This window comes from Podarcis raffonei, chromosome 16, assembly GCF_027172205.1.
Source record: "Podarcis raffonei isolate rPodRaf1 chromosome 16, rPodRaf1.pri, whole genome shotgun sequence".
Taxonomy (NCBI): domain Eukaryota; kingdom Metazoa; phylum Chordata; class Lepidosauria; order Squamata; family Lacertidae; genus Podarcis; species Podarcis raffonei.
The window spans coordinates 34,011,582-34,266,487 of NC_070617.1; the positions used below are offsets into that span (position 1 = coordinate 34,011,582).

The 254,906-nt window shown below is 46.6% G+C and overlaps 1 protein-coding gene and 1 non-coding gene across 2 annotated transcripts; both read right to left on the reverse strand.

Moving 5' to 3' along the window:
- Nucleotides 1-26,935: 26,935 nt before the first annotated feature.
- Nucleotides 26,936-185,756, reverse strand: MMP17 (matrix metallopeptidase 17). Its single transcript, XM_053368199.1, has 10 exons — nt 184,810-185,756; nt 80,377-80,509; nt 70,416-70,542; nt 57,115-57,398; nt 51,141-51,317; nt 50,105-50,204; nt 40,346-40,428; nt 35,543-35,695; nt 30,529-30,786; nt 26,936-27,674 (listed from the first exon to the last, which is right to left on the reverse strand). The coding sequence occupies exons 1-10, from the start codon at nt 184,939-184,941 to the stop codon at nt 27,349-27,351; spliced, it is 1,773 nt and encodes a 590-aa protein (XP_053224174.1). The 5' UTR covers nt 184,942-185,756; the 3' UTR covers nt 26,936-27,348.
- TRNAM-CAU (transfer RNA methionine (anticodon CAU)) lies at nt 126,813-126,885 on the reverse strand. The gene has a single exon. It is a non-coding gene; the product is annotated as a tRNA-Met (tRNA).
- Nucleotides 185,757-254,906: the final 69,150 nt, after the last annotated feature.

Consider the following 254,906-nt stretch of genomic DNA (forward strand, 5'->3'; position numbering starts at 1 on the left):
CAAACACGTACATAAATATATAAACCACATGTCTGTAACTCCACAGAAAAAAGTCCTGAACAAATTGACCTCAAATATTTCTCTGCAAGGTCAAAGTGGGAAACTTCCCCACTGTCTCTTTCCTCACAAATCCTATCTTAAGGGCACATTTAAGATATGAATAGGGTGTGAGCCTGTGATCTGGCTCAGGAACTAAGTATTTATCATTACAAAAGACTGCCCAGGCTCCCTAGGCAATCCAATCAAGTGACCATTAAACAGGTAACCTGCCAGACAGGAGATAAACAATGCACTCAGATTTCTGTTGTGTGGTGTATGTATGATGTTTCTGGGGGTGGGCAATTTAAAATGTCTATATAAGGGCGGGCACACCTTTGTTTGAGGTCCTCCTCCTGCATGTGAAGGGGGCACCCTGTTGCAACAGTTCAATAAAGATCAGGCTTACGAGCTGCTTTGCTTCTCAATATTCTCTGATTGGCCTCTGTTATTTTTCACTCACTGACCAATGGAGAACCTGCAAAGGACTCTACAAGGACTCTTGTGTACCCCATAAGGGAATAAGATTTCCGTTTATTACAAAGCATTTCCAACTCTGGCCTGCTGTGGGAGGAGGGGCGGAACATTAATTTAATAAAGGTATTATTATTGTTGCTATTGTTATTATTGCTATCACTGTTATTTCAAGAGTTCAGCATTGCTGACAGGGGAATTCTGCTTGCAATCTTGTCAACAAAGTCTGGAGGATCAGTCATGGGGTAAGGACTCATCCAGACTTCCATTTGCCCTGCATCTTCCCCCCAGGAAAAGCCACGGATTAGTTCTGGGTCAAGAACAAACAGCAGTTGATTTTTTATTCTTTTGGCGGATTGCTGTTTGTTCCAATTTAGCACCAAATTGCAGGCTTTCCAGTGAAAGCAGCAGGGCAAAGGCAAAATCGCTCAAACCTATGTCCAAAATGAATGGGACCAGTGCCAGATTTACGTATAAGCTAAACAAGCTATATGGACACGGGTGGCGCTGTGGGTTAAACCACAGAACCTAGGACTTGCCAATAAGAAGGTCAGCGGTTCGAATCCCCGCGACGGGGTGAGCTCCCATTGCTTGGTCCCTGCTCCTGCCAACCTGAAGCGTCTGTAACCCAAAGTGTGTATATATATATATATATATATATATATATATATATATATATATATATATGATTGCTAGATGCTTACCCCCCCCATCACAGACACCTCCCTTTGCAGCAGTTCCAGGCAGGCAATAAAAAAATGGGAAGTTTCAGGAGCCTCTGAGGGTTCTCCCTGCCTCTTCTGGTTTTTGACAGTATGATTTACATAGCTATAAAAAAAGGAAAAGAAAAAAGCCACGGTCACCTGGGGTATCTGAATGCTCCAGCCCATTGTGTGACTTCCGGCTGTTGTGCCTCAGAGAGGACTTTGCTAGAACTGTTTGGACAGAGGCGGAAGAGATCATCTCTCACTGATTTGCGATGGGGCTATTTATTTATTTATCCTTTTCAGCAGAGGACAGGTGTGTAATAGGTCACCAAATGTTTCCTACTCTTGACTGTGAAAAGAATTGCAACGAGAAGAATTGTCCCTAAGCTAGTGATTAGGATACATTTATGGATGCCCAACCAAATTTAGAGATTGCTTATTCATTAACTACGACAGTCCTGGTCAATTGTGTTTTACTCAGAATGAAGCTGCTGAGTGATATTAATGGGCTGTTGTTTTTAATGGAACTACTCCTGAGTAGGGCTAACATTGAATGCCACTCTTTGTATTCCTCCCTTCAACCCGAAGGGTTATGATCATCACTACAATCACTGTAATGTACCACCCAGCGACGAACTGTGTTTTGAGTTTTTTTAATGTTTCGGATAGTGCTTACTGTACATATACAGTGGTACCTCAGGTTACAGACGCTTCAGGTTACAGACTCCGCTAACCCAGAAATAGTACCTTGGGTTAAGAACTTTGCTTCAGGGACTTCCGGGTTAGCGCCATCGACTAATGGCGGATTCCCTCCGAGCTCCGGAGGGAATCTGCTCCGCAGGATTTGGGTCTTGCCGCTGCGGCGACGCGGGGACCCTCAGAAATCACAGGCGCTGAAGCCTGTGAACCTGGTGACTCGGCGGGCACCATTTGCGCCCCCGACCCGCGAAGGAGCCTTTTTAAAGGCTTCAGAACGGGGGACGGGGCGAGCGGCACGGTGCTGAGAGTCGACTGCTTCTCCTGCGGAGTGAAGCCGCATGCCATGGTCGGAGAGCACTGACTTCTTCTTGTGAACAATTGGACTTTAAAAGCAACAACCCGTGAGTAGTACGGAAATTGGATTTGCAAAGAAAATTTTTTTTTTAATTAGGCACGATCGGGGAAGGCGCAAACAGGAAGTCCGTCTCCCCGTCTTGTAAATAATTTAAAGCAAGGACTAGTTAACTAAGGTCGAGAGAACTTCTTCTTCTTTATTGGGTAAAAGACATTAATTTCACGATTTGGCAGTATAAGTAATTTTACTGGAGGATAAGAGCTAATTTTGAGAGCTGAAGTGCCACCCCCCCGGACCCGAGAGTGATCCGCGAGAGAGCCTGTTGAGGAGATATAGAAGAGTTTGACAGCTGTCAAATTGGCTGTCAAGAAGGAAAAAGAGAACTTTGTTTCTGCTGTCTCTGCTGGATATATTTGTTACAATTTGGTTATATTTTGTTGAAAACAAGGAAGAACTGATACAAACTAACTTGATTTTTGGATTTGAACTGGAAGGAAGATTAAGTAACCAAAATCCCTCTAGAGGGGGTTTTGGGACATTACAAGAATGGCTGAAGGAGGAAAAATTCAAGCTAAATTGGACAGAGTTTTTCTTCTCTTGGGAAAGTTACAAGGCCAAATTGATGTTTTGGCTACCAATGTTGCAACTCTGGACTTAACAGTAAACAAATTCATTGAATTTGATAAGGATTTGACTCAGGAAGTTCATGCAGCTGGACAAGAAGAGAAACTTGAGAGATTTGAGAGTGTGGAGAAAGAGATATATGTTGTTTCTGAGGAAAAGGAAGGAGGAGATGTAATGTTGCAGATGACAAAGGAGAGCCAGAGGCCTGACATGATGGTTACAAAGGAAAATAAGTACTGGATGATGAAAATCTGGTCTGAATTGGAGATTGAAGAATGGAGAGATATCCTTATGTGGAGATCTGAAGACCTATGGATTACAAATTTGATTAAGGTGGAAGTTGGAGCTTTTGGGACATTTGGACTTAAAAGGAGTAAGAAACAAGATTCGGGCTCCACTTTTAAGTATGGAGGTCTGGCTGGAAGAAACATGGACCCTATTGGGACAGAGCTTCTCCGAGATCTGGTGTTTAATACTAAGGACTACCAAAAAAACCGGCAGAGAGGAATTGAGAGAGAATTAAGAGCCTCGGACATGAGGTCTTCAGGCTGATAGTAGACTAAGACTGATGGACATTTGTTGGGGATCGAAACCGGGAAAGGGGTGGGGTGGGGTTTGGGAATCCAAAGGGTGCACAATTATAATCTGTTTTTTTATTTTGTTTTGTTATTAGTATGAAAATTGGGGAATTCGTGGAAGGGAATTTGGGTCGACTTTAGAAAAAGGTTTTAAGAATGAGCACTGATGTACAAATATTGATGTTTATAAGTTAAAATTGGTTTTTCTAAAATGAATTAAATATAAAAGGGTCAAAAATTGGGGATAAGAACTTGTTGAACTAACAATTTGAATTGGAATATAAGAAGGGGAGGTGTGGGGAAGTCAGGGAAATATGTTATTGAAAATACGGATTGTAAACTTTATGTGTTTTTAACTTTTTTGTTTTTTGATTTTTTAATGTATTAAGGTGGAAAATCTCATTAAATATCTTTTAAAAAAAAAGAACTTTGCTTCAGGATGAGAACAGAAATTGTGCGGTGGCAGCGGGAGGCCCCATTAGCTAAAGTGGTGCTTCAGGTTAAGAACAGTTTCAGGTTAAGAACGGACCTCCGGAACAAATTAAGTTCTTAACCTGAGGTACTACTGTATGTTGAATTCTGTATCAGTTTGTGCATTCTGTGTTGATCCCTGCTTCAATTGACTGAGAAGTATAGATATTTGTATATCATTGTCATTAATTTGAATATACAAATTTATATACTGCTTGATAAATATATATACAGTCATACCTCGGGTTGAATGTGCTTCAGGTTGAGTACTTTTGGGTTGCGCTCTGCGGCAACCCGGAAGTAACAGAGCGCCTTACTTTCGGGTTTCGCCACTCGCGCATGCGCAGACGCTCAAAATGACATCACGCGCATGTGCTGAAGCGGTGAAACGTGACCCACGCACGGGCAGATGCGCCGTCGTATCTTATGTTCCATTCAGGATGCAAACGGGGCTCTGGAACGGATCCCGTTCGCATCCCGAGGTACCATCATATAAGCATATACAGTATATATATATATATATATATATATATATATATATATATATATATGCACACACACACACACATACAGCAAACACATATACAGCAAAGAATACAAAAAATTATACAAAGTTTGTGTGTGTTTGTGTGTGTGGTGGTAGAGCATGAGACTCTTAATCTCAGTTTTGTGGGTTCAAGCCCCATGTTGGGCAAAAGATTCCTTCATTGCAGGCAGTTGGACTAGATAATCATCACAGTCCCTTCCAGCTTAATGATTCTATGAATTCATATCTATCTCTCCAACCATCTATAATTTTATGTAGCTTAATGGTTGCCATCAATCTGATTTTAATTCATTTTTATAACGAAATGTTTTTAGAATGTTGTACTATTTTATTGTTGTTAGCCGCCCTGAGCCTGGCTTCGGCTGGGGAGGGCGTGATATAAATAAAAAATTTATTATTATTATTATTATTATTATTATTATTATTATTATTATGATGATGTATTATTTGTATATATACTATACAGAACAATATTATTAATACTACTAATTATATACAAAGTTATATATTAATCAAATAAAACTTATCCAAGCAGTTAACGAGGAAGAATACAGAAAATGTGTGTGTGTGTAGGAGTTTTACATCGTGTTATGTATTTTTTTGTGTGTGTGTGTGTGTGTGAATAAACTATCCAGAATAACTACAAACTCACATCTGGTCACAGGACAGGACATAACACGGTATTGTATCTTAAGTTCTTAGAGTACATCCATTGAAATTAATGGCGCTAACTTAGTCATGTGCATAAATTTCAATGGACCTACCAGGAGCGTGACTAATATTGGACACAGTACACAAATCAATACAAAATTACAGTGTGTGAATGCGTGTGCAAACAACCCACAATCACTCTTGGCATAGTTTAATAGAGTGGCAGGTCAGGACTGTACAGGCAGACAACAACTCCTCTTCTTCTTCCTACATTTAGATCCCACCTTTTTGCATATCCGGATCTCTCTCCTCCCCATTTCATCCTCACACTTGTGTGGTAGGTACTGGCCCCAGCTTACCCGGTGAGATTTTTGACTGAGTGGGGATTTGAACTCGCCTCCCAGGCCCTCTTTGGGCCCTCTAGCCACAACAGTAATTCCCCAAGTATGTGCCACAGAAGAACTGCTAGTTCATTATCAAGCAATTAGCATTCAGCTGCTAAGAGAACCTGTGAGCAAGGCATGCAGCCTCAATTAGTTGCACTTAACTCCCACTGAAATGAATGTGAAAAGTTAATCATTATTAGCTTACGCGCCATCTATTTCAAGTGTGACTAACACTGCAATCCTATGCAGACTTACCTGGGAGTAAGACACACGGAAATCAGTGGGACTTGCTTCTGAGTAGACATTCAAAGGACTGTGGTGCAACTTACCGTAGCTTTGACCCAACCAATGATGGTTGACCGTTATTTCTTAATACTACTACTACTAATAAAAAACAATGGTTGACCATAAAAACATAGGATGAGCAGTGATGGATCAGCACACCCTCCAACATTTATTTGAGGAAAATAGGGATGTCCTAAATAATAATAATAGAAGGGACGCAGGTGGCGCTGTGAGTTAAACCACAAAGCCTAGGGCTTGCTGATTGGAAGGTCGGCAGTTCAAATCCCCATGACGGGTGAGCTCCTATTGTTCAGTCCCAGCTCCTGCCAACCTAGCAGTTCGAAAGCACGTCAAAGTGCAAGTAGATAAATAGGTACCACTCCAGCGGGAAGGTAAACGGCATTTCCGTGTGCTGCTCTGGTTCGCCTGAAGTGGCTTAGTCATGCTGGCCACATGACCCGGAAGCTGTACGCCAGCTCCCTCGGCCAATAAAGCGAGATGAGCGCCACAACTCCAGAGTCAGCCATGACTGGACCTAATGGTCAGGGGTCCCTTTACCTTTACCTTTTTAACCCACAACCATTACACACCCCAAATACTTAAAAATCATGTCCAATTCCCATTTCAGAACTGGTGTTAAAGGCACAGTTTGTAAGTACCTCCGCTAACAGAACCCTGGGGAACGTCTGCTGTAGATAAAAGAACGTTTAGAAGATCACAGTCATCCTCGGACAGAAGAGGAATAACTGTACACCTGGCATTAGCTCAGGTTTGTTCAGCGTGACTCAGAGGCATCACTGCTTAATTTGTGGGATGGGACACGTTATGCTCAACGAGCCTGTGGTAGCTTGTTACCCAGTTATATAATACAATCAGTGACGTAATGGAGGAAAAGCGGGAAACAATGTTCATGGGGCATGGGACATCATTGGACATCCATGATCTTGGATGAGTTCCACTGGGGACTTTTGGGGGCTTCATGCAAGCTAAGATACTTCTGTGGCTGTTGGGTGACTCTTCTTTGGCTAGGCTAAGAGTTATAGGGGGGAGGTGCTGGTTAATGTTTAATTTCAGGGATGGAGCGTCCTCCAGATATTTTAGGACTTCAGGTGCTATTAGCGGCAGTCAGGGGCCAAACAACCTCATACCCTCCAAGATTTCTCAGATGTAAATAGGGACATCCTATTCCACATTGAGGGACGCGGGTGGCGCTGTGGGTAAAAGCTTCAGCGCCTAGGGCTTGCCGATCGAAAGGTCAGCGGTTCGAATCCCCGCTGCAGGGTGCGCTCCCGCTGCTCGGTCCCAGCGCCTGCCAACCTAGCAGTTCGAAAGCACTCCCGGGTGCAAGTAGATAAATAGGGACCGCTTACTAGCAGGAAGGTAAACGGCGTTTCCGTGTGCTGCGCTGGCTCACCAGATGCAGCTTTGTCACGCTGGCCACGTGACCCGGAAGTGTCTCCGGACAGCGCTGGCCCCCGGCCTCTTGAGTGAGATGGGCGCACAACCCCAGAGTCTGTCAAGACTGGCCCGTACGGGCAGGGGTACCTTTACCTTTATTCCACATTGGGACGCAGGTGGCGTTGTGATCTAAACCACTGAGCCTAGGGCTTGCCGATTGGAAGGTCGGCGGTTCGAATCCCCACAATGGGGTGAGCTCCCGTCCCAGCTCCTGCCAACCTAGCAGTTTGAAAGCACATCAAGTGCAAGTAGATTAAATAGGTACCACTCTGGTGGGAAGGTAAACGGTATTTCTGTGCGCTGCTCTGGTTTCGCCAGAAGCGGCTTAATCTTGCTGGCCACATGACCCGGGAAAACTGTCTGCAGACAAATGTTGGCTCCCTCAGCCAGTAAAGCGTAATGAGTGCTGCAACCCTAGAGTCGTTCACAACTGGACTTAACTGTCAGGAGTCCTTTACCTTTTTATTCCACATCAGGGAGCTTCTGCGCATGATCTCGCTGCACACGTCAACGTCATATACACATCTACATCAGTCACCTTCAGCCAATTACAACCTCATCAGGAACATACCAGAGAGGAAATCTGAGTGAACTCAATGGGACTTAGTTCTGAGTAAAAATACTTGGGGATGCAGCATAAGTCTGCACAGTGTACCCAGTTACCTGGGAATAAGTGCCATTGAATACAGTGGGACTTCTCAGATAGCATATTGTATTTTTAAAAGCTCCTTTGGATTTCCCCCCGAAAACCAAACAAACTTTCTACAAGTAGAAAACTAGCAGAACAGTACATCTATCCTGAGGTGCTAGCCTGCTACTTGCAGTGGCTTTTATTTTTTTGTCTATACTTTGCTTCGCTCTCTTTCTCTCAAAGGAACATTTAAAAATGGCATCTTCAGCCCACATCCTGGTGCAGTCCAGCCTACCATCTTGGGATTCTACCAAGAATAACCTGCATTTTCAAGATGGCACTACAGCACCCTGCTCGAGAATGACCTGTAGACTCAGCTGTGTTTCTCAGTGGCCCAGTCTTGTCCGCTCTTTGCAACTGTCCCTCTGTCCCTGCAAAAAAGCCAAAATTAAACTCAAACACTGGGGTGGTTGCCAGTTTACAAAGGAAGTAGCAGCTGAATACGCAAAGCTTGACTTAAAGCCTCTGTTTAGCCTCAGGGGCACCAGTCAACAAATATTTGGAGAGGGAAAGAGCACCAAAGACAGCAAGGATAGACAGTTATATATGCAGCAGTAAGTGAAAGGGTTGAAGGAGTGCATTTCTAGCTCACAGACAGTATCTGAAAGCCAGGTCGCTGGTGGTGACTCCCTGTTTGTGGAAAGGCCTCACTGGTCCATCTGCTATTGTTGTTGTTATCAATAATAATAATGGGCATGAATGATGATGATGATGATAATAATAATAATAATAATTTTTATTTATACCCCGCCCTCCCCAGCCAAGGCCGGGCTCAGGGCGGCTAACAAGCAATAATAAAAACAAGTTGAATGAATACAACTTAAAAACAATATTAAAATACAACATTAAAATATTGAAACATTAAAATATTAAAATGCAGCCTCATCACGGGGGAGAAAGGAAAAAGAAAAAAGAAAGAGGGGGAGGGGGAGGGGGAGGGAATCAAATTGGCTCCAAGCCAAAGGCCAGGTGGAACAACTCTGTCTTACAGGCCCTGCAGAAAGAAATCAGATCCTGCAGGGCCCTGGTCTCATGAGGCAGAGCGTTCCACCAAGCCGGAGCCAGAGTTGAAAAGGCCCTGGCTCTGGTTGAGGCTAATCTGACTTCTTCAGGGACGGAACCACTAGGGTGTTGCTATTTATGGACCTTGAGGCTCTTCATGGGGTATACCGGGAGAGGGGGTCCCGTAGGTACGAGGGTCCTAGGCTGTGAAGAGCTTTAAAGGTCAAAACCAGCACCTTAAATCTGACCCTGTACTCCACCGGGAGCCAGTGCAGCTGGAAAAGCACTGGGTGAATATGCTCCCATGGCAGGGACCCCGTGCGGAGCCTCGCTGCTGCATTCTGCACCCTCTGGAGTTTCTGGGACAGCTTCAAGGGCAGCACCACGTAGAGCGAATTACAGTAGTCAAGCCTGGAGGTGACCGTCGCATGGATCACTGTGGCCAGGTCGGGGCGGGAAAGGTAAGGGACCAACTGCTCGATGCGGCGAAGGTGGGAAAATGTCGCCTTGGCTGTTGCTGTAACCTGCGCCTCCATGGAAAGGGAGGCGTCAAGGATTACACCCAAACTCTTAAGAGACATTGCAAAGCTCTCTCTCTCTCTCTCTGTGTGTGTTTTAAGGGGACCATTTCAGACTGTTCGATCATAAGGATTTCCTAAATCAGAACTCCTTTTTCCAGTTGAAGATACTTGTGGTTTATTGTTTGTTTGGCTGGTTTATTTGATATCTAATCCATGTTGATCCATGTTGATGGTAAGCTCCGGCACCTCCTTTTTTCAAAAGAAAAACAGCACTGTATATGTCGTACTACTAGCACTCAGGGCCATTCAGTGAACCTGGATGTTGGAAGATTCAGCACAGACCAAAGAAAAGTTTTCCACGCAGTGCACAGATAAAGCATGAAACTCACACAAGAGGTAGCGAGAGGCACCAATTTTGAGGGTTTTAAAAGAGGATTTTATTTACTTTTTTGAACAAAATTTATATACTGCTTGATTGCTCGCTTTTGTTTGTTTTTTAAATCCTCTAAGCAGATTAGACAAATTCACCTGACCCTGTAAAGTTTAGACAAATTCATAAAGGTTAAGGCTATTGATGACTACTTGCCACAATGGCTATGTTCTCCCTCCCTTGTCAGACAAAGTATGCCCCTGAATCACATGCAGGGAGAATACTGCTAAACTCAGGTGCTGCTTATAGAACCATTGCAGAGTTGAAAGGGACCCCCAGGGTCATCTAGTCTGACCCGCTGCAATTCAGCTTTCTCATGGACATCTGGCTGGCCCCTGTGAGAACAGAGGGTTCGATCCAATGTTCTTTCTATTCCAGAGACGACCCACCGGAATTAATGGGTGTGACTAACCTACGAACATTCATTTTGATGATTCCTTGCTGAGTAGAACTTAGTTGGATACAACCAGGAGCGCGCTGATCCAGCAAGGCTCTTCTTATGTTCCCTGACTCAAGACTGAGACAGCTTCCTCGAGTCCTAGTCCACTTTAACAACATGATCTAGCACCACCCTGCATGTCTGGAACGCTGAGTCTGGGAATTTAGTAAGGGAGGGAAGTTCGTGTGTGTGTGCACGCGCACGTGAGTGTGTGTGTGCATGACAGGCTTCTGACACGACAAGCAATTTGGAGAACAGAGGAGCTCCTTTAAACCAGATGATCCAATTTATCCCCTCACTCCAGTGCCATCTTCTGGGAGAGCTGCAAATTCAGTAGCAGGGCCATCTTACCCATAGGTGCTAGGGGTGCGGGGCACCCGGGCGCCGGGCTCTCAGGGGTGCTAGGCCGAGAGTCCGGGGCCAGAGAGTTGAGTCCGGGGAAGAGCTCGCCCGTCGGTCGGAGTGCCGGGGCAGGCTCTTCTGCTGCGGGCAGCTCTGCGCTGCGGGTTCGGGGGCAACTAAGCCAGGGAGGCACTGAGATGGCTGGCCGGCTCCGCCCTCCTGTGTGCCTGGGACTGGGCAACCGGGGGGGGGGGCTCCAGGTGGATCTTTGCACCCCGGCACTGCATATGCTTAAGACAGCTGCTCACCATATGCATTTGCCAAGAGATTTTTCTCGATTCCAAAGGGTTCTGGAAGGCAAAATAGGAGCAAACAAGTGCTGCAAGTGCAACAGGCAGAGAACATTCAGTTTTTATTACCGTACTTAAAAACTAGTCTTGTTCTCAACCAACTAAGATGGTGGTGGAAGAGTTGTTGCTTAGCAACCAGGCTGGGTTTACTGAGGTACCACATACTCTAATTGGTTGCGTAGTTCTGAGGGAGTTTTCCTGTGTATATCTGGTTGATAAACACAGTACAAGACCTGAGGTTAGACAGATAAAACCCCTCTGTTCTTTCCCACAGAAATAATGCAGGTTTTTTCCCAGCGGTGTTATTAGGGTATATTTTCTCTCTGGGCACTATGTTATTTAATGGATTTAGCTCATGATAGGGGCATCACGAGTGGCCTGTGTAAACAGGGACAGATGTAGGGCTTATGCCATTTTATAGAAAAACCTGCGCATCTGAGTATTCCAGCATATTTTTTAAATTTTACCTTGTTTACTCAACTCCCCATCTGGTTTAACCTTGACATTTCTTAAAGGCTTTGTTTTTGTTGATCTGAGAGGTGTGGGTGGGAATTGTGCATATGTGTTGGAAATCTACTTTGATGCAACCAAGTTAATATCTCTCCAGACAGTTCATAGCCTCCAGGGAAGGCAGAATTCGTCCACTCTCCTTTAGTGAGTCAGTTTCATTGAAATGTTGAGTCAGTTTCTTTCAAATGTCACCTGCCAGGTTCACAGTCTTTCTGACACACAATAGCCAATAGCCAGGCTGCTGATGGAGCACAAGGTCCTGTTTCAAAAGCAACAGACAACGTTTGCTACCCTTAAACCTCTGCTGTGATGAGGCAGGAAAAAGTTTGACCTGACTCACGCCCCTTGTGAACTAATTACATCATTAAATTAATGAATTGGGTGCCAGCCTGGAGGTGTCCTTGATCCCAGGAATTCACTAAGTGACGTGGGTTGTACAGTATGTACCCAGGACGAGGCTTCTGGATCCTAAAAGATGAATAGAGAATCACAGGATGAGAGGAGAGAACAGGCTAGAATATCTGAGAAGCACCATGCATTTAAAGCACATGACTTCCCCAAAGAATCCTGGGAACTCTGGTTTGTTAAGGGTGCTGGGAATTGTAAACTGCAGTTCCTATAACTCAAGGGGTGTGTGTGTGTGTGTGTAACTACTTGGTTCAGTTTTATGGTGTGAAAAGCACTAGCAGTAGGAACCGGAGGTAGAGCAGTCATTTGTCCTGCTGTAAAGAGGGTCGTTTATCCTGCCAACCTAGCAGTTTGAAAGCACATCAAAGTGCAAGTAGATAAATAGGTACCACTCCAGCGGGAAGGTAAACGGCATTTCTGTGTGCTGCTCTGGTTCGCCAGAAGCGGCTTAGTCATGCTGGCCTCATGACCTGGAAGCTGTACGCCGGCTCCCTCGGCCAATAAAGCGAGATGAGTGCCGCAACCCCAGAGTCGGTCACAACTGGACCTAATGGTCAGGGGTCCCTTTACCTTTTTTAAAGAGGGCTGTCTTCTGTTTCAGGGATAGGGAAACCTTTCCCAAGCTTGAGGGCAGAGCCAGAGGCAAAATGTGTGCAGGGCCAGAGGCAGGAAAAGGGGGATGGAGTGGAGCACATGGATGCCACTGTACCATAGTCAACATCCCGGTCGTACAAAAGCCAGAGGTTTCGATGCACATACACCTCTCCATCCAGGCAAGGAAGAATCATTCTCACAGCTTGAAAAGCACATCCCAGTCAGGAAACAGAACTGGGAGGTGGGGGGCCTGGGGAGGAGGCATGTCTTGGGGAGAGTCCTGAGGGTCTGCAAGAAAGGCCTAAGACTCTGTTTGTAGGGCTGTCATAGAAGAGACCTCTGTTTATAGGAGTTCTCTATTGGAAGGTCTATTGGAGCATCGCAGTGCCTGAAGACAGGTCATGTATCCACAGCAGTGACCAGAGGAGGAATGACCTCTGGGAGGAGCGCAGAGAGAATGTTAGGAGTCCAGGTTCCCAGCTTGATAACACAGTAAGCATAGCTAATTAAAAAGGAGGATTTATTGCAAAAACAAACAGATAGCTCCGAATGGCTCTAACAAAGCCTGTGGCATCATTACTCAAGATGACCCTTCTGAAGACTCCTTCCAGCATCTCCAACAGATATTGCACTTATGACCCTTACGTCTCTTGTTTTGCTTCCTGTCTAACAACCCTCCCATTCGCCGACTCCTCGGACTTATTGGATCAGCTCCAACCTCTTCCAGTTCTGAGAGGCTGTCTCTGAGTTTATTTGCACCTGATTGTGCTTCCGGTAAGCTTTGGCTGTGTTCTAGCCTCCTCTCAGCTCCTGCCTTATCAGCCTCTCCGTCAAGGTCAGGAAGAGTCGAAGTCTGCAGCTGCTGGCTCTCCCCTGTCTGACTAACATCAAAGCCTCTCTGTTCCTGGCTGCTTTCTGCCATTGACTGCAAACCTTCGCTCGGAGCTGGCTCGTTCCTGACAGAGAAGAAATGACATGGTGCATCTGCATCAGCACAACTGGACGCCTTCCTCTGCCCCAGCTGCAACAAAACTTGTCTCTCCAATATTTGTCTCCACAGCCATAGCAGGCTCTACAACAGTTTGACGTTGCCCCTGATGGCACACTCTTCCTTTGTCTCCCAAGACAGATGGATGCCAACAATGATGGGCAGAATTGTTCAGGACAAGCCTGGCTTAAGGATAAAGAACCTTCAGAAGGGAGAACAAGAGAGACTTTAGAGTTGACCATCCACAGTGAGTCCATGGGCAGGCAACCGAGAAGTATGCCTTGCACTTCTATTTAGCTTATAACAATCCTTTCTAAATTTGCGGCTATGCCTATAAATTAGCATCTGCAAGTTGCTGCCTTCCTTGGTCCTCTTTTGAGGGTGAATTACAGGTGCCCACCAGACAGCGCTTGGCGGGGAATGGCAGGCTCAAACCTGGAGCCATACCTGCCTCTAGCTGCAGAGACAGCACCCAGGAAGCCACCTGATATTGAATTGGTTCATTGAGCTCATGTTGCCTACTCTGACCACCAGCAGCTCTCCAGGGTTTCTAGGCAGGGGACATTCCAAGCTCTGCCTGGAGATGCTCCTTAAGGAAGCCTGGAGATGCTGTGCACTCCAGGGCCAGTCCGAAAAAGCAGAGTTTGCGACACAGGGTCAGGCAAGAGGCAGGGTCAGAGCAGTTCAAGGTCAAGTTTGGCACCAGCAGCGATCAGGTAGCAGGCAATGCTGGTCCTCCAACAGCTCCTGCAGCCCAGTGAGCACTCCACACCTCATCTTTAAAAGCTTGGTGGGTGGGTGATGGCAGCTGTTGGGACATCTTCATTGTTTCCGTTCAGTTCTGAACATTGCACCTGATTCCTGAAGTTTGTGTTCCTGCCAAGTAAGTACCATTACTTACCTGAATAAAGACTTCTTACACACAAGAGCTCTTGTTGTTTGTGCAAGTATGTTATAGTATGATTGAGTAAGACTGCTTGGCTATAACAAGGCTGCTGCATCAGGTATATTCAGACCACGCCCTGCGACCCAGGGCTGAGCTGCACTTCATCCAGTTGAAACACGTCATTTCCTCCAAAGAATCCTGGGCCTAGTAGTTTGCTTCTCACCGAGCTAAAATTCTCAGCATCCTTAACACACTATAGTTTGCAGGATTATTTGGGGAAAGTCATGTGCTTTATATGATGCATATACAGCCTTCGAAAGCAATGTCACGCTCCTGTGTGATGACGCGTTCAAGGAGAAAACCAGAGGTTACAAGGAGTTGAAAACTCTGGAAAGATAAACAAATGGCCAGTCTGTCATCCTGACATCATCCCATCAATTTTGTGTGACCTTATGAGAAATTAGGCGCCGTGGAGAGAAGGCCACCTGCCGCAGGTAGAATGTAACCAGAGTTATGTCATTTGCAGAGATTTTATTTTGCGATACCACCCACGAAGCAGGTCATGACGAGGCTGAGAAGGGGAATGTGGCCCACAATCACAAATTACAGAGTATGAAGGCTCTGATTCACAAGGACTTTTAATCAGATAACAAAGAGGGAGCAAAACAGCCCTGCCCTGCTCAGGATAAATATTTTGAGCAGACTTTGGGGCCCCAGGAAGTCTGGGATGTTCAGTCACTTCCAGTATTTATCTTTTGTGTGTGTTTGCAGTTCTCTTTTTAAAACAGCAGCAACAGAAACCCTGAGTCTTCTTGCTCCTGGGGTGCCCATCCCAACCAATCAGGGATTGCTCATTAAGAATGATGGTGTCGTGCTTTCACATAGCCAATCAGAGCAGATGGTGCTTCCTGCCCTCACTCTGAATGTAGGATGCAACATAGCCAATTACATATTGTTATCTAAAATAACAATAATCCTGTGGGAAGTGTTTATTGTTTTGTTTATTACTATGTTGTGTGTTTTTTGTGTTTTTACATTGTAAACCGCCCTGTGATCCTCGGATGAAGGCCTGTATAGAAATGTATTAAATAATAATAATGTTCATATCCTAAAGCCTATTCAGAGTGAGGTCAGGAGGATTTTTTTGTTTCGCAGTCCTCCAAAAATGGGGTGCGTGACAGAAAGAAGTATTCCACAGAGGTAAAAGCTTTTCGAAAAAGCCACCCACCTGCTTCCTCTCATCTCTACTGCAAAGTCACTCAGGTAGTGACATCATTTGTATAGCCGATTAAGAGTTATTTTATGCAGTACAGTGGTACCTCGGGTTAAGAACTTAATTCATTCCGGAGGTCTGTTCTTAACCTGAAACTGTTCTTAACCTGAGGTACCACTTTAGCTAATGGGGCCTCCTCCTGCCACTGCGCCGCCACCGCACAATTTCTGTTCTCATCCCGAAGCAAAGTTCTTAACCTGAGGTACTTTTTCTGGGTTAGTGGAGTCTGTAACCTGAAGCGTATGTAACCTGAAGCGCCTGTAACCCGAGGTACCACTGTATGGTGTAGTGGTTACTATCAGACCAGGACCTGGGAGAACAGGGTTTAAATCAGCCATGAAGCTCACTGGGCGACCCTGGGCCCATCACTGCCTCTCAGCATAACCCTACCTTACAGGGTTCTTGTGAAGATAAAATGGGGAGGAGGAGAGCAGTGTACAAGATCTTCAGCTCCTTAGAGAGAGAGATGGAATAGAAATGCAAAATCTATTTATTTATTTATTTGCCTTAATGATGGACTTGCATTGTTTTCACCCACACACCCCTTTTCTGTCTGGCAACAGGAGAAGGGTGGGGGTGGGAAATAGGATGGCAAATGACCACTTCCTAGACCTTATGCACTGTTGTTATTTTAAGCACTAAATAGGATGATAAAAGATAAATTGGAACCAACGAGGGAAGCTTGAAATCCATGGCAACATCTACAAGGTTTTCTCATTGCAAAATTTAACAGGAGCCCAGACAACAGGCCAAAGTGGGGTTGTATAATTTAAGGAAGAGTAGCGGGGAGCAGAAACACTTTAGGAAGTGATCTAAAGGCTGCCAGATTAAGCACTGTAAGATACCATCTTGGCTGCTGTCAGCACTGGCACTTAATTGACTTTGGGTTGCTAGACCTGTTTGTGGCAGTGGTGATGAGTTGTCATCTTGGAAGAGTGATCCGAGCTGTCGTGACAGAAATGAGCACGTCACATCCATTCCCTCCAGCATTTCTCCAATGAAAATAGGGCCATCATCTCAGGGTTTGACCGAACCATCGAGTCCCTGGATTCCTTTAACGGAATATCCTTCACATAGGGATGGCAAGAGCGTTCTCCCATCCCTGTCACCTGAACCAGAGCCTATCCGCAACCTTAGAAGTTGTGACGATTTGCTATGTGGCAGGCGAAACCCAAATGGCACCAGCCAATCAGCCAAGTGGGCAAAATTCCTGCCATGCCCCTGTCCCAAGGACAGACGACACATGATGGCATAGCATCGTCAAGCGCAACAAGCCCTAAAAGCAGGGAGAGGTGGGCGGTTGTTCCAAATGCATGCGCTGAAAGAGGAAGCTCTGGGTCACATTGCATGGGCATAAATAGGTCCCTCAAACAGTTTGAACTGCATCCCATTGGCCAGATTGCACCCAGCTTCGAGGGACCTACCAATCGGGTGTTGTGGCTGACCAATCATACCCACCCACAACACAGGGTGTCGGTTTTCCAGGTCTCACCGCAATACATGCCCTCTTTAAGGGAGGACCCGATTTCTCTCCCCCTGTACAGACATTTCCTAAAAGAATGGGCAAACACCCCACTTTCCTATACAGGGCTGCTTTCAGATGTCTTCTAAAGGTTGTATAGTTACGGAAGACACAAGATCTACCCACCGTGGAAGAATGGCAGATGCAAGTGATCGACTACATGGAGATGGCTGAAATGACTGGCAGAATTCGGGACCAGGGAGAAGAATTGATGGAACAGGACTGGAAAAAGTTTAAGGACTATTTACAAAAATATTGCAAAATGTTCGAGTGTTAACATGATGTGGGAAGTGAAGGTAACAGGGCATGTGGGATTTGGTTAAATGTGAATGAAAAGAAGAATTTCAAAAAGAAGAAGGGGGTTATGAACAGAATAAAATTATGTCTTAGTATATAAGATGAGGATTGGGCTAAGATAACGAAAACTTGGGACATAATAATTAGAAAAAACATAAATTGTAAGCATGGTTTGAAGAAGGGTTTGAACTTGCTGAATTAGATGGGAATAAAGAAGAACACAAAAAAGGGAGATGTGAGGAGGTCAGGACAGAGGGACATGGAATTTTGTAACATTTTAAAGTGGATTTTTCATTTTTCTGTTTTTCTTTTTTGCTATATATTTTTGTTTTCTGATTTTTCTGTGGGCTTTAATTAATGGAATGATCTATGTGAAATGATGAATTTTTTGTTTTGTAAAACTTTAATAAACATTTATTTAAAAAAATAAAATAAAGGTTGTATAGTTACTTCTCTTCTTGGCTAGGGGGGTCGTATAACTCCATACCATCCAAAATTTATCCGAAGAAAATAGGGACGTCTGAAGGAAAAGCGGAGCATTCCAGGGTCAAATCAGAAACCGGGACAGCTTCTGTAAATCCGGGGCTGTCTCTGGAAAATAGGGACACTTGGAGGGTCTGCTCATCTAAAACTTGGCATATCACACGCACACACGGGGCCTTGTCCAGGCACAAATGGTGGATGGGGGACCCTGTTAAAGACAGCATCTTTCTTCAAGAGCCACCGATGGTGACACTGGCCCCAAATCCAAATTTTGTCATAGCCCAAGGCTTTCCAACCAGTGCCATTCTCCTGCCCTGCATAATGGTTTCTAATGAAGTTGGAATCTGAACACTGTTGCACAACTAACTGATGAGTAAAAGTGGTGAAGTATCTGCAACATTAGCCTGACAAGGGAGGGCCCCTGCGCTGCAATGCAACATCACCATGCAGGAAACGGGTCACTCATGTCATGAGCCTGACATTATCTTGCCACGAGAGCAGGCCCAGGTTGCTGCTTCGCACTTATCACTGTCCAGAGGCACCAGCTTGTGAGGATGATTGAGGGGCGGGGCAACTGTAGTGGAAATGTGGAAGACAATTGTATTTTGAGGAGTTAGGTGGCATGTCCCTTTCCCTTTAACATCCCCAGTTTGATTCTCCTGTTTCACACACCTGTCGGGAGTTTCTTGGGTTCTTCTGTGTTGCAAGTGCTGGCTGGATGCCCGGCTGCAGGTAGTGGGGGACTCTAAGCCACTCTATATTAGTTCCATCTCAGGGTCCTGGGCTGTTGTTGTTTAGTTGTTTAGTCGTGTGCGACTCTTCGTGACCCCATGGACCAGAGCACTCCAGGCACTCCTGTCTTCCACTGCCTCCCGCAGTTTGGTCAAACTCATGCTGGTAGCTTCGAGAACACTGTCCAGCCACCTTGTCCTCTGTCGTCCCCTTCTCCTTGTGCCCTCCATCTTTCCAAACATCAGGGTCTTTTCCAAGGAGTCGTCTCATGTGGTGGCCAAAGTATTGGAGCCTCAGCTTCAGGATCTGTCCTTCCAGTGAGCACTCAGGGCTGATTTCCTTCAGAATGGATAGGTTGGATCTTCTTGCAGACCATGGGACTCTCCAGAGTCTCCTCCAGCATCATAATTCAAAAGCATCAGTTCTTCTGCGATCAGTCTTCTTTATGGTCCAGCTCTCACTTCCATACATCGGGTCCTGGGCTAATCATGAGTAATTCCAGGTGCACTTGATTACATCAAGGCAGGCTATAAAAGCCATAGGTGGGAGGGGCCCAGGTGAGCTTCTGCCCAGATCAAAGGACCTGATGCTGGGAGACCGACGGTCAGGGTCTTTCTCCTGCTGCTCTACCTGGGGCTCTGGGCAGCTGAAGGGGAGATTGGGTAGCCCCTGTTGGGTATGTTTTATGTTATGCTATGTATGCCTGCTGTTTATTTGTTAATAAAACTGTTTTGGTTCCCCTTCCACCTCCTCATTCCTTTTGTCCTGATATCCTTGGAAGGAACTGCTGTATTTGGCAGCACAGCAATGTGGTGCTCGTGATGTCAGGCCGTTGGGAACTTGGGGTGGAGCCAAACATGGCGGCAGCGCAGCTTCGATGGCCAGCAGCTCCTCTTCCGCTTCCTCTTGGTACCACTTCCAGTGAGAGGCTGGTTCAACCCTCCTTCCCCTCTGTGGCAGCAGGAGAAGGAGGAGTCAGTCACCAGAGCCATGCCATGCTCGGCTCCGTGCTTTGGGGACACTGGGGGAGGGCCAGCACCCACCACAAAAATATTTTTTGGGGGGAGTGCGAAGGGCTTGGCGCCCAGGAGCTGGTGCTCCTGCTTCCCATAGAGGCCCACTGGGTGCCTTTCTGAGGCCCACAAACAGCAGCTGAGTGTAGCAGCTCTTTCCTCTCTTGTGAACCCCAGCCGCTGGTGTTCAGAGGCATGCTTTCTCTCCTCCTAGATATAATATGGTAAAAAGGTAAAGGTAAAGGACCCCTGGGCAGTTAAGTCCAGTCAAAGGCGACTATGGGGTTGCTGCGCTCATCTCGCTTTCAGGCCGAAGGAGCCAGCATTTGTCCACAGACAGCTTTCCGGGTCATGCAGCCAGCTGGACTAAACCGCTTCCGGCACAACGGAACACTGTGACGGAAACCAGAGTGCACGGTATTATAATAATTTTAAGGTCTTTTATATATATAATAGATGTTCACAAATGTGCCAAACAAACACATACGTATGTATATATATATGAACCACATGTCTGAAACCCACAGAAAAGGTCCTGAAACCATTTTGACTTTCCCAAATTGACCTCAAATATTTCTCTGCAAGATTGAAGGAAATGGGAAGCCTCCCCATTTGTGTCTTTGTTTACAAGTCCTGCCTCAAGGGCACATTTAAGATATGCATAGGGTGAGCCTGTGACCTGTGATCTGGATTCAGGAATTAAGTAGTTATAATAACAAAAGAGTGGCCAAAACCCAGGTAATGCAATCAGGTAATCTGGCAGACAGGAAATAAACAACACATTCAGGATTCTGTTTTAGACAGCCCCCTGTGATGTATATCTGCTGGAGACCATCTCTTTCTGTGATGTATGTATGATGTTTCTTGGGCTCCAGGGCAGGCCATTTAAAATGTCTATATAAGGGCAGGCATAGCTTTTGAAATATACTCAGAGTCGCAAAGTGATTTCATGCTCTTTATTCAGCTCATAGTGGTGAGGAGGAATGACTGAAAGTCCCCTCAGAGTATCTGCTTTATATACATTATTTACACAATGGGCTGCACATGATTGGCTAATTCCGGAATTCTACTGTAAGCCAATCAGGTTGTGGATTCACTTCTATCTGGAGCATGATGGGTGGTTCCTGCCAACCAATCATACTGCTGCATTGTTCTAGGACCAATCAGACTGCTGCATTCTGAATCCTATTGTTCTAGGACCAATCAGACTGCTGCCTTTTGGATCCTATTGTTCTAGGACCAATCAGACTGCTGCAGTTTGGATCCTATTCAACTCAGTACATAACAGCTTTGTTCTGGGGTTACTCCTCCCTTCTACATGTACCAAGTGAGGACCCTGTTGCAACAGCTTTAATAAAGATCAGGCTTACTAGCTGCTTTGCTTCTCAATATTCTCTGGTTGGCCTCTGTTATTTTTCTCCGACCGATAGGGAACCCACTTAAGGACTCTATACGGGCTTTTGGGTACCCCATAAGGGAAAAAGGGCAGATTTTGTTTACAACAATGGAAAAGCCGTTTACCTTCCCATTGCAGCAGTACCTATTTATCTACTTGCACTGGCATGCTTTCAAACTGCTAGGTTGGCAGGAGCTGGGACAGAGCAACAGGAGCTCACGCCGTCACAGGGATTCGAACCGCTGACCTTCTGATCGGCAAGCCCAAGAGGCTCAGCGGTTTAGACCACAGCGCCACTGGGACTGGCAGCTATTGAGAGCCTTACTCTCTAGGAAACTGAGCGGCAAGCCGTTTGCAGAATGGGGATAATCATATGAATGGATGTGGAGGGCCTCTGGGCAAAGGCAGATTATTTTCACACCCTTTCTTTGCAACACATTCCAGGGGCAAAGGAGGCTCTAGTGCCTTCAAGTGCTGTATAGGGGAGAAAATTCAGTTTTCCCCTCATTGTTGCATGTCAAATGCCTCTTGCAAACAGGCAGGCAAGGTCTGGGAGCCCCAGTCTCCTCCTTTGTGTCTGCTGCACTACGGAAAGGTCACCCAGTTCCATGTAGAGATTTTCCACGAGGCCTCGTTGAGTTCCCCCTTACCCCAGATAACCAAGCTCTCTCTCAAATGTTTACCTCATTAAAGTGCAATGCATCTTATCAGCCCTCTTGTTAAGTGCATTTTCCAGGAACCCTTCCAGCTGCACTGGTTGTGCTGATTCTGAGAGTTATCGATTGACAGTTAGAAGCCCAGGTCTTCCCAAGGTGGCAAATCATACGGACACGAGAAGAGCCTTCCTGGATCAGACCCATCCAGTCCAGCATCCTTTTTTCACAGGTCCAGAACACAGCAACCCTCTCCCTGCTTATGATTCCCAAGCAACTGGTATTCAGAGAGATCCTGCCTCTGACAGGTGAGATAGAACGGTTGTTTTTTTAAGGGTCCTTGAAACTGTGAGAGGTTTCCTAACAACTCTCAGGACCCATAGCAAACTACATCTCCCAAGATGCTTTGGGGGAAGGCCATGCCTGTCAACGTGGTAAACAGAATGCTTTAACTGTCTGGTGTGGATGTGATCAGAAGTGAGGTTGCTTCCAAAGCAATCTGTTCATTGAGCTACAGTTCCAAGGACCCTTAGCAAACTACATCTCCCAAGATACAGTGGTACCTCTGGTTACATACTTAATTCGTTCCAGAGGTCTGTTCTTAACCTGAAACTGTTCTTAACCTGAAGCACCACTTTAGCTAATGGGGCCTCCTGCTGCCGCCGGGCCACCTGAGCAAAATTTCTGTTCTCATCCTGAAGCAAAGTTCTTAACCCGAGGTTCTATTTCTGGGTTAGCGGAGTCTGTAACCTGAAGTGTATGTAACCCGAGGTACCATTGTACTTTGGGGGAAGGCCATGCCTGTCAACGTGGTAAACAGAATGCTTTAACTGTCTGGTGTGGATGTGATCAGAAGTGAGGTTGCTTCCAAAGCAATCTTTTCATTGAGCCTTCATTCTGACTTGAGGGGAGGTTAGAGGATGTTGTGTCAGGCAGATGTGTGCAGAGGAGGGCAACCAAGATGATCAAGGGTCTGGAAACTTAAGCCTTATGAGGAACGGTTGAAAGATTTGGGTATGCTTAGCGGGTGGTGCTGTGGTCTATACCGCTGAGCCTGGGCTTGCCGATCAGAAGGTCGGCGGTTCGAATCCCCGCGACGGGGTGAGCTCCCATTGCTCGGTCCCTGCTCCTGCCAACCTAACAGTTCGAAAGCAGGAAGTGCAAGTAGATAAATAGGTACCGCTCCGGCAGGAAGGTAAATGGCATTTCCGTGTGCTGCTCTGGTTTCATCAGAAGCGGCTTAGTCATGCTGGCCACATGACCCGGCAGCTGTATGCCGGCTCCCTCGGCCAATAAAGCGAGATGAGCACTGCAATCCCAGAGTCGTCTGCGACTGGACCTAACAGTCAGGGGTCCCTTTACCTTTAGCCTGGAGAAGAGGAGACATGATAGCCATCTTCAAAAATCTGAAGAGTTGACAGATGGAAGATGGAGCAAGTTTGTTTTTCTCCTGCTCCGGAGGATAGGACTCAAACCAATGGCTTCAAATTACAAGAAAGGTGATTTCAACTAAACATCAGGAAGAACTTTCTGACAGCAAGAGCTGGATGGGCTTATCTTGGAAGATGGTGAACTTTCCTTCTTCGGAGGTTTTTTAAAGAGAGGTTGGGTGGCCATCATGGATGCTATGATTCCCGAATTGCAGGGGTTGGACTAGATGACTCTCATGCTACCTCCCAATTCTATGAAGTGGTATCCCACACTTACCTGCACCTCTCTCTGTCACTTCTTCTGTTGCAAAAAGTCCAATCTTTTTGGAAAGAGGATTTGTTGTGCAAGCAACCATAATTGTGCACCTTGAGTTTATCATTATGTCACCTGAAAATAGTGACAATATGGAAGCAGTCTGTTTCTCTTTGCCCTGAATTGACCCCCTTTTTCTGCTTGGGGGGCTTTTGGAACGAGACTTGTAAAAGACTTTGCTCCATTCCATTTGGAGTTGCAAAATTGACAGCACTTAGCAGCAAGCCAGATGTCTCAATGTTCTTCCTAAGTGTCAATTCTGTTAGCGTAAAAGTCAACTAGCCAAGAAGTGGATGGACAGCGCTGTTGCTTAGCAACCAGGTAGAGTGGCGTGATCTTCACTAAGGTAGACCATGCTCTGATTGGCTCTGTTGTTCTGAGGGAGTTGTCCCTGTTTGTTTTAGCTCAAATGTCTTCCTGCTATGTACAAGGCCTGAACTAAGAAAGACCAAACCCCTCTGTTCCTTTCCTTTCAAGTTATATGCTGTTATTGTTCAGGTTGCTCAGGAAAGCATCATAAGGATTTCATTTCCCTCTGCAGTCTGCGTTCAGTGACTAACACTCTGCCACCTGCTAACAAAATCTGTCAGGTCTTTAAAAAAAAAAAGTGCTACAGCTGGCTGTTGAGATGAGTCTTGCCAAAGTTCCTGAAATGCTTATCAACACGGGAGACTTGCCTGACCATACATTGCGTGGAGGAGCAGAAGGGAGCAAAGAGGCCAAAATCAAACATGTAGGCCAAAATCAAACATGTAAGAAGCGAGTTGGATCACAGAACATGATTCTGTAAAGTAATTTGTTTGCTTGTTTGTACTCCTTATTGTGGGGCAGTTGCCCTTGGTGATATATTTTTTGTGTGACTTTGCATTTTGCTAGTCTATCACTACCCTGTGTATTGTTTGTTGAAGTGCCCTTTGCACTGACATCGAGCTCAGGGGAGGCATTGCTTGTCTGTTTCCTTCCTGCCCTGTGGAGAGCACAGCGTACAGAGTTTACAGAGAGGGATAGTATCTCTAGTCAGGGTACAGTCAGCGCTATTTTTCTAGAAGAATAGGTGCCGGAACTCACCACAAACACCTCCCTCGTTCTCTTAGAACAGCAAAGGCACCCAGCTGAAAAGTGCCTGAACTGAGTTCAGGCTGGGTTCCAACTAAATTTCAAGGCATATTCTGAAATTTCACGGCATATTCTGGCATCTGGTGTTGCTAAGGGACCAGTCTCATTCTCTCTCTTCCCTCACACACTTCCAGACCCTGTTAGAAACTGAGATATGAAAGCTGGGAGCTAAACAACACCTTAAGCTGAGGTTGTGCGCGCAACAACAGAATGTCCAGGCGCGCTTTTTTATAACAAGAATACAAAGCTGAAAATGAATGAACTGCAGCTAAAATATTATGTTCACGTGGTCTAGTCCTTCCCATGCGCATCCCCCTAATATTCTCAAGAGGGTCTCTTCTCCAGTCTTCAGAGAGTAGCTGGAAGTGGGCAGACAGAAAAAGCTCCTCCTTTCCTTCCACTCTGTAGTTTTAATCTGAAATCTTAGGCGCAGTACTGTGCCCAGAGCTCAGAAACTGCTTGTCCTAATAAAATTCCCCATCACAAAATGCGCTTAGAACAATGGGAGTTTCGAACACTGCTTCCAGAGTTCCAGATTCAATGGCACAGTGGCAAATTTCAGTTGTGCAGTTGAAATTGATTCGGTGCTGTTCTGTAGCAAACCTGCTTCGCCCTCAAAACCAGCCTTTTTGCAATCTGGAAAGTGACTGGAAAAGCTGTGGAAAGTGTGGGACAATGATTACTGGGCAAAAAAATCAGAACGAATCTTCAATAAACTGCCTATGTTGTCTAAGCTCCACAGCAAACTTTGCGGGAACAAAGCAGTGGATGTTCAATGAACAGGTTTTGCTCTCTCTACTGAATTGGGTTGTCTTTGCTGCCCCCGTCTGGCAAGAAATGAAATTTTTCAGAACCCCCTTTACCCTGGTTTTGAAACTTGAGGTGTCAGTTTTTTTAAGGATCTAGCTTATTTCTGTGATCATAAGTTGTTTAAAAGGATGCGGGTGGTGCTGTGGTCTAAACCACTGAGCCTCTTGGCCTTGCCGATCAGAAGGTCGGCGGTTTGAATCCCTGCGACGGGGTGAGCTCCCATTGCTTGGTCCCAGCTCCTGCCAACCTAGAAGTTCGAAAGCACTTCAAAGTGCAAGTAGATAAATAGGTACCACTCTGGCGGGAAGGTAAACGGCGTTTCCGTGTGCTGCTCTGGTTTCGCCAGAAGCGGCTTAGTCATGCTCACACATGACCTGGAAAAACTGTCTGTGGACAAATGCCGGCTCCCTTGGCCTGTAAAGCGAGATGAACACTGCAACCCCAGAGTCGTCCGCGACTGGACTTAACCGTCAGGGGTCCTTTATCTTTACCTTTTTAAAAGTTGTTTAAAACTGCTTTTAATATTGTGTTTTAAAGTTGTGCAACACCCTGGGACTTCAGAGGGAAGGACAGGTAATCAATAACAGAAATAATATTCAGTCTACAGGCTGAAAACGCAGGGAGGTCAATCTGTGTTTCAGATTGCATGATGATTCACATCAGCATGGTTGCGTGTGTTTCTGAGTAGCCTGCAGTCAGTGGGCAGAGATGGGGCCTGACTCCGTCTAGATAACTTTACATTTTCAAATCAAAACACATCAAAATACAGGGTTTCTCAGGAAAGAAGAGTTTGGATTTTGGATTTGATATCCCGCCTTTCACTCCCTTTAAGGAGTCTCAAAGCGACTAACATTCTCCTTTCCCTTCCTCCCCCACAACAAACACTCTGTGAGGTGAGTGAGGCTGAGAGACTTCAGAGAAGTGTGACTGGCCCAAGGTCACCCAGCAGCTGCATGTGGAGGAGCGGGGAAGCGAACCCGGTTCCCCAGATTACGTGACTACTGCTCACAGGTAGCACAGGGTAGGTGTGAATTGTGGCTACGATAATGCATGCACAGCTTCGCAAGCCAGAGTTGGGGATGCACTGGTTGCAGGATTCCCAGTTGCACCTGATGATGCCAGGGATGGCACCTGTGGGCTTCTGCCACCAAAGCAGATATCCTACCGCTGAGCTGTGGCCCTCCGCCAGCTGCATCTGTGATAGGAATGAAATTGAGGACGTCGCCACTTTCTGAAACAGATGTGCCAGGGCTGGATTTTTGGTCTCAGTCCTCCACAAATGGAACCACCGCCACATTTTTGTAATGGTGCCTTTTCCCCATTCCTTTTCACGATTACCATGCAAACAGAATCGGCCCCCAACATACCCAGCCTTTCGCCTCCCGCCCCTGCCCACTATAACCGACAGCGCTTTCCTTCTTGCTGTCTTTCCAATGTCCAAAGCAATATAGACCTCTAATGAATATTTCTGATGGCAAGATGAGAGTCTTTATTCTTTTTTTTGGGGGGGGGAGGGCGTGGTGTGGTGGGACAAGGAAGTGAGGAGACAAGGATGGTCGGGGAGTGAGTAACCCACAGATGCTGCTGTCGAAGCTCATTAACTTAAAATAACATTATTCTTTTTTTCATATATATTTTTTACAAAAATAACCAGAAAGGGGGAAATAAAATAAAATAGAGGCTGTTCACTTCTCATGGAGAATCTGAAACATTTTCCTTCACGTTCCTAGGAATGTTAACTGTGTCGCTCATTTTAACGGCGTGTTGCATCCTGTGATTTTGTTCTTTGTTTTGCTTTATTTCTAAAAAAACTATTTCATCCCTTTATTTGCATCCCTGAATTGCTGCGGTATGTCCTGGTCCACCTGACACCCTCTGTCATAGCGATCTCTGAAGCTGTGCCGCTGTCCAAAGGCTGGCCAAGGCGAGGCCTACGCAGAGTCTGAGAGCTGAGCCAGATGAGGGCCACCCGGGAGAGGAAGATGTGCAGGAGCAGACTTCGCTCTCGGAGCGGCTTTCGTCGTGGTGCCCCTGTCTGGACCGGCCCCCTGTCCTGCTGCTCTCGGCCGGCTCAGGTGAATCCGCCTGCATGTCACTGCACACCAGCCAGTCTCTGGCAATGGATTGTGGGTAACCGGGCTCAGCTTCCAAGTCACTGTCCATGACTTTCCAGTATTCTTTTCCCTTGAAGAAGTAAGTTGCCCCTGGAAAAGGAAGCAAAAGGGGAACCTAAGAAGAGCCTTGCTGTCACGGAGCAAGTCAGTCAGTACATCACACAGTTCAAAGCTGGAGTTAACTCTTTATTAGAAGGACATGATTTTCACAGACTTGGCTGGGTTTCAGGCCTAATGAGCACAGCAGTTCGTACCCTGTAGGTCCTACGTCATGAAATCAGTTGCTGAGATTAGAAGTCTGCCTTCCTACAGCCATCTATGTCTCCTCCCCTCCGGGGTTTCTTCCAAGCAATCAGAGACTGTGCCTGAGTGCAGCCTGTCTTTGCTCCACCCATTTCATCCCTCTCCTGGTTTTGGGAGTCAGAGGGAGAGGGGACCTTGTTGTAGCAGCAGGAGGGTCACTTGTGACTCTTCATTAGCCTGATTCATTTCTGCCTCTTGACTTCCCTCCTCCCATTTGCCTGCTTCTGCCTCTGATTCTTGACTGCTGTCTGCCACATACTCTCCCAACTCACTGAGCTCTGTTACCCCTTCAGCTTCCAATACCTCCTCTTCCTGGTCTTCTCCCTCTGACCACTCATCATTGTCCCACCACTGCTTCCCGGGCTCTGAGCTTTCTTCCCTTCATGGTTCCCTAGCTGGTTCCTCCCATCATTCCTCTCTGCATCCAACAAGTCCATGCCACTTGCTGGACCTAATTCATCTAGTCTGGTCTCCTGTTCCTGCAGAGGACAACCAGATGCCTATGAGAAGTTCACAAGGAGGAGTTGAGCAGAACAGTGCTCCCTCTCCCTTTGTCTCCATTCATTCATTCCCTTTTCTCAGAAACATGTGGAGTGGAATCGTACTGTCTTCTCATTGAAAGGGCAATAGCTCAGTGACAGAGCACAGAGCCTTGTGTGCAGAAGGCCCTAGGTGCAACCCCTGGCACATCTGGACAGGGCTGGATGGCACATCTGTCTGAAAACTTAGAGCAGCCTTTCTCAACCTGTGGGTCCCCAGATGTTGTTGAACTACAACTCCCATCACCCCTAGCTAGCAAGGCCAGAGCTCAGGGATGATGGGAGTTGTAGTCCAACAACATCTGGGGACCCACAGGTTGAGAACTGCTGCCTTAGAGAGATGCTGCTAGTCAATACAGACCAGCCTTTCTCAGCCTCAGGTCCTCAGATGTTGGGCAACAACTCCCATCACCCCTAGCTATCAGGACCAGTGGTCAGGGATGATAGGAGTTGTAGTCCAACAGCATCTGGGGACCCGAGGTTGGGAAAGGCTGCTATAGACAATAATAACCTAATTGGTGGAATTTAAGAAGAGTCTTGTTGGATCAGGCCAAAGGCCCATCTAGTCCAGCATCTTGTTCTCACATTGGCTGCCCAGGCGCCTATGAACATGCTCAGTAGCCACAGAATGCTAGCTGACCTCTGGGTGGGGAGAAAGTTAAGGGGCTGAGCATGCGGGACAGAATGTTGGTTCATCCTTGGGAGGGGGAATGGAATTCAATATCGTGGCAATGGGAATGGTTGGTACCCTGCATAGATGTGTCCCATGCGGCAACCTTTTGTTGTAGGCCCTGCATGCATATTTGAAATATTGCAAATTTTTCAATTTGAGTTTGAATTTGCAAGTTCGGGAATGGATCCTGGAGAGAGACGCTCTGTTAGATATCACAAAAATACAGAACCCAGGGTCCTCCCACTGGTTTCCCCGACTGAAAACAGTCAAAACCTGCGCCAATTATTTGGTGAATATCACCAATCCCACCCTTCGGAGAGCTTTCACCATGGCCCGTTTTCAAACCATTCCTACGGTCTATTTGTCAGGCAGATATGCAAAAATCCCAGTAGAGCAGTGTATATGTCCTTGTCATATGAGAACCAAAGAGGATCTCACACATTACATGTTGTATTGTCCCATCTACTCGGCCTTCAGGGATGCGATGTTACAAACTATTCCCAAATCAATAGCCAACTCTGAGGACCAAGTAAAGTTTTTACTGGTGGACGCTGATCCACGGATTTCTCACGTGGTAGCGGTCTTTGTGGTGAAGGCTATGAAAACTAGGGTATGGTTCCTGGAGGAAATGGTGAGGTCCCTCCCATTGCTCTCCTAACCTGTTGCTGTATCTTCTTTCCTGAATGGCGAGGTTTTTTGGGTAGTTTCCTTGCTGGGACAGCATGGCATGAATTTTAGCTTATTTTTATAATTTTATTGTTTATCTTTTAATAATGTTTTATGGTATTTTGTGTAAAGGCATGGACCTCACAAATCTAATAATAAACTTTGGAACTTTGCAAACTGAAGGCAGATAGACACATACAGTGGACGCTCAGGTTGCGAACGAGATCTCTGTGGGATGCACGTTTGCAACCCGCATCTGTGCGTATGCGAATGTGCGGGTTGCGATTTGGCGCTTCTGTGCGTGCGCAAAGCGTGATTTAGCACTTCTGCGCATGCATGACTGCCAAAACCCAGAAGTAACCCATTCCGAAACTTCCGGGTTTTGGCAGTCCGTAACCCGAAAAACCAGAACCTGAAGCGGACGCAACATAAGGTATGACTGTACTTCATAGGTTCCATTACATAATTATTCTCCCTCATACTAGGGCTGCCACCATTTAACCTGGCATCCTATGGACAGTCGGCCATTTCATGCATCCATGGATCAAAACAGTTAGGCCATCAAGAGGTTTGCTGTGACTACAGCAAAAGTGTGTGCAGCTAGTTACACGGTGTTAATTATTTTAATTATTAAATACAAGTCTGGAGGCACACACACTTGTTCTGGCCTTTATGTTGTAGCTTTCTGAGCACAGGGCGGAGCCTTGCCAGCTTGATGTACAGCCCCTCCCCCCTCCCGTTTGATCCAGTGCTTAACACTTACCGTCGGACCACCGCGTGGCATCATCCAGCCCACTGGGGACCCCCTTCCACAACATGGTCTCCAAAGGGTAGCCAGGATCCATCCTCCGCTCGTGGTCATCATAGCACCAGTAGAGAGCGTCCTTAAAGAAATAAGTCTTGTCATTCTGGGCCCAGGAAAATGCGGCGTCGATGCCTCCTGGTGGCAAGCCAAAATCCGAGATGGGCCGGGGGTAACCTTCCTCCACGTTATTGTCCTTGAAGACCCAGTATCTGTCCCCTGGGGAGAAGAAACAAACAGGTAGGTAGCAATGTCATTCCTGCTTCACGGCACAGAGCTAGCTTCTAAAAAAGAGAGAGACTGTGGTAGTCTTTAGGTCTGAGTTCACAACACTCCAGGAGGAGCAAATGCCCCAAAGTTAAGCACATGCGAGCGCGCATGCGCGTGCACACACACACACACCCCACTTGCTGAGGAGTCTGTTTTTATGAGGATGTGTGCATATGTCTGTGCTTTTCTACTGATGTTGTGTGTTTCTTTATTGGCCAGGGAGAAGACATCCTTACTGGTGCATGATGGCAAACATGTTCCCTTCTCACGAGTTTCTCGTTAATGCATATGTAAGTTTAAACCACAAGAGGGCACTGTTGTTTAGCAATCCACAAGCACTTGTTTGTAAGTCTCTAAGTCTCTCTCTAAGTTAACTTCATCCCTAAAAGCTGAACTATTTCGTTTGCTGTTCTCTACAGAGAAGAACTATGCTATTTCTCTCCTCAGCCACTCATTGTGCAGATAGTTCCTGCATGAATAAAGCCTTTGAGCTCCGAAAACTGTGAGTGATCTTTTCAATTTAACTCACTCAAGCTGTAGGTATGGTAAAACTAGAAGCATCACCTTACTCTTATATGCCGACTTGGCTGCATCAATCTGCAAAACTGGACTGCTACAAGTGCCACACAATGTCCATTTTACACTTGTAAGGAGGCATCTACTCTTTGGAACTCCCTGCCAATTGACATCAAGCAGTCACCTTCAGTGTACACTTTATAATACCTGCTAAAAACATTTTTATTCAGGCACGCCTATCCATATATGTTTTAATCTGTCTTTGGTTATTTTTTACTTAAATTATATTTTGAATTCCTAACTTCCTGTTTCTAACTCTTTCAATCACAATTTCAATTTAAAATTTTTTTTTAAGCACTTGGAGGTTTTTTGTACAAGCAAGTGATATATAAAATGGTTAAATAAAATGAACTCAGCCTTTCCCAACTTGGTGCCTTCTAGATGTTGCTGGACTACAAAGCCCATCTTCTCTGACCAAAGGGACATTCTGGCTATGGCTGATGGAAGTCCAACAGCATCTAGGGGGTGCTAGGTTCGGGAAGGCTTGAGGAACTAAGTGTATGTCCTCTAATGAGTTTCTGCAGTGTGTCTTCATCCAAAGCAATATTTTAGAATTTATATTTTAAGAGATAGTAAATGCATTTGGGCATAATGCTAGACCGTGGTTTAGCCTTTCCAAAGGATCCCACTTTCCGTCTGTTTCCTGCAACCACAAGGAGATCGGAAGCTTCTGCTGTGGTTATCCATTAGCTGCAACTTAGCATGTTGTCCTAAACTGTGGTTAATCTTAAACATCCTTAATATCAGCTTGGCTTGCTTTCACTAACTAACCATAGTTTATTGTCCAGATTCAAATGATATGGCAAACTGTGGTAACTCAAAAATGGAAGCAAAGCTTTTCGATCTCGGCCTTGCAGTCAAGGGAAGCCTAGGCTTGTTCCAAACAAGCCCATTAACTGGAAGAATGTTCCCAACTCGCTTAATGGCCACCCTGTGAGATAAATGCATTGAGATGGAAATGGGAAACCCATGGCCCTCCAAATGTTGTTGGAATACAACTCCCATCCTCCCTGACCAGGGGCCATGCTGACTGAGGCTGATGGGAGTTGGAGTCCAACACTCTAGCCTTGCTGTAAGGTAAGCAGAGTCTACCTAGACAACTTGGGGACGTCTGGAGGACTCAAGGTCAGGTACGGCTGTGTAAATTAAAATGCTGAGGCTCTTACTTAGATTATTAGCGGGAGATTTTGGAGTTGTTAATCTAGCAAAGAACACCTCCTTCCTACCTGCATAGACTAAGGCTAAGACTACAGCAGCCTTTCTCAACCTGTGGGTCCCCAGATGTTGTTGAACTACAACTCCCATCACCCCCAGCTAGCAAAGGCCAGAGCTCAGGGATGATGGGCGTTGTAGTCCAGCAACATCTGGGGACCCACAGGTCGAGAACCGCTGGACTACAGTATTGTCTGGTGTGGGGGAAAGGAGGACAAAGCAATCTCTGTCCCCTTCCACTGTTTTGGTTGGTTGGGGACCGAGGAGACTTCCCAAGGCTGTGTGTGTTTTGCCTTTCAGTTCTTGCTGGTTGTGGCTGTCCTTTCCCGATTAGCCAGTGGAGGGCAGCATTGCTCAGTCAACGAGCCAACAACAGGCTCTCCTAACAATATCCTTAACACATGTATAATTCCATGCTTGTGTCGTGTTTCCAATAAAGAGGACTAATCCCTCTCCCCGTCAACTCCTGCCATGCCATCTGATTCCAAGGGGAAGAAGACAAAGATGCAATTTCTTATTGTGTCAGTGACTTTACGCAGAGGCTTTCTAGGTGAGTGAACTGCGGGGAGTGTGCTCACTTAGCAGTGGAGCACACATTGGCAAGCCTGCGTGTAATTGCCAGCCGCCATTATCAGATGCTGGCAGAACAAGGTGTCTGGGTCAGAAGGAGGGGTGGGGGAGAAGTTTGGTTCAGTTTGCACTAAACCTGTGTGATTCCTAAATGAACCAAAATGCAGCAGTCCTTTGAAACTTGCACTTTTCTGAATTTTGCAATGCAGTTCTCTAGCCAAGTGGAAGTGAGACCTGGACCATAAAGAAGGCTGATCGCCGAAGAATTGATGCTTTTGAATTCTGGTGCTGGAGGAGACTCTTGAGAGGCCCATGGACTGCAAGAAGATCAAACCTATCTATTCTTAAGGAAATCAGCCCTGAGTGCTCACCGGAAGGACAGATCCTAAAGCTGAGACTCCAATACTTTGGCCACCTCATGAGAAGAGAAGACTCCCTGGAAAAGACCCTGATGTTGGGAAAGTTGGAGGGCACAAGGAGAAGGGGACGACAGAGGACCAGATGGTTGGACAGTGTTCTTGAAGCTACCCGCATGAGTTTGACCAAAGTGTGGAAGGCAGTGGAAGACAGAAGTGCCTGGCGTGCTCTGGTCCATGGGGTCACGAAGAGTCGGACACGACTAAACGACTAAACAACAACAGCCAAGTGTCATGGGCTGGTGGATGCAGAGGAATGGTGTGAGGAACCAGCTGGGAAACCCCCAAGGAAAGAAGGTTCAGAGTCCTGGGATTGGTGGTAGGGCGTTGATGAGTGGTCAGAGGCAGAAGACGATTGGGAGGAGGAGGTAGCAGAAGAAGATGAAATAGGTTTTAGTGAGCAGGGAGAGTCTGTGGCAGAAAGAAGTCCAGAATCGGAGGCAGAAGCTGAAGCAGGGGAGGAGGGAGCCCAAAAGGCAGAGAGGAGTCAGACTAGTGAAGAGTAATGGGTGTTTCCTCCTGCTGCTGTGATAAGCTCCCTTTCTCACTGGTCTCCCGGAACTAGAAGAGGCATGAAAAAGGCGGAGGAAAGGTTGACTTCAGGCAGGAACAGTCTCTGATTGCTGGGGGAAAGCCCTGGAGAGGAGGGGAGTTAGATGGCTATGGGAAGGTGGGGATTTTCAGTCTCGGAAACTGATCCATGGGGCAAGACGTACTGGAGACGAGCTGCTGTGCTCGTTAGGACTGGCACTCCACCAAGTCTGGGCAGATGCTGTTCTTGCTAATAAAGAGTTAACTCCAACCTGAACAGTGTGATGTACTGATCGGCTCACTCCTGTCATAAAGAATGTGTACAAAAAACTATATGTAGTCATACCTCGGGTTAAATATGCTTCAGGTTGAGAGTTTTCAGGTTACGCTGTGCAGCAACTCGGAAGTAATGGAACGTGTTACTTCCGGGTTTTGCCACTCGCGCATGTGCAGACGCTTGAAATGACATCATGCGCATGCGCGGAAGTTGCGTTTGCTTCAGGATGCAAACAGGGCTCTGGAATGGATCCTGTTCGCATCCTGAGGTACAAAATGCACAAAAATGCATATATGAATAAAAATAGCATACAAAACTGCATTGCACTGGGGGAAATTGTTTTGCGAAAATGTGTAGATTAGGCAAAATTGTATTAGGATAAATTTGCAGTAAAATACTAATGAATTTGGAGCAGGACTTAATATATATATATCACAAATTGATGTAGCAATGTGAAGAACTGAACCTAAGATGGGGAAAAAACAAGAAAGTGAAACTTACATTTACCCCCCATCCAGAGTTGGAAGGAGTTGGTGAAATGTTGCCTGGAGGCATGTGGTGACAACACCCGGCGCAGGTCAATGATGTCATCAATCCATGTCAAGCACTATTCGCCCCCCAGTGATGCTCTCAGGACAGGACTTGAGGGCATTTTGTAGTAAATGAAGTAATGAACATTACCATCTAAAGTTAGAGTGGTGAACCTGTGGCCTTCGAGATGTTGCTGGACTCCAGCACCCATCATCACTTCCCATTGGCTAGGCCAGTGGGATTTGGCATGCTGTGAATGTGTGGAATGCCACAAATTCTCCACCCCTTGCTTCCTTGCAAGACCATGCATTCCAAAGTCTAAAATTACCCAAGTGAGCCATAGCTCACCACAAGACATTAGCAACATGCAGCTGGGAAGGCCCAGGAGACTACTAGAGTGACGTTCAGCCTGATCATCTGGAATCAAATCAAAGCTTGTCATTTGAGACAAGTAATTTTCTTCCAGCTGAGCAATCTGTATTCTAAAGCTTAGAGATGAGGCTCAAAGAGGCTTAAACACAGTGGGAGGACAAAGAATCTGGGAATGCCAAAGAGAGGGTCGCCTACAACTGTGTCAAATGCTTTCTCTTACCTTTGAAGAACACAATCTTGTGGTCGTGGGTTCTCTCATAAACAGCATCCACACTGTCTAGGTTCAGAGGCAGCCCCCGCCAGAAACGATGGATCTGAGCTGGCTGGAGGGAGACCAGATGTTTGTTGCGAGTCAGTCTCCAGAAGTATTTGCCTGGATGAAGAGGCATTGGTTAGTAGGAGATTGTTATGTACTGAGTTGAATAGGATCCAAAATGCAGCAGTCTGGTCCTAGAACAATAGGATCCAAAATGCAGCAGTCTGATTGGTCCTAGAACAATAGGTCCTAGAACAATGCAGCAGTATGATTGGTCCACAGGAGCTACCCAATCCAGCTCCAGGTGGAAGTGAATCCACAACCTGATTGGCCTACAGGAGAATCCCGGAATTAGCCAATCACGTGGGGCCCATTGTGTAAATAATGTATATAAAGCAGATATTTGGGGGAAACTTTCATTCCTCCTCACCACTAGGAGCTGAATAAGGAGCATGAAATCCACACTCGACTCCGAGTAGATTCCAGAGATGCAACTCTTTCTTCCCCAGGGACACTTCTTTTTCTCCCTTGACAATTTTTTATTTTTGCAGCCCTCTGAACAACAGCTGGTTGAAGGAAGCTTGTGGAACTTGTGGTCAGAGCCCCAGCAGCCTTTGTGGTTTTGTTAGCAGTCTCATGGGTAACCTCCTGTTCAATGCACATGCAGCAAAAATCCCATGGGAGGCGGGAAATGCTTTGCTAACTCAAGACGGCCCTTGCAAGTCTGTATTCAAGGTGGCTTGGCTCCTTCCTGACTTCTGCAATTCCAACAGGTGGTGACGTAGTCTTTCAGAAAATTGGATCGTAACCTAATAGTGCAGAAGGCAAAAGGGGGGCAGGGAGCCCACACCACAACCCCCTCTCTAAGCTCTTCAACATCTGCAGGGCGGTTCAATTTTTTTCTTTTTAAAAATACAGTTGTAAGGATTTATTTCATCAGCTGGTAATTATGCACCACTTTGCATATTTGTTTTATATGACACGGGCCGATGCATGAATAATGCATTGGAATGCAGTCTGGATAGCAGCAATTACAAATTCTTTGAAGATGGTGGGTTTTTTCTTTTTTTAAAAGGACGGGAAAATTAAAACCTCAGCCTTCGAATTGGGTGCCCTTTGCATGTTTATGGGAAATGCATGCAATTAGATCGAGATGTTCTTTGCATCCCTAATGAAGCTTTTGCTACAAAAAGGGCAGCTTCCCAATATTTCTTGGAGAAATATCGCCGGGTCATATCGTTCCTCCCCAGCCTCCCCCTCCGAAAAGGTATTAAACACCCAAAGTTCAAAGTGTTCCAAAGCTAATTTGTCATAAATGCTGTCAGGAACACAGGGGAAGTGTAGCTTAGCGGGAGAGAATATGGTCTGCATGCAGAAGATCCCAGTTTCCTTTCTGGATAACCTAATCCAGGTTTCAGGCTCTTTCCTACATAGAGAAGGGCAGGAGGAGCTCTGCAGGGGGCTGACTAGTTAAAAAGCTGCTGTCAGAGGCTCAGGAGCGGAAGCACAGGGGAGAGAGCAAATAGAGAGCGAAGGAGAGGAATCCGAGGGGAGCGTAGGGGAGTATGACAGTGACCCGAGAGATTCCATGAGCTTCTCCAGCGAATCAGAAGATTCCCAGAAGGGGGCGCCCATGGTAAGGACAAGGGGGGTCCCAGGGGGGACGCACCAGAAGCAAGGGACCAGCGGAGACTCCCAAGGGAGCAGCGGAGGATCAGGACCAGCTCCCCCACCAGAGCGCAGTGGGGGGGAAGAGTCACATGAGTCAGGACCAGCCTCTCCTCCAGCGGGGAGAGAAGATGAGTCAGGGCTGACCACGCCCCCATCGGAAAGTGGGGAAACAGAGGGGAGGTCAGGTCCAGCTAGCCTCCCCGAAGGAGGGAGCAGTGACACAAGTGTAACGGTCAGAAGGAAAGTGGGAGGCTGCGCGCGCGCGCCAAGTTCAAATGTGCAGGAGCGCGGGACAGCAGAAAACCCGGATTGGGAGCCAGGTCCGAAAGCCTGAAGGAGGGAGGGGGAAGAGTCAGGGGACTCAGCATCAGAAGAGTCTAGGAAGGGTGAGACCCCGACGAGCAGGCGGACCCAGAGGAGGAAGGAACAGAGGAAGAGGTGGAGCAAGGCTAGAATCTTAAACTGGTGTCAGGGGGGAGGAGATTCAGACGGAGCTTCGGCGGTCTAAGGTTAGAGACATAGCGTTGCACGCTGCGCGTGCGGAAGTGAAACTGAACTTCAATAAAGACTTTTATACTAAAGAACGAAGCAGCGTTGGTCTTCTGTGAGCTGGGACCTCGGGCAGCGCTGACAGCTGCCAACCTCCAGAAGAAGACTATTCTTTCCCTTTTTTTGGAAAGTTAAAAAAAAAAATTATACTCTTTTGATGGGTATCCTTGCCCTTTCTTTGATTGCCTCCCTAGGGTCAATTTCTAGAGTGCAAGACGCACGGGACATGGGTCTGTCCTTTCATCACTTGCAAAGTGAGATTTACGTGGGTGGCATTTATTATTTCTCCTCCTGGAGGAGCCAGCAATCTCCTGGCCTCACCATCTCCATCTGCAAAATGGGGCTAATAGTGCTGCTGTCCATTTCACATGGCTGCTCTAAGGATGTCAGGAACTGGCTGGACATTGAGAAGTCTGGTGGCTGAATGCTGAGGAGTGGGGCACATGGAGAAGTGGGGGTTGGAGACTGACTTGGAAGAAGGGATCGGTGATCCGTAGGAGCCTGTTACAGCTGGGAGACGAGAGTCAGAGACAGGAGAAGGTGCAGGACTGGAGAGTGAAGAAGAGGTGCAGAAGGAGAGAGAGATAGCTCAGGCTGGTATAGAGCCAAGGGCCTCCACACCTCCTCCTCCTCCTGACCCCACCTCTCCTGCCCCACTGTCTCCCAGGACCAGAAGAGGAGTGAAGAGGGAGGAGCAGAGGCAGTTTACAAGCCAAGGTCAGGGGTGAGGCCTTTTAGCTGTGGCAACTGCCTCATCCGGTGCACACCTAGGAGAAGTTGGGAGACATAGGACTGATGGATATGCCTTTCCCTAACTTGACAATAAAGATTATATTCCTTGCTCTGGATATTTCGTGCCTGCCAGAGCCATGACAAAGGGCTACTACTGTAATACTGAACGTGAAATGTTCTGAACACTCCATAAATACTAAATATGATGATACAGTTGTTGCTAATGATGATGATATTATTATTATTATTATTATTATTATTATTATTATTATTATGGGGGGCGGTTCAGGCGGCAAAACGTACAAATATAATAGGGGTTATGTCAGGCTGTCAGCAAGTCAATAGAAAAGTGACGCTTGCTAGCATCCTGTTAGAATGATAGTACACTGGAGGCAATGCATCCATGTAGGTTATTGGGGCAGGAAGAGATTAATATACATTATATATAAGAATACTTGGCTCAGTTAATCTCTCTTAAAACCCATGATAAATTACGGGAAGACAATCAATGTGGTTGTCTTACATTGAATGACATTGATTGTCTTCCCGTGATTAGCATTTAGCATTTGGATAGTGTTTGTAGAATTATAAACAGGTGAATTTTTGTAGTGGCTGTTTTTTTTTTAAAAAAGAATATTTTATTCAAAAACATTACTCCTAATAATCATATATCGTCGTCATCAGAAAGAAGACTACAATGAAAGCAGAGGTGGCTTGGAATGAATGCTTTTGCAGTCAGAAAGCATCTTAGCCAAGGAACCATTGGAGACTCTCCAAATTTTGACTGTGCAAGAGCTCTCGCGGGAGAGCAACCGAAGGCGACGCTGTACCCAGGCTTCTCTGCTTCTCTTCCTTTTTTCACTCCCGGACACGTCTTGCAAGCAGCTGTTGCAGAGTGTGATGCCAGATGGGTTGCATCATTAAGGCACACATAGCTGGAGTGTCAGGGACTTGGACAGAGTCTCAGGCTGGGGAGACGGAAGCCTTAGGGAAGGAGCGGAAGGGGCCTCATCCAGCCTGGTGCCAGCATCCTAGAACAAGCATCAGGGCCTTGGCAGGGCTCGCTGGTACTGCCATGGGGCTCCTGTGGCCGGGTAGTGGCTGCTGTAGCTCTTGCTCATCTATGGCAGCAGCTGGCGGAGACTAGAGAGGTGACCCTTGCTCACACACTAGAAGTTGCCATCACCATTACACCAGCCCTGCCCCTACATGCATACCAAGTCAGACCATTGATTCTTCTACTCAGGGCTGTCTACGCGGGTGGCGCTGTGGTCTAAACCACTGAGCCTCTTGGGCTTGCCGATCGGAATGTCGGCGGTTCGAATCCCCGTGACGGAGTGAGCTCCTGTTGCTCTGTCCCAGCTCCTGCCAACCTAGCAGTTTGAAAGCACGCCAATGCAAGTAGATAAATAGGTACCACTGCGGTGAGAAGGTAAACGACATTTCCATGCACTCTGGCTTCTGGCACGGTGTTCCGTTGTGCCAGTAGTGGTTTAGTCCTGCTGGCCACATGGCCCAGAAAGCTGTCTGTGGACAAATGCTGAGTCCCTCGGCCTGAAAGCGAGATGAGCGCCACAACCCCATAGTTGTCTTTGACTGGGCTTAACTGTCCGGGGTCCTTTAGCTTACCTTTTTTTAACACTGACTGGCAGTGGTTCTCCAGGGTTTGAGGCAAGGGGCCTCTCCCAGACCTGCCTGGAGATGGCAAGCATTGAACCTGTTATGATCGTTCCCCAGCTAGTGTGGCCTGGAAGGAAACCCCAGCAGTGTGTTGTTGTTGTTGTTGTTTTTAAAGGAAAGGAGCCACATGCTCACCTTTGAAAAAGAAAGCCTCTCCTCGAATCTGAGCCACTGCGTCAAAATGCGTGTTGCATCTGTTGGGCACGTCTCTTCTGAGCCTAGTGGAACACAAAACAAAATGGCATTGCTTATCATTCGTGATGTCATAGGTTCTGTCCAATCAGGCAGGGCTACCCAAAGCTGTCAATAGCTAGGGCACAGTTGTTGCTTTTGCTCCCCCCTGCTCCCCCCTGCAGAACACTTCTTTATTGCACTCAAAAATGAGTTTTAGTTTCTTGATTATCTCTGAGAATAAGGGGCATTCTCCTTGCTACTGCCAGAAAGCCAAGGGCACCAGGTCTAGGAAATTCAATCTCTGGCATCTTCATTAAAAAAAAAAATCAGGTTGCTGTAATTTAAAAATAAAATAAAAATGGCAGATGAAGATGATGGACTATATGGAACTTGCCAAACTGACTGGGAGACTCTGAGACCAGAGAAAAGAGACGGTGGAAGAAGGTTGGAAGAAGTTTAAAGAATATTGAAAAAAATATGTTAATATTTAAATCTTAGAATAGCTTTGGAAGTGGATATAGGCTCTAGGGATATAAGTAGAAGATAGCATATTTTAAAATAGTATTATTTGTAAGTGATAAAATGTGAAGATTTTTATGGTAAAAGTAAGCGTGATAAAAAAAATGGTTAAAAATTAGGATATATATAAACTGCTAAAGATGAGGTAAAATGAAAATCCAAGTACTAATTGATAGAAAGGTGGAGCTGCTGGAGGAATGCTGCCTACTGACTGCTCAAACAGTTCAAAAAATCTTTGAACAATTACAAAACATCTTCAAGAAGCTGGATAACCCAGATGAAAGGAGGCAACTCACTCCCTTTTTGCCATCCTTAACAAGCCCTGGAGATAAACAGAACAAATACAAATTTATACCTCTAAACCAACCAAAAATCAGAGGAAGCCCCCCTCACTCAGTCAACTTGATACTGAGGCCATGTGAGATTGTTCTCCACATTTTTCCATACAGAGGGCCCCTACCTTACTGGGAGTCATCCTTCTGGGCCAGACATCATCTAAATCTGCTCCTAGGCCTTGAGGGGGGAAGGATTGACTTAAAAGCAGTCAAGAGGCTCACTAACGATGGATATTCCAAAAAAGTACTACTAAGATTTGGTAGTCATAGAATCCCAACCAAAATCTTAAGGGAAAAGGCTCATTTAGCCCAGAAAGGAATTATTCCACGTCGACACTTTGAAGATATATCGCTCAGACCATTGATTGCATCTAAAAGACAGAACAAGTTGAACAAGGCCATTCCAACAGAAGCCGATATCTGCCCTACTCCCGTGGAAGAACCCAGTAGATGGGAGAAACCGCTGCCAGCTACCCGAGAAATCACGCAAGAAAAATCTAAGCTCCCAAATCATGCGATTGTAGCATCAATTAACAGCCTCGCCCTTGACACAACAGACTGGACAGTCCCAGAAGAAGAAGATCTGCTGAATAACTTTACCAACTTACCAGATAAAGAACAAACAAGCATACTCAGTAAACTGACGAAACTACAGGCCAGATTGACCGAAATTCACCAACAAGGCCAACAAAATGCAGTAGAAACAATACACAATCAAACCTCACACCTACCAGCCCTCTCCCCAAAATGCATAGTCAAAAAGAGAGCTACTAATGGAACTTTCAAATGTATAGATGCAGAGCTTCAAATCCAGCCTCCTTTAAAATATGAAATGACAAGGAAAAACTCCAGCAATGAGACCACAAATTCCTGGCTGAGATATCAAATACTAGCTCCAAACGAAATAGGTACCCCTTATTTAAGTACTACAAAGGATTCTAACATTGCCGAACAAAAGATGACCTCCAACAGACCTGACACACTGAGCTCAACACCAAATGAAACCAAAGAAATGGAAGTAGAGACCGAAAACAATCCTACTGTCCATAATAGCCCACCAACCACAGAAATCTCTCAGGAACAAGGAACAGCTAAGGAAGAAAATCAAGAAAGGGAGGAAATTCTAATTTCCCACACTTTAAAAAAGAATCTAAAAGATCCACCATTATGTTCCCCACCGAAAGTAGCGACAAATGGCTGTATCGGCACAAGACAAAATCCCTCGCTGGACTCAATAACAGAATTAGAATGACTAAATGCTGTCAACCAGCCACCAACTCAAAAACGGATCCTACGCTTGCTGTCCTGGAATATTGCAGGGTGGGGAAACAAAGACGGAGACCCAGACCTAATGAACTTCTTTAAAGATTTTGAATTAATACTTCTACAAGAAACATGGTCAACTAGAGATATTAAAATCAATGGATTCTCCTCCTATACGAAACCCGCATTGAAAATAAACACGAAGGGCCGGCCGAAAGCAGGGTTCTGTTGTATGATCAAAGACAACTTAGGGTTTGAAATCAAGCAGTTAGAAAAATGCTTGCCACTTGCACAAGCCCTACTTTTAACCCAAAAAGACGATACTTTGCTACTTGTAAATGTCTATATCCCCCCATCCAAAAACAACAGCAACAGTGAAAATTGGTCACAACTAACCTTTTATATAGAAAATTTGACCGATAAATACCCAAATGCCTCATTGATAATAGCAGGTGATTTTAATGCCAGAGTGGGAACCAACAATGAACAACTATGTAGCAAACTAAATTGGAATACTGATAATGATATCGCACATGCCTTGAAAATAGGACGATTCTCCAGAGATAGGGTTGTAAACAACGAAGGCTTACGCCTACTTGAATTATGTAACAACTTTAATTTGCAGATTGTGAACGGTTCAACAAAAGGCGATAGAAGCGGGGAGTTTACATACTTCTCCCCCCGAGGATGCAGTGTCATCGACTATATTCTTGTCCCTTATAATATTATAAATTCGATCATGGACCTCAAAATTGGAACGCGTACTGAAAGCGACCATCAGCCATTATTGTTGTCTATTAACTTAAAGGATGAAACCAAGATAACCAAGCACAATATTATAGAACCCTCTCAATACAAACAAATGACCCAATTAAAATGGTCCCAGGAAATGAGTGCAGTAGTGGGGCAAAAACTTACAGCCAACCTGAGAAAACAAGTATTATCCAACTTAAAGACCACTAATTCCTACAGCGATATTCCGAAAATTTATAATGAGATCTTCCAAATGTTCGTAGAACTTAGTACTCCACCTAAAGTTTGGGTACTTAAACATAGCGCTAGCCCTTGGTTTGACGATGAATGTTTCCAGCTAAAAAGAAAACTGCGCCAAACATTTAAAAATAATCGCACTAAACTAGAGCCCTCTTATCTTGATGAAAAAAGAAAATATCATTACATTCTGGCCGAAAAGAAACAGAAATATGCAACCCAAAAATGGCTACAATTACTCGACTCAATTCAGAGTAAAAATAACAAAGCGTTCTGGAACCTAGTGTACGGAGGATTGAAACCCGAAAATCAACTAACTCTACCACCAATTGCAGAATCCAAATGGTCCCAATATTTTACATCGGTATTTAACAATCTACACAGTGAACTTAAAGGAAATGAAACCACTAAAAATAAAATCAATAAACTCCAGGAGTGGCCAAGGGTAGAAGAAGAGGAAATTAGAGAGATAGTTAAAAATTTCAAATCGGGGAAATCTCCTGGGCCAGACGGTCTACCAATAGAATTATTTAAGACCTATATAGATTGGTGGGCAGAACCCTTAGCTCAATTGTTTACTCTCATAGATAAATATGGGATCATACCTGAGATATGGTTAAGATCAATAATTATCCCAATCTTTAAAAATGGCGACCCAAAAGAACCAAGGAATTATAGACCGATAAGCCTATTATCAGTGATAGGGAAAATCTACGCTAAGCACCTTTTATCTAAACTCCTTACCTGGATGAAAAATCTAAATTTACCAGGGAAAGAACAAATAGGTTTCTCCAAAGGTTGCTCTACATTAGACCATTGCCTTATACTTATGCATTTGGTTGAAAAATACAGATCTCAAAGGCAATCTAAGATATATGCTGCTTTTGTAGATTTTCGTGGTGCATTTGACTCAATTGACCGCCCAAAGCTGTGGAGGAAACTCGCAGAATTAAAAATTGATCAGCGCTTATTGATCCTAATAAAAAATTTATACTCTTCCAATATCTGTCAAGTCAAACTTAACACCAAAGGTCACCTTTCATCAGACATCCCAAACTCGAAAGGGGTAAAACAAGGGTGTATTCTTGCCCCCTTCCTATTTAATTTATTTTTATCAGATTTGCCAGATCACCTTCAAAAAATAGAATCACATGCCCCTAAACTTAATCAGAAACCAGTTTCTCTATTATTATACGCAGACGATGCTGTTCTACTATCATTAACGAGCTTGGGTCTGAAACGCCTTATATCTTCTCTGATCCTTTACTGCGAATGTAACAAGCTCTCTATAAATTACGAGAAGACAAAAATTTTGGTCTTCTCGAATGGTTGGAAATTAGAGAAATGGAAAATAAGAGGGCAGGAAATTCAACAAGTGAAAATCTATAGGTATCTGGGAATCTTATTCCAGAGCAATTTAGGGTGGGCAAATCATTGCACAAATGCCATAAAACAGGCAAAGTGCACCTCATCAGCTGTTGCCCGTTTTTATTATCAGAAAGGCAATCAATTTATTCCTGCGGCCAATCAGATATTCCAAACAAAAGTGCAATCCCAGATACTCTATGGAATCCCGCTATGGGTCCAAGCATATAATAGTGATTTAAAAAAGATTCACTCCAGCTTTCTGAGACGTATTCTTGGACTCCCAGCTGTGATCAAATATGAAACAATGTGTGCAGAAATAGGCATACACACAATGGAATATTGGGCCTGGTCCACCTCAATAAAGTACTGGTTACGCTGCCATTTTCGCTGCCCTCCATCAAGTCTGCTCGCTGATTTGCTCAAAGACTCCTACAAATCAAGATGGTATCAGTACCTCGAAAAAAAGATTGAATCTTTAGGCATCGAGCTGGAGCCCCTGTACAATTCTAATGAGCAATACATTTTCCATAATATCCTAACTAGACTAAAGGATGTCGAGAGGCAAAATATTATGGCAGCTGTAAACAAAATTTGTTCGCCCATATTCTATGATTTAAATATCTTAGATAGCAGAGCCAATTACGTCACCAAATTAATAATTCCAGCCCAACGTAGGGCTTTTATGCTGGCCCGTTTGAATGTTTTTCCCTCAGCATTTGTCAGGGGAAGATATCAAAACATCCCTAGAAATAAGAGATTCTGCAGATGTTCTATGAATGTCCCGGACACGGTAGAGCACATTCTCTTTCAGTGCCCATTGTACAGTACGCTCCGTCAACGCGTGCTGTCCCCTCTTCTGGGTGGTCTGGAGCCCCAACAAGGTGAATGTGTGGGATTCTGCCTATCCGACGTTGACCAAAGGGTAACGGCGGGGGTAGCCGAGTTTTTGGTAGCAGTCCTCCAAGGAGCAGGTTAACAAGGAAAACCACTGATTTTATATGTATATATATATATATGTATGTAGCCAACTGCTGCCTTTCTGTTTATATCTCAAGGCTTTTATATGTTTCTTTCTCTTTTATCGTTTTATTTGTATAATGCCTAATAAAGGTTTGAATAAGTAAGTAGTAAAATGAAAATCAGATAGGAGGGACTAACAATGTTTAGAAAAAATAAGGATAATACAAGAATTTGTTTGTATTGTTTGTTTTTCTGTTTGTGTTGTTTAGTTGTGTTATAAAAGGAATATTTTTTTTGAATAAAATAAAATAAAATAAAAAATCCTTTGTCCTGGAGATCCACAATTCTGAGCCAGAGAAACACCTCTCAGCTTTTTCTAATATGGTGCACTAATTAGTCTACCAGAAGCTGCCCAGTGGCCCACTTTGGACATCGTACATCGTATACTTAATTTATGCCCTTTGGATCCACATCTGTTCCAGTGCAAGAGATTTAGCAACACATGTAATTCTGAAATCAGCGGGATTTGAAAAGGTTTGAGTTTGTCTGGATCAAATATACTTTGGAGTTCTTCTTTCAGCTGAAAATTTGGAGCTGGTGCTGATGGGCTACCTCTGCAGGGAGGGTCCTTGCTAAGCTCCCTTCCCAATGGCAGCTGCTGCCCCTGAAAACGGGTCAGGCAGAAAGCAGGGAGCCTCAACAGTAGATGGAGCCAGAGCCAATGGCAGATGGAGCCAATTTATTCTACTTTTGACAGCGTTCTCCTCCTTGAGTTCTACAAGGGCAACACTGAGATGAAGGAGGAGGAATCTAACAGGCCAGCTCCAGGGGACCAAGGTGTCTTCAGACCCCTCAAAATCTCTGGGCAAGAGGCTAGGCTCCCTCAATGTTGAGGGGGCGGAGGAGACAGCTCCCAAAGGTTGGCCTTCTCGCCTGTCGACCTCCTCCATGTATTGTCACATGTCCACTGAAGGTCCAGCACTGTGGCGTGACCCTCTGAGGAGCCCCGTGTGCTGGTGCCAGGTGTGTGTGATGTCACACATGTGTGATGCCCTGGGACTCGGGCGCAGACTCGGAACCAGAGGAATCTCAGTCCGCACAGGATCCTTTGCCTCAGGCGGCATTGTGAAGAGTCCCAGTCTGCACAGGTTCCCCTGCAACAAACACCAGCTGGGCCGAGTCAGGGGCCTGAGCCTGCCCTCGCTCCAGATGACCTCGTTGCCTTCAGCTGGGCCATCACTTACAGCCGCTCCACTACTGGTTTGGTCAAGGGAGGCTGAGGCGGCCCCTGGGTCTAGTAACCCACCGACGTCTCCTGAGCTGCAGAGACTAAGGTCTGAGAGAAGAAGAGACCTGAATACTCGCAGGAGGAGTGCTCGCCTTCGGGTGAGAGAGGGAGGTGAGTCACTGGGGGATCAGGACCGGCCATTACCCTGACAAAGATAAAAGGCTGCCGGACCCTGCCACAGGTTGCGTGAGCAACATTGCTGTTTGCTAGAACCTGCCTGAGACCCTGCGCCCGACCTAGCCTGGTTTCCTGCCTGGGCCCTGTCGGACTGACTCCTCCCAGAATCCTTGGATTTGGGACCAGACCTGGACCGCGTTGCTTGGGTTAACCCCTGGGCCCAGCACAACATGCACGACAGCCCCCTGCATAGATGTCAACCTTCCCTTTTTTGTGGGAAATTCCCTTATTCCAGTGCCGTTTCCTGCTGCTATCCCGGATTATTATATATCCCATAGACTGTCCCCGGGACAGGTGAGGCTGCTGATCCCTTATTTTTGAGGCTGCTGATCCCTTATTTTCAAATCTGAAAGTTGACAGCTATGGCCCCCTGCAATGTTGTGTACAACTCAGTTCCTCTGGCTGGGTGTAAGTAAGTAGGCAGGTACTAGGAGACTGGTTGGGCACAAACTAAGGCTGGTGAGGCAGGGCCCAATTCACACCAACAGACCAGCCTCCATTGCCCTATCTCTTATGATCTTTGGAGAATCCCACATGACACACAAGAATCATAGAATCGTAGAGTTGGAAGGGACCCCAAGGGTCATCTAGTCCAACCCCCTGCAATGCAGGAATCTCAGCCAAAGCATCCATGACAGTTGGCCATCCAACCTCTGCTTAAAAACCTCCAAGGACAGAGAACCCACAACATCCCGAGGGAGACCATTCCACTGTCAAACAGCTCTTGCTGTCAGAAAGATTTTCCGTACGTTTAGTCAGAATCTTCTTTCTTGTAGCTTGAAGCCACTGCTTCGAGTCCTACCCTCCAGAGCAAGAGAAAACAAGCTTGTCCTCTCTTCCAAGCCCTTGAGATATTTGAAGATGGCTACCCAGCTCCTTCGTCCGCTTCTCATAAGGCTTGGTTTCCAGACTCTTGATCATCTCAGTTGCCCTCTTCTGCACACCTTCCAGCTTGTGCAGGGCTTTTTTCCAGGGAGAACTCACGGGAACTCAGTTCTGACACCCCTCAGGTGGGCGTCATTGCCATTCTTCTCCACGCAAAAGACCTACCATTTGCTTGTTCTTCCTCTTTGCTTCAGACATAGCCGAATAAACCTTTTACAATTATTTTTAACCTCTCTTGCAAGCCTGAGCTTATTCTGAGCTTTAGCCAGCCTGACCTTCCCCTGCAACCGTTGGCTACTTGTGTAAACTCCTCCTTTGTGACTTCCCCTTCCACTTCTTATGCATGCCCTTCTTAGCTCATCTTTAGATCCACAGGTTTCTTTAGATCCACTTTTTTTTCTTGTTGGAATTGTCTGCATTTGGGCCTTCAATATTTCTCCTTTGAGAAACTCCTTCATCTTGGACTCCTTTCTCTTTGAGTATTTCTGTCCTTGGGATGGCACTCAGCAGCTCCTTAAGCTTTTTGAAACTGGCTTTCTTAAAGTCCAGAGTGTGTGTCAGACTACACTCAGCTTTCGCTTTCCTCTGTATCGTGAAACCCAGGAAGAGACACAATCACTTCCTCCCAAGTTTCCGAGTACCTTTATTGAACCCCCCTCCCCGCAAATAAACACCAATACCTCCCCCTAGATTTATTTGAGCCATTCAAAATTGTGCCAGCCTTTCAGCCACCAAGTGAAACTGTGCGAGCGGAGAGATCGTGCAAATTTCAAGTGAGGAAGGGCACCGATTAAAATTTCATGTATGGTGAGTTCCCCCGAGAGTGATGGTGGACAAGTTTTCCCTGTCGTGCTGAGTAAGCTGCTGTGATACAAGGTGACTTGAGGGCATGGAGAGGGAGCTGAACTTCTCTCCACCCTGATGGAGTTATTGAAAGGGTGGACTCTGGTTTCCACAGGAAAGAAGAGCCAGGAGATGGCGGTCCAGTCTAGAACAAGAGTAGCAAAATAGTAGCATGGGTGGGGAAGGACCATAGGTCAGTGGGAGAGCATCTGCTTTGGGTGCACAAGGTCCCAAGTTCAATCCCCGGCATCTCCAACTCATGCTGGGGGAGCCCTCTTTCTGAAACCCTGGGGAGCCACTGCCAGTCAGTGTGGGCAATATTGAGCTAGATAGACCAAAGGTCTGACTCATATTAAGCCAGCTTTCAATGTTCCTAAGTTCAGCAATAGGTACCCATATCCTTTTCAGACCACTGCATGGAGAATAAAAGTAGCTCATGAGCCTACAGAGACTAACTATCAGTACAAAGGATGCCTATCAATGGTCCAGGCGGTCTTCTCCAACCTGATGCCCTCCAGATGTTTTGGACTTCAACTCTCATCACCTCTAGTCACTGCTCATGCTGACTGGGGCTGGTGGGAATTGTCATCTGAAACATTTGGAGGGCACCAAGTTGGGGAAGGCTTGTCTAGAAGGCACTCAGATACATCAGCTGGAGAGAGGTGGGTTCAGATGTAATTATTTTGTTTATACCTCACTTTCTAGGCAAAATGGGCTCCCATACCATGCTCATATGCCTCCTGAGTGAACCTGCTCACTCCTTCTCTTGCCTCCCATCCACATGATTTCTATCGTTCAAGGGGGAGGATGAGAGCTGGGTTCTTCATCAAGCAGGGAGCCTACATGAATAGCCGGGAAGAGCTGTAGCTTAGTGGTAGCACATCTGCTCTACGTGCAGATGGTCCCAGGTTCAATCCCTGGGAGGGGATTCAAATTCAGAATTTCAGTGTTTGCAAATGCGGATTTTGGAACTCCCACTCCTGTACTTCAAACTCAAAGTTTGATTTGAGAATTCCAGTTCTGTGCCCTACGCTTGCTTCTTTTCCACCGAAGAAGATGAGGATGGGTTGTTGACTCCTGAACTCAACTTACGGAACGGTGGAGCGATTCTCCGGTAAGTCTGGCAAGATGGGGTGGTCCTCTGTTTTCGATATTTCAGGTTTGGCTGTTGGGGACACAGACTCCCTGACCCCTGCATGCAAAGACAAGGATGAATTAGACCAGCAAGGGGTGGCTTAACCATCTTGGGGCAGAAGTAGAGAGAGGTCAGGCAAGCAGACAGACTGCCCAGCCAAGCTTTCCATGGGCTGGTAGGTCCCCAGCCTCACCATAAAAGCATGAAACCCTGTTCTGAGGAGTGTCTAGTTCTCCAGCTGATTTTTTCTGTGGGAGGTACCCTTCAAATGCAAAAAGAACGAAATGCAAAAACTCAAAACAAAACCCAGAGGCTGGAGGAAATTTGTGATCCTATCAAATGCCATAGAAGCCCAGGCTGCAAGCCCTATTGGTGAGGTGTTGATTGCATTCTGCCTGCTCTCTGTACCACCTCCTAGTGACTGGAGCAGCGAATTGCAAGCAGTTTGGGGTTGGGTTGAACCAATAGTGTGGGCAAACTCATGGACCACAACAGCAAAGACGTCTATCAAACGGGTGCCTGAAAATAACAGGGTGGTGTATAAATATCAGATCAGTGCGGAATCCTCTTGGATGTATCAGGTGATGCCAATGAGCCACTGGCATGCCACTGGCTGCTATATAAACCTTCTAGATCTGCTATGCTCCTCCCGTCTGGGCCATTCATAATTGAAGATAGCTACCAGGCTATTCCCTCTGCTCCACCCACAGCGAGGATAGCTCAGTCGGTAGAGCATGAGACTCTTAATCTCTGGGTTGTGAGTTCAAGCCCCACATAGGACAAAAGATTCCTGCATTGCAGGGGGTTGGACTAGATAGCCCTTGTGGTCCCTTCCAACTCTTCAATTCTATGATTCTATGATACTTGCCAGCCTATAGTTCCAAGCGCCTGACATCTCCGCTGTGCAGGGAAACGGAGCCATGCCTCCTGGTTTCTCAGCACCAATTCTTCACCCAACCAACTTGACATGTGCACAAACAGACCCGGGCTCACCATAAAGTTGCCATATCCGGACTTTGTCATCGTAAGGCAGGTCATACTTCAGGGGATCTCCGACGGGGCCCTGGTAGTACGGCCTCATGATCGACTCTATGGCAGAGATGTGGGTCAAGCCAATGGCGTGGCCAAACTCGTGGACTGCCACGGCAAACAGATCCATCCCATGGGTATCTGAAAATAGCAAGGAGGCAGGGAGGCAGATGCAGAAATAAGTAAATAAATGTATAACTGATTGCCCTTGCCTTCCTTTTGCAAGCACACACATTGCAAATCATATGCAATTTTAAACAATAGAGTGGGGCTTCTTTCCCTTCCCTCCGAGTTTGTTTATGCAACAGCGTAAAATATAGAGGAGAAAATCGTCAGCAGGGTATCTAGAATACAAAAAAAGCAACAAGATGACAGTGTCAATCAGAATGCAATCAAAAGAAAAATTAAGAAAGGAATGGAAATGTGTTGAAGAATATATTGCACAAAATCATTCTATTAGAAATCTCTGGATAAGTATAGATTGAACCCATTAAGTTAAGAAGCTATGTTTTTAATAGATGAATGATCATTCTAATGAACAAAAATGAACACAATATTAGACTTGTGGTTTTTTTTAAGTAACAAGTTGGATATCACGGATGTGGGTGAAGGAAGTCACATGGGTATTTGGGTAAAAGGGGAGGGGGTTATAGGGTTAGGTGTGAGGAATTTGTAGAAATAATATATGTTATGTACAATGTTGAATGTGTATGACAATTAACATGTACAGTCATACCTCGGGTTAAATATGCTTCAGGTTGAGTGTTTTCAGGTTGCGCTCCATGGCGACCCGGAAGTAATGGAACGGGTTACTTCCGGGTTTCACCGCTTGCGCATGAGCATGCGCTCAAAATGATGTCACACGCATGTGCAGAAGCGCGAATTGCGACCCGTGCATTTGCAGGCGCGGGTTGCGTTCTACTCAGGATGCGAACGGGGCTCCGGAACAGATCCCGTTCACATCCAGAGGTACCACTGTAACATGAATTATTATTTTTTTAATAAAAAAGAATAGCTTAAGAGAGTCTGTGTACTGGTCCAGTAAACGCTTCCGCTGCGCCACCAGCAACAGTTCTCTTTGCAGAGCTTTAATTAAGTCCAGTGCAGAGATTCTTGTTGCAGTACAAGCTTCAAAGTCTCAGCAGCAAAGAAATAACGACACAGGGAAGCCTGTCTTTCCAAAGACAGGTTTATTGCAGAAAGATAACAGAAACACCTCAGGAGCTTTCAGACTTTTTTGCTTCAAGCCCCACGGGCAGAGAAAACAAACACTCTTTATATACTGAGCAACTTAACAACTTAACAAGCTTGACTACTTAAAGTCACATGACATTGCTAACTTGCCAGCGTCTTAGGTTTCACACCCTAACATAGCTTGCTATATCAGGCTAATGGCCCATCTAGTTCAGTATCCTATTCTCACAGCGGCCAACTAGATGCCCCTGGGAGACCAGCAAGGAGGATCTGAGCACAAGAGCAACGCTCCCTTCCTTTGGCTTCCAGCAACTGGTACTTGAAGTGTTGCTGCCTCCAGTTGTGAAAGCAGAGCAGAGCTGTCATCTCTAGGTGCCATTGATAGCCCTCTCCTCCATGAATTTGCCCAAGTCCATGAATATGTCCAAGCCATCTAAGTAGGTAGCCTTCACCACCTCCTGGCAGACTGATTTCCATAGTTTGACCATGTGGTGCATGCATAAGTACTTTTATCTGCCCCAAATCTTCGGATGAAAACAGAAAATGCCAACCTCCTCCCAGTAATAATTAAATAATAATAATAATAATAATAATTTATTTATACCCCGCCCATCTGGCTGGGTTTCGCCCAGATGGGCGGCTCCGAATAGAATATTAAAAACATGATCAAACATTAAAAACTTCCCTAAACAGGGCTGCCTTCAGATGTCTTCTAAAAGTCAGGTCGTAGTTTATTTCTTTGATATCTGATGGGAGGGTGTTCCACAGGACGGGCGCCACCACCGAGAAGGCCCTCTCCCAGCTCTCACCTCCGAGCTTTCTTTTCCTCTCTCTTACCTGGAGAAACTGCCTCTGACTTCCCTGTTTCTCACTCGGGGTGCTTGCACCATCTACAGTACCTGCCACTCTCATTTTATTCTCTCTCTCTCCTTGCCGACAGGCCTTGGCTTGCAAAGAACCCAATCTCATTGTCAACAGCAAGCTGCCAATTAACAGCACACTGCTAGTGCAACATCTCCAGCCTGACTCCTTGGCTGGACAGCTCCACTGCTGCTTCAGCAACTCTTACTTTGGACCTGCTCCTGCTGCTACAGCAGTTGATCCACTGGAAGCCTTTCTCTTCTCTTCTCTTCTCTTTTCTTTTCTTTTCTTTCTTTCTTTCTTTCTTCCTAATGTGTGTGTGTATTATAATAATAATAATAATAATAATAGTAATAATAATAATAATTTTTTATTTATACCCTGCCCTCCCCAGCCAAGGCCGGGCTCAGGGCGGCTAACAAGCAATAATAAAAACAAGTTGAATCAATACAACTTAAAAACAAGATTAAAATACAACAATTAAAATACTGAAACGTTAAAATATTAAAATGCAGCCTCATCACAGGAGGAGAAAGGAAAAAAAAAACGAAAGAAGAAAGAGGGGGAGGGAAACAAATTGACTCCAAGCCAAAGGCCAGCCGGAACTACTCTGTCTTACAGGCCCTGCGGAAAGAAATCAGATCCTGCAGGGCCCTGGTTTCATGAGGCAGAGCTTTCCAGCAGGCTGGAGCCAGCGTTGAAAAGGCCCTGGCTCTGGTTGAAGCTAATCTAACTTCCTTAGGGCCCGGAACCACTAGGGTGCTGCTATTTATGGACCTTGAGGCTCTCTGTGGTCCCGTAGATACAAGGGTCCTAGGCTGTGATATACACATATCATTTCCAACAGTCATTTAACATATTTTCTTATCTTATACAATGTTTTAGACTTCCATCAACCGCATCTGAAGATTTTTCAGTCTTTGTCACTTAATCTACATTTCTTAATTTCTCTATTACTTTTAATTGTCCTTAACTAATAACTCTTCATAGTCTTCATTGCAATATTTCGCATAATCCTCCTTACAAAACCTCTTGCAATCCTACTAGTGTAATCTGTTTATTACAATTGCTTTTCAAATAATTCTAGTATCTACTCCAGTCTTCTAACTTTTCAAATTTAAATTTATTAAAAACGGTCACAGACCAGATTAACTCGTACAGCTAGTCAGCAAAGCATAACACCGGAAAAAACAAAGGACAATTTCAATACAGATTAGGCCATAACAGCAATTTAAAATTAGACAGCATAAATAAAATTAAGTATTTGCCTTCGCCTGCATATTGGCATTGGAAAGCTCTTGTTTCCTGCGCCTAATAGCGGCTACACAGAATTTGGCAACATTGATCGTAATTTCAGGAACCTTATCTTCTACCAAGGCTCTCATACGTTGGAGTTCTGGTTCATTTTTAAGCTTTTGTAGAACTGGGGCAATAAAGGTCAGGCGTAAATCCTCGTAGTAACTACAGTGCAGCAATACATGCAGATTTGTTTCCACTTCCGATGAGCCACATGGGCAAACACGTGACTCATATGGTTTGCCCTCATATCTGCCTAGCAGCAGGGCAGAGGGCAGAACGTTAAATCTGGCCAGGGTAAAGGAGTGTCTGTACTTAGGTATTTGTAAATCAGCCAGATAATTTGCGGGTGAGAACCCTCTCCCAAAGTCTCTAATTGTGGCATGTTTCTCCATTTTGCCCATATGACATTGCAGCTCTATGTCCCTAATGCGTTGAAGCACTTGACTTCTGGCTCTCTCATATCCTGCCGCTATCAAGATCTGCGGGGAGAATCCCAAGCTTCTTATCTTTTCAAACAGGGAAGCTTTCCAGGTAGAATGAAAGGTGTCTAAGAGTGTTAAAGGAGCCAAACCGGCCGGGAAAAAAATAAGTTTTAACCAGTAGTGTATCTTTAGAATCCACAACCGCACGTTAACGGGTGGTTGTCCAACTTCTAAGCGGACAGCTATATTAGATACACAGGGGGGGATCCCCAATAAACACCGATAGAATTTTGTTTGAAATGCCTCCATAGGCGCAAAATTTTTAAAACTGCAAACCTGGGATCCATAAGTGAGTTGTGGGAGTATTTTTGCAGCAAAAACCTGGGAGGCCGCCGGAACGTATTTACCCCCTTTCCCGTGAAAAAATCTTGTAAGGGCTTTATTGGCCCTTCCTGCATTGGCAATGGCGTTTTTCATCTGTTGGTGCCACGAGACCCTTTCCTGAAAAGTTATTCCCAGGTATTTGAAAGTTGCTACCTGGTCAATAGGTTGACCATTAATTCTCCATATGTGTTTCCTTCTTTTCTTTGAAAACACCATAATTTTAGATTTGCTGTAATTTATTGATAGTTGTTCCGCTTGGCAATAGTCAGCAAGTGATCTCAAAAGCTTCCTCAAGCCAACGCAGGAAAAGGAGAGTAGGACTGCGTCGTCCGCATACAGAAGCACTGGGAGGGGCATACCTGCCAGATTGGGAGGGTGGGCATTTTCTTTCGCCATAGTTACTGCTAGAGAGTTGATATAAAAATTAAATAGCGTTGGCGCGAGGACACATCCTTGTTTAACCCCATAGTGCGTTTGAATTTCTTTAGTTAGATGGCCTGACCGATCGCATCTTACCCTCACCCTGGTGTTTACCAGTCTTCTAACAATCTCTGGTCCCGCAGGTTTTGAATCCTTCCTGTCATCTTATCTAATTCCGCATAGTCCATTAACTTCATTTGCCACTCTTCTTTCGTCGGTAATTCTTCTTGTTTCCATTTTTGTGCCAATAATATTCTTGCTGCTGTTGTTGCATATAAAAACAATTTACTGACCTGTTTGTTAATATCCTCCCCTACAATGCCACGTAAAAATGCTTCTGTTTTTTTAAAATAAATGTATATTTCAACATCTTTTTCATCTCATTATATATAATTTGCCAGAAGCTTTTCACTTTCTTACAATCCCACCACATGTGATAAAAAGTTCCTTCTTTTTCTTTACATTTCCAACATTTGTTACTTACTTTATACAGTGGTACCTCGGGTTACATACGCTTCAGGTTACATACGCTTCAGGTTACAGACTCTGCTAACCCAGAAATAGTGCTTCAGGTTAAGAACTTTGCTTCAGGATAAGAACAGAAATGATGGAGCAGAGGGAATCTTTGCCTCCTAAAATGTTCTATAGAGCATTTATTTAACTCAAAAGGGTTTTTCTTTTTCTTTTCTTTTTTAAAAAAGGTTCTTCATTTATGGATAGCTCAGTCAGTAGAGCATGAGGCGCTTAATCTCAGGGTAGTGGGTTTGAGCCCCACGTCAGGCAAAAGATTCCTGAATTGCAGGCAGTTGGAGTAATTGACCCTTGTGGTCCCTTCCAACTCTACAGTTCTGTGATTCTGTTTAATATTTATAATCCTGCCTTTGTTGAGTTGGGATTCAAAGTGGCTTCCAGCATTAAAAAAACAAATCATTATAAAATGTAAAGGAATGAAAACAAGTGAGTTAAAAGCAATACAGTGGTACCTCAGGTTATATATGCTTCAGGTTACATACGCTTCAGGTTACAGACTCTGCTAACCCAGAAATAGTGCTTCAGGTTAAGAACTTTGCTTCAGGATGAGAACAGAAATCGTGCTCCGGCGGCGCAGCAGCAGCAGGAGGCCCCATTAGCTAAAGTGGTGCTTCAGGTTAAGAACAGTTTCAGGTTAAGAACGGACCTCCGGAACGAATTAAGTACTTAACCTGAGGTACCACTGTACTTTTTATACATGTATAAAGGAAGCCTTTCCCTTTTTATAGAGGTCCGTCCTCCTTTGGCCTCCCCCTTCTTCCCTCGGCATTCACGGAGGCAAACAGGGCACTCCCACACATTTCCGCAGCTCTCTTACCCTGACGTACCTGATGATCGGAAAGTCCAATATTCATCGTCGTCAAAGTGAGTGTCCCCGGCGGTGTGGTGTTCCCCTGGGAAGAAAGCGTGGGCGACTGTGCCGCCTGGACCGTCAAAGGGGTACCCGTCATTGTGGTCCGTTTTGGAGAAGTCGATCTGGATGTCGGCATTGTTGCCAGCCACTTCGTGGAAATTCAGCGGCGTGATGTCGCTCCACACCTTCAGGGCGTAGTACATGAGGGCGCGGACTGTGTCGTGGCCCAGGTGAGATTCCTTGGGGAATGTGCGAACTCTGGAATGGAAAAAGGCAGCCCATGATTAGAAAAGAACAGCCCCAAACTAAATTATACTCAGGGTAAGGTAAAGGTAAGGGGACCCCTGACCATTAGGTCCAGTTGTGGACAACTCTGGGGTTGTGGCGCTCATCTCGCTTTACTGGCTAAGGGAGCCGGCGTACAGCTTCCGGGTCATGTGGCCAGCATGACTAAGCCGCTTCTGGCGAACCTGAGCAGTGCACGGAAATGCAGTTTATCTTCCCGCCGGAGCGGTATCTATTTATCTACTTGCACTTTGACGTGCTTTCGATCTGCTAGGTTGGCAACGGGAGCGCACCCTGTCGTGGGGATTTGAACCACCAACCTACTGATCGGCAAGTCCTAGACACAGGGTACTCAGGGTAGACCTACTGAAATTAATGGACCCAAGTTAGTCTTGTCTGTTATTTTCAATGGAAGCAACCCTGGATACAGCCCCTTTTTTTGGGTGACCATGACACATTTGTGTATATATATATATATATATGTACAGCAGTACCTCGGGTTACAGACGCTTCAGGTTACAGACTCCGCTAACCCAGAAATAGTACCTTGGGTTAAGAACTTTACCTCAGGATGAGAACAGAAATCACGTGGCGGCGGCAGAGGGAGGCCTTATTAGCTAAAGTGGTACCTCAGGTTAAGAACAGTTTCAGGTTAAGAACGGACCTCCGGAACAAATTAAGTTCCTAACCCGAGGTACTACTGTATTTATTAAAGATTTCTTAGTTTACATAAATAATGTGCATTCTCTCTCTTTCCCCCCCTCCAAGTTGCATTTTCTACAGATCAGTTTCATTTGTTGTGAGGCATTAGTGTTACATACAGTGTCAGGTTTTTTTTTCTTCCCCTTTCACTGTTTTATTAAATTTGCTTAGTAACACAACATTATTATATGTATTCTATAAAACAAAGAATACAAAACAAAATTCATTCATACTACAATGCATAACTACATAACATTAATATATATGGTTTCAGAAAAAAGGCTTACATAACTAAATCAATTCAAAATACCATCCGGTTTACTTCCCCCCCCTTCCCCCTCCCTCCCCACTCCAGCCCTCCCCCCCCCGGTCAAGCCTTCCTTCTTCATATCTTTATCCATGTACACAGTCTGTTCATTCGAGCTTGTATGTTAGGGTGGCTTCCCCTATTTCTATCCAGACATACAGTGTTAGGTTAAGAAGAAAATAGGGGGAAGAGGCGGAGGAAGGAATGGTGAGTGGGGTGGGTTTGGGTGGCAATGCTTCTATTCTTCTACTTATTGTATGTGTGGGGTTTCGTGTACTCTTACTATTCACTTGTTGTATTTTCTTGGTGGTGAGAGAGGTTGAGGGTGGTCTAGGGTGTTGTTGGTTGTCTTTGGTTGGCTGTAGTGAGATTTGTTTTTGTGTGTGAGTGTGGTATGTGTGTTTGGATCAGGTTAGCCAGATTGATTCGTATGTGTCAGCGCTGCCCGAGGTCCCAGCTCACAGAAGACCAACGCTGCTTCGTTCTTTAGTATAAAAGTCTTTATTGAAGTTCAGTTTCACTTCCACACGCGCAGCGTGCAACGCTACGTCTCTAACCTTAGACCGCCGAAGCTCCGTCTGAATCTCCTCCCCCCTGACACCAGTTTAAGACTCTAGCCTTACTCCACCTCTTCCTCTGTTCCTTCCTCCTCTGGGTCCGCCTGCTCGTCGGGGTCTCACCCTTCCTAGACTCTTCTGACGCTGAGTCCCCTGACTCTTCCCCCTCCCTCCTTCGGGCTTTAGGACCTGGCTCCCAATCCGGGTTTTCTGCTGTCCCGCGCTCCTGCACATTTGAACTTGGCACGCGCGCGCAGCCTCCCACTTTCCTTCTGACCGTTACACTTGTGTCACTGCTCCCTCCTTCGGGGAGGCTAGCTGGACCTGACCTCCCCTCCGTTTCCCCACTTTCCGATGGGGGCGTGGTCAGCCCTGACTCATCTTCTCTCCCCGCTGGAGGAGAGGCTGGTCCTGACTCATGTGACTCTTCCCCCCCACTGCGCTCTGGTGGGGGAGCTGGTCCTGATCCTCCGCTGCTCCCTTGGGAGTCCCCGCTGGCCCCTTGCTTCTGGTGCGTCCCCCCTGGGACCCCCCTTGCCCTTACCATAGGCGCCCCCTTCTGGGAATCTTCTGATTCGCTGAAGAGGCTCATGGAATCTCTCGGGTCACTGTCATACTCCCCTACGCTCCCCTCGGATTCCTCTCCTTCGCTCTCTATTTGCTCTCTCCCCCGTGCTTCTGCTCCTGAGCCTCTGACAGTATGCTGTTGGTGGATTCTTGTCATTGTCTTGTTGGGCTGTGTATGTGATAAAAGGAACCAAACCGGGGTGAAGGCGTCTTCTTCTATTTGTCCCCATGTCAGTTTCAGTTTATTGGTTAGTTTTTCTAATAAGGCTGTTTCCCATCAAATGGTATTTGATACCATTGGTCAATGTTCACTCCTGACAGGTCTCTCCGGTGTCTGGCTATGAGGCTTCTGGCTGCTGAGAATAGGTGGGACCATGACACATTTGTTGACTTATTTTACTTTGCCCACTGATACACAACCTTGCAGCAGTCATTCCACTGGGTGGCAGCAGAGGGAGGAAAAAAATACATGCAGGGACACCCGCAGCTCTGCTGAGATACCAGCCACTTTTGGCTCCTCTTCCCCTTGAAAAGTTTCTGATCCCAACTGGTTATTGGAAGAGCTTGTAATGAAGATGTGGTACCTGAAAACTGGTACACAAGTTTACCTATTTCCTCCTCTCTCCCAATCCATTTTCCTTTCATGCTGTGACTTTTTTTAAAAAATGAGGGCAGAGACTGTCTTACTACTGATCTTTGCAAGCTGCTCTGGGAAGGTTTTCTGCGGGGCAAAAACTGTTTAAATAACTAAAAGAAAGAAAGAAAGAACCCTAAAAACGAAAGTGTTAAAATTAGGTTTGCTGCTTGTTTGAAGAAAGCTTAGTTGATTAATTTGATGAGCTTTCAAGTGAGTGAAGAAATCTCCATAAATGCGTGTGCAGTTTTGAAGAGGAAAAAGAGAGAAAACATGTTTTGTGTGTCTTTAAGATTGTGCATGTGAAGACACACACACACACACACACACACACACACACACCTCATTCCCCCATGTGACAGTGAATGCCAGAAGCCTCTTTTAAAATGGAGCCCTGCTTCCTGCAACCTTTGTAAACACTTACAAGATTTGTTTTGAAAAAAAAAAGTCATCTGATGAATTAGAGTGCTTTTTCATTTGCTTTAAAGGGTTTTTAATTAATCAAGCCGGTGAATTAATTAAAGACTGCAGCCCCAATTAAAATTCCATGCCACACCCTACTGTGATTTAAAGACAAAGACAGGAACTCAAGGAGCTGTAGCCATTGTTATGGAACCATGGAGCCAGGAGGAAACTCTGAAGGCCATCTAGCTCAACCCTGTTCAGCGCAGGAAATCTGCAAACTGGCATCCCTGATAGATGGATGTCCCTCTTCCCCAAAGGGTTAAGGACTATTTTTCTGGAAAAAGAGGTGCCGGATCACACCATGAACTCCTCTATTGTTCTCTTAGAATGGCAATGGCGCCCACCTGAGAGGTGCTGGAACTGAATTCTGGAGAGCCCCGGCCAAAAAAAAGCCCTGAGCGTCGCTCCCTCCTTTTGCTTCTTTGATAAAATCTGGAGCTCTCCGCAACTGGAAGAATCTGGAGCCATTTTTCTTTGGCCCAAGAAGCAACTTTGCTTGTCGGAAATACAGCGAAGTAATTTTCCTGGTTTTTTTTTCTTTTTTAAGAAATGAAAAACGACTGGTTATCTACAGGCAACAGTCTCCTGCTGAGACCTTTAAGATTGAAACGAAAGGGGGGAGACAGAGAGTGGTGGAGGATTTGAAGCGAAGAAGGAGAGCAGGAGAGAGAGAGCCTGGTCTCTGGAGGGGCCACGCGGTGTGGCGCTCTCAAAACCAAGCGCAGCTGCTGCCTGACAAGAGCAGCAATTAGCCTGAGAGAGTCCCCTTGTGTGCCAAGCCAATGCCACAGGCTCGGTCTTGTCGCGATAGTGCCGGTGAGTCCTTTTCAAGAAACCCGCAACTTTCAATTTGGCCTGAGCGAAGGCGACAAATCCAGTTATCTCCCAGTGCCACGGGTCTGGAGCCAGCTAGCAGTTGATTTGCGCAAAGTCCCTTAAGAATCCGATTGGACAAATTCATTAGTTGGAAGCGTGTTCGCTAATGAGTCCCTGCAGGACACAGAGAGGATGGCAGAGGCTTAGTTATCTCTCTGTACAGGTGATGTGTGTCTTCTTCTAGTGCTGTTTGTGAACGTCCCTGCCCAACCGAACACACTGTCCAGCTTCTCAAAAGCAGGGCTGCGCAGATCAGAGTCTCTCATCCAAAATAGAAAGGAAACCCACTCACTTAGAGGTTTTTATTTCTTTACGACAGTGGTGGCCACTGTGGCCGCACGCCTTCCTGGTGAACCTTCCAGGGGCCACATGGCAATGGCGAATGGAGCCAGAGGCAAAAGCAGGTGGAGTAATGAGTGTGGAAGTTACTTCTGTGCAGTAGGCTAGTTCACACACACACACACACACACACACACACACACACACACACTTCTCTATCCAGGTGTTATAAGAATTTTAAGGCCTCAAAGATAAAGTCAATATTCATAAATGCACACATATCTAAATACAGTGGAACCTTGGGTTGCAAATGTGATCCGTGTGGGAGGCACATTCGCAACCCGCAGTGCCATGCCTGCACATGCGCGTGATGCGATTTGGGCTTCTGTGCATGCGCAAAGCGCAATTTAGCGTTTCTGCGCATGCGCGAGCGCCAAAACCCGGAAGTAACCTGTACCGATACTTCCGGATTTCGGCGCGTCCATAACCTGAAAACGCATAACCTGAAGTGACTGTAACTTGAGGTACCACTATATATGAATCATGTGCCTGAAATAGTATGGGAGAGCAATCCTGGAGCCATTTTGACTCTCCAAACGACCTCAAATATTCCTCTGCAGGAAGGAAGGAAAATGGAGAAAGCCTTCCCATTGTTTTTTTGCTTGCACATCCTGCCTTAAGGGCATATTTGTGTATGAAAAGGGTGAGCCTGTGACATGGATTCAGGAACTAAAGTATTAAGCATCACAAAAGAATGGCCAGGCTGCCCAGGTAATGCAATCAGTGACCATTATCAGGCATCCTGGCAGACAGGATTTCTGCTGTAGATGCCTCCTTCTGTGATGTATGTATGATGTTTTGGAGGTGGTGGTGGTCTTGGGCTACAGGCTGGGCAATTTCAAAAGTCTATATGCGGGCTTGCGCACCATTGTTCAGGGTTCTCCTCCCTCCTGCATGTGGTGAGTGGGGACCCTGTTGCGACAGTTCCTTGAATAAAGATCAGGCTTACTAGCCGCTTTGCTTCTCAATATACAGTCATACCTCAGGTTATGAACGCTGCGGTTTGCACATTTTCGTGTTGCAGACCACGCTGCACCTGGAAGTACTGCAATGGGTTACTTCTGGGTTTCGGCACTCGCGCATTGCACAGAAGCTCAAAATGACATCACGCGCATGCGCAGAAGCGCCGAATTGCATCACGTGCATGCGCAGATGCAGCACTTCAGGCTGCCAATACTGTGGGTTGCAGATGTACCTCCTACATGGATTACGTTCGCAACCTGAGGTATGACTGTAGGCTGGTTGGCCTCTGTTATTTTCTCCTACTGATAGGGAACCCACTTAAGGACTCTATATGGGCTCTGGAATACCCCATAAGGGAAAGGGAACAGTTTTTTCTTATAACACAGGCAAGCAAAAGGCACATTCCAGCCAGGCAAAAGAAACTCAGGGGGAGTGCAAGGCAGGGCTGGTGAGGGTGTGGTCTGGGGGGAAGAGTCCCCAGGGCCACAGAGAGAGAACCAGAGGGCCACATTTAGCCCTTTCTGGAAGATCTGAGCAGGCCTTTTGACTCCCTCAGGATCCACTGGGTTCCAAGCCTCTGAGTTCTGCGCCAACAAACATATTTTTAACAACTCAGCGCCCTTGATTTCTGCCTCCACAAATTCCCCTTCTGCCTGCCCTTCTCCCTGGCCTTGTCACACAAAGCAGACAAGCATCCACAGCTCACTTGGCAGTGGCGTGTTGACAAACAGCTCCAGCTGCTGACCTGCCTTTTTCTTAAAATGGCAGCTACTAACAGCATACGAATCAATCTGGTGAACCTGATTCAAAAACACCCACCCACCCCACTCACACACGAAAGTTCACCACAACCAATCACAAACAAGCCTAGGCCAACCCCAATTTATCTCACCACCAAAGGAACACAAGCGAATAGCAAAGAGAACCCTCACAAACGACGCTGACACAAAACCCCACACATACCGTATTTTTTGCACCATAACACTCACTTTTTTCCTCCTAGAAAGTAAGGGGAAATGTCTGTGCGTGTTATGGAGCGAATGTCTGCGGGTGGCGGGGGGGATCTGCTGCAGTCGTGAGCAGAGGATCCATGGTTCCCCTTCCTTCCCTCCTCCGTGGTTACAAAGCATGGATCCACATGGATCCTCAGGATTTTTGCATTGGGCTACTCCAAACTCACTGTCAGATCACATGTCTGTGGCCACAGCATGAACCACAAAAATCATATATCCACTATTTCGTTTAGAATATTTTTTTTCTTGTTTTCCTCCTCTAAAAACTACGTGCGTGTTATGGTCTGGTGCATGTTATCGAGCGAAAAATACGGTACATTAAGCAAATTAGAAACATCGCCTCCCGACCCCACCCCCTCGCCTTCCCCCCCCTTTCTTCCTAATGTAACCCTAATGTCTCAACAAATGAAACTGACCTATGGAAAATGTAACTTGAAAAAAAGGGACATTGCTCATACTTTTGTAAACCAAGAAAACTTTAATAAAAATATTAAAAATAAAATAAAAATGGCAGCTTCTTGAGCAGCACTAGTCCCTGGGACATGAGGCAGGTTTGGGAGGGTGGGTTTGCCATGGATGTGGCACAAACAGGCTCTGTGGATGACACAGAGTTGTGCAGGAATGCAATTGTGAAGTGGCAGGCATGCCCTCCTGCTTTGTGTTGCTACCTGGCCACACCTGGCTTACGTAGCTCTTTAGTATGTCCTTCGGGACACTCAGCTACTTCAGAGATTTAACACAAAACAAAACAGATGTCCAGAGCAACTTAAAAAGCTCAGGTCTGATTAGGGATGCAAGAAGACACCATTTTCCATTTTCTACCTTTTATTTGTCACACGTGGCACTGTTTCCATTCCACTGCAGTTCACCCCCTGCCGAAAAGTATGCAATTCGCCTCACTGCCTCACCCGAGAGAAATGACGCAACTTGCGTTATTTTTGTAACCCAGTTAAGTACATGACGTAAAAGACGTTGCCATTAAATTGTTCCTCGCCGTTCATTTCAGCGCGAAGGAAACGCAACACAAGCAGGAGGGAAACAAAACCAATTATGGACCGAAAGCAACAGCAGAGAACGTATTTGCTGGATTGGTTCCCATTCGGGTTTGTGGGATGAATAAGCAAACTCTGGCAATTCCTGCTCCCACATTCCCATTTTTAATAGAAATCTCTGACATCCTGAGATCTGATTCATATGTTACCCAGCTGGTGTGGGTGCTTCTTCCTCATGTCTGTTTCTCAGAAATAATGTGGTAACAAATGAGTTGGCTTGAGAGCTGAAACTGAAGTTCAGTGTGAGGTTTTCTACTTCTGGGCTGAACAATGTTTAGATGGAAGCAGGGGGATCTTAGTGGTTCGAGCCTTGGGGCCACCAATATTGGATCCAACATGAAGGGTTGGCACTGTTGGGCCCCAGTTGAGGGCACACCATCAATGCCCTGAGCCTCCTGCCTTGTTGTTGCCTGTTTGCTTGCAGTTTCTCCATGGCAAGCAGAGAGAAGGAGCAGGTTAGGCTGAGACCGGTGATCTTGAGGTCACCCAGGGAGCTTCAAGGCTGAGTGGAAATCTGAACTCTCTTCTCCCAGGTCAAATTCCAACACTAACCATGGCATTGTTTGTACACAATCGGGACCAGAGGGTGAGGCAAGGAGAAAGAAGAGGTGCACGGCAGGTATATCCATTTGGGGCACTAGTCCAGCAACTTCTGAGGACGCAGCTGGTGCTGTGGTCCAAACCACTGAGCCTCCTGGGCTTGCTGATCAGAAGGTTGGTGGTTCGAATCCCTTCGAATCCCATTGCTCTGTCCCAGTTCCTGCCAACCTAGCAGTTCGAAAGCACGCCAGTGCAAGTACATAAATAGGTACCACTATGGCGGGAAAGTAAACGGCGTTTCCATGCACTTTGGTTTCTGTCACGGCAGCTCCCTCGGCCTGAAAGCGAGATGAGCGCCACAACCCCATGGTCGCCTTTACCTACCTTTTACCTTATCAGCAACTTTAGCTCACTCTTGTCTGCTCATTTTCCCTCAGCAAGCCCCCACTTGCTTTTTTTCGGGGGTGGGGGGGGAGTTGTTTTGGGAATATCTCCCCCCCCAAAAAACCCCCCAAGTCTTTGGGCTTTCTGGGGATTTTTCAACATTTTCCTTTAAAAATCCACATGAACACCATTTTGACAGTGCGATTCCCAGACATGTCTGGGAAAACCCAGACATATGGCAGCTTAAGGGTTAATTCTGTTAAAGTCACCTAGCCAAGAAGAGGGTGGGTAGAGGTGCTGCTTAGCAACCAGCATGATCTTTGCTGAGGTAGCACATGCTCTCTGATTGGCTGTGCCGTTCTGAGACGTTTCCACCTGTATGTTTCGTTGAATGTCACCCTATACTTTTAAGGTGCGACTTTTGCTATTCTCCTTAAATCATATACTGTTTTTGTTCAGTTTCCTCAGTAAAATGTTACCAAGATTTCTTTTCTCTCTGGACTCTCTGGTCTGCATTATTTAAGGAACTTTGCCAACATGCCAGCCATTGGCTCTACCTATCACTGTCTCTGTCTGGCTCCACTTACTTCTTCTCTTTGGCTACTGCCCTACAAGTCCCAATGGGCTTGCCAAGCACAACTGCATTTTGTAGTAGCTTCACATGTAGCAGGAAGCAGCAACTGAACCACAGCTCCCCCGTGTGTGTGTGCGTGCGTGTGTGTGTGATTTATTCCACAGTTAACACAATAGAAAGCAATTAATATTAGCATTAATATTCTCCCTGCCCCCCTGCCTAGTAATTCAAGATGTCTCCAGGGGGTGGGTGAGCGCTGTTGCTCCTTATTGTGACTCAGCAACCCTCCACCTGCTCTTTGCTGTAAGCCTAACTGGCATTTGAAAGCCGGCTGAGAGCCAAGCCGTCTGCGGGGATTGTTTTGGCTTCAAAAGACCACGCAGAGTCGATGACTTGAAAAAACACAGAGCTCTTCCTTTCATTGAGATTGACAGCAGCCGGGTTGAATCGCTGTGTGGGGACGCTGAGTCAGCTCACAAGCCTGGAGCCCCACTTGCTCCTACGATTGCTGAGTCAGCTTGCCAGTCTGGGTATCACCAAGTCCCCGCTCGCTTCTCTGAGCAACGAAATATGACAGGCAGGGTTATGCCTGAGCAATTTCACGAGAAAGGAGAGAAATCTTTTCTCCTGCCCTCTCTGGCTCCAGCATATTGACTTCCCCGCTGATCAGAGACCATCTTCCTTTTCTAAGCCCTGCTCCTAGGAAATTAACCACCACACATCTCTTTGTGTGGGATGCTTTGCTAAAATGCTGTTTAGATCAAAGTGATTGTGTTCTAGGGTTCAGCGTCCTCCCGTGTCTTTGCAAAGGTGACTTTTCAGGTGGTGAAAGGTCTGAGCTGCTCCAGACTGATTTTTTATTTTCCACAAGTGTGTTCTGCAAAATGCCATTGATGCAGTGATAGTGCAATACAGTGGTACCTCGGGTTAAGTGCTTAATTCATTCTGGAGGTCCGTTCTTTCCCTGAAACTGTTCTTAACCTGAGGTACCACTTTAGCTAATGGGGCCTCCCACTGTCGCCGTGCGATTTCTGTTCTCATCCTGAAGCAAACTTCTTAACCCGAGGTACTATTTCTGGGTTGCAGTCCATGGGACTCTTGAGAGTCCCATGGACTGCAAGAAGATCAAACCTATCCATTCTGAAGGAAATCAGACCTGAGTGCTCACTGGAAGGACAGATCCTGAAGCTGAGGCTCCAATACTTTGGCCACCTCATGAGAAGAGAAGACTCCCTGGAAAAGACCCTGATGTTGGGAAAGATGGAGGGCACAAGGAGAAGGGGACGACAGAGGACAAGATGGTTGGACAGTGTTCTCGAAGCTACAAACATGAGTCTGACCAAATTGTGGGAGGCAGTGGAAGACAGGAGTGCCTGGCGTGCTCTGGTCCATGGGGTCACAAAGAGTCGGACACGACTAAACGACTAAACAACAACAACAACACTATTTCTGGGTTAGTGGAGTCTGTAACATCTGTAACCTGAAGCATCTGTAACCTGAGGTATCACTGTAGTGGCAGATTTATACTGGACATAGTTTGTACATTGGCCATATCCACACCATACACGAAAACAGCAATGATACCACTTTAAACAGCCATGGCTTTCCCCAAAGAAATATGGGAGGTGTAGTTTGTTCAGGGTGCTGAGAGTAATTAGGAAACCCCTATCCCCCTCACATAGGGACAATTCCCAGAGTTCCTTGGCTGTTAAACCACACTGGGAAGTGTAACTCTGTGGAAATGTAGCTCTGTAGCTCTCTGCAAAATGAGTAAAATCAACGGTTTAAAGAATACATTCTAAACTAAAAGTATAGATTAAAATAGGCATCAACTTTATTATACAGTCGTACCTTGGTTCTTGAACACCATGTGACTCGAACGTTTTGGCTCCCGAACACCACAAACCTGGAAGTGAGTGTTCTGGTTTGCAAACATTTTTTGGAAGTCGAACGTCTGACGCGGCTTCTGATTGAGTGCAGGAAGTTCCTGCAGCCAATCGGAAGCCGTGCCTTGGTTTTCAAACATTTTCGGAAGTTGAACAGACCTCTGGAATGGATTCCGTTCGAGAACTAAGGTACGACTTGGTATCCAGTATATTCTGTTCATGTGTAACCATTATACATTTATATTTTGGTTACTGATTTTATACAGTCCTTTAAAAAAATGTGAAAAATACACACCAACTTTACATTGCCGGTCTGAACAGAAAAGTTTTGAGGAGGCACCATAAAAAATAGAGGGAAGGCACCTGCCTAAAGTCAGTGGGTACAGGAGCTGCCGCACGAAAAGACTGGTCTCTTAAAAGTGCAGAATAAATATTATTTTGTACTTGTTTTAAAAGTGCCAGTTCCACAGTTCTAAGTGCCTGAACGGGCAGATGGCTTAATCTTGTTCAGCGCAAAGAAGAACAGAAGACTCAGGAATATACCACTGGACAACATAAAGGAATATTCACGGAGGCCTGTTTATTTTTTATTACAAGCTGGGAATCCCTTTACGACTTCTGAGTCACTCCTGTCGGGCTTTGTGTTCACCAACACCTGATTTTTGCAAGCGGCAGCAGGGGGCGCTCTTGCCACACGGAGGTCCCAGAACTAAAGCGCATGAGCTGCAGTGCTTGGAGTTCCAGCCTGCCTTTTCCCCTGGGGACAGCAAAGCTCTAACTACTGCGGTTGTTAAAAATCCAAACAACAGAATAAATCAAACGCAAAACCCCACATTTATCTACTTTCCACTTGATCTCGGTTCAACCTGTTGAGGACTCTGGTCACGATGTTCTTCCCCAGCACAGGAGGACCATTAAGGTGAATATCTCTCCTGAAAGCAGCCAAGCGCTCCTGCAAGATAAAGGTGTCACGATGGCCGCCACCAACTGCTTGGGAACCCCAGTGGGGAGGGTACCACTGTGCCCATGTCTGGCTTGTGGGCTTCCTAGAAACAATAGTATACCACTTTAAACAATTGTGGCTTCCTCTATAGAATTCTGAGAACTGTACTTTTCTAAGGGAGTTGTTAAGAGACTCACAGCTCCTTCGCAAATAGAAGGGGAAGAAATGGAGGCAGTGAGATATTTTACTTTCTTGGGCTCTGTGATCACTGCAGACGGTGACAGCGGTCACGAAATTAAAAGACACCTGCTTCTTGGGAGAAAAGCGACGACAAACCTAGACAGCATCTTAAAAAGCAGAGACATCACCTTGCCAACAAAGGTCCGTATAGTTAAAGCTATGGTTTTTCCAGTAGTGATGTATGGAAGTGAGAGCTGGACCATAAAGAAGGCTGATCGCTGAAGAATTGATGCTTTTGAATTATGGTGCTGGAGAAGACTCTTGAGAGTCCCATGGACTGCAAGAAGATCAAACGTATCCATTCTTAAGGAAATCAGCCCTGAGTGCTCACTGGAAGGACAGATCCTGAAGCTGAGGCTCCAATACTTTGGCCACCTCATGAGAAGAGAAGACTCCCTGGAAAAGACCCTGATGTTGGGAAAGATGGAGGGCACAAGGAGAAGGGGACGACAGAGGACAAGATGGTTGGACAGTGTTCTCGAAGCTACCAGCATGAGTTTGACCAAACTGCGGGAGGCAGTGGAAGACAGGAGTGCCTGGCGTGCTCTGGTCCATGGGGTCACGAAGAGTTGGACATGACTAAATGACTAAACAACAACAACTCACAGCATCCTTAGCGAAGCACAGTTCCCAGAATTCTTTGGGGAAAGCCACAATGGTTTAAATTGGTATGATACTGCTTTAAATGTGTAACTGCAAAGTTGGCCACCGTCTAACGTCCCCCAGAAACAAATCGGAATGCATGCTCAGCAAATACTGAATCTCCCTGCAGGCTTTTTTTGGGCAGCAAACGAACAGGGATGAACATTCCACAGACAGGCTACCTTGAAGTGCCCTTCGATCAGCAGTGGCCCCATTCAAGCACGCAAATAACCAGGGACGGCTGAATCAGCCCTTGAGCCATTCCTCCCCACCGGCACTGCAAGCGCAAAAGATTTAACAGCCAACCTCCAAGATAAGTTCCTTTTGTTCCACTTGGTTGCTGACTGAGCATGCCTCTTCCTCCTTGCCTCTGATTCAGCGAGATCAGGGAGAGAGCACCGAGGTGTCTTCATCAATTTCAGCGTGGCTTCATCTATATTTCAAAAGAGAAAAGTCACTCCGGCTGGGGGGATAGGGAGAGTTTCTGCCTTGAAACGGCAACATCAACAGTGCATTTTCATAACAGCCATTTCAGATATGAAACATACCTCCCCACTATGCACTATAGGTAAAGGTAAAGGGACCCCTGACCGTTAGGTCCAGTCGGTGACGACTCTGGGCTTGCGGCGCTCATCTCGCTTTATTGGCTGAGGGAGCTGGTGTACAGCTTCCGGGTTATGTGGCCAGCATGACTAAGCCGCTTCTGGCGAACCAGAGCAGCGCACAGAAACACCTTTTACCTTCCCGCCGGAGCGGTACCTATTTATCTACTTGCACTTTGACGTGCTTTCAAACTGCTAGGTTGGCAGGAGCAGGGACCGAGCAACGGGATCTCACCCCGTCGTGGGGATTCAAACCGCTGACCTTCTGATTGGCAAGTCCTAGGCTCTGTGGTTTAACCCACAGCGCCACCCGCGTCCCCACCATGCACTATACAAAGCAGCTAATATAGGAACGTGGTAAATATCCACTGATTCATGTAGCTCACTATTCCCTGCACTGGTTGGCAGCATTTCTCTCCAGGATTTCAGACAGGATTCTTTCATAGCCTGACCTGGAGATGCTGCAGATTGAACAGATGTCCTGGTGCAGAGCCATAGTTTTTCCCGACAGAGAAAACACGTGTCTGAATTTGCATATACCCTACTGTAGATGCAACCAGAGTATTTCAGAACTGTTTGCTCTGGTTGCTAATAAGATATCATCTCCTAAAGCAGCCTGGAGGAGTGTTGTCTAGCAATAAATATAATATGCAGAAAAACAGCACTATTCAGAAGTATGCAAACCCCCCTGAGTAAATCCATAATATAACTTGTGTTTGGTATTCATCTGCTGCTCTTTTCTTTTCCTCCTGTTAAGCGAGTTCTTAAGACTATTTTATTTGAGTGTGTATTTTTTTATTTAAAAAAACACCAGAGCCTGTGTTTATTATTATTATTTGAATGTCCAGGTGCAGATACCCCCCTCCCCTTCCCACCCCCAGAAGTCAGACAACACATCAGGTAAAATGCAGGACAACATACTTGGGATTAAAACGGCCACAGCTTTCTTAATTTCAAATGTAGGAAAACCTTGGCTTAGGCATTGGGCATGTATCCTTCTCAGCTCCCTTGCTGGGGGTCTGAGGCAAGACAGGGTCAGTTGGTGATATGGGGATACTATCACAGCATTCACACAGCTGGCCCCCAATCTGTTAAGTTCTGGGGGGACATACCAAACGACACAGCGATTCTTCAAACAGCTCTTGTTTATTCACAGGCCAGAACAGAACAGAACAGAACTGAAGGGTCCAGTCAGCCTGCTTATATAGGGCTCCAGTACCATGTAACTGTAACAATTTCCTAAAACTATCCAATCACTGAACGTCACTTTCGATCCCTTATTTGCATAACTATTTACAGTATCCCCCTGCTGGCCCAGGGTGAGAACTTCAGTACATAACACAATCCATGTAGCTGAGGGGAGTTCTATGACCCACCACCATATTCTTGTGGTCTGAGACTCCCCTCAATGCCCCCTTTAATGGGGTCCCTGGTATCGCCGCCGCAGGTGGGGTGTGTCACCACACCACCCCTTCTATCGATTGATGGACTAGACTGGATTCCATCTAAGGCCTAAAACCGCCGAAGGTGTGATCATTGCTACAGGGAAGGCAAAACCTGCAGAGCAGGGCAAATTCCTTCCCGGCTCTGAAAAACAGCAACCATCATCTGACCGCAGCAACATTCATGGACCTGGAAAGGGAAAGGTTAGCCTGTAAAGAAAGAAGGGAGGGCTGGGTGGGTGACGCTCTGAGGCTGCTGTGCTGCCAGTGTCGGCTCCGACCTCCTTTTAAATCTAAGGAGTGGACCAGAGTGAAGCCTGCGCTTCCACGGTCCTCTCCTTTAGCTCAGCCCCCTGGCCTGCTGCGGATTGGCTGATTCAAATATGGAGGTTGGGCGGGAACCCATAGGCCTTTGCCTAGAGATCAGAGCGATGGCCCAACAGCATGGCGTGGCTTCGGGTGGGTGGCGGGGCTGCGTGCTGGGCTGCAAATAGCCGCCCACTGTCAGAGACATGGTGAGCGTCCATTATTAAATTTGTATACCACCCTTCCCCTGAAGATCTCAGGAAAGTTCACAGCATAAAAACACAAGATAAAAAACCCCCACAAAATACATAATGGAAAAGGAACGAAAACAAACCAAAACAATAACCCCCTTCCCTGATCTACCGCCTCCCACAAACACAATTACAGTAAAAGGATATAGGATGTTAATCAGCCAAAGGCTTGGTTGAAGAGGAATGTTTTCGCCAGGCACTAAAAGGTCTTTAAAGAAGGCACCAGGTGAGTCTCCCGAGGGAGAGCATCTCACAAATGGGGAGCCACTGCAGAAAAATCTTGCAGACCTCTCATGGAGGAGGCACATGAAGAATTATATATTTAGACATGTCTGCTGATATATAGAGGTTTTTTTAATGACATTGTTTGCTGTAATTGTTAGGCTCGTTTTTCATTTGTATGGTTCATAAGCCGCCTTAAGTATGATTTATCATTGAAAGGCAGCGTATTGATGCAGAATCGATCAGTCTTTGCTCCAACAGGAAAGCGAACATATCCAAGATTTATTTCTGATACCCCAGACCATGGCTTGAAGAATGGTCTAAATTGGCCCATTAGAAAGCTGTCGTCCCCCCCGTCCCCCCCCGCAGACTCCTGACTCATTATGCATTTATAAATGATATAATTACTGCCTGAAAAATGACTCAGAAATCTGCAAGTTCATAACATCAGAACTCGTGGACACTCAATGGAGCTGAATGTTAATAGATTCAGGAACAGATGAAAGAAAGGACTTCATCCATGGAGGAGAGGGCGTTCTAGGGTCACTAGTCATGATGGTTAGGATATCTCTCCACAGTTAGGAGGCAGCAGTGAATGTTTTCAAATGCCAGTTGCTGGAAACCACTGGAGGAGAGAGGGCTCTTGTGCTTGGGTCCTGCTTACCAGTTTCCCATAGGCATTTGTTTGTTCCCTGTGAGAACAGTGTGCTGGACAAGAGGGGTCATTTGGCTGACCCAGCAAGCTAGTCTCATGTTCTTAAGGACTGGGAGATCTTTCCTTCCTATGCTTCTGAATACCTGGCAGTGAGGACCACACCAAGGGCAGGCTTTTCATAGGCATCTGATCGGCCACTGTGAGATCAGGATACTGAACGAGGTAGACCTTTGGTCTTATTCCAGAGGGCGCTTCTTATGTTATACCTGGAGGAGCATCTCCACCCCCATTCGTTCAGCCTGGATACTGAGGTCCAGCTCTGAGGGCCTTCTGGCGGTTCCCTCACTGTGAGGTTACAGGGAACCAGGCAGAGGGTCTTCTCAGTGGTGGCACCTGTCCTCCCGTCAGATGTCAAGGAAACAAACATCTATCTGACTTTTAGAAGACCTCTGAAAGGCAGCCCTGTTTAGGGAAGTTTTTAATGATGTTTTATCATGTTTTTAATATTCTGTTGGGAGCCACCCAGAGTGGCTGGGGAATGAATTAATAAATTATTATTATTATTATTATTATTATTATTATTATTACACTCACTGTTTTTCTTTACATAAAGTCAATAATAATAATAATAATAATAATAATAATAATAATAATAATAATAATTTATTATTTATACCACGCCCATCTGGCTGAATTTCCCCAGCCACTCTGGGCGGCTCCCAATCAAGTGTTAAAAACAGTAAGTGTTAAATATTAAAAACTTCCCTGAACAGGGCTGCCTTAAGATGTCTTCTGAATGTCAGTAGTTGTTTACAGTGGTGCCTCACAAGACGAAATTAATTCGTTCCACGAATTTTTTCGTCTAGCGAATTTTTCGTCTTGCGAAGCACAAAATCCCATAGGAATGCATTAAAAATCAATTAATGCATTCCTATGGTCAAAAAAAGTCCAAACAAAGCCAAATTTGGTACAACAAGAGTTTATTAAGTGCTCTTTAAAGTCACACATACTGTAAAGAGCATTTCAAAATTCAAACCCAGATTTTTTTTAAAAAAACAGCAGAGTGGCCCAATGGTCACAGAAAATCATAAAAATGCAGAAAAAAAACAAGCTTCCAGATTCTTGCAAACCCCTCCCCAACTGTTCCCCTAGCCACCCAGCACACAGAAATTCAAATCCAGAATTTTTTTAAAAAAACAGCAGAGTGGCCCAATGGTCACAGAAAATCATAAAAATGCAGGGAAAAAAAACAAGCTTCCAGATTCTTGCAAACCCCTCCCCAACTGTTCCCCCAGCCACCCAGCACACAGAAATTCAAATCCAGATTTTTTTTAAAAAAACAGCAGAGTGGCCCAATGGTCACAGAAAATCATAAAAATGCAGAAAAAACCCCACAAGCTTCCAGATTCTTGCAAACCCCTCCCCAACTGTTCCCCCAGCCACCCAGCACACAGAAATTCAAATCCAGATTTTTTTTAAAAAAACAGCAGAGTGGCCCAATGGTCACAGAAAATCATAAAAATGCAGAAAAAACCCCACAAGCTTCCAGATTCTTGCAAACCCCTCCCCAACTGTTCCCCCAGCCACCCAGCACACAGAAATTCAAATCCAGAATTTTTTTAAAAAAACAGCAGAGTGCCCCAATAGTCACAAAAAATCATAAAAATGCAGAAAAAAACACACAAGCTTCCAGATTCTTGCAAACCCCTCCCCAACACCAAGTCCTTGAATTCCAAACACCCCAACCCAAAATCCAACCCCCCCCAAAAAAGTTTTAAAAGCTTAACTTACCAAATGGCTGCAAAAGAAGTTTTGGAAAAGCTTCAAAAATCACCAAAGTCTTTAAAAACCTCAAAAAAGGCTACTATGTCCTCGAAGTCAAGTCGCAACTGTATTAACGGTGTTAAGAAAAAGGAAACAAACTTGCAAGACGTTTTTGTCTTGCGAAGCAAGCCCATAGGGAAATTCGTCTTGCGAAGCAGCTCAAAAAACGGAAAACCCTTTCGTCTAGCGAGTTTTCCGTCTTGCGAGGCATTCGTCTTGCGGGGCACCACTGTATCTCTTTGACATCTGATGGTAGGGCGTTCCACAGGGAGGGCGCCACTACCGAGAAGGCCCTCTGCCTGGTTCCCTGTAACTTGGCTTCTTGCAGCGAGTGAACCGCCGGAAGGTCCTTGGTGCTGGACCTCAGTGTCCTGGCAGAACAATGGGGGTGGAGACGCTCCTTCAGGTACACTGGGCCGAGGCTGTTTAGGGCTTTAAAGGTCAGCACCAACACTTTGAATCGTGCTCGGAAACGTACTGGGAGCCAATGCAGATCTCTCAGAACCGGTGTTATGTGGTCCCAGCGGCCACTCCCAGTCACCAGTCTAGCTGCCGCATTCTGGATTAATTGCAGTTTCCGGGTCACCTTCAAAGGAAGCCCCACGTAGAGCGCGTTGCAGTAGTCCAAGCGGGAGATAACTAGAGCAACCCCCGAAGGTTCACACACAAGATACGTGCGGGGAATTGCTTTGAGTTTCCTCAAAAGGAAAAACAAAAACAAAAAACCGGCACGTCCTGCCATTTCCATTTCTCTCTTTAAGAGAGAACAGATTACACGCTCTCCTTTAAATTTAAGTGGCGTGCACTTCCAATTTCAACGAAAGCGCGGGCCAACCAATAAAGCAAACTGTTCCTTCTTTTCGCTCCTGGGCACCTTGGTGCATCCGATAAGACGGGGGAGAAATAATTACATGAATTTAATTAGGAACTGAGAAGGAGAGTCCCGGCGATGTGGCGATAGGGGAGGGAGAGGCGGAGGAGAAGCTTGAAGAGCTGTTCAAAAGACAGTGGCTGCTGTTCAAAGCCTGAGTCACACAGAGCTGCCCTAAAAGCGTCTCTGCACTTGGCAAAGAAAGAGGGCATCATAATTAGCAGGTTCCTTCAAGCTTTTTCCGAAACCAGAGGGAGGGGAGCCCCTGGCCCAGGAGCTGCGAGCAGCCCTCATGTCCTCTCTATCTGGCCCTCAGAATTCTCCCCAGGCCCTGCCTTTACAACCCAAATGGGTTTTTGCCTGGCTGCACTGTGTCATTGAACTGAGGATGCTTCCTGCTCGCCTGGATGGAAGACAGCAAGGTCTGTGAGGTTGTGTGCATAGAAAGTAGCCAACTTAGAACAGTGGTGAAATGTACTCCCTTTTTGCCCCACCCACTTTTGCTTCTGGCCCTTCCCACCAGTGGCATACGACCCCCAGAAAGTTGCCCGGAAGGGAATTTTCCTCCCTTGGGGAGGAAAAAAGCTCTCTGTTCCTCTGAAACAGAGAGCCACTTTTTTGGCTGTGGGCAACGTGGAAATTCTGCGTTGAGAAAACTAGCCTTCTGCAAAAAGATGCACGATTTCCTTCATTTCGCTTAGCTGTCTCTGGATTTTGGGGAGAGAAGAGGAGCTACCCAGCAGCAGCTAATAAGTACTCAGGCCTTATGGTGAAAGGTGAAGGGGGTTGTTTATACCTGTGGAATGAATTCTGAAGGACGTTAGCAGTTAGAAAAGGATGCTTTCAGGTAGAGAGGGGGAAAACCAGCGGTTTTCCTGGGCTCCCATGGCAGTGAAATGAAACCACCTTTTCAGGAAGACAGCATAACTTGAGTCAAGGGGTCTACTCTGAGTAAAGGGGTCTACTCTGAGTAAAGCTTAGATGGCTACAACCCATTAATATTATTATAACATGAGACCAGGGCCCTGTGGGATATGATTTCTTTCTGCAGGGCCTGCAAGACAGAGCTGTTCTGCCTGACCTTTGGTTTGGACTCAGTCTGAGCCTTATGTTTCCCTCCCCTTATGGTTTTGATCTATGGGCTACTTTTAAAATGAGGCTGCATTTTAAATTGCATTTTAACATGTATTTTAAATTGTCCCCCCCGCCCCCATTATGTTTTTTACTGTAATTTTACTGGTGTTAGCCCTGAGCCTGGCTCTGGCCGGGGAGGGTGGGGTATAAATAAAAATTATTATTTATTATCATATTATTATTATTTGGTAATAACAACAATGCACAATCAAACCCCCCCATATGATTTTGTCACAAAGCTGTGGCTTGTCTTTCACCTAGCTCATTTTAGCTGTGCTTAAGGTCAACTTTGATAAAGTCGTTAGCAATCTGCAAAGTAATTATGTGGGGAGGGGTGGGAAAGAAATAAAGCGAAACAGGGGCAGGAGGGGTTTTGGGGGGCGGTGAGGAGGAAAAGGCATACCAGATGTCAGGACGGCTCACGTGTTTCAGAGGTGGGAAGACAGGCAGAGACAGAAAGCTCTTCGCATCACATTGCAGAACCCCCCCACCCCACCCCAGAAGCGTGAGAAGCTGGCGAAATAATTGCCCGCCTCGGGTTGCCGGCCGCACGGGGCGACAAAACACCTGAGCCATGTAATTACTTCCCCGGGATGGCAGGCGAGACCGTCTGCTTCTCGCACGCAGGGATCCTTCCTCTCCCAGCGGAAGCTGCCATGAGGCCACGAGAGCAGCTGCAGAATGGAAGGGTGAAGGCTTCTGGTTCCCTTCTGGACAGAAGGCTGCATTGGGGCGGGTGGGTTGGGGGGCAAGCCGACTGGCCTTGCAAACTCTCCTCCAGCCTTTGCATAACTTTCATTTCATTCGAGTCATTCTGAACATATGTTACCGGTAACAGCCTTTCCTCTTCTGAGGGGACGAGGTGGTGTTTTCCAAGGAATGCCTGCACTGTTAAGCTTGCTCACATCATGGTGTTTCGGTCAGAGTGTCGGACTAGGGGCCTGGGACAGCAGGGTTCAAATTCCCACTCCGCCATTAAGCTCCCTGGGTGGTGACTTTGAGCCAGTCCCTGCCCCCCCTCTCTCTGCCTAACCTACCTATCAGGGTTGTTGACAGGATTAAGAGAGAAGGCAGGTGGAGAGAACCACATATGGCACTTTGAGCTCCTCAGATAGAAAGGCAGGATGGAGAAGTGCAATAAAAGATACACGGTTTGTATCCAAGCTGATTGTATCTCCCCTTTTCATCGTTTGGTTCTGCTTTGAAATGGTCTAATAGAAAAAAGACAGTGATGCAACTGAGAAATTGCACAAAGCAAATGAAATACCATGAAAATCCCTGAAACGAGAAGTAATCGACTAGAAACATTATCTTGTAGAAATAAACTAAATAATAAAAATCAAAAAGCTTAAGGAAAAAATTAGAAAAACCTAAAATAGAACCAAAGCCTTAAAGGGATGCCGGCTATAAACCTCGTTTCACAGAACTATTCAGTTTCCTCAGAAGGAAACAGAAGAATCATAAATGACCAAAATTTTAAAAAGAAGGGTAGAACCCCCCAAAATTCTGAAGTATTATAATCCTAGCTTGACCTAGGTAAAGCCAAGTGCAGTAATAAAGGATTGAGGACTCAGAAGTTTCTAACCTTTTTCGTAAATTCAGTATTAGAAACTGAATTATTATCCACAAGATAATATTTCTAGTCGATTGCTTCTCGTTTCAGGGATTTTCACAGTATTTCATTTGTTTTTTTGCAATGGTCTAAGGCAGGGGTCGGCAAACTTTTTCAGCAGGGGGCCGGTCCACTGTCCCTCAGACCTTGTGGGGGGCCGGACTATATTTTGAAAAAAAAAATGATACAAGAGCACCATGAGCCCAGGTGACTGCTTACCTGTGTCTTGTGAGCAGCAGGGGCTGGCGGCAGCGGCGGTGGCAGAGAGTCGATGAGCAGCATGTGAAAGGGCTCCGCAGAGGGGCTGCGTAAAATGGCAGCCGCTTGAGCACTGCTGCTGGCACTAACAAAGCCCAGCCCCCTTCCTCCTCTAGGCAGGGCAGGGAGAAGCCAAGAGGAGGGAGGGAGGAGGCGCCACTGCCGTGTGAGGGAGAGGGATGGAGAGGGAAATAACACACGCACTGGTGATCCACACGGCGATTCCCGGACCGTCTGCGGGCCGGATCCAGAAGGCAATTGGGCCTGATCTGGCCGGCGGGCCTTAGTTTGTCGACCCATGGACTAAGGAGCCAATTGCCAATCTGGTGCCATCCAGATGTTTTGGACTGCAACTCCAACAGCCCTAGTCATCACCTTTTAAAAACATATGGAGGACATCAGGTTGGCAAAGGCCGGTCTACAGACAAACAAACCCGCACCTGAAATCAGAATCTTCCAGACAGATTTCCACATTGTTTTTGTGTGGTATAAAAGCCACTTCCAGAACCAAAGTGCTCATTTCTATGTTATTTGCTTCCTGAAACAAAACCTCAGTTGCAATTAATGTGGAAATGAGTACTAAGCTCATTCTGCATGCAAAGGACATGGTCAACCACTAAGCCAGGGTCTGCTAGCATGGCACCTGGGGCACTCTTGAGGTCTTTATCCGGTGCCCGTGAAGTCTCTGAGCCCCCTAACACACTGCCCCCTTGGGTGCTAAGGTGGTGTAATGGTCACTCCCCCCCTCTTGCTTGGAAAGGCGAAGGAAGAAGTTGAGAAGAATGATGCTCTTCTGTCAACTCTATGTGCTTTTCAAGCTCAGATGAATTCTATTCAGTCTGACTTTTGCCTAGATTTCTTGGAAATGCAATGCGTTGTCTCTCTCTCTCTCTCTCTCTCTCTCTCTCTCTCTCTCTCTATCAGGGAGGTGGGTGAGGTGCCTCAAAGGAAGAGGCAGTGAAATGACCAGATGGGGTGGCACTCACAAATACAAATGGGCCCACCAGCATTAAAAAAATTAATAAATGGCACCCACTGCATTGAGCTATGTTGGAAACAACAAATGTTCTCCTCCCAATTCTTTACTCACCTAGAATCCCAGTGGTTTCAAGGCCGCCAAACTGCTGCATGGCCACAATGGCTTTGGTGAGTTCTTCCTGTGTCTGCAGTTTTCCTGTGATGGGGTCTGGAGGGGGCAGATAGCCGAATTTTGTCAGCCAATCCTGTTAAAACCAAAAAAAGGAGAAGGTTGGGAAAAGAAAGAAATGATTCAATAAGTCAAAGGGTCTCTTTAGTTGCACCTCACCTTAGTCTCTCTCTCACACACACACTCTTACATGTTTACACTCGGCTTCCACATTGAATGCCGCATCCCTCGTTAACAAATGGATGTGTCAGAACAGATCTATGTACATTACTTTAAGTAATGGAATCTGATGACCTTCATGCACCCCGGAGCTGACATTTAATTTTCCTAACCAGCTACAAAACACTTTTGATTACATAGACGAGCAGTTATAGGAAACTCGGGGTTGCACTTCCATCTTGTCGCTAAAGGGGTCCATGTGCGTCTCAGTGAGATAAAAGCGAAGGGGAAGGTGATGTTCCCTTCTCCCACTCCTGCTCTGGGCAAGAGACAGGGGTCTTTCAGAAACACAGTGAAGGAGAAGATCTACTGCGAAACTAATGGTGCCTAATCCTGAAGGGCCCCCACAAACCAGTTCAGTCCACGATGCTTAAAAAATTTGCTTTGAAAAGTGCATCATGCATGTATACAACATTTCCCTAAAAGGTAAAGGTAAAGGGACCCCTGACCATTAGGTCCAGTCGTGACTGACTCTGGGGTTGCGGCGCTCATCTCGCTTTATTGGCCAAGGGAGCCAGCGTACAGCTTCCGGGTCATGTGGCCAGCATGACTAAGCCGCTTCTGGCGAACCAGAGCAGCGCACGGAAACGCCATTTACCTTCCTGCCTAAGTGGTACCTATTTATCTACTTGCACTTTGACTTGCTTTTGAACTGCTAAGTGGGCAGGAGCAGGGACCGAACAACAGGAGCTCACCCCGTCATAGGGATTCGAACCACCGACCTTCAGATCGGCAAGTCCTAGGCTCTGTGGTTTAACCCACAGCACCACCCGCGTCCCACATCATTTCCCTACTTCCTCCTAATTACTCAAAAAGGATAAGGCATAGGAAAGTTTTATTCACACCAGGGACTTTGACATGTGAAACAATCCAGTATAGCAATTTTAATCAAAGTATGAGACATTGTAGTTTTATATAGTGGTACCTTGGTTTATGAACTCAATCCGTTCCGGAAGTCCGTTCTTAAACCGAAACCATTCTTAAACCAAGGCGCGCTTTTCCTAATGAGGCCTTCTGCAGCCGGTCCCCTTCCACCGTTCGGATTCCATTCTTAGACTGAGGTAAAGTTTGCAAACTGGGACACTACTTCTGGTTTTGCGGAGTTCGTAAACCGAATCGTTCTTAAACAGGACTGTTCTTAAACTGAGGTACCGCTGTACAGTATATATACAGTGATACCTCGGGTTACATACGCTTCAGGTTACAGACTCCGCTAACCCAGAAATATCACCTCGGGTTAAGAACTTTGCTTCAGGATGAGAACAGAAATCGTGCTCTGGCGGCGCGGCTGCAGCAGGAGGCCCCATTAGCTAAAGTGCTGCTTCAGGTTAAGAATAGTTTCAGGTTAAGAACGGACCTCTGGAACGAATTAAGTTCTTAACCCGAGGTACCACTGTATATATCATACATTGTGATGATCTGTCATGGAACAATCCCACTGAAGAAGATAACAGTGGTTACCCAGGCCTCACTGCTGGTTGCGAAGGGCCCCCCCGGGACAGTTCAGGCTTCAGGGCCCCCAAACATAGGCACCAACTCTATAGGGCTGAGGTGTTTTCAGCCCCCCCCAAGTCTTTTGGGATGGGACTAAGCCCTCCAAATCTTGAGGGGATGAAGGAAACAGAGTGTGGCCTCTCCACCACCCACTCAGCTCCTTTATTGTGATGGAGCGGCCAGGACTGCCTGCAGAGTCCTGGGGTGTTTCACCGGGGGGGGAGGGGAAAGAGTCCCACAAGGTCTCCTGGAGCAGTGATGAAAGGATGCGCCCCCCAATGTAGGTCCACCACAGCCGGTGTGATGCACTTAAGAGAGTTGGATAACAGATTACAAAAAACAAGCAAAACTAGAAAAACGCTCTGTGAAACCCAAACAGAGTCAAAGGGCACATGCACACCCAAGGTTTAAATTCTCTTTCCCCACAAAGGTGAACTCAATGCTACTTACAAAAACAAGCATTAAAAAGTGCAAAAGCAAGAGTAAAAACAACACTAAATGTCGCTCAAATGTGTGTGTGTGTGTGTGTGTGTGTGTGTGTGAGTCAATTCTACCCCACCCAAAGATAAGCAGAAAATTAAGGTCGAATGACCTGGGTCAGGGGTCAGCAAACTCTTTCAGCAGGGGGCCAGTCCACTGTCCCACGGACCTTGTGGGGGGCTGGACTATATTTTGGAAAAAAATAATGAACAAATTCCTATGCCCCACAAATAACCCAGAGATTCATTTTCAATAAAAACACACATTCTACTCATGTAAAAACACGCTGATTCCCGGACCGTTCGCAGGCCAGATTTAGAAGGCAATTGGGCCGGATCCAGCCCCTGGGCCTTAGTTTGCCTACCCATGACCTGGGTGAATCAGAAGGTTTTTGCTTGGCACCTAAAAATGAACAGTGATGAAGCCAGGCCCATCTTGCTTGGGAGAGAATTCCACAGATGGGGTGCCACCACTGAGAAGGCCCATCCTCATGTCACTGCCCTCCATACATCCCTTGGGAGGGAGCATATGGAGAATGGCTTCATATGACAACTACAGGGTCTAGGTTGGTTCCTGCGGGGAGAGGAGTTTTGAGATATTGGGGTTAACAACAGGGACAGGGGAACCCACCACCCTCTAGATCAGCGGTTCTCAACCTGTGGGTCCTCAGATGTTGTTGGACTACAACTCCCATCATCTCTGAGCTCTGGCCTTGCTAGCTAGGGGTGATGGGAGTTGTAGTCCAACATCTGGGGACCCACAGGTTGAGAAAGGTTGCTCTAGATCTTGTTGGAGTGCATCTCCTATCACCCCACTGGCCACGTTGGCTGGGGTTGATGGGTGCTGGAGTTTAACCTTCAAGTGGAGGGCTGCAGTTTCTCCAGACTGGACCACAGGCCAGTCTGGGGCTGGTGGGACTTCTGCAACCACACCCATAGGTATCTGGCTTGCCTCAGCATGCCCACCTGAGATATTAGGGGTTGGGGATGTGATTGCTGTGGGGATACCTGTAGCATCAACAGTTTTGGTGAGAAGCTGAGGGTTGATTACTGTGGGGTCGACTGCTCTTCCTGAATGGGCAAAAGCAGAGGCTTCCAGAATAAGCAACCCCTCGCTACTTAGCAAAAAGGTTGATCAAATGTTTGCTAGAGGATGAGGATGCTGGATCCGTGCAGCACAATTCTAAGGGGGTGAAATGCACTCAATCATTTTGACAATTCACACCCATCTTCCATCTGCAGAGGAAACAGAAGCTTTGGTGGTGATTGGGGTGACAACGGTCATTGTTCTTGATCAGTACCTAAGAAGTATTGAAATATCGAGCTGTTAAGGGCTGCTATCAACCTGGGGCTTTTAACTGGGTCAATACCCCATTAAGTCCTCTCTCTTTGCAATGATTAATGTTGAGTGTCAACATCAGGTTAGAACAGCAGCGCTTGACCGCTTCATGTCTAAGTCACACCCCAGGAGATGGTTGGGACAGCACAGCAGAAAATTCTCAGGTTCTGAATTGTTCTGATGGGAAACTGGCCTCTGCACGTCTCCCTATCTTGGCTTCCCTTTGAGTTGCTTAGTATTTTGATCTCCGCCATCCATTGCAGCAGTGTCTGGGGGGCTACTGTAACTGGTAGGGCAGAAGGCAAGGAGCACAGCAACAAGCGGAGCCAGAGAGAATGACTGGAGGAGTCAACCAGCTACATCCCTTGCCCCTTTCCACCTGTTGAGTTCTACAAAGGCAATATTTGGACCAAGGAGGAGGAAGCCAATGGGCAGTTCCACACCCTAGTAAGGGCAGAGCCCCATTTACCCTAATGGACTCCCCTCCAGTGCACCCCTGAGATTCTGATGCAAAAGAGAGCATGAGATAGATTTCACTAGTGTTTAGTGATGCTCCTGCAACTTCACTGTGAATCATGTTATATACGAAAGGAGACTCTTGAGAGTCCCATGAACTGCAAGAAGATCAAACCTATCCATTCTTAAGGAAATCAGCCCTGAGTGCTCACTGGAAGGACAGATCGTGAAGCTGAGGCTCCAATACTTTGGCCACATCATGAGAAGAGAAGACTCCCTGGAAAAGACCCTAATGTTGGTAAAGATTGAGGGCACAAGGAGAAGGGGACGACAGAGGACGACATGGTTGGACGGTGTTCTCGAGGCTACCAGTATGAGTTTGACCAAGCTGCAGGAGGCGGTGGAGGACAGGGGTGCCTGGCGTGCTCTGGTCCATGAGGTTACGAAGAGTCGGACACGACTAAACAACTAAACAACAACAATTTTTTTTTAAAAAAAACATTTGCCACATGGCTCTGTCAACCATTGGCTGAGATGCTGTGATGCCACAGATTGTTCCAACTGCTTGTGGGAAACTGCAGTAAAACATAACTATGTGTGAGTGCCCGTTAGCACATGAAGAGGTTTGGACTGCAGGGTTAGATTCCTAGACTCAGATAGGTCTTCTCCAAGTGAAGCCTTCTCTTCCTCTTCCCTCTCTCTCTGCACCATGCAAGTGACCAAGGAAGATGTGCCTAAGCAAACTCCAAGCTTAGAGCATGTCTATTTCTGTATTTTCTACCCAAGAGTATTCTGCCTGTGTTCTCCTTGCTGCTGCTTAGATAAATGCATGAATCTGACCTTTGGGACATTTTGTAAGCAAAGCATTTTAAAACTTACCTAACAGTGTGTGGTCTGTTGTTACAATTATAATGCCCTGTGCTCGACGATGTTGAGGGATTGAACCAGGGACTTTCCCCACGCAAGGCAGAATCTCTAGCACTAACTCATGATCCTCACAAGAGATGTCACAGTTGGTACTGAAACTGGGAATCCCCTTCCCATTTTATTGCTGGTGACATTCTTGTAAGTCTCCTTGTTTGTAAGCTGCTTTGGGTGGCTTTGGGCAAGTTAAAATGACTAAAAATATCAATTAATAGTAAATTCAATAATAACAGTAAGTTTGTCGATCATTTGCATCCACCCATCTGTCTTGTTTTTGTTTTTTAAAATCATCCATCCTTCTCTTTCTTTTTCCTTCATCCATTCGTCCTTCTCCTTTCTTTTATTACATGCACCATACCTCTTTGCTTTCATCTTCTACATCCATCCATTCTTCCTCGATTCATTCATTCATTCATTTATTCTTCCTTTCTTCCCTTCATTTTTGCATCACCATTCCTTCTTATCCAAGCCATTCTTTCTTTCATATTACCATTCATCACCTCCCTTCCTATACAATCCATTCATGCTCTTGTCCCCTCCAATCTCCCACCACACCTTCCTTCCTGATTCCATTGGCAAACCATTTGTTAGGAGCACGTCCCCTGAACCAGCCCCTGGGAAAGCAACCTCTTCATCGCCAGGCAAGTGTGGTCCAGGAGGCAGCCTGCATGATCCTTGTCAGCTCCCCGCTGCAATTATTTGTTCCTTTGTACAGCAAAAGTAGCTGCGACAGAAATGAGATACACAATTTGCTCTTGATGGGTCCTGAAAAATCATCTCAGACATGCAACCCTATGTTGGCCCATCGATCGCCAAGTCTTGGCGGAGTGCAATTTGGTTTTCTCGACATCTACGGAACCCATGTCCTTAATCCTCTAATTGTTAAGGAAGCTTTGGTATGCTACAGAATGGGCCGATTTGGCTGATTGAGGAGCAGTTCTGGAAGGAAAATCATTGCAGGAACCTCAGCAAAGACAAAGACCGCACATTCTTCAAAACGAAGAATGTGAGAGATGGAGAAGCGTTTATAGCGGGGTGGTGAACCCATGAGTCAAATCTGACCTTTATGCCTCTCTATTCATGCCAAGCGAGGAGCGAGGGAGCACTGGCTGGGGGGCTATTCAGTGATGGGGCTGCCCTTGACGTGGTGTGGCCTGGAGATTGAAAGGCGACCTGACCTCAGGAATGTGCCCTTGGGAGTGCAAGGAAGGAGGATGGAGCCCTCTGCCTGGCCTGCATGGAGCCTTCATGGTTACTGGCCTCTGTTGGGGATGCAGCTGTGAGACCAGGATGGGCTCCAGGGTCCCGAAACCCCTGGTAGCAGGCAGGCAGGCAGGGAGGGAAGAATGGGAAGTGGGGATGGAGCCTGCCAGGATGTGCCTGGGTGGTAGCAGCCTCCCCACGGGCTCCTGGTGTGTGTGTGTTAGGATTGGGCAATGTTTAGATGCATCGTCCAAAATCAGTTTTGAAGTCCACATCATGTCAATGGTTTCATAATATCTGACATGGCAATATATCATGAATCACAATGTGTGTGTGTGCGTGTGTGTGTGTGTGCTATGTAAAAAAAAATTGTGATATGGGAAAAGCCATGTAGCTGATCATCCCTTCTCTCATGATTCCTGCTGCCCCTGTTGCTCTGTACTACAAAATAACAGCTGTTAAAGGCAAGTAAATATATATATATCAGTTTTAGACCCCTAAGTACTAGCAGTTGCCAGGACATCACCCTGTTTGCCTCTACATAATGGTAAATGTAAATGTACCCCTGCCCGTATGGGCCAGTCTTGACAGACTCTAGGGTTGTGCGCTCATCTCACTCTAGAGGCCGGGAGCCAGCGTTGTCCGCAGACACTTCCGGGTCACGTGGCCAGCGTGACAAAGCTGCATCTGGCGAGCCAGCGCAGCACACGGAACGCCGTTTACCTTCCCGCTAGTAAGCGGTCCCTATTTATCTACTTGCACCCGAGGGTGCTTTCGAACTGCTAGGTTGGCAGGCGCTGGGACCGAGCGACGGGAGCGCACCCCGCCGCGGGGATTCGAACCACCGACCTGACGATTAGCAAGTCCTAGGCGCTGAGGCTTTAACCCACAGCGCCACCCACGCCCCCTTGCCTCTACATAGTTGCATTCTTATTTCAGAAGTTGTGCTAGATCAGTATATTACGATGTTTAGCTGGTGATGTACCATAATGTTGGAATCCAGATATTGCCCAGCCTTAGTCCCTAATGGCACCATGCTGTTCAGCTGCTCCAAGCAGCTTTAAAGTGTTAAGAGTGAAAGAAAGAAATAGTGATTTGATCTTATGGAAGCTGATCTTCAACTGATAGGGGCCATGTTAAACCTTGCATTGCTCCAATGTGGAAAAGCCAAAACCCTCAAATTGTAACAGATTGGCTGAAATCAACACCAACCAGGAAAGGGACATATAATGGGGAAACTATTTGTATTAAGTATCAAAATATATTAATTGAAAGACCGACCTCGTTCGTCAAATACTGGAATGACAAAACAGCAGGTTATGTGTCTCCTTATAATTTATTTACTGTAACTTAACTTTCCACCAAAATGTACTTTTCTGAGATGATTTATCCCCTCTTCTTCTTCATCATCTTTCTACTCTACTGTGGTCTAGCGGAATAGGATTGGCTAATCCAAACAGACCCAGATTCAAATCCACACCCGACATCTACTCAGTTCACAGCATGACCTGTGATGGGCTCATCACTTATCTCTCAGCCTAACTTACCTCACAAGGATAAAATTGGACTCTTCCTTGTATGCATGATATCTAGAAGCTTAGTTTCAGTGCTTAAAAGAAAGGTGAACATATCTGAGGAAGGAAAACCATAGTTTTATAGAGGGTGAGATGGTCTCTAAGATTTGTGGGTTCTAGACTGTGTTGGGCTTTCATACCAGGACCTTGAATGGGCTTGGAAGCCAACTAGTGATGAGGATATATTCTGAAATGTAACACAACAGTCCTGTGAGGTAGGTCAGACTGAAATTAATGAGGCTGCAGAATCTGAAGCAACTTAAGCTTTTCAATCGTCTTCAAGGGCAACTGCGAGCCAGTTGCACCTTACAGCTGTCAAGCTTGAAGGTTACAGCAGCATGGCTCAGTGTGGTGACCTGTCTTCACGACAACCTTATAAGGGAGGCCAGTGGCTTGCCCAAAGTCACTGGGGCTTTGATCCCATGTCTCCCTACTCTAAATCCACTGCTCTAGCCACCACAATGTCTGGATCCAGAAGCCCCTGAGTTCATTGTAAGGTAAAGGTAAAGGGACCCCTGACCATTAGGTCCAGTCGTGACCGACTCTGTGTTGCGGCGCTCTCTCGCTTTATTGGCCGAGGGAGCCGGCATACAGCTTCCAGGTCATGTGGCCAACATGACTAAGCCGCTTCTGGTGAACCAGAGCAGCGCACGGAAACGCGTTTACCTTCCCGCTGGAGCGGTACCTATTTATCTACTTGCACTTGATGTGCTTTCAAATTGCTAGGTTGGCAGGAGCTGGGCCCGATCAATGGGAGCTCACCCCGTCGCAGGGATTCGAACCGCCGACCTTCTGATCGGCAAGTCCTAGGCTCTGTGGTTTAACCCACAGCGCCACCTGCATCCCTGTTGAGTTCATTGTACATCCTAGCATATCACGGCCTCCTTTCAACAGCCTGTTCGACATGCTTTCTCTTCCAGTTCTCAAAACTTCCTCCAAGGAACCAACAAAAAGATGCAACTTGAAAATAAAAAAAATCAGATGTTCCAGCATTATTGCTGAACGCTAAAAAGTTTGGAGAGAAAAACGCTGTGCCATTGTTCCGGTGCTCAGAAGAGAATAATAATAATACTAATAAAAAAGTCAGAAGTGCTGGGATAGGCAGAAATGTCTGAGATATCTTCCTTCTCGCAGAGACCTCGCTTTGTGCCACTCCCTGCGGTAAACACAGCTGGGGCAGAATCCCACTGCGCCTTCAGGTGCTGAACAAAAGGATGCCTTCGACTGCAAATGTCTCTGGAACCAGGGTGACATTTGCAGCTCGATCCAATGCTCATTTTTCTCCAGGGATGTGAAGCCTGTGACCTGTGGGCCATTCTTGGTCCACCAGAGGGGTCAGATAAGGCTTGCAAAGCCTTTGAAATAAAAAATCTCCACCCACCAATCAACTGACTTCACTCCGATGGACGGGGTTTGAGTCTGGGGTACAAAGCTCAGTGGGTTACAGCATCTGCTTCACACGCAGCAGCTGCCTGTTTGAATCCCTAGCATCTATGGGTAGGACAGGGAGACCTCTGCCTTGAAACCAGAAATATGAGAAAGACAAGAAATCTTAGGAAGGCCAGGATGCTTTGGCGGTGGGAGTCACATTTCACTACTCTATTCCAAACTTAAAAATGGAAAGTGTAAAGCTGGTGGTCAACAAAAGAGGTTTAAAGACTGTCTCAAGGCAAATCTAAAAAAAATATACTATAAACACTGACAACTGGGCAACACTGGCCTGTGAGCACTCCAGTTGGAGAACAGCCTTTACCAAAGGTGTCATGGGCTTTGAAGACGCTCAAACTCAGGACGCAAGGGAGAAACGTGCTAAGAGGAAGGCATGCTTGGCAAATCCACACCATGGTCAACTCCCGCCTGGAAACAAATGTCCCCACTGTGGAAGGACGTGTGGATCCAGAATTGGCCTCCACAGTCACTTACGGACTCATTGTTAAAACCATGTTTATGGAAGACAATCTTACTCGGCTACAAGTGATCACCAAAGAAGAAGAAGATTTCATATATTGATCCAAAATGCCCAAACCTTTGCCTGCAGGACTTTCATGGATGGTCAGATACGAGGCATGCTGTTGGAGTTACAAGTATCTGAACGACACAGAAAAGACCCCCCCCCCCATTTGCCAGGTGTGCATGGGAATTATAACCCCCATCATTCAGCCCAGACACTGAGGTCCTCCTCTGAAGGTCTTCTACTGGTTCACTCACTGTGAGAAGTGAGGTTACAGGGAACCAGGAAGACGGCCTTCTCAGTAGTGGCGCCCTCCCTGTGGAACGCCCTCCCTTCAGATATCAAGGAAATGAACAACTATATTTTAGAAGACATCTGAAGGCAGCCCTGTATCAGGAAGTTTTTAATGTTTGATGTGTTAGTATGTTCTAATATACATTGTGAGCCACCCAGAGTGGCTGGGGGAAACCAGCCAGATGGGCGGGGTATAAATAATAAAATTATTATTATTATTATTATTATTATTATTATTATTATTACCTGCAGCCAGCCAGTATAGCATATGGTGTCCTGGTTGAATTCAGTCCTGGAGACCAGGATTCAAATCGCCACTCAGCCATGAAGCATAGCTGTCAACTTTTCCCTTTTCTTGCGAGGAATCCTATTCAGAATAAGGGAATTTCCCTTAAAAAAAGGGAAACATTGACAGCTATGCCATGAAGCTCCCTGGGCGACTTTAGGTCAGTTGCTCTCCCTCAGTGTCACCTACCTCACAGGGTCGTTGTGGGACAGAATGAAGAGGAGGAGGAGTACCATGAGTGCCACTTTGAACTTCTTGGAGCAGTCTGGTCTCCTTCAGATGTTTTGGACTACAATTCCCATGCCTAGCTGGGGCTTGTGGGAGATGTGGTCCAAAACATCTAGACGCTGCCTGGTTAATCAGGGCTTAGCTAGACGGACAAAGAGCGTGAGATGAAACAAGGCAGCTTCGCGCTGCAAGTTATTGAAGACCTACAGCAATGTTGAAAAGGAGAAGAGAGCAGCTTTTGTTATGAAATGCATTTGACAGTGTTCAGCTGACCAAAACGGGCAGCTCAGATTTGGATTACAACCGTTTGTGGGTCTCCCAGCCGCTGCTTATTTAAAGGAGACTGTTCCCTAGGTTTCCCCTCCTGGTGTTCATTATTGGCACTGTTTAGCTTTGAAGCAACATTAAAAAAATAAAAATCCTGCCAGGATGTAGTTTAATAAAGCACATTGATGACCCCGGGCTCAATACATTTTTGCAAAGGCGGGACTGTCAATGGAAATGCTATAATTTTGAAACTGCTTGCTTTAATGCATTTTCTGTCGGCACTTTCCCCCCGCTGCTTTTTTGCGGTGGATGATGAATTATTGAAAAACACGTTTTAAAAGCAGAGCCTTTCAACCTTCAAAAACAGAAGAAAAGATGACCCCAAAAGAATGACCCTCCCTGCTCAGCCAGAGTTAAATCAGCTGGTTTTACTAACTTGAGTGAAGTTAGAAATTACTTTGTGTAACTTTGGTGTACACTTAGAATTTCTCGCCTTGTCAGATGCAACGGATGGTGTACCCATTATGCAGAATGAAGGGATGGACTGCAGGGATATACAGAGGGGTCATATTCTTAACCTCCCCCCCCCCAATGTAAAGTACTCCTTGCTTGTAGTAAACTAGCACATGGCATTTTTCTATAACATGCACACTTACCGCATACTGGATGATTTATTAATTTTTATTAACACAGCGGAAAGATTTTTAAAAATCTACCTCCCATTTCAGGCTGAAGCAGTATAATCTAAAAGTTCAGCATCACCTTCTGATTATTTATTTAGCTAATCATTATTATTTATATCGCACCCTTCCTCCCAAATGAGCTCAGATTGGTGTGCACAGAGTAGAACCCAGCACCAACCACCTCTGTATCCTCACATCAACTCTGACTGACCTAAGTGAGCATCATGGCTGAGTGAGAAGGTGTAGACCAGGGGTCAGCAAACTTTTTCAGCAGGGGGCTGGTCCACTGTCCCTCAGACCTTGTGGGGGGCTAGACTATATTTTGGGTGGGGAAAAATAATGAACAAATTCCTATGCCCCAGAAATAACCCAGAGATGCATTTTAAATAAAAGGACACATTCTACTCATGTATAAACACACTGATTTCTGGACTGTCCGCGGGCCGGACTTAGAAGGCAATTGGGCAGGATCTGGCCCCCAGGCCTTAGTTTGCCTACCCATAGTGTAGACATAGAGTCCTCCTTCATGCTACACTTTCAGGTCCTCTTTGGAGAAAAAGACATTTGTTCCCATCAGTAGAAAAGGCAGTCTACATAAGCTCAGAGGCCTCTTCTAGACCCAGGGTCAGGTCCCTAACACACACACAGAAGGCTTGTTCATGCGTTTTGGGGAACACAGATACAATATATCTCTATGAATGCACAAGGATTTGAATGAAAACCCTGTACACGTTGATTTTTACAGCTCTGCTGTTGTGTACCCAGATACACAGACTGTATACTTGGCGTATACAGTTCACCGACTGTACAAGTGCACAGCTCAATACAGAAGGGGGTGTACGCACCTTTCATTCAATGACTGTACAACATGGGTATCTGCACACAAACATAGTCACGATGTACACTTGCACAGCCACTCACATATAATGGCCCTATCATCGGTGTACCTCTGTACACAACAGCTGAGCTGTATAAATGAACAAGTGTACACCCCTTCACACAACACTTGGGCATGGTGTAGTACAGCAAGTGCTCAGTGTCATATGTGAACAACCGTAGAACAACTCTAGATACACACAGATTGTACGCTTGTTGAATGCAACATGTAAACACACCCCTCAAGTCACAACTGGTTCACATCTGGACCAAACATCCCAAGTACTTCGGGTTGCCAAAAAGAAGCAAATAAACTCTATCCTGAATGGGGTAACTGTGCCCCTGAAGGGCCAGGTGCGCAGCCTGGAAGTCATTTTGGACTCACAGCTGTCCATGGAGGCACAGGTTAATTCTGTGTCCAGGACAGCTGTCTACCAGCTCCATCTGGTACACAGGCTGAGACCCTACCTGCCTGCGGACTGTCTTGCCAGAATGGTGCATGCTCTAGTTATATCCCACTTGGTCTACTGCAATGCACTCTATGTGGGGATACCTTTGAAGGTGACTCGGAAACTGCAATTAATCCAGAAGGTGGCAGCTAGACTGGTGACTGGGAGTGGCCGCCGAGACCATATAACACCGGTCCTGAAAGATCTTCATTGGCTCCCAGTACGTTTCCGAACACAATTCAAAGTGTTGGTGCTGAGCTTTAAAGCCCTAAACGGCCTCGGTCCTGTATACCTGAAGAAGTGTCTCCACCCCCATCGTCCAGCCCGGACACTGAGATCCAGCACCGAGGGCCGCCTGGCAGTTCCATCGCTGCGAGATGTGAGGTTACAGGGAACCAGGCAGAGGGCCTTCTCGGTAGTGGCGCCTGCCCTGTGGAACCCCCTCCCAGCAGATGTCAAGGCAATAAACAACTATTTTACTTTTAAAAGACAACTGAATGCGGCCCTGTTTAGGGACGTTTTTAATGTCTGATGCTGTATTGTTTTTAATATTCAGTTGGAAGCCGCCCAGAGTGGCTGGGAAAACCCAGCCAGATGTGCAGGCCATAAATAATAAATTATTTTTATTTTATTATTATTATTTCCATTTCTTTAAAAAGCAGCTTTTCTGTTTGTCTGGCCCATATTCTTTAAAGTCCTTGCAGTGCTGTCCAAGGAAAGCTACTGAAAATGCCTGCTAATTAGAAGGATGCCTAAGGAACAGATTCCCTTCCTTCCTTCCAAGGAAACCTCCTTTCTGGGGAGTTTCCTCCCTTTCTTCATCAACCTGGGCTCCAAAAGCGACTCTGCACCTCTCTAATGAGCAGCCGTCCGCAGTTCACCGGCCGATTAATTCATTAGGAGGAGAAACGGCAGCTCTGGAACAGGCCCAGGTCCTAGTCACTGGACAAAAGGGGAGGCTTCATTAGCAGAGGCCGGAGGAGTTTGCTCAAAGCCTGACATCTTTTATTTGATCTGAGCTGACTCCAAGAATGGGATGGCGGCAGGGGTGGATATGTTCCTGCTAATGAACTTCCCCCGCCGTACCCCAACCCCTTTCCAAGCATGCGGTGACTTTAGAAAACAGTGACAATGCGGGGGGGGGGCACAACTGGCACCTCTTGTCTGCCGTGCTGCAGAAAACAGTCTCTGATGATGCTGAAGATTCTCCTAAGGATGCAGTGATGAGAAGGGAGAGCCTTGTTTCTCATTAGCTAGCAGACGTGGGTGCTACTCATTGGGTTGGTCTCTATGTGAAAAGGATATGTTTGGCCAGCAAGCTTTCCCATCTGCTCTGCCCCCCCCCAAATGCCTGGGGCCTTTATAACCTGCATGGAAGGGAGCAGTCTGGGAGTTTATTCCAATGCATACTAACATTTCTTGGGGGGCTTTTGGGGAGGGAGGGGAGGGGAAAGGAACTTGCATTTTCTTATGGCAAGAGGATGCGTGTATTTTGGCATGAGACTCTTTTGTTTTTGTTTTTTTGATTAATTTTTTATTAAAGAGTTTTTTTTTATAACAACAAAAACAAAACAAAACAATACAATACAATAAACACAACAAACAAACAAAAAAACAAGTACAATTTCAGATCTTATTTTCTTGTACCTTACTTCTCCGACTTCCTCATGCCTCCCTTTTCTGTATTCCAATTTCTAATCATTTATTCAGCAAATCTTCCCTTATTTTAACTTAGTTTGATCTTACTTATTCTCCTTATCTTATCCATTACCAATAGTAACCATTTATTTTCTAATCCAACATCATTTTAACTTTCATTAATTTTATAATATTTCTTTAAATAGTCCTTAAATTTTTTCCATTCTTCTTCCGCTGCTTCTCTTCCCTGGTTTCGAATTCTGCTCGTCATCTTTTGGGGAGGGAGGGGAGGGGAAAGGAACTTGCATTTTCTTATGGCAAGAGGATGCGTGTATTTTGGCATGAGACTCTTTTGAAGACATTGTTGCGGGGGCTGCTTTACATTTTTGTAAGCTGCGTTTTCTTGCTTCAGTGTCGTATATTTGTTAAACTTTGTGAGTTCCCCATGGGACATTTTTATTTATTTTTGCAAAAAGGCATAATGGTTAGAATGTCAGACTAGGAGCTAGGAGATCAGGTTCAAATGTCCACTCAGCCAAGGTCACTGGGGGTTGGCAGATGTTGAACTACAACATCTGGAGGGCAGCAGGTTGGCGGAGCCTGCATTGGAGGGCAAACCATAGTTCAGTAGGAACTGATTTGCACTCAGAAGGTCCCAGGCTCAACTAGCAATGTATGACGCCATTCAGGTTTGCATTTGCCATAGGCAGAGGTGATTCCGTGCCACTGCAGTTCAGCTTCTGCCAAAACCTACATTATTCATCTCAGTCTGCTGTAGGAAGATAACATAACTTTGAGCCCCTTAATTATGTTGTCATCACGTTATTCCACCCCATTCATTTCAATGCACAGGGGACTCAGTGCAGGGCTTTATTTCAGCTGCAACTCACCGGAACTGAGTTCTGCCACATTTATGGGGTGGCACCTCTTTGTAGCGTATTTGCAGCTGTATAGTGGCAGGGCACCCAGAGCTTGGGGAGAAGTCCCCCCACCAAAGAACAGCTCAACAACTTTGGCTTCCCCCTTTATGCCTTGATTGCCAAAGCGTGTTCTCCTTCACGGAGAGCACGTGTTGCGGTGGGGGCCGACAGGACACTCCAAAGTTGTGGGGCGGGCTAATTGATCGTTGGCCACTGTTGTGATTGGGCTTCCCTTGTTGTTGGGAAGAAGTTAATGTTGCCATTTTGTGATTGACAGCCAGAAACGTTAAAACTCCCTGCACTTTTCGTTCCGTGCATCGGATTACCCGCCCCCCCATATTTAGGGTTGTTCACTTTGACCTTGCTATGCCTGTCATGGGGTCATCTGTTCTTGGGGCAGGGGCCCGGTAGGAATTTTGTCCATTTGGCTGATTGGCTGATGCCATTTGGTTTTTGCCTACTGCGTAGCAAATCGTCACAACTTGTAAGGTTGCGGTCAGGCATTGGTTTTGGTTTGGTTGGTTGAGGGGTATGGATTGGCTGTACCTGCCCCTCTAATGCTGCTGCTGCAAAGGTATTCCATTAAAGGAATACAGGGGCTCACCATTGCTTTTGTCCGAACCTTGTCAAGGGGCTAGGGCCACGCAAGAGCCCCTGGTTGCATTTGGGGAGGGCTGAGGGCAGATTCCCTGCTCCGTTGCTACCCCCAAAATGTATTCCCCTTTTCTGACTTTCGCAGGCATGCAAAATGTCAGTCTGTCCCCACCAGGGGCAGATAGTCACAACCAATGCCTAAGCAACCACTCACATTTTTTGTATTTTGTATTGTGGCCAAAATTATGCCAAAAACCTTAAACAAAAATTCTGTGTGATGTGTGAGTTATTTGGGGTGCCTTGAGGACCTCGACACACAACTGCAGGCAGCAACAGTAGTGAATACCAACCGTGGCCACTGGATTTATTTATGTTCCGGATACTCCAGGATTCCCCTGTTTCTATATTTATTGGGGTTCTCCAGTATCCCTAGGACTGACCCCCAGCTTTCCCAGAGGAAGCAGGCAATGGGGAAAACCCTTCTCTACCCGAGACCTTGCTGAATCAGTGTGGACAACAGGCTAGGGATGGATAAATAGTTCCCTTTGGGTCTAGGCAGTTTCCTACGACCCATTTCCAAATCTGCCCTCTGCCAGATTTATAATGCCCTAAATGCCAGAAACTCAGCTGAGCACTAAGCTGTCTTCCTGCCACACTACACCTGAATTTCTCAGTGCTGCAGGTAGTTAGCAATCCACCAGTCATCAGCAGTCACTGGACAAGAAGCAGGCTGTTCTGATGACAGCTCATCATTTGTAATCATCTCACGGCTGGCAAAGAGAGAGAGAAGGGAGAGAGATTCAGAATCTTCCTTCGATATCTCTCTCTCTCTCTCTCTCTCTCTCTCTCTCTCTCTCTCTCTCTCTCTCCTCTCTCTCTCTCTCTCATGCGCAGCCTGCCAAGAGTCTCCCTTCTTCTCTGCATCACTCTAAGCCGCTCAATAAGAGACCTCGCAGTGACAATTTGTTTCTGTAAAAACAAAGGCAAAGTGACCTGGTCAATAAGCCTGTAAATTGCCAAGGCCATGTTACGGATGGCATGACCGGGCAACTACCAGGTTGCCCAACCTTTGCTGTTGTACATAGGAGTACAACTGGATCTTGTGATCTCGCCAGCTTCTCACAAGCTGCATGCCACTCTGGTTGCTATGGTAATCGCTTGTTATTATTATTATTATTTAGCTCAGGGGAAAAAACCATTCAGGAGCTGGATGGAAAAAGCCTTTTCTTCCTGCAAACATACTACTTTCCTCCTCATCTAAAGGCTGAACTAGTCAAATCAACTTTTGCCAGCTGAGGTTCCTCTGGGGTAGAGATCACCGGAGAAGGTTTTTCCTTAAGAAATCTCTGTGTTTAAAGGCCGAGTTATCATTAAAAGGAAAGAGACACCAAGAGCAGAGAAGTGCTGTGCCAAACACAATATATAAAAACAAAAATTTTTTTTCCATCCAGTAGCACCTTAAAGACCAACTAAGTTAGTTCTTGGTATGAGCTTTCGTGTGCATGCACACTTCTTCAGATACCATCTGAAGGTATCTGAAGAAGGTATCTGAAGAAGGTATCTGAAGAAGTGTGCATGCACACGAAAGCTCATGCCAAGAACTAACTTAGTTGGTCTTTAAGGTGCTACTGGAAGGAAAAAAATTTGTTTTGTTTTGACTATGGCAGACCAACACGGCTACCTTTCTGTAACAATATATAAACTTCTCATACATTTCTGACACTGAGGCAGACCATTGCTCTATCAAGCTCAGTGCTGTCTGCAGCAGAGCTGTAAAGCTTCTAACATATGGGTCAAACCCATGCCGTTTTGGGCAAGCCACCCGCAACCACTTTCATGGGAACATTTGCTAAAACAACGAGGGGGAAATGCTTCATGTTACCAGTGCCTTGCTGCTTGCAATGTCAAAGCACTGAATCATGAAACATCATCTGCCCACGTGCCAAATTTGTCCTGCGAGGCATCTCCTAATAAAAATATTGTGCAGGGTGCCAAAATAGGTCCCCCAACCTCCAGGGTCCCTGGGAGATATTCTCCTGCCCCAAGCAAAGCTGGCGAGGAAGGCTAAGGTTTTACTCACTAGCCTCGCCAGAGCAACAAAACACTCACCATGGCGAGTGGAATGGTGGATTCCTGAACTTAAAAGACACACAAAATGGGCAACACAAAGGACCCTACATGCTACCGACTGATTAAACTGAACAATCCTGCTGCTGCCAATTTCTCTCTCCATCTCTCCTCCCAACTTCATGTGCATTTAACAACACACACTCGCACTCCCTCTTTCGCTAGGTTAATGAGTTGCTTTTAAACTCTGTGACTTTCCCCCTTCCCGACTCAATTAGCCACGCATTTAGCTGCGTGGCAATTCCCTGCTAATGTAGGCTAATCGCCTCCATTGCTTGAGAGGACTGTTTGTTTCCCATCAGCCTTGTTCGCTTTGTTCCCTGTGGCAATTTTCGCACAGACCCATTACTGCTCCCGGTGACACGGCAGCAGTGGGGCTGCCGCGCAGGAGAGGAAACGCACATTAAAACATGCAGAAATTTGTGGGATGATTCCAAACATGAAGAGAAGTGCCTGCGTGAGACCAGGTTTGTAAATCAACAGCTCGCCTATGGCTGGCCACAATGGTCTGCAGGCAACCAGACAGTCAGAGGTCACGTTTCCATTTCTTCCAAGCTGTTGGCATGTTAAAAGTTCCTTGCTCCGATTGCGCATGAGTACCAGGCGACCTTTGTGGGTTTCTTTGCAAGGCTGCACTGCAAGCCGTACAAGGTGCAACAGGGAAGATTGTGGCAGGATATCAGCTTTGAGTGCAGAAGGTCCTAGGTTCAATTCTCAGCAGGTAATAATAATAATAATAATAATAATAATAATAATAATAATTTTTATTTATACCCCGCCCTCCCCAGCCAAGGCCGGGCTCAGGGCGGCTAACAAGCAATAATAAAAACAAGTTGAATGAATACAACTTAAAAACAAAATTAAAATACAATTTTAGGAAAGAGCCCTTGCTGAAACTCAGGTGTTGAGGAGTGCAGACATTCCTTATTTCGATGGCCTGGTGGTCTGACTCAATATCAGGTCGGTTTTTGTGTTCATAATGGCCCACAGAAACCAGCAGGAGACCTGCCTATTAGGCTGACTCTTGATAGTACAGCACACATGTGCAGTTTTAGAGTTAGGAAGGGCACAAAAGGATCCTGTGCACAGACAAGTATCACAGGTGGAGCTGAAACACATTGAAATGTGCAGATGTAGACAGCAGCCCCTTCTAGTGTCCCTATTTTCCAGGGACAGTCCTGGATTTACAGAAGCCGTCCCAGTTTCTCATTTGATCCCGGAATGTCCCGCTTTTCCTTAGGACATCCCTATTTTCATCAGAGAAGTGTTAGAGGGTATGGTAGGTAAAGGGACCTCTGACTATTAGGTCCAGTCGCGGACGACTCTGGGGTTGCGGCGCTCATCTCGCTTTATTGGCTGAGGGAGCCGGCGTACAGCTTCCGGGTCATGTGGCCAGCATGACTAAGCCGCTTCTGGCGAACCAGAGCAGCACATGGAAACGCCGTTTACCTTCCCGCCAGAGCAGTACCTATTTATCTACTTGCGCTGCGTGCTTTCGAATTGCTAGATTGGCAGGAGCAGGGACCGAGCAACTGGAGCTCACCTCATCACGGGGATTCAAACCACTAACCTTCTGATCGACAAGCCCTAGGCTCTGTGGTTTAACCCACAGCGCCATCCGTGTCCCTAGAGGGTATGGTAGGACGTTCCTATTTCTAGTGGAGAAATGTTGGAATTTGCAGGGCACAGAGTTATGTCACCCCCAAGCATAACATACCCCAGAACTGAATGGTGCCATCTTCTTACAGCAGGCCTCAACAACTGACCTAGATGCAGTCCCACATCAATTTTGGAGCAGTACTGTGAGCAGGAGGATTCAATCCTGGTGGGTGCCTCTCCACCTGATGCCTCACTCCCTGATAGGCCCAGATCGCTCCAGGCAGCCTGACCCAACCCAAGGCAATTTGGGGTTGTCTCTGCCTGACTCAGTCAAAATTTGGATCCCTCTGAATCTGCCCAATTCTGTTTTGCTTTGGGCAAAATCTGGTGCAAAGGCTTAATGCCTGCAAGGAGAATGTCTTAGAATCTGGGCATCACATGGTCCCCTCTTGTCCAGAACATTTTGTCTTGCTAAAGTCAACTTTGGGCCGGACCACACGCTATCTTTGGGGAAGCTGGCTAGGAAAATAATGCAATCTGCGCCAGTGTGCTTAAACTAGACAATCTGACTCTGGGGTGCAATTTCATCATAATTTATTTCTGGCACTAGATTTGAATGAACGTGTCAAAAGAACAACATCTGCACATTGTTGAAATCCTTGGTTGTTTTCCTGAGAGGCATCAGGCTTTATAAACGCCCATCACAACACTCTCAGAAGGTGGGTATTCTCTTAGGTCTAGTTCTGTTTGTTTAAAGACAGGGGAAGCAATTGTGAGGCTGATGTCTCTCGCCTGAAACGCCAAGAGAATGAGGGTGGAATCTAATCATGTCACACAGAGAATCTGTTCTTGCAAACTACTTCAGCTACATGCACTGCCAGATGGAAGCAGAAGAAATACTAGCAATTTGCCAAAAAGAGAGAGAAAGAAAACTGGCCAGTAACTGCTGTGCTCACAAAGTTCGCAGTTATTGCACGTACAAGACAAGTTTAAACATAAAGATTGCTTCCTCTTCACTGAGCATTCATTCTGCAGGGAGGTTAGGCGACACCAACTATTTAAATGAGCATTCATTGTGATTTGATGGTGGGAGGTTAGATAAATGCACCGTGATGCTGTGGTGGCAAGTCATATTTTTACAAAATTCTCCCCCACATCATGTCAAGTATCTAGGGGGTCTTAGTAGACTGCAAGCTTAACATGAGTCAACAGTGTGACGCAGCAGCAAAAAAGGCAAATGTGATTCTAGGCTGCTTCAACAGAAGTACAGTGACAAGATAAAAGGAAATAATAGTATCTCTCTGTTCTGCCTTGGTCAGACCTCATCTGGAGTCCTGTGTCCAGTTAAGTAGGATATTGATAAGCGCTCTCTCTCTCTCTTTGTGTGTGTGTGTGTGTGTGTGAGAGAGAGCGCATAATAAAGCATATATTAATGAAAATAACATATAAACATGCATTAAACTAGGGAAATAATACTAATACTACTAATAATTATTTATTATTTCTACCCTGCCCATCTGGCTGGGTTTCCCCAGCCACTCTGGGCTGCTTCCAACAAAAGCTTAAAAATACATTAAAACATTGCAAAAATGTGTATATGGGGCAAATTTACCCATAAATTAGGAGCAATTTACACTAAGATGAAAACGAATCTTCACGAGTGTTTTTTTTAAAATTTTAAATAAAATTGCAAATTTTAGAAGAACAGATTGGAAAAACAAGAAACTGAGAAAAACCACTGTTAGGAAAGCATGTTGGTCTAGGTGGGCCAATGGCCTGATCCAGCACAGCTCTTCTTATGTTCTCAACTGAAATGGACAGATTTACCCAACCCTACAGAAGGTACTTTGCTGAGGGCCCCTTCAAACCTAAACATTGAAGATATTCCTCAAAATCAAGGCTCACCTTCATTCATGCAGGCCAAGTTGCCACAATTGAAGCAGATGAGCGGCTGTTGCCCAATTATGTTCATTTTTCTGCCTGCTGAGCCACAGGTAAAACCTGAAGCAGCAGAAGAGGTGGGAAATGTTTCCCTGGCTCAAGGAAGAAACAAACTTGGCAGGCAATAAGAAGGATGATTTAAGTGTTTGAAGTGCAGCACATGTTTCCTTTTATTTTAATCATGCTGGAACCCCCCAGCCCCCACAATCAGCGTTCAAAACTCCCATTGTTCTAGATGCGTTTTGCAACAGGGAATATCATTAATGCGAGCAGTTTCTGAGCTTTGGGCTCAGTACTGCGCCCAAGTTTTCAGATTAAAACGGCCACTGCTGGAAGGAAAGGAGGAGCTTTTTCTGCCTCCCCACTTCCAGCTACTCTCTGAAGACTGGAGAAGAGACCCTCTTAAGCATATTAGGGGGGTGGGCAGGGGAAGGACTAGGCTATGTGAAAAATGAACATAAGATTTTAGCTGCAGTTAATTCATTTTCAGCTTTGTATTCTTGTTATAAGAAAGCACGTCTCCATTGCGGCACCATTAGGTTTAAGGCACCATTTAGCTCCCAGCTTTCATATCTCAGTTTCTAACACCACACAATTCATACTTTTTGGGGGTATAAAAATCCCTGTGATGGGGAGGGGGCACATTATTGTGGTTCTGATGACAACTCTTGGTGTGTGTGTGTGTTTTAAGACAAGGTGATGTGTAATAGCCAAAAATCCCAATGTTCAAATACGTGGATGTTGTTAGCAGGAGTCGCTCAAATAATGCCTACAGCGTCCAGAGAAAGAAGAAATCCTGATAATACTTTACTGAACAAATTGAGTAAAACAGTATATAACTTGAGGAGAGAGAAACAGAGTGATCTTGTGTTTTAGGCGGAGGGCTTGTTGAGAACAGGGTTAAAGTCAACTGTACCTCCAGGGGAAAAACCACTTAGAGGTAGAGAGCGTGTGCTAGCTCACTAGAGGTCATGCCACCTACCAGGTTGCTAACACCTCCCCTTCCACCTTCTAACAGTGATAGAATTAACCCTTACATTGCAAATGGAATGATCCCTGCTGCGGCACTGCCAACAGATGTAAATTTAAAACTTTCTAAGAATATAAGGCAAGCCTGCTGGATTGGCCTGGCTAGTCATGCATCCTCTTCTCACAGCAGCCAACTTGATGCCCATAGGAATCCTGCAAACAGGACATGAGTGGCCACTCTGCCGGCCTGCGATTCCTAGCAAATGGTATTTAGAATCATGTTGCCTCTGATGCCAAAGAGTAAAACTTAGCCTTATCCTCCTTCATGGATTTGTCTACTCCTTCCAGGGACAGCAACCCCATCTAGAACAAAGCCATCTTCGACCCACCTGGACTTGAGAACTCCGAATGCATAACACCGCTGTCTTTTCAGATTTCAGTTTCAATGTTTGTAGCATCTACTGAACAGACCTGGCCCTGCTTCTCCATTATGCATCTGTATTGGTGGCTGACAGATGTTGAGGTTCAACCTTCCCTACTCATAGTCTACCAGCAGCAATTGGTAGCCAGCAGGAACCTTTACACCAGGGGTCAGCAAACTTTTTCAGCAGGGCCCACTGTCCCTCAGACCTTGTGGGGAACACATGTACTGAAGTTCTCACCCTGGGCCAGCAGGGGGGTACTGTAGATAGTTATGCAAATGAAGGATCGAAAGTGACGTTCAGTGATTAGATAGTTTATGTGCAAATGAAGGATCGAAAGTGACGTTCAGTGATTGGCTAGTTACAGAAAATGGTTACTGTTGCATTCTAGTGGAGCTCTATATAAGCAGGCTGACTGAGCTCCTCAGTTCAGTTCTGTTCCAGCTTAGAAATAAAGAGCTGCTTTGGAAGAATTGCTGTGTCGCCTGATATGTTCACCCACAACTTAACATGGGGAGCCAGACTATATTTTGAAAACACACACGAATGAATTCCTATGCCCCACAAATAACCCAGAGATGCATTTTAAATAAAAGGGCACCTTCTACTCATGTCAAAACAAGATGCTTCCTGGACCATCCATGGGCCGGATATAGAAGGCGATTGGGCTGGATCCAGCCTCCGGGTCTTAGTTTGCCTATCCATGCTTTACATCCTTTAAAGCCTTTTTTTGGCCAAAGGCACAGTGAAGTGCAGGATTATGGGGACCAAAAAACCACACCAACGTGTAACGTAATTCACTATCCCACCTTACTGCTGTTAATTGGGCAAAAACTTTGCAGAAATCAATAATGTCAAATTGCCAAGTGTGGCTTGGTCCCATGGCCTGTTTCAAAAGGCCAGAGGATGAGAGCACCCTGCCCAGACTTTGATCTTAATTGGAAGTCAGCTATGGGAATAAGAAGAGGCTAAGGGATAAGCTGCAAATAATCACAGACTTCTAGATTTTTCTTTTAAACCTACATTCACTGCAAAGCTTAGAGTACATTTAGAGAGTTTCTGGCAAATCATATAACTTAGGTTCATTACTGGAAGTTCAGGCTAATTCACACTTTGTGTATTCAGGTAGAGATGCCAAAGCAAAAATATACCCAAGTGTTGCAATCTACAGTGGGTGGCACATATTCATTTAATTGCGCTGGTATTTAAAAAAGAGAGAGATTTACCCCATTCCCAATAAAGCAAAGCAAAGCAAAATACAATTATAGCCAATGTAGCACTAAGCTAAAGTACTTAGTGGCATAATTTTTTCACCGGCAGAAGATGGGTTTTTTTATTTATTTAAAAAAATCATATCCCACTTTTCACCATGAAGGTCTCAAAGCAGCTTACATCTATGAAAAATATGACATTTAAAACATTAAACAACCCACCCACCCCCAAATTTAAAATATCCAGAATTTAAAATCTTTTTTAAAAGTAGGGTATCAGAGAAGTCAGGTCCAAAGGAGGAGCCAGGAGGTGAGATTGAGAAGCCCACCTGAAGTCAGGAGGAAGAGTAAGCCAATAGGGCAAGTCAATAGGCAGGGCTAAAGATAACGGGAGACTCTAAAGCGCAAATGGAACAGCAAGACCTCTTCTATCCTTCCTGCCCAAGAGGATTCAATGGCCAGTCTGAGTGGATGGAGTCAGCCCAGGGCCTGAAGTTTTTTTTGTTTTGTTTGCATCTGTCTGTCTCAAGAGACAATGGAGTGCACCTCTGGGGGTGAAGGATTGCACCCTGAAGGGATCACTTTGGTGCTGCTAACACAGCAAAAACAACTTCGGAGGCAGCATTTACGAGTTACTGGTCTCTGGAGCCACAGCAGGTGCTGTGATTTTTCCTGGAGGTTTATTCCTGAAGCCTTTCTCATGAATGAAGACAGCCACAAGTTCCTTTCCCTGGTTAATTAATAGTCCTGTTGATTCATAGAATCACAGAGTTGTAAGGGATCCTGAGGATCATCTAGTCCAAACCCCTTCAATGCAAGAATAAGCAATTGTCCCAAACAAGGATTAAATCTGCAAACATAGCATTATCAGTACCACGCTCTAACAAACTGAGCTATCCAGGGGGGGGAAACCCCCTATGGCACTCAGTATTCCCAAGCAGTCTCCCATGCAAGTACTAACCAGGCCTGACCCTGCTTAGCTTCTGCGATGAGGCATGTTAAGTGACGCGGGTGGCGCTGTGGTGTAAACCGCTGAGCCTAGGGCTTGCTGATCAGAAGGTCAGTGGTTTGAATCCCCGCGACAGGGTGAGCTCCTGTTGCTCGGTCCCAGCTCCTGCCAACCTAGCAGTTCAAAAGCACGTCAAAAGTGCAAGTAGATAAATAGGTACCACTCCAGCGGGAAGGTAAATGGTGTTTCCATGCGCTGCTCTGGTTTTGCCAGAAGCGGCTTAGTCTTGCTGGCCACATGACCCGGAAAAACTGTCTGTGGACAAACGTCGGCTCCCTCGGTCAGTAAAGCGAGATGAGCACCACAACCCCAGAGTCGTTCGCGACTGGACTTAACTGTCAGGGACCCTTTACCTTTAACTTTAAGGGTAGTACAGCCCTATTTGCCCCTCATTTCCCTCCACGACAGCCTTTCTCAACCTGTGGGTCCCGAGATGTTGTTGAACTACAACTCCCATCACCCCTAGCTAGCAAGGCCAGAGCTCAGGGATGATGGGAGTTGTAGTCCAACATCTGGGGACCCACAGGTTGAGAACCAGTGCTCCACGGAATGTGCAGTTACCTCCTTCTTTACCACTGGATCCACTCCTGGTCTTGTCCACTCCATCTGCCAGAGCCTGTCGTCACATGCAGGGGAAGTCCTTAACTCACCAAGGGTTTGAGATCCATCATCTACCCTCACCTGGTTTATCCAGCCAGTTGAAGCCATTTCCCGGGGGGCGGCCACTGTCTCATGCTCCTAGGAGACACGGGTGAGAGCTGAGTGGACCAAAGGTGGACAAACTGCCCCAGAAGGAGCACAATGTGTATCTCACCAGATGTTCTACCCTAAGAAACTGCAACCTGCAGTTGAGAAGCTTGCCACATGGGGCAGCTCCAGGCACACAATATAAACTACAGAGCCACATGTGCATTGGATAAGGTTCGTAGTATAAGACCCAGATCATGTGACAACAGTTTATTCTGGCTGCTAACACCTTATAAGCAAAATGTGGGATTCAAAGTGGGGAGGAAGCAGCCACCCACAGGCCTTTTTGATGTGTTTTATTAATGGGACACACAGCAGAGAGATAACACAAGTTCACATCCCAACCATCAATCTTGATTAAGCGGAGGGAAGTGGGAGGGAAGTGTCAAGGCGACTTCGTTGCATCTCTTGATGGTCGACTTCAAACGTATCAAGATAAAGGCTTCACCCCCTCCCAGAAAGTCTACTCCAGTGATCATTCTCCAAGAGACTGGTTAGAAACGGAAGTGTTAGATATGTCTTAATGAACTGTTCCCTTGAGAAATCTCAGGTCGGCAGCAATTTGGCTTTATGGATATGTAACAATTTTATACAGGCGCTTTCCAGCCTGATGGAAAGTTTTTTCCACTATGTTTTGAATAGGATTATTCTAGGGAAGTGTAATGGAAAGGGAGTGTTGATGGTAAAGCTGGTCCATTCTTTTACTAATTCCAAACTTTCCTACTAATCTAATGGAAGTCAAAAGGCTAATGAGATTGACTATAAGCTTGCAAGATTCTGGTCTGGTCAGTTGCACAAATAAGGAGAAAAGTAAGAAGGAAACTCATATGAACGAGGAATGATGAAAGAGCGAATTACTGTCTAAACGAGCACTTCCTTTGGACCGTTACGAATCTATTGCCAGTCATAACTTTATATACCTTGATCATGCCATACTTTTTCCAAACTAAAAAGTCACAAATGCCTTTAGGATTGGTGCTCCAACCAGCACTCTAGTTATTTTAGTTGCCCTTTTCTGCACATTTCCCAACTCTACAATACAGTGGTACCTCGGGTTACAGACGCTTCAGGTTACAGACTCCGCTAACCCAGAAATAGTACCTCGGGTTAAGAACTTTGCTTCAGGATGAGAACAGAAATTGCATGGTGGTGGCGAAGTGGCAACGGGAGGCCCCATTAGCTAAAGCAGTAACTCTGGTTAAGAACAGTTTCAGGTTAAGAACGGACCTCCAGAACGAATTAAGTTCTTAACCCGAGGTACCACCTTCTTGGTTTTGTCTGTCCCGAATCTCCCAACATTCATCTTCATTGATGACCTTGGGTTCTACTATTATGAGAGAGATAAGTGAAGAGTTTGAATTATGGTGCTGTTTTGAATTATGGTGCTGGAGGAGACTCCTGAGAGTCCCATGGACTGCAAGAAGATCAAACCTATCCATTCTGAAGAAATCAGCCCTGAGGGCTCACTGGAAAGACAGATCCTGAAGCTGAGGTGCCAATACTTTGGCCACCTCATGAGAAGAGAAGACTCCCTGGAAAAGACCCTGATATTGGGAAAGATGGAGGGCACAAGGAGAAGGAGACAACAGAGGACGAGATGGTTAGATAGTGTTCTCGAAGCTACCAGCATGAGTTTGACCAAACTGCGGGAGGCAGTGGAAGACAGGAGTGCCTGGCGTGCTCTGGTCCATGGGGTCACAAAGAGTCGGACACGACTAAACGACTAAACAAAACAAAATGGAAAAAAGAGACTTGCATCTAGATAACTGAAGTTACCCCAGACTGTTTTCCTTTCTCCCTCTCAATGCAACTTAAAACACTTGCAGGTCACCAGCTAATTAGTCCTTTAAAGGGGTCCATGTGAGTAACTGAAGGCCGTTTCATGTGTCTATCCTACTGGGGTCACCCTGGTCCCATTCTAATTTGGGTGCTGTAATGAATCATTGAACACTGGAACAAAGGAGCAGCAGTGTTCCTTCAGTGTTGAAATAAACACTGTGTTAGCATTCAAGTTTATTTCTAATGCACAACATATAGCATCTTGATGTCACAGAAGCATACATCTCCCACCACCCGCTGTTAGTCACAAATATCAACTCATTTAATTCCTTTTATTAGCTCATTACCACACGAGTCCCTTGTCAATGAAACATTCTTGTCACCAGCTTTCTCTGCCTCTTGTTGCCTTTTATGTTAATGTCACAAGATGAACATTTGGGCAGAATTAGTCAGAGGTGGGCTGTGTAGTAGGAGATCACACGAACATGGAGGTCTAGGACAGAAGTCGAGAAGGAATGAAATAAACGGAATGGCCTGGGTAGGCGTTAAAATTGAGTGGCTGTGCTGGAGTTGGTGGGCAGACAGACTGACACAGCTATAAAAGCATGGGGGTGGGTATTGTTTTGGTTTGCAGCCAGACACAAAATGTGTAGTTGGAAAGATTTATGTGCAATTGGAAAAATGACCGAGTGCAAGTTGGAACATGGGTGAATTAGACATGTTAGATATACAGTGGTACCTCAGTTTACAAACTTAATCCATTCCGGAAGTCTGTTCTTTTTTTAAAAAAAATGTTTTTATTAACAATTTCAACATAGCAAAATATCAAAACATATCATATTCATTATTTCCCCTTCTTTTTTCCCACCTCCCCATCACCCCCCCCCGAGACCAGAAGTCCATTCTTAAACCAAGACGTGCTTTCCCTAACGAGCCCTCCCACCACCGGTGCCCTTCCACCATTCAGATTCTGTTCTTAGGTAAAGGTACCCCTGACCGTTAGATCCAGCCATGGACGACTCTGGGGTTTCGTGCTCATCTCGTTCTATAGGCCGAGGGAGCTGGCGTTTGTCTGCATACAGCTTCCGGGTCATGTGGCCAGCAGGACTAAGCCACTTCTGGCGAACCAGAGCAGCACACGGAAACACCGTTTACCTTCCCGCCAGAGCAGTACCTATTTATCTACTTGTACTCTGATGTGCTTTCAAACTGCTAGGTTGGCAGGAGCAGGGAGCAACGGGAGCTCACCCCATCACAAAGATTCGAACCACCGATATTCTGATTGGCAAGCCCTAGGCTCTGTGGTTTAGACCACAGTGCCACCTGCGTCCTTTCCGGTTTTGCGGAGTTTGTAAACCAAATTGTTCTTAAACCGGACCGTTCTTAAACCAAGGTACCACTGTATATGCTTGATGAGCACTTGATGGGCAGGCAATGGCAGGGATGTCAAACAGTTTTGTTTCCTGTATACTATTCAGGTCGCTTCACCTCAAAAGGGATATTGCAGAGTTGGAAAAGGTTCTGAAAAGAGCACCAAGGGGATGGAGCAACTTCCCAATGAAGAACAGTAGCAGCGTTTGGAACTTTTTAGTTTAGAGAGCAGGCCAGTAAGAAGTGAGCAGGTGTGATAGAATTTTTATAAAATTATGCATGACATGCAAACCCCCCCCCCCCCACAACCCACAACAATTTGGGTTTTCCACGGAGCACTCGCCAGAACTTTAAAGCACAGACTGTGCCTGGAAATTGTGGAGGAAAGGTATGTGTGGACAAGCCCTTCTGCTCCTCCCGTGCCTGGAAAGCACAGGACCGACAAGCTTTCCCATTGACTGGCTCCTTTCCCAGGAAACACCTGCTCTGTAGTGCTAGATCGTAGCAAATGCCAATCCGGAGAAAACCCGAATTGCCGTTTGCTCTGACTGGTCACCAGGTAGCTGCTTTCCCCAGGAGAAAGCCATGGGACGAGATAAGCCTTCAGAAGAGGATTAGAGAATTTAATGGAGGAGAGGGCTGTCAAAGGCTATTAGCCGTGATGACTATGTTCTGCCTCTAAAGTTGGATGAAGCAGAGCTTCTGAATACCACCAGATCCAGAGCCAATGGCAGCCAGGCGCAGAAGGCCAACAGGTGGTGGATCCAGAGGCACTGGCAGGAAGAGTCAAGTAACTCTAGTTTTGCTTCCACCGTCCTCCCTGGTGAGTGACACGGAGGCAGAGGAGGAAGAAGCAGACAGCCAAGGCCACCGCCAGGACCTCTTGTAAATAAGGAGGCAGGCAGGTGGGGAATGGCTAAGGCAGAGTGAGGTCGGTGGGGCAGGGTCACCATTGTCCTAATGGACCATCCCCACTGCCTACTGGACATAATCCCAAAGGATAGAGGAAGCAAGAACAAAGAGGAAGGTGAATGGAGCAATGTCAGCTGGGAAGCGAGGTTACCCTCCAACCCAAGTATCTCCTCAGAGATACAATTCTCAGAAGGGTTCTAAGATAGCCCTTCCCAGGGATTTTTTAGTTTTCTGAGGGGAATAGTGGTCTCCCAGCAACTCCTGGCACCCATAACCATGGGATTCTTTGGGGGTAAGCCTTGGTATAAGTCAAGTGGAATCCTACTGCTCTAAAGGCAGAATGTAGATGGGGAATCTGTGTTTGAATGGACGACATATCCATCTTGAATTCAAGAGTGAGAGTTATGCCTATTGGCTTTTCTTTGGTCCTAGGCATTGCTCTGCCCATTAAAGCTCAGCTCCGCTAATGGAAATTTAGGGGAAACAGATTTACTGTGATGGGTCCCAGTGTAGTTAATACAAAGTGAATTTATGCTGCTTTCAGAGAGCATTTAAGGGAGCACTTAGAGCCATGTGTGCTTGGCAGGCCAAGCACGGTTATGCTGACCTTACACTGAAGCCAAGTATGCCTCTTTCTCTTCCCTCGTTTTGCCCTTCTAAACTACTCCACCTCTGTGCACACCAAACTCACACCAGCCATTCATTTCTTGTTTCCTCTTACAGGAGTTGCAACCACTCTCGCCACCCTATGACCAAGGGGGCAGTGAGTGTGGGCAGAGTGGGGCTCAGAGGCTTTGTGGTCCCCACAGACCTTGAGGTCCTCCCCAAGCACCCAGAAAGTCTCTGAGACCCCCCACCCCCATCACTGCCTCCATTGTCTCTTGAGACATAGACAGATGCCCACAACAACCTGATGCCACAGCTATAAAAAGGCTCAGTCTCAGCTGGTTCCGGCTGGAGCAACTTTGGAGCTCTGCATCCTACCAGGTGTCCAATCTGACCCTCAACTTGTCCTACACCCAGTTGAGCCTTGCCACACCACAGAGCTGGGTGATTGCCTAGGTGCGTTTGGAGCAAGCCTGCTCTGCAGTGAGCCGTGCTTTCCAAAGTGGACCAGGCTTGTGCTGATGGAATAAATGTATGGGTGGTGGGATCTAATTCAGGAGCCCTGGATAGAGCAGGCCAGCAGGATGAGAACATGTTGTAAGTCACAACATTGTTGGCTTCTGATGGATATGTTTAAGGGAAGCTAGAGGAACAAAGTGTGTTCAGATCGTTCTGGTACTACTTAATCTGGCTAAAAGCAATTAACACCCCCCCACACAAAGGGAGACACCAGCTGAAAAGAAGCATGTGGTAACTCCAGCCCACATAGCTCAGTGGGATGAATTTTAGTGGACTTCTCAGCCTGCGTCAGAACGTTCCTTTCTGACAGGAGGCGGTTCTTACTGCCTCTAGGTGAGGAACCTTGTCTCAGAAATAGGTCAGGAATAGAGGAGAAATTCAATTAAATTCACTTTTAAAGGCAAGCCCCCCAGTCTCCCCGGTCTGTGCTTTCCAAAACAGTACACAAAGCGGAGCTATCCTACAAATTTCGCACTTGACTGAATTTTGCAATGCAGTTCTCTTTCCCAGTTTTTGTTTTTGTTTTGCAGTCCCAGGCGGGCAGAGAAAATACAACCAGCCAGGAGGCTTACGAAGCCCCTGGTGGGATGCCATGCATGGCTGGCAGCCTGCAGTTGTCTCACTGGTGGATGGATTGGGTAGACCTGGCACAGAATCAGGCCTGTCCCCCTGCCAGCCTCTCCTGCACTGATGCTTCTTTCCAGGCTGATTAGGGTGGAAGGAGGGCCATGGAATGGGGCCAAAAGCTGCACCAGTATGGTGCCATATTGGAGGTCGTAAGCCACTTCTGGCCTGCGGTCTGCATTGGAACACAACCAACATCTCGAAGTCCACAATCCAAAGGTGGGGGTGGCCAAAGTGGATGACTCAGGCCTCACACAATGCCTGGCGTGGGAAAGGCAAAGCTGTGCCTGCAATGGGAGCTGCTGGGTTCATCTGATCCATGCCGAAAGGAGCGTGACATGGGAAGGCACCAAGTTCAACTGGCAATGGGAGAATCAGCGATGCGCTCTAAAACTCAGAGTGTGCTCCTGGCTGTTGTTTTGCAGCTGTGGGCTTTATTCTGCCTGTGGCTGACATGACAGGTGATGGACATGTGAGCAGCTTGCCTGGGGCAGCTTTGTGGGCCAAACGACAGCCTAATTAGTCTGTGGGCTGAAGGATCACCAGCACTGTGCTATGCATGGTCTAAATTTTCCAGCACAAACCCCAAGACTAGCTAAGGGGCAGTGTCTGGAAGGGGGTGGAGTCTGGTAGGGTAAAGGCAGACTCTGGAGCTGCCTGCAAGGGGCAGAAATCAGGACCTACCAAGTGAAGGGAAGAGACTGGCTGTGCCTGATGCACATGGGTGGTAGGAGCAGAATGAAGAAAAACTATCAAGCTAAGCAGAAACTGCCCTGCTCCTCTCCTCCTTGATCCTAATCCTTCATCCTGGGGGTGCTGGTATGGAATTTCAACCCCCTGCAATTTCATGTCAAACCCTAAGCCACAACTGAATAAGCATTTGCACCTGTCAGAAAACCAGAAGCACCTCTGCAGCAGTGGCTAATGTACAGTTGAATTAATTGAACTGGGCTAAAGTACACTGAGCGGGACACAGGTGGTGCTGTGGGTTAAACCACAGAGCCCAGGATTTGCCAATCAGAAGGTCGGTGGTTCGAATCCCCACGACGGGATGTGCTCCTGTTTTTCAGTCCCTGCTCCTGCCAACCCAGCAGTTTGAAAGCACGTCAAAGTGCAAGTAGATAAATAGGTACCGCTCCAGCGAGAAGGTAAACGGCATTTCCATGCGCTGCTCTGGTTTGCCAGAAGTGGCTTAGTCATGCTGGCCACATGACCTGGAAACTGTACGCTGGCTCCCTTGGCCAGTAAAGCGAGATGAGCGCCGCAACCCCAGAGTCAGCCACGACTGGACCTAATGGTCAGGGGTCCCTTTACCTTTACCTAAAGTACACTGAAGTGCATAGCATGGTTGTTTTTCTGTCTGTCAGCAAGTGGCAGCAGCGCCTTCTTTGCTTCTATCACAAAGAACTTCTCACATTCAAGGAAGAAAATGTACATTTCCCCAGAGTGGCTGGGGAAACCCAGCCAGGTGGGTGGGGTTTAAATAATAAATTATTATTCTAAATTATTATTAAATCTAGGACCAGCAGTAACATTTTCACTGCTACCAAGAATTCAAACTGGCCACACCAAAATCCATCGTTTGCCAAGCTGCTGAAAATCAGAGCTAAATTTCACCATTTCATTTGCAGCCGACGGAAACCCTGATGGATGACTCCCGGACATCAAATACTGTTGAGAACGAAACACAGAACACAGTCTGAAAATAGCTACGCCTTGCTCCTGAGCATGAAAGGCAGCGGGGCATGTCATCTGGTATAAAAGTGGCAAATCTGATCAGGAAACAAATCTGAGCCATACGGACCAATTTCACACCAGCCTGCTCTCCAAAAGATGTCCGTCTCCACCGGAGCTTGCCTAAGCACTGGGAAAACCCGCTCAGCCCTGAAAAGGAAGCAAAGGGATGCTTGGCGAAGAATCAGAGCTGCAGGCAACGTGTCAGTATGCATGCAATCTTTGAACCATTTAGTACAAAGCTAACTTGTGGTCCAGGCAGACAAGGGGGCACACAGACGACAGGATCAGGCCGCTGGGAGAACAGAATGCTGGATGAGATGGGCCTATGGTTTGATCCAGCAGGGCTCTTATGTTTGATTCAGACCCCAGTCAGGTACTTTGGAAAACCACTCGTCTCAACCTAAGGCACTTTGTAGCTTCAATGCTGCTTAGGGTCCATCTGTGGCAGAGTGGTAGTGGTAGTGGCAGAGTGGTAGTGGTAGAGAACCCAGGAGGTTCTGGTTTCAATCCCTGGTATCTCCAGGTTGGATTCTTCCACTGTCTGTCAATGTAGACAACACTGAGCTAGATGGTCTGACCTGACCAGTATTGGGTTTAGGGAGGTTCCCTCGCACATGGCGCTGAGCTGAGGGGGCACAAAACTGAGAAGATCCAAAATTGAGAGGATCCATTTGGGGGCACCAAATTTTGGCCTCGCTTAGGGTGCCATATTACCAAAGATTACTAAAGTCTGCCCCGACCTGACTCAGTATAATGAGTCTTATGTTTCTATGAGTCCACTTCAGCTTCCTCCCTACCAGTCTGTCTCAGAAATGCCTGCTCCCTCCACACATTTCCTACATAGAGCAACATCCCTGTGACTATGGCTTAAGCAACTTTTCAGCATGCCTTAACTCGCTCCGGAGAAGATGTCTTTTTGGTCCATGTTGTAAAGACCTAATCTGGGTATTCCCGGATTCAGTTGTGAATCAGACTGCTGCTAATAAACGAATTTAATTTTCCACTGTGTACAAAAACATGCATTTCTTTCAAAGCTGCGTATTCTAGGGTGGAAATGTGTGCAAAATTTGTATTTTAGGCGAATGTGTGCACACAACCACACATTCAACTAGGTTTGAATAAACCCACTGAAGTGAATGAACGTGACTAAGCTAATTTCAACGGGTCTACTATGAGTCAAACTTAGTTGAATGCCATCCATACAATTTGAATGCAAATTCCCCGTTTGTTTGCTTAATCCTCAGTTAACCACTTGGAATGGCCCCTGCTGTTTATTTGATTCCATTTGTGGATCGCTTTCCATAACATATCTCATAGCAATTGCTGAACACATGCAGGAGTGCCACAAAATGCAAATAAGCAAATCTGACCACCCCGGTTCTGAAGCAGGACTGAGGTTGATCAAGATTTCCTTTGAAAGGGCAGGTTCCACGTTTGAACTGTCCTTCAAACACCAAACACTGGCCTCACCATGAGGCAAAGTAAGGTGACTGCCTCCAGCAGCAGGTCCACAAGGTGGCACTCCTATGGGGGCCTCATCTGCCCAATTGCCTCCACCATCAGTGGAGAAACAGTGTCTTCATTGGCACTAGTTTCTGGTGAGATTTTGCAGGAAGCCAGCACTCTGGCTGGTGTTTCTTGGGAGCCACCATGCAATGTGGTTAAGGCAGGCTTCAGCAGTGAAACAGGATGCACCGTCCCTGCCCTGGTGGACCCTCCTCCTTCATCAGTGGACTTCCTGTCACTGCAGGCTTTCCTGGCAGGAGTAGCACACCAACGGAGCTGTATTTAAATTCTTCACAGTGCCTGCGAGCAATGCCATGTCAAGGGCACAGAAGGAAATTAAATTAATGAGTATGGAGGGGTCCTGCCAGGTCAGCAGGGCCCCAGTAGCTGCCTGAGGATGCTGTCTGCCAATGCTAGACTTGATCTTTAACCTAGGACCTGAAACCCACTTGAAAGCATCAGATAAGCTAGAGGCATCATAGGAAATGTAAATTCTGATGAATGATATGGAGTGGGTGGGTGTGAGGCTCCCTCAAGATGTCCTTTCCGTTTTGCTGTGATGACTTGTGCTCATGATAGTATCTGGGTGGTTATACATGATTCTGCTTTCAGGTTTTGTGGCAGACCTAGGTACTGTTTCATTTCCAGCTGGTGAATACAAAGTTATGTTCTTTGAAGGTAAAGAGAAAGAACTGTACAGTGGTACCTCTGGTTACAAACTTAATGCATTCTGGAGGTCCGTTCTTAACCTGAAACCATTCTTAACCTGAAGCACCACTTTAGCTAATGGGGCCTCCTGCTGCCGCTGCACCACCAGCACACAGTTTCTGTTCTCATCCTGAGGTAAAGTACTTAACCCGAGGTACTACTTCCGGGTTAACAGAGTCTGTAACCTGAAGTGTTTGTAACCTGAGGTACCACTGTATACAATCACATGACATTTCTTTCTTTCTTTCTTTCTTTTAAGAACAGTGTAACAGTTTATTTTAACAAGCAAAAATGAAAAAGATATACTGTATAATTATAAGCGTTAACAATTAAAATTCCATATATACTTATTTAAGTATTATTATTATTATCCAAATATATGTTTATTTTTAACCTACTATATTTTGCATAAATGCATTCCAAATATCATTATAGTTGTCCCATCCAAAGTCTACGTCAAAAGTGGAACCTCGGCTCTTGAACGCCTTGGGAGCCAAATGTTCTGGTTCCCAAACGAACAAAAACTGGAAGTAATTGTTCCAGTTTTCAACATTCTTTGGAAGCCAAATGCCCGGTGTGGCTTCCGTGGCTTCTGATTGGCTGCAGGAAGCTGCTGCAGCCAATCAGAAGCTGTGCCTTGGTTCCTGAACCGTTTCGGGAATCGAACAGACTCCACTGTATAACCAATCCATTCCTAAGCTGCAGTTCTGAATTTGACCATCTTAGAAAGTAAACAAATGGGAAACTTTCATATTACATGAAAGTAGCATGAACAGCATAGGTGGCAGTGGCACCTCCAATTTCCTGAGCAATGCTTACAAAAGTATTTCATGCCGTTTGTGCACTTGGAAACAGCCCAAGAAAGCTATCACCTCCCCTCCCCGCAGCCCCAATCTCCTGCCTAAACTTACTATTTAAACAAGTGTGTGCAAGGAGTGGCAGTGGCAGATTGCTCTTAATGGGGTCCATTATACCCAGAGAAGAGTGCCAAATAACCAGCATCGTCACTGCCTCATCTGCCTCTGTCCCCCACAATCACAGTACTTTGTAGCATTATCCTGAGAGCTGGTAATTGGTGGCTGATAGACGGTGCATGTCATGCTTCCTGCAAAAATGGACTGTGATGACTCCCATAAATAAGCCCCAACCCTGTATGTGTCCCCCAAATGAGCCAGTGTGGTATAGTGGTTAAGAGCGATAGACTCGTAATCTGGGGAACCGGGTTCGCTTCCCCGCTCCTCCACATGCAGCTGCTGGGTGACCTTGGGCCAGTCACACTTCTTTGAAGTCTCTCAGCCCCACTCACCTCACAGAGTGTTTGTTGTGGGGGAGGAAGGGAAAGGAGAATGTTAGCCGCTTTGAGACTCCTTCGGGTAGTGATAAAGCGGGATTCTACACAATAAAATAAAAGAAGAAAAAGGAAAACATAACAAAAAGGCAAAGTGTTATTAGCCTGAAAAATATAGTGCCTCAACACGGCCTTATATATCAGTTTTACTATTCATCCCCTGCCATGTGTGTTAATGATCATAAGTTTAGTTCATTGCCCTTTCCAATTGTCTTTCTCATCTTCCAGACCTCACCCTTTCCTCTGTTCTCTCCTATGGACTCACCCTTTGCTTCTCCTAAAATATTTATAGCAATTCTATTACTCACAAGGAGGAAAGAAAGGAACCCCCCTCACTTCCTGCAATTTTATAATACAGCCAGCCAATAATCAGGCTTAGACATCTGTGCAGCGCAGAAGACATTCTCTTCATTTTAAGATGTCAAGCGGGATTAACCCTCCAAGGTTTCTTTCTAAGAAATGATGTCCAAACATCCCAGCTTTTGGCTTCTAAAATATTCACGAAACACCTGTGCCATCTGCCTTCATTTTCACTCCAGGCATCTGAGTCTCCTTGCCCACCCTTCAGTCAGCTAGGGTTCAGTTTGGTGCAAGACATGCTTTGCAACCTTAATAGAAAACCGCTCCAAAATACTCCAAGCACAGAGTATGCAAGAAGCTCAGCAAAAAAATTTTTATAAAAAAAATCCTAGCAGATTATCCTTTATTATTTATATCGAAAGCTTCCAGACAGATACTTTATAAATAATAATTTCACAGAGTTATTTGTTTTGGATATTCACCTGCTACTTTCCAGTCGGACAGCAGAATGCTAAGAGGATGATGCCAGGGGTTCAGTGGGAAGAATTAAAACACAACCAACATAAGGAAATGTGATCATAATAAAGAGTCGCCTGAAATAGAATCAGGAAGATTCCTCCTGCTGCAGGAGTGGCCTGGCGAACCTCTGGCCCTCCCAGATGTTGCTGAACGAAAATCCCCAATTGTGGTCAATGACCAGGGATGAAGGATGTTGGAGTTCAGTGACATCTGGGGTGCTAATGCTCACACCTGTCCCTCAGAGGATGCTCCCTTTTAACGAGTAAAGGTAAAGGGACCCCTGATCATTAGGTCCAGTCGTGGCCGACTCTGGGGTTGCGGTGCTCATCTCGCTTTATTGGCCGAGGGAGCCGGCATTCAGCTTCTGGGTCATGTGGCCACCATGACAAAGCCACTTCTGTCGAACCAGAGCAGCGCACGGAAACGCCGTTTACCTTCCTGCCAGAGCGGTACCTATTTATCTACTTGCACTTTGACATGCTTTTGAACTGCTAGGTGGGCAGGAGCTGGGATCGAGCAATGGGAGCTCACCCCATCGCACGGATTCGAACTGCCAATCTTCTGATCGGCAAGTCCTAGGCTCTGTGGTTTAACCCACAGCGCCACCTGCGTCCCATCCCTTTTAACTATGTTGCCTTAAAAATAAATGGAAGTGGGGTGAAAATGAGATTCATGGGCTGGTGGGTGGGTGGGTGAGTCACTGGCCAGCCTATCGACCTCATTTTTCACCACCCCCATCCAAGTTAAAGCATTCCAGATTTTGCCTCTGTTTCAACAGCCCTGGTCCAATCCCAATTGTGAGTCTAGCTGAGGACAGAGGGAAATCTCAGGCTCTGGGGTCAAATCTGGCCTTCAGAACTCTTTCCAGGCCCCACTCCTCGCCAATCCTGCTCCACATTCTTCTTAATCCTGAGGGGCAGTTCAGTCAGTAGAGAATGAGACTCTTAATCTCAGGGTTGTGTGTTTGAGCCCCACACTGGGTGAAAGATGCCTGCATTGTAGGGGGTTTGGACTAGAAAGGGGTCAGCAAACCTTTTCAGCAGGGGGCCAGTCCACTGTCCCTCAGACCTTGTGGGGAGCCGGACTATATTTTGAAGAGAAAAAAAAAGAATGAATTCCTATGCCCCACAAATAACCCAGAGATGCCTTTTAAATGAAAGCACACGTTCTACTCATGTAAAAACACCAGGCAGGCCCCACAAATAACCCAGAGATGCGTTTTAAATACAGTGGAACCTCAGGTTGTGAACGTGATCCATGCAGGAGGCACGTACACAACCTGCACCGTTCGCAACCCGCAGCGCCGCTTCTGCGCACTTGCGGGTTGCGATTTGGCACTTCTGCTCATGCGCAAAGTGCGATTTAGTGTTTTTGCGAATGCGTGAGCGCCGAAACCCAGAAGTAAGCCTTTCTGGTACTTCTGGGTTTGGTGTGGTGCGCAACCCGAAATTGCGTAACCTGAAGCATCTGTAACCCAAGGTACCACTGTAAAAGCACACATTCTACTCATGTAAAAACATGCTGATTCCTGGACCATCCGTGGGTCGGATTTAGAAAGCGATTGGGCCGGATCCAGCCCCCGGGCCTTAGTTTGCCTACCCATGGACTAGATCAGTGTTTCCCAACCTTGGGCCTCCAGCTGTTTTTGAACTACAATTCCCATCATCCCTGACCACTGGTCTTGCTAGCTAGGGATGATGGGAGTTGTAGTCCAAAAACAGCTGGAGGCCCAAGGTTGGGAAACACTGGACTAGATGATCCTCGTGGTCCCTTCCAACTCTAGAATTCAAGCTTAACTGTTTTTGCCTGGCTGGAAAGTTTCATTGAACTTGGGCAATGTTTTCCTGGATGGAGGACAGAGAGGGGTGTGTGAATGTGGATAGAAGCTAGTATACTGTACAAGGGGAAGCATCAAAAATATTGTTCCATTCATTTTTGCCTCTGGTTCCATCCACCACTAGGATATGGCCCCTAGAAGGTTGCCCAGATCAGAATGTGGCCCTCTGTTGGAAGTGCCAAGAGGTGGAAGGCACTTTCTTCCACATGTGGTGGACATGCGAAAAAGCAAAAACATATTGGGAAATGATCCATGGGGAAATGAAAAAATTCAGAAGATGACGTTTTTCCCCAAAAAGCCAGAGGCCTTCCTTCTAGGAATAACAAATTTGGATATCGCCCCCAAATGTACTTGATCTATTTTTTTATACGCAACCATTGCAGCAAGAACAATGTATGCACAAAGGTGGAAAGATCAAGAGATATCAGCTAAAGGGGAGTGGCAAAATGAATTGATAGAATCTGTGAAGTTGGTGGGTTATGACAACAAAAATCAGGGATCAAGAGTAGTCATTGTTAAGGGATGAGTGGAAACCTTTTGTAGATTAGTTGAAGAAGTATAATAGTCAGATAAACTTACAAGTAAGACAAGGACTCAGAGCAGCTGTGGAAAACAGATAGTAAATCAATAATAATAATAATAATAATAATAATAATAATAATAATATTTATTTATATCCTGCCCTCCCTGGCCATACCAGGCTCAGGGCGGCTAACATCAAAGTATATAATACATTAAAACATAAAACCCAGCAATTGACTGAAATACAGCTTAAAATCAGATTAAAATCAGATGGCAACCCACAATTTATAACTATAACTATAAGGGTTGGGAACATTAAGTGCTCACCAGGCTCAGCTATTTGTGTGAGCCAGTGAGAAGAGTTAGAGAGGTCGCTTATATGCAAGGTCTTGTAAAAAGAGGGGGGTGGTATAAATATAAATCTAGGAAGAAGAGGGTGGTTAAGAATGATATGCAGCAAGACGAGGAGGCCAGGGAAGGATGGTGGGGAAGTATACACATAAGAGAAGGAAATCAAAACTGGATGGTTTGAATCTTGAATATAGTAAAAAAAAATTGGGGGGACGGACGGAAGGTGACCCTCATGCCTGCCCTCGCTCTTCCACCGCTAAAGCAAAGGAGGTGGGTGGGGGGAAGAGAGAAGGGAGGGGCACACGCAACCCCTCCACTACCGCTGAGTTAAAATGTTGGCCTGCCGTGTCCCCGCACAGACCCCTCTGAGTCAGTCCATACATCCATGTAGCTTGATTAAAGGAGCCAGCCTCCATTTGCGGAACAGCATTTAAACAGAAAATTAGCTTTCCAAGCACTCCTGCAGAGAATAAATAGTCTGTCACAATGCATTTGCCAATGGATTGAACTTGATTGAATGCGACAGCTGAGCTGGTTGGCTCGAGCCAAGAACCCAGAGCCAGATCCTGAGAATGAGTCCCCCTCCCCTCATCACTTCTCAGTGAGGAAAAGCCACACAGCCAAGTCATAGATAAATAACGAAAACACTATTCGTCCTGGCAAATCTGCGTATCCGGCAGAGAAAGCGATGGCGGAGAAAGGAGGACAATGGCGGAGAGGGGCTGGTAGCGGTTTACTCAACCTGAGTGAGAACTGCCGGCCGGGGAGGACAGGGTCTAAGTGCAGCTTCTCCGTGCAGCGAGCTGCTGAACTGCAGGAAGCAGTTCAAAGAAGTACGATATGAAACGATACGATAATCTTTATTGTCATTGTCCCATACAGAACAACGAAATTGAAAAAATCTACATCATTCAAAAACCAACAAACCTGCTATCCCAGCTTGGTTAGCCCCCTAAAAACTCTGATACCCCAGAATTAAATACAATATACTCCCATAGAGACTACTTAAAAAGGTAAAGGTAAAAGGATAAAGGAACCTCTGACCATTAGGTCCAGTCGTGGCCGACTCTGGGGTTGCGGCGCTCAATTTGCTTTATTGGCCAAGGGAGCCGATGTACAGCTTCGGGGTCATGTGGCCAGCATGACTAAGCCGCTTCTGGCGAACCAGAGCAGCGCACGGAAATGCCGTTTACCTTCCCGCCGGAGCGGTACCTATTTATCTACTTGCACTTTGACATGCTTTCGAACTGCTAGGTTGGCAGGAAGAGACTACCTTACACTGTGTTTAAAACCAAAATCGCATTTGGATAGAAACTGTTTCTCAGGCGGCTAGTTCTAGTCTTTAGAACCCTGTACTTTCTTCCCGTGACGGGGTGAGCTCCCGTTGCTCGGTCCCTGCTCCTGCCAACTTAGCAGTTCGAAAGCACGTCAAAGTGCAAGTAGATAAATAGGTACCGCTCCAGCAGGAAGGTAAATGGTGTTTCAGTGCGCTGCTCTGGTTCGCTAGAAGCGGCTTAGTCATGCTGGCCACATGACCTGGAAGCTGTAGGCCGGTTCCCTCGGCCAATAAAGCGAGATGAGTGCTGCAACTCCAGAGTCAGCCACGACTCGATCTAATAGTCAGGGGTCCCTTTACCTTTTACCTTTACCTACTTCCAGAAGGCAGAAGCTGAAAGAGATCATTTCTGGGGTGCGCACTATCCTGCACTATCTCTGCAGCTTTCTTATGGCAGCATAGATTTGATCCAAGGTGGGAAGAGTGCACCCAATTATTCTTTCCGCAGTCTTCAGGCCCTGGACTGATGCTGCCTACCTGGGCTGGCAACTGAGTCATAGAACTTCAGAGTTGGAAGCAACCCTGAGGGTCATCTAAACCAAGCCTGTGCAATGCAAGAATCTCAACTAAAGCATCCTTGGCAGATGGCTATTCTCTGCTTAAAAACCTCCAACGAAGGAGAGTCTTCCACTTTCCGAGGGAATCGGTTCCACAGTCAAGCATTGGGAAGGTAAAGGTAAAGGTACCCCTGCCCGTACGGGCCAGTCGTGTCCGACTCTAGGGTTGCGTGCTCATCTCGCTCAAGAGGCCGTGAGCTGGCACCGTCCGAAGACACTTCCGGGTCACGTGGCCAGCGTGACGAAGCTGCTCTGGCGAGCCAGTACCTGCACAGCACACGGAAACACCGTTTACCTTCCCGCTATAAAGCGGTACCTATTTATCTACTTGCACTTAAGGGTGCTTTCGAACTGCTAGGTGGGCAGGAGCTGGGACCGAAAGACGGGAGCTCACCCCGCCGCGGGGATTCGAACCGCCGACCATACAATCGGCAAGTCCTAGGCACTGTGGTTTTACCCACAGCGCCATGCAAATTCCAGTTGAGCCTTGCTTGAGCAAGTTGGTCTTCCTAAGCCCCATCTAGTCCAGTGTCCTGCTCTTACAGTGGCCAATCAGATGCCTGTGGGAAGCCCAGAAACTGAATATCTGAGGCATACTGAATGGTAGAATGTAACCATGATAGCCAGCAGTCATTAGGGATGTGATGGGGTGGGGAGGAATTCAATTCAGTTTGCATTGAAAGCTGAATCTAACAATTCTATACTTTCTGAAACAATATGAGAGCTGAAACCCAGCTATCCTTCAAAATCCACACTTTTTGGAATTTTGCAATGCAGTTCTCCAACCAAGCGATATTGACAAAAATGCACGTGTCAGGGGAGAAAAAGTGCACGACAAAAATGAATCTATTAGTGAAAATAACATAGAGAAATGCATTTCATTAATGAGTTGCAGAAAGGTGCATGTTAGTCAAAAGCTGCATTCAGGAAAGTGTTCACGAGAATAAATTTGCACTAACATGCTGGGGGATTTTCAGGAGGATCTAAAAATAAATACACTGCAAGCTGCTGCAGAAATGCGGAGAGCTGGATTTAAGATTGGGAAAATGAGAAGCTGAGAGAATGGAAATTGACAGGATCTGTCCAGCCCTAGCAGCCACAGATAGCTGTATATCCTCCATGAATTGGTTGAATCCCAGGGAAGGACTTTGGTAATATGGTGCCTCAATAAGGACAAAATTTGGCCTCTCAACCCCAAATTTTTTTTATTATTATTTTCACAATAATTCCTTTTGGATCAGAATCTTAACCTGAAACCATTCTTAACCTGAGGTACCACTTTAGCATAGGGACGCGGGTGGCACTGTGGTCTAATCCACTGAGCCTTCGGCTTGCTAATTGGAAGGTCAGAGGTTCGAATCCCCACGATGGGGTGAACTCCTGTTGCTTGGTCCCAGCTTCTGCCAACCTAGCAGTTCGAAAGCACACCAGTGCAAGTAGATAAATAGGTGGAGGGAAGGTAAATGGCGTTTCTGTGCGCTGCTCTGGTTTTGCCAGAAGCGGCTTAGTCATGCTGGCCACATGACCCGGAAAAACTGTCTGCGGACAAACATCAGCTCCCTTGGCCAGTAAAGCGAGATGAGTGCTCCAACCCCAGAGTCGTCCGCGACTGGACTTAACTGTCAGGGATCCTTTAGTTTTTTATCTTTACCGCTTTAGCTAATGGGGCCTGCTGCTTCCGCCACACCCTGCACGGTTTCTGTTCTCATCCTGAGGTAAAGTTATTAACCTGAGGTACTACTTCCAGGTTAGGGGAGTCTGTAACCTGAGGTGTTTGTAACCCGAAGTGTTTGTAACTTGAGGTACCACTGTATTATTTTGGGTCCCCTTGGCTTGGCGCCCTCTGCTGGGGAAAAATCCACACCTGACTAAATCTGGCATTCTTTTCATCATTTAAAGCTGTCCAAACTGGAGGCCATTGCTGTTTCTTGAGGAAGAGCACATGCCATAGTTGAACTACGAGTTGAGCAAAGAAGCCATTTCTTTTTTCTGGCCTGACTCTTCCTGCATTCGGTGTTGTTGGATTCTGACCCAATAACTTGGTCGCACTCTGCATCTTAAGAGTGCTGTACACCATGTGTCACTCTGAAATGTGCAGAAATCTGGATCTGGATCTGGGCATGCCTCCAGATTCTGAAGAGAAAATTAAACATCCAGGTCCCTATTAGCAAGTCTTGGATAGACTTCTCCAGAGAAATATGGCCTGAGTCATTCCTAGCAGCCATGAACCACGGTGTTGGCGACACCTTAACCCACACAGAGAGCACATCTTTTGTCTGCTCTTCCCTCCTCCGCAGGTCAGACAGGCAGGTGGGTGCCTTCCATTGTGATGGAGATGGGAACCTGTACCACTTTTGCATTTTTTATGAAGTGAAGGTCAATTAAAAATTGAATCGGGCTGCCTCCAGGGAGGAAAACTCATCCAGTCATCTAGTTGCGCCGCTAGGCTCAAAGCAAGCTGTCATTAAGGGGAAAAGAGAGAGGAGGAACTGGGTTATTTTCCACCTGTCCATTTCCACCTGGCAGCCAAGACAGATGCAAAATAGAAGACAGGACTTCAGCTGACAGCCTGATTGACTTTGATCTGGCTCAGAAATAGCTGCCAATTGGAGTACTTATAGAAGGAGACATTAAGCTGTGGTGGGAGAGGGAAGGGGTGGAAAAGCACTTAGATGGTTTGAAGATCTGTTCTTTTCAAAACTTCTGTGTTCTTAAGCCTTTCTGTGGAACTTGGCAGCCTATCCCAGCCACCCAGCAAGGCAGATTCTTTCAAGAGAGAGATGGCAGAAGACGGAATTGGGGAAAACAGACAAAGTCTTTCATTGTCCTGAAGCAATAAAGGAGGCCAAAAGGCCTCTCAATGCCTGCATCTATTTCTTTATTTATGCCACAATCCCCAAGGCACACTCAGCTAGGGAAATAAGGCCCATTGAATAAAGGATCACGCTGAAAGAGGATTTATGCTGCTTCAGATGATAGCTGCTCAGAAGGATTAGCGATGTTTTAAAACACCGCTGCTCCCATCAAAACCATCTTTTACAAGTGCCACATAATGTTCGTTCTGCAATTCTGAAGAAATCAATCTTTTAGCGTGGCGACCCCTATTATTTGGAACTCCCTTGGAACTCCCTGCCTATTGATATTAGGCAGGCACATGAACGGCACAGTTTTCAACACCTGTTCTCATCATGTTTTCTTTTTTGCTCCAGCAAGCCTACCCAGACACTTCTTATTATGCACATTTGTTTTTAAAATCTATATTTTGATGATTTTATTAATCTGCTTTTATTACTATTCTTAATGAATATTTTATATCATCTTATGCAAAATATGCTGAGAATTTTTTTAAAAAATTAAGTAGAATATAAATCTTGCTAAATGAATAAAGCAAATAATTAAAAGAAGATTAGGCAAATTCGTGGAAGATAAGGCTGTCATGGCTGTTGGTCATGATACACATGTACTTGCTCCAGTACTGGAGGAAATATCCCTCCAAATACCATTTTGGTGCCAGCATCAGAGCCAGCTTGGTGTAGTGGTTGGAGAATCGGACTAGGACCTGGGAGACCAGGGTTCAAATCTGCACTCGGCCATGAAGCTCACTGGGTGACCTTGGGCCAGTCACTTGCTCACAGACTAACCTAACTCACAGGATTGCTGTGGGGGTTAAATGAGCTGGGGGTGAGCCACATACACCACATTGAGCGGTATATAAATGCAATTAATTAATTAATTAATTAATTAACTAACTAACTAACCCAGTTGCTTGCACATCTGGCTACTGATCAAGTCATTTTCATTGGCGGGGGGGGGGGGACTTAAGGAAAACTGACAAGCCAAGCAAGGGGCAGCTTTTCTTTGTAATTCAAATTACAAATGGATTCTAAAAATCCTGGAGCTGGAAGGGACTGTAAGGGACATCTAGTCTAACTCCCCCTGCAAGGCAGGAACCCAGTGTGGGGTTCAAACCCACAACCCTGAGATTATGAGTCTCATGCTTTACCGACTGAGCTATCCAGGTGTCCAAGGTACTATCAGGTTTAGCACCTCTCCCGCACAAGACATGACACACTGGCAGTTTGATGGGTTGAGGTTTATTATCAACAACAGGCTTTCAGCAATCCGAGCTTCCCACAACTCATATCCCACTGTCAGAATCAGTTGACTCGAAGAAGAAGAAGAGTTTGGATTTGATATCCCGCCTTTCACTCCCTTTAAGGAGTCTCAAAGCGGCTAACATTCTCCTTTCCCTTCCTCCCCCACAACAAACACTCTGTGAGGTGAGTGGGGCTGAGAGACTTCAGAGAAGTGTGACTAGCCCAAGGTCACCCAGCAGCTGCATGTGGAGGAGCGGGGAAGCGAACCCGGTTCCCCAGATTACGAGATTACCGCTCTTAACCACTACACCACACTGGCTTCCAAGGCCAGATATACGCCAAGCCTGCCCCCGCTTCCTGCTGGTCTTCCTTTGTTCTAATCGCTTGCTCCACCTCCTGCTTCTTGGAGACTCAGGTGCAGCCAATTCCTCCTCCTCTGTAGTTGAATCCAACCCTCTACTACCACCTGCATCCTGTTCCTTCATTTCTGTGCTGCTGCAAAAACTTACAGTCAGCAATCCAGAGCGAGAAGGGCTTATCTCACTTTCGTGGTGTGAATGAACCAAGTTCCTGTTTTCCTCTGCTTCCTCCTCCCCCTCTGCAGAGTCCTCTCAGCCAGCCATGTCTCTGACAGGTACATAAGAAGCAGCTTTATACCAAGTCAGACCATCGTTCCATCTAGGTCAGCAATGGCTAGTGGCTCCCCCAGCCCTGCCTGGAGATGCTTGGGACTGAACTTGGGACTGGCTGAATGCAGAGGAACAGTGGGAGGAACCAGCTGGGGAACAACCAAGGGGAAAAGGCTCAGAGCCTGGGGATTGGTGGTGGGACAAAGATGAGTGGTCACAGGGAGAAGATTGGGAAGAGGAGATGTCGGAAGCTGAAAAGGTAACAGGGTGTCTGTGGCAAAGAGAAGTCCAGACTCAAAGACAGAAGCTGAAGCAAGAGAGGAGGGAGGCCAAGAGGCAGAGAGGAGTCTGCCTGCTGGAGAGGCATGGGTATCTCCCACTCCTGCTGCAACAAGCTTGCCTTCTCCCTTGGACTCCCAGAACCAGAAGAGACATGAAAAGGGCAGAGGAGAGGTTGGCTTCACTCAGGCGCAGTCTCTGGTTGCTTGGGAAAAACTCTGGAAAGGAAGGGACTTAGAAGGCTGTGGGGAGGCAAGGACTTTCAGTCTTGGCAACTGATCCATGCTGTAAGACCTACTGGGAATGAGCTGCTATGCTCATTAGGCCCAACACTCAAGCCAAGTCTGTGCAGATGTTGTTCTTGCTAATACAGTGGTACCTCGGGTTAAGTACTTAATTCGTTCCAGAGGTCTGTTCTTAACCTGAAACTGTTCTTAACCTGAAGCACCACTTTAGCTAATGGGGCCTCCTGCTGCCGTCGCGCCACGGGAGCACGATTTCTGTTCTCATCCTGAAGCAACGTTCTTAACCTGAAGCACTATTTCTGGGTTAGCGGAGTCTGTAACCTGAAGCGTATGTAACCCGAGGTACCACTGTAGTTAACTCCAACTTGAGAAGTGTGATTTACTGCCAGCTCGTTCCTGACACAAAGCAGATTCTCTACCATTAAGATATTGTCCTTCTCCTCAACATGGGTACACAAAGAAAACTGCCTGATGCTGAGTCAAGACCCACTGCTCCATCTCGCTCAGTATTGCCTACACTGACTGGCAGAGACTCCCTTGAATTTGAGGAAGGGGTCTTTCCCAGTCCTGCTTGGAGATGCCTGGGATTGCACCTGGGGGCTCTCTGTGTGAGGCTGCTGCCCTGCCCCAAGTCACGGCCCTTTCCCAACTGCATGATGGCAAAAAGAAAGGGTTTTTTTGGGGGGGGGAAACACAGTTCCTTGGAAGCAGCAAGCTTTTTCCAGCCAGGTGCACAAAGGAGGGAGGCTTAATGGGAAGGGACAGCAGTGATGAGATGTAGAAAACAGGTCTGGGCAGCAGCACCCTTGTTATTTCTAAGGGGGACAGGGAAGCGGTTAGGAGTTAATCGGTTTACATACTGCAGGTGCACCACGAAGGAATCCTAGAATATAAATCGTTGGTTACCAATCAATCTTCATCCCTAGGATGCCTAGCAAGGGAGAGGTGCAATTTGAGGCAATCCACTGGCTAAAAAGTTACCTGCCTCTTTTGGATTGATATGCCTTGTAATCCCCAAAGGCCAACCAGGGAGCTGATGCAGTGGAAAGAGTGGAAGAATAGAGACATCAAGGGAACAGGGAAAGAGAGATGGAAAACTTGTGGGAAAATGAAAGGATCTTGATTTCCTGGGCAGCTGCCTTACGTCAAGTCACACTAAAAACTCCTTAAGCTCCATATTGTTGGCACTGTCTGTCTCTTAGGGTCTCTGGCAGGGGGTCTTTCCAAAGACACCTAACCTGGGAAACCTCATGGCGCCCTCCATGCCTCTTGGCTTGTCTCTTGAGACTCTTCCCAGGCTGACCTGCTCACTGGCCCTTCTAGTGACTCCGCTTGGCTGGAATATGAGTTTTGGGTGTTAAGATGGGTGCCAGACCCCTTTAATCTCTGGATCCAGTAAGTGTGAACATCTAATCTAATCAAGAAAATCTAATCAAACCAAGCTAGTTTCCTGGCTAGGGGAAAGCTCAGAGGTCCTGAGCTTAGAGTTGAGGGTGAGCAGTGATGTGAGCTAGAAGCAAAGCAGCAAGCAGAGAGAGAGAGAGAGAGAGAGAGAGAGAGAGAGAGAGAGAGAGAGAACCATGCCAGATCTGTGTTCGAATGCAAGGCTGTGGCTATGGGAGAAACAGGACTCTTTTTAGGGGTGTTAGCCCTGTGACCCCCTCCATCACAGGCTCAGGTTCTATATATGTGTGTAAATAAACCATTTATCCTAAAGACACCACAGTCTCTACTGTGTCTCATTTCCAAAAGGAAACACAAACCCTGGGTAGCGCCTGGAACCTCTGGAATCTCTCACTTTTCTGAGATTGTGGTGGCATGCAAGAGTATCTTCAAATTATAATAAGGCATCTTGTTTATCTGGATGGGGGGTGGAGGCTGTGTGTGCGTGTGTGCGTGTGTACCACTGGCATTCACATAACTGGAATGTAACTTACCATGCAAAGTAACTGTTGCTCCACCCACTTTTGTCTCTGGCCCCGCCCACCACTAGCATGTCGTTCTCCAAAGGTTTTCCATGAAGCAATGTGGCCCTTGGGCTGAAAAATGGCCCCCTGCTCCTTTTCTACTTGATCTACAACAAAATAAGCACCAGAATATTTCTGGTATAAATGATATGGGATTTCAGCAGGAAGATACGGGGTATGAACCGATAGGAAACAAAGCAGTATGTCCATCCCAAAAACCTTTGCAGGTGAAAGAAGTGTTAAACATGGATGGTGTATGAGTGCCCTGACACAATCATGAGCACAAATAATCACGAATGCATTATAAAATTATCATGCCTGAAGGTGTTTGATTCAGATTTAGGAATTAAGCCATCCATGTTGCTCCTGCAAGATGAAGGCAAGGCCGCCAACTAAAACAAACTAATGGGTTATTTGAAAATGGACAAACCTGAACAAACATGCCACTTAAAGCACAGAGGAGAATCATTCAACCTGCAAACCCTCCACTTCATAGCCCTTCTAAGAAATTAATTTCCGTGGGCAAAGGTGGGGAGAAGAACCTGGAACAGAGAAGACTGAGAGGTGATGTGGTAGCCATCTTCAAATATCTGAAGGGCTGCAACACATGGAAGAAGGAGCGAGCTTGTTTTCCACCGCTCCAGAGAATCGGACTCAAACTAATGGATCAAAATGACAATAGAAGATTCCAGCTCACAATAGGAAGAGCTTTCTGATGGCAAGAGCTGTTCAACAGGGCAACAGACTCCTTTAGAAGGTGGTGGACTCTCTTTCTTTGGAGGTTTTGCTTCCTGGCTCTGCTGAGAAGCCAACTCCATCAGGTTCCTCCGTCTAGCAACTGCCATCCGGAAGCAGCCCTCCCATCAGGCTGCAGCTGAGGGAGAGAAGGGGCATGCCATCAACTCTGCCGAAGGAGTAGCACAGGCATAGGCAAACTCCGACCCTCCAGATGTTTGGGACAACAATTCCCATCATCCCTAGCTAATAGGACCAGTGGTCAGGGATGATGGGAATTGTAGTCCCAAACATCTGGAGGGCCGGAGTTTGCCTATGCCTGGAGTAGCAGCTCTCGGTGTGTGTCCCTTCCTTAAACCGTTTCCCTTCTGGCTGGCCTTATGGAGAACTTAGAGTCATAGAAATGTAGAGTTAGAAGGGACTGCAAGGGCCATCTACTCCAACCCTTTGCAATGTGGGAATCCAGCCACAGCTGTCCCTAAAGGTAAGGGGACCCCTGACCGTTAGGTCCAGTCATGGATGACTCTGGGATTGCAGCGCTCATCTCGCTTTACTGGCCGAGGGAGCCGGCGTACAGCTTCCGGGTCATGTGGCCAGCATGACTAAGCTGCTTCTGGTGAACCAGAGCAGCACACGGAAACGCTGTTTACCTTCCCGCTGGAGTGATACCTATTTATCTACTTGCACTTTGTGCTTTCAAACTGATAGGTTGGCAGGAGCTGGGACTGAGCAACGGGAGCTCACCCCATCGCAGGGATTCGAACCACGACCTTCTGATCGGCAAGCTCTAGGCTCTGTGGTTTAACCCACAGTGCCACCCGTGTCTCACAGCTGTCCATAGCTGGGCTGAAACCACTAACATTATGGTTAACAGCCAGATGCACTGATCTACTGTGCCATCTGACTCTGAACATAAACTTTGTAACTCAGTATCTACGTTTCCTCATTCCACGCTTCCAGTTCCTTGTGGGCTGGCTCTTTCTAAATGGTAAACTTGAGGGCAGGGACTGTTGTTGTTGTTGAAGCGGCTCTGGATGCAAAAAAAAATGGGGGGGGGGGCTGGAATTTTTGTTTAAAAAGAACTTCAAATAAATTAATAATGAATTGTCATCCCAGGTGTAAAGTTCTAGTCCTATGCACACCTAACTGTGAGAGTGGGAGCATAGTGCGAGCAGCTTACTGGTATTTATTTCATGTACCTCTTGCTTTTAAGTAAATGAGATACTCCTAAAAATGCTAGTGGAAGTCAATTGCATTTGTCTGATCACAGTCTAAAAGATACATGGCTTCCGGGAAGGAAAGTAGAATATGTACCAGGTTGAAGATATACTGTTGACAAGTTCAGTGTTATTATAAACTTATTCAAACATCCAAATTTATTGGTAGCCCTTAATTGCATTATAGGAATATTTATTTTCTGAGCTTTCTGCCTCAAAATATGAGTTCCATCTGTTTTGGCATGATCGCACTGAGGTCCGCATACGCTTTCTGAGCCCACATAATAAAACCTTGCTTTGTTTACTTCAGTGTTGACAGTTTCCATTTCAACTTGGTTTTTTTCACCCCTCTTTTCCCAACCGGCAAAAACAAAGATGTATTAGAGTTTCCATAAGCTGAGGCAGCTTGCGGCTCTCTCTCTATGACATGGGATGCATTTTTAATTGGTGATTGAAGAACATTAAGGGATTTATACTTGTCAAATTCTAATGGTACAATTGCTCAAGTAACTGAGACATATACAAGGCATTTCATATTTGTAGGATGCAAATATGGCCCCTGGGAGGGTGCGGCGCGGCATCAAGCAAAATGGCTGCCATGGAGGCATGGCATAACTCAAAATGGCTGCCACAACCAAAGACCAGAAAAAGAGACAGCACCACGAAATGATGTGGGGATGCCCCTACACCAGCCACAATCACTCAGGGAGAGAAACCTTTTACACTTCTATTCATTACAAAAGGGCGGGTAGTTGTCCAAACTTGGCATCCCATGAAAAGCGGAAATGTTTAAGCAATATGTGCATGTTCAACATAGACGAAGGCCGAGTCTGTGCATTGCATTGTGGATTCTTGAAGATACATTTCACTGAGACCATTAGTGGGTGTCCCATAAAGTGCTTTCGGGCACACTAGCACCTGCAGTGGCTGCCGAGACCATATAACACCGGTCCCAAAAGACCTACATAGGCTCCCACTACGTTTCCGGGCACAATTCAAAGTGTTGGTGCTGACCTTTAAACGGCCTCGACCCAGTATACTTGAAGGAGCATCTCCACCTCCATCGCTCAGCTCAGACACTGAGGTCCTTCACCAAGGGCCGTCTGGTGATTCCCTCATTGCAAGAAGCGAAGTTACAGGAAACCAGGCAGAGGGCCTTCTCAGTAGTGGCGCCCTCCCTGTGGATTGCCCTCCCACCAGATGTCAAAAAAATAAACAACTATCTGACTTTTAGAACACATCTGAAGGCAGCCTTGTTTAGGGAAGCTTTTAATATTTGATGAATTATTGTACAGTGGTACCTCGGGTTAAGAACTTAATTGGTTCTGGATGTCTGTTCTTAACCTGAAACTGTTCTTAACCTGAGGTACCAATTTAGCTAATGGGGCCTCCCGCTGCCACCCCGCTGCGCGATTTCTGTTCTCACCCTGAAGCAAAGTTCTTAACCTGAGGTACTATTTCTGGTTTAGCGGAGTCTGTAACCTGAAGTGTCTGTAACCCGAGGTACCACTGTATTTTAATATTTTGCTGGAAGCTGTCCAGAGTGGCTGGGGAAACCCAGCCAGATGGGCAGGGTATAAATAATAAATGGTGGTGGTGATGATGATGATGATGATGATGATGATGATGCAGGCAGCACATTGACAACTAAGCCAACAGCAGTCAGGGTTGCCAAAGCACAGCCAAGGAGTGCTGTGGCGTCAAAACCAATTACCCATTTGCCAGGAGGCAGTTGCAGCAAAGACCTTTATCTGTACCGGTTATGTTTCATTTATGTATGCTGCTTGCGCAAGGACGTGAGGCTGATGTCACAGCACACAGGTCTGCCGCCTACGACAAGTGATGAGGTGGCTGTCACGCAAACTGACCTTGCACTTTTGTGCAACTGAGAATCACAGGCGTTGCGTATTCAGTCTCATTCTCTGTTGAACTGCCTGCAGCCTGTAATTTGTACGTTCCTTCCTCTCCTCATCCTACATACGGCCGGCATTACTTATGTTCGGGGAGACAGCTATTTTGTAAATTATTCAACCCAGGAGCGGTTTGACTGTAAACAAGAGAAAGCGGTAGTGGAAATGGGAACATACAATTTATTGCAGGAATTTAAAAAACGGGGTGGGGGAGAGAGAGAGATACCTAAGCAAAAGGAGTTTAAAGAATAATTATAATGTCCCTGGTGAAAGGAACTGTATTGACTCTGCATTGAATACTGACAGCTGTTTACTACACAGAACTGGAAATAGTAATTTGTGGCTAACGCTTCTGGATGTTTTATTTATTGAATTTTAATTCCCCCTTCCTTCAAGAGAAGCATAAGGAAAACCCAACTGGATCAAACCAAAGACACATCAAGTCCGGGATCCCATGCTCCCCAATTGCAATCCCCAGTGTGTTGCCCCCTACAAGCAGAATATAGCCATACATCATAGGAAAAAGCTTATTTCAAATGCTTCCTGCAAAAATAAAGGAAAGTCTTCACCGAGCGCTGAAAGTTGAACAGGGAGGGAGCCTGTCTGAACTCATCCAGAAAAGAGTTCTGCAGAATTGAGACCACAGTACTGAACCAGACTGTCCAAGTGTCCCTATTTTCCAGGGACAGTCCCTGATTTAGAGAAGCCATCCTGGTTTCTGATTTGAGCCCAGAATGTCCTGTTTTTCCTTAGGACATCCCTATTTCCATCAGAGAAATGTTGGAGGGCATGTTAAGTAAAGGTAAAGGGACCCCTGACCATTAGGTCAAGTCGTGACCGACTCTGGGGTTGTGGCACTCATCTCGCTTTATTGGCCGAGGGAGCCGGCGTACAGCTTCCGGGTCATGTGTCCAGCATGACTAAGCCACTTCTGGCGAACCAGAGCAGCGCACGGAAACGCCGTTTACCTTCCCGCCAGAGCGGTACCTATTTATCTACTTGCACTTTGACGTGCTTTCGAACTGCTAGGTTGGCAGGAGCTGGACTGAGCAACGAGAGCTCACCCCGATGCGGGGATTCGAACCACCGACCTTCTGATCAGCAAGTCCTAGGCTCTGTGGTTTAACCCACAGCGCCACATCCTTATTTTCATTGGAGGGTATGGACCCCCGAGCCAAGGAGATAAGTAACTTTACAACCTTTAGAAGATATCTGAAGGCAGCCCTGTACAGGGAAGGTTTTTTTAAAAAATGTTTCATGTTTTTATATACGTTGGAAGCCTCCCATAGTGGCTGGGGCAACCCTGTCATGTGGAAGGGGTATAAACAATAAATATTATTATTGAACAGGACGTCCCTATTTTCATCAGAGGAATGTTGGAGGGTATGCTGAACTCACAATCCTGGTGGAAATGAGCTGTGTGTCTGACCCACTGGGGTCCACTAGCAGTGATTCCTCCCAAAACCTCGGTGGTTGGGTAGGGATATAAGTCACCAAGCAGACCTGAAGGTATCTTGGGTCCAAGTTGCAAATGCCCTTGTATATTAACACAAGGACCCTGAACTTGGCCGTGTAGCATGTGGGCAGCCAACATAAGATTTCCGTGCTCTGAGATCAGAACTGGGAAAGGACATCTGTTGAAGCAACTTCCCAGGCTACCAGTCTGTTTCTAGACACAAATCCAAGTGATGGTTACGACCTATAGCAGGGGTCAGCAAACTTTTTCAGCAGGGGGCCGGCCCACTGTCCCTCAGACCTTGTGGGGGGCAGGGCTATATGTTTTTTTGAGCAAATTCCTATGCCCCACAAATAACCCAGAGATGCATTTAAAATAAAAGGACACATTCTACTCATGTAAAAACACGCTGATTCCTGGACTGGATTTAGAAGATGATTGGGCCGGATCCGGCCCCTGGGCCTTAGTTTGCCTACCCATGACCTATAGTCATATGGCTTGGGCCCAAGTTACCTGAAAGATTGTATACCCCTTTATGAACCTGCCCTGGTGCTAAGTCCCTCAACATCAGAGGCACAGTTAGTGGTGACACAAGAGAAAGCCTTTTCTGTGGCTGCTCCCAGATTCTGGAATTCCCAAGAGAGGTTAGACTGGATCCCTCCTGTCATCTTTCCAGCAACAGGCTAAGACCTCCCCATTCAGACAGGTCTTTGGAAACCAAGGTGCAGGGGATCCTGATCCCTGGGCAAACCATACTATAATGCTGTTTTTTTAATGTGTTTTATTGTATTTGAACTACACTGGTACCTCAGGTTAAGTACTTAATTCGTTCCGGAGGTCCGTTCTTAACCTGAAACTGTTCTTAACCTGAAGCACCACTTTAGCTAATGGGGCCTCCTGCTGCTGCTGCGCCGCCGGAGCACGATTTCTGTTCTCATCCTGAAGCAAAGTTCTTAACCTGAAGCACTATTTCTGGGTTAGCAGAGTCTGTAACCTGAAGCGTATGTAACCTGAAGCATATATAACCTGAGGTACCACTGTATTGCTTTTAACTCACTTGTTTTCATTCCTTTACATTTTATAATGATTTGTTTTTTTAATGCTGGAAGCCACTTTGAATCCCAACTCAACAAAGGCAGGATTATAAATATTAAACAGAATCACAGAACTGTAGAGTTGGAAGGGACCACAAGGGTCAATTACTCCAACTGCCTGCAATTCAGGAATCTTTTGCCTGACGTGGGGCTCAAACCCACTACCCTGAGATTAAGCGCCTCATGCTCTACTGACTGAGCTATCCATAAACGAAGAACCTTTTTTAAAAAAGAAAAGAAAAAGAAAAACCCCTTTGAGTTAAATAAATGCTCTATAGAACATTTTAGGAGGCAAAGATTCCCTCTGCTCCGTCATTTGTCTGAATAGCAGTGAAAGAAAAGATTCCCATGGCAGAAGGCGAGGATTTTAAACCTTCAGCTACTGGCATGTTGGGAAGAGAGTATTATCTCCTTCAAACCTCTTTGACACACAGCACTCTTCTGCGGTCTGCCATGGGATTTTTCTTCAATTAGCTCTCTCTCGGCCTTGGCTCCCTTCTAGGGAAAGCCTCCATTTGGAGGGAACGAACCATCACCTCGCTGGAGGGAGTTGCTCCCAAGAAGCAGCAGAGGCAGAGAAATGAGGCCTCAGGTGACTCTGCTCCCATTGAAAGCAGGAGTTTCATCAGCGCCAACTGATGGTCAGTGGAATCCCAGGGGCGGCTGCTTCCCCTGCCAATTAGGCCAAGCAGAACCTCTCAAGTGAAAGAAAAATGAAAATAATTTGTTCTCTCTCTGGCGCGCTTGTGCTCGTGTACAGAGACACCAACCAACCCACCCGCTCGCTCAAATGAAAGCCAACCAGCTGTGTCCCCTGCGTCTGTCCTGCTTTCGGCTCATTTGCTCAGCGGCACACGGCAGTTCCCTTTCCCACACGCTGCTGTCTGTCCACAAATCCTTTTCCGCACAGCCATCTCGCCTCAATTCCCAGGACACCACAGGGCCAGACAAATGACATCTTCTTTTCTTAAAAAGTGCAAGTGCGGTACAAGAGAATCGTTTCATGGTGTTTCATTCGGGAGTTTGGCTCACCTTCTGCCCATATAACAACAACACCATGGGCTGCGTGGAGTTTCTTTCAAATGTGGTGCAGTGGTTAGAGTTTCGGACCTGGGAGACCAGAGTTCGAATCCACATTCACCCACAAAACTGACTGGGTGACCTTGGGCCAATCGCTGCCTCTCAGCCTAAACTGGGTTGCTGTGGGGACCACATCTAGCTCAGTATAGAACCACATCTAGCTCAGTATAGTCGATCCATGGTCTGCTTTAGGTAAAGGTAAAGGAATCCCTGACCATTAGGCCCAGTCCCAGATGACTCTGGGGTTGCGGCGCTCATCTTGCTTTACTGGCCGAGGGAGCCAGCATACAGCTTCCGGGTCATGTGGCCAGCATGACTAAGCCACTTCTTGTGAACCAGAGCAGTGCACGGAAGCGTTGTTTACCTTCCCGCTGGAGCGCTACCTATTTATCTACTTGCACTTTGACGTGCTTTTGAACTGCTAGGTTGGCAGGAGCAGGGACCAAGCAATGGGAGCTCACCCCATCGTGGGGATTCGAACCACCAACCTTCTGATTGGCAAGCCCTAGGCTCTGTGGTTTAACGCAGAGCGCCACCCGCGTCCCATGGTCTGTTTTAGTATATGGCAATTTCCTATGTTTTCTTTTCTTTTGCCAGAGGAGACAACAACTCACTGGCAGGGCACTTGCTTCATAGACAATGAGCTTAAGCTGAGTCAGCAGTGTGATGCAGCAGCAGCAAAAGCTAATGCAGTTTTAGTCTTCACCAGTGGAATTATAGGGTCCAGATCAAGGGACATAATAGTAATATTTTGCCTTGGTCAGACCGCATCTGGAGTACTGTGTCCAGTTCTAAGCGCCACCGTTTAAGAAGGATGTTGACAAGCTGGAAAGTGGGCAGAGGAGGTAGCTACTCATGCTGGTAGCTTTGAGAACACTGTCCCACCATCTCATCCTCTGTCACCCCCTTCTCCTTGTGCCCTCCATCTTTCCCAACATCAGGGTCTTTTCCAGGGAGTCTTCTCTTCTCACGAGGTGGCCAAAGTATTGGAGCCTCAGCTTCAGGATCTGCCCTTCCAGTGAGCACTCAGGGCTGATTTCCTTCAGAATGGATAGGTTTGATCTTCTTGCAGTCCATGGGACTCTCAAGAGTCTCCTACAGCAGCTGTGTTTATACCAGTTCTCAATAAATAATGGTGTCTGTCTTGCAGTGGCTGCAGGTCCAATCCCTAGCATTTCTGAAGTAGTGCCTGGCAAGAACCTCACCTGGAGTACTGTGTCCAGTTCTGGGCACCACAGTTCAAGAAGGACACTGACAAACTGGAACGTGTCCAAAAGAGGGCAACCAAAATGGTCAAAGGCCTGGAAACAATGCCTTATGAGGAATGGCTAAGGGAGCTGGGCATGTTTAGCCTGGAGAAGAGGAGGTTAAGGGGTGATATGATAGCCATGTTCAAATATATAAAAGGATGTCAAATAGAGGAGGGAGAAAGGTTGTTTTCTGCTGCTCCAGAGAAGCGGACACGGAGCAATGGATCCAAACTACAAGAAAGAAGATTCCACCTAAACATTAGGAAGAACTTCCTGACAGTAAGAGCTGTTCGACAGTGGAATTTGCTGCCAAGGAGTGTGGTGGCGTCTCCTTCTTTGGAGGTCTTTAAGCAGAGGCTTGACAACCATATGTCAGGAGTGCTCTGATGGTGTTTCCTGCTTGGCAGGGGGTTGGACTCGATGGCCCTTGTGGTCTCTTCCAGCTCTATGATTCTATGAGGGTCTCCAAGATGATCAAGGGTATGGAAAGCAAGCCTTATGAGGAACAGCTGAGGGATCTGGGTATGTTTAGCCTGGAAAAGAGGAGACTGAGAGGAGATATGATAGCCACCTTCAAAGATCTAAAGGGCTAAATTGCATGGGAAACGGAACAAGCTTGTTTTCTCCTGCTCAGGAGGGCAGGACTCGAACCAATGGCTTCAAGTTATGAGAAAGGAGATTCCAACTAAATATCAGGAAGAATTTCCTGATGGTAAGAGCTGTTTGACAGTGGAACGTACCTTAGGAAGTGGTGGGCTCTCCTTCACTGGAGCTATTTAGACATGGCCATCTGCCAGGGATTATTTAGCTGTGATTCCTGCATTGCAGAGGGTTGGACTAGATAACCCTTGGTGTCCCTCTCCATTCTAGAGTTCTATGCTCTAGGCAAAAGGTCCCAGGTTCAATCCCTGTCACCCTGAGATAGATCTAGGATTGTCCCTTGTATGACACCTTGGAGAGCCTCTGCCCGTCAGTGTAGAGAATACTGAGTGTTATGTACTGAAGTTCTCCCCCTGGGCCAGCAGGGGGATACTGTAGATATTTATGCAAATGAAGGATCGAAAGTGACGTTCAGTGATTGGATAGCTTTAGAAAGCTGCTACAGTAACATTGTACTGGAGCTCTATATAAGCAGGCTGACTGAGCCCTTCAGTTCAGTTCTGTTGTGGCCTCTGAAGAGCTGTTTGAAGAATCGCTGTGTCGTCTGATATGTTCACCCACAACTTAACACTGAGCTAGATAGACCAATTGTCGGACTCAGTATAAGGCAACATCCTATTCTCTCGCATTCCTTGTTTATTCAATGGCTGCTTTGGGATTCAATATTTCAGCTATGTGGCTGGGTTTAATTTGGGGGCTGTTATCTGGTTATCTGTTTTGTGGCATTCTGTTAACTGATGTGGATGCCACTTCTTTACAAAATTAGGCAGGATAGATTTATTTTTAAATAAAAGCATGAAACAAAATTAAGAGGAGCCCTACCATTCAAAAGTCACAGACCCTAACAGGAGAAGAGGAAGCCAGCAGCTGGTTAAAGCCTTGGAAGAGGGAAAATGAGATGCATGAAGAAAGCCCACTGGCATGTGCCAAAAGTGGAAATTCTGCCAAAGCCCCTAGATAATGGTGGTAATCCAGAATAATTAGTTCATGTCCCAGGCATTGTTGCCAATGCTGCGGGTTAAGTGCATGTCTAAAAGCATTTTGAACAGCAGCAGTTGATCTACCAAAGGGGGACACAAAGACATAACATCAGAATTGCCCATATGAATAATCCTGCATTGCAGAAGCCCGGGTGTCAGGTATGCTGGCGTGTTCCTTAAAGCTCTTGCAAACACATACGCCAGTCATCAGCCTCCTGCGTATTCTCTAAACAGACAGAGATCCAAGAGGATGCCTTAGCGAAGGATGCTTTCTGAGCCCAGGAAATGCAAGGTTCTGCTTTTCTTAGCATGAGAATCTCTTCTGCCGTTGCTCCAGGGGACAGCAGGAAGGGAAACATAAGCGAGAGTGTCACAAGAAAGCAGAGAGTTATCTGTCTCGACTTCACAGATTAGCTGTTTTAAAAATGCAACAGGAAGCAGTGGCTCGAGGGAGATGGAAAGCAGCTCTCTCTCTCTCTCTGGCCAGTTTTCTAAGAAGCTTGACACAAACTGCAGAATTCCTTGCATGGCGAAATGGCTACAGCAAGCTTCTCTCACCTGATGCCTTCCAGATGTTTGGACTAGATTAGGAATAAGGAATCCGTGGCCCTCCAAATGTTGCAAAGCTACATCTCCCATTATTTTTGATCACTGGCCACATTTGCAGGGGCTGGTGCAAGCTGGAATCCCATCACATTTGACTGAATGATCAGGGGGGGACTGAGCAACTCCTCTATGAAGAACAGTTGCAGCATTTGGGACTTTTTAGTTTAGAGAAAAGGTGAATAAGAAGGGAAATGATGGAAGCTTATAAAATTATATGTGGTCTTGAGAGAGTAGGCAGAGAAAAGTACTTCTCCCTTCAGACATCTAATGAAGCTGAAGATTTAGGACAGGTAAAAGGATTTCTTCCTGGAATGCATAGTCAACTATGGAACTTGCTCCCCCATGAGGCAGTGATGGCCCCCAATTTGGGTGGTCTTAAAGAGGACTGGGATGTGGATGGTGCTGTGGGTTAAACCACAGAGCCTTAGGCTTGCCGATCAGAAGGTCGGCGGTTCGAATCCCCGCGATGGGGTGAGCTCCCGTTGCTCGGTCCCTGCTCCTGTCAACCTAGCAGTTTGAAAGCACGTCAAAGTGCAAGTAGATAAATAGGTACCGCTCTGGCGTTTCTGTGCGCTGCTCTGGTTCGCCAGAAGTGGCTTAGTCAGGCTGGCCACATGACCCGGAATCTGTATGGCGGCTCCCTCGGCCAATAAAGTGAGATGAGCACCGCAACCCCAGAGTCGGCCACGACTGGACCTAATGGTCAGGGGTCCATGTACCTTTTTAAAAGAGGACTACAAACATTCCTGGAAGAGAGGGCTATCACAGTTGGAGGTAGCAATGCTTCTGAATACCAGTTCCTGGGAACCACAAGAGGGGAGTTGCTTGGACCCTGCTTGCTGGTTTCCCAGAGGCATCTAGTCAGCCACTGTGAGAACAGGATGCTGGTCTAGATGGGTCATTGACCTGATCCAGCAGGCTCTGTGGTTGAGCAAACTGCGGACCTCCAGATGTTGCAGGACTACAACTCCCATCACCCTTGAGCATTGGTCATGTTGGCAGGAGCTGATGGCAGTTGGACAACATCCACAACATCTGGAAGGCCACTGTTCCCCATTCTCTGGAATAGATGCACCCCTTTGTCCCAATTCAGCAGGGACTGTATTATATTTTTTTATTCAGAAGTGGTGCAGTCTGGGACGTTGGTGTTAATTTATAACATCCTTTTATGGATAAAACGCCTCTTAATATAAGTTATAAGGGTGTTTACAGATTTGTTATTTTTTTAAAAGGCATAACAGTAAAACAACACTGTAATAAAAACCCAATACATATTCCAAAATATCCAGCCAGCAAAAGCCAAATATAAGTGACCGGCACAATAGAATGCAACGAAAAGCGGTGAAGCTAAAACCATTATCAAATGCAGGAGTCAAGAAACACCAACCTCACTGCCAGCACTAAAGGCACAATCTTAAAAGGCTTGTGTGTAGGTGGGAGGGAGAGACTTGGGATGCTGCCCACAGGACAACAATGTACATAGGAAGCTTCTGTCAGGGCATCAGGGACTGGGAAATGCTCCAAAGAGCGTGTGGCAGAAGCAGTGTGGCCAGAGGCTAATCCAGGGGGAGGGGGTAGCGATTTATGAGCTTTTGTGTCTCCGCGAGGCAGGAGCCAGGGCTGGATGAAGGGCAGGACATGCCAGGAGTGGAGGAAGAGATGGTGCCTGAGAGGAGGGGGCTGGCAGAATCCCCTCTGTCCCCCAGACTAGGGGGTGTGTGCTTCTCTTCTGCATAAGAGAAGTTGCCTGTTACTTGTGTGTGTGTGTGTGCTGTCATGGACTGGCTGGGTGCAGAGCAATGATGGAAGGGATGACAATGAGTGGTCACGGGGAGAAGACTGGGAGAAGGAGGTGCCGGAAGCTGGAGAGGTAACAGGGCTTAGTGAGCTGGGAGAGTCTGTGGCAGAAAGCGGTCCAGAATCAGTGGCAGAAGCTGCAGCAGGACACTGGGACGAGAGAGGCCAAAAGAGGCACCAATAAGTTAGGCTGGTGAAGAAGCACAGGTGTCTCCTGCTCCAACAAGCTCCGCTCCCCTTGGTCTCCCCCCCAAAAAAACCCCCACACTATTTTTTTTTTAGGAGAGTTCACCCTTAATTACTTACATCTGACAAAGTGCACTGTAGCCCAAGCTTCTGCAATAATAAAAACCCAAGGACCATACGACTCTATGTCTTATTATTTTGGGAGTCTCAGAATGGACAAGGCTAGCCACATAAAAGCACCACCAGAATTTTGTTCCAGCCATCTATCCCCACGCTGAGCATGACGTATGTCCACTGGCATCTACTTCCCTTCCTTCTTTAAAAAAAGGCTTGAAAGCATATTCTCATTCCCGCAGATGGTCCCTTTCCTCCTGATTATGATGGTAGCTGTCAAATTTCTCCAACATATTGCAGTTCCCTCTCCCAGCCCCCACCCTCTCAACAACTTCCGATATACGAACCAGCGCCAGAGAGCACCTGAGCCGGAGAGTCACCTGGAGATGATGAATTGGCCTCTCCCTTCTCTTTTACACAGATTCTCACTAGTCTGGAAGGTACCATTTGCCCTTCGATCCAGTTCTGCATTGCAAAATTTCCTTTCCCTTTTAGGAATCAACTGTCAGTAGGGACAGGGGAAAGAGAGAGCCGTCTTCTTAAAACTAAAACAGAATCCCTAGGAGAAGCTTACTCCTGATAGGTATTCATTATCAGTTGCTCCCAGCTTAGGACATGGCCAGGGGCAGACCTTCCCAATATGTGCCAGAAGACCTATATCTCAGGGGTGGGGAAGTGGATCTGGACCTGGCAGGATGGAACCTCATCTCTCCCCGCCCCCCCACTCCTTGATAGATCAGGTGACCCATTTTTGCTTGTGCAGTTTGAAATCACTGGGCTTTGCGCTGGGCTTTCCAGATGCCACCAACCAGCTAATCCGAGAATCCTGGGCTGCTTCAAGGTCATGAACAAATAGCCCCCCAACTCCCTGCCTTTGCTAACGAATGACATCACAACTAAACGAGTGGGAGCTGCCGCAAAAATGTTGCCGCGTGAAGTCCTGCCGCTCAGGATTCCAGCCACTCCCATCCCAATCTTCCCACCCCCTGGGCACCACCCTACATGCCAGAGTTACTGAATATGCTCAGTCTTTATGGCGCTGTTCTTGGAATCCTCCCTTTGCAAGTTTTTTGTCCTCCCTAAAGATTCATTCGCCTCCACTTCTGCACAGCTCAGGTTTCCCTCAAATGTGCAGATTTCCTCCCTCTCATGTGGGGGTGGTGCCATTTTGGCAATTAAGCAAACGGGAACCCACCGCTTGCAGATAAGAAATAGATGGATATCTATAACTGTATCTCTCTATGCACATAAATATATGTGGGCAAGTTTCCACGCACACCGTGACATTCTTGGATGAGCAGATAATGTTTGAGCATGATCAAATGACTGAAGGTTAACTATTTGACCGATCAATTCATTTATTTAGCAAAATTTATATACTGCTTGATTGGGGGGGGGGAGGCGAACAAGCCCACACCTCTAAGCCCTTTATAAAAATAGAAAGCAAAACATCACAATTCATAGCTGTCAAGCGTCCCTTATTTGGTGGGACAGTCCCTTATCCCAGCGCCATGCTGTCCCTTATTGATGATGTCCCTTAAATTTCCTGGGTTTCAAAGGAAGCAGCTCCTCTCCCTCCCTCCCTGCTGGCCAGGGAGGAGGGAGGCTCCAACTGTGTTGCTTGGCTGCGTTGCTCACCCAGTAAGGAGTCTAAGAATGACTGGGGGGGTGGAGCTTGCATGCCTTGTTCCGATCAAATCGGCTGCATTGCCTGGGGACTCACCTTTGCTCAGCGCTTCCCAGCGGAGAGGTGACGGTGGTTTTCCTTGCTGCATCCCCTTTGCTGGGTTGCTGCGCTATGGGAACCACCACTTGAGGCTTCATTTGGCTGCTGGTTGTCTAAAATCCCTTATTTTGGCTGCTGATCCCTTATTTTCGAGGCTGCTGGTCCCTTATTTTCAAATCTGTAAGTTGACAGCTATGTTACAATTCTAGGTTTTTTAAAAAACAAACTGTTTGAAACAGGTTTATAAAAGCATTCAAAAGATAAAAACGAACAGTAGCTAAAAAGAGATAAAAGTTCTACGTGTCTGGATCAGCTTGCTTGAGCAAAAAAATATATGTGTTAAGCAGGTGTCAAAAAGAACGCAGCAAAGGAGCCTGCCTGGTGTCACTGGGAGTTGCAAAGTGCAGGTCCTGTCACACTAAAAGAATAACTTCTTACAACAGCCAAACAGGTATTACGTGGCAGCTCCAACAGTGCCAGCTCTGCAGTCCACCCAAAACGTTGCAGCACAAAGTCCTGCTGCTCAGGAATTTCAACCACTCCAATCAATTGAAACAGGCATATATGGGAAAGGGCGATCCCGCAACTAAGCGGGACTGAGGAATCGCTCATCGTATCAACCGGAGTCCAGCATCCTCTTTCAAAAGAGGCTTACCCCAGCCTCCCCCAACATGGGCTGGATCTAGACACACCAAAGAAGCGTTTCAGTTAAACGTGTTGCAAACTTTGTGTGAGAAATCAGGTTGGCAAAAACAGGAACTCCACAGCGCCATCTGGTGTCACAGTGTTATAATGCATATACAACGCATATGAAGTGCTTTTTCTTTGCCAATGTAGCTGAGGCCAGGGTGTTATCTAAATATTTTGGACTACAAATCCCACCATCCAGTGCTTGCTAGAGCCAATGGGAGCCACAGTCCAGCAACAGCAGGAGCGGGGCACCTCTTAGCCCAATGGAAACCCACAAACAGTTTAACAGACCTGCTGTGCTAGTCCTCCCAGCAACTGGTAGTCCTGGCTCTGTACAGCAGGGATGGGGAGCTTGCTAGACTCCATCTCCCAACAGCCCTGATCATTGGGCCATGCTGGCTGGGGCTGATGGGAGCTGGAGTCCAGTAACATCTGGAAGCCTTCATGTTCCCCTTCCATGCTATAGAACATTTGGTGTTACAGGGCAAAGGGCAATTGACCAGCACACGCCGACTCTTCATGAGGTGTTGGTATCTGTCTGTCTCGGAAGCCAGTGGAGGAGTGTGCCCTTAGTGGTGAGGTCTAACTGTTGGAAGGCTGCATCACCTGCTATGTCTGTAGAGACTGATGTGGGAGAGAGATGTTTTGTTGCAGCCGGGGCAGATGAAGGCGTCCGGTTGTGCTGCTGCAGATGCACCATGGCATTTATTCTCTCTGCATTCAGCGGTCATTTCTTCTCTGGTCCCTGCTGTGGATACACAACCTGACTGTGTCTCTAGACACAGCAGTAATTTGCAAGGGATTCCCATACGGAGGGAGTGATGTCAGGGGTGCCATCTGGGTGGAGGGAGGGACCAAGCCCCCAAAATTTTCAAGGAGAGGGGCCTGGCCATCTCAATATTCTCAAGGACCACATCTTTCCATAGGGACCTACCCGGACAATGAGGTCATCTTCTGTGGCCTTCCTTTGTGTGCCTCCTCCTCAAGAGGTCCAGAGGGTGGCAACACGAGAACGGGGCCTTCTCTGCAGCGGCTCCCCGCCTGTGGAATGCTCTCCCCAGGCAAGTTTGTCTGGCGCTTTCATTATATACCTTTAGGCGCCAGGCAAAAACGTTCCTTTTTAACCAGGCCTTTGCTTGATCTGATTGACATCCTATGCCCTTTTTAAAAATGTGGGTTTTTTTGGGGGGGGCTATTGGGTTGTTGTTTGTATTTTTATTATGTATTTTGTGGTTTTATATCTTGATTTTATTCTTTGAACCGCCCTGAGACCCCTGGGTATAGGGTGGTATATAAATTCAATAAAGGTAAAGGTAAAGAGACCCCTGACCGTTAGGTCCAGTTGTGGACGACTCTGGGGCTGCGGCGCTCATCTCGCTTTATCGGTCAAGGGAGCCGGCGTACAGCTTCCGAGTCATGTGGCCAGCATGACTAAGCCGCTTCTGGCAAACCAGAGCAGCACACGGAAACGTTTACCTTCCTGCCGGAGCAGTACCTATTTATCTACTTGCACTTTGACGTGCTTTCGAACTGCTAGGTTGGCAGGAGCAGGGACCGAGCAGCGGGAGCTCACCCTGTCATGGGGATTCGAACTGCCGACCTTCTGATCGGCAAGTCCTAGGCTCTGTGGTTTAACCCACAGTGCCACCCGCGTCCCATAAATTCAATTAATAATAATAATAATAATAATAATAATAATAATAATAATAATAATAATGTTCAGCAGCAACATGCACATGTCGTGTGCTCATACTGTGTGACATGCTCGCATCACACATGCAAGTCACACGGCATGCTCATGACCCGTCAGCATCTCATGTGGCATGTGTGCATGACATGAACACGGGGGAAGCTGGTGTGCGAGGTTGATGTTGCCAGCCTTCGTGTCACATCTGCAAACATCTTCAAAAGTGCTCCAAACAGAGGTGATTAGCAGCCCCTTCCGTTGCAGCAAAGCCAGAAAACTCCCTCGCCACCAGAAAGTTTGCAACAGTCCTGGCTTTCCATCACAGCCCTTGAAGCTTGATGCTCCCTGCCTTGGCAGCTCACGCAGGAAAGCACGACCGAAAGGGCAGCGGCTGGTAAACTGGGCAAACATAAGGAGGCACGGTTGGGTATTTAAGTGGGTAGAAAGGATGAATAAACGCACAGCTCATCACCGGGGGCTGTGCTCTCTCTGTGTGGAGGATGTGTTGCGTTAAATGGTATTTGCAAAAACAGAAGGGAAAGCTGACTGCGACATAACCCCTTCCGGCAGGCACAGATTTCGTGCGGCACAGAAAAAATGCCAGTATAAACAATCGTGCACAGAAGCTGCAGGGCGGCTACCATGATGATCCCCCCAGTGGTTATACTAAAAGAAAACGCTTCACCATTTTTGTCGGCCTCAGGAGGATATTAAGGTCGCAAACCTGCCACCGTAACCTCCTTGCAGGCCCAGTGGTAAGGAGTTTAGCGTCTCACAAAAATGGAAAGGGGAATGACGACAGACAGGCCTTATACTGAGCCAGGCCATTCATCCATTTAGCTCAATATTGCCTACACTCACTGACAGCAGCCTCCCTGGGTTTCAGAGAGGATTTCTCTCTGCAGATGCCAGGGACTGAACCTGGGATCTTCTGCATGCAAAGCAGATGTTCTGCCGCTGAGCTATGACCCTTACCCAAGTGACTTTGCTGCCAGAATCACCAGCAGGTTGCCTCCAGCTAGTTACTAGCCTGACCTACCTCACAGGGTTGTTGTGAGGGTCAAATGGGGATGTGGTGGGAAAAACCCCATCTTGAGCTACTTGGAGAAAGGGCAGGGTTTAAATGTCCTCTATAAATTATGATTGCATTTATTTATGCCCTGCCTTTCCCCACTGATAGGACTCAAGGCGGGTTACAGGTAAAAGAAATAACAATTGAAATCAAATAGGCAAGGTTGCCCTCGCAGAAAGGGAGAGAACTTGGTGCCTTCCTGAACGACAACTCCATGCTGCCTCCATGTTAGCCTTCCTTCTGCTCTGATCCATCACTAACTGAAGGTCCCCATCCTACTAGGAGACTGCTCTTTACATCGGGGTTGGGAATATAAGGTCCTCCAGGCATCACTGTGTGGCCCTCAGGATTACCCCCAGGCCCCTCCTTAGCTACACACCCTCTCCCCAGGCCATCCCCCTCCCTGGTCCAACTTTCCTCCTTCTTGAGTATTGTCTACAGCAGATGTTGTTGGACTACAACTCCCATCATCCCTGAGCTCTGGCCTTGCTAGCTAGGGGTGATGGGAGTTGTAGTTCAACAACATCTGGGGATCCACAGGTTGAGAAAGGCTGGTCTACAGTCACTGATTCTCAAACTTGGCTCCCTACCAGTTGTGGGACTACAACACCCACCATCCCCTGGTCCTGCTAGCTAGGGATGATGGGAATTGTAGTCCAACAACTGTCAGGGACCCAGGCTTGAGAAACACTGGCCTACATTATCAACAGCTGTTGAGGGTTTCAGGCAGAAGTGTCTTCCAACCTTACCTGGAGATGCTGGGAATTGAACCCGGGACTTCCTGCTTGCAAGGCAGATGCTCTACCACTGAGCTATGGCCCTTGAATCTGGTGGTGCCTCTTCCTTGCTTGGATGTCAGGTAAAGTGGTGCGTGTGCAAACCAGGTTGCTGTACAAAAGTAGGATGCTTATTCATTGCCCTGCTCACTTTTGCCTTTAGCATGTGGCCCTCCGGAGGTTGCCCAGAAAGGAGTGTGGCCCCTGGGCCAGAAAAGTTTCCCTGCCCCTGCTTTTCATGCTCAGGTCCCTGCAGTCCAGCACCAGCAGCTCCTTTGCTCAGAAGCATCAAGATATTAGCAGCTGCTGCAGCTGCGAAGGAGAGCCAGGAGGGATCCTTCTTGGAGACCCACAAGGGGGCACCACAATACAGTGAAAAGGCACCTTCCTCTCGCTTCCTCACAGAGCCTTGTTTATTTCCGTCTTTTCTCCTGTGTCTCACCCCCCCCCCTGCCTCAAATCCCAGCTTTCGACACACATGCAAAAGCCCTTCAAGATTTATGGGAGTTGTAATCCAAACCTCTTTGGCTCAAAAGCCTTGAGGAGCTAAATCACAATATGGCTTTGACAAGCATGTGTGGGTGTTAAGCACACCAGAGTTCAATGCAGACCTGACAGTGCTTTGGGGACCATCTTAAAGGACACCCAGGAAACCCTCCCTGTGGGGTTCCTTAAGATGGGGTGGGGTGCAGAGTCCAACAGATCCCTAAAGGGTTTTATTAAAAGAATAAAAACAACAACAAAACTGACCTTCAATCCTGCCTCCTAGTTTGTTCTTTGGGCTGGGGGTAAAGGTAAAGGACCACTGGACGGTTAAGTCCAGTCAAAGGTGACTATGGGGTTGCAGCGCTCACCTCGCTTTCAGGCCGAGGGAGCCGGTGTTTGTCCACAGACAGCTTTCCAGGTCATGTGGCCAGCAGGACTAAACCGCTTCTGGCGCAACAGAACACCATGATGGAAACCAGAGTGCATGGTACCTGTTTATCTACTTGCACTGGTGTACTTTCAAACTGCTAGGTAGGCAGGAGCTGGGACAGAGCAACGGGAGCTCACCCTGTTGTGCAGATTTGAACCGCCAACCTTCTGATTGGCAAGCCCAAGAGGCTCAGTCGTTTAGACCACAGTGCCACCCGCATCCTTTCTTTGGGCTTGGCTACTGGCTGGTCCCATGGCTCCTGGTTCACCCTGCCCCAGATGACTACTACTGCAGCCTAGCCCTGAGAGGATTGTTAGCTGCAGTGGACACCTCCATAGACAGCCACAAGATGCTTCCAAGTTCCATATGCTGGAAACAGCAGGAGGGGCATGTGCAGTTGCCTTCAAATTCTGCTTGTGAGCTTCCTACAGGATCCCGGTTGGCCACCATGATGGACTTGAGAGGCCACCTGGCCTGATCCAGAAGGGCTGTTCTTACATTCTTACTTCCCTGAGTAAAACCACACAGACTGAACTGATTTCCTCCTCAAGGCTCGCTCCCAAATCTCTGTTGCCTGCCCCTCGGGAATCAGCAATACACAAAGGCACAGGGAAGGGATCCCCTTTCATCTCATGTCCACCTAGAAACGGGAACAGTTTGCAAATCATCTCCCCTGAATACCTCAACGCCTGGATCAGGCACAGAACAATGAGGTTACAGAATGGAGATCCGTGAAGACGTGCAGCCCAACCACACGGAGTCATCGCTAAAGCGCTTTGCAATGTGCAAAATCGCTGACAAGCTGGATTTATTCTCCAGAGCAGTGCTGCAAGATAAAGTCCCTGTTATTGCCAGAAGGAGAACTGAAGGTGAGTGCCTTGGCTTGCCTAAGAGCACATCAAAGAGCACTGTCTAAGGCAGGAGTGGCAGACCTGTGGCTTCCCAGAGGTTGGTGGGCACCAGCTCCCATCAGCCATGCAGTAATCTAACCTAGAGGTTACCAGAGCATAGACAACAGTCCCTGTGCAGGTAGGGTCACAGCTGAGCCAGCAGCCAAAGATGACGGAAGGCAGTCCAGGACACTGAAGCCACCTGAGCCTCAAGCAACAGGATCCAAAAACACGCCCAAGCTCCATGCCCACTCCTTCAGAGGGAGTGTAACCCCATCAAGAGCAGGCAACCTCTTGGGAACCACGCCCACTAACAGTGCCTGAATCTTATCTGGATTGAGCTTCAGTTTGTTGGCTGTCATCCAGTCCATCAGCGAGGCAAGGCAATGGTCCGGTACATCCACAGATGTAAAGGAGAAGTAGAGTTGTGTGTCACCAGCATATTGCTGACAACATTCTCCAAAACTCAGGATAACCCCACTCAGCGGTTTCATGTAGATGTTAAACAGCATAGGGGGGAAATTTGAACGCTGAGGAACCCCGCACTGAAAGCTCCATGGGGCCAAAGACCACTCCCCAAGCATCACCCTCTGGAAATGACCATCCAAGTAGCAATGGAACCACCACAAATCAATGGCACATTTCCCCCGCCTCTCTCCCAACAAGAGGTCATCATACATGGTGACCAAAGCAGCGGGATCACATTCACCCGGTGCTATGCCAACTGCACTGGCTCCCAATGGAGTACAGGATCAGGTTTAAGGTGCTGGTTTTATCCTTTAAAGCCCTATACAGCCTAGGACCCTCGTACTTATGGGACTGCCTCTTCTGGTATGCCCCATGGAGGACCTTATGGTCTGGTGACGACAACATCTTGAAGATCTCGGGCCCCAGGGAAATTAGACTGGCCTCGCCTAGAGCCAGGGCCTTTTTGGCAGTGGCCCAGGCCTGGTGGAACACTCTCCCACAAGAGACCAGGGCCTTGCAGGATTTGACATCTTTCTGTTCCACCAGGCCTTTGGGCAGGATGCAGTTTGACTTCCTTTCCTTTGTATAAAACAAGCCCGAAAGAGGCCTCCAAACCTCTCCTTGTATGATGAGTGGAAACTGTTGGTCCTAGCAAGTATTAACCACTCTCAATTCCAACCTGATAACTGCCACCTGCCCAGATTTTAACTTGTCTGAATTAGTTTTAAGATGTATTTTAATTAAGTGATGTCTGGTTTTATGCATATTGTATTGTTTTTATGATGTTAGCTGCTCTGAGCCCGGCCTTGGCCGGAGAGGGTGGGATACAAATAAAATTTTATTATTATTTGGCAAAATCAGACCATGGATGAGGGAAGTCTAACTCAGAGCTGGCATTCAGAAACAGCAGCTGCAGACCCAAGGGCTGGCTGATAGGACAACCTTAGTTCCCCAGGTAACCAATTCCAGAAAGGCTAAAGCTGCAACACTAAAAGTCCAGTACTATCAGCACTGTTCCATCTGAAGAATGCAGTTGCCAGGCAAGGATATATGAGGTGATATGGCCCCTTGGTATATAAGCTGTTATTCCTTGGTTAGGGTGCACACTCTATGGCAAACCTGGGTTTACTGTTGAGTAATTGATAAAACAGCCCAGAGATAACAGACCTGAACATTTGTGTATCCTTGGTTGTCCCAGGTCAAGGTGACCTAGAATGCAATGCAGTGCATTTTTAATTTATAGATGAATTAGTCACTACTCTACTTTAAAAAAATAAAAAATCACAGTGACTTGCAAGCATACACCCGGGAGCTGTTTACACAGAGCTTTTCTGTAAGTCATCAGTATTACTGCATGTTCCCTACTTCACCAAGTGATAAGACATCTCAGAGACAGGACTACTCTGTTTAAGCTTCCTTTGAAAGCGAGAGGAGACTAAAGACTTCTAGAGGACCCAGCTGGATGAAACACTCAACTTAGTTTAGCATTACAAGAGCAAGTCTAGGCACCCCTTGGGCTCCTGTGCTTCTACCTCCCTGCTTGTCCTCTAGCTGAAGTTGGTAAGAGGAAATCAGAAGTTTCCACTTGTTTCAAATTTACTAGTGTGTCGCCTGAACCCTAAACTATGGTTTCTCCTGCGATTGGTAAAACAAAGCCAGCTCCATGTGGGAATGTTCAGGGATGCAGGAGAGGATATGTGGTTTGCTTATAGCCTTTCCAACTTGTGTTAACCAGTTCCACAATTTAGCAGAGTAACATTCCCCTTTTTAAACTCACAGCGGATGCATTTGCTCAGGCTCGCTAAAGCCTCTATAAGATAAGACACGACATAGTCTTCTATAAAAGTATAAAAAGAGTTTACTACATTCTGTTCACAATTGGATCCCAGAAGGCAGACTTATCTTAGCTAAGTAACATATACCTGGAAACTATCTCATAAGGAGATATTCCCTCTGTCCTCTCTTGGCTGGAAGCCAAGAAAGCATCTCTGGCTAAGCAGATGTTGCTTCTTCGACGAAAGTAGTCACAGAGAGAGAGATGGCTGCCCTGCCTTGTGCTTTAGTCGTTACCTGCACAGGTGAGGCCACACCCACCTCTAGTCACATGCAGAGGAAGTCTGTCCCAGCCCAGAAGGAAACTGGAAGTTTACCTGCTGGCTGGACAAACATTCCTCCCAATGTGTAAACATGTTCACTCTAGGAATGTTGTACTTGACTGCTCTTGTGTTTCACATCCCACACTCCACAACTATGGTTTAAAGCCAGGTTGTTTCCACAGTTTCAGCAGTCTGTCTGGGTTCAGACAGCATAACAAGCTGCACTCAATTTACTGGAGGTGGAGGATGGTGGCTGCCCATGAGGCCAAGGCTTGTGAGCCAAAGGAGTCAGGTATCTTTGGAACATTTGCAGAATTTGCAAATATCCAAGCTGATCAAAACAGTGGAGGCAGATGGGTACTACCACAAGGGAGGCCCCCAGAGAAGAGATTCTGCTCCTGGAGGTAATATATAACCACCACGACTAGTAGCCACTGATGGCTGTATCCTCCATTACTATGCTTAATCCCCTTTTAAAGCCAGCCATGCTGGTACCCATCACAGCATGGAGAGACCTCCATCGTTCAACGATGCAGAATGTGAAGAAGTACTTTATTTTGCCCGTTCTCAACACTGAGCTTCACTGGGTGGCTCTGGGTTATGGTATTCTACAAGAAAGAGGGGGGTCCTCTCCATTTTCTCCAGTGTGCTGTAGTGTTTAAGAGCGGTAGACTCGTAATCTGGTGAACCGGGTTCGATTCCCCGCTCCTCCACATGCAGCTGCTGGGTGACCTTGGCCTAATCACACTTCTCTGAAGTCTCTCAGCCCCACTCACCTCACAGAGTGTTTCTTGTGGGGGAGGAAGGGAAAGGAGAATGTTAGCCGCTTTGAGACTCCTTAGGGTAGTGATAAAGCGGGATATCAAACCCAAACTCTTCTTCTTCTTCTTCCAATCCATCCATCATTTTATATATCTCTATCATATGCCCCGCCTTTCTTGCCTCTCCCCCTAGACTAAAAAGCCCCTAGGGACACGGGTGGCACTGTGGGTTAAACCACAGAGCCTAGGACTTGCTGAACAGAAGGTCGGCGGGTCGAATCCCCGGGATGCGGTGAGCTCCTGTTGCTCGTTCCCAGCTCCTGCCAACCTAGCAGTTCAAAGCACACTAGTGCAAGTAGATAAATAGGTATCACTCCAGCGGGAAGGTAAACGGTGTTTCCATGTGCTGCTCTGGTTCTCCAGAAGCAGCTTAGTCATGCTGACCACATGACCCGGAAGCTGTATGCCGGCTCCCTCGGCCAATAAAGCGAGATGAGCGCCGCAACCCCAGAGTCGGCCACGACTGGACCTAATGGTCAGGGGTCTCTTTACCTTTACCTTTAAAAAGCCCCTGATGTTGTAACCCTGATGTTGTAACCTGCAGAGGTGCTCCAGCCCCCTGATAAGTCTTTTTCTGTACTCTTTCCAGCTCTGTAAAATGTGCTATTTTACGTGAGGGCTATGCAAAAGACTGAAACTCTTTTTCTGTTCCGGAGCCAACTGGGAGCCAGGATCTGTCCGAGGCTGTTTGGATGAACTCAGTCTGGTTACTAGGGTGTATTACCTTTTTTTTGGGGGGGTTCTTTTTGCCTGCCCTCCAACAGCTACGCAGTTGGCCTCTCAGCCTGCCTTGTTGCTGAATGGCTGCTCTGGGAAGATTTGGTTTCAAATGCCCCTTTCTCCTATTCATTCCTCCTCCTGCCATGTGGAAAGAAATTAACCCAAGTACAGTTTCCTGGCAACAAGAACAATGCCCGTGGTGAGGTCACTGCTGGGCTGGCTCTCAACGTAGCCGCAGACCAATGGGCAAATTACAAAAAAGGAAAAAGGGCACAAGACACCAAAACAGGGCATTGCATCGACCTCCCAGGAATGCTCTCACACATGGTTGGTGGTGGGAACAGAGGTTCATGCCACAAATGGAGCAAAGCTTCTTTTTTTATAACAGGGAGAAACAATCGCAGCAGCAATAAAATTTACATGGGGAGCCTGCGGCCGCTCAGATGATCCTCAATGGGTCGCAGCTCTGTGGGAGACCAACACCTTTGCCTGCAGATGGACCCGGGTTCAATCACCACCCTCTCCATGTAGGGCTGGGAACATCCCCTGTCTGAAACCCTAGAGAGAGGGTAGGCAAACTAAGGCCCGGGGGCCAGATCCAGCCCAATTGCCTTCTAAATCTGGCCCATGGACGGTCCGGGAATCAGCATGTTTTTACATGAGTAGAATGTGTCCTTTTACAGTGGTACCTCGTGTTACAGACACTTCAGGTTACACAGTTTTGGGTTGCGCACCATGCCGAACCTGGAAGTACCGGAGTGGGTTACTTCTGGGTTTTGGTGCTCGTACATGCGCAGAAGCGCTAAATCATGTGTGCAGACGTGGCGCTGCGGGTTGCGAATGGTGCGGGTTGCAAATGTGCCTCCCGCATGGATCACGTTCGCAACCCGAGGTTCCACTGTACAGTGGTACCTCGGGTTAAGTACTTAATTCGTTCCGGAGGTCCGTTCTTAACCTGAAACTGTTCTTAACCTGAAGCACCACTTTAGCTAATGGGGCTTCCCGCTGCCTCTGTGCCACCAGAGCACGAATTCTGTTCTCATCCTGAAGCAAAGTTCTTAACCTGAGGTAATATTTCTGGGTTAGCGGAGTCTGTAACCTGAAGCGTATGTAAGCCAAGGTACCACTGTATTTAAAATGCATCTCTGGGTTATTTGTGGGGCATAGGAATTTGTTCTTTTTTTTCCTTTTCTTCAAAATAGTCCGGCCCCCCACAAGGTCTGAGGGACAGTGGACCAGCCCCCTGCTGAAAAATTTTGCTGACCCCTGGTGTAGATAATACTAGATGGAAGACCAACAGTCTGACTTGGTATAAGGTAGCTCCCTTTGTTTCTGTGTAACGGGATGGTTCACAGAAGTGGTGGAGAGGGGCGATACTTAAAAAAGGCATTTCTTTTAAGTGCTCAGAAATAAGGAAGGCTCAGCCTGATGCTTATTTCACCAGTGATTTGGGCTTATGAATCGCGCTTTCTTAGAAGAGGTTATCACAGCAAGCTATTGTATCTCTTCAGGCAAACAAGAAAGATCGTGGTTGAGGCATGTGAAGTGGACATGTTAATAAAACGCTGTCAACAAACGGATGAGAAGTCTCCGGAGCCACAGCTTTCAGAGGCTCCTTCTCTCCCTCAATCCCTTCCCCACAAACTTATACATATGTGTCTTCAGCGCTTGTTTGCTTTAAATACACCGGTAGCATGAAATAATGAAATGGGTCAGGCGGCTACGCAGTAACCTACAGGGATTTTACGTGACGGAGGAGTGCTGGATACGAGACAGGTGGAAGAAAAGCCAATTTTAACAGAGAGAATTTATCAAAGCAAGCGAGATTTCTCTTGAGAGGCCTCAGCTACCATCGTTCTGTATCCTAACCCGCTAAATGGGGACCAAAGAGGCGACTCAGATAATAAGGTCCCAATGCAGTCGCAAGACTATCACTCAGCAACAGAAGGAAGGGCTTCCGTTCCCCAAACCGCTTTGCGAAAGGCTCATCTCTTGGCAAAGCCCGTTACCATCCTTGGAATAAAGAGGTCTTTTGAATAACTCATTCACAACCCCCCCCACCATAATAACATTGTTGGGAGTAAAGCAGAAAGGCTCAGGGGGGAGTTTGCAGTGTAATTCTCCTCAGACAAGCTGGTGCTTGCGTTTGAAATAAAGAATTACACTGCAAACACACAAACACCAAGGAGCTACTGGATCTTCCCTATGTAAAGGACACATCCTTCTACCTCAATTAAATGGTCCCTCCCATAGTGAATGTGAAGATGCCACAATGCCATTTTAGTAACCCATCGCATGAGGTGGCACGGTAATGCCGCTTAGGGCAAGTGAGAGCTATGCAAATGTTTTCAGGAGTGTGGAAAAACACAGCGAGATGATTGTATGGAGCCCTTATTGCCTTGGAAAGACCTATCTTAAAACTTGGCCAGTTCTAAGAATTGAAGCACATTCATGGAAGATAATGGCCACTAACCATAATGGCTGTGTTGGAGGCAATATGCCTATTTCTTTTCTGAAATCATTTTTATTGGTTTTACAAATACAAAATGCAAATAAACAGAGAATTAAAAAGTATATCCATGTAAAGAGATTCTCCGAATCTTAAGACTTCCCTCCATCCCCTCCATGGGGTCTCATTTTAAACATCTACTACTGCATGTTCATCAGTAATCAATTTCTTATATCAAACCATATTATCCATTGTAATTTTTACACTACAAGCGAAATCAAAATCCGCCCTTTGCTTCCATCTGCTTACAGTGGTCTCCTAAATAGCTTATAAAGGTAAAGGTAAAGGGACCCCTGACCATTAGGTCCAGTCGTGACCGACTCTGGGGTTGCGGCGCTCATCTCACTTTATTGGCTGAGGGAGCCGGCGTACAGCTTCCGGGTCATGTGGCCAGCATGACTAAGCCGCTTCTGGCGAACCAGAGCAGCGCACGGAAACACCATTTACATTCCCGCCAGAGTGGTAGCTATTTATCTACTTGCACTTTGACGTGCTTTCGAACTGCTAGGTTGGCAGGAGCTGGGACCGAGCAATGGGAGCTCACCCTGTCCCAGGGATTCGAACCGCTGACCTTCTGATCGGCAAGTCCTAGGCTCTGTGGTTTAACCCACAGCGCCACCCGCGTCCCTAAATAGCTTATAGTCCCCCCCATTCTTTTCTAAAGTTTTTGCCCTCTTGGTTTCTGAGTTTACCCCGTCAGTTTTGCCATCTCAGCATAGTCCATCAGTTTGGTTTGCCAGAGGCAATATTCCTCTCAATTTCAGTTGCTGGGAATCACAAACAGAGTGAGTGCTGTTTCTCTCAGGTCCTGCACATGGACTTCTCATAAACATTTGTTTGGCCACTGTGAGAACAGGCTTTTGGCCTGATCCACCAGAGCTCTGCTTTTGTTCTTACACACGTCTCAAAGTGATGTACAGTGGTACCTCGGGTTAAGAACTTAATTCATTCTGGAGGTCCGTTCTTAACCTGAAACTATTCTTAACCTGAGGTGCCACATTAACTAATGGGGCGTCCCGCTGCCGCCGTGCCACCACCGTGCAATTTCTGTTCTCATCCTGAAGTAAAGTTCTTAACCTGAGGTAATATTTCTGGGTTAGTGGAGTCTGTAACCTGAAGCGTCTGTAACCTGAAGTGTCTGTAACCTGAGGTACCACTGTATAGTAGAAGCAGTGGACATTTTTTTAAAAAAACAACAACCAAAAATCCAATTGCCTTCAGAAAAAGCAACCACTGCCATCAGAATGCCTCCCACCAAACAGACACAATGTGAGAACCATGCAGAAAGTCTGGTGAGTCGGGAAGAGAGTTATTGGTCAGGCAAAGTGCCAGCCAAGAACAAGGAGTCATTGATCCCACTTCCTGTTCAAGAGGGACCAATGGTCAGCCAGGGTGGGCAGGGGTCAGTCCAGAGCCTGCAAACAGAACAGCAGTCTTTGTACCACATGGGGCAGCTGACCACAGATCCAACCGCCACCTGGCCCCGGCTCCTGACAACATCCTGCCCCCAAATGTTTCTGCTCCCAACAAAATCTGAGTCCCCTCTGGCTGCTTTAGAGTTAACAAGTTTCATTGCAGCATCTGGGTTCCCAAGGAGGCTGTTGCATTGCTTTGTGTGTTACATTTCCCCTGCTCCCCTTAGGGAAGAAAATCTCTGCGGGTGTGAAGGGGCATAGGATGGAGCCTTGCACAGAATCAGGCCACTGGTCCATGCCATACTGCACAAGTATCCAGTTTTGCGTGGGACATCCCAGATTAACAGAAGCCACACTGCGGTGGTGACAGTGGCTGCGGCTGCAGAGGTAGCAGAAGAAGAAGAAGAAGAGGAGTTTGGATTTGATATCCCGCTTTATCACTACCCTAAGGAGTCTCAAAACGGCTAACAATCTCCTTTCCCTTCCTCCCCCACAACAAACACTCTGTGTGGTGTGTGGAGCTGAGAGACTTCAAAGAAGTGTGACTGGCCCAAGGTCACCCAGCAGCTGCATGTGGAAGGGCGGGGAAGCGAACCCGGTTCACCAGATTACGAGTCTACCGCTCTTAACCACTACACCACACTGGCTCTCAGCAGAGGTTATGGCAGCAGGGAAAGAGAGAGAGGTCCACTGTTGGCACTGAGACACCCACCCAGGATGTCCACATGTGGCTGTCGTAGCATAAGTGCTCTAAGGAAGCCTCAGGTGGCAATGGCATGAGCTGGCAAAGGTAAAGTGGCAGTAGTATGTGAGTGAGTGGGACAGCAGCTTGGAGCGGGTGTGTGTGTGCAGGGCCGTCTTAAGCATATCCGGTGCCGTGGTGCAAAGATCCCTCCGGCGCCCCTCCGGCAACTCTAAAACAAGGGAGGGGGCTGTGGAAAATGTCCTCTACCTCCCCTACTGCCCCGATCCCCAGCGTGGTGGCGTCGATCAAGCAGGAAAATGTGCTGGTGGACATGTTGTCCGGCATTGGGGCACCCAAGAAGGCAGCCCAGGAAGGCTAAAGGGCCATCTTTAGCAGATGCAGAGGCTTGGGACTGAAGCTGTGTGCCCGTCAGCCATATAGTTGGCGGGGTGCAGCTGGCGGGTGTGCAGGAAAAGGGAGGCTGCTGGCAAAGCCTCGCAGCTCCCCCACTCACTAGGGCGCCTCTGGGAGGCCGGCACCCTGGCGCAATGAACCACTAACACCAATGGGAAAGACGGCTCTGTGTGTGTCTCAATTTGCCCTTGCAAAAGTTGGAGAGCATGTTACCCATCTCTACAGCATAACCTTCCCATGGTGTGCCACATAAATAACAACAACAACAACAACAACCAGCCCATCTAGTTGGGTTTCCCCAGCTACTCTGGGCAGCTTCCAACAAAATATTAAAATACAATAATTCATCAAACATTAAAAGCGTCCCTAAACAGGGCTGCCTTCAGATGTCTTCTAAAAGGCTGATAGTTGTTTATTTCTTTGACATCTGATGGGAGGGCGTTCCACAGGGAGAGAAGGCCCTCTGCTTCATTCCCTTCTTGTAGTGAGGGAACCGCCAGAAGGCCCTCGACCTGACCATTCAGCAGTGAGGCAGCACGTCTGTGGCTCTCCAGATGTTGCTGGACTCTCAACTCCTGCCAGCTCCAGCCAGCAGGGCCAGTGGTCAGCGATTATGGGAGCTGTAGTCTGGCAACTCCTGGAGGGCCACTGGTTCCCCAACTTTGCATTAGGTCACATTCAGGAAGAAAGAATCCCTGTGAAAACCAGCGAAATAAAGATCCTTTAAAATGTGTAAATACTATCTGAGCGTTTTCTTGCCATCCACGGCAAATAGCTTCCCTCTATTCTTGCTTATCATGCAAAGCTTTTTTAAAAACAACAAAAACAACAATGAAAACACTCCATTAACTAAGCATCCTCATTGTGCAAATTGCAAACCACTGCATGACAAACAAAATTATAGGTTTGAGACACACTCAATGAATGTGTGGAAGAGCACTTCTGAAAGGGTTGTGTGTGGTTTGTACTAAGGTCTTTGGGAGCCTTTCGTGATGCAATTGAATTCTTCCCCCTTGGTAGAACTCCCATTGTTCCAGATTTGCAGCCTGAAACACCCCACGTAACTAGCTTGTGAGCAAGTGCCCAACTGCTACAGAGCCAAAAGGCAACTATGGGGAGCCTTTGGCCTTCCAGATGTTGCTGAACTGCAACTCCCATCATCCTCAGCAAGCATGGGCAATAGCTAGGGGTGATGGGAGCTGTGGTTCAGCAAGAGGTCCAGAGTCTCACACTTGGATTCTGGGCTCTGCCAGTAGACAGGCCACCAAGGGCCACAGGGCAGCTTCCTCTCAAGAACAACGTCATCGCAAGGGCAAGACCCACCTGGCTGCATCCACCAGCCAGTGAAGCTGCATCTCTGGAGCAACCACAAGAAAATAATCCGGGATGCTGGGCTGGCATCTTTAGTATGGAAAGGCTGCATAAATCATTATTGCCAGCGTGAGACGTGCTGCAGTAAAGTGACAAATGTGGGCTTGCATCAGCTTGTCACTTTTCAAACCCACAACGTTGCTCCATTTTGTGGGGCCTCTTGCAGGACAGAAGCAATTGCCGGTCTGCGATGCTCGTAATCCATCGCTTTCCCGTCTATTGGCTTCATTTTATTTTATTTTTACAAGTCCACCTTGAGTGGTGATGCTAAAAGATAACAGTTAAAGACTACCTGAAAAGCAAACTGCGAGTTTGAGGGGCGGAATAGAACCGTTTGGCAGACGAAATAAAGCGGGATGCATTTAACTTTTTTGCCTTCTGGAAAGAATGACCCCCAGAACAGAGCAATTATTGCCTATCTGTTTTTTTGTTTTTTTAAAAAAGGCAAGCGCCTACTTTAAGAATGATTTGTAGGTTGTGGGTTTTCAGAAGGTGCAATCAGCTGAGGAACTATTTTGCATTTTGCTTCTGGTCTTCTTTTTTTTCCTTTTTCTTTTCTGCTGTACTTTCAGGTGATGTTGGAGTATATGACCCATATTTCACCCCAAAGCATCTTTGTTTGGTTTGTGGAGACCATGGAAGTGGTGTAGAGAAGCTGCCAAGGCTCATGGCAAATGTGTGCATTTATTTTCTCTCTCTCTCTCTCTCTCTCTCTCTCTCACACACACACACACACACACACACACACACAGCACTTCCACTGAGCAAACCAGATTTGCACATCATCGTAGGACTGCAAGCTACCCCATGGGAAAACTTACTGACACATACATACAATTTATAGGTTGCCCTATAACTAAAGTTCACTGAGCAGCTTGAAAGGGATTAAATCACACATAAATTACAATAAAAGACAAAATGCAAGCAATTCAAGACCATCCCAAACCCAAACAATCTTTCCAAGACTGGAGGGGCAAATAAGATTGCTAGCTCCAGGATGGGCATATTCCTCCCCACCACCCTGAGGCTGTACTGGGGTAACAGAAGGGGATCTTGCCATGATTCACCCCTGGCAAGCAGAACACCACCTCATACTGAGAGAGACCCTTGGTCCATCTACCTCAGTATTCTTGACACTGGCTGGCAGCAGCTCACTGGGGTTTCAGGACAGGATTCCTTCCCAGCTGTATCTGAAGATGCCAGGGATTCAGCAGATGCTTTCTCCTTGATCTACAGACTCTCCCCACCAGCTGTAAGGCTTTCGGCAGCTGCATCAAGGAAGCCTCCATGGCGGCTCCTGTTCCTTCCAGGCACCAAGGGATTGCCCACCCCCTTATTCCTCCCTCTCCCCCCCAAAAAAGTTGAGATTCCAAGAATGTTTGCACCCAATAGGAAATAGCTGGCGCAGAACCCTCAGACACGTGCAGAGGGGGAGCCACACCAACAACACTTGGCCTGAACACTTGTTTTTTTCATGGCATCCATTTAATTAATTTATTTGCATAACAGGACATATATACTTGCTCTGTCATCAAAACCTCTAAGTGGCTTCCAGAAAAAACATACCGTATTTTTCGCACCATAGGACGCACTTTTTCCCTCCTAAAAAGCAAGGGAAAATGTGTGTGCGTCCTATGGAGCGAATGCAGGCTTTCGCTGAAGCCTGGAAAGTGAGAGGGGTCGGTGCGCACCGACCCCTCTCGCTCTCCAGGCTTCAGGAAGCTATCCGCTAGCCGTGGGAGACCCAGCTCTCCCAGGCTAGCGGAGCGCTGCATTAATCCCGAAGCTTGGGGCGTGCGGAGCTCAGCGCGCCCCAAGCTTCTGGGTGCCGGCAAGGTCTCCGCTAGCCGTCTAGACCTTGCCGGCACCCAGAAGCTTGGGGCGCGCTGAGCTCCGCAGCCCCAAGCTTTGGGATTAGCGCTCCGCTAGCCGTGTCTAGGCTGCGGATAGCAGCCTGCTTCCCGGAGCGTCGGGCGCCCTGAAAGCAGAGCGCCCGGCGCTTCGGGAACACATCCGCAGCCTAGGCAACCCTGCGGGAGGTCCCGCAGGGATGTCTAGGCTGCGGATAGCAGCCTGCTTCCCGGAGCGTCGGGCGCCCTGAAAGCAGAGCGCCCGGCGCTTCGGGAACACATCCGCAGCCTAGGCAACCCTGCGGGAGGTGCCGCAGGGATGTCTAGGCTGCGGATAGCAGCCTGCTTCCCGGAGCGTCGGGCGCCCTGAAAGCAGAGCGCCCGGCGCTTCGGGAACACATCCGCAGGGTGGGGAGCCCTGCAGGAGTTCCCCACAAGGCTCCCCAAGCTGCGGATAGCAGCCTGCCGCCCGGCGGGTGGGGCGCCCTGAATCAGAGCGCCCCTCGCGCGGGGCAGACATCTGCAGCTTGGGGAGCCCTGCAGGAGTTCCCCACAAGGCTCCCCAAGCTGCGGATAGCAGCCTGCCGCCCGGCGGCTGGGGCGCCCTGAATCAGAGCGCCCCTCGTGCCGGGCAGACATCCGCAGGGTGGGGAGCCCTGCAGGAGTTCCCCGCAAGGCTCCCCAAGCTGCGGATAGCAGCCTGCCGCCCGGCGGGCGGGGCGCCCTGAATCAGAGCGCCCCTCGCGCCGGGCAGACATCCGCAGGGTGGGGAGCCCTGCAGGAGTTCCCCGCAAGGCTCCCCAAGCTGCGGATAGCAGCCTGCCGCCCGGCGGGCGGGGCGCCCTGAAGCAGAGCGCCCCGCGCGCCAGGCAGACATCAGCCAGCCCCACAAGCTCGGGGGACAGCAGGGAGGTGCAGCGCCACTATCCCGCTGTTCCTCGACCTGGTTCGGTTTCCCTGACCTGCTTTTGCGGGGGGAAATAAAGGGAAAATTTTTTTCCTTTATTTCCCCCCCAAAAAACTAGGTGCGCCCTATGGTCCGGTGCGTCCAATCGTGCGAAAAATACGGTACATTAAAATCACTAAATACAATCAGATGTTGAAAATGAGTTGGGTGATGGGAGTTGTAGTTCAACAACATCTGGGGACCCACAGGCTGAGAAAGGCTGAGTTAAGGTATTTAAGGTAAAGGTAAAGGGACCCCTGACAATTAAGTCCAGTCACGAACGACTCTGGGGTTGCGGCGCTCATCTCGGTTTAAAGGCTGAGGGAGCCGGCGTTTGTCTGCTTCCGCAGACAGCTTTTCCGGGTCATGTGGCCAGCATGACTAAGCCGTTTCTGGCAAAACCAGAGCAGTGCATGGAAACACCGTTTACCTTCCCGCTAGAGCGGTACCTATTTATCTACTTGCACTGGTGTGCTTTCGAACTGCTAGGTTGGCAGGAGCTGGGACCGAACAATAGGAGCTCACCCCGTCGCAGGGATTTGAACCGCCGACCTTTCGATCGGCAAGCCCTAGGCTCAGTGGTTTAACCCACAGCACCACCTGCATCCCTTTACCTAAGTATAAATAAAACCAACTTATTATTTAAAAAACCACATACATTATCAAATAAAATAGCGCATCAAAATTATGCCGGGGGCAGGCTTGCTTAATTATTATAATTATTTTTAAGGCAGCAAAAGCAAGACAGTGAAAGCACCTGCCGAATGTCAACAGGCAGGGCCAACTTGTAGCTGTTGCCACAATGATAGATCAATCCCTGGCAAGGGTATGTGGAAAGTGTCACTTGGGAATGTGCGCGTTTCGGCCGACCAAAGCGGTCAGGTGGGCATATGCTGGATAGAATGAGAAGCAATTAGAAGCAAGTGCTTCAAACAGGTAATTGTGCCATACCCTACCCAATCATTAAGCCTGACTTAAGGCGTCAGTCTCTTCCTTGAAGGCCTCCCTTCCTGGTGAACCTCATTGTCTCCTCTTTGCCGTGTCACTTGGATCCCTTCTGCAAAATTAAAGCACCAGGCAGACGCAAGGACATTACAATCCAAATCTCAGTGGCTTCTCCATCTCTTTTCGCCCCCGCACTGTTGCACTAAACCTTTTGTTTCTATTGGACTGAGGAGTTGTGGGGGGGGGAGGGTTCGTTTGCTTTCCCTCTTTTCTTTTTAATATAAACATCAAATCTCTTAATTCTCTGACCCAGAAACCACAAGCAATCCTCATAATAAAAAAAAAATCTGGGACAAATGCTCTCTCCCTCTAAACACATATTCCCAGATGTACAGACTTGAAGATCCTCTGAAACTCCCAAATCTCCCTATTTAAAGTGATTTTGATTGATTTTTTTTTTTAATGTTTGTATGCAAACTCATTCTACCCCGATTATGGAGTTGTTTTCTGGTACCACCAGCTCCCTGCTATTAAACAATATGCACTTCTGCTACTTGCAGGAAAGGTAGTTTATTCTTTGCTGCCTTTCCCAGTGGCTGGGAAGCAGGGGTGCTTCTGGAATTTGAGCTTTGCAAATATCGATACTACACCCTCCAACATGTCCAGGACAAAAACCGGGACACATAAGAGCATGGGCACCAAACAAATGTGTGTTTTAGGGAGCCGCAATCTCATGCAACCGGATCCCCAAAACAGGACAGCTGAGGGGTGTGTTGATACAATGGTTCTGTGGACCCATCTCCACCCAGCCACAGAAACTCTCTCCAGACTATGCCCCAGCTCCCTAAGCCATGTCCCTTGCCAGCAGTGCTCCATTGCCTTTGCCTAACTGGAATGTGTCCTTGAACACTGGTGTAAATGTCTCTTGTTTGCCTGGATGGAGCAATGGGCGAGTGCTGAATCTACCTGCAATCGTAGAAGGGGGGGGGGAGGAAGAGACTCACAACACCACTTCTGTGCCCCCCCCCCCACTATGTGAACAGCCACTCACCTCGGGTGAGTATAAGGTCCCTCCAGGTAGTGAAACATTATAAAAGTTGCATCACCAACACACACATACATACACACACACAACACACACACTTTTAGGGCATCTGTGAGTAATGTGGGCACAGGTGAGCAATTTGGACAGCGAGAGGGTTTTTGTTGGCTAGTTCACTTCCGCGGAGTGATTTGCAATGTTGAGTTTTTCCATCTCGCTCTACGGAAAAGATTTGCAGAGTTATGACACAGCAGGCAGCAAATCCATAACAGCAGAAGTGTTGGAAGCACCGTCGCATAATTAATAAATCCTGACTAGAAGCCTGCGACTCAGGTTTGGCTAGTTGGTGCAAATCACTGTGAAATCCAGCTCTCTCCCGCTATCCATTCTACAGCCTGGAGGTCTTAGGGTTTTCACCTTGTAACATCAGCCTGACACTTGTGAAGCTCCAGTGGAGATTTGCAGTAAGGAAAGTGTCAGCTGCTTAAATCAGCCTTTCCCTGGTCCCCTTGCTTCGGTTTGCGATTTCCAGCTTATCACACACACTGCCCTCTTCCTTCTTGCCCCGCCTAGGGACTCCTTGCACCTCAGCTTCCTTACAGAGTGATATCCCTGCCAAACTGACAACTTGCCCTTCCATCACAGAAGCCAAACTGCATATATTCCGCTGCCTTCTTTTCTTTAATTCCCTGAGCGTCTGGAATATTGGCGACATCACAGCAGATCAGCCAATAAGAGGATTTGTTGCCAGGAACCTGCTACACAATCTTGGAGACATTTTTGATGACGGTGACGCACACGGAATACAGATGGTCCCAGTACTTTCTGATGAGCTTGCACAGGTGCACAGTTTAGAAGGTGCGGGGGACGCAGCAAATACACTTATGCTGACGCTACCAAAGGAATTATTGGATTCTCTCAGGGCTTTGCTGCCTCTTTCGGACTAAGCAGAACATACTCTTAACCCAGACATTGAAGTCAGCAAATCGGATTGCTGAGAGCATACATCTTGAGAAAGTGGCATGTTTTGAAACTAGGTTGGAAAAGCAGAAGCCTCTGCCAGGGGAGATTTGGCAGCTGGTTCACTTATAGGTTGAAATATTAACTTACATTTCTGCAGCACACTGTAAGCCATGGTGCTGAAGCCATGGGAAACCGAACAGTCAGCAGAATCACAAGGGCTGCCCATATCATGTACCACCCATTAGGTACTGACCCAAACATCTACTGTATAAGTGAGCAGACACAAAATATAGCAAACCATGCTTGCTTGCACTTGAACCATACACATTCTCAAATGTGCAGGATGAGCTGTTCCATCTCTCCCCACCATATAGCCTGGATCTCCAGAAAGATGAATGTATGAACCAGCGTCCCTCAACCCTTGTATACCCCTCCCCATTTGTGACATGCTAGTGATGTAGTGATGATGTCTCAATGATGCTGCTCAAAGTGTATTCTGGGGGAAAGAGGGAAATTTTAAAAGAGGATGTCACTGCATGCTCGGGGTTCTTACTCCTCTGGGGACCTGTTGCACAACAATAAAGATCATGGTCTACTGATTGCTGTTTTGCAACAAATTACTTGGCGGGAACTTCCTTCTTTTACTGACTGCATAGACCCACAGGGGACTTGCACCCCGATGAGCTGGGCTGTTGAATAGTCTCTCGCCCTGGAATTTTCTCCATAACAGTGCCAAACTGGGTCTTTGACCAGGGTAAAATAAAGCCTAGTTTCGCCCTTGGCCAAACAAATATCAATGACGGATCAAGATGGCTTCTCACGTGACAAAGAGGGGAACATCACTCAGGGATTCTATAGAAAGTAGGCAGCCCAAATGATGTCCTTTCAGGATCAAAGCACAAGCTACCCATCAGACACTGCCAGAGTTTGGTCTGATGTGAAAATCTGGCCTTTTCTAGAGAAAGAGAGAGATGCTTTTTTTAAAAAAAGGAACACTGGCAACTTTCCATTTCCAGAGCTTCGCAGGCTGGCTCTCAGGAATGCTCATGGAAAGCAAAGTCTCATTATCATGAGTAATTTAGCGTAACTACCCACAGAAATTCAGTAAGGCCAAGCTGGCGACAGCGACGCAGGAGAGGAGCGAATTGCATCGGCGCATCCTGAGATCAGCCATTCCCAGAGCTCAAAATGAAGTTGCCATCTTAATGAGACAGAGCCTTGTTCCGCCCTCCCCCCTGAAATTAAAACACAGGATTTAAATGCATCTACAGATCCCAGGCCTGCTTGAGAAAGAACCCAGCCAACGTTTTGTCAAACTGATTTACCCAGCCCCGCACCTTGGCCCCAAAGCTCGCTCTTAAATCGTAGACTGCATTTTGACAAGCAACACTTAAAACATACTTGGGGGAAGTGCTTGGGGAAGAAACAGCCAGCACCACTTCTTAGAGAAGCAGTAAAAGTTCCAGTGGCACCAAAGGCCGAGGGCTGGAGGTGGAGTACAGGGGGGCTCATTACTGCTCATTTTAAAGACCGGCTACATTATTCATGGGACACGGGTGGTGCTGTGGGTTAAACAATAGAGCCTAGGACTTGCTGATCAGAAGGTCAGCAGTTCGAATCCCCACGATGGGGTGAGTTCCCGTTGCTCAGTTCCTGCTCCTGCCAACCTAGCAGTTCAAAAACACATCAAAGTGCAAGCAGATAAATAGGTACCACTCCAGCGGGAAGGTAAACAGCATTTCCGTGCGCTGCTCTGGTTCGCCAGAAGCGGCTTAGTCATGCTGGCCACATGACCCGGAAGCTGTCTGCGGACAAACGCTGGCTCCCTCGGCCTATGGAGCGAGATGAACGCTGCAACCCCAGAGTCGATCATGACTGGACCTAATGGTCAGGGGTCCCTTTACCTTTACCTTACATTATTCATGTTTCTACATTTGAAAAACGTAGTGGTAGTTTGCGATTCTGGGGGGTTACTTGGATTCTGGGTGCAAAGGGTGCATCCTTTGAGTACCAGTTATAGTGACTAGTTCCATATAGAGTTCATGATGATGATGATGATGATTAAGCAGCTATTTCATCAGTGAGAAAGGTAATACAATACTACACTTGCCCTCTCCATTTGAATTAGCAACATAGGAAGCTGCCATCTTCTGAGTCAAGCCATTAATCCATCTAGCTTAGGACTGTCTACATTGACAGTCAGCAGCTCTCCAGGGTTTCAGGCAGAAGTCTCTTTCAGCTCTGCCTGGGATTGAACCTGCGACCTTCTGCATGCAAGGCAGACGCTCTGACCACTGAGCTGCAGCCCAGTGGTAGAGCATCAGTTAGGCAGGGGGCAGCTTTTGCAAAGTCTGAATTCTAGAGTCAAGATTCAACAAGCAACACATGGTGTCAGAAGTTGGTCAGCAGCCTCAACCAGAAACCGGTGCAAAGAGAAATAAATGCCACATTCAGATTGTTGAACTGGAAATATTACAGAGAACTGGGCTTAGGAACTTCAAGGGAAGTAATAGTGCCACTGTATTCTGCTCTGGTCAGACCTCACCTGGAGTACTGTGTCCAGTTCTGGGCACCACAGTTCAAGAAGGACACTGACAAACTGGAACATGTCCAGAGGAGGGCAACCAAAATGGTCAAAGGCCTGGAAACGATGCCTTATGAGGAACGGCTAAGGGAGCTGGGCATGTTTAGCCTGGAGAAGAGGAGGTTAAGGGGTGATATGATAGCCATGTTCAAATATATAAAAGGATGTCACATAGAGGAGGGAGAAAGGTTGTTTTCTGCTGCTCCAGAGAAGCGGACACAGAGCAATGGATCCAAACTACAAGAAAGAAGATTCCACCTAAACATTAGGAAGAACTTCCTGACAGTAAGAGCTGTTTGACAGTGGGATTTGCTGCCAAGGAGTGTGGTGGAGTCTCCTTCTTTGGAGGTCTTTAAGCAGAGGCTTGACAACCATATGTCAGGAGTGCTCTGATGGTGTTTCCTGCTTGGCAGGGGGTTGGACTCGATGGCCCTTGTGGTCTCTTCCAACTCTATGATTCTATGATTCTATGATTCTAGGAAGGAGCTGCTCCATACAGGAGAAGAGTCCACAGTGCTACTTATTTCTAATATAGACGGGTCTGAAGGGCAGGGTTATCTGTAGACGAGTGCGAGTCACCAGAGGAGAGACTGCAGAATTATACTGGAAAGACCTGACATTTTTGCTGCCTCTCTAATAAAGCTTGGGGTGAGCTAATGAAATGGATAAGGATCAGATTCAGACCAGGCCAGAGAAAGGACTTCTCCAAGCTTGACATCATTAACTTGTGGACTCTGCTCCCATGAGATGTGATGGTGGTTCACATGGCTTTGGAAGAGGACTCGGCAAAAACATGAAGGGTAGGCTTACCAAAGGCCGATTATTCCCAGCAGACAAGCAGAACCTCCAGCGTCAAACGCAAATCTGCCTTGAGTGCCAGTTGCTGGGAACCAACAGAAAGCGAAGCACACTGCAAGTTGCTCATCTAGATATGGGTGGGTAACCTATGGCCCTCCGAGCCCCTCTATCTGGCCCCAGGGACTCACCCCAAACCACACACCCTCTTTCCTCCACCACCCCTGCTTTGTGTGGCTTGAATGTGCCCTCAGACTCTGATAATGTCTTTTGCTGGCCTGGGTATAAGATGGAGAGGGGTGCATGGATGTGTGCAGAAACTAGCCCCCTGTACAAAGGAAAAATCTACATTTATTCCTCCACTTGCTCTTTCCTCTGGCCCTGCCCACCAGGAGCATGTGGCCCCTGGAAAGCTGCCCAGGAGAGAATATGGCCCTCGAGCTGAGAAAGGTTCCCAACCCGTAGTCTTGATGGACCTTTGGCCAGATGCAAAAGCCCTCTCTCTGTGTTTCCTCTGTTCTCCAGCTTCCCTGGAGTAATCGTCTGTGTAAAAGCAAACACACACAAACCTCTTTTCTCCCCCTTGAAGTTCCAGTAAAAGGTAAAGGGACCCCTGACCATTAGGTCCAGTCGTGACCGACTCTGGGGTTGCTGCGCTCATCTCGCTTTATTGGCCGAGGGAGCCGGTGTACAGCTTCCTGGTCATGTGGCCAGTATGACTAAGCCGCTTCTAGCGAACCAGAGCAGCGCACGGAAACGCCGTTTACCTTCCTGCTGGAGCGGTACCTATTTATCTACTTGCACTTTGACGTGCTTTTGAACTGCTAGGTTGGCAGGAGCTGGGACCGAGCAATGGGAGCTCACCCCGTCGCGGGGATTCGAACCGCTGACCTTCTGATCGGCAAGTCCTAGGCTCAGTGGTTTAACCCACAGTGCCACCCGCATCCAAAGTTCCAGTACAGATGGACAAATGTCAATCCAATGCGCAGTTCAGCCCCCAAACCTGAAGGAACGCCTGCACAAATACCAAGGAACTCCGTTCCCACAGATTGGAGCTCTCTCTACCCAGTTGTCTTTGATCGCGTCCACCGACGAACATCTGAACTTTGCAGTTGTGCCAAGCAGCACTGGGGATCAGTGGGGGTGAGAGACTCAGCGAGACACCTGCTTCTCCTTCCATCTTTGTCACCCAGCTAAATTGCACAGACAAAAGGCAGCCAGAAAGCGCAACTCCTTTGGGACAAAGCCATCGGAGAATAGGAGTCTGGCAGAGGAAGATTCTTTCCCGTGGCCTCCAGTTATGAATACAAATGTTTGTATTCCCTCTTAGAACTTAAATTCGCCCAAAGGGCAGCCGGCGATGGCATGGAGAGAAGCAAAATGAAAGGAGGTATTGGAGCAAAGAGGATATTCAGAGCAGAACAGGGACTGAGGCTTTCCCCCCAATGCGGGGGGGGGGGGGAACTTTGAAGAGAAACTTTGCTCCAGCCTCTCTCTAGCAGGGGTTGAACTAGATGTGACAGCAACAGACACCTCTGTTTAACGGGAGGCAAATGTTGAGACTAAAACAGGGCATTGTACGTTTACATTTTAGAAAGTTCTATAAATCGCTGTGTCAAAAAGCTTTCAGAGTGGTGTGCATGACAAAATTACAGATAACACAGCTAAAACCCGCGAAACTATTAAGAGAAAGGAATATGTACACATCATGGTCACCATTAAAGCACAAATAAAAATCAGTAGAACTTTCAAAACATGGGTAGGTAAACTAAGGCCCGGGGGCCAGATCCGGCCCAATCGCCTTCTAAATCCGGCCAGTGGATGGTCTGGGAACCAGCGTGTTTTTACATGAGTAGAATGTGTCCTTTTATTTAAAATGTATCTCTGGGTTATTTGTGGGGCCTACCTGGTGTTTTTACATGAGTAGAATGTGTGCTTTTATTTAAAATGCATCTCTGGGTTATTTGTGGGGCATAGGAATTCGTTCATTCCCCCCTCCAAAATACAGTCCGGCCCCCCACAAGGTCTGAGGGACAGTGGACCCCTGTTGAAAAAGTTTGCTGACCCCTGTTTTAAAACAAGCATAAGTAACTGCATGATAGGTCTGGGTGGGCTTGCTGAAATCAGTCCAGAAAGAGTTCCTATCTCCTTGAATCCATTTCCAGCAAATAATTTGGCCTTCTTTGGGGCCAGTGCCTTTTGAAGCTGGATGTGCTAGCTTCCATTTCACTGAGCTGGCAAAGTGAATGCAAAAGGGCAAAAACATTGTGATTGCTTAACTGGCTCTATACTACTTCCAACGTCGGTGCAGGACAAAAGCCCGCATAGTAAATTCACACCAACAGCAAGGGCTGCCAACCTTTCTGCCAACCCCTGTAAACTGCACACTCCATCATGGTGTGTTTCCATCATTTCTTAAAAATCAGCCTGTTCCCTAATGGCTGATGCCTTCTGTGTGTCTTGATGATGTTTCATTGCACTAACATGTTTTACCACGATTGCATTAATTCGTTGTTGTAAACCGCTTTGGAATATATTGTTTAAAAAAACAAAAACAAAAAAAGAGTTTCCTTATGAATAAATAAAAAAACAGAAAATAAGAAAAAGATTTGTAGCTAGAATGATGAAGACCAAAGAAAATAAAAGCAAATAAACATTTAAAGGATGAAACACACAGACACTATAAGAGAATATAAAAAGTTTCACAACACTGGGACGAAAACATATGCTGGTACTTCATTGTGTTAATTATTGTTTTGACAAATAATAAACAAAGACAGAATCGCTCCAGTTTTTGAAAATATGTTCTTGTCCTCCCCCCTTATTAAACAAATTGGCTCACAGTTTCACACTCCCCCCTCCCTCTCACTCCGCTAACTTCTGATTAAAATCTGTTAGGGTCGTGAGTGTTGGTAGTCCAACAGCAGGGATCACTCAGTATGCAGCTTTAACATTGATTCTGCTAATGATAAAGTCAAGTAGACAAGAAGGGGACCTATGGGAGGGTTCCTAGCAACCAGGAAGGATGGGATGATCTTTGCTGAGCTGGCATGTGCTCCAATGGTTTGGGGCAGTTCTGAGGCAGTTTTCCCCTGTAAGTTTGCATGCATGTCTCCCAGCTATGTACAAGAAAGACAAAGCCCTTTCTCTTCAAATTATACACTATTTTTGTTCAGTTTGCTTAGTAAATTGGAATCAGAATTTTTCTCTCTGGACTCCATATAGATTAGTTTAAGGGACTTTGCTAAGAATGAGCATCCAGATAAAATTGCCCTGGAGACTTAGGAACATAAGAGCCCTGTTTAGATCAGACTAAAGGCCCATCTAGTCCAATAACCTCTTTCCCCCTGGAACCAGTCGGATGCTTTCAGAAAGCCCACAAAACAGACACATTGATGCGTCAGTTTTCATGTCCTGTAAGCCCCTTCTGTCCTGCAGCTTCTAGGAATAGTGGCTTCATACTAGATGGAGGTTATTTCCTAACCATCAGAGTCAAGTTACAGGTAGGTAGCCATGTTGGTCTGCCGTAGTCGAAACAAAATAAAAAAATTCCTTCCAGTAGCACTTTAAAAAGGTAAAGGGTAAAGGGTAAAGGGACCCCTGACTATTAGGTCCAGTCGTGGCCGACTCTGGGGTTGCGGCGTTCATCTCACTTTATTGGCCGAGGGAGCCGGCATACATCTTCCGGGTCATGTGGCCAGCATGACTAAGCCACTTCTGGCGAACCAGAGCAGCGCACGGAAACGCTGTTTACCTTCCCGCCGGAGCGGTACCTATTTATCTACTAAGTTTGTTATTGATATGAGCTTTTGAATCTTTTTATTTTGTTTCATCAGAGTCAAGGAAAACATAAAAGGTGCACAGATGGATTAGAGAAAGGGGTTGCCTGTCATTATTTTGTGGGAAAGATCCAGGCGCATACCTGGAAATTTGGTTTGCATAACTGAAATGGATTAAAGCACTCTGGACCACCAGCAAATCAGGATGGGTGTCCATGGTCATATATGAGCTCCCTGTGAACAAATGCTCGTCAAAGACTGGACATGGTCTAACCTCCGTCATGGAAGCAAATCAGGATGGATGCTCAATAAACAATCCACCTGGAGGAGCCTATGGTCCACATAATCGAGCATCATGCAGACGTTTTCTGGAACACCCACAAGCAAAGTGTGATGGCTAAAAACCCCAACCTTTTCCAAGTGGTCACCCTCCAGAATGCCACCTCTGAACCTCAAATAGCTAAAAGCAATAAAGGCTGATTTGCTAGGTTGATCAGCTGGCTCTGTCTGCCTTTGCCTCTGGCTCCCGCTACGGTTGGTCTTCCTGGCTCCCACCCTACCAGCCTCAATAGGCACCAATCACCATGAGCTAAAAGCCATTCATCTGGCCCTCCTTGAGCTGAACCACCTGAATTCAGAAGAAGAGAAGAGGAGAGGGAGGGATAGGTGCTGAGCACCAGCACGATCTCTTCACATTCGAGGCAGGCTCGAACTAACCATTTTGGTTTTGCTCCCTCGGCTAGAACGCATACTGAGGAATATAGCAGACTGCAAAGCAACCTGGATTCAGAAGGCAAAGCGGGAGAATGACAATGCGAGCCATCCATCAGCTTTCACGTTGCTTTGGGCAGCTTATTAGGAAGTCGTGCCATCAAATTAAAATTCAGTTAGGGGGAAGGGAAAGGAGGCGATCCCAAAGTTTTAATCTAGCTAACATCATTGGAATGCTTCACCCCAGTCTGTCACGGCACAGGAAGAGTCTATAACTCTCCTGCAAGCTTCGATTCTCTTGCTCTTTTTCTTCTAATCATGCAGGATGGCATCTTAGCTGCAATTTTCAGTGGAGAGGAGGGGGTGTGAGAGCCATCATTCTAAAGTGCAAGAGCTCTATTCACATTGTATTTACTGCAGAAAGTACTTGGAGACATAATATTCCTCCAAAGGTTAGCACAATTCTCTATCGCTGTCGTTTCATGCTTCCTGACTTTCAAATATGATGGGGGGTAACGCTTCAGCAGCCTTGGGGTTTATTTGCGTGCGGGAATGGATTCCAAAACAGGATGTCTTCGAGAGAGAGCGCTGCTTCTCTAGGCAGGGATTCGCGAACACACTTGCTGCAAACAAGCCACTTCAGTAACTGTCTTGTATTTTCCACTCATCACTGCTGAGACCTCTGCCAAAACAAAGACCTCTTTGTTCTCCCGCTCATCGGCAGCCTCGTTCCCACCCAGTCGAGATGACCCAATGGATTTATAGCTTCAGCTGAAAGTCACTGTGGTGCAGTGGACGGAAACATAGGAAGCTGCCTTATGCAGAGTCCGGTCGTTGGTCCATCTGTGCTCAGCATTGTCTGCACTGACTGGCAGCAGCTGTCCAGGATTCTAGGCAGCATTCTTTCCTGGCCCTACCTGGAGAGGCCAGGGATTGAACTTGGGATCTTCTGCATGCAAAGCGGATGCTCTACTACTGAGCTAGAGGCCTTCTGTGGACTACAGACACACAAGAGAAGGTTCACATCCTTATTTAGTCATTTGGCTTCCCAAGTGGCCTTGGGTAAGTGCTCTTTCTCAGCCAAATCTACCGTATTTTTCGCTCTATAGGACGCACTTTTTCCCCTCCAAAAATTAAGGGGAAATGTGTGTGTGTCCTATGGAGTGAATGCAGGCTCCTTGGCTTCAGCGATAGCAACGAGAAGCCTCCGAAGCGCAGAGGGAGCGCTCCCTCCACGCTCTGGAGGCTTCGCGTTGCTTCCCTCTCGCTCTCCAGGCTTCAGGGATAGCCGCCTGAAGCCTTCGGAGTGCAGCGCGAGTTCCCGCTGTGCTCCACAGGCTTCAGGTTCCTTTCGCTTTTTTAAAAAAATTGCTGCAATGAACATCTGGTCCAATATCCTTGTAGCATTTGCCCTCCAATGTGTGTGACATTGTACTGGGTTCATAGGGAAAGGGTTAACTAATTGTAAAATGACTAACCAGTGGGAACCCAGGGGGCAGAGTTAACTGTGTATAAGGTTTAAGCACAGAGGGTTTTTTTTTTGAGAGAGTTAGAGTAGTGGAGAAGACAGTCTGGCGTTAGAAGAGACAGTTAAGAAAAGTCTGTGGGTTGGGCTAGTCTGGTGGGAGAGAGTGAGAGAATTTGTTAAGAGGGGTCAGTCAAACAGTTGAGATAATCAGTCAGAAGGTATAGGCCAGTAAAGAAACTAAAGTTAAGATACTGACAGGAATATTATCTGAGAAACCGTAAACTTGTTAACGTTTGTAAAATAAACTTGGGGTTTTTTGGTTCACTTTTAACATCTGACTGGACTCAGTGTTTTACCAGAGAGTAACTGGTTGGTGGCAGTGGGGAAGCGAGCACAGTGGTAGCACAGGGATCAATAGACTGTTAAACGTCCGGGGACCCTGTGTGATCGCCACAATCCTGTTCTCACCTGGCCAACCAGAATCTAAAAGCAGCATCACTCTCTTCACCTGTCACAGCATCCTCAGGCACAGAATGGCCAGAGCAAGGAATTACCATATTTTTTGCTCTATAAGACTCACTTTTTCCCTCCTAAAATGTAAGGGGAAATGTGTGTGCGTCTTATGGAGCGAATGCAGGCTGCACAGCTATCCCAGAAGCCAGAACAGCAAGAGGGATTGCTGCTTTCACTGCGCAGCGATCCCTCTTGTTGTTCCGGCTTCTGAGATTCAGAATATTCTTTTTCTTGCTTTCCTCCTCCAAAAACTAGGTGTGTTTTATGGTCTGGTGCGTCTTATAGAGCGAAAAATATGGTAAGTCCTCATTGTCAAAAGCACACCGCCTACAAGTTAGGGAGAGGCAGGTTCACCAGTCTTACATCTCTCAGCAACTCCTAGGTGGGCAGCTAAGGAGGCTGTTGCTGCAACAGAGAGGCCCTGTCCCCAGTCTGTGCATCGCCCCCAGCTGAGCTGCAGGCAAAGCAGGGACAGACTCTGCCTCCATGTAACCTTCTGCTCCTCCTGGGAGACGGTGGAGTGAGAGAGGAGTGGGCAGCAGGAGGAGGAAGAAGAGGCATGGAAGCCCTTGACTTTACACCAGCCTTCATCTCTCTCCCACTTCCTGCACCTGTTCTTCACTCTCCAATCCTGAAGCTTCTCCTGCCTGATCTCCCAGCTGTTCCAAGCTCCCCAAATCACTGATTCCTTCTTCCCCGCCCCCCTTCTCCAGGTGCCCGCTCTTCAGCAGCCGGTCAGCACTCTGCAGTGTCCAGCCAGTCCCTGAAACCACCTGTGATTCCCAGCAACTGCTCTTCAGAGACATACTGCCTTCAACGGAGTGGAGGTGTGACCATAACCATCATGGCCACTAGCCATCAAAAATCTTATTTCCCATGAATTTGCCTAATCTTTGTTTACAGCCCTCCATGTTTGTGGCCATCACTACCTCTTGTGGGGAGCAAATTCCACAATTTAACTAGGCACTCTGTGAAAAGTCCTTTTTTGGTCTGTCTTGAATCTTCCAGCATTCACTGGGTGCCCGCAAGTTCTAATATCACGAAAGAGGGGGAAGAAAAGACTCTCTACTCGATGCAAAATTGCATATACCTTTATACATCCTGGGGTTTTTTTGTGGCATGTGACATCCCATTCAACCAAACACCCTCCCAAGGGAAGACAGTTAAACCCACCCTGTTGGGGGAGAAAGTCAGAAAACTATCCCTCCATATGAAACTATTTAATAATAAAAAATCATACTTGGATTAGATTAGGCTAGAGAGTTTGCAGCCCACTGAAAGACATATTTATCCAGTTCCCCTTTTACTTGATTTGCAACCATATTTCATAGTGGCCTTTTAATCTCATTTCACAGCATAAACCACTTTGGGAATCCCCACAGAACCAAAGAAGCAAGGTGTACATTTGAAAAAATAATAAAATAAAAATAAAAAACGAGGTCAAAGGTGCAGTTGAAGCCCTGGATTTCTCCTGCAATCAGCACAGCCGTTCCCAGGGGCTCACAAACTGAACACTGTATTCCCTACTGAGTTTTAAGAGGAAGAAGCGGCTGGTTGACTTTCTGCATGGTTTTGAGAGTGTCTCTCTGAACGCCAAGGCAGCCACTGTGATGATAGAGATGTTAGCTTAATGATCTAATTAGACAGGAAACAGCATTTCCAGAGGGCTTACCTATTACATCCATTGATTCCCACCCATTTTAAAGATATCTCCCTCTCTCTCAGGAACACAGGAAACTGCCTTAGACAGAGTCAGACCACTGGCTCATCGAGCTCATTATTGCCTGTACTGACTGACAGTGTCTTTCCAGGATTTCAAACAGAGGTCTCTCCCAGCCCTACCCAGAGAATGTGGGACCTTCTGCATGCAAGGTTAATATTAACCATTGCTTAGCATTATGTGCAAATCCAGACCAACTTCTTAACTACGGCTAAGGCATGTTCTGTGAGGTGATAAACCAAGGTTTAAAGGATTGTCTGTCAGATATGCCTCTGCTTTAACCATGGTCTATTAACCATGGTGAGCATTAACCAGGATTCAGCACTACGCGCAAATCAGGCTAGTGTGAGTTTCATGGCTGAGCGAGGATTCAAAGTCAGGTTGCCTTATTCCTAGTCCAACGCTCGCAACTGCAGGGCCAACTGGCTGAGCTCTACTCCCTTTGCAGATATGATAAAACAACACAGCAAGCTATGGTAACAGTTCCTGCCCCAAGAAGTGCTTCAATTTCATTAGGTCTTTTGGGGCTGCTACAAAGATGCAAAATCAATTTGAGCATCTTCTCATGTGACTGTACCACCTCAAAATGTGAAAGGTGGAGTTTGATGGCACTTCTTTCTATTACGGAAAGCTTACATGTCAAGGAAGTGGCTGCAGGAAAAGAGTCAGGCAGGCAGGCCTTCCCATGGGGGAAGACGCCAAACAAGAATTCCCCTCTACATGGATTTGAAGGTGGTACAGTCCTCCCAGAACAGTGAACTGCCTGAGTGGTTGGATCACTGAATGAATTCTTAACGCAAATGACAATTCTGGAGTGATTCTTCAGTGAGTCCCAGACCCATCTACTCCCAGCGATTTCCCAATATAAAAAGACACACATCATTGATTCATTCTTTCTTTCTTTAAAAAGAAGAAAAGGGCTACTTTAAAAACTAAAAGTAAAAGGTAAAGGGACCCCTGACCATTAGGTCCAGTCATGGCCGACTCTGGGGTTGCGGCGCTCATCTCGCTTTATTGGCCGAGGGAGCCAGTGTACAGCTTCTGGGTCTTGTGGCCAGCATGAGTAAACCGCTTCTGGCGAACTAGAGCAGCACACAGAAACGCCGTTTAATTTCCCACCGGAGTGGTACCTATTTATCTACTTTCACTTTGACGTGCTTTCGAACTGCTAGGTTGGCAGGAGCAGGGACCGAGCAATGGGAGCTCACCCCGTCGCAGGGATTCGAACCACCGACCTTCTGATCGGCAACTCCTAGGCTCTGTGGTTTAACCCACAGCGCCACCCATGTCCCTTTACTTTAAAAACTACCCATGAACAAACCCAACACCTCTAGTGGAGTTGTTCATGTCATCCCATTTGCAGAATAACCCACACAAACAGTATAAGCAGGTGAGGTGCTCCACACCAGAAATGTAGGCGAAGATAGACAGTAGCTTCCAGATTCAGGTGTTGGTCTGACGCACTAGAAATATAAAAATAAAATAATAAAATTGTCCAGTAGCACCTTCGAGATCAACCAAGTTTGTTCTTGGTAGAAGTGTGCATGCACACGAAAGCTCATACCAGGATCAAACTTAGTTGGTCTCTAAGGTGCTACTGGACAATTTTTTTGTTGCTTCCAGACAGTCAGTATATTGCAGGAGGGAATCGGGTGAACACTGGGAATAATAGATTTGCACAATTGAAGTGGATTAAAGCGCTCTGTCAACCCAGCACAACAAATTCACCACTGTTTTTGTGGATAGGAAAGTAATGGGGGGAACATGCTGAAAAGCATGGGATGATCGATTAACAGTAAGACCAATAAACCCCACACAAGCAAAGCAGGATGAATGAGCACTGTTATGTAACCTCCCTGCCAACAAATCAGAACGGAAGCTCAATAAAGACTGGGCATAGTTTAACCTCCGCATAGGTTCTCTGCAAGCAAATCATGATGACCACTCAGCAATTTGGAAGAGCCACTGGTGTACTCAGCACATTCCATTAGGAATTCTTGACCATGCAAGTGGTCAAGAAGCCCAAACAGGATATTCTTCATGCAGAGAAAAAGACCAGTGCCAAGCAAACCAGAGGGCATATCTGGAGGGCCATGGGTGGGCTGGCTACTTCTTGCTTGCATGTCAAAACAGCAGCCTCCACAGATCTCTCACCACAAAAGATGAGAGCAAAGCTTGGATGAAGACAGAGCTATGAGACAGAGACAGGCGCAGGCAGAAGAAAAAGGCTGGGATGGATCTGCAGCTTCTGCCCGCAGAGCAGGGAGTCCCCCTTCCTTCCATACTGCTGCTGGAACCAGTCACCCCACTGCCAGACAAAAGCTGCAGATCCATTCCAAATTAAAACCAGTCTTGTTCATTCTGCCTGCATTTCTGCCTTCTTCCCTTGATTTAAAAAAGGGGAGTGCCTGGCACACCCAGCACACACCCCATGCACGCCCCTGGGAGGGGCCCTTTAAATCTGAAAGCAAGCCCAAGTCATTCCTCTTCACAACACACCATTTAAACCCTGCTTCTGATAGAAGATGAAATTCAATCTATTTCGTTTCCCAAAAAAAAATCATGTGCCTGCCGTCTTTCAGTTTACAAAATAAAATAAAATCCCAGGACAACCACCAGCAAAGTAAAACAATATTGAAGACACAATCAAGCGATACATAAAAAAAAAAAAGCTTCGCACTGGAGGAACAGAGCAATAAATGGCGGGGCAAACCAGACTTGACACTAAATGCATCTTTGCAACTATGGCGCAGAGACTGGTTGTTTTTACATGCAAATTGCATCTCCTGGGGGGCAGCTGATAATTAAGATGAGAGGAGGCATGGAGAGGGAGTTTAACCCTTTCTTTCCCTGTTGCGATCCTGAGGAAAATACCTCTCCTGAAGTTTGCATTTGCTTTCAGGGGGGCGGAAGAGAAAACCATACATTGGAGGGAGTTGCCTTATAACGAGTCAGATCATTGGCCCCTTGAGCTCAGTATTGTCTGCACTGACTGGCAGAGGCTTCGCAAATTTTCAGGCAGGGGTTTTCCCCAGCCCTACCTGGAGGCACTTAAGATTGAACCTGGAACGGACCCTCTGTAAAACCCTCTACACGTTTAGTTGCTAAATCACATTTAAGGTCAAGTGTAGCTTGCCCAGCAGTGCAAACTACCAGCTAAATGTTAACTAGGTAACATGCTAGTTACATAAGAAGGTTGTCGAAAAGTACATCAAATATCATGTCAGGTGAAGTATCTTGGCACCAGCACATCTAGGAGGGAAAGATGGGGGGGGGGGGAATAGAATAATCCGGAGGAATTCCAACAGAGGTTCAAAGCATGCACACTTAGAGCCAGCGAGTCAATGTGATGTTGCGTGTAGAGTATCAGATTAGGACTTGGGAGATCAGGTTTATTAGCTAATCCCTCTTCCGTGGAAATTGTAGCTCAGTGAGGATGATAGGGGTCTCCTAACAACTCTTAGCACTCTTCCCAAAGAACAGTTCCTGGGATGCTTTGGCAAGCAAGAGGGCGGGGAGCAATGACTGCTCAAAGTAGTATGATACTGCTTAAATGTATACTGGAGATGGGGTCTCAGTTACAGGTGATCTCTAGCAAATCCACATCATGTCCCATAACTTTTCATATCTTAATTACTGTGATTTCTAGGTTGCCTTCCTAGGAGCATATGGGCAGAAATAAGAAACACTTCTACCCGTTCGGAACATAGGGAGAGTTGCCTGGTAACCAGGCCCTGAAACACTCTAGCTGGTGGCTTTTGTATTACTATTATTATTATTATTAAAATCAGATATGGAGCACAGCTATACCACCTGAGTGATCAAGAGGTTTTACACCCATTGTCTCAGAATTTGTTAACACCACTTAAGTGAGAGTTTCTCCCAGTCCCACAAATTTATCTTGGTTAAAGCCACCAGGTGCATCCATCAGAGGCAATTATCAAACCAGAAGCATCTTGGTTTATGACTCACTTCCTGAGTTTATTTATTTCATAGATCTATAGCAGTGATGGGGGACCATTTTCCACCTGAGGGACACTTTTCTAGGTGAACTTCTAAGAGCACCAGGTCAGTGTTGGGCAAGGCCAGAAGCAAAAGTGGTCAGAGCAATGGGTGCAAATTCAATCTTTGTACACCAGGCTTAGTTCCTGCACACACTCATGAAGGTTTCAGTTCAACTCAGTGTTTGACTTGCATGGCTTGCATTTCTCCCTTTAGGATATATAGAGCTCCATATTCAACTCAAGTCTTCTCTCCACCAGATCAGAGTTGGCCAAACCAAGACCATTATTATCCAGTTCCTCTGAGTTGGCCAGACGTTTCCATAAAGACGGAATGAAAGTTTTTGCTCAGTTCTGAAACATCAATCAAACTGGCTTCAGAAAGTTTCATGCTCACTATCTCATACTTCAATATGATTGCCTCTCACTTTGGGATTTTCCGCCTCAACTGCCCTGAAATTCAATAGCTACTTGGATAAACGGCTCTCACAGACAACAACAGCTAGGCGACTGAGTTTATTACAGAGCACGGTCATCATCCATGGGGGGCGGGCAGGGCCTGTGGCAAACTGCAGTTCTGTTCCCTAAAATGGCCATGAGTGCAAGAGAGCAACTCCTATAAACACAGAAATTGGTCATTTCCTAAGGTACAGGGCAGCCCTGCTTTGCATCTCTGGAGGATGCTGCTAGCAGTAAGGTGGCAACTATCTAGGCCAGGTAACTCCAACTTTCTCAGACCTAGGACCCACTTTGAACCCAGACACGCATTTGGAGACCCATTGTATGCTGGATCAGGCTGCGACCCACCAGTTGTTGGCCAGTGAGCTAGGCCAGCAAGGGAGATAACCACCCATCACCAACAGGCTCAATAGCTTCTGCTGCACATATAGGGAAGAGATTATAACAAATGCCCAAATAAGGATGGGTTGATTCCAGGGCATCAGTTGGTTGAGGGGGAGTCTTCTTGATGTCTTTGACTGAGAAACCGAGAAGGAGAATCATCTTTGCCTAACGCCTACCATGCAGTGAAGGAGGAAAGAACCACACACAGACAAATAACGATAATAGTGGCATTGATTTTTTAACCATTAGTATTAACCACAGACAGAGATATTTCCTCTTTGCCTTTTCACAGCGGACCAACAGGTTACTAAATCAGCAAAAGACTAGAAGTGGCAGCAAGACCATTGCTTTCCTAAACACGCGCCACCTGCACCCCACAAGGCAAGGGCTTTAAAAGCCTGGGGAAACTGGTGGGCACCACTACCAACTGCAGTGTTTTCCCACTTTCTGGCCGCCGCCGCCACCACCAAGCGGCTGACTCAGACCGCAACCGTACACCCACATTTATTAGCGGTGAGCCCCCATCCTTCCTCTAAAAACAGCGTGACTTACTTCCGACAAGGGACTGCGCTGCAAAAGCGGCAGATCCCTGCGCCCTTTCCCGGGAGTAAAGTCCCCGTCGAAGGAACACTGAGACTTACTTCCGAGGAATCAGACCAGAGGATGGCTGCAATCCAAAACAAACACACGCACACACAAAAGGAGAACGCTCCTTGGAGAGCTGCGTCGTCTCCTCTCGAGTAACCCGCGCCGCGCTGGCAAGCGACAACCTGTCCCCCTGCTCACGCCACCTCTCCCCCTCTTTTTACAGCTGGTGACCAGCTCCATCCCGCGGCACCTTAAACATACACACACACAACCACAAAAACCCGCGCACGCCCCCCAGGAAATAGGAGAAGCCCTTGTTTGATTGTGCGCCCACAGATACCCCAGAGCGCCCAGCAAGCTCCGCACACGCCCAACACAAGCGGCGCTGGGAATGGGGTTCGCGGGTGAGGCGGGGGGATCTTTGGCTTCCCGTGATGATCAGAATGGCGTGGGAGATTAAATAAAGAGAATACACCCCCCCCCCAAAAAAAACAGCCGCCAACTTCATCCTTGTAGCCATTGACAGCCCTTTTCAGCTGCTTGGCGTACGACTCTCTCGCGCTGTTTTCTTCGGATGGCCCCCCTTCCTCCCTCCCCGGGCAGAAAACCCCACGAAGAGCCCGGCAGGTGCCAACTCACAACTCCCAGCGTGATGTCCTCAGCGGTCGGAGTGGGCGCTGCCAGGGTCCGCCGCGAAGCCAGGCAGAAGGCGAGCATCAGAAACATCTCCTGCGGGAAAGCACTCTGCCGGGGGGGCCCGCTCCACAGCATCCCTCCTGCGCTTAGGCCACCGCCGCCTCCTGCAGCTGCCGAGGCTCCTCAAAGGAAGGGGGCAGAGGGCGTCCACCACAGCCGAGCCGAAGCGGGAGAGAGGCGGGCGGCGACATCCGAGCTCCGCGGCCTCCGGGTAGCGCCGCCGCCGCCGCTGCTGCTGCGGGAGCTGCCGTTGGCCACGCCGCCGCCGGCCCGCCACCTCGGGCGTCAAGAGGCAAGCAGTGGGGAGGACATCGTACGTCCTTGCTCTCTGGCTCGCGTTCCTGGCGGGAGAGTGCAGGGAGTCGAGGGCGAGAGGGGAAGGATTTGAAAATGAAAATAAAGGACAGATCCGAAGGTGTAAAAGAAAAAGGCAGCCAAACGCTCCAACTTTTTTACGCGCGCCGGGCTCCCTTCGCAGCGCAGCCGCGCGCCTTCGGGGAAGCGAGCGGGAGATGCACGCCAAAGCGACGGAGCCCTCGCTTCTCGGACCGCAAGAAAACAGAGAAAACCTGTTGGCAGTGGGTCCCTTTCACCGCGCCCGCCCCTTCCCTCTTCTCTTCTAAAAAGGGTAATAGAATAAAATCCAGCTCCGGATTGCGCTACGCGCCAGCCACTCCAAGCAGCGCGAACACCGGCGAGCAAACCACGTCGAGGAACCGCCGCCGCTCCGCTCTCGCTCGTCTCTGAAGGCGGCACAGCTCCAGCCGGGGAAGTCCTTCGGCTGAGGAGGCGGCGAGAGGCGAAGGAGGGCGGCGCTAAGGGGAAAGAGGAGGGGCCGGCTCAGTCTCGGGAAAACGCTCCCTCGGTGGGCAGCGAGAAACCGAGGCGGTGGTGTGCTGCTGCCGCCGCCGCCACCAGCGCCTCCTCTTCCAGAAGCAGCCATTGGCTACGACCCGAATTCACGTTTCCTTGGGCATAAGGCACCCACCCCCACGCCCGTTCTCACGGAGGTTCGCTCTCCACCTCCAGGGGCTCGCGGGGCTGCGATCCGACGCGCACTTTTTTGGAGAGCTCCATGGAATTAAGGGGGACGGTCGACCTCCGAAGAAAGGGGCGCGCGGGATCCGGCGGCGCGCGCGTCTCTTCTGGGAGAGCATTGGGGCCGCTGCTGCAGTTTCCGCCAGCGAGGCTTCGGGCACCTTGGACTGCTTCCCAACGCGGCTGGTTTAGGCCGTCGAGGTGCCAGGATCAGTCCTTGGGCCAATCCCTGGCTGTGCCATGAGTCCCCCTCCCTTCCTCCGCTGTCCTCCATTTTTCTTATCAAACATCTCCAAGCGCTTGGGGGTTAGCATTTAACCCAAAGGTGCGATACTCACAGCGCCATCGCACCTATATTTGCTTAAAAGGAAGCCACGCTGTGAGAAGAATTTGCCCGTCCTCAGCGTATTTCATGTCCATTTGTGTGTGTGTGTGTGCGCGCGCGTGGATTTGGTTCAGGTTCCTGTATTCTTCACACTTTCCGTGTTGAAAACAGGGACGTGTTAGTGTAAATCCCTTACTCTCACTCCCAGAATGATTTGTTGAGCCTTATTTTAAGGCTTGTACTGCACCTTCTCAAACTGTGTGATATAGAAGCCTACTGTCCCCCTATTTGAGTGCTAAGAACATCTTTGTTCCTTGGGTGAGATTACAAACATATATAGAGCCAGTGTGGTAAAATGGTCAGAGTGTTAGACTAGGACTTAAGATACCAGCCTTGAAGCTCCCTGGGTAACCTTGGGAAAGTACTCATCATCTCTCAGCCTAACCTACCTCACTACCTGTTGTGAGGATAAGATGCCACCCTCATTAAACTTACTACAGGGCCAACTGCATAGGACTGGGTTCATATTCCTAGGTGAGAATGAGGTTTTCAGCGAAGGGAGATATGCAGTTCTATGCTTAGGTATTCTAAGTACCATTTAACTTTGCAAGGGTTGCCAATATGGGTTTAAAAAATATCCAGAGAGGAAATTTTGATTGGCCAAGGGGTCTATGTCTATGTTTGCATGTCCTGGAGTGGAACCTGGTAGATTAAGGGTTCAGTCAATTTAGTATTTTATTTGTTATTGGTTGTGTGGATCCTCTATGCTCAGAAGCAGGAAGGCTGCCATCATAACACCACTTACTTAAGAGTAAGCTCCATTGAGTTGACACACACTATAAGCCACTAACTAACATTTGTCAGATGGCAACACATTGCAGGGAGAGGGGAGTTATTACCCGCATGCCCTACTTGTGGGCATCTGATTGGCCACTGTGAAAATCAAGATGCTGGATCACATTTGGTCTAATCCAGCAGGGATCTCATTAGTTTTGTATTTCAAGTGGTTCAGTTTGGCTCACAGACCCCTAAAATAAAGAATACACATTTGATAGATTGGGAAACGAACAGAGTGAAACCAACAACGCACACAAAAATGTTAAGCATGGTATATATAAGATTAGTAACATTGCAGAACATTCCTAAGTAATGATATAAAAACTTTAGACTCAAAGCAACTCCAGTCATACCCTTATTGTCTATGAAAATCCTTCAATAAAAAGTTGTGGTTTTTTTTAAAAAAGAACAATTTACCACCCACCCCAGTTTAATTAGCCAAAGGCCTATTTGAAAAGTAATGTTTTCACTTGGTGCCTAAAGATGAAGGTGCTAGGCAAGCCTCTTGGGAGAGAGCATTCCACAAACAAGGGGCCACTACAGAAAAGGCCTGTTCTCGTGTTGACGCTCTCCATGCTTCTCATGGAGGAGGCACATGAAGAAGGGCTATTGCAGGATTCGGGTCGATTTATATGGGGTGAGACAGTCCTTGAGGTATTGCAGTCTGGAGCCTTTTAAGGCTTTATAGGACAATGCTAGCACTTTGAATTGGGCCCAGAAACTAATTGGCAGTTCCTGCAGTTTGGCCAAAAAACCATCTTGCCCTGGCCACTGAACTCTGCACCGGATGAAGCTTCCAAACTGCCTTCTGAGGCAGCCCCACATTTAACACATTGCAGTACAGTGGTACCTCGGGTTAAGAACTTAATTCGTTCTGGAGGTCCGTTCTTAACCTGAAACTGTTCTTAACCTGAGGTACCACTTTAGCTAATGGGGCCTCCCACTGCCACCGCGCCACCACCATGCGATTTCTGTTCTCATCCTGAAGCAAAGTTCTTAACCCGAGCTGCTATTTCTGGGTTAGCGGAATCTGTAACTTGAAGCGTCTGTAACCCGAGGTACCACTGTAATCCAAGGCCAGATCAAGACATTTAGAGGCCCTAAGCACTTTTGGTGCTCCCATATATATCTATAATTCAAAATATAAACAATAGTAAACCATAAAATATTGACCTCTACCATTATTTTATAAAGTTCAGCATAACTGAATATTGTTTTTTCACACACCCCCCGCCACTGAACTTGTGCCATACATATCGTGGGAGCCTTTTTTGTGGAACTTGCTTCAGCTGCACCATATGATCGATGGTAAATCTGGCAATGGAAAATTTCTGTGCTGCCCCTCTTCCCTTGATGCATGTGCTTATTTTGCTTAATGGTTAATCCTGCAGTTAATCTAATCTTCCCCTTAATATCAGTGGTCTTGTTTTAATGGATGCAGCAAGTACGCATGGGTTAACAAGGCTTAGCATTTTCATCTCAGGGAGTAAAATAGCCTTAACAGTTTTAATCCTCACCATGCACACACACAGACATAAGCCCCATTGAGTTCAAGGGTTCTTACTCCCAGGTAGCTGACTAAGGGTGCCATTTTAGAATGCATCTCCGACCCACTGACCTGGGTGTGATCCCCATTGAATGCAGGTGGATTTACTTCTGAGTACCCAGGCTGAGGAACCATTTTCAGCCCTTCCAGAGGCCGCTTACCCATGAGGGACATGCAAGAGTGGGAGGAGCAATATATGTGGATTTTACCTTTGTACAATAGCGAGTTTCTACACATACTCTCAGGGATGTGGGTGGCGCTGTGGGTTAAACCACAGAGCCTAGGACTTGCCGATCAGAAGGTCGGCGGTTCAAATCCCTGCGACAGGGTGAGCTCCTGTTGCTCGGTCCCAGCTCCTGCCAACCTAGCAGTTCAAAAGCACATCAAAGTGCAAGTAGATAAATAGGTACCACTCCGGCGGGAAGGTAAACGGTGTTTCCGTGTGTTTCCGGTTTGCCAGAAGCGGCTTAGTCATGCTGGCCACTTGACCGGGAAGCTGTACACCGGCTCCCTCGGGCAATAAAGCGAGATGAGCACCGCAACCCCAGAGTCAGCCACAACTGGACCTAATGGTCAGGGGTCCCTTTACCTTACACATACTCTCACCCTTTGTATCCTCTACCCAGACAAGCAAGAGACCCACCAGAGTCCACGGGCACATTCTAGTCATGCAAAAGCACTCAAGGAGGGTGCAAAACAGGGGCAGTAAGGGGTGTGGCCTGGGGGGAGATCCAAGGGTCTGGCAGAGAGGTCTGAAGGTTCCCTACCGCTATGATCAAGGACTGTACAGTGGTACCTTGGTACTCAAACAACTTGGAACCCAAACACTGCAAACCCGAAAGCAAGTGTTCCAATTTGCGAACTTCTATCGGAAGCCAAACATGCTCCGTTTTGAGTGTTACGCTTCTGATTTGAGTGTCACGCTTCTGTTTTGAGTGTTATGCTGAGGTCAGTCTGTTTTTGCTATTTATTTTGCGTTTTTGTTTTTGCGGCTCTTTTGGTTTTGTTTTTGTGACTGTGTGGAACCCAGTTCAGCTACTGACTGATTGATTGTGTGACTGCACTACATTGTTTATTGCTTTCATTTTATGGATCAATGATCTCTTTAGAGGGTAAAATTCATGTTCATTTGCTGTTTTAGGGGTTGTTTTTAAAAGTCTGGAACGGATTGATTCATTTGCATTACTTTCTATGGGAAAGCGTGCCTTGGTTTTGGAACGCTTTGGTTTTGGAACAGACTTCCAGAATGGATTAAGTTTGAGAACCAAGGTACCACTGTACCGTAAAAGAATGTGGCTCCATCCCAGTGCAACATGGCTGGGTTGTGAGGAAGACAGCAAGTTGGAGGGGTGGGGGAAGAATGAATTGTTGCTCTTGATTGGCAATTCACTTTCTTGCAGCAGACAAAAGCAAGCCGCATTTGTTTCAGCTGTGCCAAGGCAGATTTATTTTAATAATTCAAAATACTTCCAGGGCAGGAGATGCTTGCCACAGGCTAAATGTGCAACTGCTTGCACTCGTTCAAAGTGCTCCTCTCTGCCTTCTTGCTCCCCAGTGTCACAGCCCTTCACTCTGGCAGAGAAATACAAGCTCCCCCTGATCCCAAAGAGCCACTTGCCAGCCCGCAATGCAACCCTTCCTTCTCGGATAAGTCTTTGGTCTGGCACTGTTTGGAGTTACAAGGCACGACCTGCCAGCCAGCGATTCTAACGAGCTTTGGGTATCGGCGCACAAGGAAAGCGTCGGCAGGCCTCATTACATCGTGTTTATATATGCTGGAAGCAGGACAGCAGCTCCAAGAGCTCAACAGGCACATCAATGCCTTTGAGACTGGCTGAGTCTGGGCTCAGCAGTCACAGAGACTTGATGCAGCTGGTGAAGGAGGTAGATGTGAGCAAACCCCCCTCCCCACACACCAATGCCCAGGCTACAATATACCACTTAACCCCCATCAGTGCCATCAAACTATCTCTCACTGTGCCATTAAGATTATGAAAGTGCCATCAGTACAGCTCATAACCTGGGACGAAGAAGAAGAAGAAGAAGAAGAAGAAGAAGAAGAAGAAGAAGAAGAAGAAGTTGTTATTTATACCCCACCCATCTGGCTGGGTGGGGATGCGGGTGACACTGTGGGTTAAACCACAGAGCCTAGGACTTGCCGATCAGAAGGTCGGCAGTTTGAATCCCCGCAACGGGGTGAGCTCCCGTTGCTTGGTCCCTGCTCCTGCCAACCTAGCAGTTCGAAAGCATGTCAAAGTGCAAGTAGATAAATAGGTACCGCTCCAACGGGAAGGTAAATGGTGTGGTACCTATTTATCTACTTGCACTTCGTGCTTTTGAACTGCTAGGTTGGCAGGAGCAGGGACCGAGCAACAGGAGCTCACTCCGTCGCAGGGATTCAAGCCACCAACCTTCTGATCGGCAAGTCCTAGGCTCTGTGGCTTAACCCACAGCGCCACCCACGTCCCTTATTAATGTCTGTACTTACTGACAAACACCATTTCTCCAAGGTTTCTGGCAAGGGTCTCTCCCAGTCTTACCTGAAGATGCCAGGGATTGAACCAGAGACCTTCTGCATTCAAACCAAATGCTGAGCAGCAACCTTTCTCCACAATGCCTTGTGGATTTTCTGGAGTTACCGGAAAGCCGATTCTCAATCTTCCCAGGAAAGTGGCCTTACCCAGAAATGATTAAACATTCATCTTTCATATCCTCTCTTATTGTGAAATTGCACTAGGATTCTCAGCAGGTTTTTCCGCTTGCCTGTACCTTTTAATTTCTCCATTCTCTTCTGCTATCAATCTTTCATTATAACCGTGTTATTTAACCAGCTAACATTAGTTAGCATACGAGAGGTGCGGGATGGGAGTCGAATCATGTTGAATGTGAATAACATACATTTTTATATGAAGTTACATTAGGCTGTACTTGTCAGGAACGATTATGCTGTAGGGGAAAGTGCCAAGAAGGCCCTTCTCCGGGGGCTGATGGACTGCTGTGATGCAAAGAAATCCTGGTAAAATGGAGCAGACAAGACCTTCAGAATTTCCAATTAAAAGAAACTATAATTTTGGATCCAGGACGGGGGACCCTTATTTTTCAGTTTGGCGCTACAGATTGTAATGAAAGGGCATAAGGAGTTTTCTATTCCAGTGGTTCTTGACCTGTGGGTCCCCAGATGTTGGACTACAACTCCCATCATCCCTGAGCTCTGGCCTTGCTAGCTAGGGGTGATGGGAGTTGTAGTCCAACAACATCTGGGGACCCACAGGTTGAGAAAGTCTGTATCTATTCCCTTTCCTTCACAGCACCCTGCCTGGGTAGACCACTCATGCTAGAGGCTATCAAGTAAGCTGCTAACCACCACCTCCATGTTTCCAGGGATCAAAGGGAAATATTTACAAGGTGACACAAAGCTAGCATCCGCCTCTTTCCATATGAACCTATCTGGATCTTGAGATCATCTTCTGAGGTCCTCCTTCGTGTGCCTCCTCCTTGAGAGATGCAGAGGCTGGCAACACAAGAACAGGCCTTCTCTGCAGTGGCTCCCCTTCTGTGGCTGCTTCATATGCCACCTGCACACCCAAACCACACCACGCACCAAATTAATCTAACACAAAGATCTGGCCAGGGGCCATCTGGTTCAAGGAGGATATAGAGGGGTGTGTGTAGAAACTAGCCTACAATTGCAAAGGAAAATTTGCCGAATGTATGGAGGAAAACATAAACACATTGCAGAGTTCCCCCAAAATAGACCAGAGGCAATTGTACTTCATCCAGCAGAGCTTTACTGCTACTGAAGGCAAATGAGCATGATGGTCACAAATCCAATGCATTCAGGATTGGCACTGCCCATAAGAAATCCAGTTGCAGCAGACTTCTCTAAACTTAACAATAACTTATAAGACTAAAACTTAACACTATACAGTGGTACTTTGGGTTACAAACACCTCGGGTTACAAACACCTCGGGTTACAGACTTTGCTAACCTTGTAGTACCTCGGGTGAAGAACTTTGCCCCAGGATGAGAACAGAAATTGTGTGGCAGTGGCATGGCGGCAGCGGGAGGCCCCATTAGCTAAAGTGGTACCTCAGTTTAAGAATGGTTTCAGGTTAAGAATGGACCTCCGGAACGAATTATGTTCATAACCAGAGGTATAGAATTACCTCAGTTTCCAAGCATCTCGGAAGCTGAACATTTCGGTTTTTTAATGCCGAAAACCCAGAAGTAATTGCTTCTGTTTTCGAACACGCCCCAGAAGTCAAACAGCTTCCATTGCATTCCCCACCTCCCCTATTTTTCTCAATTGAAATTGCAGATGGCCCTTTGCGTATTGGTTTCCAAATGTTTCAGAAGCGGAACGGTCTTCCGGAACGATTTATTTTCTAAAACCAAGGTACCCCTGTATACAGATCAGAACACCACACCAGAACAAAGTGATAGAAAGAGAAAGTGAGGGGAGCCCAGGCTTCTTTTGGCCTGACTATTATAGTCAGCATGACCTTGACAGGAAGGATAACAGAAGCAGTTTAAACCATCTGCACTCAGCTTCCCGGAAGGAATAACCCAAACATCAGAAACCTGCTGCCTGCTTCTTTCACATAGAAAGAAACCTTCCAGAGCGCTCTTGAGCTAAGTAGAACAGGAAAGATCTCTACACATCAGATCAATACTTTCCGTACTAAGAAATGCAAACTGACAAAATTATGTGCCTGAAACTGCAGAGAGTTGCTGCTAGTCCAGTGTAGGCAATGCCGGACTAACTGGAGCAATGGTCTGACTCAGCCCAAGACAGCTTCCGAGGTTACAGAGTAATAGAACTGTAGAGTTGGAAGGGACCACAGGGGTCATTTTATCCAAACCCCTGCAATGCAGGATTCTTTTTGGCGAAAATGGGGTTCAGGCACACAACCCTGAGATTAAGAGTCTTGTGCTCTACTGATTGAACTACTGTATTTTTTTGCTCTATAAGACTCACTTTTTCCCTCCTAAAAAGTAAGGGGAGATGTGTGTGCGTCTTATGGAGCAAATGCAGGCTGCGCAGCTATCCCAGAAGCCAGAACAGGAAGAGGGATTGCTGCTTTCACTGCGCAGCGATCCCTCTTGCTGTTCTGGCTTCTGAGATTCAGAATATTTTTTTTCTTGTTTTCCTCCTCCAAAAACTAGGTGCGTCTTGTGGTCTGGTGCATCTTACAGAGCGAAAAATACGGTATCTCTCTGTCCTACGCTTCTTGCTTAGGACCTGATTTGCCTTGCCATTGTATTTCAGGAAGGAGGCACGTTTCCCTGTTTCCCTTCACACTGGCTGGCTGGCTGAGCAGAACTGCTGATGGGCTGGGGGTTGGGGAAGGGGCGGAAGCTATCATTGCTCAGCGGATTAGCTGATTAGAACCATCCAGAATTTAACAGCGAGAGAAGGCATGACCACAGAGCAGTCAGTGGAAAAGCTGAGGCACATATATAACGCAGCAAATACGTCTGGCGCGCGTCACTGTAATTGGAAAATTAAATTGTCCAGTTGTGGTGGTGTATGTTAAAGCCCGCCAACGACATCCAGCATTTTCCATGCAGTGCATATGGCTGCTAAGCAATTAAACCACGCTTTGTTCATGTTTAATGAAGGAGCTTAAGGTGACATGTTGTATGTGGTTCTCCTGCCTCCTCATTTAATCCCCACAACAACCGTATGAGGTAGGTTAGAAGAAGAGTTTGGATTTGATATCCCGCTTTATCACTACCCAAAGGAGTCTCAAAGCGGCTAACAATCTCCTTTCCCTTCCTCCCCCACAACAAACACTCTGTGAGGTGAGAGACTTCAGAGAAGTGTGACTAGCCCAAGGTCACCCAGCAGCTGCATGTGGAGGAGCGGGGAATCAAACCTGGTTCCCCGGATTACGAGTCCACAGCTCTTAACCCCTACACCACACTGGTTAGGCTGAGAGGCAGTGCCTGACCCAAAGTCACACCCAATGAGCTTCGTGGTCAAGTGGGGATTCAATCACTGGTCTCACAGGTCCAACTCCCTACCCAGGCTGGCTCCAGGTTTTCATTCTCACCAGGTCACCAACTAGAACTAGTTTTTAAGTGTCATCAAATTACATTGGCCTAGGACCCACGTACCTACAGGACCGCCTCTCCTGGTATGCTCCATGGAGGACCTTAAGGTCTACAAATGACAACATTTTGGAGGTCCCAGGTTGCAAGGTGGTTAGATTGGTCCCAACTAGGGGCAGGGCCTTTTCAGTACTGGCCCCGACTTGGTGGAACACTCTGTCACAAGAGACCAGGGTCCTGCGGGACTTGACATCTTTCCGCAGGGCCTGCAAGACAGAGCTGTTCCGCCTGGCCTTTGGTTCGGACTCGGTCTGACCCTTATGTTTCCCTCCCCTTATGGTTTTGATCTATGGGCTACTTTTAAAATGAGGCTGCATTTTAAATTGTATTTTAACCTGTACTTTAAATTGATCCCCTCCCCCATTATGTTTTTATTGTAATTTTATTGGTGTTAGCTGCCCTGAGCCCAGCTCTGGCCGGGGAGGGCGGGGTATAAATAAAATTTATTATTATCATCATCATCATCATCATCATCATCATCATCACACTTAAAATGGGCAGATCTGCAGCACTGGAAGTTAGATTTTCTTCTCCTCTGCGATGAAAGCAAACATGTCTGTGCAGAAACTTTCAGTCAGGGTTGTCAAGAGTTCAACAAAAGGTTGCTTTAGGGTTTGTTTGTTTGTTTGTTTGTTTGCAGGGGGTGGTGTGTTGTTTTTGTTTTGAGGGAATGTGTTTTGTGGGGGATTTTCTTGGGGAGAAATTAGCACCAAAATGCTGGTGAATTTTCATGAGGATTTTTCAAATTGGTGGAGAAATGTGGAGAACTAAATGTACACATCCTTCCGTCCCTGTTTGTGGACACAAAGTGCTTGAGCAATAACTTTGCACCCATGCCTGACTTGGGCCTCGGAGACCAGGGTTCGAATCCCCACTCATGAAACTCTCTGGGTGTGACCTTGGGCCGGTCGCTGCCTCTCAGCTTACCTTACCTTCACAGGTGTGCTAGGCCCAGGGGTAACCTGTAAAATGTGGTCCAGGACCGGACCAGAATCCGAAGAATCCGCTAGGAGTCAGTCCAAAAGGGCCAAAGCAGGACACGAGGCAGAAAACCAGACAAGGACAGGTGCAGGATCTAGCACACAGCAATGTTGCTCCCACAACTTGGGGCGGGGTCCGACAGCCTTTTATCTTTGTCAGGGTAGTGGCTGGTCCTGATCCCCTGGCGACTCACCTCCCTGTTTTGCCCAAAGGCGAGCACTCCTCCTGCGAGTACTCAGGTCTCTCCTTCTCTCAGACCTTAGTCTCTGCAGGTCAGGAGACATTGGTAGGTTACTAGACCCAGGGGCCACCTCAGCCTCCCCTGACCAAACCGGTAGTGGAGCAGCTGTAAGTGATTGCCCAGCTGAAGGCAACGAGGTCATCCCCGCATCTGGAGCCAGGGCAGGCTCAGGCCCCTGACTCAGCCCAGCTGGTGTTTGTGCAAACTGGGACTCTTCAGGATTAGGCCCCAGACTTGGTTCAGATGATGTCTGAGGCAAAGGATCCGGTGCAGACTGAGACTCCTCTGGTTCTGAGCCCGAGCCCAAGTCTCAGGTCATCACAACAGGGTTGTTGTGAGGATAAAGTGGGGGAGAGGAAAGCTGTGTACACCACCTCGAGCTCCTTGGAGGAAAGGTGGATTATAAATGCGATAAATAAATAAAACACTGGTCCTCTATTTTGACTGGACTGCTGTAAGACTGTGATTCTGGGATTGCCCCTGCTGCGTCACAGCGGTAGGAGGGTCGAAGGGGGCTCCATGGTGAAACTCCAGGTGCTAAAGGAATATGTGACCCCCTTCCCCCGCAAACCTGAGCTGGAGTTGCCAAACATGGCGACTTCTCTGCAAGTGACCATCCCTTACCATTATTACTAAACGCATTTGCTTCCAGGGTATGTGTACTCACTTTGCATCCCTCTGCAGGGAAATGTTGATCTGCCTGGAGTCATGTCAACTGCCAAGTGATGCAACTCCTATTAAGAAAGAGATTCTGAAGCTACTTACTTGAAACTTCACCCCGCGTGGTGTTGCTAAGCAATGTCACGCCGCCACAAAAATGCTCCAAGATAAATGCCTTCTTACAACTAGAACGCAGTTGGTTTGTGTGTGTGTGTGTTGAGGCTGAATGGCTTTGACAGAGCAATTGACTGAGAAAAGTCAGAGTCTTGGATGCTAAGAGGAGCTAATAATTGAAATAAGTTCATGGGAGGGAATGGTGGGGCAGAAAGCGGGGAGTTCAAGTGTAGGTGGAAGGGCCGTCTTTAGCGTATGCGCTCCCGGGGTGCAAAGATCCACCCAGTGCCCCGTTGCTTTTCACTGCCGCTGATCGGGAGGGACTGGTATGCAGTAGGTAATAATTTGGCGCCCCACAGAATTTGGCGCCCGGGTGCACCGTACCCCTTGCACCCCGGGTAAAGATGGCCCTGGTAGGCAGACTCCAAGCCAATGACAGGCACAATCAACTAATTGTAGTTTTCCCCACCTATGTTCTGGATTATGATATTGGCAGGGTTATGTCCCCCCCCCCCAATTCCATCCCCAACAATCCCTAGCATGGAATTTGCCTTTCAATGGCCATTGCACACTGGGTTGATGCCTTCATTAAGCTATCTACTATGATCCCAGGGTCTTGTTCCTGGTCCATCAGTGACAGTTCAGAACACCCAGGCATGAGACCTCATGAACGTATATGTGAAACTAAGATTTTATGCCCCCACATGCCTCACTTTACACTTGTTTGCCTTGAATTGCATTTGCTATTTTACTACCTATTTGCTCAGTTTGAAGAGATCCTTCTGGAGCGCTTGACAATCTCTTTTTGTTTTAGTAACCCCAGACAATTTAGTATTGTCAGCAAACCTGGCCACTTCACTGCTCACCCCTAACTCTAGATCATTTATGAACAAGATAAAAAGAACAGGCCCTTATATTTTCTACATCTCTCCTGCTATTTAACCAATTCCTGATCCACAAGAGGACCTCTCCTCTTATTCCACGACTGCCAAGCTTACTCTTTGGTGAGGTACCTTGTCAAAAGCTTTTTGAAAGCCCAAGTACACTATATCAACTGTCTATATGGTTGCTGACACTCTCAAATAACTCCAACAGGTTTGTGAGACGGGACTTGCGCTTGCAGAAGCCATGCTAACTCTGCTTCAGCAGGGCTTTTCCCTCTATATGCTTGGTTAGGGTAAAGATAAAGGTACCCCTGCCCATACGGGCCAGTCTTGACAGACTCTGGGGTTGTGCGCCCATCTCACTCAAGAGGCCGGGGGCCAGCGCTGTCCGGAGACACTTCCGGGTCACGTGGCCAGCGTGACAAAGCTGCATCTGGCGAGCCAGTGCAGCACACGGAAACGCTGTTTACCTTCCCGCCAGTAAGCGGTCCCTATTTATCTACTTGCACCCGGGGGTGCTTTCGAACTGCTAGGTTGGCAGGCGCTGGGACCGAGCAACGGGAGCGCACCCCGCCGCAGGGATTCGAACCGCCGACCTTTCAATCGGCAAGCCCTAGGCACTGAGGCTTTTACCCACAGCGCCACCCGCGTCCCATATGCTTGGTTAGTTCATCCTTAATAATACTTGCCACCAGTTCTCCCAGGACAGACACTAAGGTAACCAGCCTGTGGTTTCCAAGATTCCCCCTAGATTTCTTTTTAAAAATTGGCACTACATTGGCTACCATTCAGTCCTTAGGCATGGAGGCTGAACTGAGGGACAAGTTAGAAGATCAGGAATTTCACATTTGCCTTCTTCACATTTGCCATACAGACCTGGTGATTTGTCCTTTCTTATTTTGCCTATTAGGCCTAGAACTTCATCTTTCATCGCCACTACCTGCCCCAGTTCCTCAGACTCCCCTCCTGCAAAAGTTCCTTCAAAAATTGGTTCAGCTTTCTCGGCAAAATGCCAGGTTGCTTGCTGGGTCTAAGGAACAGAACAGCTTGCCATGCTAAGTTGTGGCAGGGCGTGTGTCATTGCTGGATCAATGTCTGTTCTTGCATAGCTCTTGCTGTGCCTTTGGACTGCATCTTGCCTATGCACCACACCAATCTGGGCATTCAAGATTTTGGTAAGAACCACAACCTGAGTTTGAGTCCTTCATATAAGGCAATTATAATGGTCTCCCTTTTTCATTTGTAAAAAAGCTGGATGGTACTTGATGCATGAATTATTGCCATAAGGAACCCAGGAGGTCAATAAACCAGAGGCGGAACTTCATCTTTCCCCCCTCTTAATCCATCCTTGGAAATAAATTAAGTGCAAACATTATTTCAGTGTGTGTGTGTGTTTCTATTTGTACGTCTTTGCTTGCTTATGAGATTTTACATGAGGCTACTGATGAACTGTTGCCCTCTCATTATGGACCTTTAATGGGCATTTTGCATTTTCTATCGATGGGGAGAAAGATAGAAAATTGCACACTGTGCAGAGAGGGACAGGAACCAATTTAATTGTCAGATGCTCCATGTCACCTTGTGGAAATGGCAGTCTTGTTAATGTGGCTTGTCCATTGGCAGAGCGTGTCACACCAGTATGCTTAAGGGGACATTTTTATCTTCATAGCATCCATTTAAGTGTTCCTTCGGCAGGGGTAACTGAGTAGCTGATGTGTAGCATTATGGGAAGACTTCTCTCTCTCTCTCTCTCTCTCTCTCTCTCTCTCTCTCTCTCTGCCAAATGCCTTTTGATTTCTTTTCTCTGGGTGGATTCCAGCAACCTCCATCCTGCCAGGCTTCAGGCAAAGTTAGCTTCAAGCTGTTGGGTTCCAAGGCCAGGGAAGCTAATTATTAAAGCCTGGGCCATGGGTACCAGTCTGAGGTGAGCCAAAATCTGGGAACCAGAAGCTGTGGGACAAGTCAGGCTGAAGGATAAACTAGGTGGCAGGCTCAAAGAGCAAGCCAGATGTCAGGCTCACACCATCATCATGGAGGCAGGAGCACAGCAGCGCTCAAGAGGACCACATTTCTCAAATGAAACTCAACTGGGACAGGAAGTCTTCTTACACACCTTTCTGCCCAGAAGGATCCAATGGCCAGCTTGGATGACCTCCTGCAGAGACAACCCATTGGGCTGGCAGTATCAAAAGCCACAGAGAGATCATGAAGAATCAACAGGATCACAGTGCAATACCAAAAACATGGGGATGGGGAACCTCAAGCCCAGAGGCCAAATGCAGCCCTGCTTGCCTTTCCATCTGGCCTTCAGGGCTCTCTGCAGGCCACAGCCCTTCCTCAGCCATACTTTTCACCATTCTTGACCTGCAACCTCCTTGAGTGCTTTTGCCTGCTTGGAATGTGTCCTTGAACTCCGGTAATGCCTTTTGTTTATCTGGATGGAGGACAGAGAGGGGTGTGTTCCTGTGTGCAGAAATGAGGCTACAGTCCAAAAGTAAAACTTGTGTGTGTGTTACTCCGCCCACTTTGGCCCCTCCCACCACTAGCATGTGGCCCTCAGGAGACTGTCCAGAAGGGACTGTGGCCCATGGGTGGAAAAAGTTCTGCTCTGACTGCTCATAAAAAAAGAGAAGGCTAGATTCTGAATGTCAGAGCATTAAAAATACATTAATGTATTCATCCTTGCAAATGAATTAAGTTGATCTCACTTTTTGTAGTTACGGTGCATCTCAAAAAATACATAGAGGAACCATTCAGAGAAGTCAGGAGTGGCCCTTATTGGTGCCTCAGTTTACCTGATTTTTTTGGGGGGGGCAGACTGGCTGTAGTTTCCCTGCAGAGCATCTAATCCAGTGGGAGATACAGTAGGTTGTCCTGTATAGATATAATGCTTTTGGAAGCATTTGTGTTCCTTATTTGAGTTTTTCTTTTACTCCCCAAACACAATCCTCTTCACTGTTCATTTCTTGGCTTATTTGATTTACCAGAGGCTTTGGCTTGTTTGTTCTTCTTTTGCTTCAGTACATCACTTTAGCGGAATAATTCTTCCTGAAAAAAAGGGGGAGAAAGGGTGGCAAGTCTATTTTCCTTCTGTGAAGTATGCAGTTTTATGGAGAGAATTGCCTCCACTGAATCAGCAGGAACTTTTTATTTTATATTTTATTTTTGCACTAACGGGTCTTATTCCACCTTCTCGATTTGCTTCTTTTATCTTCCTTCTACTGTATTTATTTTACATTTATCTATAAAAGTATTTCTATACCACCATATCACGCGACATCAAGGTAGCATGCAAGAATAAATCTGGAAACATAAACCACAATGGAAAGCAGCACAAATAGTCATTAAAATGACTGGACAAACTACTTGAACAGCTGCAAAGCCTATCAGCATAAGAAGGTGGGGAGCTTGTGCATGGCAGGGGCTCCAGGGCCAGTAGCGGCAGTAGCCAGCAGATACCAGTAGCGGCCAGTGGATACCAGTAGCAGCAGATCCAGATCCAGGAAGCAGAGTCAAGATCCAGCAAGACAAGCTCAGACAAAGCAGGGGTCAAAGTCCTAAAGCAGTGGTGTCCAAACTTTTTTCAAAGAGGGCCAGATTTGATGAAGTGAAGGGCCGTGAGGGCCGACCAAAGTTGTTGACCTTTTCTTTAGGATTGACGTTGTTGAGCTTTTTTAAGGGTTGAACTTGTTGAGGTTTCTTTAGGATTTTACCCCAGGAAATAAACAGCCACAGGGGCCAGATTAAGCCCCCGAAACGGACTTTGGACATGCCTGTCCTAAAGGCAAGGAAGCAAGGTGATCAGCACCCTGGACAGCTCCAAGTGGTAATTTAGTCTGCAAATCAAAGAAGGGAAGCTCCAACATTGCTCCAACACCCAGAAAACTCGGGCTAGGTCTTAAGTAGGAAAGCATGCATGGAGCCAGGAGTAGGAAACAAAACAAAGCCAGTGTGGTGTGGTGGTTAAGAGCGGTGGACTCGTAATCTGGTGAACCGGGTTTGCGTCTCCGCTCCTCCACGTGCAGCTGCTGGGTGACCTTGGGCTAGTCACACTTCTCTGAAGTCTCTCAGCCCCACTCACCTCACAGAGTGTTTGTTGTGGGGGAGGAAGGGAAAGGAGAATGTTAGCCGCTTTGAGACTCCTTCGGGTTAGTGATAAAGTGGGATATCAAATCCAAACTCTTCTTCTTCTTCTTCTCTCTCTCTTGCCTCACTCTGTGTTTCTATATGAAATAATTGGAACACAGTGGTGCCCCGCAAGACGAATGCCTCGCAAAATGAAAAACGCGCAAGACGAAAGGGTTTTTCGGTTTTTGCGTCGCTTCACAAGACGATTTTCCCTATGGGCTTGCTTCGCAAGACGAAAACATCTTGCGAGTTTGTTCGCTTTTTTCCTAAAGCCGCTTGAAGAGGCGCAGTTGCGACGGACCGTGCTTCGCAAGACGAAAAATATCGCAAGACGAAAAGACTCGCGGAACGAATTAATTTCGTCTTGCGAGGCACCACTGCATTTAATTGCTTGAGGGTATGTGAATTTTTTTTAATGGTCGCCCCAGAAAGCCCCAGATGCCAACTAGTTGGTTGTGTGACATTACGTTCATATCTGCTTGCTCTGGTGCATGCTCTGGTTATCTCTCGCTTGGACTACTGCAATGCGCTCTATGTGGGGTTACCTTTGAAGGTGACCCAGAAACCACAACTAATCCAGAATGCGGCAGCTAGACTGGTGACTGGGAGCGGCCATCGAGACCATATAACACCGGTCTTGAAAGACCTACATTGGCTCCCAGTACGTTTCCAAGCACAGTTCAAAGTGTTGGTGCTGACCTTTAAAACCTTAAATAGCCTCGGCCCAGTATATCTGAAGGAGCGTCTCCACCCCCATCGTTCTACCCAGACACTGAGGGCTTTCTGGCGGTTCCCTCCCTGTGAGAAGCCAAGTTACAGGGAACCAGGCAGAGGGCCTTCTCAGTAGTGGCACCCACCCTGTGGAACACCCTCCCAGCAGATGTCAAAGAGAAAAACAACTACCAGGCTTTTAGATGACATCTGAAGGCAGCCCTGTTTAGGGAAGCTTTTAATGTATGATGCATTACTGTATTTTAATATTTTGTTGGAAGCCTCCCAGAGTGGCTGGGGAAACCCAGCCAGATGGGCAGGGTATAAATAATAAATTGTTGTTATTATTATTATTATTTACTTCCATGAAAGGGCCACAGCTCAGAGGTGCAGCACCTGCTTTGCATGGAGAAGGTCCCAGGTTCAATCATCGACATCTTCAGGTAGGGTTGGGAAAGCCACTCTCTTTTCATCTCAGTATCAAGCAGCTCCCTGTGTTCCTATGACATATGCAGAATGAAAACTAAAACACAGCAGAACAAAAATGAACGTGTGTTAACTCATATTTCTTTTACCAAGAGCAAATGATTCGGGTTTTTTTATTTTTGTTTCAGAAAATGCATTTGCCGCTGGTCTGTAAGAAAAGCGCATGCCAATTTACAACAATATGATGTTACAGAAACACTGACTGATGCTGCAGAACCATCGAACCAAATTGCCTATGACCCTCCTCGCTCGAAGCCTCTTGTAAATCTTTTTGTTTATCACAATATCCAGAGAACGAGAAGATATTACACGCCATTAAAGACTCGCTGGAAATTCCTCCACTGTAACTCAATCACAATCCTTCCCCCCCCCCCGTGTCTGTTGCCACCCCTATGTTTTTTCTCTCTCCTTTCTTTTCCCCAGCTTTGGTTATTCAAAACATATTTTAGCTCCATTTCTGGGCTTGTGGGTAGAGGCAGGAGAGCAGTCGTCCATTAGTAACTCTTCCAGTAACACATATATATTTCAATCCATTATATAACCCAGCATTTCATGATAGTCATCTAACAGAAAGCTGTCCACAGGGAGATTCTATATTTTATGACACTTAGCAAAATCATCTTTGTACAACTCAATGGATTTCTTTCCATTTTATTTTATCTTTAAAAAATAAGTTTCCTACTTAATATAATCTCTGTATGGCAGGGGTGGGGAGGAACTGACCTGGTGGCCTGACCTGGCTCACCCAGCTTTCCCCAGTGGCCTGCCAGTCCCAGCCCAGTATTCTGTCATGCATGACTATAGCAGCAGTGCAGAGTCAGGCATGACAACACTCCATTTAGACTTCCATTTAAACCACCTAGCCCTATAAAGACCCAATCTCAGAGCTTCTTGGTGTGAGCACCATGTCCATGTCCTTGGTCTGTTTCCTCAGCTGCTTATTTGGAACATGAGCCCTGCCAGGTTTTGCACCTGGCTCGAGAACTCAATCCTTGTCTGTTTTGGACCATGTATCTGCTGCTGGGAGATGTATGGGGTGTTTTGGGAGGGGCAGTACCTCTGGTGGGGGACACGTTATGCTCCTTCTGAGGTAGTTTGTCCACCTTTGGTCCCTACCCTGCACTCAGCTCTCACCTGTGGCTCCTAGAAGCTGTCAGCATGCAACAGCAGCCACCCCCCCGGGAATGGCTTTGACTGGCTGGCTAAACCATGTGAGGGTAGCTGATGGGTCTCAAACCCTCAGTGAATTAGGGACTTCTGCTGCATAATAATAACAATAATAATAATAATAATTTATTATTTATACCCTGCCCACCTGGCTGAGTTTCCCCAGCCACTCTGGGCGGCTCCCAATTGAGTGTTAAAAACAATACAGCATTAAATATTAAAAACTTCCCTAAACAGGGCTGCCTTCAGATGTCTTTTAAAGATAGGATAGCTGCTTATTTCCTTCACATCTGAGGGGAGGGCGTTCCACAGGGCGGGCGCCACTACAGAGAAGGCCCTCTGTCTGGTTCCCTGTAACCTCACTTCTCGCAGTGAGGGAACCGCCAGAAGGCCCTCGGCGCTGGATCTCAGTGTCCAGGCTGAACGATGGGGGTGGAGATGCTCCTTCAGGTATACAGGACCGAGACCGTGAAGACAGGCATGTGAAGACAGGCTCTACCAGATGGAGTGGACAAAACCTATAGTGGGTCCAATGGTCAAGAAGGTGGTTTCTGCACATGCTGTAGAGGGGTCTTGTAGTTTGGGCAGCCTGGGACCTCTATGCACACTGCCCAGGCTTGTGCCTGCAGGAGGTCACTTCGGTGGTGCTAAGGCAGTGGTTTCACTTCATCACCAGAGGTCCTTTGTCTCTCTAGATCAGGCATAGAAGAAGAAGAAGAGTTTGGATTTGATATCCCGCTTTATCACTACCCTAAGGAGTCTCAAAGCAAACTCATAGGGAAACTCAGATGTTTTTGGGACTGCAATTCCCATCATCCCTGACCACTGGTCCTGTTAGCTAGGGATCATGGGAGTTGTAGGCCAAAAAACATCTGGAGGGCCGAGGTTGAGGAAGCCTGCTTTAGATGGATGGATGCCAGCAGTCATTTGCTCCTGGCTCACTTGAGCTGAAAACAACCCCCTTTGAATCCAACTGCCTAGAGCCTGAGGTTATCATCACAGAATTTGGGTACCGGACCAGGGATTTCAGCCATTCGTTCTGTCACTTCCTTAAAATTGAAGGTGCAGAATCTCTGACTCACAGGACTAATTAACCCCACAAAGCTGCAACAGATATAGTCTGAATGCGCACAACATGTTGTGCGGAAGTTTGCATTTGCAGGGAATTGTAGCAAGTGCAGGAAGGTGCAAAAAGAGGGTGGTGTATTTGTTTCAATTTTATGTTATTGATTACTCATTCCTGGTTCCCTTTCAGAAGCTGCCAGCATGTTGAAGAAACAATTGTTTATCTGAATCTCTCAGCATGTTGAAGAAACAATTGTTTATCAAAGGTGCGGCTTGTGGGGCTTTTGAAACTCCAGGGATCCGCTGAGAACTGGCAGAACTGGAAGATGCCTAGGGACTCACACGGAGGATTCTAGGCAGCTGTACTTCCTGCTTTACTGGGGCAGTTTTCAAGCCAAAGGAGGTATTAACCTCATGTTTGTTGTGTTGAAGCACCATCCATGTAACAGCCAAGAAAAGCATCTTTGTATAACAACAAATAAGGGACGCGGGTGGCGCTGTGGTCTAAACCACAGAGCCTAGGACTTGCCGATCAGAAGGTCAGCAGTTCGAATCCTCGCGACGGGGTGAGCTCCCATTGCTCGGTCCCTGCTCCTGCCAACCTAGCAGTTCGAAAGCACGTCAAAATGCAAGTAGATAAATAAGTACCGCTCTGGCGGAAAGGTAAACGGCATTTCCGTGTGCTGCTCTGGTTCGCCAGAAGCGGCTTAGTCATGCTGGCCACATGACCCAGAAGCTGTATTTGATTGGCTTCCTCAGCCAATAAAGCGAGATGAGTGCCGCAACCCCAGAGTCGGTCACGACTGGACCTAATGGTCAGGGTTACCTTTACCTTTACTTATAACAACAAATATAATGTTTTTTGATATCTGTCGAAAACAAAGAAAGAAATACAACAACTTGGAACTGTGTGTGAAAAAAATGTAGAAATAATAATACAATGAGTCTAATCGGAAGTCAAATGTGTTTCTTTTCTTTTCTTTTCCCTTTTTCCTTTCCCCCCTTCCCCTCTCTCCCTCCCCTTTCTTCTTGCTCTTTTTATTTCTTTTTTGTGTGTGTCTCCTTTCTTGGTCTTTTTCTTTTTGATATGTTAAGAAAGAGATAAAGAGATAAACGTGTAATATGAAAACTTCAGTAAGTTAAAAATGAGGTTGTGTAATTATTTGTATTACTATTTATATATTGTTAAAATTGGTTAATTGTAATGCATTAATGTAGCAACTACTGTGGTGTTTGTTTTTTTGTTAGTGTTGAATTCTAAATAAAGTAATTTTTTTTTTAAAGAGCATCTGGCTGGCTCTATATAACTGCTACTTCAGGTTTTATTCATCAGTCTAGAGCAGGAGTGGGGAACCTCAGACAGCAGCAGAGCATATGTCCGCGCTGCCCAGGGCAGGCACTCTCTCAAGGGGCGTGGAGGGGTATGGAGGGTGCCACCCCAGGCCCAGGATAGCTGCTCAGTTGCATGGAGTGGTACCCTGTTGCCAGGGACGGAATGAGCTACCCATGGAAGCAGAGTGAGCCGTCAATGACGGACATTCAGCATGCCACCCACCCACGACTCCCAAGCCTCCCCCAGCTGTCAAAACGAAGGGGAAAGGGGGGGGGGAAATGCCACCGCCAAAGTGGCGCAGCTCATCCCTTACCCCGACGGCTTGGGGTAGGTTTGGGAATCGTGGGCGGGCGGTGCGCTGAATGTAACCCCCCTCAGCGAAAACACCTGGGGCAGACCCTTCCTCCACCCCTGCCTGGGCCACCAAATGTGGCACCAAGCTTCTCTGTCTGGTCCTGTCCAGGAAGAAGAAGAAGAGTTTGGATTTGATATCCCGCCTTTCACTCCCCTTCAGGAGTCTCAAAGCGGCTAACAATCTCCTTTCCCTTCCTCCCCCACAACAAACACTCTGTGAGGTGAGTGGGGCTGAGAGACTTCAGAGAAGTGTGACCAGCCCAAGGTCACCCAGCAGCTGCATGTGGAGGAGCGGAGACGCGAACCCGGTTCCCCAGATTACGTGACTCTTAACCACTACACCACGCTGGCTCCAGTGGCCAGCCTGGGTAGGCAGAGTCAGTCCAGGGTTGATTTGATTGACATCCTATGCCCTTTTAAAATGTTGGGGGCTTTTTGAGTGTGTGTGGGTTATTGGGTTGTTGCTTTTATTTTGGTTATGTATTTTAGTGGTTTTATATTTTTGTTTTATTCTGTGAACCGACCTGAGACCTCTGGGTATAGGGCAGTATATAAATTCAAATAATAAAAATAATAATAATAAGTCTGAAGTCTGCTGCCAACTGCAGTTCCTCAGCTCACCAAGGAGTGGAGCTGCAGACAAACCCAGCATGGGTTTCTGCTTGAGGACAAGGAAGAGCTGACACCTTTTTTTTCCTTTTTTTTTTACAACTTACACCTTCACACACAAAAATGGCAGGGAGTTTGAAAGCCCACCTTCTTCTTGCTATGATTAAATGGGCACAAGATATTGGTCATAATATTTTGTTTGCCGACTGGGAGCAGTTGTGGACCACTGGGATTAAATTTACGGCATGTAATGCCTCAAGAGAGAATATTATGAAAATGATGTATAGGTGGTACATGACCCCAGTCAAGCTTGCAAAAATATACCATTTGCCCGATAATAAATGTTGGAAATGTAAGGAGATTGAAGGTACATTCTTTCCCCTTTGGTGGACGTGCCCAAGGATTAAGGCTTTCTGGGAGATGATTTATAATGAAATGAAAAAGGTATTTAAGTATACTTTCGTGAAGAAACCAGAGGCCTTTCTCCTGGGCATAGTCGGCCAATGGGTGCCAAAGAAGGATAGAACTTTTTTAATGTACGCTACAGCAGCAGCAAGAATACTCATTGCAAAGTATTGGAAGACACAAGAATTACCCACCTTGGAAGAATGGCAGATGCAAGTAATCGACTATATGGAAATGGCTGAGATGACTGAGATCCGAGACCAGGGAGAAGAGTTGGTGGAAGAAGATTGGAGGAAATTTAAAACTTATTTACAGAAGTATTGTAAAATGTATGAATGCTGATGACATTGAATTAAAATGAAGGGGGTCTAGTAATAAGAGATAAAAATTATAAATTATAAATTTGGGAGGTAAAATATATAAGGATAAAGTAGTAGGATATGAATTTGCTGAACTAATTGTTAAAAAGGGATATAAAAAAGGGAGGCGTGAGGAAGTCAGGAAAATAAGTTAATTGAAGATGAATAATTGGAAAAGAGTGATTTGTGTTTTTCTTATTCTATTTTTTGAGTGTTGATTGTCTTTTTTTTGTTTTCTTGTTAAATGTTTGTATTTTATGTATCGTGAAAGTTTGTATTGTTGTGTTTTATATTTTCTCTGTGTTTTTATTGTTCTACTTTTCTATTGTTAAACTTAATAAAATATTATTTAAAATAAAAATAAAAATGAAAGCCCACCTTCTTCCTTGGTCATCAATTGCTCTATGGCACATGGCAGGAGAGACGCTGCAAAGAGGAACACCATGAGAAAGGCGTTTTCAGCTGTGCCAGCCCCTGCCCTCGGAAGCTCTGTAAGAAGCTACTGCAAGAGCAGAACTGTGAGCAACATCATGCGAGGGTGGCAACACAAAGCTGTGAAACGCCCTTGTTATTTTTGCTATTAGGTGTTGCAAGTCGTTCCTGTAATCTTGCTATATTTATAGGATTGAAATGTGGGTCCTCCCCTATAATTTTTATTAAATTTTCTGCTTTACATTTTAGAATATTCATTTAAACAACCTTAAAATATCATGGACTTCCCTTCTTCTCTTTCTGTGGTTCATTTTGCATAACATAAATCCCTTCATATCTGATATAAACTAAACCATTCAGTATTCCATTATTACATCCATCAAACCCCATTTACACTGTTGAATTTATCTCGGTGCTGCCCACGTTTTCAAATGTACACAATTTCCCCCCATATATTCAATAAACATTTTCCAATCTTCTCTAAACGTACGTTCTTCTTGTTCTCTTATTCTATGTGTTAGGTCCGCAAGCTGTGCATATTCCATGACCCCTGAAATGTGGGGTTTTATATGTTATTACATTTGCTACTGTTTTGCTCCGGGTATAGGGCGGTATGTAAATTCAAATAATAATAATAAATAATAATAATGTGATAATGAAATTGTTTTTCTTGAAATGCATTCCTGTTTTCTTTATTGTAAGCTGATTTGAGCATGGTGTGTGTGTGTGTGTGTGTGTGTGTGTGTGTGTGTAAAAGCGGGATACAAATAAAATGAATGAATGAATGTACAATGGTACCTCGGGTTACAAATTTAATTCATTCTGGAGGTCCGTTCTTAACCCGAAATCATTCTTAACCTGAGGCTCATGTCCGCTAATGGGGCCTCCTGCTGCCACCACGCAATTTCCATTCTCATCCTGGGGCAAAGTTCACAACCTGAGGTACTACTTCCGGGTTAGCAGAGTCTGTAACCCAAAGTGTTTGTATCCTGAAGCGTTTGTAACCTGAGGTACCACTGTAGTGGTTGCATGATTCCCCACCCTTTACTCCTTGCACAGGACAAAATTCTTGGCATTTTAGTGGTTCTCAGTGTAGCTGTAGTGATGTATGGAAGTGAGAGCTGGACCATAAAGAAGGCTGATCGCCGAAGAATTGATGCTTTTGAGTTATGGTGCTGGAGGAGACTCTGGAGAGTCCCATGGACTGCAAGAAGATCAAACCTCTCCATTCTGAAGGAAATCAGCCCTGAGTGCTCACTGGAAGGACAGATCCTGAAGCTGAGGCTCCAATACTTTGGGTACCTCATGAGAAGAGAAGACTCCCTGGAAAAGACCCTGATGTTGGGAAAGACTGAAGGCACAAGGAGAAGGGGACGACAGAGGACGAGATGGTTGGACAGTGTTCTCAAAGCTTCCAACATGAGTTTGACCAAACTGCGGGAGGCAGTGGAAGACAGGAGTCCCTGGTGTGCTCTGGTCCATGGGGTCACAAAGAGTCGGACACGACTAAATGACAAAACAACAACAACAAGTGTAGCTGTTAATAAATGAAAGTGCAAATATTTTTTTCTATTCTGCGCTAGTCTCTTAAATAGCAGTAATGATGCCCCAAAGTCATTTTTTTGGGGGGGGTGTCAACGAAAGCTCAGAGCTGATACTGTCTATGATGAGAGAAGTCGTGGATGCTTTAGCTGAGATCCCCGCATCGCAGGGGGTTGGACTAGACAACCCTTGATTCTATGATTCCAAGTGTCAGACAGCTAAATGCAAGCTACAGCAAATACTGACTGGAGTGAGCGTGTATTTGCCATAGAGGAAACAGCTTATGGATAAACAAGAAAACTGTAGATGGCATTAAGATGGCTGAATGCTCTATAAACTAAGTGACTAGCTGCAGCCAATTTGAGAGTGAGAACATTTCACATTTCAATTACAGAAGGAAAAATATTATGCGGGAGTATTCTTAGAAGTGTGATTATGTTCGAGAGGCACATTTAAAATGCAGCAATCTCGACGCTTGATAGGGAAATGATACCGTGGTAGCCGTAATCAAAAATTAGAGGAAGTGGGTGTTAGGGAGGCTACCAATTGTGAAGTTAAATGCTACTTTGAAACAGAGGCATACTGGCTGCAAAGCTCAGATTTTAACGAGCAATATTATAGGAAAGGAAGTGGGGGAACTTCAGAAAGCCACAGGACTGAAAAACCAATGGAAAAGGGTGTTAGAAAGCACAACAAGTTATCTGTCCAGCAGTAAGTCCCATGGACAGGGCAGCCCTGCTAATGTCTAGAGGTAAAGGGACCCCTGACTGTTAAGTACAGTTGCGAATGACTCTGGGGTTGCTGTGCTCATCTCTCTTTACTGGCTGAGGGAGCTGGCATTTGTCCGCAGACAGGTTCTGGGTCATGTAGCCAGCATGACTAAGCCGCTTCTGGTGAAACCAAAGCAGTGCACCGAAACGCCGTTTACCTTCCTGCCGGAGCAGTACCTATTTATCTACTTGCACTTTGATGTGCTTTTGAACTGCTAGGTTGGCAGGAGCTGGGACTGAGCAATGGGAGCTCACCCCATCGCAGGGATTCGAACCACCGACCTTCTGATCAGCAAGCCCAAGGTTCTGTGGTTTAGACCACAGCGCCACCCGCGTCCCCTAATGTTTACTTAGAAGTACAGTGGTACTTCTAGATATGAACGGGATCTGTTCTGGAGCCCCGTTCGCATCTAGAAGCAAACGTAACTAGCGACAGCACGTCTGCGCACGCGCACGTCGCTTTTCGCTGCTTCTGCGCATGCGCGTGACATCGTTTTGAGCGTCTGCGCATGTGCAAGCAGCGAAACCCAGAAGTAACATGCTCTGTTACTTCCGGGTTGCCGCGGAGCGCAACTTGAACACGCTCAACCCGAAGCACGTTCAACCCGAGGTATGACTGTAAATCATATTGAAGGCAATGAGACTTACACCCAGGAAAGTGTGTATATAGCCCTGGTTCTTCAGTTGGATTGCTTACCATGCTAGCATGGGACACATGTTTCTATATACAGCTGGAAGATAACTTTTCTGTGTGAGGTATAAGCTGTCCTGGAACATGACAGGGGAGGAGGAAATAACTCAAGTACTTCAAATACTTATGTATTTATGTATTTATGCAGCAGGACTGAACTAGATGACCTTACAAGGTGCCCTCCCAATTCTATATGCCACTTCCTGGTATTCTCAGATACCTTGGCCAGAAGCTCCCAGATGGTGCTGAATGGAGAGGCCAGACTTCTGATGGGGCATCTGGTCAACAACATGTGACACCATGCTTAAGATATCTGCAACTGGCTCCCCATCTGCTACCAAGGGAGGTTCAAGGTCCTTGTATTGACATGCAAAGCCTTGAACAGCATAGGTCCAGGGCACTTTTGGAACTGCCCCTGGGTCCTTATGCCTAACTTCCGGGGCAGCCTTTTGGGACCTGGTGTGAAATGCCCCCTGCACCTCTGTGATTGGGGGGAGGATGAGGCTCTGCAATGGCTTCTTCAGTTGTTGAAAACCACAGGAGGGGAGACTGCTGTTGCACTCAGGTCCTGCTTGTAGGCTTCTCATGGGCATCTGGTTGCTACTGTGAGAACGTTGGACCTGATGGGCTTTTGGTCTGATCCAGCAGGTTTTTCTTAACTTCTTGTTCATGAAGAACCTCTGTATACAGGCACGTAGCAGGTGCAAGAGGACAGGGAACTAGGTGAGCAAGGCCTAAACTAGACTTTTGCCCAGGCATACATCAAGGTGAGAAAATCGATTGACAGTTGCTAAGACCTTGAAGACATCCAGGACAGCTAAGAATCTTTCTTTCTTTCTTTCTTTCTTTCTTTCTTTCTTTCTTTCTTTCTTTCTTTCTTTCTTTCTTTTTCTCCCAAGCTCTGTGTCACTGACACAGTTCAAGAAGGTGCGAAATAATTCAAGGAGGTCAGTAAGAAGTGTGGCCAGAGGCACTGTGTTGCGCACAAGATTGGAGGGGGCGGAGTGTGTTGTGTGTGTGTGATGTCATGCGTGCTCCGCATCATTGGGAAGAGGCTGAGTGGGGAGTCCAGCATGGTGCTGTTCAATAGCTGGCTCCTCCTGAGCACGAGAGAGGAAGTTTTGTGTATGACATCACACACACAAGCGAAGTTGGGATGAGGACAAGTGGTGAGCCCAGTGCAGTGTGGCTTCCTTCAGTGGTGAAGCTGCATGCTCCGGCACCGGGGGTAGAGAGCAGGCAGGGGGGTGTCTGGCACACATCCTAGGGGGCATCACGCATGTCCCGGGGGCGTGGCACATCACCTGCAGGGCATGACACCCAGCGCAGTTGGGGGAGTTGCACAGTGTGTGTTTGGGGGCGGCTGTGATGGTACCCCCTCCCCGATGGTGCCGGGGGTGGTGCGCTCCCCCTGCCCCCCTGTTCCTCTGCCAGTGGCTTCCTCTCATGCTCAGGAGGAGCCAGCCATTGAACTGCATCACACTCAGCCTCCTCAACACCGAGGGGGCCTGGCCCCCTGCCAGAAAATATTGAGGGGAACCGAAGACCCCACCACTCCTAGGAGTTGGTGCGCCTGAGTATGACCCAGGGCTAGCAGCAGTCCTAAGGACCAGAGTGAAATCCCTGGCATACAGCTGCTCTGAACCCTTATTTCCACCCGTGACCTTGACAATGTTTGCACCATGTCTGGAAAACATGCATGTTGCCTCCTGCACTTCATTCTTTGTTGTTTTTAATCATGCTGCGTCATTGGAGGAGGCAGCACTGTGATCTTGGTTCACGTTCCCAGCAGTCTAATAAATGGAAGCTTCCTCCATAGGCACTGGTATACTCTGTTCCCTGCTTGTGGCAAGGTTTCTGAAGGAGCAGGAAGGCCACTAAGTCCTGCCTTGACCTGCTGCCAGGCCACCCTTTGGACGTCTTCCGATATCATGGCTTCGCATGACATAGACGTACATGCCTTCTGCCTCATGCTGCTGTGATACCACAAGGAAAGGAAGGAGGAGGCAGCAGCTCATTTTGTTTTACAACCTTAGCGACTGAACCCTCCCCTCGCCTCGTTGGGCTTTACGAGCCATAGGACCTTTTGCCTCGTGAGCATCTCTGAAATTAACGCTGTTAAAAAGTGCGCAGAAGGTCTGTGGAGGTGGGTGGCCTGCCTGATTAAATAAGGCTAAATAAAAGGGTCATCAACGTCTGCCACAGAGGGGCAGAAGAAGAAAGGCAGCAGTTGGGGCAGAGGGGCAGTGTGTGTTTGTGTGTGTGCGCGTGTGCATGCCCACGCAAAGCAAAGACCTGACTGGGAAGCACTGAAAGTCCATCAGCTCCCGCCAACTAGCTGGCTCCCCGGGGAGAAATATTTCTAGTTTAATGATCACCATAAAACGAACAGAGCTTCTTCAAAATGCAAGCCTCTCCACCGAGTTGGTTTTCTGGATGAGAGGGGATGTGGGGACCATTAAATGGGATTCTGAGTCATAGCATAACTAGCTTAAGAAAGGAGCTTGTAGGATCAGTGCTTTGAATAGGGCAGCGTTGCTCAGATTTAGGCTCCCATCTGGGGAACCAAAATTGGGGAAGTCCAGCTTTCACCTAGAATCATAGAAATGCTAGGTTCTCTGGCTGAAATGGACTATCTGTTGTAGTGGAAGACTGGGAGACACAGAAGGCATCAGCACCCACCCCTGGACATTCCGGGCCAGAGGCTTTGGCTCTATGTGACTCCCCCAACTCAGAGGGCATGCCCATGCAGCCCTTACCACTTCTGTGATATAGGAGCCAGCGGCTGAAGAATTGTGCAATGCCCCTTTAGGAAACAGAGAGGAGCTCCTCAGAGAGGGTGGAGCTAATACCTGGCCCAGACTAGGGTGCCATTGAAGCATTAGCCACATTGAAGCTGTCCAGGGTACTGAATTATGATTCTGCATAGTTCAGTGATGGCCAAACTTGGCCCTCCAGCTGTTTTGGGACTACAACTCCTATCATCCCTAGCTCACAGGACCAGTGGTCAGGGATGATGGGAACTGTAGTCCCAAGACAGCTGGAGGGCCAAGTTTGGCCATCACTGGCATAGTTTGTGTCAACTCTGTTCTGATGGGTGTTGCTCTTCCAGTAAGCAACATTGCTTTAATTCAGGGGTGGCAAACTCTCAGTTCAAAGGCTTGATCTGTTCCCCCTCATCAAATTTTCCATGGCATCTAGCACTCCACTGATTTTAGTGACAAGTCCTCTCCTCAGCTGATCTGCATGGATCAGCTGAGGAGGGGGAGGGGTGTGTGTATGTGCATGCATGTGTGCCCAGGTGTGCCTGGCTTTGTGTGTATGCAAGCGTGTGGGGTAGTCACATCCTGTGATAGCACGCAATTCCTGGAAAGCTGGCTAAAGGTGAATGGGGTTCATAAGCCAAAGCCAATTAGTCACCCCTGCTTTAAGCTAGGCTTCCCTAAGAGCTTTGAACTGAACTAGGACAGGTCCCAAATTTCCGAAATTAAAACGGTAGCATATTGTGCAGCGCCGTCGATTTCAATTAATTATTATTATGTCATTTATGTACCACTTAATGTTAAAATGGGTTTCTAAGGGGTTTCCAAGCATAAAAATCAATGATGCAAACAGTAAAATAGAAATGTCCATAGAACAATTCAATAGAACAGTCCCATCAAAGCAACATGCAAATTGAAACAGGAGACAGATGTCCAGAGATCAAGGGGATTCCTGTGTAAACAGGTGCATCTTCAAAAGCCGGTGGAATGCCAATGCAGATGGGACTGCTTGCATTTTAGCAGGGGGTGCATTCCATAATAGGGGTGCCACAGTGAAAAAACCCACATCTGGAAATTAAAACAGAGACAGAGCTCCAGGCAATTAGGCCTTGACAATATTAACCAAGTTCCATTTGTTCAACATAATGCCCTTACTGGGCAAAGGAAGGAAAGTTGATCTTCAACGGAAAATGCATGGAAGTTGTATTTCTATAACAGACTTGGCAATTGTGCTCATCAATGGTCAGAAAGGCATGTCTCCAGGTGGGCAAGATTTGCTAAACTGGGTGAGATTTTATTGCCCATTTGTTGCTGGCAGTGGCTGGGACCCATTCCTGATGAGCAGGTGACTTGGGAAGATCAACAGTATAAACATGATGGGTGATCCTCTCCAATCCTATACCCATCACCCAAATTCACTTTGGGCTCAGATATGCACTGAAACAGCTTTCTGAATGCACATCTCTAGCATGATGGAGGAAATGGCACATGTGCATGGGTGCTGCAATTGCACAGTCCAGCCACTGGGGATGCATGCATATATCCCAGGTTCCAGCAAAAAATTTCAGCAGGGGGCTGGTCCACTGTCCCTTAGACAGTGATGAGCAGTGTGTGAAAGGGCTCCAGAGAGGGGCTGCTTTAAATGGCGGCCGCTTGAGTGATCACGCTGCTGCTGCTGGCACCAATCAAAGCCCAGCCCCCTTTCTCCTCAGGGTGGGGAGAAGCCAGGAGGAGGGAGGGAGGAGGCGCCACCTGGTGTGTGTGAGGGAGAGGGGGGAAATGGCACAGCCTGATCAGAATCAGATCCACACCGATCCACGTGGTGATTCCTATACTGTCCGCGGGCCGGATCCAGAAGGCAATTGAGCCAGATGCGGCCCCCGTGCCTTAGTCATCTGACCCATGATATATATCGCCTGTTAAAGGAAGTTGGGCATTGTCTTGGCTCATATCCCAAAACATGCAAGTAAAATACAAGCTCAGCAGTAGACACAGGGATCAGGAGTCATGGTATAGGAGTTCAGGAGCAGGGCCATTGGGATGGGTAGATCTGCTCCTATCTGTGAAGATGATGCCTGGTTCTAGGCTACTGTTCAGTTTAGTTGCCACCAGCTTCTGTTTTGCATCCTCACTCGGCTGCTCAAAGCCCTTGCCAGCCTCCAATGAGTCTCTCTACTCAATATAGAACAGGCACCCCCAAACTCAGCCTTCCAGCTGTCTGGGGACTACAAGTCCCTGTTGGAATAACTCCAGGGGGTCCATGCAGCCCCTGGGGTGAGACAAACCTTTCTGGTGTCTTCCTGATAAAGTGCAGCTCAGGACGTCCATAAATCTCCAGTTCCGGCACACTTCCAGCAACACATAACAGAAGTCTATGTGCTCGCCAATCACTCAACTCAGCAGAGTATAGCAGAAACGAGGTGGAGCTTGGAGTGTGCATTCCAAGTACTTATTAAGCAATATATACAGGGCAAAGGAATCATGGCATCCTCCGCCTTCTTCTCCAAGAGAGAGAGAGAGAGAATAATCCCTAGCTAACATCATCCCTAGCTAACAGGACCAGTGGTCAGGGATGATGGGAATTGGAGTCCCCAAGCAGCTGGAGGGCTGAGTTTGGGGGTGCCTGGTATAGAAGGTTGGAGTGAGAGACAGCACCTCTGCTTTCCCTTCCAAAGTGGCTGAAGTCAGGGAAGAAAGGGGAGATCCCCTCCTCTAACCCAGGTTTCCATAATCACTCCCCCTCACCTGTTTCTTCCTTCTACTGTGTTGGAGCCTGCCAATCCCTAGTTAACCCCAACAATACTTTGTAGGGCTTATAACAGGCCTCTGAAGACCCGAGATGAGAAGCAGGGGTCTGAAGGCAGGCTCCCCTCCACACCAAGCAGCTGATATGCATGATTTTAGATTCATTTAAGGGGCTACGCTCCAGAAGGACATTGAAATATCACATGTACACACTAGAATAGAAATTGAATGATACCAGCCTAATGGAATTAAGTTGGTTGCTGAGAAATCTACATTCCTTCTCAAGCAAACTTAACATTCTTCTCCCCCGACGCAGCCATCCATGCCAATGCAATTTAGAGGCAAGGAGAGATGTTACAGTCGTAATGCGATTATGGCATTGAACCTCATTTGAATCTTGCTCTTAATGCAATCAGCTACATCCAGCAGATACGGGAAGGATGTAACTTACAAGGAGAGCAGAGAGGGTAGACCATTTTGATGGGACAGCTGGTTTGCATTGCATTTACAAACATGTCCTGCTTCATTTTAGGGGTCAGGAGCCAAACTTGCTACCAATGATCTCTGTTTCTAAAACCGGGTGCCTGATCCATTGAGGAGACACGATTTTGAATCTCATGTTAGGCATGAAATTGTCGTTGAAAAATGCTAAAGAGGATGACAATAGCTTAAAGCCACATAAGTAGCAGGTTTTAAATGAATGAATGAAGTGGTAGATTTAGACCAGGGATGGAGAAGCTGAGGTCCTCCAGATGTTGCTGGACTTCTACAACTCCTGGCAACATCACTGAACATTGAGGGGCTAATGTGAGTTGAAATTCAATGATATACATTTAAACAAAAATAGATGAGGGAACATTTAGAATAGATAGGATAGAGGGATAGGAGTAGCAATTACACTTCTTGAGGCTTCATTGACATAGTTAGCCACAGAAACCCCAGTTTTCCTTCACATATCCTTAATTTAAAATTCCATATACTAGGAATACACACCAGCTCTGGGTGAGAGCTGAATACTGCAAAAAATAGGGATGATATTGCGGATTTGCAGCCCCTTGAGTCAAAGCACAATGTCAATAAACCCTGAGTCTAGTCTAGTGCCACTCTGTTCTTTTTTTTTTAATAATTTTTATTAACTGGCCAATCACATCAAATTAAATCAAAATCACATAAATTCCAAATTACAAAGCCAATTTTTAAAATTTTGTTGGGGGAACCCATACTTCAAGATCCAAAGGGGGGTTCAAATCATCTTCTTATTACTGCGTTAATGTCCAAATCAGTCCCAATCAGTCCAGACAAAGTTCATAATTCTATCCAGTCTTATCTTGGTGTTTCCACATCATATCTTGTTCATATAATTTCTCTTTTTCTTTTACGATCTCTTCTGTTAGTCTCCTTAAGCCGATAAGCAAATATAATAATCCTGTGTGAATTTCCCGTTCTTCCAATCTAAGTCCAGATGGTTTCCATATATCTCCTTCGTAGATAACATCGCTCTTTCCATCATAAATTAGGCATTTGTCACTCCTAAGTCCCACTGAGGAGTTAATCCACGATATGTAAACAGCTCTATTTCTCTCTTTCTCCTCCCAGACTCAAGAGTTCCAACAATGCCTCCCAAAATGGCGATGGCATTTTTAACTGCGTCATTCCAAAACTCTTAACTTTCCAGCTTCGTCTTGAAACATTGCTTTGGTTCGAAAGTTTATCTCCACACAGCCTTAAACCCACAGCTTAAGTCCTTAAAGCGACATTTCTGACTCATTAGGGGAGGGGATTCTTGTTTAATCACATAAAAAAAAGGAAAGGAAGGTTTCCCCCCCTCCCCCCTCAGTCATTTGCCATACCGTATCTTGACGTATCTTCTCATATTTTATTCTTGTCTTGTTATCAGAGATCTCTTCTGTCAGCAGTCTTTACTCCCCCTTTTCCCTTGAAGTATGTGCAATTTATCTCATCCAAATTGTTTCTTTTGAAGATTCTTGCAACTAGTGGCGCGGATCAGAGACAGCATCGAGGAGTGCCGGAATCCCACAGGAGGGCTTTGTGCCTAGTGCCCCCACCCCCACAAATTCGGGGGTGGTATAGGGCACAGCAGGCAAGGGCCGTCCCCCCCCCACAATCCTGGGGGGGGGGTTAAGGAGGCTAATTACCCCATCATAGCCTCCAAATTACCTCGTGTGGGTTGGAGAGATGTTATTGTCAGCCATCTTCCGATGCGCCACCTAGTGGCCCCCCTCTGTTCTTGTGCTTTTCTGTGTTATATAAAAAGGTACCCCTGCCAGTTCGGGCCAGTCTTGCCAGACTCTAGGGTTGTGCGCTCATCTCACTCTAGAGGCCGGGAGCCAGCGCTGTCCGCAGACACTTCCTGGTCACGTGGCCAGCATGACAAGCTGCATCTGGCGAGCCAGCGCAGCACACGGAACGCCGTTTACCTTCCCGCTGGTAAGCGGTCCCTATTTATCTACTTGCACCCGGAGGTGCTTTTGAACTGCTAGGTTGGCAGGTGCTGGGACCGAACGACGGGAGCGCACCCCGCCGCAGGGATTCGAACCGCTGACCATGCGATCGGCAAGTCCTAGGCGCTGAGGTTTAACCCAGTGCCACCCGCGTCCCCCTGTGTTATATACACAGCTTTATATGCTCTTCTCTATTTCTCTAGCTCCATGGGCACTGCAGTAAATGAGGCTATCCAAAATGTCACCTGCAGAGCATTGCAGAACTCTGGATTTTACCATAAAGGATATTTATGGAGGATATTTTTTTTAAGGTTAAAAGATTCATTGAAGCATTTTATAAAAACTTAGGTTGCTTTGCTTTAAGAACAACAGCCCACAGGTCCACAGAATTCCACAGGCAGCGTTCTAGACACCATCACATTTTAAGGACCGTTGGAGGACACGGTCAACTGAAAGAAAGGGCCACATGAAGCTGCAAAGTTTTTAAAAATGTATAAGCAAGCCTGCTCTTCCCTCTCCAAAAGAAATATGAAGGAAAGTGTTCCCAGATCCTATTTGTTTGCAGTTTGGCCAAATAAATTCACTCTATAGGGCCTCCATTGCCTGCAAATTTTATTCACTTTGGCCAGTGGGGGGGGGGAGAGTTTTAGCTGTTTTTAGATTCCCAGTGATAGTGAAGCTCACAGAGCTTCATTTTATACAGAGAAGCTTAGAACACAAAATGCAGGTCAAAGCAGAGAGAGCACAGGTTGACTCAGAAACAGTAGAATTTTACAAAATGCACAAGTACGAGGCAAATCTTGGGAACCGTGAGCATCCTGGCCATATATCTGCAGCAGAAAGTGTGTGCAGACAGAGACTCACTGCATCCCTCTATGCCAGGAATTATACACATGGGGAAGCATTCAACTGAGACAATCTCCTGAATCTTGTTTATTAGTTTTTCACAAAGGAAAAAAAAAACCTTTACAAATGTTAACATAATCCCTAAGTTACTTTATCAATTGACTTCCTGTCCTCCTCTTCCATGGTTTCCATATGTACCCCTGAATGCTACATATTTCCTCTGTACTAGTCAATAAATTCGATTTAACCTATTTGTCTTTATAATTCGTGCTGTTACTCATCTTTCAAGTCCTGCTTGCGTTTTCATCTCGCTATAGTAGTTTTTTTTAAATACTCCATTAAAAGTTTCCAGTCCTTAACGAATTTTCCGTCATTTTGGTCTCTAATCTTTGCTGTCAGTATTGCCAGCCCTCCTGAATCTAATTATTCCATGATGCCTAAGGCTGGTCATGTTATGAGGTTACGTTTTCAGACGGATCTTTAAATTACTACAGGTCAACACCTTCAAAAAGAAAAAAGGGAAAGGGGGAAAACCAGAGTGTGCAGCAGCCAGAAGGGGTTCAGCCAAATACTTTCCAAAATGGACGTTCTTTGAGGATCAGTTGATGCAGACAGACACATGCACTTCCATCAGGCCCAATTAGGCCCATGAGCTAGATCAGGGCCATGGCTTTTATAAAGTGTAATGTACAGGCAAGCACTTTTGTCTTTCTGTGTCTTGATGGCATAGGCAGTCGCTTGCTTTATTTTTAAATGCCCTTTGCCGTTGTCCCTGTCAGAATTTTCCCCCATTGAGCAAATGCTCAAACACTTCTGTTTTCCTTCCTTCTCAGTGATCATGGTCACTGCTAATTCAAGCATGCCAAATCTTAAAAGGGAAGAGGTCTGGAGCGGAATAGATACTAACGTGACAGGAGCAAAGCGGGGAGCAAGTGAGAGATAAAGGTTTGTGTGTGTAGGAAACGGGTGTCAGAAGCCTCCCCTTCCATCTTTTCTGTATTTCACGTCTGGGCCGACCTGAAAGGAGGTGGGTGTCTTCTTGATCATCTCACGCTCTAAGAAAGTGGAAAAGTGGATAAGGAAAACTTTTGTCCCCCTCTCTCATAAGGCTAGATCCTGGAGGGTTAATCGATAAAGCTGAATGCTGGAAGATTCCGGACAGGCAAAAAGAAAAGGCTTCTTCACACAGTGTGGAACAGTTGAAGGAGTTGGGTATGCTCAGCCTGGATAAGAGAAGACTGAGAGGTGTTATGATTTTGTTGTTGTTGTTGTTTAGTCGTTTAGTCATGTCCGACTCTTCGTGACCCCATGGACCAGAGCATGCCAGGCACTCCTGTCTTCCACTGCCTCCTGCAGTTTGGTCAAACTCATGTTAGTAGCTTTGAGAACACTGTCCAACCATCTTGTCCTCTGTCGTCCCCTTCTCCTTGTGCCCTCCATCTTTCCCAACATCAGGGTCTTTTCCAGGGAGTCTTCTCTTCTCATGAGGTGGCCAAAGTATTGGAGCCTCAGCTTCAGGATCTGTCCTTCCAGTGAGCACTCAGGGCTGATTTCCTTAAGAGTGGATAGATTTGATCTTCTTGCAGTCCATGGGACTCTCTAGAGTCGATGGCCATCCCCAAATATCTACATGGGGGATGGAGCAAGCTTGTTTCCTCCTGCTCTGGAGGGTAGGAATCAAACCAACGGATTCAAATTACCAGAAAAGAAATTCTGAATAAGCAGTAGGAAGAACTTTCTGGCACTGAGAGCTGTTCAACAGTGGAGCGGACTACCTCAGAAGGTGGTGGACACGCCTTCATTGGAAGTTTTTAAAGAGCGGTTGGATGGCCATATGTCAGGAATGCTTATCTGTGAGTCCTGAATCGCAGGGGGGTGGCCTAGAAGACCTTTGGATCACCTACAATTCTATGAATGGGAAACCTGTTGCTCTCTGGATGCTGTTGGAATCCAGTTCCCATCAACCTCAACCAGCATGACCAATGGTCAGGGATGATGGGGGCTTGATTCCTGCAACATCTGGAGTGCCATAGTTTCCTGCCTTGGAGAAATGATCAGCGTGCCAATATAGGAACCTAGCATTAGAAACATGAGTGTGATGAAGAAGATGAGCCCTTATTGCCACTGAAATAAATGAAAATCGATGTTTTGGCTGGAATGTCAGAGAAGTGTTCTCTCTCGCTCTCTTAGACTTCCCTAATCACATCAATGAAGATTATAGCTGCAATGGACAAGCCCCATTCACTCAGGCTATAACTTTAATTAAGAGGATTAAGAGAGATTTAGTGGTTGGAATTAACATTGCGAAGACAGGTGATTCCCCCCACCCCGAAAATCATATAATAGTAACAAGTCCAAAATCTTACATCTGGGAATCACACTTTCTGCCCATTAGAACAAAGGCTTAGAGAATACCTCTTTGATACAGTGTGTGTATATGCGCTGAAATTGGCTTTTAAAAGGAGGCTCCTGCCACTGCAATTATTATATGTGATTGGGGACTACCGGTACCTGCAGCAGTTAAAAGGAAAGATCGTATTGCAGTGGTACAGCCGCCTGCTTTGTATGCAGGAGGTTCATGGTTCAATTCCTGGCTCAGAAGCTCCAGCGGGTGCAAAACTCTGTGGCTAGACTGTTGATGGGGACAGACTATTGCCAGAACATAACTCCAATGCTCAAAAACTCTGCATGGGCAGAGTTCATATGTTAGGTTCAAGCTTCTTGTGTTCATCTACAAGATCAGCAAGTCCTAGGCTCTGTGGTTTAACCTACAGCGCCACCCGCGTCCCACCACATGCACAGCCCTACCATTGGCCTAGTCCAGCAGGCTCTCCTTAACATTCCAGTTCGGGATTTGTAGATTTACATTCAAATCCCCACGCAACCATAAAGCTTGTTGGGTTGACTTTGGGTCACTCACACTCTCTGGGCCTAACCTACCTCACAGGGTTGTTGTGAGAATTCAAAGAGGGGGGAAACAATGCATGCTGCCTTACGCTTCCTGGAAGAAAGGTGAGATATAAATGCAAAGATCAGTAATGTTGGCCTGTGCAGGCAGCATTTGATAGCAGTCTGTATTCTGCAATAAAGGATAGTCCTGATACCACTGTGTTGTTTCTCTGTGGTCCTAATTTGGCTGCAATCCTGTTGGCACTCACCAGCTGAATTCATTATTAGGGGAGCAGCAGTAGCAGCAATGATGATTATAAATGAGGCTTAGTGATTATTAGCAAACTGGAAAGGCAGACTCTCATATGCTAGTAGCAAATTCCTTCTCCACTTATGGATGACTAGGAAGGCATAAATGACATACTGTACAAGAGGGGCGTATCAGGGATGGGTGAATCTGTCAATTTCAGTGTCTCTTAGGTCTTCTTTTCCCCCCAGTGTTGAGGTCAGTTCTCCACATTTCCACAACAGTTTGCATTTTTTAAAAGTCCTCATGAAAATTAATCAGCATTTAAGTTCAAATTTATCCCCCAAAAAGCTTCTAATTTTATTTTGCAATTTAGCCTAATGTACATATTTTTGCAAAGCCGTTTCACCTGATGCAAATGCATTTTTGTATGCTGCTTTCACTAATATATGCATTTAGAAGCAAAATGTCGCCTGATAAATGCATTGCATTGGCCAGAGAACTGCATTGCAAAATTCAAAAAAGCGTGAACTTCGAAGGATGGCACCATTTAGGTTCAGGCATTGCTTTGTAAAGTGCAAATTTGGCGGGTTTGCCTTTACATGCAAACTAATCCACATTTTATCCTGTCCCTAGGCTTGGGGAATCCCAAGGTTACAGAAGTACCAAAGACCATTAGCAGAAAAACCTAAATGGGAATTCCACCCTCCCAAAGGAAAAAAATAGCCCAATGAGCATCTTCAATGGATCCTGAATGCTGACTGACTGTTGGGTGAAACAATTGAAAGCCAGGTGGGATGGAGCATGAAGGGAAAGGAGTGTCCTGGAAGAGAACTTGGCTGGCTGTCTAGAACCCTGAACAGGAGCGTTCCACATTGCAACATTTTGTTGCCAAGTCACACTTGTGGGTTCTTGTGCACTGCTGATGCTTTAATCCATAGTGACCAAAAATAATAGAGTGGGTTTCACCTCTGTGGCTTAATCATTCTAGCATCTCCTCTGTGCCCCTTAACAGAAGATTATCCCTGCCATGCCAATGTAATTTCCATGCAGCGAAGTACATAGAAATCTGTTGCCTCCTGTTTGTTCTTCGTATGGATCATTGCCTTTCCACCCCCTTTGCAGTAAAAGCCAGCCATAAAATTTAAAAAAGAGAGAGAGGGATGAGGCCATCCCATAGGATGTACTCGGTACATTCAAGAAGCGTCTGGCAACAGATGCTTACGATCAGATGCCAAAGCAGGAAAACCCCCAGATGAATCCAGGAAACACAATGGAACTTTGGGTTTCCTTTTCAGAAGAGAACCACACTCGCCGGGGGACAGAAGGGCAAACCAGGAGCCAGAAACAGGGCTCTATCTATCCAACATTCTCTGCCCACTAACGCATGAGCCCAGTGCAACAATTGTGCCGAGTGAGGCTTGTTACACAATAGCTGATCTTTGTTGTGCAACCCACTGCACAACAATCTTTTTTAATCTACTTGTGTTTTCCTTTGTGAAGCAATGCTCTGCCAGCATGAGCATAAAATACCGTATTTTTTGCTCTATAAGACTCACTTTCCCCCTCCTAAAATGTAAGGGGAAATGTGTGTGCGTCTTATGGAGCGAATGCAGGCTGCGCAGCTATCACAGAAACCAGAACAGCAAGAGGGATTGCTGCTTTCGCTGTGCAGCAATCCCTCTTGCTGTTCTGGCTTCTGAGATTCAGAGTATTTTTTTTCTTGTTTTCCTCCTCCAAAAACCAGGTGCGTCTTGTGGTCTGGTGCGTCTTATAGAGCAAAAAATATGGTATCTTTAATGTAGCAACCTACAGTGTAGTGCTGGCCATAGCTCAGTGGCAGAGAACCTGCTTTGGATGCAGAAGGTCTGTGATGGCCTGGGAATCCGATTCAGAGGCTGAACCGGAGGAATCCCAGCCTGCACAGGAGTCCCCGCCTCCAGGGCCGGCTGAACTGGGGCAGGGCTTTGATTCTGAAGCGCCTGCACCTGTGCCAGATCCTCAGGAGCAGGCACCAGGTGAATCCACTCTGGCTCCAGAGGTGGTTGAGGACTCAGTGCCTACAGGTGAGTCTCCCCCTGGGCCCAGTAACCCTTCAGCCTCTCCTGAACTGCAGAGGCTCAGGGCAGAGAGGTGAAGGGAACTGGTTTCTCCCAGGAGGAGTGCTCGCCTTAAGGCCAGGAGAGGCCTCAGAGAAGATAAAAGCCGAAAGATTTATACGATCTGAAGAGAAACCAGAGTATGATAAAGGCCAGTCAGCCCGGTCCCAGGTTGCGGGAGCAACGTTGTTGTTGAGTTCCTGTTCCTGCCCGGACCCAGACCTGACCCTCCAGTGTTCCTGTCCCTGCCCAGCTTCCTGCTTCAGACCACGCCCCGCTCCTTGTGAACTGTTTCCAGGCTAGTGACCCAGGACCAGACTTTGACTACGCCAACGGTAACCTTCCCCCCGGGACCAGCACAAGGTCTCAGGTTGAGTCCCCAGCATCTATCCTCCATTAATGAATGAATTGATCTTTATTTGTGTCAGCCATCGGCCATAGCAATAAAAGAACAATGCGATATACAAAGAACAGAAACAAAAGTCAGTTATATAAAACACACATTAGGGTCCAGAATCAACAATCAAATAGTGGACCTTATTCTGATTGCCCCAGCTAAAAACCTTGCAACCTTTGCTGTCACCTGCTCATCTTGATCTGCCAAGAGAAAGGACACTGTGGCAGTGGCTGGGTGACCCAGAATGGACAATAAAAGAGGGGTGATAATCTCATTCCTCAAGTCTTTATAAAGAGTGCAAGCCAGAAGGGCGTGCACCACTGATTCGGTACTGCCATCCCCACAGGGACATAAGCATTTTTCGTGTAGAATCTGTTGGAATCGTCCCTCACGTACTGCCGAGGGCAGTATATTCAATCTTGCAAGCGTAAAAGCGCGTCTATATTTTGGAATTGCTAGGTTATGCAGATAGGGTGCCAGAGAGTCAAAATGGGAAGGTGGAAAACAGTCACTGTGGTGTAGTGGTTAAGAGCAGTGGACTCGTAATCTGGTGAACTGGGTTCGATTCCCTGCTCCTCCACATACAGCTGCTGGGTGACCTTGGGCTAGTCACACTTCTCTCAGCCTCACTCACCTCACAGAGTGTTTGTTGTGGGAGAGGAAGGGAAAGGAGATTGTTAGCCACTTTGAGACTGCTTAGGGTAGTGATAAAGCAGGATATCAAATCCAAACTCCTCTTCTTCATACCATGGGCAAAATTTCCATACTGTGGTCAAGTTGTTCTGACGCAGGGAAAGTCCCCTGCCTGAAACCATGGAGAGATTATTCTCATCAGTATGTATCTCAGCTCTCCTCCAACCAAGTGGCCCCCAGCTGTGATGGACCACAACTTCCATCATTCCTGACCATTAGGAGGCTGGGGCTGGTGGCTGTGGTCATTCAAAACATATTGCGAATGCCTTGGGTAAACAGTACAGCGCTAGAAGGCAGAGTTGTGCAGAGACCATCACAAGATGCATCTTGACAATTTCCCTCGTACCTCTAGCATTTGGAAGCCATTCATGATTCAGGCCTGAATCTGATCAGTTAAATGTGCAGCTCTGTTTTGTCTCCAGTGCCTGTAATGGGCAACCTAAAAACAGCTACAGCTCCTCCCCTTCTTACATAAGTGGATGAAAATCAAAGGCAAAGGAGCGGCTCCAGAGTGGATTAAGCCTGTCAGAGTTCAGTCCACTCCACCCAGGGGTTTTCATGCAGGGAACCTTTTAACTCTCAGATGTTTTTATTTGGATGCAAATTGCAGGCATGGTCATCCTTTCCGACGGTATGAAGACTGCCAAATTTCAGAGAGATAGCTGCAGCAATTCTCCCTGCAAGGACAAACTTTGCCTTTTTGTGGGATGAGGTGAGGCAGGCAGGGTAGAAATAATGGGTTTTATCCAATGCTAGACATAGTAGACTCATTGGAATTAATGGACATGACTAACTTAGGTTCATTAATTTCAATAGGTCTACTCTGAGTAAGACTAGCAATGGATACAACTCAATGTTCCCTCTACTGTTTTTTTTTTTTGGGGGGGGGACAATCCATCTGGAAACTGGCGGTGTGTGGGAGGTGGTCCTGAGTACAAAACCTGCCAAAGTTCAAACCAATAGGTCCAGTGATTATTGTGATAAGGTGATTTAAGCTTAGTTTATAAAAACAGCAGAAGTCAGGAGGTTTCCCCCTTCACCACTTCCTAAAAAGTGAAGGGGGGAGGGAGTGATTATTTTTAATGGTTTACTGTGGGGGTGGGGGTGAGAGAATGATTGGGAAGGAAGCAGGCCACCCCAGTAGTCTACTGCTTAGGCCCTGGTCTCACAGCCAAACTTCGTAGTATGGTGATTCTTGAGGGGGAAAACAACTCTGTTTATTTTCTTCAACATCCCTCCTGCAAATTGCTGTGATTGGAGTGGCCTCAGAAAACAATTCACTGTGATTAAAAGCTATGTCTGTCCACTTCTCCGCCCCAACCCTCCACCTCCGCCTCGAGCCTGGAGAATTTCCCTAGTCACACTAGCTTTATTTCTTTGGGGAGGGGGTGGGAGCTGGGGGCAGAGATTGTCTATGCATTTATCTTCATGGAGAAACTGAGGTAACAGAGCTACTCGGAAGATTGATCCTCCTCCCCAACACGCCTTGTTAATGGTGGAATCCCACTTACAAATGAGTGTATTCCCTAAACCCAGTGGTGGAGAAAGGGGTGTGCAGTAGGGGCATTTTGCCCGGGGTGTCATCCCTGAGGGGGGTGACAAAATCCCCCCTGGGTGAATCGCCGTTGCACCAATAGGGACGGCCATAGGGGCGGGGCGGGACGGGACGCGTGGTGCCTATAGGGACGGGGTGCGCCGCAGGGCCTCAGCCGCCCTACAGCTGGGGGCGGGGCAGCAGACGGACAGCGGGTGGGACAGGCCTATGGGAAGCCATGCATGCCGTGTCCCTATGGGCGGTCCGTCCCGTCCCTATGTGTGGTTTGCCCCGCCCCTGGGTGCACCTACCCAAGTGCCTAAGAGGCTTCCTCCGATGGTGCCTAAATCACACCAATTCACTTCATTGTTGGGGTATGAAAAGTGGAATGGCATAGCTGTCAACTTACAGATTTGAAAATAAGGGACCAGCAGCCTCGGAAATAAGGGATCAGCAGCCAAAATAAAGGATTTTGGCTTAGCTTATACAGAAATCTGCCACTCATGGAGCCATGCTGCTTTTGCTGCAACCGACTGTGTTTTGCAGGGGGTTGGACTAGATGATCATAAGGGTCTACAACTCCGACCAAAGAAGAGGGGCAGACAAAACTGATGAACGACGTCCAGATGGCAAAGCTTACAGGCAGAATTAGAAACAAGGAAGAGGACCTCTTTAATAAAGAATGGGGAAAGTTTATAATTTATTTGAAAAGCTATTGTAAAGAGTTACATACATTGGTAGGATCGACAGAAAACTTGTAGTAAAAATTTGAACTATGGATGGACAAATGATTTATAAAAATAGATTTATGAAAGGGATGCAGATGGGGAAATCACTACATTAAGATGCTGCACTGGTTGGAGGGGATGCTAAGCAGCACGTCAGGGCTGCTGTCGTCCTGGCGTGAGGAGTTCCATCGGCCCTTCCCCGCCCGAGAGAGAGAGAGGGAGGGAGAGAGACTCTCGCCCACGCTGCCCGCAAGCCCGGCATGAGGTGGTTGCGGCTGCGCAGTGGCCGCTGAAGCGCCGCCCTTCTGCGTCCCTCCCCATCCCCTCCTCTTCCTCCTCCCTCAGGCCGCCTCCTCAGCCGCTGCCACTGCCGCCTCCGGTTTCCCCTGGCAGCCAGGCAGAAGTCTTGCAAGAGAGGGGATGCCTGCCCACCCGCTGCCACCTATCTCCTCACGATGTGCCCCCGAGGGGGAAAAGGGAGAGACAGAGACGCGGCAGCTCGTGCGCACTCTCTCTCTCGCGACGGAGGACCCCGAGCCACTGCTTTCCTCCCAAGCCAGACGAGCATGAAACCCAGGAAATTTAAGGGACATCATCAATAAGGGACAGCAGCGGGACACGGTGCTGGGATAATGGAGCTTCCCACCAAATAAGTGACGGTTGACAGCTATGTGGAATGGTCCCCCTCAGATGATTGTGGACACTCCTTCCTTGGAGGTTTTCAAGCAGAGGTTGGGTGGCCATCTGTCATGGATGCTTTAGCTGAGTTTCCTGCATTGCAGGGGGTTGGACTAGATAACCCTTGGGTCCCTTCCAACTCTACAAATCTATAATCGAATCAAAAAATTAAAAAAGGAGTGGGGATGTTATGATGAATATATGGTAAAATATTGCTCAATATTTTTTTTTGCTAATATGCCTAGATTAAAATGTAAAGTATCTGAAGGAAGGTAAATTAGTAAGGAAAGATAATAAGAATATAGGGAAGATTTGAGAAGATTGTAAAATGCAAAGATAAATGTAATCCCAGAATGTAGAGGAAATCGAGTGGGGGCGGAGGGAAGCGGGGGGAGGGACAAAAGAATATTAGGTTTGATTGATGGATATATGGGGGGATGGGGAGGATGTGGTGATGGCTTTGGTTTATTTATATTGTGATGTAATATGGAAAAAAACCAATAAAATATTGTATTGAAATTCAAAGGAAAACAACAACTCTACAAGTCTACGATTTTAACAGCTGGTGCCCATCCCTCCTAGAAGGGCCAGTGGTCTGGCTGGGGGTGGAGTAGCTTCCGTACTCTCATACAGTGTTGTTTATGCATTTGTTCAACTTTTGAATACTTTCTCTCTCTCCTTTGTGGCCCAATTGACAACATTAATGCGCGGTGTGTTTGCACACCTTTCCCCTTTTCACCAGAGATGATGGATTTTCAAGCGCTGCAATCCCTCACACCATTTGTGGCGTGGACACTGGTGCTGTTTTCCCCCCTGTCGATAACAAGGATAATAAGGAAACAAATGAACATTAAACACAACACTGGTCATGCGGGTTATGAGTGATGGCTCAGTGGTAGAACATCTGCTTTGCATGCAGAAGGTTCATTCCCCTGCATCTCTGGGTTGGGATGGGAGATGCCCCTGGCTGAAACCCTGGAGACCCCCCCTGCTAGTCAGTGTCAGGGGCTGGACTAAGGAGGAATGGGGGGGCACCCCCCTTCTCCTGAAACCTTCCCGAGAACAGGAGGACAGTATAGATTTAGAACAGTGGTTTGCAGAAGGTCATAGTTCAGAGGGGAAAAGCTGGGAAATATTGGAAGAGAAACAGCATTAAGAAAAAGCACCGGGGGCGAGACAGCTCGCAGACTCAGTGTCTTTGAAGAGCATTCCCAAGCCCCCCCCCCGAACTAGGTGGGTATTGAGAGCGTACAAGAAGGAAGACGGAGGTGGCTGGGCTTTACTTGGAGCAACGCCATTACAGTCATACCTTGGGTTACAGATGCTTCAGGTTGTGCATTTTCAGGTTGCGCACCACGCCAAACCCGGAAGTACCGGAACAGGTTACTTCTGGGTTTCAGTGCTCGCGCATGCACAGAAGCACCGAATCGTGATCAGTGCATGCGCAGACGCGGTGCTGCGGATTATGAACACCTGTGGGTTGCGAACGTGCCTCAATGTGCCTCCCGCACGGATCACGTTCGCAACCCAAGCATCCACTGTATTCAATAGAGACTGCGTTCCTCTCTCTCTCTCTCTGTGAATACTGAATAAATTACGTGGTAAGAACTCTTTTTGGTTATCTGCATTTGACTGCCACTGGAAGTGGGATTGGATTCCCTAAAGCCTTGACAGTCAGTGCAGACAATACTAAACTATAGGCAGGCAAACTAAGGCCCGGGGGCCGGATCCGACCTGCACATGGTCTGGGAATCAGAATGTTTTCACATGAGTAGAATGTGTGCTTTTATTTAAAATGCATCTCTGGGTTATTTGTGGGGCATAGGAATTCGTTCATCCCCCCCCAATATATATATATATATATATATATATATATATATATATATATATATATATATATATAGTCCTGCCCCCCACAAGGTCTGAGGGACAGTGGACTGGCCCCCTGCTGAAAAAGTTTGCTGACCCCTGCTCTAAACAAATAGGAATATAAGAAGTCGGTTGGTTTGATTCAGTGCCCTTGTTCATGTACAGAGTGCTGCTGCCGCCAGTATGTCCCTTCCCTGTCCTCCCTACAGAATTCAGAGAGTCCACTAGTTCTCTCTATTTTTTTAATGCAGAACAACAACAACAACATGTAGCCCATCTGACTGGGTTACCCCAGCCACTTTGGGCAGCTTCCAGAAAAATATGAAAATGCAGTAAAACATCAAACATTAAATATTTCCCTATACTGTATCAGTGTGGTTCTTCCATTTCACCAACTTTGCTCAGAAGCTATCAGGTCAGATGGACTGACACCCACATTGCGAACCTGGATTTTCAGGAGTCAGGTAATTAGAGTCTCACTGTATCGTTTTGGAACGATCAAAACAGCAAATCCGAGACAGACAGAGCTCTGAAAAGTAACCGTGCAGACTTCTTTTGTAGGAAAAATGAAACGAAAAGACACCAGAGGCACTCCCTTGCTATTTCCCACAAGGGGGGGGGGGAATCACTGTGATTTTAAAATGACTGCCAAGTAATGCTAGGATTTTTCAACAAACTGCAAATATCAACGTCCTCAAATGGTTCCATTTTTATTTTAGTCTGTTCCACTAACAGGTGCATTAGCTATCCTAGCCCACTTAGGGAAAGTAGAAAACCGGCCCATTTTCGGAGGCGAAAGAAGTACTCTGACTGTTTCAAGTTAACCTGCCTGACAATCCGCAGTGATGCATTTGCTGCCATCCCCAGGCACTCTGGTACTGCGGACAGTTCTCATCTGACAGGAATTCTCATCTTGAGTCTTTTCAAGGCCAAATGTCACTCAGGAAGCACAAAAATTGCCTCCGAAACGTCCGACTCCGAGGCAATTTGAAATTATCCAGCCTAATTCACTGGCTTCGTTTTGAAGCACTTACTCCACTCTCGGGCTGGGAATAAATGTGGATCCTGGAGGGCAAACATGCTCTTTCTAAATGACGACCCACTGCACATTTTGAAAAAGTGCTCATCTCCCCTTTGCCCAAGCCACTTGCCTCAGCAGTTCTCCACTTCTGGCACTCAGCTCAGAGTCCTTCCGGACGTTCCAGTTTCCCTGTTCAGAACTGTACTCCTTCGAGATGATGAAAAACCCCCATTTAGGCCCAGTGGACACATATACAAATCAAAGGATAAAAGGGGCTCCAGCAGAGTTGTCCCTCATTGAGGTGGACTTACAAAACAACAAATAAACAAACAAAACAGATCTGGAAAACTATGTTGTATATATTGTTGTATATATTGTATGCAGCTGCTCTATACCTGTAAAGCTCATAAAGGTAAAGTTAAAGGGACCCCTGACCATTAGGTCCAGTCGTGACCGACTCTGGGGTTGAGGCGCTCATCTCGCTTTATTGGCCGAGGGAGCCGGCGTACAGCTTTCAGGTCATGTGGCCAGCATGACTAAGCCGCTTCTGGCGAATCAGAGCAGCACACGGAAACACTGTTTACCTTCCCGCTGGAGCGGTACCTATTTATCTACTTGCACTTTGACGTGCTTTCAAACTGCTAGGTTGGCAGTAAAACTCATGGCTTCCCCCAAATATTTTTGGGGGCTCTAGTTTGTTAAGGGCACTGGGAAATGTAGCTCTGTGATGGGTAAACTACACCTCCCAAGAAGTTGCAGGAAGTCATGTGCTTTAAACATGTTTTGCATTGTTACACATGCTCCAATTTTCCTCCCACATGCATCGAGTTTCCTTTGAAATGAAAGGCTTGCACATTGAAATAAATGGGGCAGCTTAACGTTACGACAATGTAATTAAGTTATTAAATGCATGAATTATGCAAGTTAAATAATTTCGCCACAGCGGACAGCGAGATGAATAACATTATTTTTGGTGGAAGATGAACTGCAGCAGAACTCAAACAGTACAGCCTGCAATGAATATGGAAAACTAAGGTTGGAAAGGAAACGAGGGCTCCTTGCATCTCTTTGGGGAGAGTAAATAGAGAAAGAGGCTCAAGGACTAAACAATAAGAGTCAGGAGAACGACAAGACCTTTGGCAACAGAGACATTTTTGGGTGAAAATCTCTGTACTGCCCCAAGGAGTATTCCACCATTGTCCTGCTCCACCCATCACTTCATGCTGCTAGAACGGCCATCTTGTTATTCCAAGCAACCATCTTTGGTAACTATTTCCCTGCAGACCATCTATGAATGCATAGTATGACAGAGAGTTCTTGACATATTTGCAAATTGTTTTTGAAAATTGGTTCTTGGACTCTGTGCTTTCCTCGTCTGATTCTGCATTCCAGTCATGACAACAGGTCCTAGAACACCCCTTCAGTTTGGCTTAGTAGACAAATACTGAGCTAGGTTTGGTCTGACCAAGTGAAGTGGTACCTTGGTTCTCAAATGCCTTGGTACTCAAACAACTTGGAATTCAAACACTGCAAACCTGGAAGTAAGTATTAAAGTTTGCAAACATTTTTTTGGAAGCTGAACATGCTCCATTTTGAGTGTTACGCTTCTGATTTGAGTGTTATGCTGAGGTCAGTCTGTTTTTGCTATTTATTTTGCATTTTTGTTTTTGCGGCTCTTTTTGTTTTGTTTTTGTGACTGTGTGGAACCCAGTTTGATTGTGTGACTGCACTACATTGTTTATTGCTTTCATTTTATGGATCAATGGTCTCGTTAGATAGTAAAATTCATGTTCATTTGCTGTTTTGGGAGTTGTTTTTAAAAGTCTGGAATGGATTCATCCATTTTGCATTACTTTCTATGGGAAAGCGTGCCTCGGTTTTGGAACGCTTTGGTTTTGGAACGAACTTCCAGAACAGATTAAGTTTGAGAACCAAGGTACCACTGTATGAGGCAGACTCCAGTGTAACATTTGCTCCACTCCCCACAAATGCTTGGATGAAAGCTATGTTTCAGGCGGGAGTCTCTTCCAGTCCTACTGGGAGATGCTCTACCACCAAGGTGTGACCTTTCCCCTAATGATAGGTAAAGGTAAAGGGACCCCTGACCATTAGGTCCAGTCGTGGCCAACTCTGGGGTTGCGGCGTTCATCACGCTTTATTGGCCGAGGGAGCCGGCATACATCTTCCGGGTCATGTGGCCAGCATGACTAAGCCGCTTCTGGCGATCCAGAGCAGCGCACGGAAATGCCGTTTACCTTCCTGCCAGAGTGGTACCTATTTATCTACTTGCACTTTTGACGTGCTTTCGAACTGCTAGGTTGGCAGGAGCAGGGACCAAGCAACGGGAGCTCACCCCGTCGCGGGGATTTGAACTGCTGACCTTCTGATCGGCAATTCCTAGGCTCTGTGGTTTAACCCACAGCGCCACCCGCGTCCCATCCCCTAATGATAGGGCCGGTCCAAATTGGGAAACCAGCTGCCAGCCACTCTGCAGCATCCTCTCATGGAACTGGCCATCTCCGCAAAGTAAAGTTTCAGAAGTAGCTGCACTTGACCGGATTCCAGGGTCTTGCCTTTCAGTGCAGGGAGGGTGAACTGCTCAAGATGTTCCCCTGCCTTTGCAAATGAGCTTTCTTGAGTAGCCTTCAGATTTGCCTCCAAGCAGTGCAAGAGTGGGTGGCTCTTAGAGGGAAGTCTGCCCTCTCTCAAAGTCTTAATGGAAATATGTGTGGGCAGCAGCTTCAATTATGACAGGGCACATTTAGACAAATTTAAGGGTCAACTAAGTGGTTATTAATATTGCATGTGGATGGGAATTAGAGGCTGAGGCTCCTCATCCCTTTTCTCAGCAGTGCCATGAATGCGCCCATTGTGTTATTGAACATCTCTCTCTCTCTCTCTCTAACGGATCAATTGTCAAAGGCCCATTAAGAGAGTGAGAGAGAGAGAAAGAAAGAAAGAAAGAGAGAGAGAGCGCTTTTGCCGCTCACTTGTTTCAGACCCTCCCATTCAAGCCGAACAGCAATATTCCTCTTGATCTTCTCCAAAGAACGAATGAGAGAGGGCAAAAGCCAAAGACCCCCCCCCAAAGTGGTGGAAAGGGCAAAGGGGTTTTTAGGGGAATAAGGTTTGTTTGCTTGCTTTGTTCCTTCCAAATTAAAGTCACTTTTTGGATGGTAAGCAATCTCCCCTGCCCCCCCCCAAGTTTCTGGATAAGGCAGTAGAAACTGCATAAGGTGGCAGAGAGAAAGAGAGAGAAAGGAGGTGGCAGAGAGGGAGAAAAATGGGGTGGCCAACAGTGGCGTAGCGTGGGTTGTCAGCACCCAGGGCAAGGCAAGTAATTTGCGCCCCCTAACCCGTGGAGCCAGGTAGGGGCAGAGAGCTGCGAGTGCGAGCGCCCCCCCCAGATGTTGCGCCCGGTGCGGCCGGCCCCCCCTGCACCCCCCACGCTACGCCACTGGTGGCCAATGCAGGGAGGAGCCTGGCCAGTCAATGTGTCCTGTGGTGCGCAAAACCCCCCACCACCTGCAAAGAGGAGGGCTGGGCTGGGCTGCACAGCATGAGCCTGGGCTGCTCCCACTGCTGTCCGGGAAGCATGGTATGCTGAGAGAGAGGAGTGAGTGAGCACTGACTAGTCTAGGGGTCTAGGGGGGACAGTTCCTTACAGGTGGCGTTTAGGCAGAGTGAGATTAGGATGCATAACACCCCCCTTGAGCCTCCCTGGTCCTCTGCCTGCAACCGCTGTCACTGCATATGTATAGTATCCTTCCAATGATGGGTTTTCAGCCGCCCACGTCTCTTGGAGAGCGATGATGTTAAATTTTGATGGTAGAAGAGAATATCTGTAGAGTGGGAGAGGCATCTGACCAGCTGGCAGCATTCCAGGAGATGATGTTTAGGGCAGCAGTTGATTCTTGGGTTTTTAGATTCCAGGAGTGAGCACTGACTGGGCAGCCATTCAGCCCAACCTGGAGACCAAAGGGCAGCCTGGCCTAGGGAATTGCACCCTTGGCAGTGAGAGGTGGCTGAATGAAGCCCTCTGCCTGGCCTGCATGGAGCCTCTACGGTTGCCGGCCTCTGCCAAGGATATCGGGGTGACACCAGGCTGGGCTCTGGGACCCAGAGACCCCCAGTGGCAGACAGGCAGGCAGGGACAGGAAGTTGGGGGCCCACCAGGACACACATGGGCGGTGGCAGCAGCCCCCCAGCAGGCTGGTCTACCGCCTTCACCAGGGTGGGGCTCTCCTGGTGCCTTTGTGGGGGCGCCTGGCAGTGTCTCCTCATAACTTTGCACCCCTGCCTCTCTTCCCTCCTCCCCCCTGGATTCTATGCCACTGAGGAGGTGGCTTGCTCTGGGATGTGATCCAACTGGGAGATGACACTGGAATTATGGTACTTGGCCATTGTTTTCTATAGGGCAGATAATGTTTGTGGAAAGATAAATAGCATTTAAATCCATCAAGCCCCCCACTATCTCTTGGGAAACCCATCTGCATGTGTAATTCACAGAAAGGAATTTTGAAATCAATTCCATTCAAAACCAAACTTTCCCCCCACTCCCTTTCACTGTTTAAAACATAAGATGTGTGCCAAGGACTGGTTTGGGGGCCTCAGCTTAATTGTTAGGAAATAGCTGGTTGAAATGACCATGACAGAGGCACTAATGGCTTTTCCCTCGCGCAGACAAAGAGTTGGTTTTTGTTTGCTGGAATGTTTATGCTGACAACGTGAGTAATTTTGAGAACGTTCTTTACAAAATTAAATTGCCACAAATTGAGGATAATCAGCCTGTGCCCTGAGGAAGATGGTAGCGTTAGTATTAGCAAAAAGGAAAACACACACACAATAAGCACAACTTGGAGCGCGTGAAGAATCCTTTGGATAATGTGAATGTTTCACTTATTTTCCACTTTCTCCTCTTCTGTCCGCTCTGTAAACATTTGGAGCCCAAGGCTGAAGATGCACCATTGTCAGAATCTATATTAGATTGACGTCTACATCTGACAAAGGCCTCAACGTCCGATATTGGTGTCACAGGAAGCCGGCAATTCTCAGCTGGGAGTAAACTCAATTGAAAACAGCGCGACTTGCCAATATAATAAATATAGTGGTACCTCGGGTTACAGACGCTTCAGGTTACACACTTCGCTAAGCCAGAAATAATGCTTCAGGTTAAGAACTTCGCTTCAGGATAAGAACAGAAATTGTGCTCCAGTGGCGCAGCGGCGGTGGGAGGCCCCATTAGCTAAAGTGGTACCTCAGGTTAAGAACAGTTTCAGGTTAAGAACAGACCTCCAGAACGAATTAAGTTCTTAACCCGAGGTACCACTGTATATTTATATCTCTTACTTCTTTCTTCCTTTCTGGAGTTTCTGCTTTTATTCTTTTCTTTTTTGCTCTCACTGCATAAGTTTTTGTATTTTCTTTTTTTGTTTAAGTTCGTGCGTTTTGCTTTATGTATATGTACCATACAATCAATCAATCAATAAAAGAAAAAAAAGGGGGAGAGAAGAAATTTTTTTTGGGAAATTGTTCCATTTGGCTATGTAGTTTTTAAGGTGCTTTATTTATTTTTATGACTACTTTGCTGTGTTTGTAATTACGTAAAATGATGATGATGATGGGATCAGATTTTCTCAGGCTGTTTCATTTCCTGCTGCAGGTGTGAAAGGGAAACCTTCTATCTGTGACATCCCAAAATGCTCAGCCTTGATGGGAGAGACCTTGCAGGCACTGGCCAGCTTCATTTAGCTTATGATGTAACATTTACAGTCTCCAGAGTCCATGGTGAAATTTTCAAGCACTTCAAAGATATAGCTTTCTTCTTTGGTTTTTAAAAAAACTTTGGGTGGCTTGGTGTTTTTTGAGCCCCTTTGTACACAACGTCCTTTGTGACATGAAAGACAGATCCAGATTTTTGCAAGCTCCTTTCATGTGGAAATTTACAACTGTCTGTAAGGATGCAATTTCTTCCAACCCTCATTTACCCTCAGAAAAGGTGTCCGCCATGGTTGCATTCTCTGACATTGTAAAGAAGCTGAGTGATGTTTTTTCCCATCTTTCCAGTCAATCTGCCCACTTTCATCTGTGTTTCGCTGTTGCTGTTATTTGCCATTAATGGCAGTTACAGCAAACAACCAAACAATATTTTAAGTAAGCAGAGAGGTGAAGCAGTGCTTATGTTACAGATATCTAAATTATACAGTTATCTAAATTATTTCCCTCCCATTTGATTCTACACAGAGTTTTGACACGTTGAAACAGCTTGTTTGTGTGTGTGTGTGTGTGTGTGTACACAAAAAATACTGTGATGAATCGAGTATTGTTTGTGTAGCAAATCGTTTCAGCTTCCTCCATCAGATGTTCTGAAGGAGGAAACTGAAATATTATACCACACACACATATATATAATGTACAGTTCTGTTAATCACAGAAACAACATATATATTATTTTAGCGATTTACTGAATCCTCAAAGGGAATCAGAGCAAACTTGTGAGAAGCACTGTCTGATGTTTTCATAGCTGTCTGGGAAGTGAGATTGGATAACACCTATTGACAACATTTGGGCAGAGAGTCTGTTCAAAGGTGCCTTCCTTGCTGTTTCAGGCAATCAGCAGTGAATAGAACAAAACGAAACAGTTCATTTGATGCATTATTCATTGCTCAGCTTTGCAATCTGCCGCTTCTTTCAAGAAAGATAACTTTTACGGCGTGCCATTCTGGAGAATTCAGAAGGAAGCAGATTGTTTTATTGCATTCAGAGAATTTATAAACCGCTTTCCAGCACAATGAAGTACCAAAGGGGTCTGCAAAGCAAACAAAAACAACTTAAGAGTAAATGAAGTTTAGGGGGGAGGGTAAATGGGTGTGCATTTCAGAGGCATCAGCTTGCAAGGGCGATGGGGGGGTGTCAACGTCGTGCGTGTGATGTCACAACATCAGGAGGAACTGGGTGTGGAGCCGAACATAGCGGCCTCATGGCTTCAATGGCCGACAGCTCCTCCTCTCCCTCCTCTTGGCGTTGCCATTGGCTGGAGGCTGTCTTGACCCTCCTTCCTATCCACAGCAGCAGAAAGAGAAGAAGAAGCCGGATGCTGGAGTCATGCTTTGCTGAGCGCCATGCTTTGCCTCTGCGCTTTTGGAACATTGGGCGGGGGCCCCGGCCCCAACCCCCCAAATACTGAGGGGGCCTAAAAGGGCTCAGCCCTTGGGAGCTGGTTCCTCTGGTGCAGTAGATGTGTTGCTCCATCTGGTACCCTATTGTCTTGCCAGAGTGGTGCATGCTCTGGTTATCTTCCGCTTGGACTACTGCAATGCGCTCCACGTGGGGCTACAACTAATCCAGAATGCGGCAGCTAGACTGGTGACTGGGAGCGGCCGCCGAGACTATATAACACCAGTCCTGAAAGATCTTCATTGGCTCCCAGTACAGTGGTACCTCGGGTTACATACGCTACAGGTTACATACACTTCAGGCTGCAGAGTCCGCTAACCCAGAAATAGTACCTCGGGTTAAGAACTTTGCTTCAGGATGAGAACAGAAACTGTGCTCTGGCGGCGCGGCAGCAGCAGCAGGAGGCCCCGTTAGCTAAAGTGGTGCTTCAGGTTAAGAACAGTTTCAGGTTAAGAATGGACCTCCGGAATGAATTAAGTACTTAACCCGAGGTACCACTGTATGTTTCCGGGCACAATTCAAAGTGTTGGTGCCGACCTTTAAAGCCCTAAACGGCCTCGGCCCAGTTTACCTGAAGGAGCATCTCCACCCCCATCATTCAGCCCAGACACTGAGGCCCAGCTCCGAGGGCCTTCTGGCAGTTCCCTCACTGCGAGAAGTGAGGTTACAGGGAACCAGGCAGAGGGCCTTCTCGGTAGTGGTGCCCACCCTGTGGAACGCCTTCCCATCAGATGTCAAGGAAATAAGCAACCATCGGACTGTTAGAAGTCATCTGAAGGGAGCCCTGTTTAGGGAAGTTTTTAAATGTTTGATGTTTTATTGGTTATTATTACTAATAATATTCTGTGGAGAGCCACCCAGAGTGGCTGGGGAAACCCAGGCAGATGGGCGGGGTATAAATAATAAATTATTATTATATAGCAATTTAGATATTTTACTGGCCAAAGCCAGCATGCTCTGTTGAGCCTAAAAATAAAGTCCTTCGTCTGTGGCAGCATGTAGTTGTCAGTCTAATCTCCAATGATCATTTCGTGTCCGGTGAGACTTCACAGGCATGAGAAATGCACTGGGGTCCTATCATACATTAAAGCAATCTCACATTGGTCCGTGTCTCCGGTTGCCAAAACAGCCACAGACAGAAAGTGCTTACCTCTGTAACTAACTTAAGGGTGGGTGGATTGGCTCTCAGACGTGAACACTGCTAACAGAGGGAACAATGGCGTTTTTATTGCAACGTTTGTTTCTATTGGCAGTTGATATTTGGCAGTCTTTTGCAGCTGTCCTGCAATAGTATTTAGGACATTACTGTATCTGAAAGTTGGCATGCAATGTTGTTTAGTATTTGACAGCTGACAGTTTATGAGCTCTTTTGGTTGACGCCTGCCAAAACAATCAAGCGATGCCAACAATTCTTTTTTTATACAAAGAAAAGAAAGAAAAGCACTCTTATTTCCAAAAACTACTGATGGCAGAGCACTGCCTGGCTTGACTCAGAAAGGAACTAGCAATTATGAGTTACCTTAGATAATGTGTTTGTTTTTTTAAAGCCACCTGCCCCACAAAAGTTCTAAATTAACTTATAATTACCCCTGTAACTCTCCCAATCTTAAGGGCCCGGGTGGTGCTGTGGGTTAAACCACAGAGCCTAGGACTCACCGATCAGAAGGTTGGCGGTTCGAATCCCCGTGACGGGGTGAGCTCCTGTTGCTCAGTCCCTGCTCCTGCCAACCTAGCAGTTCAAAAGCACGTCAAAGTGCAAGTAGATAAATAGGTACTGCTCCGGCGGGAAGGTAAACGGTGTGTCCATGCGCTCCTCTGGTTCACCAGAAGCGGCTTAGTCATGCTGGCCACATGACCCGGAAGCTGTATGCTGGCTCCCTCGGCCAATAAAGCGAGATGAGTGCCACAACCCCAAAGTCGGTCACGACTGGACCTAATGGTCAGGGGTCCCTTTACCTTTACCTTTAAATCTCCCAAGTTGCTTTACCTGCAGGAGGTGTTGCACTCCCCCCCCATCTGCAGTATCTGGAATCATCCCAGCCCCTGGGGACCCTGGGATATGTAGTTTTCCCCGAGCCACTGATTTCTTATGGATTTATGGTAGCCTGGTAAATTACCTTCCTTCCACCCTACTGTTACAGTAGCAGTAGCAGCAGCAACAACCAGTAAGTGGATGGGGAGAGTTTAATATTCATCTTGGTTTGCAATAGCTTTGGGGAGAATGGAACTGGTTTGGAATACGGGCTTACATCACTACAGCATTAAATTCATATTCTGCTCTGGGTATTTGCTTAATTTGATGGCACTTCTATTCAAATGATGCCCCTCCTTGAAGCGGAAAGCCTCTCTCTCTCTCTCTCTCCCCTTAAAATAGATTTGTTAGTTCTTTGATACTAGAAGTGCAACAGGCATGAAAATCCCTTTGAGAAAATGGAATAATGGAATAATGCACTTATTTCCAGCCCAACTCCACATAAATGTATGAAACTGCCTTATACGGCAACAAAACGATATATCCTGCCACCAAGCCAAGGCTCCTTCCAGTTTGATTACTCCCTTCTAGGGAACGGCCATGGCTCAGGGGAACCTCCCATTCTTTACGTGCAAAAGGCTCAATCTCCGGCAACTCCAGTTAGAAAAGGGGAAAGGGTCAGGCAGCAGGTGATTTCTGCCAGAGATCTACACAACCTGATGCTAGTCAGACAATCCTGGGTTGGGTAGATGAATAGCAGCTTTATGTGCTAGAAAGGGACTGGAACTAAGCAGTACAGCTGGAGTTCAATTCCTGGCATGGCCGAAAAAGAAAAGATTAGGAAGCAGTTGACCTCGCCTAAGACCCTGGAGCCTTTGACTGTGTCGACCACAGCAAACTATGGCAAGTTCTTAAAGAAATGGGAGTGCCTGATCACCTCATCTGTCTCTTGAGAAATCTCTATGTGGGACAAGAAGCTACAGTTAGAACTGGATATGGAACAACTGATTGGTTCAAAATTGGGAAAGGAGTATGACAAGGCTGCATATTGTCTCCCTGCTTATTTAACTTATATGCAGAATTCATCAAGCGAAAGGCTGGGCTGGATGAATCCCAAACCAGAATTAAGATTGCCGGAAGAAATATCAACAACCTCAGATATGCAGATGACACAACCTTGATGGCAGAAAGTGAGGCGGAATTAAAGAACCTTTTAATGAGGGTGAAAGAGGAGAGCGCAAAATATGGTCTGAAGCACAACATCAAAAAAACTAAGATCATGGCCACTGGGCCCATCACCTCCTGGCAAATAGAAGGGGAAGAAATGGAGAGATTTTACTTTCTTGGGCTCCATGATCACTGCAGATGGTGACTGCGGTCATGAAATTAAAAGATGCCTGTTTCTTGGGAGAAAAGCAGTGACAAACTTAGACAGCATCTTAAAAAGCAGAGACATCACCTTGCCGACAAAGGTCCGTATAGTTAAAGCTATGGTTTTCCCAGTAGTGATGTATGGAAGTGAGAGCTGGACCATAAAGAAGGCTGATGGCCGAAGAATTGATGCTTTTGAATTATGGTGCTGGAGGAGACTCTTGAGAGTCCCATGGACTGCAAGAAGATCAAACCTTATCCATTCTTAAGGAAATCAGCCCTGAGTGCTCATTGGAAGGACAGATCGTGAAGCTGAGGCTCCAATAGTTTGGCCACCTCATGAGAAGAGAAGACTCCTTGGGAAAGTCCCTGATGTTGGGAAAGATGGAGGGCACAAGGAGAAGGGGACGACAGAGGACGAGATGGTTGGACAGTGTTCTCAAAGCTACCAGCATGAGTTTGACCAAACTGCGGGAGGCAGTGGAAGACAGGAGTGCCTGGTGTGCTCTGGTCCATGGGGTCATGAAGAGTCGGACATGACTAAACGACTAAACAACAACAACGAAGACCCTGGAGATCTGCTGCTAGTCAGAGTAGACAATACTGGGGTAGCTGGACAAGTGACAACTTCTGCTGCTGTTGCATATTACAGAGATAACACATTTTCAATACTCTGTTCATCACAACTCTGGCTGCAGTTTCATATGCATATGTAGGTTTGCGTATAGAGTCACTATAGCTTGCAGGAAGGAAGCACACAACATAATCTATTCTGACTATACCTTCTATCTGATTTCCACAGACAGCTGAATTTATTTTTTTGCAATGATGATAGGCGACACTGAACCAAGGCTATGATGAGGACAACAGCTAGCTCAGAAGTTTTGTGTGTTTTTTTAATTGAGTCTGTACTTTCTGCAAATACAGACTCAATTTTCTCCTTTGATGAAAAAACCCACCATCCAGTGTGTCAATCTCTTCAGGCCCCCCGAGGCAATAGAAGTTAACGTTTTCAAATGGAAAAGAAGAAGCAAGAGGGAAACATCTGCTTGAAGAACATTTTTAGAGCTTGTCCCTCTTGCAGCCTTCAGTCATGATGATTAAAGTCAGTGACAACTTTGGGCAGAATTGTAGATGTGGAGTTAGGGAAGCAAGGAGGGGCCATTAATTTCAGTAGGTCTGCTCTGGGTATAACTTCAAACCCCCTGTCATTGGTAAGTCAAATACTACCTATAGTGTGATTAAAAACAACCCAGACACATCTAGATTTAGTAAACTGCTTTGAGGGGTTCCTACCCCCTGTCAAGCTGTGTATAAATTTTATGAAATAAATATGTGATAGTACTGAACTTCCTGGTGAATTTTAATTCACAAATTCCCTGTTGCAGTCTCCCTTGAAGTTTCCTTGTGCTCTGATGTCCACCTAAAGATCAGGTACCAAGTGTCCTGGGAGATTGAATTGTTCCTCCACTGGTTTTTGGATACTGCCATTACTGATGTCAGATTTGTGGTTGTTTTTACACATTTTTATATCCAGCATCCAGGCAAATAAGAAGCATTAGCATTCTTCAAGGACACTGTCATGGTCCAGTTTACGGACGGTCGAAGTTCCGGCTGAGGACGTCGGGACCAGGGGCAAGAGCGCGGGGTGGGAGCAGGAATCGGAGTCCAGAAGCCAGGAGTCAGGAAGCCAAGAGTCCGAGGGTCAGGAAACCAGGAGGCAAGGGTCTGAGGATCAGAAAGCAAGGAGTCAAGAAGCCAGAAACTCCAGCGGGTGCAGAATGCTGCAGCGAGACTCCTTACGGGGTCTTCGCTGCGAGATCACATTCATCCGGTGCTATATCAACTGCACTGGCTCCCGGTGGAGTACAGGATCAGGTTTAAGGTGCTGGTTTTAACCTTTAAAGCCCTATACGGCCTAGGACCCTCGTACCTACGGGACCGCCTCTCCTGGTATGCCCCACAGAGAAACTTACGGTCTTCAAATAAAAACATCTTGAAGGTCCCAGGCCACAGAGAAGTTAGGCTGGCCTCAACCAGAGCCAGGGCTTTTTCGGCTGTGGCTCCGATCTGGTGGAACACTCTGTCACAAGAGACTAGGGCCCTGCGGGACTTGACATCTTTCCGCAGGGCCTGCAAGACAGAGCTGTTCCGCCAGGCCTTTGGCCAGGGCACAGCCTGACTCCCTCCCTCGGCAATCTTCGCAGAGCTCTGGCCCAATGGTGGCCAGTGGCTTGAATTTAATTAATTTTATAATGAATGATTTTAGAGTGTTGTTTGTGTTGTACTTTTGTATTGTTTTATTGTTGTTAGCCGCCCTGAGCCCGGCTTTGGCTGGGGAGGGCGGGATATAAATAAAATTTATTATTATTTATTATTATTAAATGCAGCAAGGCAGGAAGCGTGTTGCTGTGGCAAAGAGCCAAAGGGAAATGCTGACCTTATATCCCTTCCTGGCTCTTGCCACCAGGTGCTGTGAGTTACCAATCGGCCTCACCTGTGTGGCCGCACCTTGCCTCTTCAGAACAAACTTAGGAAGGCCCCAGTCCTGCAAAGCCCTACCAGTCACAGGGCCTGGTTCTTCCAGCCAAGAAGAAGAAGAGGAAGAAAATTCAAGGGTTTAAAGTAGGGATACACCCAGTACCTTTTACCATATGTGGTGGATGTGTAAGGTAACAAAAGAATTCTGGGAAATGATATATAATGAACTGAAAAAAATGTTCAAAATAACCTTTATTAAAAAAACCAGAAGCGTTTTTTAATTAGGAATTGTAGGTACCGAAATTCCAAAGGAGCAAAAAAGAAGCTTTATGTACGCAATGACAGCCGCACGGGTGCTACTAGCCCAGAGATGGAAAGAAGACAAAGTCCCTACCAGAGAGGAATGGCAAAGCAAGCTGATGGATTATGCCAAAATGGCAAAGCTGACCGGAAAACTCAGGAACCAAGAAGACCAAAACTTCAATAAAGAATGGGGAAAATTCATAACTTACTTGAGAGACCACTGTAAGCAGATGAAAACATTAGCAGGATTGTAATGTAGAAGACATTATGGACAAAATGGAGAGTCATAACATTTGGATGATGAAATAATATTCAGTTGAAAAGGTTTATAATAGAGGGAAAGGTGGGAAGTCTAGAGATTTGGAGAAATCTCTAAATATCGATATGTATTTTGTATTGTTATAACTTTATACTTGTAAAACAAAATACAAATTATTTCAGAAAAAAATAAAGTGGGGATACACCCAAGGGCCAGGCAGGAACAGTTTGCAAGGGGCCAGATGGGGTTGAACAGGAATGTAAGAATCTCAAAGCAGAAGCTGTCCAGCCCATTGCCATTCCCCCTGTGACCCTCTTCCAAAATCAGCGAGTATACTGGATATTCTAAACCATTTATTTGTGTGGACTTATGAACTGAGTGGGAGAATAACCTGCAGTCCCCAAGGGATAGATAACACAGCGGCAGAGAGAAACTCAGAGCGATAAGATAATTGGCAGTGAGCAAAATGTGTTATATTCTGTGATGGATTTTAAGCATGGTGATTGATAGGAAATTATGATCAATGCCAGCAGAAATGAAAAGACATCACTAACAGCTGCCAGAGAACTCCCTGACAGGGAGCGGGACGTTCTGATCAGTCGGGATTGATTAATGGCATTGATTTGATGGATGGTAGTTTATGAGTGGATGAATACAGTATTCATGGGTGCATATGAAGTCATTTCTGGAATAACTTTTCCACACCCATTTCCCTGTGTTTACCATTTATGCAGATCAAACATACACAATTCCAGGTATTCCTTTAAAAATGAGTGATTCTAACCTGGTTAGATAAAAAGCACAATTGATCGTTGAAGACCTTCAGGGTCGCCAGACTTAGAGCACCCCCAATCTCTCGTTGAAGCCCTCCAGCAAGGAAGACCCCACCCCCCTCGTAGGAAGTTGCTTCCATTTGCCATGCTGCTCTCTCAACCAAGAAGTTTTTTCCTGGTGTTCAGCTGAAATCTACCTGTCCTGCAACTAGGGATGGATCTGTCAATTCCATTTTCTTTCCCTTTTCCAATCTTAAATCCAGTTTTCCACACATCTGCAGAATTTTGCATTTTTTTAAAAAAATAAACTTCATGAAAATTGAGTCACATTTTAGTACAAATTTCTCCTAGCATACGTATTTTTCTACGCTGCTTCAATTAATATGCACATTTTTGCAAGTGCCCCCCCAATTGCATTATGCTATTTTCACTAATATATGCATTTTCATGCAAATTGTCCCCTAATATGTGCATCTTTGCACACATTGTGTGGCGTCACATAATTTGGAGGACATTTTGGTTTGAGACCTGTGATTTAATTTCTCATCGAAACACAATCAAAATTTGAATTACTCCTCCAGCCATTAGATTGAATCTTGCCCACTGAGACCTTAATTTTCTACCTTTGACCAAGGATGGGTGAATAACAAGCTTGAATATCTGAGTCCACATGGATTTGTACCTAGGCCAGGTGAACCTCTTGTACTCCTGATGTCATTGAGCATGGGTAGGCAAACTAAGGCCCAGGGGCCGGATCTGGCCCAATTGCCTTCTAAATCCGGCCTGCAGATGGTCTGGGAATCAGCATGTTTTTACATGAGTAGAATGTGTCCTTTTATTCAAAATGCATCTCTGGGTTATTTGTGGGGCATAGGAATTTGTTCTTTCCCCCAAGAAAATATATTCTGGCCCCCCATAAGGTCTGAGGGACAGTGGACCGGCCCCCTGCTGAAAAAGTTTGCTGACCCCTGTGACATTGAGCTACAAATCACATCAGCTCACAGACAGCAAGGCCAATCATCACGGATGATGGGAGTCATAGTTCCGCAAATTCTGAAGAGATGCAATTCTCCCGCTTTTGACCTAAGCAGTCAAAAGCTGTACATGGATGATCTCTGAATTTCCCCCCAGTTCTCTTGAGGAAAGTAGGTAAGTGGTTATGATGACTCGAGAGCAAAAGTCCCAGGGGGGAGAGAAGCATTCTGGAGGTCAAAAGCTCAACACCTGCTGTTTAAGCCAGGATGCAGCTCTATCCAAGTGATAAAGGCAGAAACGAGCAGGGCAGGACTGCTGATGGTTTTTACTCCCCCTGCAGCTTCTGCTCTATTATTTTGGCTTTGATTACCAGTTTTGTGACGACTTGTGATACCGAGAAAGCAGAAAACCTGCAACACTGAGAGAAGTAAATGGAGAAGCAAAGAAAGTGTCAGTTCACACTTTCAGCCTGGGGGAGGCGGGGAGAAACTGAAGCACCCTTTTCACTTTCGGTTAATTGAAGTGGCGAAGAGTTGATTCTCCCCACAGCACCATATGTCAGCTATTGCAGACAGCTGTTAATAGGAGAGGGAAAGCTGCAGAGGGCCAAGGCTAAACAGAGCAGCAACAGGTCAGAATCCTAAGTGAAAGTTTTCCAGAATGCACTGTGAAACTTGTGGGGCCTGTGCACGAAACAGGAATAAAGAGCTGAAGGTGTAGGATGGCAGGGGTGAAGAACTCTTCTGCACAGAACTCTTCCACAGAAGCACACTGTTTGTTGAAAAACTTGGCTCATAATTTAGGAACAAGGAAGCAAATTTCTAGCCCTCAAGACCCCAAAAATATGAACTACAGTGGTACCTCGGGTTACATCCGCTTCAGGTTACAGACTCTGCTAACCCAGAAATAGTGCTTCAGGTTAAGATCTTTGCTTCAGGATGAGAACAGAAATTGTGCTCCGGCGGCAGCAGAAGGCCCCATTAGCTAAAGTGGTGCTTCAGGTTAAGAACAGTTTCAGGTTAAGAACAGACCTCCGGAACAAATTAAGTACTTAACCCGAGGTACCACTGTAAAATACAAAATCTCGGGAGCAACAGCAGTCCCTGAATGAGATGCGCAGTAGTTTGCGGTGTGCAAAAATGATGCAAAAATGCACACATATACAAAACTATTTAGTTTGGAATGGAACGGACAAGGCTCCTATATGAGCCCGCCTACTAAAGGAACCTGCCCTGGGCTAAACATTCTGAATGTTTAACCCTAGATAGAGCTCCCTGTGGTTTTCAGATTCACTCATCTGTATAGCAAAGGGATGGGAATCCTTTGGTCCTCAAGATGCCGCTGAACAACAACACCCATCATCCCTGGCTATTGGCCATGTTTGCTGGGGCTGAAGTAGGGGCAGTTCAGCAACATCCGGAGGGTCAGCGGTCACTCACATCTTCTCTAGCATCAGGCAACGTGACAATAAGAATTGAGCACACTTTCAACATTCAGACAAATAGAAATTCTATGTTAAAAATAATTTCTAACCAATTGATGGAACATTTTCTCCCATGTCCCAGTGTTCGGTGAGTACTCACAAGAGGAGGGCGTATTTTCTTTATACAACAGAATGCATCCCCTAATAACACTTTTACCTGCATATTTTTTTAAAAAAATGGAGCCTGCGTATCCAAGAAGGTAATCAGCTCCCAAATGTTACAAGCAAGTAAACATCTTGTTTTATCCCTCAAGCTAAGAAGCATTTATGAGGATGGTCAAGTGCATTATAGTAAAATGCCTTGTGTTTAGGGAGAGTAGGAAGAATACATTTGTAAGCAGCATCCCCCCCTCTAAATGGGAGCATATCTACAGAAATGCCATTAAATATCCCTTGGAGAACGCTTAAAGCAATGCATTTAGTAGGGGGGCTTTTGGGGGGACGGGGGAGAAAAACAGCCACCCACGCCTGGGGAGCACGTTGAATACACAAGAAAGCCTGCGCAAAGACATCAGGAACACAGTGTGAAAATGAAGGTAAATGTTCCATTATGCTGGAGCTAATACTCCATCTTGTTTTCCTATAAAATGTACTGTGAGGGTGTCAAAAACTATGAGTCACAACCAAGTTTAAGAAGAAGAAGAAGAAGAAGAGTTTGGACTTGATATCCTGCTTTATCATTACCCGAAGGAGTCTCAAAGCGGCTAACATTCTCCTTTCCCTTCCTCCCCCACAACACTCACTCTGTGAGGTGAGTGGGGCTGAGAGACTTCAGAGAAGTGTGACTGGCCCAAGGTCACCCAGCAGCTGCATGTGGAGGAGCGGAGACGCGAACCCGGTTCACCAGATTACGAGTCTACCACTCTTAACCACTACACCACACTGGCTCTCTAGTTTAAGAAACTAGTAGTAAGTAGCTGCTTAAGGCAACCATGGTGGATGGAGATCTCCAAGATTTGTAATTGCTTGTGTCACAAGACATCCAGGAAGGCACTCTATTGCTAGTATGGAGTTCCTAAATGGTTTATTGCACCTTCTGTCTTCCTGGCTGGAAGAAAAACAAAGCCAAAACAAAACACAGGCCTATTCCTCAGGTGCTGATAGCTTTCCTCATTCTCCTCTTCTTCTTTACAGAGTCATTTTGCTCAAAAGCCCCTCTGAATAAGGCATCACTGTTTAGTTCCCAATTATTGCCGGTAAAACAGAGGGGAGGCCAGTGGGAAACTATATGATGAGCACTTTTAGGGCAGAGAGAAAGTTCACAGCAAGTAGATCGAAACGTTCTCCTGTCTGTGGATGAAGCCTGATGCGTCAGATTAAGTTCAAGATGTCAATTCCTTGTCTCGGTTGAAACTGACTTGGAAAAGATTATGTTTGCAAGGGCTCAAGACTTGAGATATTGAGGCTTTAGCTCCTCAGACGACTGCACTATTTAAGGACATCCTGTCAGGGAGCACTGCCCCCCCCCCAAACCCCTCTAGAATTGTATTAATCCCTAAGCCTAATGCCAACCCCATTGTGGTGGAATCATATAGATTTACAGCATTATTGAATGTTAATGCAAAATTACTATAATCTGCAATGGCCCAACAACTCAATGTGTTTATTGGCAATTATTAAGCTCTGGACCAACTGGTTTTATTCCTCAGAGGATAAATTTCTTACGCTATGAGAAGGGCTCTCAATATAATTCACCATGCATGCAACTTTTAATTTCACTAGATGCCTTCAAGGCCTTTGATTGTATTGAATGGAGCTATCTCAAGAGACTCTTATCAAACATGTTGTTTGGGAATAGATTTTTACATTTAATTGAATAATTTATTTGGAATCCTTGGCTTGCATTACCATTAATGGGGTTAACTGCTCATTTCACAAATGATGGAACAAACAAGGCTGTCCAGTATCGCTCCTCCTATTTGCAGTGGCAGTAGAGGTTTTCATTATGATTCTGAGATTCTCTACTGAAATGGAAGATATCTAAATTCAGGGAACTGAACACAAATTAAATATGTTCGCAGACAATCTGCTATTAATGCTCTGCTATTCTCTCTTGCCTCTATAGCAGGATCTTAGTACGTTGGCTAAGGCTACTGGGTTAAAAATCAATTATAATAAATTGGTCACATTGCCTATAATTTCCATGACTTCAGAACACAACTGATTAAGGTCTAACTCTTGTTTTAAATTGTTGTGTGGTGGATTTATCTTGGTGGAGTTATGTCAACTTGGCTGAAGGAACTTTGGGAATTGTCACAAAAAGACCACAAACAGCTTCAGTCTTGGAAGTGTTTAAATTTAAGTGGGTTAGGCCGACGCAGAAGTGAAGATATATATTTTCCCTAAATTCTTCTCTTTCATTCAGACCCTGCCCATACCTATCCATAATTCTCAATTGGCTTGATGGCAACACTCGATTAAAATTTTATTTCAGGAGGTAAAAGAAGCAAGGTGAGCGGTCTAACCCTGTATTGAGAAAGAACAAAATAAGGTATTGGTGCCCCAAATCTTAAATTGTATTATGAGACTTTCCAATTAAAAGTTGACACGTGATTGACAACTCGGCTTCAACTCTTATGTGTCAAAATGGAACTGGAACCCTCACCACCCTTTCTAAATGCCTTAACCCTTTCTGAAAACTTATTGGGCATGCATTAACAAAGTAAGCAATCTGACTCTCCAAATCTGGTGTAAATGGCAATCTTTAGTTCTGGTTTTCAACCACCCGGCCTTTTGCTTTAATGATAAATATCATCAGTTCCTATTTTGGAGAAAAAGGAGAAATCTGTACAATTAAATATATTTTGCCCAAAAGTCAACCTATTTCAGAAAGCTCACTTAAGGACAAATTAAAATATGTCTCACTAGAAATCTAACATATCCCCCTCTCGGGAGGAGTGGTTTGGAAGAATTTGGGACATTGCAGAACACCTAACACAGCAAAGGAAAGCACTTAGAGGTGAGTCAAAAATAGACTTGTTTTCATTTGATGTGGCACAAACACTTTTCCTTTGTCAACTCAGATGCAAAACCCACCAAACCTCCACAATTTCCTAGGTTACTATGTGGAGAGGCTTCGTAAAAGTTTAGCCTACTTTCTTATTCCTCTCCCTGTGTGTTCTATTTATGATCGCTTTGTAAAGTTGCATTGCATGTTTCTGCAACGTCCTGGTTTCCCCCTCCCGATTTGTGGTGTTTTATTGCTGTCCCATTTATTGGGAAAAGTCTATGTAACTTGTGCTCCTCCTCTCATAACAAAATGACAATGAAGATTTCTCTTTCTTTCTTTCTTCTTTCTAGTATCGAGATCTGGCTTAGTCTAGTCTATATTTCCCATCACTCCCACTATTGCTTTAAATCAGGGGTTATGAACATTTTTCAACCCCTTTCAGAGGGCCATATGTCAGTGTTGGGCAGGACCAGAGACAAAAGGGGGTAGAGTAGTGGATGTTAATTTTACCTTTACACACTTGTACACCCTTCCGTATCATTCAACCAACCAAGCAAGCAAGTAGTATCATCAGCATTCAACTCATTTCAGCCACATAAAAGCACTCAAGGAGGCTGCAAAAGAGTCCAAAGTAAGGGGTGGGGTCTCTGAGAATACCACACAGCACTGGCCATCTTGAGCTTATTAGACAAAATGCAGTATTTGTTCATGTAGCCGATACGTTTGTAAAGATTAATTGCACCCAAGCAATTCAAGCAGTACTTGAAGCTAATGCACAACATGAACAGGTGGAACAGATCTTAAACTAAGCCACTGCTTGATACCTACACAGCTTCTCCCACCAACGCAAGTCAAGTTGACCACCATGTGTTAAGATGTGCACTCTCTTTAGAATAGGCATGGCCAAACTTGGCTCTCCAGCTGTTTGGGGACTACAGTTCCCATCATCCCTGACCACTGGGTCCTGTTAGCTAGGGGTGATGGGAGTTGTAGTCCCAAAACAGCTGGAGGGCCAAGTTTGGCCATGCCTGCTTTAAAAGGACTAAACCTGGATTAGATTATCATGCTTTTCATGTTGTTGTTTTTTTAAAAAACAAATGCACTCTTTTTGCACAAGTATTTTGGTTGCTGAACTGATGGTTATCCACTCATTTTAAAGGGAATGGAAATAGCTGGTGATGCTGAATTGATGCTGTTTAGATTTTATGCTCTGGTTTTGCATGGTGCATTTCGAATAGTTTGGAAATGTGACTGCAAGCTGCTGTAAAAATCCCGCAGGCTAGCAGGACATAAATTTTAGTAATAAATAAACCCATTAAAGGGGCATCTTAAATGGCCGTTTAGCAGGTGGGAAACTTCCTTTTGAGGACTGTCAAACTGCGTCCTTCCTCACGTGATGCTAGTTCGCTCTATCTGAGCAACAGGTTTTTGAGGATTTTTGCATTGATCGTCATCTCAGACATTGATAATGAAAATACTTTTGACAGACTAAACTGTCATGAAATAGAGTATTAAATGGATCATTTCCTTAACTGGATGTAGTAATGGTTAATCCCACTCTTCCCTATTATCAGTTTCACAATATGAAACACTCCACCTGCTCTACCAGTTGAAATAAATTAACAGGAGGACAAAATACTTGACCTTTTAATTAAGGGAACTGTTCTTTCTATAGATCATATCCAGCCTAAAGAATTGGTTGTCTTCTCTCTTACTTTTAAACAGTCAAATTTAAAGGGTTATTATCACACAGTATACTGTAAAACTATATTGCTTAAGAACTATGGAAACAGGTCACTGATTAACATTTTTATCTCCTGGTGTCCCCATCCCCCCCCCCGCCGCCCCAAGCCACTGTTTAAAATATTGCCATTTTATTTTGAAAAGGGTTATTGCACTGAACTTCAATCTGTATGATAAATGAATTTGTAATTATAGGAAGCTCACAAGATTTAGCATATAATTGCTATTTGCCACTAGCCATTTATAAAAGCAAGATAGCATCTTCACTAACTTTCAAGACTATTTCCCCCTTTAGCATGGAGTGGGGAGTTAAATAAGAGAAGTCTTGGATCTCTGGAGAATGGTAGCTATTTTGCATTTGGGGAAATGATGGCAGATCTAAGAACATGTCAAAGAAAAATAGGTCAGTGACTAAGGGTACGTGAAGTGGTATGCTTCAATGACACACTGAACAGTGTTTCATATTTCAAAACGGTTGATGCTAAAAGCTTTAGGAGATTTTTTTATATTTTAACCGTCAAAGTTGGATTAATTATATTTTTTGTATTCATGTTATTATAACTCTTATTCCAGACGGAATTCACTCTTCCATTGACTACAAGTGGCAGAAGCTCTAATAAAATTAGATCCAGACTGTACACCTTTGATATCGGAAGGGGAATTAACATGCCTATTTTATATGAACTCCATTGGCTGCTGACTAGTTTTCGGGCTAAATTCAAAGCGCTGATGCTTACCTTTAAAGCCCTTTCTAATCAGAATCTGGTATATTTGAGGAAACTCAATTCTTG

Excerpts from the sequence above, each read along its gene's own strand:
- MMP17 (XM_053368199.1), bottom strand. The coding sequence starts at position 184,941 with ATGCTGTGGAGCGGGCCCCCCCGGCAGAGTGCTTTCCCGCAGGAGATG. Across the intron at positions 80,510-184,809 it reads AGGACATCACGCTGGGAGTT|GATTGGCTGACAAAATTCGG; the intron begins GTGAGTTGGCAC and ends TGGTTTTAACAG. Across the intron at positions 57,399-70,415 it reads AAAAGGAACTTATCTTGGAG|AGTTCGCACATTCCCCAAGG; the intron begins GTTGGCTGTTAA and ends TTTCCATTCCAG.